The sequence below is a fragment of the Salvelinus namaycush genome, chromosome 2 (genome assembly GCF_016432855.1).
Source record: "Salvelinus namaycush isolate Seneca chromosome 2, SaNama_1.0, whole genome shotgun sequence".
Lineage (NCBI taxonomy): Eukaryota > Metazoa > Chordata > Actinopteri > Salmoniformes > Salmonidae > Salvelinus > Salvelinus namaycush.
In genome coordinates this window covers 61,482,425-61,744,335 of record NC_052308.1, presented here as the reverse complement: position 1 = coordinate 61,744,335, position 261,911 = coordinate 61,482,425, and the positions used below count along the sequence as shown (strand labels likewise).

General features: G+C 43.2%; 11 protein-coding genes across 19 annotated transcripts in view; 6 read left to right on the top strand and 5 right to left on the bottom strand.

The window, feature by feature from the left end:
• Positions 1-18,347: 18,347 nt before the first annotated feature.
• On the top strand, positions 18,348-28,572 carry LOC120065478 (malate dehydrogenase, cytoplasmic-like). Of its 3 annotated transcripts, none has more exons than XM_039016526.1 (9): positions 18,348-18,401; positions 22,477-22,575; positions 22,814-22,910; positions 23,823-23,998; positions 25,745-25,867; positions 26,188-26,364; positions 27,063-27,176; positions 27,563-27,652; positions 28,115-28,572. In XM_039016526.1, the coding sequence occupies exons 1-9, from the start codon at positions 18,348-18,350 to the stop codon at positions 28,235-28,237; spliced, it is 1,053 nt and encodes a 350-aa protein (XP_038872454.1). In that variant the 3' UTR covers positions 28,238-28,572. The 3 variants fall into 3 exon arrangements, with proteins under 3 accessions (XP_038872454.1, XP_038872467.1, XP_038872461.1); XM_039016539.1 differs by lacking the exon at positions 18,348-18,401 and adding an exon at positions 21,335-21,469 and having other exon boundaries at positions 28,115-28,300; XM_039016533.1 differs by lacking the exon at positions 18,348-18,401 and adding an exon at positions 22,157-22,189 and having other exon boundaries at positions 28,115-28,300.
• Positions 28,573-30,608: 2,036 nt separating this feature from the next.
• LOC120065467 (UTP--glucose-1-phosphate uridylyltransferase-like) lies at positions 30,609-44,598 on the top strand. Of its 2 annotated transcripts, none has more exons than XM_039016516.1 (10): positions 30,609-30,696; positions 32,815-32,930; positions 37,621-37,728; positions 41,536-41,721; positions 41,916-42,049; positions 42,378-42,675; positions 42,979-43,176; positions 43,432-43,674; positions 43,816-43,920; positions 44,084-44,598. In XM_039016516.1, the coding sequence occupies exons 2-10, from the start codon at positions 32,832-32,834 to the stop codon at positions 44,189-44,191; spliced, it is 1,479 nt and encodes a 492-aa protein (XP_038872444.1). In that variant the 5' UTR covers positions 30,609-30,696; positions 32,815-32,831; the 3' UTR covers positions 44,192-44,598. The 2 variants fall into 2 exon arrangements, with proteins under 2 accessions (XP_038872444.1, XP_038872437.1); XM_039016509.1 differs by lacking the exon at positions 30,609-30,696 and adding an exon at positions 31,485-31,879.
• Positions 44,599-44,888: 290 nt separating this feature from the next.
• Positions 44,889-62,518, bottom strand: LOC120065455 (vacuolar protein sorting-associated protein 54-like). Of its 2 annotated transcripts, XM_039016484.1 has the most exons (24): positions 62,386-62,518; positions 60,614-60,788; positions 59,942-60,186; positions 59,477-59,561; positions 59,279-59,313; positions 58,909-59,040; positions 58,437-58,822; positions 57,919-58,045; positions 57,641-57,679; positions 57,130-57,237; positions 56,839-56,894; positions 53,947-54,043; positions 53,077-53,429; positions 51,772-51,901; positions 51,404-51,585; positions 51,167-51,279; positions 50,210-50,273; positions 49,998-50,103; positions 49,743-49,830; positions 47,324-47,445; positions 47,103-47,183; positions 46,864-46,971; positions 46,552-46,646; positions 44,889-46,218 (listed from the first exon to the last, which is right to left on the bottom strand). In XM_039016484.1, the coding sequence occupies exons 2-24, from the start codon at positions 60,756-60,758 to the stop codon at positions 46,113-46,115; spliced, it is 3,003 nt and encodes a 1,000-aa protein (XP_038872412.1). In that variant the 5' UTR covers positions 60,759-60,788; positions 62,386-62,518; the 3' UTR covers positions 44,889-46,112. The 2 variants fall into 2 exon arrangements, with proteins under 2 accessions (XP_038872412.1, XP_038872422.1); XM_039016494.1 differs by lacking the exon at positions 57,641-57,679.
• A 1,001-nt stretch (positions 62,519-63,519) lies between these two features.
• On the bottom strand, positions 63,520-111,024 carry LOC120065447 (E3 ubiquitin-protein ligase pellino homolog 1-like). Its single transcript, XM_039016472.1, has 7 exons — positions 110,732-111,024; positions 92,627-92,851; positions 69,827-69,956; positions 69,460-69,561; positions 67,070-67,285; positions 66,649-66,837; positions 63,520-65,407 (listed from the first exon to the last, which is right to left on the bottom strand). Exons 2-7 carry the CDS (start codon positions 92,710-92,712, stop codon positions 64,820-64,822), a joined length of 1,311 nt encoding a protein of 436 aa, XP_038872400.1. The 5' UTR covers positions 92,713-92,851; positions 110,732-111,024; the 3' UTR covers positions 63,520-64,819.
• Positions 111,025-122,211: 11,187 nt separating this feature from the next.
• Positions 122,212-124,807, top strand: lgalsla (lectin, galactoside-binding-like a). Of its 2 annotated transcripts, XM_038972080.1 has the most exons (5): positions 122,212-122,343; positions 122,738-122,827; positions 122,958-123,046; positions 123,491-123,677; positions 123,990-124,807. In XM_038972080.1, exons 3-5 carry the CDS (start codon positions 122,991-122,993, stop codon positions 124,131-124,133), a joined length of 387 nt encoding a protein of 128 aa, XP_038828008.1. In that variant the 5' UTR covers positions 122,212-122,343; positions 122,738-122,827; positions 122,958-122,990; the 3' UTR covers positions 124,134-124,807. The 2 variants fall into 2 exon arrangements, with proteins under 2 accessions (XP_038828008.1, XP_038828018.1); XM_038972090.1 differs by lacking the exons at positions 122,212-122,343; positions 122,738-122,827 and adding an exon at positions 123,267-123,388.
• Positions 124,808-125,266: 459 nt separating this feature from the next.
• On the top strand, positions 125,267-138,288 carry LOC120065437 (aftiphilin-like). 2 transcript variants are annotated; one of them, XM_039016450.1, is made up of 10 exons: positions 125,267-125,426; positions 127,376-129,221; positions 129,978-130,141; positions 130,635-130,755; positions 131,073-131,129; positions 131,440-131,571; positions 132,496-132,556; positions 133,384-133,467; positions 134,217-134,340; positions 137,628-138,288. In XM_039016450.1, the coding sequence occupies exons 2-10, from the start codon at positions 127,413-127,415 to the stop codon at positions 137,773-137,775; spliced, it is 2,700 nt and encodes an 899-aa protein (XP_038872378.1). In that variant the 5' UTR covers positions 125,267-125,426; positions 127,376-127,412; the 3' UTR covers positions 137,776-138,288. The 2 variants fall into 2 exon arrangements, with proteins under 2 accessions (XP_038872378.1, XP_038872388.1); XM_039016460.1 differs by lacking the exon at positions 133,384-133,467.
• A 2,465-nt stretch (positions 138,289-140,753) lies between these two features.
• Positions 140,754-149,992, bottom strand: LOC120065429 (SERTA domain-containing protein 2-like). The gene is made up of 2 exons (XM_039016437.1): positions 149,524-149,992; positions 140,754-143,215 (listed from the first exon to the last, which is right to left on the bottom strand). Exon 2 carries the CDS (start codon positions 143,209-143,211, stop codon positions 142,141-142,143), a length of 1,071 nt encoding a protein of 356 aa, XP_038872365.1. The 5' UTR covers positions 143,212-143,215; positions 149,524-149,992; the 3' UTR covers positions 140,754-142,140.
• A 7,096-nt stretch (positions 149,993-157,088) lies between these two features.
• LOC120065422 (ras-related protein ORAB-1) lies at positions 157,089-160,299 on the bottom strand. Its single transcript, XM_039016428.1, has 6 exons — positions 160,134-160,299; positions 159,375-159,447; positions 159,145-159,240; positions 158,954-159,049; positions 158,651-158,782; positions 157,089-158,438 (listed from the first exon to the last, which is right to left on the bottom strand). The coding sequence occupies exons 1-6, from the start codon at positions 160,145-160,147 to the stop codon at positions 158,241-158,243; spliced, it is 609 nt and encodes a 202-aa protein (XP_038872356.1). The 5' UTR covers positions 160,148-160,299; the 3' UTR covers positions 157,089-158,240.
• Positions 160,300-170,816: 10,517 nt separating this feature from the next.
• On the top strand, positions 170,817-191,407 carry LOC120065416 (actin-related protein 2-A). Its single transcript, XM_039016416.1, has 9 exons — positions 170,817-170,952; positions 173,097-173,207; positions 178,724-178,939; positions 179,763-179,835; positions 180,684-180,820; positions 181,243-181,392; positions 183,111-183,256; positions 188,861-188,993; positions 189,602-191,407. Exons 1-9 carry the CDS (start codon positions 170,905-170,907, stop codon positions 189,770-189,772), a joined length of 1,185 nt encoding a protein of 394 aa, XP_038872344.1. The 5' UTR covers positions 170,817-170,904; the 3' UTR covers positions 189,773-191,407.
• Positions 191,408-203,514: 12,107 nt separating this feature from the next.
• On the bottom strand, positions 203,515-235,133 carry LOC120065405 (sprouty-related, EVH1 domain-containing protein 2-like). Of its 2 annotated transcripts, none has more exons than XM_039016394.1 (6): positions 234,759-235,133; positions 218,014-218,191; positions 217,505-217,673; positions 217,172-217,236; positions 207,295-207,483; positions 203,515-207,038 (listed from the first exon to the last, which is right to left on the bottom strand). In XM_039016394.1, the coding sequence occupies exons 1-6, from the start codon at positions 234,782-234,784 to the stop codon at positions 206,319-206,321; spliced, it is 1,347 nt and encodes a 448-aa protein (XP_038872322.1). In that variant the 5' UTR covers positions 234,785-235,133; the 3' UTR covers positions 203,515-206,318. The 2 variants fall into 2 exon arrangements, with proteins under 2 accessions (XP_038872322.1, XP_038872330.1); XM_039016402.1 differs by having other exon boundaries at positions 207,325-207,483.
• A 14,553-nt stretch (positions 235,134-249,686) lies between these two features.
• LOC120027182 (homeobox protein Meis1-like) overlaps positions 249,687-261,911 on the top strand; it is a 34,271-nt gene continuing 22,046 nt past the window's right edge. Inside the window, exons 1-8 of one of the 2 annotated variants that reach the window (XM_038972068.1) lie at positions 249,687-250,153; positions 251,517-251,737; positions 252,632-252,773; positions 252,988-253,038; positions 253,523-253,573; positions 254,152-254,298; positions 256,656-256,767; positions 261,096-261,247. In XM_038972068.1, coding sequence (XP_038827996.1) covers positions 250,142-250,153; positions 251,517-251,737; positions 252,632-252,773; positions 252,988-253,038; positions 253,523-253,573; positions 254,152-254,298; positions 256,656-256,767; positions 261,096-261,247 — 888 coding nt within the window. In that variant the 5' untranslated portion in view covers positions 249,687-250,141. Of the gene's footprint in view, positions 250,154-251,516; positions 251,738-252,158; positions 252,774-252,987; positions 253,039-253,522; positions 253,574-254,151; positions 254,299-256,655; positions 256,768-261,095; positions 261,248-261,911 lie in introns of those variants that run through there. The other variant, XM_038972058.1, reaches the window with a different exon arrangement.

Sequence of the window (261,911 nt, the reverse complement as noted above, 5' to 3'; positions counted from 1 at the left end):
TAAAAACCACATGTAATTACATTGCACATCCCACCGTTGGCTCTTCTATGACCAAGCTACTAATTGAACCCACTATCTGCCAGTCATCCTCAAAGAGCCATTAGGACAATGGAATCATCAAATCAAATCAAAATCAAATGTATTTATATAGCCCTTCTTTCATCAGCTGATATCTCAAAGTGCTGTACAGAAACCCATCCTAAAACCCCAAACAGCAAGCAATGCAGGTGTAGAAGCACGGTGGCTAGGAAAAACTCCCTAGAAAGGCCAGAACCTAGGAAGAAACCTAGAGAGGAACCAGGCTATGAGGGGTGGCCAGTCCTCTGGAATGTATAGCTTCGAGGTTACAGACATAACTTGCAACTTGTACAGCTTCGAGGACTTTCAGGCACGGTTTGGGGCCCTCATGACTATCCACATTTCCGATCACAATGTGTGCTACCCCTTCATTCCCCTCTGGAATGTCATCATCGTTATTCAAAACATCTCAAATGAACAAGCAACCCTTCCTCCTTCCCACACATACCCCTCTCTCCTACCCCCCCTACCTCTCTCACCCTAAAAACACAGTTTCTCTTGACTTGAACAAAAAGAAACACTTCTTTGGATTGGTCCCATTGTTTCTGGGAAAACAATGGAATTGCATGGGGGCCAACTCTTTGGGTTTACCTACCCGACCCTGCACGATATTGGATGGGTGGTGGTGGGGGGCTAGATCTGACTGAACAAGAATGGGGTCACCCCCTGTACCTCTCCCTCTGTCCCCCTCCGGGTCGGTTAATTTACCCTCAGTGGCTAATTAAACGAGGGGGGCGGTCCTCTGGGTGAAACGTCAATGCCCCCCTCCCCCTCCCCAACCCCCTCGTCCCCTCCTTGCCCCTATCGCCGCCCCCCTTTGTTGTCTTAAAAGTGGCCGCGGGAGTGTTAATAATTTGTCACTCTCTGTTCTTTTTTACCCCTCTCTCTCGGTCACTCTCCCTCTCCTCTCATGTCTCTTAAGTGATCGGGATGGGGTCCTTTTAAGGCCTCCCTCCTCCCTGTCCTCTGTCTTTCCATTCTATTCTCTTTTTCTCTTCTCTCCTATTCTATCCTCTTTCATGGTCCAGGGCCCCTAGCCCCACCTTTTCAATTTGGCCTGCTCTGCAGTGGCCCTTGGAGGGGGAGTGGACTAGAACTGTTGCTATCTCTGTGATGTTCTGTGATTTGGTGGTTGGTGGTGGGATGGGGGGTTAGGTGGGTTTTGAAGGGGTAGCACACATTGTGAAATGTGGATAGTCATGAGGGCCCCAAAAGGTGCCTTAAAGTCCTCGAAGCTGTACAAGTTGCAAGTTATGTCTGTAGCCTCGAAGCTATACAAATTGTAAGTAAGTTTTAACTAGAACTTTGCAGAATATTTCTAAATGGGGATTCCATTCTCTCCTAAATGAGCCTGTTTCTCCCGAAACCAGGCATTTCTCGGCTGCTTCAGGCAATGTAGGCTAGGCAAAGCAGCCAGCCAGTCGCAGGGCTGCCAAAAATGGAATTAAGTCAGTTGCCAGACTGGATAAGGAATTGGATTCTCTTTCTCCTCTCTGTTCTGTTATCCCCCTGGACCAGATCCTGTTGCCCCTGGGAGGGGGGGAGGGGTTGAGGGGGGGGGGGGGGGGGGGTATGGGGCCAGGTGGCAGGGTGCTGACAGAGAGCCACAGAGAGCCAGACCTCTGCCAGGTCTCCTACCCTTTGAACCCTGACACCGACTGGAGGCCCAGGGCCCACGTCGAGACACACCTGCCCCAGAAACGCTGCTCCGTCTCGGGGTTGCCAGCTGCAGCTGGCCTGGGCCCTCCGTCTGGATGCCTGGGTCTTGCACTTTGGTGGTGGTGACTATTCATCTTCACAGGATGCGCCAACTGGCTATCATACACTCAGGATGTTGATATCAGTACTTAGTGATATCAATAGCCTATATTAACCCAAATAGAATCTATTTTGCTGGTAGCAACTTACGTGTGCCTGCCTGGTTGTTTCATGCAGGCACAATAGTATTAAAGGGATTCCATGAATATGTATGATGACCAAACGGTCCTGAATTTATCAAAAATCCCCACATTTAATCAGGACTAAATTGATGAATTCCATTTTTTCTCATTTTTCATTTTCTTTGTCTCCTAGTTCTTGAGTTTGAGTATTAAACCCATCACTGTGCTGGTCCCGTGGGAGTGGGTTTGGGCCTTGGCGTTAAGGACCATCGGACCCCAAAATACACTTCCCCCCCGTTCTTTTTTATTAACATTATTATGTATTCCACCCAAGAATGATTTGGAATTTAAATTCCTCTATAATTGGGCCTATATTTTCACTGTCTGCCATGGTTCTGCTGCTTATCAGTGAGGGGTAAGAATTAAGACCACATAGGGAAACTAAATAAAAAAAATTAAAAGCCGGGAGACTTAAGTAGAAAATTGGCTTAGCATGCAGATAGCAAACTCAACAATAGGAACATATATATGGAGCTCAGGAGTGATTGAAGTCCCTGTCTTTCTGATGAACAAAGTGTTTGATATTTCGCCACGGCTCTTTACATAAACTGCTAACTTGATTTCACACCGTCGGATCCGAGTGTGACAACAAACACTTTAATTAGGAGCGAGATGCGGGGACGGGGACTTTAATGTTCCTGAAGTGAACGAAGAAGGTGATAGACTGTAGTAAATCCACAGCGCACTCCAGACAGGCTAAATATACAGCCAGAATGCTGCCAAAATATATACATTTTTCTTCTTTTGCTCGACCCCACTTTTCACATCTTATTTTTCCTCTTTCTCCGTCCTCGGCTTGGGCTGTGCATATTTTTGCATAGATTTAAAGACACAGTGATATCTCGCCCGAACCTATGTGGTAATTTGCATTGTGTGTGTTTTTTTTTGGTGCCCCGTAATTAGTGGGTATGAGATTTGGGGAAAGGGGTATGTATGGCCTCTATCAGTTTGTGTGTGTACCTGTCGGGTTTGTGTAGTGCCGCCACTAGAACCCGAGTGACATTTTCAGCACCTTTAGAACCTCACCCCTCCGCAATCAAAGATTAGCCCCTTTCAAAGTGGTTCCATTCCGAAGTAATTGTTTTACGCCGATAAAAAGGAAATAAAGAAAGCGAGACTGAGTCGAGAGGAAATAATGGAAACAAAGAATGAAAAGCACAATGGACGGACACCTCAAACCCAGATTCCACTCACATTAGCCGCCACTCGGACCTGATCGCAAAACCCGATAAACTTCCCAATAAACGAGCCAATCAAGACTCCCTTTCTTATTCTGACTGCCGAATCGCCCAACTCCCAACACCTCTAACCCAGTTTGGATTTATTGGTCAGCAAATAATCAAAGCACTTTTTCTTTAGGGGATTAGAGAAGGGGCTGAGCTTAGCCCGCTGGACCAAACACTAGTGGGAGGCCAGGGGGTCCCCTTATCAGGGCCTGGCTTCTGGAGCCAGCTTCGCTACAGGACAGATTGCTTTCATATTCCCTCCGTCTGGTGGAACAACAAAGGCCTGACAGCACCCAGCAATAGCGCCCAAACGTCTGATGGGACGTTAAGGATCCGCTCGCTCCTATGCCGCCTTTATGCCTTTATGTATTCATCAGTAGGATGAGTCGATGAGTCTATGAGATCTCCCCTCACCACCCCTTCTATTAAACAGGGTTCATTTCTTCATCTTGCCTCGTTTGCTTCTTCTGTTCAACGGGAAAGGCCCAGGTCAGTGCCTTGCAAAAGTATTCAGACCGCTTGGATTTCTTCACGTTTTATGACGTGGGATTAAGATGTATTTAATTGTAATCTTTTTTTGTCAACAATCTACACAAAATATTCTAATGTCAAAGTGGAAGAAAAATGCTAACATTTTTTAAAGATGAATAAAAACTAAGCAATTCAGCTCCCTGAATCCATACATGTTAGAAACACATTTGACAGCAATTACAGCTGTGAGTCTTCTTGGGTAAGTCTCTAAGAGCTTTGCACAACTGGATTGTGCAATATTTGCCTATTATTCTTTTCAAAATTCTTCAAGCTCTGTCAAGATGTTGGGAATTATGGTTAGATAGCAATTTTCAAGTCTTGCCATAGTTTTTAAGTCAAAATTGTATCTTGGCCACTTCGAGACATTCACCGTCTTCTTGGTAAGTGACTCCAGTGTAGATTTGGCTTTGCGTTTTAGGTTATTGTCCTACTCAAAGGTGAATTCCTCTCCAAGTGTGGTGTAAAGCAGACTGAACCAGGTTTTCCTGTAGGATCTAGCCTGTGCGTAGCCCTATCCCGTTTTTCCCCCCTGAAAAGCTCCCCAGTATTTTCCGATGTCAAGCGTACTCATACCATGATGCAGCCACCACCATGCTGGAAAATAAGGAGCCAGTTACTGGATTTTCCCCGAACACAGGGCTTTGCATTTGGCCAAAAAAGTGTATTTATTTGCCATGTTTTTTTGCAGTATTACTTGAGTGGCGTGTTGCATACAAGATGCATGTTTTGCAATATTTTGATTTTGTATATTTGTATTCATCTTTTCACTCTGTCATTTAGGTCATTATTGTGTAGTCACTACAATGTTGTTGATCCATCCTCAGTTCTCTCCCATCACAGCTGTTGAACTCTGTAACTGTTTTAAAATCATCCGTGGCCTCATGGTAACATCTCTGAGCAGTTTCATCCCTGTCCTGCAGCTCAGTTGAGTAGAATGACTGTATCTTTGAGGGTGTCTGGTTGGTTTAATACATAATCAACAGCATAATTGTTACCTTGACCACGCTTAAATAGATATTCAATGTCTGATTTGTTGTTGTTATCCATCTACCAATCACTGCCGTTTTTTTATGATGCTTTTGAAAAGCACCCTGATCTTTGTCGTTGAATCTGTGAAATTCAATACTTGACTGAGGGACCTTAGTGTATGTATGGGGAACTGATGAAGGGTTAGTCATTTAAAAATGCTGTAACTTTTTATGTGATTTGTTAAGCCAAATTATACTCCTGGACTAATTTAGGCTTGTCTAAACAAAGGGGCTGAATACTCATGCAATGACAATATTTTAGTTATTAAAAGTTGTATCAATCTTTAAAAAAAAATATGTTTATTTTTATTGTGTGTACATTGTTGACAATTAAATCCATTTTAATCCCACTTTGTAACACAATACAATGTGAAGAAATCCAAGGGGTCTGAATTATTTTGCAAGGCACTGCATATGAATATATGTGGACTGATTGCAAGGTGTTAATTTCTTCACATCTCTCTCTCTTAAATGGGGACAGTCCAGGTCAAGCCTGAGTATATAGATATCTATCGGTTTGCCAATTAAACAGGGTTAATTTAGTCATCTTCACTCATTTTCTCTTGAATGACAATGGCCCAAGTCGAGCCTATGTATATGGATGTAAATGATCCGTATATGTGATGTGATGTATATACCACAGTCTGATGAAGGAGAGTGTCCTTCACCTCTATAAGCTTCATGAGACAGGCTTGACCCCGCCCTTCACCTGCGCTCCATCTCTCCGTCTGTCATCGTAACACTGCTGAGTGGATGTATAGAGAGAGGAGAGAGGCGAGGCCCTGCCTATTTGGCTCCCCATAACCCTGGATGTGTGGAATAGGAGAGATTGTCACTGCTTCCCATATAGAGAAACATATAATATAGTGTTGTATGTACTTAAGTACGGCTTCCTCTGTGAATGAGGTGGGATGGTTGGAGCCTGGAGTCTTTAAGCAACTAAGTCTACGTCCAATATCGTCATTGTTCGGCTGCAGAACAGAGTTTCCTCCAGTAGCTATGGTCGACAGCCCCCCCCCCCCCCCTCCCCGCACCTCCCTGATTCAGAGGGGTTGGGTTAAATGGGGAAGACACATTTCAGTTGAATGCATTTAGTTGTACAACTGACCAGGTATCCCCCTTTTCCCTTTCCCTTTCACTCACTGGCGAGGTTTGACATTTGACGTGGTTGATGTGCTTGAAGCCATTCAAGTCAGTGAATGGAAGTACACGCAAGCCTCGTTCCAATGTCCATACTAGCATACCAGTTAGTACACGTGCCCAATACATTGCCTCATTTCTAAGTCGTATGCTAGTAAGGATATTATCAGAGCCACTGAACAAGGCAGAATGGCAGACTGGTTGTCTGGCACAGCCAAGTTGAGAAATGGTGTTGGACCGTGGGGCAGGAAGTATGACTGAGATTACCCTGAGACTGGAGGACAACAAGGACAATAGAGAACTCTGTGCTGTAAACGAGGGCAAGCGGATGAGGTGTGGTGTGTATGTGTGTGAGTGTGTGTGCCATCGCCATTGCCCAATCTCCTCACTTACGTGACAGTGTGTGTCTGTGTGTAATGTTGTGTGTGCGTGTTCTTGCTGACATAATATAGCATTGTCTAAGCTACGTATAGCGTAGCATAGTTCACACATACTATTCATGTAGCCTATTCATGTACTATAAGCATGTGATGCTAGGCTTGGCTAGGCTATGCTAAACTGGTGTGGTATTGTTAGGGATAGGTGCGGAATAGCGGGTCATTGTGACTGATGGGGCACCTGTTCTGGGCTGTGGGACCCGTTGGTGTTGAGAGCCGTTGTGAGTGCCAGGAAATCCCTCTAGTGGTAGCTATGAATCACCACACTTCTGGCTGCTTTATTTGGTCTTATTTTACTTCTTTGACCTGTCCGGCTTTTCTTCTAGTCACTACTCCTCCACGTAATGAATCAATGGCCGTACATCATGGGACAATTACCCGGACCCAAATGATATTGGAACCCTGGCTCCAATGTTGTCTCTCGTCATTCAGCTCCTCTTCGGCGAAGATTTTTTTAAGGGGGTATACAAATGATTGGATAACATATTGCCTTAATGAGGGTTACAGTAGTATTCATATTCAGCCTGTATCAAGCATGTATTCAACATGATGTCATTTCTGCTGTTGCTGTGTAATAATAGCTCAGTACTGCGTATGTCACTTGCCAGGATAAATGACGTCAAAATGAAAGTGTCATGAGATCTTTTGGTGAAATGACTGCTGTACTGGGTTAGGAACCAACTGCGTGCCTCCCCATTTACACAGACAAGCCTCCTGAGAGGACAGTAAGGTGGAGCCCACTGGGTCATAGACTGGTGAATAGGGGAATGGGGAAGACGAAGCAGGTGTGCTATGCTGTTTCTATTATGACACTGCATCATCTGTCAGAAGAAGGGAACACTTAGCCTGGTCCCAGATCTGTTTGTGATGTCTTGCCAACTCCTCTTGTCATTGTCACACCAATGGCACAAACAGATCTGGGACCAGGCTAGCCGGCAAGGGCACATTCAACCATAAAATGTTCAATATGCCACTGAAAAGATCGAAAGCTGCAATTCATTTTATGGTACCTGAAAATACTGGAGAGTAATTCAAAGCCAAGTTGAATGCAAAAACAACTTCTAACCTCTTTGTCCATCTGAGGGTTATTGTTTCAAACACACACCATACCATCTTTAAAGGTATAGTTTACCCAGAATACAAAACTAACATGATTCTCCATCTACCTTGGCTGTAGTTTATTCAAGAAGGAAGTTTTGGGATATTTAGTTTCCTTTCAACACTTAATAGCCATATTTTGTAACTGTTAGCATTCTCAGTAAGACTTAACATTAAATTGTTCTTATGCCTGTGTAATAAAACTGTAATTACTTTTGAAACGACATTTTGTTAGCATGTTGTTACATGATACGTAGGTAATTACATTTGAATTGCATAGCAATGAGCTGAGAGTTTCTGTAACTACTGTACACAAGAGGAATAGTGACTGCATAGTAACTCCATTATTAAGCAATTATAAAACCATTTCCAAAGTCCTATGTAAAAACAATGTTGCTATTGTAATAATCACAAAGTTACTACACATGTAAGAACTTGATGTCAAGTGTTACTGTATTACATTATGTCTCACTCATTATGAAAATATATTTGTTAGTCATTTTCAAGCTTCAAAAGTGGTCTACTCTAATGTTGAAGTGATTCCATGTCCATCATATACAGTATTTAATTCAAGGCTATAGGCTATATTAAGATTCATATCTAAGAGCCATCCAAACCATGTGCTTATGATCATATATTTAGACTAATTCAACTAGCTGTTGTAGTTTTTGGTTCTTCATCAAATAGTTGGCAGCCATCAAATACAATGTTCGGGGGTTTCAAATAACTTGCATACATTGAAATACGTTTAAAAATGATTTGGTTTTCTGAGAGGTATTCAAAATACTAATAATTAAAAAAAAATTTTTTTGCTAAGTCCTGTATTTCAATATCAAAGAAAATACACTATATGACCAAAAGTATATGGACACCTGCTCGTCGAACATCTAATTTCAAAATTATGGGTTTTAATATGGACTCTTCTGGGAAGATGTTGGAACATTGTTGCAGGGACTTGCTTCCATTCAGCACGGGGGCATTGTCATGCTAAAACAGGAAAGGGCCTTCTCCAAACTGTTGCCACAAAGTTGGAAGCATGAAAAACAGCCCCAGACCATTATTTATCCTCCACCAAACTTTACAGTTGGCACTATGCATTCTGGCTGGTAGCATTCTCCTGGCACAAACTTACAGAACGCCAAACCCAGATTTGTCCGTCAGACTGAGTGATGAAGCGTGATGAAGTGATGAAGCGTGATGAAGCGTGATTCATCACTCCAGAGAACGCTTTTCCACTGCTCCAGAGTCCAATGGCAGTGAGCTTTACACCACCCCAGCCAATGCTTGGCATTGCGCATGGGGATCTTAGGCTTGTGTGCGGCTGCTTGGCCATGGAAACCCATTTCATGAAGCTACCGAGGAATAGTTCTTGTGCTAACGTTGCTTCCAGAGGCAGTTTGGAACTTGGTTGTGAGTGTTGCAACCGAGGACAGACAATTTTTATGCGCTACGCCCTTCAGCACTCGACGGTCCCGTTCTGTAAGTTTGTGTGGCCTAACACTTCGGGACTGAGCCGTTGTAGCTCCTAGACATTTCGACTTCACAATAACATCACTTACAGTTGACCGGGGCAGCTCTATCAGGGCAGAAATTTGACAAACTGACTTGTTGGAAAGGTGGCATCCTATGACGGTGCCACGTTGAAAGTCACTGATTTCTTCAGTAAGGCCATTCTACTGCCAATGTTTGATTATACACCTGTCAGCAACGGGTGCGGCTGAAATAGTGAAATCCACTCATTTGAAGGGGTGTCCACATACTATAGCATATATAGTGTAGTTGCCTTTTAGTTGAGACTATATATAAATTATATTCGACTACCTTCAGTATTTGAAAAGTTATTATTTTCAAATAAACTACAAAATACAACTATTTTCTGCCCAGGTCTTCAAGAGACACAGAGTACCAAACTGCCACTCTCTTCACAACACCATTTTAATTACTGTCTCCATACAGCCCCAAGCAGAGAGTTCTCTCCAAGATCACAGCAAACAAATATGTCGTGCAGAGCAGTCGACAGGTGACAAAACTCATTCAATTCAAAACGTTGACGTGCACGAGTGTCTGTGAATGTGCCCTTTGGTCTAGTTGGCCTTCACACCTAGCCCAGGTGGATAGGTAGATCGCTGTATCACTGTGTTCCTTAGAGTCTAATGGGTGCCTGTAGTTTCATCAACATAGGTGTTGATTGACTTGAAATCCTTTATATGATCATTTAAATTGACACTGCCAGAGACAAATGTGCTGTGCTCTGCAAAGCCATGTGATATACTTTTGGTCTATGGCAAACTCTTCGAAAAAAGGGTTATTCAGCTGTCCCCATAGGAGAACCCTTTTTGGTTCCATGTAGAACCCTCTGTGGAAACGGTTCTACATTGAACCCAAAAGCGTTCTGCCTGGAGCCAAAATGGTTTTTACCTGGAACCAAAAAAGGATCTTCTATGGGGACAGCCGAAGAACCCTTTTAGGTTCTAGATAACACTTTTTTTTCTAAGAGTGCAGAGAAAAAAGCTGGCATCTAACCCCAATTTGCATCACACTAATTCTAATTCCAAGTTATCATACTTTCTTGCATTCTCTCTGTTGTATTTTTTTGTCCTCTCTCTCTCTCTCTCTCTCTCTCTCTCTCTCTCTCTCTCTCTCTCTCTCTCTCTCTCTCCCTCTCTCCTTCTCTCCCTCTCTCTCTCTCTACCTTCTCTTCCCCCACTTTTTGTATGAGCCCTCAGGGTAGCCGCTCATTGAGAGAAGAGAAGAAAGGCGACATAAAGGAGAGAAAGTAAAAGCTGAGGAGGTGCGGAGGGGACACAATGCTCTCCAGAGGAGACAGTCACGCGCTCCCATTGAGGAGGGGACAGGGACAGAGTGGCGCCAGGACTCAGGGCGGACACGTTCATAATCACACATGGCAAGGGAGAGAGACAAAGAGAGATAGAAAGTGTGTGTTTGTGTGTGTGTGTGTGTGTGTTAGATTAAAGATCACAAACTAAGGTGAGCTGAAAGTAATACATTACTGTGCACATGCATGCCTGCATACCTGCACATGTCTGTGATATGTCCTCAGATTCATCACATTGAATACAACAGAAACTAACATAAACCACAGGTCAAGGAGGTGAGTGAGGTTGATTGGTGTTGGTGCGTGAGAGTGCGTGCACGTGTGTCAGTCTGTCCGTCACTCACACGGTCGGACCCCAGTCTACTTCCAACATGGCCGCAGGGCTCTTCAACAGATAGGCATGAGGTGACATGACGGCATAGGCATGAGAGACCGCCAGCCGTCTTAAAAGGTCACTGAGGACAAATCCTCCACCCCATCTGACTGCTGTTGTCCCTTAGGACAGGTCAAAAGTTGAAAAGTTCACCCACGGAGAAAGGTGAGGAAGCCAGTCATGCAAATATGAGAAGGTGACACGGGAGAGGATTAGTGAGACTAGGTGAATGAGAAAAAACCAAGACGAGCACAAAACCCTGTCCTGGGATAAGTGGCTACAGAGTAAACTGAGATGTTTTATGTTTTTTTTTGTGTGATTATTCTAATTTGTGAACCAAAGTAATCAGAATTGGAGTGTGGGTTGAGGGTCTCAGAGGCCAAATGCAGCCGTTTTATCTCAATTCAATCTCAATCGAGTCATTTCTTGGTAACATTTAAGTACTTTACTGTGATTGTTTTAAATTAAAATGCTCAAAAATAAACTAAAATAGCTTCTTAGCAAAGAGCAATTTCTCTAGGACTGCTAGGGGAGTGTTCTGAGTTGGAAGGGTAAAACGAAAAACTAGCTGTTATTGGCAGAGAGGTTTGGAACGCTCTTTCTTATTGGTCTATTAACTAATTTACCCCCTGGTGATGTCACCAAGCAGGCCAAAACTCCATTCCACCAAAACAGACAGAAATTTCAGGCGATCTTTTCAAATAAGGGCATCACTATAATTTTCGCAATTTAACAGTATTATTCCAATGTTATAGTGTGGGAATATATGCAAAATATAGGAAAATCACGTATTTTATTGCCCTGGGTCTTTAATTATGTTTCTAGTTATTATATTATAAGTCTAGTTATTATTAGAGACTGTTAATAATGCCTAAGGCCAAATCTAATAGTTATGTATTGGCTAAGTAATGCTTTATTAATGCTGAATTACAAACTTAGTAATGGTTTAAACATGTGTTATTATAGACCGTTGACTAAATAATGGTTTAATCATCCTTAATTACTGTGCCTTCACAAAGTATTCACACCCCTTTACGTTTTCCACATTTTGTTGTGTTACAGCCTGAATTTAACATGGATTCAACTGAGATGGTGTGTCACTGGCCTACACACAATGCCCCGTAATGTCAAAGGGGAATTATGTTTTTAGAAATGCTTACAAATTAATTTAAAAAATGAAAAGCTGAAATGTCTTGAGTCATACAATTATCTGTAAGGTCCCTCAGTCGAGTAGTGAATTTCAAAAACAGATTCAACCACAAAGACCAGGGAGGTTTTCCAATGCCTCGCAGAGAAGGGCACCTATTGGTAGATGGTTAAAAATAAAAATAAACAGATATTGAATATCCTTTTGAGCATGGTGAAGTTATTAATTACAATTTGGATGGTGTATCAATACATCCAGTCACTAAAAAGATTCAGGCGTCCTTCCTAACTCAGTTGCCGGAGATGAAGGAAACCGCTCAGGGATTTCGCAATTAGGTCAATGGTGACTTTAAAACAGTTCCATATTTGAATGGCTGTAATAGGAGAAAACTGAGGATGGATCAACAACATTGTAGTTACTCCATAGTACTAACATAAATGACAGAGTAAAAAGAAGGAAGCCTGTACAGAATAAAACTATCCCAAAACATGCATCCTGTTTGCAATAAGGCACTAAAGTAAAACTGCAAAAAATGGGGCAAAGAAACTAACTTTATTTCCTGAATACAAAGCGTTATGTTTAGGGCAAATCCAACTCAATACATTACTGAGAACCACTCGTATGGGTATGTTATGGGTATGCTTGGCGCTGTGTGGGCGAGCAGTTCGCTGATGTCGACTTTGTGAACAGAGTGCCCCATGGTAGCAGTGGGGCTATGGTATAGGCAGGCATAAACTACAGACAACGAACACAATTGCATTTTATCGATGGCAATTTTAATGCACAGCGATACCGTGACGAGATCCTGAGGCCCGTTGTCGTGCCATTCATCCGCCGCCATCACCTCATTTTTCAATAGACAATTCCTGGAAGCTGAAAATGGCCCAGTTCTTCCAAGGCCTACATACTTACCAGACATGTCACCTATTGAGCATGTTTGGGATGCTCTGGATCGATGTGTACGACAACGTGTTCCAGTTCTCGCCAATATCCAGCAACTTCGCACAGCCATTGAAGAAGAGTGGGACAACATTCCACAGGCCACAATCAACAGCCTGATCAACTCTATGCAAGGGAGATGAGTCGCGCTGCATGAGGCAAATGGTGCTCACACCAGATACTGACTGGTTCTCTGATCCACACCCGTACTTTTTTTTTGAATGTATCTGTATTCCCAGTCATGTTAGTTAATGTATTTCAATTGACTGATTTCCTTATATGAACTGTAACTCAGTAAAATCTTGTTGCATGTCGCATTTATATTTTTGTTCAGTGTACAATCCAAGTGCGCAAAGCTCTTAGAAATGTACCCAGAAAGACTCACAGCTATAATCACTGTCAAATGGTGATTCTAACATGTATTGACTCAGGGGTGTGAATTCTTATGTAAACGAGGTATTTATGTCTTTCATTTTCAATAAATGTGCAAACATTTCTAAACACACGTTTTCACTTTGTCATTATGGGGTATTTTGTGTAGATGGGTGAGAGAAAAAATGCTATTTAATCCATTTTGAATTCAGGCTGTAACAACAAAATGTGGAATAAGTCAAAGGGTATGAATACTTTCTGAAGGCACTGTGTGTACATGCATAGCAATGCTTCACTACAATGAATCGATAGGACTCATTTGTTGTTCCAGTTTCTGATTGGTTGACTATTTCCAAGGTGAGAGAAACTAAAAAGTACTTTTCCATTGATGATTATGTGTTCCATCATGAGGCCATTGAATCCATTCTCAAGGGTTAAGCAGTGGCCTTAACTGACTCACAGATTTATCCAACGATCCTCACGCCCCAGCTAACACGGCGAACTGATCAGGGCCGACGGAGCCCAAATTCTCCACATTGTTCCATTCATCTCAGAGAACATGGCTTGTCTGTCAAAGATGCTCTCTGGAGAGAAAAGCCTTGGTCTAGAAGATAGAATCGGCCTTGCTCCAATCCCTTACTCAAATCCAAACCTTATAGCCATCATACGCTATAGACAACAACCACCTTGGCTGGGAACCAGCACTTCAGGGCACTGTCTATCAGCAGCGTTCCAGGCAGATGGGGAAATGAGTGTGATTGGCAGAGAGGGGAAGAGGAAGACGAGGCGACTGACTGAGAGGATACTGTTGCCAAGGAGGCGAGGGTTGGGATGGGGGGGTTGTGGGGCGTGACCACTCTTAATTATCCGATATGGTTGCCAAGCGTTGGCACGGGGACATGTTCAGAAATCGAGTGACAGGTTGCCAGCTCGGTGGGAGAAGAGCCAATAGGTGCGTTCTCTGGGTTTCGAATGACAAACGCCAAGTGACTAATGCTTTTGGAGCATTGGGTGGGGGCCTACGCGCCATCAAACACGCACCAATGGATCTCCCCACAGTCGTCAGTCATCATCCCATGCAATACAGAACAGCAGTTGAGCAACAACACCAGTCAAAAAGACGCGACCGATGCCGACCGTATCTGTTTGGTTGTGAGGCTTCCATATCAGTCCGATCTGAATGGCCCCACACTTTTAATCCTTGGTTTAGATTAGTTTCTCGCTCCAATCCCTTAAATCCCTCTCGGAATGTTTCTGTGCTGCATGCTACTCTCACCGAGATATGGATCGACTGTTAGAGCGATCAGCGATTGGTCATTGACTGCAGTCACCTCATGGAATCAGTCTCAGAACAAAACAAAGCCGGCCTCCATGTTGCATGAGAGATACTGAAGGCGTGGTGCGACTATCAGGGGAGGCACCGAAATAGCGGATCAGTGTTGGGTTCGTAGGGGTCAAAGAAGAGGCGGCGGTAGACACTGGCTAACCTGTCCTTGTTGCCGGCCTTCAGGAACTACTTTCTTTCAGTCACTCAGAGATGGGGGATGGGATGGAGATAACACGGCCATAGCAGGTGAGATCACCGTCTCTGGGTTCAACTGCATGTCAGGTGAAATTCCCACAATGCCCTCTGTTTTCACAGTCTACACAAACATGGAACTGAGATCCAATCGCTCCCACTCTTTTGTTGTCTTTCAAACCTTTTCTTGTATTGTTGTGGCGTTTTAAGGCCTGCAAATATTTATAATCCCCACATAGCAGACACAGAAGACATAACAAACAACCGTCGAAAGACTGCACTTGACGCCAGTAGTGCCCTAAAAACAGTCGCTGTTTGGATTGGGTTGAAAACGACAATGTTGAGTCCATATAAGTTCAAATGGCGAGCGATGAAGGTTAGGCTAATATCAAAGCTCACCGGTTGGTCAGAAAACGGCATTCCGTACATTCCTCTCCCAGTTCTGTCAGCTTAACCTCAGTGCTGAGAGACTTTTTCACTAGTGCCGTAATTACTGTGGATGGAAGGCAACAGGAAATTGTTATTCGCAAACTACTTTGTCTCTCTCTCTGTCAAAGTGTGCGAAGACGCAGCTGTGGTGGGTCAGTCATCCCCCTCCTCAGGCTTGTCTCTGTGACTGACAAGGGAAGCCAGGTTTGGGATGGTAGACATTGTGTGGTCATGAGAGATGTGGTAAACAAGCTAGGCCATGCCTCTATCGCCGCTACACAGCCAGGCATTAGATGTCAGTCATCGGGAATGGTGCTTTGTTAGCACGTCAACACTTGAGAAGGGGGCCAGAGAGGAAAGAACGTCTTATTAAAAACTATTTGTGATTAATATTTCCATGTCACTGCTGAGTGAATAGAGAAGTGTGTGTGCCCCAGTGTGTGTGCCAGTGCATAATGTGTTTGTGCATGTGTGTATGCACACGTGTGTGTCTGTGCGTGACTGTGTGTGTGTGTCTGCGTACATCTGTGTTTGTGCATGTGTGTATGCACACGTGTGCCTGCGCGTGATTGTGTGTTTACGTGTATGTTTGTGTGCCTGTTTCAATTCGGAATGTGTAACGTATCATACACACACACACACACACACACACACACACACACACACACACACACACACACACACACACACACACACACACACACACACACACACACACACACACACACACACACACACACACACACACACACACACACACACGGTGACTGACTGAAGCATGGCAGGTTGAAACCTGCCGAGCAAACTACTCAAGGCTGCCTAGTCATGCATTGTCTGTGGTAGATGATGACTCTAGAGAGGAATGAAAAAACTCACCTCCCTGTCGAAAGAGTCACAGTCAGTGAGGCCTAGTGGATTCAGTCAGACCCTACATGTAAAGACAAGCTGACGAGGTCACGACGACTACAGCTCCTCTTCTCTATATGACCATCAATGTCGTGCCTAGTTTGCCGTAAACACAAGTAGAGGTATCTCAATTTTACCTTATCCCTTTTGATCTACTGTCCAAGTGTCAAGGAATCTATGTGTTATGTAGGATCTGTCACATATGGATGAAAAATGTAAATGTGAATTTTACACATCCCACTTCTGACTCCAATGCGCTTCTGCCCAGTGTCAAGGCATTTACGCTTATGTATGTAGGATAGGACTTAAACTGTTCTATATTTACCAATGATAAAGTTATTGTGGATGAAGAAGTAGTGGCAATAGCAGCACTTCCCATACTGGCCCTCATTTCTGAGCACAGCCTATCGCTTTTCTCATGCAAGTGGCGACCTCTGCTGGTACAGTATAAGAACCGAAACATCAACTTGTTTAGCTTTCTTGAAACTAACACTATCTCAACATTTTGTCACATTGCACCTTCCTGAATAGACCACTGGCGTCATGACACCTTCTTTCATCTGTAACCACAGGAGTCTGGTTGCACCTTAATTGGGGAGGAATTGCTCATGGTAATGGCTGGAGCGGAATCAGTGGAATGGTATCAAATACATCAAACACAGGACGGCTTGTAGTAATGGCTGGAATTGAGCAAATGGAATGGGATCAAACACATGGAAACTATGTGTTTGATGTATTTGATACCATTCCACTGATTCCGCTCCACCCACCTTATTGTGGGAAGCTTGTGGAAGGCTACCTGAAATGTTTGACCCAAGTTAAACTATTTAAAGGCACTGCTACCAAATACTAATTGAGTGTATGTACACTTATGACCCACTGGGAATGTGATGAAAGAAATAAAAGCTGAAATAAATAATTATCTCTACTATTATTCATAATAATGCAGAGTAAAGTATGTGGTTAGGTGACATCATAAAGATGTCTGTTTATTTTGTCATTAACTACCTGCACAACATTAAAATACAGGCTGGGGCCCAGATAACAGCACATGAAGAGGAAAACAGTAGTCTGGTATAGTCATTACAAGCCGTCCTCCCCTCAGCATCCTCCACTGTGTAACCATCAAAACAATAGATATAGATACTTTTGTACCTGTTTCCTCCAGCATCTTCACAAGGTCCTTTGCTGTTGTTCTGGGATTGATTTGCACTTTTCTCACCAAAGTACGTTCATCTCTAGGAGACAGAACGCATCTCCTTCCTGAGAGGTATGACGGCTGCGTGGTCCCATGGTGTTTTTACGTACTATTGTTTGTACAGATGAACGTGGTACCTTCAGGCGTTTGGAATTGTATGAACCAGACTTGTGGAGGTCTACAATTTTTTTCTGAGGTATTTGGCTGATTTCTTTAGATTTTCCCATGATGTCAAGCAAAGAGGCACTGAGTTTGAAGGTAGGCCTTGAAATACATCCACAGGTACACCTCCAATTGACTCAAATTATGTCAATTAGCCTATCAGAAGCTTCTAAAGCCATGACATAATTTTCTGGAATTTTACAAGCTGTTTAAATGCAGTCAACTTAGTGTATGTAAACTTCTGACCCACTGGAATTGTGATACAGTGAAATAAGTGAAATAATCTGTCTGTAAACAATTGTTGGAAAAATGACTTGTGTCATGCACAAAGTAGATGTCGTAACCGACTTGCCAAAACTATAGTTTGTTAACAAGAAATATGTGGAGAGGTTGAACAACGAGTGTTAATGACTCCAACATAAGTGTATGTAAACTTCCGACTTCAAATGTACATGCAATATAGCCTACAGGCCAGCAGAGGCATAGGCTAGCATATTGGGCACAGCAGCAGAAAAAAATGCATACTCCTGCTGCATATGTACATTATGGTGTCCTTATGTGACCCCCAAAACACACCACACCTATGCGGTTCTCAATTGTAGGCTAGTGATGTCATCAACCAAACCCCCCTCGCACCCCAGACTTGATCATTAGGATAGGCTACACTTTATGCAACAGTGATCATTAATGGGCAAAGATTACGGCGCAGTCAATCTATTTTAGTCCACTAAAGCTTATTAGCGAACTAGACTGTAGTGCGAGAGAGAGTGGGGGGTGACTCCCGGGTGAGACTGATAGATAGCGGATCCAAGTATAACTGTATAGCGGAGCGCGTTTCTCGTCCTCTGGGCTCGCGTTTCCCTGAGGTTGTTGCAACGCTCTCTATGTCCTTATCTCCCCGAAAATCTCGCCCTGAACTATTTTCAGCTGGACTCGCAAAGACAGACGGGCGGACATACTGTAGCGAGGGGACGGACCCGGGTTCACCATGTTGACATTGTTGTCAGCGATGTACATAGTGGTGCGGGCGGCATCGTCGGAGGTAAGAGGCTTCTCCTTGACCGCAACAGCATACCAAGGGGGCTCTCAAACTAAATATTAAGGCTACCTTTGAATAAACTACAGTTGCAAATTTGACATTGACTCTCCTCCCTATAGCACATGTCTTGTTGAATTACCGCGATAAACTCTTACCAACCTAATCATATTGGGTAGCCTAGTGAAACATTGGTTTATTCGAATCCCTATTAGTTTTTGCCGAAGCTTCAGCTATTCTTTCTGGGTAGTGGACACTATCGACTAGAAAATTATAGTCTCATAGGCTACTATTTTGTGGTATCTATCCGTAGGCTATCCCTCAGTCAACAAGACATTCGAATTGAGTAGTCTACTCTGAGGCCTACTCATTCATAATGTAGCCTACAGATTGTCTGTGGCTGGACAGTCCTGTCTGTGTGACCCCATCATCATTCATGCATTCATTGACTGCTTCCCCTACGCAGCTTTGGTAAAGGGTGGCAGGTAGCCTAGTGGTTAGAGTAACCGAAAGGTTGCAAGATCGAATCCCCGACCTGACAAGGTAAAGAAGAAAAAAAGAACGCGAGCGGGTGTTCATTGCAGATTACAACATGGATAGCTCCTTGCCACCCAGTACATCAGACAGGCGCTGCCTCCATAGGGAAGTCAACTATTTTCACCGGGCGATTATGTAACATTAATGGCCCACTTCCCACAATCATAATGAAACGGATCTAATTAAGCTATAAAGCACGAGGGGCTGTTCTAAATGGCTATATACCACGGCAAAGGGCTGCTCCTTTGTATGACGCAACACGGAGTGCCTGCATGCATCCCTTAGCCGTGGTATTTTGGCCATATACCACAACCCCCTAGGTGTCTTATTGCTATTATAAACTGGTTATCAGCGTAATTAGAGCAAGCAGTAAAACATTTTTTTTCTCATATGGGTGGTATATGGTCTGATATACCACGGTTGCCAGCCAATCAGCATTCAGAGCTCGAACCATCCAGTTTATAATTCGTTTTTTATATCTGTTTGCATAACAGTAATCACATTTTTAGCCATGTAGTGTTTTGTTGGGTGTGTATCCTGTATTTAGACTAATAAAACTTAAATAAAGGTAAATAATATTAGGTAACTACGTGACATGTTATATCTGCTGTGGAAAATACTAGGCTGCATGTCAGTGTTAGGTCCTGGTTGCTTGATGTAATAGAGTGGACATGAATTATAGTTAGAAGTCAACAGGCTTAGTTCTTGAAACGGGTTCTTTTGAAACCTCCGAATGTATCTCCAGAGGGACATGTCAGAAAGGATGGAATTATGGCGCTTCCCAACGAAATTGTATTCACTAAACCTAACCTTGTTCTTACCCCACTCTAGAAAAAAAAGCTAATATGCCTGCTCATCAGTTGTGAAGATAGTGCCACTTTAGTCTGTTCTATTGCCAAGCAGCTTGTGACTAGTCTACCAGAGCCACATCACTGCACCTGACTTCAAATGACCCCACTCTTGACCCCAGTGGAGGCTACAGACAGACGTCTTGTTCCAATAGTCTTCTATTAGAAAAAGTTAGGTGAACGTTATACTTACTACTTGAGGATGAATCGTATTTTCTGTTTGAATTAGGCTACCATTTGGCTTATGACCGATTTGATTTTATACACCTACTAAATAAAGATGCAGGTAGTAAGGCTGGGAGAGGACGTGGTTTTCAAGTTAAAACAATATGGACAAATATTCTCCAGCACTTTCACTTATCAGTGGTCATGAAGCAATGAGGCAATGAAAGAGAAGTGTCTCCATCTTACAGACAATGGCCTTTAATAGTTGCTTAGTAGTAAGCAACCAACCTTTAACTCAGTCTAATCAGGCTTTTGTTGGGTGTTTGAATGAATCGTTGCTTGAAATATTGTTCATCATGTAATAGCCGCTCTTATTAACTTTAATTATAAGCCATTAATAGATCATTTATAAACCATGTTTTGGATTTGCTGAACATTAATCCTGTCGGTATGCTCAATCTTTATAGAAAAATGCTGTGTGCTGTAATGTAGGTGTGATGCATTTGTAAAACAAACATAGATTGATATCAGGGTATAGGCCTACTTTGGGACAATTCATTGGCTGAATTCAACTTGGGATAGGCTACCAAAAATCCACTAAAAACATCCCAACACAACTCTAATGTATATATCTGATTAATGAAGTGTATAGATTAAAATGTGTGTTTTCTTAAAAATAAATTTAAAAAAAGCTTGGCCCAGTGCAAATACTATGCCATCCTCCTTCATTCATTGATTAGACTACAGTGAGAACTGCAAATAACTGTGTACAGAAACTACTTTTTACTCCATACATTTTCCCTGACACCCAAAAGTACTCGTAACATTTTAAATGCTTAACGGGACAGGAAAATGGTCCAATTCACTCACTTATCAAGATAACATCCCTGGTCACCCGTACTGCCTCTGATCTGGCGGATTTACTAAACAAAAAGTTTCATTTGTAAATTATGTCTGAGTATTGAAATGTGCCCCTGACTATCCGTAAAATAAATTTTAAAAAACAAGAAAATCGTGCCGTCTAGTTTGCCTAATATAAGGAATTTTAAATTATTTCACTTTTACTTTTGATACATAAGTATATTTTTGAAATTACATTTACTTTCGATACTTAAGTATATTTCAAATCAAATACTTATAGACGTTTACTCAAGTAGTATTTTACTGGGTGACTTTCACCTTTACTTGAGTCATCTTTACTTTTACTCAAGTATGGCAGTTGGGTAAAACATTTTTTTTAAACATTTTTAGATGTATGGTCCATATAAGGTTATATGGGCGTGGCCTAAGCGAACAACGAGCTCGGGCTGCAGCAGTTCTTCATGGGGAATGTGTTCCTTTTCGTGACTTGGGCGGGTAAAAAGACCAGCATCAGTGAATATTCAACTACAGATCCCAGGACAGGAATCCAGTGCGCCACCGTGTAACATTTAAATACAAGCGCAGAGGTGACCCTTCTGTCTAGTCCTAGCGGGAGAACAGTGTTTGCAGGCTTAACTAGATCATCTATCTCAAGTGAATATGGTAAGATGTATGTTTATTTTGTTGCAGTCAGTTAATGCTAAATGTGATATTAATGATGCATCGAAAGTGTTAGCTAGAAATATGAGGATGTTGGATTTTTAAAAATAATCTCTAGACTACAATTGCGAAATGAAGAAGATAAAGTGCCTGATTAGGAAATTGTTTCCGCTTTTTCACACTAGTAACAATGTAGCCGCGGTGCCTTCTCTTCTCAGTCGTTATGGCTACGTTGTTGCAGTAACAGACTTTCGCGCCTGGCATTATTATAAATTGCATCATCATCGTATTTCTTTAATTCATTCATTTCTTGATGACAATGGATATCAAGAACAGCTTGAGTCGCCCATTTTGAAGATATTGGACGCGTTCCTCTGCCCAGGCGTTGCTGACTGACGCATGCCAGGTCTTACAACGCCTGGATAGGTTTTTTATATATCAGCTAACTACGTCTGTTATAGCAATCTGTCAGTCAATGACAGTCGATGATGTGGCACGCAACCATTGGTTGATGCATGCAACTTCTGAGCAGGGGAACCTGCCCAACATATGGGCATTGCGTGCATCAACCAATGGTTGCATGCACGTCATCCATTGCGTCATCCACTTACCGATTTGCTATAACATATGATGTGGTTAGCTGAAACAACGCCTGGATAGGTATTTTACGTAAGATTTGGCATGCGTTAGCAGGAACGCGCCCGTATGTGGAATATAACTTGGGTAAAATGTAATTATGTAAAAATACATAATAGCCTACATATGGTTCTTAATCTTTGCTCTTTCAAACAACAGTTAGCGTTATATCACGGAAAACATCACTAAATGCACTTTATGGGCTAATGCAAAGTGCGTTTCCACCTGCCAACACTGAGTTTTGTCATTTTAATCAACATAGCAGTCAGATGCGATTACTGCCACTTCATTTGCTTATCCCTGCTATGTAGGTCATTACTGCTGTGTTGGAAGATTGCACAGAACGAGTATGGGGCTTGTGTGTTGTTTTGCAGGCCGACCCAATCCGTGTGCTGGTGACTGGCGCTGCTGGACAGATCGCCTACTCTCTGCTGTACAGCATCGCCAAGGGAGATGTCTTCGGCAAGGACCAGGTAACACGGCCTAGGCCTACTTCTATCTGCTCTCTCTCTCTCTTTCAAATCACCTTTGGCCTCGAGAGAGCACAGGAGGCAGATGGATGTTGTAACATGTAGGCTATAACGACGCCGTTACATAAGCGTGTGTGAATTATACATGGGATGTGAATTTTTGACGAGGTTGGGAGGGGCAGATCTCTTATTTTTGGCAGTGGTGAATGCAGATCCCTCTTTGCATTCGTTTCTGTTCTAGCCCATCATCTTGGTCCTGCTGGACATCCCTCCCATGTTGCCAGTTCTGGATGGGGTTGTGATGGAGCTGCAGGACTGTGCTCTCCCACTCCTCAGGGGTGAGTTATGCTTTTCTATTCTGCCTGGGCTGGCTCTGAGAACATATGCACCCATTATACATAGACATGATTTACATTCTGTGTCCTCCCCCATCTGAAACATATTTAAAATGCATTGTGTGTGTATGGACTCTATATCTGTTTGTACCTCCCTGCTGCTGCGGTACTTTTCCAATAGCCTTAACTTCACAGCAGCAGGAATGGTCCACAACAGACTGCTGTGGGAAGGAGTATCAGAAAGGAGGCCTCCTATTAGTCGGTTCCCAAGGCCCTATAGGAAATTCCAGCCAATCCTGGGAGTGGTGGGGCAACAATAGGGGAGGCGGGGGTACAAGACGTTTCTTGCACCAGTGAGCCCTGACTGAAGTTCATCCTGATTAAACAGGGAATTAGTTTTTCACTAGTGGCCAGAGACCAAACATTATCTATGAAATCAGACCATTTGGCAGTGTTTCAAGAAAAGAGAAAAAAAAATTCAGCCAGGTGGAGCCACTGTTTGTGTGTGTGTGTGTACGGAAATTACCTAAGGTCATTTTCCACACAGAGACTTTGTCCTTATCTTGCATTCATGTACACCCAGATGGTCCTGAAATGGCAGCATAATTACTGTAAATAAAATATTTAGCTATCACCACAAACAGAAACTGCCACCACACCTACTATTTTACTAACTTTGGCAGACATTCTATGCTCATAGATTATTTTTTTTTAACGCATCATCATAATTAAAGTCATAATTGTATTGCTTTTATGTAAAATCTGAATTTTATGTTCATTGCTAAATCCAATACAAACATGCATCTCTCTACAAATGTGTCTGTAACACCAAATGTTAACTACATCCACTCTATCCAACACAATATCCATGGTAACTAACAGCCCCCCCCCCCCCCCCCCCCCCCCCAACCACAGAGGTCATCCCCACCGATAAGGTGGAAGTGGGCTTCAAGGATCTGGATGCCGCCATCTTGGTGGGCTCTATGCCCAGGAAGGAGGGCATGGAGAGGAAGGACCTCCTGAAGGCCAACGTGGCCATCTTTAAGACCCAGGGTGCCGCACTGGAGAAGTACGCCAAGAAGACCGTTAGGGTAACTGTCCCTCTGTGTGTCTATGACTCGGCATGTTTCGGGCCACTGCCGCAGAGCAGCAGTAGCCTGGCTAGAGAGAGAGAGAGAGAGAGGGGGAGGGACACACCCCGCGCCAATAAGATAGCTCTCATTGCTAATGATAATCAAGGGTCATGAAGGCACAACAGTACGGCAAAGGCCAGGTTGTGGGGTGTTGAATGATGTTAAAGGGTGTTTTGGGGAAAGGTTCATCATTTGCTTGTACTGATGTAACATTTTAGTGAGATACATTTTTGATTCATGTTAAAGACTTTATGTAATACCTCCAGTTCTAGGACATTTTGAAATGAACCACCACTACAGATTTGACAACTTTCCTTCCTTTAAATTCATACTTTTTGAAAAAAAATCAAATCAGACTATAATTTGACCTTTTCGCATTTCAAACGGGCCAGTTTTATTGGACAGCCTTATACTTCTATGGTATAGGCGCAAGTTCACATCTTAATGGGCTGGGTTCCAAAGCCAGGGATGAAAACTACTCCATGCTGGTGTCACGAGGGGGCCTTTGGCCACTGCGGGTTTGCAGCAATAACTAGACGTAAGTGTGACGAACAAAGCCTCACCTCTTCTATGGTCAACTACTTGAATGTGTGTGAATTTGAATGGGCAGGTTTCTATATAGCTACATAAGAACTGGATGCCCAACCTCTAAAGTAAGTGTGTTTTCAGAAGAAGAGTACTTTATTAATCCATACCAGATGGAAATGTGGATTCTACTTTACCCAATCCCTCCTATATATGCACACACAAGTACCCACATTAGGCAGAAACAGTGCAACGGTGAGCAGTTTAGGGGTTGAGTGCCTTGCTCAGGGCCACAATGGCGGGAGATGTTATCTTTCTAGGATTGGCACTGGCAGCCATAACACTCACGTACACACAGAAATCCCTTTAAATCGAGCTAATCCTTGACCTTCATTTAAAGGGGATGTATTCTGTGTGTGACATCTATATTCATGTTGATTTATAGGCCATTTAGAAAGTGTCAGTATTTCCCTTAGTCATGACTCATGTTTCTCAGTTGCGCTGCTACTCTTAATTAAAAAAAAATATATATATATATTTAAAAAAAACAAAAACAAAAAAAACTTTGTACCCCTTTTCCTCTCCAATTTCGTGATATCCAATTGGTAGTTAGTCTTGTCCCATCACTGCAACTCCCGTATGGACTCGGGAGAGGCAAAGGTCAAGAGCCACACGTCCTCCGAAACAAAACCCTGTCAAGCCGCACTGCTTCTTGACACACTGTTCGCTTAACCCGGAAGCCAGCCACACCCAACGTGTCGGAGGAAACGCCGTACAACTGGCGAACGTGTCAGCGTGCATGCGCCAGGAGTCGCTAGAGCGCGATGGGACAAGGACATGCCGGCCAAACCCTCCCCTAACCCGGACGACGCTGGGCCAATTATGCGTCGCCTCAGGTCTCCCGGTCGCGGATCGAACCCGGTGCTGTAGTGACGCCTCAAGCACTGCAGTGCCTTAGATCGCTGCACCACTCGGGAGGCCTCTGCTACTCTTTCTGCTTCCATAAACCAAGTGTATGCTTTTAGATGTATAAATAGTCACGTACAATGGCACAAATGAAGATGAGGACTTAAAATAGGACTTATCCTATTCTTGTTTCCTACTCTGAAATGGAGCTGTTCCTGAATCTGTAGTTTGAGTGAGTGATGACTCTTTGATGTTTCTCTCTCTCTCTCTCAGGTCTTAGTGGTGGGAAACCCTGCTAACACCAACTGTCTGATTGCCTCCAAGTCCGCCCCCTCCATCCCCAAGGAGAACTTCTCCTGCCTGACCCGTCTAGACCACAACAGGGCCCGTTCCCAGGTAGGCCAAAGCCAAGAGGCTCCATCTGGATAAAGCCACTAGTTCCTAGCCTCTAGGCACTTGATGTAATGTCCAATCCCAAATGGATCCCTAAACCCTATGTACTTCTGGATATCTGAGAGGATTAAGTGTGAGCAATATGATTGGCTAGTTTGAATTTTTACCATATTGCTTAAACCTAGTCAATCATCTTATCTCTAGAAGTGCATAATGTGTAGCGAGCTATAAGTCAATTTGGAATTTAGATCTGAAACAATTGAATGGGTATACCAATATGGTCAAAAATCCCATGAATTGCATCACAGCCTGTCGGCCTCTAGGTGGCGATGCGTTGCGGCGTGCCCGCCGATGCAGTCAAGAACGTCATCATCTGGGGAAACCACTCATCCACCCAGTACCCTGACGTGCACCACGCCATGGTCAACGTGCATGGCAAGGAGGTGGAGGCGTACGACGCCGTGAAGGACGACAGCTGGCTCAAGGGAGACTTCATCTCTGTAAGTGAACTCAAGTTTTGGCTCTTCTGAGCTAACCCATTTTGACACAATTTCCCATAAGAAATGTACTATAAGGTATTCTAACAATTTTCTTCAAAGGGCATTATTCTGCTATTTTAAATAAATGTATGGCATTGTTTATGAAAATGTTCAGTGCCTCAAACTGTACAAATGTACCAATTTTCATGCTTTTATGAAAAAGTAAACAATTCCACCGCAAATCTGCACACATCGCTTGGACTACTGCTCATAATCAAATTGTATTTGTCACATGCACCGAATGCAACAGGCGTAGGTAGACCGTACAGTGAAATACTTACTTACAAGCCCTTAACCAACAATGCAGTTTTAAGAAAAATAAGGGTGATCCTTAATATACAAATAATGCTTTATGAATGTAGTTATACATATTTATGAGCAGCAATTTGCATCTATGTTGTGTATGCGTAGCTCATAGGTATTATAAATGTGTGATCCTTACCTGAATGAATCCCTTCACATGGAAAAGCGAGCGTAGGTTGTGGGTGTCATTTTGGACCCCATATCTCATCTTTTAATAATCTCTTATCTGAATACAATAATTTTCACTGAATCTATTAGTCTCTTTAGTCCCGTATTGTTCCTTTAGTTGTAATGAAGCAATCCTAAATCCCCCTCTGTCCCTTTCCCTCTCTTCCTCTCCTCTCTGTCTCCTGCAGACGGTGCAGCTGCGTGGTGCCGCCGTCATCAAGGCCAGGAAGCTCTCCAGTGCCATGTCTGCCGCCAAGGCCATCTGTGACCACATGAGGGACTGGTGGTTCGGCACTCTCGATGTAAGTCGTGTGTTTGGGAGGTGGGGTGGAATGGCGTCAAGGATCTGCAGCAAACCCTCCTTTTTTTCCTCCAAACTCCACAAAACATTTAACGCTAAACAACTAACATTGCTCAAATGTTTATATTTTGAAAAGCGGTATCTCGGAACAGAGCACCACGACCGCTCATTCTTTTCTGGAAGAATCCACGAACATGCAAAGCGTTTTGTTTGGTTGTCTCAGACAAATTAGTTTGAATTGGCTGTACTCTTAAGTGGAAAAATAATATCATGCATGATTCTGCAAACGTTCCCTGGATTTCTGGCAAACCTGGGAATTTGTGGGATTTTTTGAAGTTTTTTGTGAAGCTGTGTCCCTGGCCTGACTGTTTGTCCTGTTATTTTCAGGGTGAGTTCATGTCTATGGGTGTGTACGCTGGTGGAAACTCTTACGGAATCCCCGAAGACCTCATTTACTCATTCCCTGTTCATATCAAGGTAAGGCATAACCATAGAGATGGATAGAGGGCTCTTGTGCCACAGTTTGTTTACGAATTGCCAAAATGTGTCACTCATAGCCCTCAATGGCTCTGCTCGTTCTGTCACAGAAGAGGCCATTGTATACATAGATGTGCTGTCTAGCATCTCTATGGGCATAACTAATCAACCCTGGCAAGGTGTATTAATAGAACATATTATTTACTGATGGGTGGTTATTAAAAGTCATTGTTACCCAACATCAGCTTTTCAGAGTTTAGGTTATACCAACATAGGCCTACTATTGCAAGCCAGCAGTGTACACAGACCTGTCACATTCATTTGCTATTGGAAAATTGTGACAAAACTGTGTTACGCAGAGCATTGTGGGTACTGTAGTCGTGTACTGTAGTTGTGATCCTGGACTAGATGAGATGTGCTAAAGAGCCCCCTGTTTGATCCTCATCCATATTCTCTCCACAGAACAAGTCGTGGAATATCCATGACGGTCTGCCCGTCAACGACTTCTCCCGCGCCAAGATGGACGCCACAGCTGCCGAGCTGGTGGAGGAGCGAGACACGGCCCTGTCCTTCCTGAGCCAGTGACTCGCGGTGCCACCTACTGGCACACCGCCACAACAACAGCACTTAGAAGACCCCCAGAACCCTCCTGACTCACGTCTGTGACCAATACCCTCACTCGAGTCCCGCTGCGCATTTGGCGAGTGTGTGTACCTCTCTGTATGTGTGTGTGTTTCACTTTGTTCATTTCTTTAAGGTAACGGTTATTAATAATAAACCTGTAATAAAAAAAACTATCTAAACGTTGGCCTTTGTCGGAAGACACTGGAGGATTGTCTTTTGGGTAGATGATAACGCACAATAGCTCTACTGTACTCACACGTTATCCAACAATAAAAACAGGTACAACTGATAACTCATTCTGTGGATTGTGGGTGGTTATTTGACTAAATATCTATAAATCTGGGCCTCCCGAGTGGCGCAGTGGTCTTTTATTGCTGTGCCACTAGAGATTCTGGGTTCGAGTCCAGGCTCTGTCGCAGCCGGAGGACGCGTGGCTCTCGACCTTTGCCTCTCCCGAGTCCATACGAGAGTTGCAGCGATGAGACAAGACTAACTACTACCAATTGGATACCACGAAATTGGGGAGAAAGAAAGGGGGTAAAATATATTTAAAAATATATATCTCTAAATCTAGGGTTTTATGTTATTTTTCGGTTACGTTAATATTAACGTTTACTTGGAAATATGGTAGTTATATATATCATGGTATGTGAAATGTTGAGTAACTATTTTTCTACCCCCTTTTTCCGTTGAGGCCCATTGAGCCTTCAAACATGTATTGTGATCAAAGAGGGTATTTCTGAAGTTAATTATTATCTTGTCAGTCAGACAAAATACAATCAGTACATGTTGGCTGTTGGTAAGGTCAAAGATGGTGAGGTTCATTGCCCTTTGCAATGAAACGCTTGACCACATGGTGGCAATGTTGACAAGGTTATACTACCTGGGGACCCCTTTCAAATTGATCAAATGGTAGTTTAACCATATTAACAAGATCCTAATGGTGAAAAGCCTAAGATTTGTAGGATATTGTAATTTCCCTGTTACCCAATTATTTCTTACCATGAGTTATCAATGTTTCAAAAATAGCAGTTGCATGAATGAAAAGTTGTTTTTACAACCATCTGAGAACCTATCAGGAAACAGGAATCAGTAATTTAATCAACCATCCCGGACCGCCCGGTGGAAGGCACTGTTTGCCCATTTTGCAGTGCCTAACAAACTACACAGCGGCCAGGGTCTGAACTGTTTGGTGAGCTGTGCTATGCAGGCAGAGGGGGGTCCGGAAGACTCATACACTCCAAGGAAAAGGAGAAGATGGACACAGTCTCTCACATAGAGATCCTATTAAATTACAATTACATATGAATTGTTTTAAACATTTGATCATATTTAGTGTTCCTTTAACAACACAGTGCATACGGCTGTCACTGGTGTCTGGTCTCAAGTCATTGAATGTCCAATATTTGCTAGCAAATTACAGAAGGCAATCAAAGACTAAATAGGCTAGGCTGTTGGGAACTATTTGAAGAGATCATATAAAAATTACAAAAATACATTATTGTATGGTATTTTCATTTTATTTAACCTTAATTTAACTAGGCAAGTTAGTTAAGAACAAATCATTTTTTACAATGACAGGCAACACCGGCCAAACCCGGACGACGCTGGGCCAATTGTGTGCCGACCTGTTGTGATACAGCCTGGATTCAAACCAGTGTCTCTGTAGTGACGCCTCCAGCACTGAGATGCAGTTCCTTAGACCATTGCGCCACTCGGGAGCCCAATGAATTTCTGGAATGAAAGTTTTCCTACCAAGATGGATGTATTTTTAGGCTTTTGGTCTCTCATCCCTCATCAGCTGACCACCAGAACCAGGGTGACTGGTGGGCTAAAAAGGCATGGTATCGGGCCCAAAAGCAGAAGGCCTCCACTGAGGTTTGGGGTGTGTTTGGGGACTCTTTGGAGGGGTGGATTAAGGCTCAAAGATGTTTGGGAAAAAAGGCTATTAAAAGGAAAAATACTATGGGAGAATAAGGTGATTTAGGCTATCTACTGAACAAAGTCATTATTGATTAATACTCAGATTGTAATTTGTAAATAATTACATTTAAATGTAATGCTTTTTATTTTGATGGAGAGCCTTTGTTAGAAAAATAAGAGTTGGAAGAGCTCAGGTCCACCCTCGTGAACAAGATTCTGATTGGGTAAGCGGATTTTCGCATGTTTTGATTGGCCACTGACTCACCAATCGTTTGCCCTCATTAACTGGCCTGGCAAGAAGTCAACTTCGACATTCCCGGCTTTACTTTGGTGTTGCAAGAAGCCTGTCAAAAATAAATATACTCCTCAGGACAGTGAAAATGTACATTTTAAAGTGTTAATTTGTCACTTGTTTCACAGGCCGAAACCCAGCTCGCTAAAGTAGCCAAGCACCTTGGAGTTCTTTGGTGGATTGATATCAACATAATTATCGTCAGGTGGGTAGCCAATGCAATGAATTACGTTTGAAACATGTTGCGTGTGATGTAAATGCACTACTAGAAAGAGCCTTATAAACTAAACAATTGGCTGCTGGCATGGATATCTTAGTTGCTACCGCTGCTGCAGAATGGCTAACTTGCCCCTGACAATTCGTCTCCAAATTTACAGTGGCATGTAGCCAAGATAGCGCATCGTGTGGCTAAAGTCAACCCAGGGTCAAATGAATCAATACAAATAATGTATGAACCGTACGCCAGAGTGCTAAACAGCCGCTTATCAACGGCGGGGTAGGACCAACCATGCTATAGAAGGGCTATGATGCTATTCAAGGAACCGCGTTATGGGGAAATGTGGGCAAATCTAACGTCACATATTTTGCTCACGAATATGTGACGTATGGATCTGACCAGAGATGCGTGTTCCATAATACATTAACTCCATATTAATTCCTAACTCTCGGCTGCCTGCTGTGCTAAAGATTTACATGTAGGCACTGTAGCCTACATATAAATTCATCGGACATATCAGCTGGCAAGCACTTATCAAATAACGTTATGCGTGTAATATATCAGCTGGCAAGCACTTATCAAATAACGTTATGCGTGTAACTTAGTTCCGTTAGTGAGATATGTAGCGATTGTTCCCTGCTAAGAGGGTTCGTCACTAACTACCACATCCACGAAGTCCAAAACCCCGCCTATTTAAAAAAAAAAAAAAAAAAAAAAAATCTTATTAAAATATGATTTTAAATCTAACCTTAACCACACTGCTAACCCTATGCTTATCCTTAAATTAGCACCAAAAAGCACCAAGAAAAAAATCAAGAATTTTGACGACGTAGCCTATTTAGACTTTTGTGGCTGTGCTATCTAGGGGAAACCCTAGAGAGGTGGGAGAACTGAGAACAGTGCATCTGCACTGATGAGTGGTGTCTGGTTTACTGATGGATTGATACGTTGTTTCTTGGGACTGCAGTTCATATTTTCTCAAGCGTGAGCGACTGTCACTGGTATCTGGTGTCAAGTCATTGACGTTTATCTTTTATTGAATGAAGTCTAATATTTTCTGGCAAATTACTGAAGACTATCGAAGACTATAGGCTAGACTTTTGGGATCTCATTTGGATAAACTTTCTTGGCACATATTTTGTCATACGTCCAAAGATGTCTGTTTTTGAAGGTACGTTTTCTGTACCTGTCTGCTATTGATTGCTCTTAACCGTTATCTTTTCCATGACTCTGTAAGTCACTTTTTGATTTCTCTTAGTTTAGAATGATTTCCAATTTTTGAAAGGCAGTGCATTCTTTGAATCTATTTTTTCTGATGCTGTCTTGAATTTAGGCTACTGATATACTGAGGATATAGATTTCACCACATCAGTATTATGCAATACTGGGAATTGCCAAATTAGGCTACCAATCTCTTAGTGGGGGATATTTTCATATTGAGTGATTTGCATGTCAATTGTAACCAGAGCTGGGTTGCTGGTATTTTTTTATTATTTTCTTAACATAATACATCCTGTGTTGAACAGAGGGTGAACAAACCACAGTTGACTGGTTCAATAATGGAGGGGCAGGTAGGCTAGCAGCGGTTAGAAACGTAACCAAAAGGTTGCTGGTTCGAATCCCCGAGCCGACTTGGTGAAAAATCTGTTTGTGCCCTTGAGCAACCCTAATTGCTTCTTTAAGTCGCTCTGGACAAGCACGTTTGCTAAATGACTTACATTTTGATAATATTGACCCACTAGGGTTGACTTGTTCATGGTATAATGGATATAGGAAGAAAATGCTAGATGTCCATTAAAATAGATCCAATAAGCCAACATGTGGGTAGACATTTACATGGCATCATATGTAACCATGTTCCATTTCACTTATTGTAAAATAATGTGCTTGCTTGCTTATGAATGACTACAAGCTGCCTCGCTCATTAGAACACAGGCATGCAGTTGTTTCTAGAAGGCTTTGACTGAACATCTTTAAACTGACCAACTCCTTTTTTTCCCTCTCTCTGGCCTCATACTATTTTATTGTTTTGAATGGTTCGAGCAGACTGAATGATGAAATACCTCCTCTGTTGCTTTTTTTTCTCTCTCTCCTTTCTCCCGGCAGATCTCAGCAAAGCCGGGATGGCAGAGTTTCAGGAGAAGCTGCGGCTGCAGCATGAGACCTCCATGCACAAAGAGCTGGAGAAGCTGCTGACCACAGCCAAGGGGGCTGAGCAGGAGGTGGGCCTGGGGCTTAGGAGTTTGGAGCGAGAGTACCTGGTGCATGTTTGTGTATCTAGGGTGGTTGTTTTGGAGGAGTGAGGAAATGTCTTACCCTCCCAGAACTCAGTCCAGCAGGGCAACAGGATGGTGAATGACCTGTGTCTCTCTCAATGGGTCAAACACAGATGCACACACTTCACGATTTCACAACATGGACTCGATCTTTCTACCTCTTTCTGCTCCTCTCCCCATCTTTTCACCTCCCCACTCTTTGCCCCCTTGTTTACTTTAAGCCCCAGCAGGCTTGCTCTTAAACCCCTTCTCTATATGATGTAGGCCATACATTCCCACAGAAATCATTGTCACTTGTCATCACCACTGAGCCCTCACCTTACAAAGCATCAGCTATTACCATGCCATCCAACAAGCACAGTGCACAACCCATCAAAACAACCCATTTGACCAGAAACTGGAAAGACAATTCTCCCTGCGTAGCAAACAGTTTGTATGCAGTTAGCATTGCTACTGCTAACTAAAGCATTGGCATGATGGCAAAAGCTTACAAGATAAGCATTCTCGCTCTGTAGAGTAAGTGGTTCATTTTTTACGCTGCTCCTCGTTTCACTTCAAACACAACACTAAAGTTAGACTGCGGAGGGGGGAGAAAACACAATTAAAACCCACTGAGGAGACCGGAGGGTTTAGGAACAACCAGTGAGATGGGCTAGGTGGGAGTTCTAATGATTATACCAATGGGGGCATTTAGAACAGACTGAACCGTAACGTACATGAAAGCCATTAAGCAAAGGTCAGAAAGGAGGGTTGCGGGCAGAATGCTTTGATTATAGGGAGTGGGCCGGAGAGGATGAAAGTCTACGCTTCACCAAACAGACTGCATCAACAGACTAGAGAAATAATGATGCACATCATTTGTAATAGAAATATTGAGTTCAGATGTAGCCTATATGACACATCAAAAAGTATTTAACTGTGTATGCTATTATAGGATTGATGAGGCGGGGGGGTCAATGTAAATAGTCCGGTGGCCATTTTATTAATTGTTCAGCAGTCTTATGGCTTGGGGGTAGATGCTGTGAACTTATACAGGATCGGTGGGTCTCCCGCGGGATGGTTGAGCTAACGTAGGCTAATGCGATTAGCATGAGGTTGTAAGTAACAAGGAAATTTCCCAGGACAGACATATCTGATATTGGCAGAAAACTTAAATTCTTGTTAATCTAACTGGACTGTCCAATTTACAGTAGATATTACAGTGAAATAATGCCATGCTATTGTTTGAGGAGAGTGCACAGTTATGAACTGAAAGTTATTAATAAACCAATTAGGCACATTTGGGCAGTTTTGATTTTAAAAAATGAACAGAAATGCAATGGTTCATTGGATCAGTCTAAACCTCTAAAACTTTGCACATACACTGCTGCCATCTAGTGGCCAAAATCTAAATTGTGCCTAGATTCATATATTGGCCTTTCTTTTGCATTTCAAAGATGATGGTAAAAAAAAAATTTTTTTTTTCTTTGTATTATCTTTTACCAGATCTAATGTGTTATATTTTCCTACATTCCTTTCACATTTCTACAAACTTCAAAGTGTTTCCTTTCAAAGGGTATCAAAAATATGCATATCCTTGCTTCAGGTCCAGAGCTACAGGCAGTTAGATTTGGGTATGTATTTTTAGGCGAAAATTGAAAAAAGGGTCCGCTTGCCGTGCGGTAGCAGAGAAAACAGTGTATGACTTGGGTGACTGGAGTCTCTGACAATTTTTTGGGGCTTTCCTCTGACACCGCCTATTACATAGGTACTGGATGGCAGGAAGCTTGGCCCCAGTGATGTACTGGGCTGTATGCACTACCCTCTGTAGCGCCTTACGGTCAGATGCCAAGCAGTTGCCATACTAGGCAGTGATGCAACCGGTCAGGATGCTCTCGACGGTGCAGCTGTAAAACTTTGGGGACCCATGACAAATCTTTTCAGTCTCCTGAGTGGAGATGATAGTTCATTGGTGATGTGGACACCAAGGAACCTGAAACTCTCGGCCTGCTCCATTACAGCCCCGTCGATGTTAATGGGGGGCCTATTCGCCGCCTTTTCCTGTCGTCCATGATCAGCTCCTTTGTCTTGCTCACTTTGAGGGAGAGGTTGTTGTCCTGGCACCACACTGCCAGGTCTCTGACCTCCTCCCTATAGGCTGTCTCATCGTTGTCGGTGATCAGGCCTACCTACCACTGTTGTGTCGTCAGCAAACTTAATGATGGTGTTGGAGCCGTGTTTGGCCACGCAGTCGTGGGTGAACAGGGAGTACAGTAGGGGACTAAGTACAGACCTCTCAGGGGCCCCAGTGTTGAGGATTAGCGTGGCAGACGTGTTGTTGCCTACCCTTTCCACCTGGGGGGCGGCCCGTCAGGAAGTCCAGGATCCAGTTGCAAAGGGAGGTGTTTAGTCCCAGGGTCCTTAGCTTAGTGATGAGCTTCATGGGCACTATGGTGTGGAACGCTGAGCTGTAGTCAATGAATAGCATTCTCACATAGGTGTTCCTTTTGTCCAGGTGGGAAAGGGCAGTGTGGCGTGTGATTTGAGATTGCGTTATCTGTGGATCTGTTGGGGCAGTATGAGAATTGGAGTGGGTCTAGTGTATCCGGGCAGGATGTTGTTGATATGAGCCATGACCAGCCTTTCAAAGCACTTCATGGCTACCGATGTGAGTGCTACGGGGCGGTAATCATTTAGGCAGGTTACCTTTGCTTCCTTGGGCACAGAGACTATGGTGGTCTGCTTGAAACATGTAGGTAGGTATTACAGACTCGGTCAGGGAGAGGTTGAAAATGTCAGTGAAGACATTTACCAGTTGGTCCGTGCATGCTTTGAGTACACGTCCTGGTAATCCGTCTGGCCCAGCGGCGTTGTGAATGTTGACCTGTTTAAAGGTCTTGCTCACATCGGCTACCGAGAGCGTTATCACACAGTCGTCCGGAACAGCTGGTGCTCTCGTGCATGCTTCTGTGTTGCTTGCCTCGAAGCAAGCATTAAAGGCATTTTGCTCGTCTGGTAGGGTTGCTTCACTGGGCAGCTCGCGTCTGGGTTTCCCTTTGTAGTCCGTAATAGTTTTCAAGCCCTGCCACATCCGACGAGCGTCAGAACCGGTGTAGTAGGATTTACCCCCCCAAAATCGAAAATGATAATTTGCACCAAAGTAGACATCATGCAAAACTACAAATCCTTTGCAAGCTCCTGCACGTCATCTCTAGCTGACACCTTTGCTAACAGTTATTGTATCAATTTAAAACTTGCACAAGACATTTCAGAGAATTGTCCATTTTTAAAGAAATGTAGCCAATTTATTCATTGCTAACATTAGATAATTCATCCAGAGATTCTTACTGTTGCCTCGATTTGGCAGTCTCGTCCAGATCATGTCATTGGTAGTTCTTTATGATAGCCAAATTGGCAGCTAATTAGCGTTTCATTTCTTGGGGGTAAATACAGGCAAACATATTGATAAAGTCACCTTGTCCTAGAGATTTACACAGGTTAATAACACCATGTCCCTGTTTGACCATTAGGTTTTATTACTGATATTGTGGTACTCTATTCCAGTGCAAGCACACCTGATTCAAATGTTTTACTAATCATCAGGCTGACAGGAGATGTGGCTCAAGGAACTCTTCTGGGTCCTCTCATCTTCCTTTCAGTCATTGACAGCGCAGCCCGGGATGTCGAAAGTAGGTGGAAATATGTTGACGATCTAAATCTGGTCCCATGCCTTTTCTGGATCGAGGGCCAGGAGCTCAAAGTGTGTGATAGTGTGATCATTTTTAGAGCTAATGGTACAGAAAGACTTACAATGGGGCAAGCAGTTTGCTACTATGATAACCAAGAGCAACAGAAAACGTTTTGTCCTTCGCCGCCTTAAAAGGTTCCATGTGCCACAGGAAGACCTGGTTTGCATTTACACCGACTACAGACGCCCCACCCTGGAATATTGCGCTCTGGCTTGACACAGCTCACTGAACCAGGGCCAGTCTGGTGACCTGGAGCGTATTCAGAAGAGGGTATGCCGCACCATCCTAGGAGGATAATCCAGTTATACTGAGGCACTTCAGACCCTGTCCCTAACCCGGCTTCATGAAAGACGGACACAACTCTACACTGACTTCGCTGTCAGCCTCCTAAAATCTCAATTCCGAGACTGGCTAACCCCTGACTGAATCACAGTGACGGGCAGGAACACCTGCAGCCAAAACAAACTGACTATACCAAAGTCTAGTTTACCAATCCCACATTTCTGCTCGTTGATTAATTATTTTCTTTAAGACCACAGGACATTATTGATTTAGATTTTTGTAAATTAAAAATGTTGCTCATATCCATTCATATTTGGTATGCTCATGGATTTGTGTTGACTGCTATATGAGTGTAAAAAAAATAATTACACCCCAAAAAATCAAGCCCTTTATTAGTTGAATCAGGTGTGCTGGTTCTGGAATACATCAAATAAGTGGAGATGGCTGAAGTTACTAGAGGTTTGGGAGACACCGATTTAGGCTTTAGTAATGTTATGATTTCAATCGTGTCGGTATTTTATCAAGCTATGTTTTGCGTGTGAATTGGATACTATAATGTATTAATAATGTGGATCTTGATCATTTGCGTCCGTGCAGAGTCTGATCCTTGGCACTTTCTGTTTCAGATTTCCAAAAAGGACTTTGAGGGTTTTAAGAACCTCTTCCACAGATTCCTCCAGGTGAAAGGACCCTCTGTGAAATGGGACAAGATCCACAAGCCCCCAGAGGATCTGGTGAGTAGTTAGGTTTTAACCCTGGTTAAAAGCTCAGGCATTCATTATTTGCATAAGAAATTACAAGACATTGTCATACAGATCAGCCTGTGTCTAAAAATGGTTCCCTTCCTTACCATTGGAAATCCATTGTTTCTGCAGGTGTAGACCCTCTTGTACAAGGGATTATCTGACCTGTAGTTTCTTTCATTTTTTAATAAAGTATTTGTTGCGTATTTAGTCCTAGTCCACAAACTAGGGTCTCAGAAACACTGTTTTGAGTGTAGCATCTCTATGTGTATGTTGCGTGAGATTAGATCTGTAGGCCAAAGCCCTCTTCTACAATGAACATCTGAGCAGATAGATGCCAACGCGGCCCCTTTGAACTGAACATGAGAGCTGTAGAGTTACAGTGGCTGTCATGTGACACTGGCTCTATGGGGGCAGAATGTTGTGGTCCTGTCGTCCTGCAGCATACCAGGGGAGAGTCTGGGACAGAAAGCCCAGTGTTGGGTTTCCTCCACTGGGACGGCAGCCAGGCGCCAGTACACCAACCCCTCCACATGGTCTACATCCCCATCCTCTCCCAGCTGACTGGAACATGTGAGGCTCCAGTCAGAGAGGGAGTGTTACAGCTGAAGGGTCACTGGGGCGTGGGCTTTTCCCCGGGTCTAAATGTCTAAGAACTTAGCGTTTTGAGTAGTGTGCCTATGGTGACAGGAGGTAGACTCCGTTAAAGGAAGGAGGAGGGCGTTTCAGGGAGACCTGGGCTGGAACCACTGACCCATGGAACACTTAGGCTACATCCAGTTGGTATATAGATGCACACACTTGTTTGTGAGTCTGTACATTCCCAAGCTCGTGAAGCCCACAGATTATAATGAGTACGTAGTAAGGTATGGAAACAAGCACCCCACACCAACAGAACTGAAACGAGGTAACCAGATCCAAGAACAGAGTGTGTAGCTATGGGCCAAAGCCAGCCAGCTATTTATCACCTGGGTGACATTTCAGTATCTCAGAGCCTGACCCCCCCCCCCCTCTTCCTGAAATAACCCCCGGCTCATAGGTTACCTTATAAATAGCCTGACCTCTCCAGCATTCGAAAGCACAGCCTTGAGGGAGCAGGATTCTGGCCTGGGGTGATATTTGGCTTACCCTGCCCCGAACCCACCTTGTGGGTGTGCAGGCCTATCTGCCCTAGCAACCTCACTCTAGGACCGTCTTGTTTTGGGACGTGGTTCATGGTCACGACCGTAAGGCTAGGAGTAAGGAACTTGAAACCGTATCTGGACTCGTTCCCCACTTGTGACACACACAGGTCACCTTGGAGCCCTTGAGTTTGAAGTTGTGTTAAGTTCAAACAACTGTTTTAAGTTCTTATGAGTTCAATCTCATCATGTTGTAGTTCTCCTTGTTATCGACTGAAGCTGTACATCTGCACAATATTGACTTGTGAGTTCATGTACCTAAATTGAGTGAATATCCCCAAAAACAAGTCCATGTAAAGTGTTTTTTCTATTATCCGATAGATACTGTCTGCTTCTCTACCAGATTCTCCATTCCCTCCCAGTTATGTAATCGCTTCATCGCCAAGGACACACAGTATATGCAAAACGCAAAGCTTTTGCTCTTAGGTCAATATTGCTTGTTTTGCAGAGATTGACTGTTTGAAGTCCATGGCTGCTAGGAAGCCTGAAAATGCACCTCGAGTTTGCATGCTCAATATTTAGTTGTTCTAATGCTTTGTCGGCTAGCTAAGTGCATGGAATGAACCCTACATTTTGAGTAGCCTAGTGAATAATAACGTCCCAAGAATGGAACCTTGTGGCACTACAGTATTTATAGGAAGCATTTCAGACATTGTACCATCAACCTGTACACTTTGATTTGATAGTTTTTCAATCTGATGAATCTCCATTGATTTTTTTTTTTTTTTTGTACAGGACTAGGCTTTCTTCTGATCTGTCTGGTCCTGGTAAACACTGCCCATAACATTGGGATATTAAATTATAGGCTAGCTTTGAAATGGCCTATTGTGGGTGTATCTGTGGGAAGACGTTGTCAAGATACTGTGAGGATTCCTTCATGGTTTGAATTCCTTCATGGTCGCACTCTCGTCTCAATGGTTCGTCTCGTGAAGGTGTGAGCAGTAAGGAAGAGGATGAGGCCTGGCTGCCTGTTACCATGCCAACTCTGAAACGGTAGCCTCCCTCCGTCGGTGCAGGAAGTGTGTGGAAACGTAGAGCAGGTGTCCTCGCACTCTCCTGCGTCTATGCATGTGAGGAGGATGGTGATGAAAGGGAGGTAAAGTAAGGTCTGTGTGTTGAAGGCAGTGTAACGGATTGTGTAAAAGTTAAGGTCTTGAGTGTGACACACACACACACACTATATTTACTCCTTGTACAACACAAGAGGACAAAAAGGACATCTTTCCATTTGCCAACAGCAGGGCCAGTAAAGGCCAGAGGGCCAGGGAATTATTATAAATGACGAAGTACAGGAAAGGAAATTCAAATGTCTGACTATACCCCATCTAGCTTACTGTATTCGGCTCACAGTAAAACATACCATATTAACGGTTTGCCTTTTTCAATTATGTAGGCTACCGCTGTACCTTGATGTGGGCCTACAATAATTAAATATAGTTGGCCTATTTTTCCTATTGGACAAATGTATAAAGTTACTCCAGGCTTTCAGTTACTGCATGTTAAAAAGCTCACCCAGTGTGGTAACACATTAAATGCATTTTCTCTGCTTTTCTCCCACAAGTCATTGCTTTATTTCACCCCGATGTGGTGTTAATCAAGCTCAGCTAGCCAATTTTACCCTTTAAAAACGTATTTTAAAATGTGTTTTTCTGTATCAATCCCACGATATGTTGGTTGTAGGCCTGAATGTTTTGTGGGTTTGTTGCATTTTCTAGGACAAGTGGGAGCATGGACACAGGCAACACATTGCGATGCCAACGAACACTTGAATAAATAAGCTCTCTACCTTGACATAATGCCTACTGATAGGTCAATGGCTATTTCTGGACCTTCAAGAGGATCCTCTGTTGATCAATGTTTTTCATTTGGCATGAAGACACAGTATGTAATATTAATACACAAAAAAAACAGACCAGATACATAGTTATCAGTGGTAAAGGATGGACGCTGGTGTTAAACACTCTTTGCTACAGCCTTTGTGGCCGTCCTTCCTTCGTTCGGGGCATTGTCTGTAGGGGTGTTTTCTTCTCCCCTCAGTCTCTCTGTGAGGATGTACTTTAGCTCCACCGCTCTGGGTTTTGACAGCTGTTGCCATGGCTTCACTGAGTAGCAGTTACGTAATAAGGGTTTGGAGTGATGCCAGCTCCCCCCTCCTACGCTCAAACAGAGCACTCCACCCCCCTCACCCTACCTTGAGCAACCTCAATACTGCCCCCCAGCTGTCAACTACTGAACTGAAGATCCAACAATATAAAAGGTTGCCCTGTTGCCCGGGGAAAGTGAACTGAGCAGTCGGCAAGTTGAGTCTTCTCTGTGGTTACACCATTGGACAGGTTAATTATTTTATTGAAAACGACCAAACCGCAACGAATTCCTGTAGCTTAAACTGATATTTCTGGACCCTCCCCATTGTTTAATAGAAAATCCATCAATTTGTCATTTCTGTGTAACCTACTTACTACTTTGTTAATGGAAGAACGTGTGGCCTGCACTGAAGCGTTCTAACATTGCCAGTCTGTGTGTAAACAGCTATACATTTCTGGGCAAGTGATAATAATCTTCAGGCTACTCATAGTATCTGACCTCTGATCTGTACCTCTTTCCCTCCCTGTTGCAGATCCACCCCTATGACAAGATCAAGGCCCAGGTGCTGCCGGACAGCGTGGCGGCCAGCCTCAACAAGCTGGTGGTGGTCAAGCTCAACGGAGGCCTGGGCACCAGCATGGGCTGCAAGGGCCCCAAGAGTGTCATCAGTGTCCGCAATGAGAACACCTTCCTGGACCTCACTGTCCATCAGATAGAGGTAGATGATACTGTACCATTTTTGGTCCGAGTGAACATAACACTTAAAAGATATCAGAATATTCAGTATGAGCCAGAATGTTAACTAGAGCTAGTTATTGTAGTACTAGATATTTCTATTTCTACATCATTTATGACGAAATGACAACTATTTGGGAGCCAAACTCTAGTCGTAAAAATGCCTCCCCCTCACAGCACTTAAACAAGACATTCAACGTGGACGTGCCTCTGGTTCTCATGAACTCCTTCAACACAGACGAGGACACCAAGAAGATCCTGCAGAAGTACACACACCACCGGGTGCACATCCACACTTTCAACCAGAGCAGGTAACACACGCCTACAGAAATATACACATGGGTTGTGTTCAGCAGGGCACACTGTTTTAAAGCGTTTTTGCAATGTAAAATCCTAATGAGCGTTGCTCTTGGACAAGTTCAGGTACATTCCATTTTCTCTGTACTGGACATGATCCTGTTCTATTACGATCCTCCTTAACTCTTTCCTGAACATCCTCTCCTTTTTACACCCATCCATCTCTTCTCACCTCTACCTCACTTGACAGGTTGTCATTGTAAATAAGAATCAGTTCTCATTGACTTACCTGTGTAGATAAAGGTAAATAACATGATTAAAACTCTCCCCCTGCCCCTCTAGATACCCGAGGATCAACAAGGAGTCCCTGCTGCCCGTGGCTAAGGACCTGGGGGTGCACGGCGACCATGGCGACGCCTGGTACCCGCCCGGCCACGGAGACATCTACGCCAGCTTTTACAACTCCGGCCTGCTGGACCAGCTGATCGCCGCGGGCAAGGAATACATCTTTGTGTCCAACATAGACAACCTGGGCGCCACCGTGGACCTGTTCATCCTCAACCACCTGATGACGCAGCCCAAAGACAAGCGCTGCGAGTTCATCATGGAGGTCACGGACAAGACCCGCGCAGACGTCAAGGTGAGCAGAGGTGTGTGTGCTAGCTAGAAGCAGGCAAGGGGTACTGCTGGTTCTCTTTTCTCCCTGGTGGTTCATTAAATGTCAGAGTCCTCACCTCGGCAGTATTTGGGGACCTTGGGGCTAAAGATTTAAGACCGTTTAAAAAGAGTGATAAAGCGACAATGGTAGAGGATGAAAAGCTCATGATGAAAGTGACTTGGTGACAATTGTATGATCTGTATTGTACCTCAATGTAAAATGGCATACAGCCTTCCATTTCCTGACTGCTCATGGTTCTGCCACGCCTCTCAATCTCCTCCGCAGGGTGGCACGCTGATCCAGTACGACGACAAGCTGCGTCTGCTGGAGATAGCCCAGGTGCCCAAAGCCCACGTGGACGAGTTCAAGTCGGTCACCAAGTTCAAGATCTTCAACACCAACAACCTGTGGATCTCCCTGGCCGCCATTAAGAGGCTGCACGAGCAGAACGCCATGGACATGGAGATCATCGTCAACCCTAAGGTGAGAGGACGGATGAAAGGAGAGCCTTAAAATAAACTGTCTGGTATCTGTATATACAGTGGGTTTAGTTCGTAGCCATGTGTTTTAGGGTTTTCTTTGAAATGTACTCTTTTTATATGAATTAATATTTTTCAGACGGCAGTCAACCATGGCCTGGAGTGACTCAACTACGATTAGATTTGCATCACTTTGTAATAGCCGCCACAAGCTCACTGAACGTTAGCACCAATTACCCTTCAACTACCTCCTCCCCAGACGCTGGACGGTGGTCTGAACGTGATCCAGCTGGAAACAGCAGTGGGCGCCGCGATTAAGGCCTTTGACAACGCCCTGGGCGTCAACGTGCCCCGTAGCCGCTTCCTTCCCGTCAAGACCTCGTCGGACCTGCTGCTGGTCATGTCCAACCTCTACAGCCTGGACGCCGGCTCGCTCACCATGAGCAAGAAGAGGGAATTCCCCTCCACGCCACACGTCAAGCTGGGCAGCTCTTTCACCAAGGTAATGGAACCAAAATGTAGATGAATGCATTTTGATTTTATATATATATTTGTGTGGGTCTTTTTTGAAGGAGGTAGTCATTCATATTTCATGGTTTGAATAGGTTCTTGACAGTACATAAGTGACCTGTTCTGGTTGCAGGTCCATGACTTCCTGATGAGGTTTGAGAGCATCCCAGACATGCTAGAACTGGATCACCTGACAGTGTCAGGAGACGTCACCTTCGGAAAGAACGTCTCTCTCAAGGTAAAGGCTTCATACCCAAAATGGTACCTCATTCCTATTGCATAGTATTTACTTGGAATACAGAAAATTGATACTGGGGCTAGTTTCGCTTGACATCTCTCTAACTGTTGATGTTTAGTGTGTTACATTTGTCTACGTCCCCTCCTCACTATCCATTCCACAGGGAACCGTCATCATTATTGCCAATCACGGAGATAGGATTGATATTCCTGCCGGAGCGGTGCTGGAAAACAAGATCGTATCTGGCAACCTGCGCATCCTCGACCACTAAGGCCTTCAGGATACAGACGAGACTCAAGGCCAAGAACAAACTATACCTAGGACTGTTGCAGAGCAAGAAAGACACAGGGTGAAGTTCCACAGTTCAAGGTTATCTGTGATCCACCATTTCAGATGAATTATCTGCAGCTTAAGAAAGACTACCGCAATCAGGGTAATTTTAAATCAGCTTCAAATGGATGGGATGGTCCTCCTAATGAGCGTTGTGGTTCAGCACACCATGCAAACACACACGGCTTCTGTTGGAAGCGAAAGCTTTTAGAGGGTTCTGGGCTGCGTTTACACAAGCAGCCCAATTCTGAAATTCTTCCCAATTATTGGCAAAAGAGATCAGAATTGGGCTGCCTGTGTAGCAAATTCTGAGCCAACTAACCTGAATAAAGTGCAGTATGGATTCAATGTGTCAGTCTTGATTTTAAAACTAGAAAAATCTAATCAAAAGGTGCGGCCTCAAGTGCAAATCAATACACCCAAGGTAGGTCAATAGTCTATTGCAGTGTGCTACAACCCTACACTAGCGCACCTGTTTCTAATAATTATCTAGTTGATAAACAAATCGGGTTAATTACAACTGGGGTTGGAGCAAAAACCTACAGGTGGGTAGCTCTCCAGCAACAGGGTTGGAGAGCCCTGGTCTAATGGATGCGTGAAGTCTAGCGGCTTCCACAGACAAATAAGGCCAAAGTGGAAATGCTTCCATATTGTCCCATGTTTTATTCAGTTTCCTGGGGTTCAAGACAAAACGCTCAGGCATGCGGTCAGATTCTCAGTTTGCCACACTTCCTTACCCAGAGCAGCAATGAGGGTCCAACAGGCACTCAAACAGTTTACTATTGTCTGTCAGTTATCAAAAGTAGGCACTTTTGAAGTAGACCGCTTTTTATATACCATTGGATGAGGTGTAACGTTCACACAGTGCAGACAGGCAGTTAATAGAACTGGGTAATAAGACTATTTTGGTTAGAGCTCGACTACAGACAAACCAATCAGAGGCTAATGTTGGTTCATGCAATACAACAGGTGAGAGCGCTGGATAGAACTGATGCAGTGGAGTTTACTGCCCATTTGATGTAGCCTGGTTGGAAGATAATGCTTTCTATAGAATGACTTAGCTTGGTCATTACAGAGAGGGGAACAATTGTGCATAATGTCTGACAAGCAATTTAACTAACCAGATTGACTAGCAATGCTCAGTGGCATTATTATTGGAGAGAAATTGCACAGTAAAAGGTTAAATATAGGACCGCGGAATTCAGTGCAAATTGTTAGACGTCAATGAAAGACCAGTGGTCAACTTACAAGACCATTTAGCTTAAACACGGGTCTGAATCCGTCAGAGTGGCCTTGTTATTCGTTGACGGACGTGAGAAAAACAATGTTTTCAACCTGAAAAAAAAAAAATCACTTCTCCAGTAAGTGACATGTTCTGAACCATGTCGACATTTCAGGCCAATCATCAAAGTCTATAATTGAATTAAACACAGTGTGATGTGACAGGCAGCAGTTAGTTGTGTCCTAAAAGTCTCTCGTATCTCAGCGGAGCTGCTCTTTACAAGAAAGCCCATGTCGGTGTCCAAAATGGCACCCTATATAATGCGGTGGTATAGTGAATAGGGTGCCATGTTACGTTAGCCTGTCCTGCTTCAGGGTTTTGTCCAACAGCGTTGCTTCCTGGGGCAGTTTCTCCCTTGAAGCACCACCACTACCAGACTTCAGCTCTCTTTCTGTACCCAGACAGTGCCCTCAGGTGGCTTCAGTGAAATCCATGGTCCCCTGGGCAGGCTGACTGCTGGAAGGTGAAGCAGGTACAGTCTCTTTACAACAAGTACCTGATTAGAGTTAGTTTCTCCCTTCCCTCCAGGGTGAGTTAACATGGCGTCACACTGTAGGTAGGATGACTACTCCCCCCATCATCACCTCTTCTGCTCCCAGATCTCAGCCATGTTCAAGTCCAGCTTTTCAAGTGCCCTCAGTGATTGAATGTTCTCAGTGTAAAATGCCACATCCACCGTCACCAGCCTGAAGTGGGGTGAGAGAGTCAGAAGTGCTTTCAAGTCATCATTCAACAAGTCCATTGCAATTGTAAGGTACATTGTCCTTTAGTGACAAGAAGCTGTTTTATCAGACACATTAAGCTTAGTTCTGGACCAAAATCACTTTCATTAGAGATTCTCCATTGAGCATTATTTTTAGTCCAGGAGTAGGGTTTCATCTGTCATGTTTATTACTATGTTTGGTATGGTCAATCAAAATCACCAAGCAGAGATAATATAACTGTAGGACACATTTTTTGGCAATATTACAGGAATGTTGCTCTCAGCCACCACATAATCAGACTTGAGAAACACCCACCCATGTTGAGGTCCACCGTCGTGGTGCACCCCGAGACGGGCCAGCTGCCTTTTAAGGTGCATTTTAAAGCTTGCATTGATCCTCAGGAACAACACCTAAGGCCCGGGGAGAAGAAAAAAAAATATTCAGACAGTGTTACCCTCAACATGTCTAGTCAGTTGCGACTGCAATGAAGACAACCTGGAACGTGCCCAGTATGTTATAAAAGCACATGAGAATAGCGGTAGAAGGTACCGTAGTTACGTAGTACATTGTATTATTCAGAATGACAAATTTGAATAAGTTCTCTGTGGTATTATTGCCATATGTTACCTGTGCCTGTTCCTCAGGTAGGAGCTCGTAAAGGGCTTCGTGCATTTTGCCCATTTGTTTACACACGTTGCGAAAGCAGGCCGAAGGCATGGGGGCCTTAACTTCATACTGGCAGGAGACGAAGTAGATATTCACATATGTTGATACACTGATTGACACTGGCTCCAGCGATCTTTATAAAGTGGTATTGCAGGTTAGACGGGGAGAGTTTGAGAGCGGTTTGGACCTGTAGAACTCACCTTAGACAGCACCTTCTCAAACAAGCTGTCCATGATCGTCATCAGTTTAGCGGAGATCTCCGCTATGTGATCGTTGTAGTCCTGGCCAAAAACAGGAGGGGGGAAAAAAATGGTGTCTTAAAACTCAAGGCTTGCACATCGCGTCGCTCACGGCTTACAAGTGAATCTCCGAACTAGAATACGGTCCTCGTGCGTGGAGGTCTGTGGATGTCTGTGCTCACCTTAGTGATGTGGTCAAAGTGCCTGAGGACACTGTACTGCTTGGGTGTCAGCGTGGTCTCAAAGTGGGCCCTGATGATGGGAATGTAGTGAACCACCAGCTGAAGACAGCGAGAGGCCAGGGCTGGGGAAAGAGACACACTAAATGTGGAGGTAACCCTGTAGTGAGGCAAAGCCTACGGTTCATAGCAAAGCACTGGGTTGTGTTCAGTAGGGCAAACACCATAGACAATTTAAAATGTTTTGAAATGGAATTGCGCTTGTCTTATTGGACACGCCCAAGTAGTACATAGAGTATGTGAGCGGAGTTGAGCAGTTGGAAATCCCAGAGCTTGCTCCCTGCTCCGGCGCGCTAAGTCCTTTCCAACCGCTCTGCGCCCACAGGTTAAACTGCCGTTCCTAATTCACTCCATTCATTAAAATCACTATTTAACCAACACCCATCTATTTTTGTGACTACCTGGACCTACCATTTGGATTGAAGTATTGAAACTAAGCCATATGATTTCATTGAAAAGTATTTGAAAACTTTAAAAGGTGAATATAAGAAGCGCATATCATTTCAAATAGGCTACATGTCATCTTAAACAGTATATTAACACTAAATAGCCCAGGAGCCAGACAGGGTGTGAAAATTATTTATATTATTTCAAGGCTATAGCCTACAAAGAAATACTTTGAAGCATTTGCGAGTGCGACACAATTGGCTGGTAGGGACATAAAGCACTCAGCATCTAAACATTTTGTTGTATTAAATTATAGTCTATAAGTTGCGCATATAGGCGGTGACTTTTTATTTAATTCGAAGTAAATGAAAAATGACAGTGCCTTTGAATTAATTTTTAGAAACAGGAGTTTGGCCAATCTGTGGCTTCAGGCTCATGTGAAGAAGACTGTCAGCCAGTAGCAGACATTCTCTTGCAGAGCCACTGGGGATGCTAAACACCCTTTTGGCCACTATTACTAGGCTGGGCAGAGATGCAGTTTATTTTCTTCTATAAGCAGGCCTCAAGGTTAATAGGCAAAATAACCCTATCCGAACAGAAAGCTTCTTGAACATGGGAATATGACAGGCCTATTGGGCCAAAATCAATTACGGCCTATTGTATAGATAACAGAACAAAAATGAATTCAACTTTTAAGAGACCTGATTTTTAGTTTAGAAACACTTTGCTACAATGGACACACTTGCAGTGCATTCGGGGAAAGCATTCAGAACCCCTTGACTTTTTCCACATTTTGGTACTTTACAGCCTTTTTCTAAAATTGATTGAATAGTTTTTTTCCCCCTCCCTCAATCTACACACAATACCCCATAATGGCAAAGCAAAAACAGGTTTAGATATTTTAGCAAATTTATTAAAAATAAGAAAACGTATCACATTTACAGTATTCAGACCCTTTACTCAGTACTCTGTTGAAGCACCTTTGGCAGCAATTAGAGCCTGGAGTCTTCTTGGGTATGACGCTACAAGCTTGGGACACCTGTATTTGGGAGTTTCTCCCATTCTTCTCTGCAGATCCTCTCATGCTCTGTCAGGTTGGATGGGGAGCGTCGCTGCACAGGTATTTTCAGGTCTCCAGAGATGTTCGATCAGGTTCAAGTCCGGGCTCTGGCTGGGCCACTCAAGGACATTAAGACTTGGTACCTTTCCACAGATCTGTGCCTCGACACAATCCTGTCTCAGCGCTCTACGGACAATTCCTTCGACCTCAGAGCTTGGTTTTTGCTCTGAAATGCACTGTGGGACCTTGTATAGACAGGTGTGTGCCTTCCCAAATCATGTCCAATCAAGTTGTAGAAACATCTCAAGGATGATAATTGGAAACAGGATGCACCTGAGCTCAATTTTTAGTCTCAAAGCTAAGGGTCTGAATACTTATGTAAATAACGTATGTTTTAAATTTGTAATACATTTGCAAAAATGTCAAAAAATCTGTCTTGTGAGGAAAACAAATAATTGAATCCATTTTAGTTGAAGGCTGTAACGTAAGAAAATTTGGAAAAAGTCAAGGGGTCCGAATACACTGTAGTCATCTACCCACCTCGTCCCTTTCTTTTAGCATGTGCATGTAGTAAGTACACCATCATGCTTTCGGGATGTGTGTCTCTTCAGATTCCACAATGATTCTTCAGGTTGTGAACACTACACTCCCCCTCTTGCTCTTGGTCGTCATCTTTGTCACCTTGATTTAGCAGCTGTGTGTTTTATCAGTTTCTTTATGAAAATATTTAGCGAACTCCATGACAGTAGCTAAAGCAAGGGGCTGTAGATGGCAGCACACAAGTAGACTACAGATGCATGCTGGGCCGGGCATGCCCTGAGATTGTGAACGGAGCGCTACTGGAGTGGCGGGAATCGCACTCCGCTCTCTAGTCAAATTGGGCAAGACGCTCCTCTCACATGCCCTGGTACATACCCAGGTTTTTAGTGGTGATGGTCTTGAGTCCCACCACTTGAAGTGCTCCTGCCCCCAGGACCAGCTGGCAGCTCCGCGAGTTGAAGTGCTGTCAAAGGGGGGGAGGGGGGGTCAGGGACCAGTCAATACAACACAATGGCAGTTTGTTAGTGGGATGCTTGCCAGGTAAATGTAGCCAACACTCAGCCCACCATTTAGACTGTAGCCAACACTCAGCCAACACTCTGCCACACGGGGGGGGTGGCGTGTCGTTACCTTGAGTAGGTCTGAGAGGCGGGTGAGCATGTCCGTGGAGATGGACGGGATGTCGTTGACACACTGACAGTACTCCAGGAAGACACGGATCAGTAGTAACGCCGTGCTGAGGAGGACACAGGTCACCAGTCAATAAGGGTCTCATCATTTGTCCTACAAGCCTTACGTTTTGAATGTGGGAGTGGAAATGAGCATTTATTGTAGTTTCCTACCCAACAACAGCATATTTCTGGCCATCAATGTGCAAATAATCACTTGGTTTCCTTTCTTCTGTGCCTGGTATTGAGAAGACAGGAAATAAACTCAGTCAGTCTGGGGACAGACAAATATTTTTGGGGGGACTGACCATCGGGAACCTGGACTGACAGTCGTGCAGAGCTTCACTTTAGTCCACCAGCCACTGTGGCAGGTAGATTAAAATATCTACCAGCCACTCAGGTCTTTTACCAGCCAAAATATTTTTGTCATAATTACATAAACACCAAAAAACAGATGACCATGCTTTGTAATGTTTCTAAAAAAGACAAAATTAGTAAGAAGTAATGTGGTATAATGCTGAATTTCATTTCATTTTTGTGACCTGAGTCTTAACCAAAATACCAGACAAAATGTTCAGCTGCCCCTTTAAGGGTGGGAGGTTACCGTGGTAACTGAGCCACTCGATAGGTCTCAGGTGTCTCTGAGATTTGGGATCTGTCTCTTTGCTATCAGTTGAAGCAACAGACTCAAACTAACATTGAAAAACAACCTCGCAATGTAAATAACCAAAAAACATGACAAAGTTTTACATTGCAGACTTTCGAGTAAATTGGACCAACTTTTAAGCCTGTGCGCAACGCATCCAAAATGAATCTATCAGCACTTCACTCAGTGTGCATAGCTCCCCTGGCCAGGCTGTGTTGCTGTGAGGTGGGATTCCTATTTCTTTGAGCGATTAGCAGCTAGGAAACAGAACAGCAGAAACACTTTGAAAACAACTACTGCAGCATTTTTCTAACCCTAACTGTGCTCATATTTGACTTTTGACTTTTTATTCGCGAATGTAATACTCGCACTGTAGAGTCCTGCAAATTGACCACCTGCCTGGTGAAATAGACATTCCAACCTGCCAATATCTAAATCTACCCGCAGGGGGCGGGTGTTCATTTTGTGCTCAAATGGTATGTTACCTTGGGGTTTGCGTTCGGGTAGTGTGATCCTGCCATCTGCTATGGAGTTAACCAGGTCCTGGAATTCTGCAGGAACCTCTGCCTGCTTCCACCGCTCATTGTCCAGCAGCAGACTGGAGAAAACCCACACGCACAGTTAGGATAGACGGTTTAAGTTCCTGAAGTATTGCACCTCTATTCCCTATTTAGAAGTGTGTGTGTCTTGTCTGTGTGTGTCTGTACTCTCCAGTCTAATACCTGAGCTTGGTCTTACGCTCCTCGTGGAAGCGGTGGACAAAGCGGTTGGCCTGGCTCTGTAGCGCCCCCCTTAGGGACACACTGCGCCTGCAGCACAGCTTCTCTGTGTCCCTCACAAAGCCTTCCACCGCCTGGGACAGAAACACAAACTCTGCCGAGCTCAGCCGCTCCAGGGAGCCATCCTGACGGAGAGAGAAAGGGATTTTTTCAAGGTTACAAACATGAAATACTACTAGCAGGGACAGAGTTATTCCCATTTTACTTTGTCACTTCAGAACATCAACAGAAAGTCACACATAAGCCAGCTGAGAGTGCATTGGTCATGCTGCGCGTTGTTTATCCTGTCATGCGTTAAACGAGCTAGCTACCTTGGCTCTGGCCATGAGGACTTTGACACAGCGGTCGTGGCTGACGTCTGAGGCGGTGTAGAGCAGCTCCTGGATGTTATTGGCCACGCGGCCCAGCTCCAGGTCACTGGGCATCATGTCCTCACTGGACCTGCAGCCGGACAGACAGCATAGAAATACAATTACTAGAATTACACTTTTTTTTAGTAATTCTATTGTACAGAATACAGATGGCACTTAGGAAGGGACACTCGGTAGTAGACGATACGAAATAAAGTATAAAAAAGTAATTTGCTTAATATAGCAAGCAACGGCCACGTGACTCACTGTCTGTAGGAGCGATCCATTTTTGTGAACAGGGTGCTGTACCTAATATACATAATTTGTTTGAACTGGTACTGGGCTACCTTTCAGGCGTCCTAGAGAGACCCACCTTTCCACAGAGGGGTTATATTAATGTTGTTGCCCAAACTGTTCGGATGCTACAGACGGAAGGTGGCAGATCGGCAGTACTGACTTCAGACCAGTCCCGGGACGCTTGTGGGGGTCATAGAGCAAAGCGGAGTTTGTGAGTCTCTATATAGAGGGGTCATAATAGTCGTTTCTGTGAGAACACTGTTAGACCAGGAGACATCCCGAAAATCAAACACTGCTGTAGCTCGGCCACCTTCCACCGCAGATGGCCGACAGAGGATGCGGTGGATATATCTAGCTTAAAACAGAGATTTTTTTTTTTGCCAACTTGATTTCCAAAGGGGAGCGGACATCGACTCTAGGGTTAACCACAGAAAAATGTATAGAATTGCAGGAAATTAACTTTAAAACGGCAAAAATATTCTCCCATGGAGCTTAGAGAACATGTAGAATTGCAGGTAATTGGCTTAACTTCAAAAATATGTTTCTACACCACCAAAATGGGGGCCTCTAAAATGTTCTCGCTAACGGACCGACTGCGCCCCCCTGCCTCGCCCACCACCTAAGCCCCTTTTTTGATCCAGAATAACCCTGTATTCTTTTGTTGGGGTACGCTCACACCACTCAAACACAGAAAAGCTGCATTTTAGCATAAAACATTTTGGAAGGAAAACTATTTCACGTATATTGTAATTAATTATAGATCATATTTGATAGAAATCTGGAAACACTGGACAGTTACTTTGATTTCCTGAGTGTATACAGATGTGCAGCTTGTATTGAATCTTTTTCACACTACCTTGCCAACCCAAACTTTACTTTGGTGGAATAATAACCAGGCCAGCACAGCATATCCTGACTCAGTAGTGTTAACCGTGTGTTTGTGGTTGGTGAAGGTGGTGAGTGACTCACGAGATGGCGGCCCCTCCTGGCTGGAAAGCGTGTTCCCTGCTGGAGGACGACTCGGTGGTCCCTGAGGCGGAGTCACTACCACAACCATCCATACGTGACAGGGCCTGCCTGGGCCCCACGGTGGAGCTCTGCTCCTGGCCTGTGCTTGCCCCCAGGTGCAGCCGGGCATCATTGAGAGCGTCGCTGATGAACAGGCCCTCGTGGGTGAGGTAGGCCAGTTCTGCTTCCTCCTGGTTGAGAGGGGTTCCTGGGGCCTCAGTCAGGCCCCCCGCTGCAGCCCGCTCCAGCAGACGGCTCTTCTGGTTGCTGTCCAGCGCCTCCAGCACGACATTCCTCACCACACTCAGCGTCGCCTGTAGGGCACAGCATAAGGACAAACTTATAGGGCGGAGGAACTAACTACCAGGGTTGTGGTCACTTCCATTTAAATTCCAGTCAATTCAGAAAGTAAACAAATTTCAATTAGACATTTTCCTTACTGAAAAGCTTCTTGAATTGAAATGGAATTGACACCAACCCCGCTAACTACACAAGATAAATGAAAGGCACAGATCAGAGTCCTACACAAAAGGAATTAATCATGTACTACAATGGGCCAGTAAAATAATGTACTTTAAAACAGCTGGTTTGTACACCAATGAAAAATGCCAAAGATAGATGTGTAGACACTGCCAAAATAACCCATGCTGAAGTGTTATTCTATTCTTCGATGCCAATTTACATAGCAAGGCATCTAACTACCTTTCTTTTATTTTTTTACCTCTTAAACTTTCTTCAAGTCTTCTATTCAGCAAGAAGACAATTCCATAAATACCATTTTGATTAAATCTCTCTGACCGGGATTGTGTTTTAATAAAGTATGATCCTCACCTTGATCCTCTTCAGGAAGAGAACGAAGTTCTCAAAGACGGACTTCAGCAGCTCAAACCACTGGGGGAAGGTCATCAGACGCATCTGGTCTGCCAGCCTGACCAACCAGAAAGCAGGGTTGTATTCATTAGTGCAAACCGTATCAAAATGTTTTGCAACAGAAAGAACCCTTTAACTCTGTTTTTTAAATAATGTCACCTTCAATTCCTATTACTAACAACTCAAATAAGAAATTGCAATAATTTTTTGCTTTTCTTTGACAGCTTAATGTTTATTTTGGAAATAACAGAGCTCTACCAGGAGGGTCACACCAGCAATGCATAGCATTTTTACTCATGTGAACAATATATATATTTTTTTACTTTAGGTCTGATTCAATGGCTTTCATAGGTAGGTAAGCATTGTTAAATAAGGACTGATGTCAAATTATGGTAATTTTGTATGTCCAAACATAAATACTCAATTACATTCAAATGAATGTGTTCAGGTGGTATATAGTGCCATGTCCCTCAAAATGGTTCTTACATTTCTAAATGAGCCAGGTTTTTTCACCATGTTCAGACTATATTGAGATAAGACAGTGCAGTTTTTTGTATTATTATAGGCATTATTTTATACACAACTTTGTCTGAATATTGATGAATTGACCACATGGGTCATGAAATGTGATTTAACCAATTTGTTGCCTAATAGTGTTGTCAACAATTCAAATATTTTTCACCAAAAAAAAATATATATAATAAAGAATATTTTTATTTAAGTACCCCATTCTTAGTCCAACAAAGCGCCTATGCAAAGCCCTCACTGTCAATAAGAAACGTATTCCAGGGTCAGCCTGCCAGCTGAAAATATTTGCCAGTGTGTGTGTGTAGGCTACATACCCCTCCCACCTCTGAAGCACATGTTACTGTAGCCTACTGACGTTCGAAGCGTGATTAAGAAATTAGGGACATATTTCCAATTACAGAAGAATTAGGCCCACAGAATTATACCTATGGAGCAGCGGCTTCTATGGAGGAACTTTAAATGTCTGAACTTCCGACAGTTGGCTTAACTTTGGACTAGAGCTAGCTAGCAAGCTTGTGTGTGCAGAGCAGCAACAGAATTAAAAGCACGTCTTACCTTTCTGTTGTTTTTCCTCATCAATCTCCACACAATACCCCATAATGACAAAGCAAAAACTAGTTTAGACATTTTTGCAAATGTATTAAAAATAAACTTAAATCACATTTACATAATTATTCAGACCCTTTACTAAGTACTTTGTTGAAGCACCTTTGGCACCGCTTGGCACACCTGTATTTGGGGAGTTTCTCCCATTCTTCTCTGCAGATCCTCTCAAGCTCTGTCAGGTTGGACAGGGAGCGTTGCTGCACAGCTATTTTCAGGTCTCTCCAGAGATGTTTGATCGGTTACTGGCTCAGGCTCGGCCACTCAAGGACATTGAGACTCACGAAGCCGGTTTTCCATCAAGGATCTCTGTACTTTGATCCTTTCATCTTTCCCTTGGTCCTGACTAGTCTCCTATTCTCCCACAGCATGATGCTACCACCACCATGCTTCACCGTAGGGATGGTGGCAGGTTTCCTCCAGACGTGATGCTTGGCATTCAGGTCACAAGGTTGAATCTTGGTTTCATCAGACCAGACAATCTTGTTTCTCATGGTCTGAGAGTCTTTAGGTGCCCTTTGGCAAACTCCAAGCAGGCTGTGATGTGCCTTTTACTGAGGAGTGGCTTCTGTCTGGCCACTCTACCATAAAGGCCTGATTGGTGGAGTGCTGCAAGATGGTTGTCCTTCTGGAAGGTCCTCCCATCGCCACAGAGGAACTCTGGAGCTCTGTCAGAGTGACCATCGGTTTCTTGGTCACCTCCTTGACCGTGACCCGTCTCCCCCGATTGCTCAGTTCGGCCAGGCGGCCAGCTCTAGGAAGAGTCTTGGTGGTTCCGAACTTCTTCCATTTAAGAATGATGGAGGTCACTGTGTTCTTGGAAACCTTCAATGCTGCAGAATCTTTTTGGTACTCTTCCCCAGATCTGTGTCTCAACACAATCCTGTCTCGGAGCTCTACAGACAATTCCTTCGACCTCATGGCTTGGTTTGTGCTCTGACATGCACTGTCAAATATGGAACCTTTATATAGACAGGTGTCTACCTTTCCAAATCATGTCCATTGAATTTACCACAGGTGGACTCCAATCAAGTTGTAGAAACATCTCAAGGATGATCAATGGAAACAAGAACACCTGAGCACAATTGAGTCTCATAACAAAGTGTCTGATAACTTATGTAAATAAGTTAAAAAAAGTTAAATAAAAATTTCTAAACCTGTTTTTGCTTTGTCATTATAGGGTATTGTGTGTAGATTGCGGAGGATTTGTATTTATTTAATCAATTTTAGAATAAGGCTGTAACGTAACAAAATGTGGAATAAGTCAAGGGTTCTGAATACTTTCCAAAGGCACTGTATGTCTCTATTTATGTAACAAAAAATAAAACTTGGGGGGCCAAATCAAAATGATCTGAAGGCAGAATTTGGTCAGCGGGCCGCCCGTTGAAGAGCCCGGTCCTAAACAATACGTTTCTATCTGACAATCTAACGTTACGCCCTCAATTAGATTTCCACACACACATTGTTTTCACAGCCCTCGTGTCATACTCCAAGCACCGCTTTCAATAGCAGGATGTCAGATTAACGCAGTTTAACTCATTGTTGTTGTTAAGACAACCAAACAACTGGGTTAGCTTCCTTTCCTTTGTTGAGGAAGGATTCTCAGAACACCAGGCCATATTTTGACCACACCTCCAGTGCATTCGGGAGATATTACCTTTAGCTCAATGTACTCAAGCATATACAAAACGCATGCAATGTATAGCTAGCTGTACTACTCACTTCGTGACGATGTCAGTGTCAATTTCTTCAACCTGCGACACCGAGTCGACAACAGACTGCGGGATAAGAGTGTTACTTTCCATATCGGTTTTACTCATTCAAAATGCATTTCTCGTTTGATACAGGTGTGCTAGCTCAGGAATAGACCAACAAAGTGGAACTGGGAGGGGGTGCTGGAGGAGAGGTTTTGGGAAATACTCTTAATATGGCAAAGCCCTTTTCCTAATTTCACCATAAATCTTTATGATCATGAATATAGTCTGCTCTGATACTTTTTGTCTGGTCTTTTACCTGTGTGACGATGCTTTTGGCTGCTAGGATCATCTCGTCACTGTAGATGTCCAGAAAATCCAGCTTCCGCTGCCTCAGCAAGCCAAACACCAGAGACTCCAGCCTGTCCTGTCTCCCCCCCCACACACACACACACACACAGAGAGTGAGCAATACTATAAAACCCAATAACGCCAATCAGAGTAATTCTTCACTTCAAGAGATCAATTATGATAAGACACCAATTCATCAATTAAATTACAATAAACAAAGAGATTCATATTTCAAACCAATTAACACAATGATTTCCACGTAATGCAGATAATTAAAGTCTCCTTCAGAGTCATTCAAAGTTCCCATACACATAACAAAAGGCAATTGGCAATTGAGCTACTGAAATGTAAATTAGGGTTGATGATTGTTCAGATCAGAGGAAACATCAGTGTGTTGATATCTTCAATCTCGAGATTGCCCCAAACGTGCCATTTGCATTCACTTGATTCCAAGTAGCAAACGGAAGAGTCAGACCCACCTTTATTGAGACTGAACGTTTGTATTGCATCTGTGACCACTGTGACAAAAAACAACCTCAGTATGGCGCTCCAACTACACCGTCACATTCTCAACATTTACGGTTGAACTCAGCCTCAACCTTCAAACCAGAACTTATTTTTGTCTTCTGACAGCGGATTTAGTGCATTTAAACCTTTATGTAGCCAGGTAAGTCATTTGAGAACGAATGAGTTAAATATAAAACGACCACAGAATTAAATATAAACATTGTTCATATTTTATCTCAACGGTACAGACCTTCTCCATGACCTGTCCGTCTTCCTCCAGACTCCTGCTGAGGTCACTCCTGGAGTACATGCTAAAGTCCTCCACCATCATCTTGTCTATCAGCTTCTCCATCTCACACAGCTGCGAGCCCAGGTGTCTGCAGGGGGGGGAGAGACAGGAGACGTCAGACACATCACAAGGCCACACTCTTAAAATACACAGAGTATTTCACTATGTTTAACTATGGGCTGGGACTCGTGTTTAAAATGACTTATATTGATGCGAAACTCTGAAAAGCATTCTGACGAGAAGTGGTGTGTAGTTTAAACTTTCAGCGTGATACAGTTCTGCCACCACGCTGTATTTGTGCTTCAAGCTTATTCACAATAAATAGTACGCAGCAGTCCACGCTAACTATCATTTGATGTACGATTGTCTCATGAGTGTCAGCGCATTTAAATCAGACGAGTGTCACCCCCGTGTGCATAGATAGATCTGAGTACGTAACACAAACATCCCCCACTCGTCTCCCCCCCCCCCCCCCCCACCTGAAGCTGTGTATCCCCTGCAGCTCCAGCTGCAGCACCTCCTTGGTGGTGGCGATGAGCTCCAGGGCCCCAACGAACTCCGAGGTGGAGAGCAGCAGCTGCACAGTGGGCTGGCTCTGATGCACCGCCGCCATCAGCTTCAGCTTGTTGTGCAGCCGCGCGCAGTTGGAGCGCGTCAGCGCCTGCCGCAGTGCCCGCAGCGGGCCTTCGCACATGATGCGTTCGATGGCGGCCGTGCGGCCACGGAGGACTGCCACGGCGCGGGCGGTTTCGGTGAGGCGGTCCTGGAGCTCGTGCTGGGAGGACATGGCGTGGAAGAAAGCCTCGGAGCGCAGGGAGATCTGGCGCGCGATGCTCACCTCCACCACGTCGAGGTAGTGGCTCAGCTGAAAAAGAGAGGGAGAAGCCAACAGGAAACATGACGGTGAAGCAATGAAACAATGCAGGACACGACAATTTTCCGTCGGCTCACCTTTTCCTGTAGTAACCGTGACGATGCCATGTCCCTGCTGCTCTTCCCGCCAGCGCTGTTGAAGTGGGACCATGGTAGGACCGCGTTAAAGGTCGTTGGGTCGTCTAGCGCAAAGTCAGGCTTCATGAAGATCTGTTTAAGCCAGATGTTAATTTTGGAATCCATAACCAAATAGTATGTGTGCTGCTCTAGCTGGTCTAGGGAGATATTAATACAATTAAACAACATATTATAAAAGAAAGTTAATGGTATGACCGTTTGAGGATCATGAGAGCATACAGTCAAATCAAGGGGACAAAACGGTTCAATAGGGCTCTAGAAATCCCCTCAACTCACACGGTTACAACACAAAACAAGAGGAAGTAATTACCTTGGGCACCTGCTCCAACTCTGTTCTTGATTTGTCTACGAAGAACAGAAAGTGAAAAAGCACATTAGTTGAATCAACTCACTTAAACACAAAGGAAATGTGATATTTGACAAAACTAATAACAAGATGGATTTGTCCGTTAAAGGCCCAGAATAGATACTGTAGGCGCCAGGTGCAGAGCTGTTTAATATTGCATACCGTGGTTGTTTGTGATGCTGGAGACAGCATCCAGCTCATCCTTGTTGGAACAGATACTCTTGCATCGCTCATGGATTTTCTCCCTCTACAGAGAGACACAGAAATGATTTAGTTTAGGCCTAATAGACCATGAGTAAAGGGAAGAGGACAAAGTCTTAGAAATAGCTTAAAATGCAATGTTCATTACATTGCACAGGGCAGTTCCAAGGTAATAACCAAACAATAGAAAGAGGATTTGACAACTGGACTGTGTTCATTAGGCACCAAACAGACAAACTGGAAGGGACTATTTGGACTTGCCCAATAAGAAATGCACATTTTTCTTTTCCATTGCAACATGTTTTTAAATGTTCTCTGTTGCATGCCCTAATGAGCGCAACCCAGGCCAGACAGTGGCCTCTACTTCAGTCCAATCTACTGAATAATTCACACTAAATGACAGGGGCAGCGGGGTGTATTCGTTACCTGAGCCGTTTCCTGCAGGTAGGGGCCAAAGTGTTCCTTTGTGATGTTGGGGAGGTAGAAGGAGGGCATGACTTCTGTCTCGGCAAAGTCCAGGCCCCAGGTTTTGGTGAAGAAGTCAGACTCCCTCTTGGCCAGTCGTGGGTCGTTCAGCGCGGCCGGGAGGTTCACCTTGGAGTTGTACACCGTCCACCTGTGCTGGTCGGCCACCACCGACGGGCCCTCGCACAGCCCCCGGGCTACCTCGGCTGCAAGGGCACGTGGGAAATGTAGTCAGTAGAAACCTTCAGCAGTAATAAATCGTTCAATGCATCTTGAGATGCATTCCATGGTTGCGCTCCAATTCTATACCCTGACCCACCATCCTCAGCGCTGCGCTCTCATTTGAGGCTACCAATTTTTCCACCCTTCACCAAGAAGTGTGCACTCGTTCACTTCCGCTCATGCATTTAAAAGCTTTGGATTGGTGCAAGAACGGCTGGAGGGAGATTCTTACGCCAATCCATTCATTTTAAATCCATGAGGGAGAGTGTACAAGTGCACACTTTGGGAGAGGGGTAGACAAATAGGACTGCAGTCAGCATATGGCTGATCAACAGTGACACAAGATGAACCTTTATAGATATTCATCTTGTAAGACTGCTGGCCAACCATAAATGTAGGCTAGTTCTTTACCCGTGGGCTCCTTGGGGCAGACGTCAGGCAGGGAGTGGACGGGCCTGTAGTGTCGTGAGGAAGGGTCCCTGTCCTTCCGGAAGATCCCCTCGCTGCCACCACTGCTGGGATGAGGCACTGGGGAAGAGCTGTGGCTGGAGGCCATGGCATCGGTGCACCTCTCCACAGAGGCTAGCTGAGTTAGCAAACATAGCACTGAGTCAGAGAGTATCAATACAAAACAAAGACATAGCCTAAGCATTCATGTTTGCGGTAACAAAATATAAACCCTAAACCGGACCATCTTCAGAGCTCTTAGTCCAAGGGCATTGAAAATAGGGCCATAGAAAACTAAATGTTGAGAGAGGAAGGATACAGTGGAACACTTGTGTCAATAGTCAATCAATTCAAATGTCAGCCCATTTGTCTGTGCACAGCAATGACATTCGGTTATTGTCACAAGTCACTAGTGTGAAACAGAAGTGAAAGTGCAGATGCTGCAGATGTATTGTCGCTCAGACAATTGTGGCTCCGAGGTGCAGTTGAGCAGGTGTTAGGCTATAATCCGAACAGTGAGAAAAGCGATGCCTTTTGACTCACTTCCTCTGTGTATTGATTCAGTTATTGCTTTGTCTGCAAAACTAGCCCTGTCTACCTAAACTGAATTATTAAATTCAAAGTAATTCACCATTGGTGATTAAAGTGGAGGGTGCCTAGAACAGGGCCTATAGGTTAACCAATATAATCAGACTAGAAAACAGTGTTGTGTAAGCAACTGAGACCATGATAAACTGCTTACAGGAGCCAAGATCCTCTGTTGTCTAATCAGTCTGTTGAAAAGATTAGGGTGAAAGGTGGGCGGGTACCTATAGGCTACAATCAGCTCCTGTCAATATGGATATGTATTGTTGTCAGTTTCAGTAACATACAATATCGAATGCATGGTGAAATAAGCAAATAAATGATTTATAGCAGACATATTAACTCTTCATATGACTGATTTACACCAACGTCACGTGCATCACCACACACTGAACACGTCATTGGGCAATGACATCGTAGCTGCCTATATCAACAACGTCAAATGTTAATGCATGTAGCTTGCTAACTAACGGTTACATTGACAGCTACAATCAAAAATAAATCCGCTAGCTGAGGGCTATATGGATCAACACTTTACAATGCAAAATGTCAAGAAAATATAGTCAGCTATCTCTGCGATTCAGATAATGTTCCAACACCACCAGGGATGATGATTATGTGGTCATTTTTTTAACTAGCTGGGTATCTGATCAGATGACAGTTTTAACTGACAATCTAGTTAGCGTTATTTGTTTCACTTTTTAAATAGCTAGATAGTAGAGAGGTGTTTGCCTCACCACACTGCTAGACAACTGTAGCTTCTTAACGTTAACTATCTCAGGTGGGGAACAAGATAGAACTATAACTCTAGTTAGTTAAGTAACCTAGCTACTGTAGCTAACTATGAAACACCGCCGTCCTCATTCGCATTTCCCCGTCATCCGGCAACATTAACTGTCATTGACCATTTTTCTAATTACTCTTTACAGACGATATACAATTTACTCTTCGAGCATTGATATTCGAGTAGCTACCCACGACTGCAGCAGCCTGAAGAGACCAGCTGGTTACACGTAGACTGATAATCGAAGCTAGCAAAACGTTAGCCATTTGACAGCCAAACAGAGACGGAAGCAGTCCACACAAATACATGATCGCTGAGCTTTTCTGAAGAGTAGACAAACCAAAAGAAGGTGCGTCATGTCTGGTACCTGTTGTTAGAAACACATTAGTTCTTGATTCTTCTTTCCACCATCACGCTAACATTAGACGAACCAGGCGAAAACATCAAGCAAACCGCCGGTACAGACACCATAATGCACTGCGCGAACAATCTTCTTCGAGTTCTTTCGAGCATAACCATGCAGTCACTTTCATCACAGCACACCACCTACTTCACTGCAGGATGGGCAACTTTGATTGGCGTGGGGGGCCACAAAAAAACGGAACTCCTCATGAGGGGCTGCAGTGGGTCTGCGTACCCATATCCATACACCCCCCCACCTTCTGAGCAAAACATTTCAGTGCACCCCCCTCATGGGAGTGAAGAGATAACAAAAATGTTTTAAATAAATTTCCTGCAATTTTACACATTTTGCCATGGGGTGGAGAGAACATTTAGCAATTTTATAACTCATTTCATGCAATTTTACTCGTTTTTCCATGGGATGGAGAGAAAAATGTGCAGTTTTACATCTTATTTCTTTCAATTTTACTCATTTTACCATGTGGTGGAGAGAAGAATGTTTTGCCATGTGGTGGAGAGAAAAATGTGCAGTTTTACATCTTATTTCTTGCAATTCTACACATTTTGCCATAGGATGAACGCAAATGTTTTCAGTTTTTAATATGATAACTGATGATCAATGGGCCCCACCCCGGTCGGTAATTCGCCCATGCTTACTACAAGTTTAGATAGCTGGCCGCTAGACTAACTTACCAATCGAAAACCTTTTAGCTGACATGGGCTAATTGAGTGACTGCTGATGCACAAACACATTTCTAAATAGCACCTTGTGTATTCTATTATTCCAACTCTCAACAGTTAGTTGAGAACCCAAATTAATTCCTAAAAAAAATACAAATATAGTTGCCCATCCCCTACCTACTGCTTACAACTGACAATTTTCACATTCTCATACGTGGAAAAGGTCATTTTTATGTGAACTAGCTAGTACTGTCAATCCAAATGAATACTGTGTATAATAGGGTGAATGTTATTGCATATCTTATTTATTTTAGCTAAATACACCAAATATCTAGTATACATGAGTTCTGTCCAGTGTCTATTGATGATCTTGGATTCCAACAGTGGATTGGGAAAAAAGAGAGCACTCACAAATGTGAACAATTTCAAAGCTTTTAACTTTTATTGTTTCAAGTTGGTAAAAAATTCTGTTGTCTGCCACAGCAACCCTCTTTGCAGAAATAATACTCAACATCCTGTATGAAGGCATCAGGCGATCAAGAGGATATAAAGCAGAATAAATTGGTAAAACTTGAATATAAGTTGGTTGAACGGTAAAGAAAATAAGCTCTCAGACATTACTCAAATTGGAGTACAAATCACTGTGTAAATTAAGATCAGAAGACGAAACACGGGTACATTAACATACACACAAACATAAATATTATATACACACTGAATGCAGGTACACATGGAAGATGAGAGGGTAAAATTTTCATACCATATGAAAAGTCAATGTGTTTAGGGCCACACTTCAATTGAACAAAAACGGATCACTTGCTTGCTTGAACACATTCTGGACACAGTGTCAATGTCGACAAGTTTCCACCAGTCAATTTATAGATCTGTTTCTCCAGTCCTTGTACAGAAGGGTACACAGAGAGAAAAGTGATATTGTTTTTTATTATGTACTTCTTCCACTTCTTATACCACCTTATACCTGTTGATGTGGTGATTGATAACATTAAGATAGGGTACATGTTGGGATTCATGGTAAAAAAGGTATAAGGTCATAAGCACTTTTTTTACGCAATCGCCAAATATTAATTTTACTAGGCCTAGTTTAACAACATGGGTCTTCATGTCTAAGAAAAAGGAGGTCACTTCCAAAACAGTAGCTAGCATTACAAAGTATGCTTGTTTCTGCTACAATTGCCTCATACGTTTCAGATAGAAAAAGAAACGGCTATATACATCAAGCCACACCACACATCCTCACAATGGATTTTGCATCAGAACATTACAAATCTGCACCTGTGGAAGAGTTTGCTGTGCTGGCATATACTGTAGCACTTTTTCATTGTTAACATGAAAATAGAATTATAGTATCGAAAACAGCACTGCTAGAAAAAAGGGCACTTGAAATGAGAGAAGCAAAAAAAGTATTCCGTAGCTCTCCAAAATATTTAAGTTAAGAAATGTTTAACAGTCCTTTAGCGGTTTTTCCACCATTCACTTGGTTATCGAATGGCCATGGGTCATGTTCATTAGAGCGCCAAACAGAAAAAAAACTGTCTGAAACAGTGAGGGACTACCTGGATTTGTTCAATAAGAAACTCAAATGTTCATTTTCTGTTGCAAAATGTTTTAAGATGTTTTCGGTTGTGTGCCCTAATGATCACAACCCTGGTAGTTGTGAAGCATCAGTTGGGGTTTGGGAGGAGACCACTGTCCATTATCTAGTCCAGGGGCCCTTGGAAGATGAGTCTGAGGTAGCCGCTCTCGCCGGCCAGTTGCTGCACGCAGAACGGACAAGCGGCGTGGAAGGTGTGTGTGCCGTGTGGCAGCGGGATCTGACTCCAGAACGCTGCCGTCTTCTCCGAGCACACATGACCGCACGGACTAAAGGCGTGTGTGGGCGGTGCTGCATCCAGGTAAAACCCCGCCTCACATCCCAGCCATAACGGTACATACGGCCCCCTGGTTCGGCACATGGGGCACTCCCTCTCCCGGCCCACCTCCACCACCTCATCCTCAGGCTCCCGTCCTTGGCCTCCCCAGCCATGGTAGCCGTGCACATGGCCGCATCGGAGGTAGGCCCAGGGCTGCTTCTCATCCAGGATCTCCTTGCGGCGGAGGCTGGGGAAGGCCAGGGTGTTGAAACCCACGGGGCACTGGGGCCGCCCGGCATTCAGCTCCTGCCGCAGGGCCTCCAGGTGCTTCACGGTGGGGGTGCGCGAGAGGCCCTCGGCCGTGCGCCACAGGAGGGTGGCGCCGCACAGGTCGATCAGTGAGCCGTCCACCAGTTCCTGGCTCTCGCTCTCCACCTGCAAGAGACACAGAGATATTAGCAAACAGATGGCAAGATATTAACAAACACAATACAAACACATGCTCCACATGGTGTTGCTCTGCAGCCTGCCTTGATTAAATGTGTCAATGGTCCTGTAGACGGCAACCTGCGATGCCACATTTTATAGCTGTGGGGTGAAGGGGGGATCCTGGGTTCTCCATTAAGGACTTAATGTAGTGCTTTTCTTTTTTTTTTTAAGTGAGGAGAGATACTGTAAGTATATTTCAGTATTATATTGAGCATTGTCCTGTATTATTGGCCTTCGGTATGTACCTCAATAATAGATCAAAGAGGTCTTGCTTTTGTTTCAGACAAGGTGCAGACCTGCTGTGACTAAACCCATTGAACCAGCATCCCTTCCTCTCTTTCTCCCTTATCAGCTCTCGGCATTTCCTCCCCCCTTCCCTGGCCGTTCTCATGCCTCAGTTTTAAAGTCTAAAGGCCAAACCACATCATAATCATAATAACAGCATGTCTCAGACTCTCAGTCATTCCTCCCAAAATGAAGGTGAGGTTAGGAGTGTGGGGGGGGGGGGGGGGGGGGATTCCTATGAGAATTCCTCTGACTTACTGAAATCTTCCAAACTGACTGTGTGGTCTCTGGGAGAAGGGGATGGAACTTAAAAGTCTAGAGTCAGGGTTTTCCAGGGGAGGTCATTATCGGTGACATAACAGACCTATCACACTATAAATCAGATGCTGATTTCTGTGTATGAGAAACAGAGACCTCAAACAACTAAAGCCCATCCAACCAGACTATTCTGTACAACTGAGATAACTCGTGAATTTGTTAAGATGTCCCATCTGCTCATATCACAGAGCAGTTGTTTAATGGCTTAATGAAGTTACCCAACAATAACATTTTGGAGGACGGTAGAGTCTATGTTCTGAAAAATTGTTCCAGTGTCAATTGTTCCAAGTTAGAGTGAGAACTGGGGATATTAGCTGGCGGCTTCCATTCAATTAGTCCAGTATGAATGCTTCAGAAACATCTACTTAAAACAATGTCCATGCAAAACAATGGCAAGGCATGGCTTACAGGGAGGAGACTCACTCAACGAGACTGCATAGGAGTGTGTGTATGTTATGTTTCTAAAAGTGCTCACATCTACACATGTTAGGGCTTGTTATTTCATGTGTGCGCACACATCTGTGTGTGTACATGTGTGCCTGTGTGCATGCTTGTGTCTACGTATGTATCTACTAGCTACCCACCATCTTGCCCCGTTGCTGGGCGGAGCGGGTCTCTCTGAGGGTGAAGACTTTGCCACAGACAGAGATCTCTCTCCACACGCCCGGCTTGGAGTCCTGCGTGAAGCCGTGGCGAGGGTGCATCACCAGCACGCCATTAGTGGTCAGCCCGTCCATCTGTCCGTCCTGTGTCCTCCACTTGGCTGCCTTCTCCTGGGGGAAAGAAGGGATAGAAAGTAGAAAGGGAGAGTTTCAGAAAAATGTGTGCAATACTTTTAGTTCTAATAGTTCATAGTTATTTCAAGGTTATATTATGGCTTATAAAAGTCATTGCATCATGAATGCTAATTGCAAATGCTTACAGAGGTACAGTATATCATATTAGTAGTATTTCTATCCTAATTATATGGCAGCTATTTTGTTGTCATCACAATCACCAACTCACCCCCAGGAAGATGTTCTTGGAGGAGTCGAAGCCGGCGGCGTAGATGCGAGCGGTGTACGGCGGGATCCGCTGGCAGATGATGCGGCAGGCGAAGCGCGAGATGGTGCTCTGGATAGACTGGGTCTGGGTCTGGCCCTCCCCCCCTTGGCTCTGCTGGCTGCCAGGCACCGTGTCCGTCACCACAAAGTCTATGGGGCTCTCTGTGGAACGCCCAATCTGGGATGGAAGGGAAAAGAGGTATATGAGTAATCAGAGTGTATACTCCATTTAGCTTTAGTAATGTTTATGCAAAAAAATAGCTTTTAGAGAGGCATATATAGTAACTAAACTGATTCAGTTCTATATTTAGATTAGCTTAAGGAATCCCAGATATGTGTCTCAGTACTCAAATAGCTTCCTTTCCTTGTCTCCTTTTAATGTGGTCTCTCAACCATTAGTGCTTTTACTAAGATTGTTGCCCGTTAGCCAAGCCTTCTATCGTTTTCATGCCATTCATTAGTTAGAGTTGGCTAAAGCACATGCAGATCAGGACTTGGACTATGAGATTGAGAGAAAAGACAGGTGGAAAATTAATGTAGGAAAGAAAGGGAAACATTTTCAGATTTATGTTAGCTGAGGCTGTCATCGATGTCATGCAGACGTAATGGAGTAACAGCACCGCTGGCCACCGTCAGACTGTTCACGCCTGTAAATCACTATGAGTGGAGACAGTCGAGACAAGGGTCTCTGTGTGTGTGTGTTTAGACTTTCTATGAATGTGAAGAAAGACATTGCTCCTTATTGTCATCACTATGATATTTGCTGCTGCTCCAGTTTCAACTGTTCTGCCTGCGGCTATGGAACCCTGACCTGTTCACCGGACGTGCTACCTGTCCCAGACCTGCTGTTTTCAACTCTCTAGAGACAGCAGGAGCGGTAGAGATACTCTTAATGATCGGCTATGAAAAGCCAACTGACATTTACTCCTGAGGTGCTGACTTGTTGCACCCTCGACAACTACTGTGATTATTATTATTTGACCATGCTGGTCATTTATGAACATTTGAACATCTTGGCCATGTTCTGTTATAATCTCCACCCGGCACAGCCAGAAGAGGACTGGCCACCCCTCATAGCCTGGTTCCTCTCTAGGTTTCTTCCTAGGTTTTGGCCTTTCTAGGGAGTTTTTCCTAGCCACCGTGCTTCTACACCTGCATTGCTTGCTGTTTGGGGTTTTAGGCTGGGTTTCTGTACAGCACTTTGAGATATCAGCTGATGTAAGAAGGGCTATATAAATACATTTGATTTGATTTGATATTTGTTCCTTGGGTGTGTGAACGGAACAATTATTCTCTACTTAGGGAAACTCATTCAGGAGACAACAGGGATGTAAAAGAGAGAGAGTTATAGAGAGAGATGTAAAAGAGAGAGAGAAAGAGAGTGTGTGTGTGTGTGTGTGTGTGTGTGTGTGTGTGTGTGTGTGTGTGTGTGTGTGTGTGTGTGTGTGTGTGTGTGTGTGTGTGTGTGTGTGTGTGTGTGTGTGTGTGTGTGTGTGTGAGAGAGAGAGAGAGAGAGAGAGAGAGAGAGAGAGAGAGAGAGCGAGAGAGAGAGAGAGAGAGTGTGTGATAGATAGAGAAGGAGAGAGAGGGGGGAGAAAGAAAGAGAGAGAGAGAGAGAGAGAGAGAGAGAGAGAGAGAGAAGAGAGGGTGATGTGGGCTTATCAGAAAGAAATGGCAGGGTGCACCTGAGCCCCATACGGTCTCACTGCTTAACTGCCTGCTGAATCAGCTTCGAAAAGCCACAATGTAATTCGTCAAATCTGTACAATCTATACAGGATGTACAGCAGTGGCACTCGGTGAATTTCAAGATGAGGGAGGATGATACTTTTTTTATGAGCATGGCCTTATTTCTATTACAGCATATTGGATGACTGTCATTCATATTACATTCACCCAGTTCAATGTAACAACAATAGGTTTAGGCTACTACATGATACTCAAATTTTCCCTATTCAACCTAGCCTATGAACGCTAGCCTTTTAGAGCATTTCATGTCTACAGATGTGACTGTTACGGGGCGATAGTCATTTAGACAGGTTACCTTGGCGTTCTTGGGCACAGGGACTATGGTGGTCTGCTTGAAACATGTAGGTGCTACAAACAGGGTCAGGGAGAGGTTGAAAATGTCAGTGAAGACACTTGCCAGCTGGTCAGCGCATGCTCTGTGTATGCTTCCTGGTAATCCGTCTGGCTCTGCGGCCTTGTGAATGTTAACCTGTTCAAAGGTCTTACTCACATCGGCTACGGCGAGCGTGATCACACAGTCGACCATGTGAGTTGGCAAGACAGCACAACAGATCTGGGACCAGGCTTGACTTGAGCAGTGAGGACACACTGGGGACACACTCACCTGGAACATGTCTGTATTGCTGTCATGAGTGTACTCCACCACCACCGTCTGGGCCCGGGACAGAGTGTAGGAGATACTGTGCTGGTCCTTGTTGCTGATGGCCTGCAGGTGGTGAGGGAAAAGTTTGATGTTAGGAGTAGCAGGATGATGTCATTACCAATTACATTTACTTCAGGCGCCCCTGTTCTGAGTGGAGATATAATGCCTATTATAGAGAGAAGATTGTGTATTAGTGCAACAAGAGACAATGCCGTCACTATCGTCTTGTTTTTATCAAGCATACATTACATTATATGAGAGATTTTCTACGATTACAGAAATAAGTCTTAAATTCAAGCATACAGTATGACTGTTTCCTAGCTCCTACCTTGGCTGCCTGAGGTGTGCACGCCACGTGTACTGTGCTGGGTTTCACCCCGCTGGCCTTGGGTCTCCGGCACAGTGCAAAGCGGCTTTTCCGCCTCCCCCTGTCTCCGTTGGGTAGGGAGCCATTGTACCTGTGTAGACAAGAACACACCCCATATAAATTTACCATTTTAATCAAAACATCCTGGCAGACTTTAATCTTTGGCATACTCTAGGAATCAGGACCCTTTCAGACCTATTTCATCAGAAGACCACTACACTGAAATCCTTTCAAGAGCTCTGCAGTGAATTCAATGTGCCAAGATCCCATTTTTTTTTTAAATATCTTCAAATTAGACATGTCATCTCCTCATTTACTTCCAAGAGGAGGTTTAGAACTCAGTTGAATGAAGTTGAAACCCTTCTTGTCACAGCACAATCCATTAAAGGCAAAATATCCTATATCTATAGACTCCTTTCTGAGAAAGGAGGCTCCTCCTTTACTCCTTTGAAAATAATCTGGGAAAAGGACCTTGGTCTGACTATCAGTGATGAGTTATGGGCGGAGGTTTGCGACAGGGTATACTGCTCCTCTACTAATGTAAAAATGAAAGAATCTAATTACAAATTGTTGTACAAATTTTATTACACTCCCTTGAGACTCCATAAAATGAAAACAGACATTTCTCCTAACTGTAAAAGATGTACCTCTGAAAGTGGAACCTATATGCATGTATTTTGGAGCTGTAGAGAGATTGCCAGATTTTGGCAATCTATACATACTGCTGCACAGAAAATACTAGATGTACAGTTTGATATGACCCCGTGTCTCTATCTTCTTAATGCCCAGCAGGACTTTGTTCTTGATCCTGACAGAGAAAATTTGCTCATGACCATTACATACTTTGCTAAGAAATGTATTCTTCTATTGTGGGCCTCTAGTACCTCTCCTACATTTAAAATGTGGATTGACCAGATTGTTGACTTTCTCCCTCTTGAAAAGCTCACTTATGACCTCCACAAGAGACAGCCCAAGTTTGATAGACTCTGGTCTCCACTACTCAACTATATTTCAAATTGGACAGAGTGAATGGGGGGATCAGGGAGATGAGCAAATGCGTGTTGTGTAAGGTGCTGTAAAATCTAAAAACTAATTATTGGCTCGTCATCTCAGCTAAGGCTGGAAATAGCTAATAAGAACCTTGATAGTGCTGCTGCAAGTTCTATATTTTAAATGTTGTTATAATTATTATTTGTGTGTGTGTGTGTGTGTGTGTGTGTGTGTGTGTGTGTGTGTGTATGTGTGTGTGTGTGTGTGTGTGTGTGTGTGTGTGTGTGTGTGTGTGTGTATATATATGTATGTATGTATGTATATGTATATATATATATATATAAAACTTTTTATTATTATTTTTATTTTTTTTCAAGTCTGTCACATCTGTGAATGTGGAATGTGTTTGGTTGGTTGATTGAAAACTTAATAAAACTTTAAATTGAAAAAAAACATCCTGGCAGTGGTATCCTAGCCTGGTGTTCCAGTCTGTTTCGTGCTTTAGCAAACTCCTCTCTGTATTAATATGGTGTCATACCATAGGATATAGAAGAGCAGTTGGCTATGGCACTTACAGTATGAGACCAGGCTAGGGGAAACCATTAAATGTGGGAAAAGGCCATCTTGAAAAGGTACAGTACAAAAGAAGCTGTTGATTGTTTGTTTCATCATATAGGATATATACAGTGCATTCGGAAATTATTCAGACCCCTTGACGTTTTCCACATTTTGTTACATTATAGCCTTGTTCTAAAAAAACAGGTTTTCAGAAATGTTTGCAAATGTATTCAAAAAAAACAACCGAAATACCTAATTTACATAAGTATTCAGACCCTTTACAATGAGACTCGAAATTGAGCTCAGGTGCATCGTGTTTTCAATGATCATCCTTGAGATGTTTCTACAACTTGATTGGAGTCCACCTGTGGTAAATTCACTTGATTGGACATGATTTGGAAAGGCACACACCTGTCTATATAAGGTCCCACAGTTGACAGTGCATGTCAAAGCAAAAACTAAGCCATGAGGTCAAAGGAATTCAAGACAGGATTGTGTCGAGGCACATATCTAGGGAAGGGTAACAAAACATGTCTGCAATATTGAAGGTCCCCAAGAACACAGTGGCCTCCATCATTCTTAAATGAAAGAAGTTTGGAACCACCAAGACTCTTCCTAGAGCTGGCCGCCCGGCCAAACTGAGCAATTAAGGGAGAAGGTCCTTGGTCAGGGAGGTGACCAAGAACCCAATGGTCACTCTGACATGGCTCCAGAGTTTCTGTGTGGAGATGGGAGAATCTTCCAGAAGGACAACGATCTCTGCAGCACTCCACCAATACGGATTTTATGGTAGAGTGGCCAGACAGAAAAAAAATGCACATGACAGCCCGCTTGGAGTTTGCCAAAAGGCACCTAAAGACTTTCATACAAACAAGATTCTCAGGTCTGATGAAACCAAGATTGAACTCTTTGGCCTGAAAGCCAAGCATCACGTCAGGAGGAAACCTGGCACAATCCCTAAGGTGAAGCATGATGGTGGCAGCATCATGCTGTAGGGATGCTTTTCAGTGGCAGGGACTGGGAGACTAGTCAGGATGGATGGATAGATGGAGTAAAGTACTGAGAGATCCTTCAAGAAAACCTGCTCCAGAGCGCTCAGGATCTCAGACTGGGGCGAAGGTTCACCTTCCAACAGGACAACGACCCTAGTCTCTGAATGTTCTTGAGTGGCCCAGCCAGACCCCGGACTTGAACCCGATCAAACATCTCTGGAGAGACCTGAAAATAGCTGTTCAGTGACGCACCCCACCCAACTTGACAGAGCTTGAGTGGGAGAAAAGAATGGGAGAAACTCCCCAAATACAGATGTGCCAAGCTTGTAGCGTCATAGCCAAGAAGACTTAAGGCTGTAATCGCTGCCAAAGGTGCTTCAACAAATTACTGAGTAAAAAGTCTGAATACGTATGTAATATTTAATGATTTTTTTTATACATTTGCAAAAATTTCTAAAACTGTGTTTTTGCTTTGTCATTATGGGGTACTGTGTGTAGATTGATGAGGAAAATTAGCGGATTCGGCTATTTCAGCCACACCCGTTGCTGACAGATGTATAAATTCGAGCACACAGCTATGAAATCTCCATAGACAAACATTGGCAGTAGAATGGCCCTTACTGAAGAGCTCAGTGACTTTCAACGTGGCACCGTCATAGGATGCCCCCTTTCCAACAAGTCAGTTCATAAAATTTCTGTCCCACTAGAGAAGCGCCGGTCAATTGTAAGTGCTGTTATTGGGAAATATAAACGTCTAGGAGTAATGGCTCAACCGCAAAGTGGTAGGCCACACAAGCTCACAGAACGGGGCCGCCAAATGCTGAAGCATGCAGCGTGTAAAAAACGTCTGTCCTCGGTTGCAACACTCACTACAGAGTTCCAAACTACCTCTGGAAGCAACATCAGCACAATAACTGTTCGTTGGGAGCTTCATGAAATGACATGGGCTTGCTCCTACCTATCTCTCCGATCTGGTCCTGCCGTACATATCTACACGTACGCTACGGTCACAAGATGCAGGCCTCCTTATTGTCCCTAGAATTTCTAAGCAAACAGCTGGAGGCAGGACTTTCTCCTATAGTGCTCCATTTTTATGGAATGGTCTGCCTATCGATGTGAGAGACGCAGACTCGGTCTCGACCTTTAAGTCTTTATTGAAGACTCATCTCTTCAGTAGGTCCTATGATGAGTGTAGTCTGGCCTAGGGGTGTGAAGGTGAAAGGAAAGGCACTGGAGAGACGAACCGCCCTTGCTGTCTCTGCCTGGCCGGTTCCCCTCTCTCCACTGCGATTTTCTGCCTCTAACCCTATTACGGGGGCTGAGTCACTGGCTTACTGGTGCTCTTCCGTGCCGTCCCTAGGAGGGGTGCGTCAATTGAGTGGGTTGAGTCACTGACGTGATCTTCCTGTCCGGGTTGGCGCCCCCCTCGGGTTCGTGCCGTGGGGGAGATCTTCGTGGGCTATACTCGGCCTTGTCTCAGGGTAGTAAGTTGGTGGATGAGGATATCCCTCTAGTGGTGTGGGGGCTGTGCTTTGGCAAAGTGGGTGGGGTTATATCCTGCCTGGTTGGCCCTGTTCGGGGGTATTGTCGGACGGGGCCACAGTGTCTCCCGACCCCTCCTCTCTCAGCCTCCAGTATTTATGCTGCAATAGTTTGTGTCGGGGGGCTAGGATCAGTCTGTTATATCTGGAGTATTTCTCCTGTCTTATCTGGTGTCCTGTGTTAATTTAAGTATGCTCCCTCTATCTCTTTCTCTCTTTCTCTCAGAGGATCTGAGCCCTAGGGCCATGCCTCAGGACTACCTGGCCTGATGACTCCTTGCTATCCCCAGTCCACCTGGCCGTGCTGCTGCTCCAGTTTCAACTGTTCTGCCTGCGGGACCCTGACCTGTTCACCGGACGTGCTACCTTGTCCCGGACCGGTGTTTTCAACTCTCTCTCTCTACCGCACCTGCTGTCTCTAACTCTGAATGATCGGCTATGAAAAGCCAACTGACATTTACTCCTGAGGTGCTGACCTACAACCCCTGTAAATTATTATTATTTGACCCTGTTGGTCATCTATGAATGTTTGAACATCTTGGCCATGTCCTGTAGTAACTGGCCACCCCTCAGAGCCTGGTTCCTCTCTAGATTTCTTCCTAGGTTCCTGCCTTTCTAGGGAGTTTTTCCTAGCCACCATGCTTCTACATCTGCATTGCTTGCTGTTTGGGGTATTAGGCTGGGTTTCTGTATAGCACTTTGTGACATCGGCTGATGTAAAAAGGGCTTTACAAATACATTTGATTGATTGATTCGTTTCCATGGCCGAGCAGACGCACACAAGCCTAAGATCACCATACGCAACGCCAAGCGTCGACTAGAGTGGTGTAAATCTCTCCGCCATTGGACTCTGGAGCAGTGGAAACGCGTTCTCTGGAGTGTCTGGCAGTCCGATGGATAAATCTGGGTTTGGCGGATGCCATGATAACGCTACCTGCCCAAATGCATATGCCAACTGTAAAGTTTGGTGGAGGAGGAATAATGGTCTGTGGCTGATTTTCATGGTTCGGTCTAGGCCCCTTAGTTCCAGTGAAGGGAAATCTTAACACTACAGCATACAATGACATTCTAGACGATTCTGTGCTTCCAACTTTGTGGCAATAGTTTGGGGAAGGCCCTTTCCTGTTTCACCATGACAATGCCCCCGTGCACAAATTGAGGTCCATACAGAAATGGTTTGACCAGATCGGTGTGGAGGAACTTGACTGACCTCCACAGAGCCCTGACCTCAACCCCATCAAATACCTTTGGGATGAATTGGAATGTCGACTGCGAGCCAGGCCTAATCGCCCAACATCAGTGCCCAACCTCATTAATGCTCTTGTGGCTGAATGGAAGCATATCCCCGCAGCAATGTTCCAACATCTAGTGGAAAGCCTTCCCAGAAGAGTGGATGTTGTTATTGCAGCAAAGGGGGAACCAACTCCATATTAATGACCATGATTTAGGATTGAGTTGTTCGACGAACAGGTGTCCACATATGTTTGGCCACGTAGTGTACATTTTTATTTTTATATGTGAAAATAAGACTATGCAAAATAAGACTATGCTAACTAAGAGTCTGAACACAACTAAAACAAATAGTTTAACCACTGTAAACCCATTTAAAAGGGAAATTAATGAAAACTATAGATGTGCCCTTGAGCAAGGCACCTAACCCTAATTGCTCCTGTAAGTCGCTCTGGATAAAAGTGTCTGCTAAATGACTCAAATGTAAATGTAATGAAGTCATTCGATCCACTTCTAAAATAAAGTGACCACAGAGGGGCCGACTGTCTACTTTACTGTTATTCCTTGGTGGAATAGGGTCACACTCCAGCGTTGGGTTTGTTGCAGTCAGATCACCATTAAAACAAGGCCCAATCAGAGGAGCTCAGCTACGAGGTTATCTTTTGGTCGCTTACCCCTGCCAGCATCTGCCGTGTAAACATTCAACTTTCGGGGAGTACGGTTGTGCGAGTGCAACGATTTCATTGGGAAATGAGGGCTTTCCTGTTGCTTCATCGAAAGGAGGCAGCTACCTACTTTTCCTGGACAAGCTGAAGTATTACAACTGTATTATCTAATTTCACGTCTTAATTGGTAGCATTAAATCCAGTGCTAACTGACACAACCAATGCTTTTGTTAACTACTTGGAACTGCAAAAAGAAAGTAGTCTATGACCACCTAATTGTCAGTTGAACGTTGTTTTCTTTTCAGACCGTTCTACTGCTAAATACAACGTGAACGTGACAGAATACTTTCGAAGTCACAACAACCACCAACAACTCAGCTCACATCCTCCCTCTCTCCGCGCCACATAGGCTACATTCTCCTTTGTCCGAAAAAACTGCTTACACTCAGGAAGCCAGCAGCTCTTTGTTTACCCTCACTGTGGCTGAGTTGCCGTGTACATTTAACTGGATTTAGATAGAACCACCCTGCTCCCCCTTTCAAAAAGAAACAAAACTGCCCAGTTCAAATATTGTAAATTAACATGTACCATTGTGTCTGTTGGAAGTTGGAACAATGTGGTTCACATTTAGAGCATTATTGCTGACTTGCATTTATTTCAAAGAACCTCCACGTAGCACAGTTGTAGCATACCACAGTTGCCAATACGTAACTTAACATGTACAGTGCCTTCAGAAAGTATTCACATCCCTTGACTTTTTCCACATTTTGTTGTGTTATTTGTATTACTGGACTACACACAATGCACCATAATGTCAAAGTTGAATTATGTTATAAAATTTTTACAAATTAATAAAAAATGAAAAGCTGAAATGTCTTGTGTCAATAACTACTCAACCCTTTTTTTATGGCAAACCTAAATACATTCCGAAGTAAAAAATTGGTTAACAAGTCACATAATAAGTTGCATGGACTCACTCTGTGTGCAATTATAGTGTTTATTATAGGGGGGGGGGGGGTCGAAGCAGACATTGAATATCCCTTTGAGCATGATGAAGTTATAAATTACACTTTGGATGGTGTATCAATACACCCAGTCACTACAAAGATAAAGGCGTCCTTCCTAACTCAATTGCCAGAGAGGAAGGAAACCATTCTGGGATTTCACCATGAGGCCAATGCTGACTTTAAAATAGTAACAGAGTTTAATTGCTGTGATAGGAGAAAACTGAGGATGGATCAACAACATTGCAGTTACTCCACATACTAAGCTAATTTACAGAGTGAAAAGAAGGAAGCCTGTACAGAATAAAAATACTCCAAAACATGCATCCTGTTTGCAACAAGGTACTAAGTAACTAACAACTATCAAGGCACTGTAAAAAATGTGGCAATGCAATTAACTTCTTGTCCTGAATACTGAGTGTTCTGTTTGGGGAAAATCCAATACAACACATTACTGAGTACCACTCTCCATATATTCAAGCATAGTGGTGACTGCATCATGTTATAGGTATGCTTGTAATCGTTAAGGACTGAGGAGTTTTTCAGGATAAAAAAGAAGCGGAATTGAGCTAAGCACAGGCAAAATCTTAGAGGATAGCCTGGTTCAGTCTGCTTTCCACCAGACACTGGGAGATGAATTCACCTTTCAGCAGGACAATAACCTAAAACAAAAGGCCAAATCTACACTGGAGTTGCTTACCAAGAAGACAGTGAATGTTCTTGAGTGGCCGAGTTACAGTTTTGACTTATATCTGCTTGAAAATCTATGGAAAGACCTGAAAATGGTTGTCGAGCAATGATCAACAACCAATTTGACAGAGCTTGAAGAATTTTGAAAAGAATAATGGGCAAATGTTGCACAATCCAGGTGTGGAAAGCTCTTAGAGACTTACCCAGAAATACTCACTGCTGTAATCGCTGCCAAAGGTGATTGTAACATGTATTGGCTCAGGGGGTTGAATACTTATCTAATCAAGATATATACATTTTTCTTCCACTTTGACATTACACATTATTTTGTGTAGATCGTTGACAAAAAAATGCATATTAAATCAATTTTAATCCCACTTTGTAACACAAAAAAATGTGGAACAAGGGGTGTGAATACTTTTGGAAGGCACTGCATGTTGCTATGCATTGAACAGGACTGTTTCAAACCACAAAAAAACTATTGCACCACATGACCATTGCTGTTCCATCCAGGTAACGGTCCTGGAGATTTACATGGGTGTTCAGGCTTTCATTCCAGCCCTGCAGTAACACACCCAATTTCTTTAATCGTGTCCAGACTGCTTCAAGATGTCCACCATTGTTCCTGTACCCAAGAAAGGGAATGTAACTGAACTAAATGACTATCGCCCCGTAGCACTCACTTCTTTCATCATGAAGTGCTTTGAAAGGCTAGTTATGGGTCATATCACCTCCACCTTGCCCGACAACCTAGACCCCATACAATTTGCATACCACCTCAACAGATCCACGGACGAAGCAATGGCCATTTCCCTGCACACTGCCCTATCCCACCTGTACAAGAGAAATACTTATGTGAGACAACAGCTCAGTCTTCAACACCCTAGTGCCCTCCAAGTTCATCACTAAGCTGAGGGCCCTGGGTCTGTACCCCTCCCTGTGCAACTCTTAACTGGCCGACCCCAAGTGGTGAAGGTAAGCAACAACACCTCTGACACACTGATCCTCAACACTGGGGCCCCACAGGGGTGTGTGCTCAGCCCTTTCCTGTACTCCCTGTTCATCCATGACTGCGTGGCTACGCAAGTCTCCAACTCAATCCTCAAGTTTGCTGACAAGACAACAGTGGTAGGCCTGATTACCAACAATGACGAGACAGCCTACAGGAAGGAGGTGAGAGCCCTGGCGGAGTGGTGCCAGGAGAATAATCTTTCCCTCAACGTCAACAAAACAAAGGAGCTGATCGTGGTCTACAGGAGACAGCAGAGAGATCACCCCCCATCCACATCGACGGGGCCGCAGCCGAGAAGGTCAAAGGCTTCAATTTCCTTGGCGTGCACATCACTGACGACCTGAAATGGTCCCTTCACACAGAAAGTGTGGTGAAAAAGGCGCTACAGCACTGAAGAGATTTGGCTATGCCCATAGGAACCTCACAAAGTTCTACATATGCACCATTGAGAGCATTCTGTCGGGCTGTATCACCACCTGGTACGGCAATTGCACTGTCCACAACCGCAGAGCTCTCCAGAGGATGGTGCGGTCGGCCAAACGCATCATCGGGGGCACACTGCCAGCCCTCCAGGATGTCTACAGCACCCGGTGTCACAGGAAGGCCAAGACGATCATCAAGGATCTCAGCCACCCAAGCCATGGCCCGTTCACCCCGCTACCATCTAGAAGGTGGAAACAGTACAGGTGCATCAAAGCTGGGACCGAGACACTGTTAATTAAACAGCTTCTATCCATCAAAAGGCCATCAAAATGTTAATCTAGCCGGCCTCCACCCAGTACCCTAACCTGAACCTTAGTCACTGTTACTAGCTAGCTACCACCCGGTACTCTACCCTGCACCTTAGAGACTGCTTTGCCCTACGTACATAGAGTCATTGAACACTGGTTACTTTAATAATGTTTACATGGTCTGTCCGTGATAAAGAGATGCTCTGCTTTTTTTAAACCACACTCCTGCAGGGTCTAGTTTTATCTTATCTTGATTATTGCCCAGTCATATGGTCAGGTGCTGCAAAGAAGGACCTAGAAAATCACAGCTGGCCCATAGAGCAGCACGTCTTGCTCTTCACTATAATCAGCGGGCTAATATCAATAATATACATGCCAATTTCTCTTAGCTAAAAGTAGAGGAGAGACTGACTGCATCACTTCTTCTTTTCATAAGAAAATTCAAAATGGTTTGCATAGTCAACTTAAACACAGCTCTGACACACACTTACCCCACCAGACATGTCACCAGGGGTCTTTTCACAGTCCAGAACAAATTCAAGAAAAAGTACAGTATTATATAGAGCCATGATTGCATGGAACTCCCTTCCATCTCAGATTGCTCAAATGAACAAGAAACCTGGTTTAAAAAAACTGAAACGGCAACACATCACCGCACTATGCCTCTCCCCTATTTGACCTAGATATTTTGTGTGTATGTACTGAAATGTAGGCTACGCGTGATGTTTAAAATGTAAACTCAGCAAAAAAAGAAACGTCCCTTTTTCAGGACGCTGTCTTTCAAAGATCATTTGTAAAAATCCAAATAACTTCACAGATCTTCATTTGTAAAGGGTTTAAACAATGTTTCCCATGCTTGTTCAATGACCCATAAACAATTAATGAACATGCATCTGTGTAACGGTCGTTAAGACACTAACAGCATACAGATGGTAGGCAATTAAGGTCACAGTTATGGAAACTTAGGACACTAAAGAGGCCTTTCTACTGACTCTGAAAAACACTGAAAGAAAGATGCCCAGGGTCCCTGCTCATCTGTGTGAACGTGCCTTAGGCATGCTGCAAGGAGGCATGAGGACTGCAGATGTGGCCAGGGAAATAAATTGCAATGTCTGTACTGTAAGACAGCGCTACAGGGAGACAGGACGGAAAGCTGATCGTCCTCACAGTTGCAGACTACGTGTAAAAACACCTGCACAGGATCGGTACATCTGAACATCACACCTGCGGGACAAGTACAGGATGGCAACAACAACTGCCCGAGTTACACCAGGAACGCATAATCCCTCCATCAGTGCTCAGACTGTCCGCAATAGGCTGAGAGAGACTGGACTGAGGGATTGTTGTAAGGCAGGTCCTCACCAGACATCACCGGCAACAACGTCGCCTATGGGCACAAACCCACCGTCGCTGGACCAGACAGGACTGGCAAAAAGTGCTCTTCACTGATGTGTTGCGGTTTTGTCTCACCAGGGGTGATGGTCAGATTCACGTTTATCGTTGAAGGAAAGAGCGTTACACCGAGGCCTGTACTCTGGAGCGGGATCGATTTGGAGGTGGAGGGTCCATCATGGTCTGGGGCAGTGTGTCACAGCATCATCGGACTGAGCCTGTTGTCATTACAGGCAATCTCAACGCTGTGCGTTACAGGGAAGACATCCTCCTCCCTCATGTGGTACCCTTCCTGCATGCTCATCCTGACATGACCCTCCAGCATGAAAATGCCACCAGCCATACTGCTTGTTCTGTGTGTGATTTCCTGCAAGACAGGAATGTCAGTGTTCTACCATGGCCAGCGAAGAGCCCGGATCTCAATCCCATTGAGCACGTCTGGGACCTCTTGGATCGGAGGGTGAGGGCTAGGGCCATTGCCCCCAGAAATGTCTGGGAACTTGCAGGCACCTTGGTGGAAGAGTGGGGTAACATCTCACAGCAAGAACTGGCAAATCTGGTGCCGTCCATGAGGAGGAGATGCACTGCAGTACTTAATGCAACTGGTGGCCACACCAGATACTGACTGTTACCCCTTTGTTCAGGGACACGTTATTACATTTCTGTTAGTCACATGTCTGTGGAACTTGTTCAGTTTATGTCTCAGTTGTTGAATCTTGTTATGTTCATACAAATATTTACACATGTTAAGTTTGCTGAAAATAAACACAGTTGACAGTGAAAGGGTGTTTCTCTTTTTGCTGAGTTTATATAGTACCAGTCAAAAGTTTGGACACACCTACTCATTCAAGAGATTTTTGTAAAATGTTCTACATTGTAGAATAATAGTGAAAACACCAAAACTATGAAATAACACATTTGCAATCATGTGGTAACCAAAAAAGTGTTAAACAAATCAAAATATATTTTATATTTGAGATTCTTCAAAGTAGCCACCCTTTGCCTTGATGACAGCTTTGCACACTCTTGGTATTATCTCAACCAGTTCCATGAGGTAGTCACCTGGAATGCATTTAAAGTAAGAGGTGTGCCTTGTTAAATGTTCATTAGTGGAATTTCTTTCCTTCTTAATACGTTTGAGCCAATCAGTTGTGTTGTGACAAGGTATACAGAAGATAGCCCTATTTGGTAAAAAACCAAGTCCATATTATGGCAAGAACAGCTCAAATAAGCAAAGAGAAACGACAGTCCATCATTACTTTAAGACATGAAGGTCAGTCAATCCGGAAAATGTAAAGTTTCTTCAAGTGCAGTCGCAAAAACCATCAATGATGAAACTGGATCTTATGAAGACCGCCACAGAAAAGGAAGACCCAGAGTTCGCTCTGCTGCAGAGGATAAGTTCATTAGAGTTAACTGCATCTCAGATTGCAGCCCAAATAAATGCTTCACAGAGTTCAAGACACATCTCAACATCAACTGTTCAGAGGAGACTGCGTGAATCAGGCCTTCATGGTCAAATTGCTGCAAAGAAACCGCTGCCAAAGGACACCAATAATAAGAAGAGACTTGCTTAGGGCAAGAAACACGAGCAATGGACATTAGACCGGTGGAAATCTGTCCTTTGGTCTGATGAGTCCAACTTGAGATTTTTGGTTACAACCACTGTGTCTTTGTGAGACAAAGAGTAGGGGAACAGATGATCTCCGCATGTGTGGTTCCCACCGTGAAGCACGGAGGAGGAGGTGTGATGGTCTGGGGGTACTTTGCTGGTGACACTGTTTGTGATTTATTTAGAATTCAAGACACACTTAACCAGCATGGCTACCACAGCATTCTGCAGCGATACGCCATCCCATCTGGTTTGTGCTTAGTGGGACTATCACTTGTTTTTCAACAGGACAATGACCCAAAACATACCTCCAGGCTGTGTAAGGGCTATTTGACAAAGGAGAGTGATAGAGTGCTGCATCAGATTACCTGGCATCCACAATATCCTGACCTCAAACCAATTGAGATGGTTTGGGATGAGTTAGACCGCAGAGTGATAGAAAAGCAGCCAACAAGTGCTCAGCATATGATTCAGCCTTGATTCTATCTTATGTAGCAACATTTGAAATTGTGTATTTACATTGGATAAAAGTAGAGACTCAGAGCTACAAAATGGTATATCATACACTGCATTTGAGGAACAATGGGAAAGTAATTCTGATTTGAAAATTGATAAACTTGTAACTCCACTTTTTGAGAAAATGGCCGTAGAATGTTTTGGTTCACCTACTGGAGAGCTCTTTTGTCTACACCCATTCAGCATTGTTCACACCCTCTTAAGCCTTAGCCCCACCCATCTCTTTAAGGATTCACATGTGAGGCCATGTGCTAAAGGTCATGTAGTGTGGTGAAGATTAAGACTAAAAGTGGTAAAAGTAGTAGCCTACCATAAGGAAAAATTCCAGGTAAACAGAAAGTGTCCAGATAAATTAGATAATATTAGTTGATGCTTACCCAGACACACTTGTCTAAATTGATGGGTCATGTGAAAGAAATGCTCTAACCCCCAGCCACATCTTGCTAAGTGGATGGGTCTCTACAGAAAGTGTAAACAGTACAGCGAAATGGTTACTTGCATAGTAGCAATATCAAAAATAGATAGTGTCAATATAAAGAACAAAATAACAAGTGTCAATGCCAGTAGAGAAAGAACAAAATAATATACCGTATGTACAATAACAATATCAATAACAATATCAGTGATACTGGTGATAGATGAGGTAGTTATATGCATACAATCACAAGTGGCTGAGCAGCAGGATAAAAAAAGAAAAATTGTAGCAGCAACATATGTGTTAGGAGAGAGTCATGCGAATGTCCATAGAGGCACTGCAGATAGTGCTGATGACTGGGAACTCTCCCCCAGTGATGAACTGGTCCGTACGAACCACGCATGAACAAGGGACTCTATATTCGGATAGCCTGTTTCTGTCCTGCCCTTGACTTTGGTGCAGAGCATGTGATGTCAATAGCCTCTTCGTCACAACACTCCCTGATCTTCTCAAAAAGATGAGTTTGTCTAGCTGTGTCCAGTCCAGGTGGTGCTTGTACAGGCAGACCATCTACGGGAGGAAGAATGTCAGCGTTGCGCAGCAGCTGAAACCTGGTCCCGACTCAGTCCGAACGCTTCTTGGCGACAACAACACCAGGCTCCAGAGCAATGAAGCTGTAAAATAGGAAATAACCAACAAAAATTAGACGACATTACAACCTTGCATGACATCAATTCACCTCCCAAGTTTAGATAAGAAGAATAACCTCATACAATGCAAGGAAAATGATATTCACCTGAAGTGCTGGTACTGCTTGATCTGTGGCAGTGTCCTGAAGTACGGAGTCAGGTGTTGTTGCCAGCCATAGCTTTCCACCAGCACTGTAACATCCTCCAGTCCAACCAGCTGTGGGATGTTGACCACTGTCACAGTACTGTCCTTCACAACACCAGCAATCTCCGACAAAGTGTTCACTCTGGTCTTGAGATGGCAGCAGCTTTCCACCAAAATATTTGTGTCCTGGGTGGAGTCCTGGTAATACTATTGCATTATCCTCTGCATAGTTGTTAATGAAGTTTCACAACTCGCTGCAAGTCCTCATGCTTCAGGTGTAGCTCTCTTTTGACGGGAGGCATTAGACCAAGGCTCTCCAACCCTGTTCCTGGAGAGCTATCGTCCTGTAGGTTTTCGCTCCAACCCTAATATAGCACACCTGATTCTAATAATTAGTTAGTTGATAAGAAGAATCAGGTTAATTACAACTGGTGTTGGAGTGAAAAACCTACAGGAGGGTAGCTCTCCAGGAACAGGGTTGGAGAGCCCTGCATTAGACCATTCTCCTTGTATGACTGGTGGAGCCCTTAACCAACAATAAAGGGGGGAGGGCAATGCAAATAGTCTGGGTAGCCATTAGATTAGATGTTCAGTAGTCTCATAGCGTGAGGGTAGAAGCTGTTTAGAAGCCTCTTGGATCTAGACTTGGCGCTCCGGTACCGCTTACCGTGCAGGAGCAGAGAGAACAGTCTATGACTAGGGTGGCTGGAGTCTTTTGACAATTATTATGGCCTTTCTCTGACACAGCCTGGTATAGAGGTCCTGGATGGCAGGAAGCTTGGCCCCGGTGATGTACTGGGCCGTACGCACTACCCTCTGTAGCGTCTTGCGGTAGGAGGCCGAGCAGTTGCCATACCATGCAGTAATGCAACCAGTCAGGATGCTCTCGATGGTGCAGCTGTAGAACCTATTGACGATCTGAGGACCTATGCCAAATCTTTTCAGTCCCTGACGGGGAATAGGTTTTGTCATGCCCTCTTCACCACTGTCTTGGTGTGCTTGGACCATGTTAGTTTGTTGGTGATGTGGACACCAAGGAACTTGAAGCTCTCAACCTGCTCCACTACAGCCCGGTCGATGAGAATGGGGGCGTGATCGGTCCTCCTTTTCCTGTAGTCCACAATCATGTCTTTAGATCACGTTGAGGGAGAGGTTGTTGTCCTGGCACCACACAGCCAGGTATGACCTCCTCCCTATAGGCTGTCTCATTGTTGTCGGTGACCAAGCCTACCACTGTTGTGTCATCAGCAAAATTATTGATGGTGTTGGAGTCGTGCCTGGCCGTGCTGTCATGACTAAACAGGGAGTACAGGAGGGGACTGAGCACACACCCCTGAGGGGCCCCCGTGTTGAGGACCAGCGTGTGGATGTGTTGTTACCTACCCTTACCACCTGGGGGCGGCCTGTCAGGAAGTCCAGGATCCAGTTGCAGATGGAGGTGTTTAGTCCCAGGGTCCTTAGCTTAGTGGTGTGCTTTGAGGGCACTATGGTGTTGAACGCTGAGCTGTAGTCAATGAATAGCATTCTCACATAGGTGTTCCTTATGTCCAGGTGGGAAAGGGCAGTGTGGAGTGCAATAGAGATTGCATCATATGTGGATCTGTTGGGGCGGTATGCAAATTGGAGTGGATCTAGGGTTTCTGGGATAATGGTGTTGATGTGTGCCATGACCAGCCTTTCAAAGCACTTCATGGCTACCGACGTGAGTGCCCTGGTCGGTAGTCATTTAGGCAGGTTACCTTAGTGTTCTTGGGCACAGGGACTATGCTGGTCTGCTTGAAAGATGTTGGTATTACAGACTCAGACAGGGAGAGGTTGAAAATACCAGTGAAGACACTTGCCAGTTGGTCAGCGCATGCATGGAGTACACGTCCTGGTAATCCGTCTGTGAATGTTGACCTATTTAAAGGTCTTACTCACGTCGGCTGAGGAGAGCGTGATCGAACAGTCATCCGGAACAGCTGATGCTCTCATGCATGTTTCAGTGTTACTTGCCTCGAAGCGAGCATAGAATTAATTTAGCTTGTCTGGTAGGCTCGTGTCACTGGGCAGCTCTTGGCTGTGCTTCCCTTTGTAGTCTGTAATAGTTTGCAAGCCCTGCCACATCCGACAAGCATCGGAGCCGGAGTAGTACGATTTGATCTTAGTCCTGTATTGACACTTTGCCTGTTTGATCGTCGGAGTGCACAGCAGGATTTCTTATAAGCTTCTGGGTTAGAGACCCGCTCCTTGAAAGCGGCAGCTCTACCCTTTAGCTCAGTGCAGATGTTGTCTGTAATCCATGGTTTCTGGTTGGGGTATGTACGCACAGTCACTGTGGGGACGACGTCATCGATGCACTTATTGATGAAGCCAGTGACTGATGTGGTGTACTCCTCAATGGGATCGGAAGAATCCCGGAACATATTCCAGTCTGTGCTAGCATAACCGTCCTGTAGCTTAGCATCTGCTTCATCTGACCATTTTTTTATTGACCGAGTCACTGGTGCTTCCTGCTTTAATTTTTGCTTATAAGTAGGAATCAGGAAGATAGAATTATGGTCAGATTTGCCAAATGGAGGGCGAGGGAGAGCTTTATACGCATCTCTGTGTGTGGAGTAAAGGTGGTCTAGAGTTTCTTTCCCTCTGGTTGCAAATTTAACATGCTGGTAGAAATTAGGAAAAACGCATTTAAGTTTCCCTGCATTAAAGTCCCTGGCCACTAGGAGGGGCATCTCTGGATGCGCGTTGTCCTGTTTGCTTATGGTGGTATACAGCTCATTGAGTGCGGTCTTAGTACCACCATAGTTCTGTGGTGGTATGAAAAATACAGATGAAAACTCTCTTGGTACAGTTGAAGTCGGAAGTTTACATACACCTTAGCCAAACACCTTTAAACTCAGTTTCACAATTCCTGACATTTAATCCTAGTAAAAATGCCCTGTCTTAGGTCAGTTAGGATCACCACTTTATTTTAAGAATGTGAAATGTCAGAATAATAGTAGAGAGAATTATTTATTTCAGCTTTAATTTCTTTCATCACATTCCCAGTGGGTCAGAAGTTTACATACACTCAATTAGTATTTGGTAGCATTGCCTTTAAATTGTATATCTTGGGTCAAATGTTTCAGGTAGCCTTCCACAAGCTTCCCACAATAAGTTGGGTGAAATTTGGCCCATTCCTCCTGACAGAGCTGGTGTAACTGAGTCAGGTTTGTAGGCCTCCTTGCTCGCACACACGCTTTTTCAGTTCTGCCCACAAATTTTCTATAGGATTGAAGTCAGGGCTTTGTGATGGCCACTCTAATACCTTGACTTTGTTGTCCTTAAGCCATTTTGCCACAACTTTGGAAGTATGCTTGGGGTCATTGTCTATTTGCAAGACCCATTTGCGACCAAGCTTTAACTTCCTGACTTATGTCTTGAGATGTTGCTTCAATATATTCACATAATTGTCCTGCCTCATGATGCCATCTATTTTGTGAAGTGCACCAGTCCCTCCTGCAGCAAAGCACCCCCACAACATGATGCTGCCACCCCGTGCTTCACGGTTGGGATGGTGTTCTTCAGCTTGCAAGCCTTCCCCTTTTTCCTCCAAACATAACGAAGGTCATTATGCCAAACAGTTATTTTTCAGACCGGAGGACATTTCTCCACAAAGTACGATCTTTGTCCCCATGTGCAGTTGCAAATCGTAGTCTGGCTTTTTTATGGCGGTTTTGGAGCAGTGGCTTCTTCCTTGCTGAGCGGCCTTTCAGGTTATGTCGACATAGGACTCGTTTTACTGTGGATGTAGATACTTTTGTACCTGTTTCCTGCAGCATCTTCACAAGGCTGTTGTTCTGGGATTGATTTGTATTTTTCACACCAAAGTACGTTCATCTCTAGGAGACAGAACACATCTCCTTCCTGAGTGGTATGACGGCTGCATGGTCCCATGGTGTTTACACTTGCGTACTTTGTTTGTACAGATAAACTTGGTACCTTCAGGCATTTGGAAATTGCTCCCAAAGATGAAATAGACTTGTGGAGGTCTACATTTTTTTCTTCTGAGGTCATGGCTGATTTCTTTTGATTTTCCCATGATGTCAAGCAAAGAGGCACTGGGTTTGAAGGTAGGCCTTGAAATACATCCACAGGTACACCTCCAATTGACTCAAATTATGTCAATTAGCCTATCAGAAGCTTCTAAAGCCATGACATAATTTTCTGGGATTTTTCAAGCTGTTTAAAGGCACAGTCAACTTAGTGTATGTAAACTTCTGACCCACTGAAAATGTGATACAATGAATTATAAGTGAAATAATCTGTCTGTAAACAATTGTTGGAAAAATTACTTGTGTCATGCACAAAGTAGATGTCCTAACCGACTTGCCAAAACTATAGTTTGTTAACAAGAAATTTCTGGAGTGGTTGAAAAACAAGTTTTAATGACTCCAACCTAAGTGTATATAAACTTCCGACTTCAATTGTAGATAGTGTGGTCTACAGCTTATCATGAGATACTCTACCTCAGGCGAGCAAAACCTTGAGACTTCCTTAGATATCGTGCACCAGCTGTTGTTTACAGATATACATAGACCACCACCCCTTGTCTTACCATAGGCTGGTGCGTGTTCTACTGATGCTGAAAGACAAATTCCAGACACAAATATGTTAGCATTATTATGCAGTAGATAGCCGTAATCACCATCAGACACACCTGGCTAACTTGATGGGTCATCTAATCATCTGGCAAAGTGGATACTTTTCTTTAGACATGTATCTAGCTAGCTAGCTAAACAATGAACCATAATCCCAATCCATAGAGTACTAGCAATACAAACCGATTGTCATAGCTAGCTAACATTAGGCTATAACTAGCAATGCAAATGGCTTGCTGAGAGAATATCACTACAAAGATCATACACATAATGTTAGCTAGCGAGCCAGCCATCTAACGTCAGCTAGCTAGCTAACAGTACGCTTTAACTTGGTGTCTTTTGTTTAGACATGTAGCTAGCTAAACAATTAACCATAATCCCAATCCATAGAATACTAGCAATTCCAGCTGAATGTCATAGCAAGCACAAATTAACCAAATAGGTTCAATCTTAGCTAGTTAGCTAGCTAAAATTAGGCTATAACTAGCAATGCAAATTGCTTTCCGAGATAATATTACTACACAGATCTAACAGTAAGATTACTACACTAGCTAACAGTAAGCTTTAACTTGCAATGAAAACAACTTTCTGACAAAATGAGAAATGTATAATATCTGAAACTGTAGCTAGACTCTTACCGATATACATGGATGAACGCTTCCCGGCAGACTGCAATCCCTTTCATTAAATAAGACGTCCTGTGTCGTTTCCATTTTGTTTGTACAGCTTGCTTGGCTCGTTGTGTCAAGTCACTCTGATTCACACTGACCGTGTGTAATGCCATAAGAATCATCAGATCTGTCTCCCTCTCTGTCACGGATGCCATGGTTGCACTTAGTTTGAAGATGTAATCCGGAGGCAGGTGTTTTATCTTCTTGAGGGCCGGTGGCAGTATTTGGTATTTCGGATGACTGACGTGCCCAAAGTAAACTGCCTGTTACTCAGGCCCAGAAGCTAGAATATGCATATAATTGGTAGCGAAAACCCGAGGAGAATCCATCCGGATTTTTTTTGTTGTTGAGCTCACCACTCATTGAAATGGCTGTCTATGGGACAGATTGCAGTTCCTAGGGCTTCCAGTAGATGTCAACAGTCTTTAGAAAGAGTTTCAGGCTTGTTTTTGAAAAATTTGCTAGAATTTGTAGTTTTTCTAAGTGGCTCCCATTTTAGCTGTAGTATTGTGGCATGCGTCGGTGAGGGCGCGCACTTCGTTATTTATCTCCGGTAATAAACATACTATTCTTCGTCTTAAATTGTATCATTTATTTACATATTAGGGTACCTGAGGATTGATTAGAAACGTTGTTTGACTTGTTTGGACGAAGTTTATTGGTAACCTTTGGGATTAATTTGTATTTACAGATGGCATACATGTTTGTTATTAAGGCACATGTAAGTTCAAATTTTCCAGAAGGCATTTCTGCCAAAAAATGCATTATGATAAAAAATATAAATAAACGTTCAAATGTCTCTCCTGTGAAGACTTGCGACATACACTTAGTTTCCTGAAACGTGTCACATATGTGGGAACTCCTTCAAGACTGTTGGAAAAGCATTCCTCATGAAGCTGGTTGAGAGAATGCCAAGAGTGTGCAAAGCTGTCATCAAGGCAAAGGGTGGCTACTTTGAAGAATCGCAAATATAAAATATATGATTCCACATGTGTTATTTCATAGTTTTGATGTCATCACTATTATTCTACAATGTAGAAAATAGTAAAAAATAAAAAACCCTGGTACTGTATATATATATATATATATATATATATATATATATATATATATATATATATATACACAGTGCATTCGGAAAGTATTCTGACCCCTTGTGTGCTTAGGGTCGTTGTCCTGCTGGAAGTTATCATCAAGGATTTCTCTGTACTTTTCTCCGTTCATCTTTCCCTCAATCCTGACTAGTCTCCCAGTCCCTGCCTATGAAAAACATCCCCACAGCATGATGCTGCCACCACCATGCTTCACCGTAGGGATGGTGCCAGGTTTGCTCCAGACCTGACGCTTGGCATTTGTCACGTATACTCCCTCACTGGCCTTTAAGTCACCAGATTGCTGATTATTACGCACACCTGTCACCATCGTCACGCGCACCAGCGCTTATGGACATTCACCTGGACTCCATCACCTCCTTGATTACCTGCCCTATTTATGTCAATCCCTTTGGTTCCTTCCCCAGGCGTTATTGTTTTTGTATCATGTCGGTGAGCTGTTTGTGTTTCTTGTTTTGTTCATGGTTGTTTATTCATTAAATGTATTCATTCCCTGAACTTGCTTCCCGACTCTCAGCGTACATCGTTACAGCATTCAGGCCAAAGAGTTCAATCGTTGTTTCATCAGACCAGAGAATCTTGTTTCTCATTGTCTAAGTCTTTAGGTGCTTTTTGGCAAACTCCAAGAGGGCTGTCATGTGCCTTTTTCTTCTGTCTGGCCACTCTACCACTCTACCATTGTCCTTCTGGAAGGTTCTCCCATCTCCACAGAGAAACTCTGGAGCTCTGTCAGAGTGACCATCGGTTTCTTGGTCACCTCCCTGACAAAGGCCCTTCTCCCCCGATTGCTCAGTTTGGCCGGGCGGCCAGCTCTAGGAAGAGTCTTGGTTGTTATAAACTTCTTCAATTTAAGAATGATGGCCACTGTGTTCTTGGGGACCGTCGATACTGCTGACATTTTTTGGTACCATTCCCCAGATCTGTGCCTCGACACAATCCTGTCTCGGAGCTCGACGGACAATTCCTTCGACCTCATGGTTTTGTTTTTGCTCTGGCATGCACTGTCAACTGTGGGACCTGATATAGACAGCCTTTCCGAATCATGTCCAATCAATTGAATTTACTACAATCAAGTTTTAGAAACATCTCAAGGATGATCAATGGAAACAGGATGGAACTGAGCTCAATTTCGAGTCTAATAGCAAAGGGTCTGAATGCGATTGATGAGAAAATATATATTTAATCTATTTTAGAATAAGGCTGTAACGTAACAAAATGTGGAAAAGGGAAGGGGTCTGAATTCTTTCCGAATGCACTGTATATATACAGTATACAGTGGGGAGAACAAGTATTTGATACACTGTCAATTTTGCAGGTTTTCCTACTTACAAAGCATGTAGAGGTCTGTAATTTTTATCATAGGTACACTTCAACTGTGAGAGACGGAATCTAAAACAAAACCCAGAAAATCACATTGTATGATTTTTAAGTAATTAATTAGCATTTTATTGCATGACATAAGTATTTGATCACCTACCAACCAGTAAGAATTCCGGCTCTCACAGACCTGTTAGTTTTTCTTTAAGAAGCCCTACTGTTCTCCACTCATTACCTGTATTAACTGCACCTGTTTGAACTCGTTACCTGTATAAAAGACACCTGTCCACACACTCAATCAAACAGACTCCAACCTCTCCACAATGGTCATTTTTTACTTTTGGAATGTGCAGATTGTTTTGCATTGTTTTTTAGGTATTAGTACTTCACTGTTGGAGATAGAAACACAAGCATTACGCTGCGCCTGTGATAACAAGGCCATGACCATGGTACTTGCGATACAAGACCATGGTACTTGCCTATGGAGCAGTAAGAGGAACTGCCCCTCCCTACCTTCAGGCTATGCTCATACCCTACACCCCAATCGAGCACTCAGTTCTGCCTCCTTTGGTCTCTTGGCCCTCCCACCCCTGTCCTGGCACCCCAATGGTGGAACCAGCTTCACCGTGAAGCTAGGACAGCAGAGTCCCTGCACATCTTCCCGAAAGCACCTGAAATCCTACCTCTTCAAAGAGTATCTTAAATAATCCCCCCCCACCTCAACCCCCACCCCCAAAAAATGTATAAATACATTCCTGAACCAACACTTGCACTTGCCTGCCCACCCCCTCAATAATATCAGATTAGGATAACCCTACTGTACATAAGCAACCAAATGCAATTAAACCTCCTCTTACCCCAGAACAATGAGCTCTCCGTATTTGACTGGCACTTTGGTGGAGGCTGGGGTGGTGGAGATGTTTTCCTGGTCGGGAGAGAACATTGGTGCAGCTGTCAGGGGGGGAGAGTGATGAGGACCTCTCCCACGGTGAACACTCAATCCTCTGTCTCCTTTTTCCTCAGAGTCTGCTCCTTTTTCCTCAGTGTCTGGTCATCCCGCCTCTCACTACGCCACACTCAACCTGCAGACAAATAAAAAAAACAGCAGACGAGACATTTAGTCAGGATCAAACAGTGACTCAGAGCAGACACAACAGACATCCCAGGTGCGTCTAGAACAGCAGACGTATATTAGTCAATATAAGACTGTGAGCGAGACTAAACAAACAACAGACGCAACAACCGAGATTGCTGTGTCTCCAAAGCATATGATACACCACAACACATCGATTACTCACACTCATGTTGAGATTATCGAAGAGCGTGCTACAGGTACCACAGGCAGATAATAGTCAGTAAGAGAGAGAGAGATAGACTAAACAAACAAACAGAGGCAACAACCAAGATTGATGAGTCTCCAATGATAAACCACATTGATTACTCAATCTGTGACCTGTGGCGCGTATCATAAACAGGTAAGCTGCTATCCTGGGTTTGGTTGCTAGTAACTTTCTTAAGACTTGCAGCTGAAGAAACAGACTAATGCAATAATAGTAATACTTCAGAAAGCATGTTAGCTTCAGTTACATAGTGCAGCAGGACGCTAAAGTGACCGGTCACACAAATCCATCAGGCGGCGAGTAAAAAGCTCAACTCCCCACAGCTAGACAGGCTCGGCACTAATCTACAGCTTTGCTGCTACTGCAGGGAGGGTTCAGAGAGCAGGCTCTTAGCATCGCAACGACAGGGGACTTAGTGGGGTGCAAACAAAGCTAATGAGACCAGACATATGTCACACCCTTCAATTTTCAGCCGACTACCGCGGGCCATAGTTATCAATGTTGACCTTGGCTGGCTCTCTTTATGCTGTCTGCATGGCATAGCATGAGCTTATCTTATAAGCATCTTATAAGCAAGAATGGAGTCACACAATTTGTTTATATGTCTGACATCCAACAACTTTAGCTGAAAATGAACTCACAAATTCGAAATGGAAAATTCAATGGTGTCATCCCGCACTACCGTCAACTCCTGATAAGTGCACATTAGATACATTGTTTAAAAAGTGCAATATAGCTCCTAGTCCCAATTCAATTGCATAATTTTTAATTGCCTTTGTTAACTAACTGCGTGTTCCGATTTAGTGCAAACTGTCACAACTGTCCCAAGCCATTGCATTTATCAGTTATCAGAGTTGACTGTCGTCCCTTATGTTAGTTGATGCTCTCAACCTTTGGTAACCTTTTGTACATGAGGCGTACGAATAGAGAGTAGGTCAGTGTCAGCTCCAGGAACTGATCTGAGCTTGACGGCTCCCCCCGACAGTGTTGATAGTCATTTACAACATTAACAATGTCTACACTGTATTTCTGATCAATTTTATGTTATTTTAATGGACAAAAAATTTGCTTTTCTTTAAAAAACAAGGACATTTCTAGGTGACCCCTTTTTAACGGTAGTGTATGTGTGTTTGGGTTGTGTCGGTCTGCGTGTGTGTGTTATGTGTGTATGTGTGCGTATGTAGTGTACAGTATATGAATGTGTGTTGGTTTTGTGTGGGAGTGTCAATGTAGTGTGTGTGAGTGCATGCGTGTGTATATGGTTTGCATATATAGTCTAGTGAGTGTGCATAGGGTCAGTGCAAGATAGAGTCAGTGCAGGTAGTTTGGGTACCCTTAATTTATTATTTAGTAGTCTGGCTATGTAACAGTCTTATGGCTTCCGTGTAGAAGCTGTCTCGTAGCCTGTTGGTCTGAGAGCCGGTGCTTCGGTGCAGCTGTAGAACTTTTTGAGGATCCAAGGGCCCATGACAAATCTTTTCAGCCTGCTGTGGGGGAAGAGGCACTGCCATGCCCTCTTCACAACTGTGCGGGCGTGTGTGGACCATGTTAGGTCCTTAGTGATGTGGACACCAAGGAACTTGAAAGTCAAGGAACTTGACTCATCGACATCGGTGATCATGTCTACCAGCTTCGTGTCGTCAGCAAACTTGATGATGGTGTTGGAGTCATCCATGGCCATGCAGTTGTGGGTGAACAGGGAATACAGGAGGGGACTAAGCACACAGCCCAGCGGGACCCCCGTATTAAGGGTCAGCGTTGCGGAGGTGTTGTTGCATACACTCACCATCTGGGGCCGACCCATCAGGAAGTCCAGGATCCAGTTGCAGAGGGAGGGGTTTAGTCCCAGGGTCCCTAGCTTGTTGATGAGCTTGGAGGGGACTATGGTGTTGAATGCTGAGCTGTAGTCTATAAACAGCATTCTCACATAGTTATTTCCCCTCTTGTCCAGGTGGCAGAGGGCAGTGTGGATCTGTTGGGGTGGTATGCAAATTGGAGCATAAAAGGCATTTAACTCATTTGGGAGTTCTGCATCACTGGGCAATTCATGGCTAGGTTTCCCTTTGCAATCCATTATCGTCTGCAACCCCTGCCACATACAATGAACATTGATGCCGATGTAATAGGATTCCAACTTCTTCCTATATTTTCCTTTTGCATGTTTGATGTCTCGTCGGAGGTCGTAGTGGGCTTTCTTGTATGCGTCCATGTCCGTGTCCCGTTCCTTGTAAGCAGAAGCTCTAGCCTTTAGCCCAGCGAGGATATTGCCTGTAATCCATGGTTTTTGGTTTGGATACGTGCTTATAGTCACTGTGGAGACAACATCGTCTATGCACTTATTGATGAAGCCCGTGACTGTTGTGGTAAACTCCTCAATGCTATCGGATGAATCCCAGAACATATCCCAGTCTGTACTAGCAAAACAGTCTTGTAGCCTCTCGTCTGCTTCATCCTACCACTTCCGTATTGAGCACATCACTGGTACTTCCTCTTTTAGCTTTTGTTAGTAAACAGGAAGCAGGAGAATTGAGTCATGGTCAGATTTGCCAAAGGGAGGACGAGGGAGGGCCTTGTATGCATTTCTGTGGGTAGAACAAAAGTGGTCTAGAGTTTTTGAGCCTAGTGGCGCAGGAGACTTGTTGGTAGAAGTGAAGTAGGACGGTTTTAAGTCTCCCCAAGTTAAAGTCTCCGCCCACCAGAAACGTTGCCTCTGGGTGAGCAGTTTCTTGTTTGTCAGGGAGAATTGAAAATTCCCAAACAATTAATTTAGCAGATTTTGTTGTAAAATGCAGCCTCGCTGACTGGCCAATCGTACCCACTGCCACTCCCTCAGCCACGCCCACCACCTAAACCCCTTTAGATCCAGAAAAAACCCTGTAAAGTATTAAGTGTTTGAAGACCCAACACCCGGGGCAAACACAGAGTATGTTCTTTGAACAGCAGTGAAATCTGCTGAATGATTTAAGCATCCATGGGGAAACAACAAGAACAGAGAAAAAGATGAGCACAAGATTCAAAAAACCTAACCCGTCCCAATTATAAGTCATAAACCGCCAATCCTGTGCCCACGATTAGCTATCTCTCAATTTCATCAAAAAAGCAGGCAGGCATTTTTTTCATCATTCCGTTCTCACAAATCACTCTTTAAAGGTCTGTTTATTAGATTTAATCAGTAACTACAATCTAGTGGCTACAGAAGCACTCAGATCTCACCCAAGGAAAGGTAACCACTTTTTTGAGAACGGAAAGACGTACTTTCACAGTGCTTTCTTACATACTTCATAACAGTAATAGCGCTTGATTTATAAATCAGTCTGGGACCACAATTAAATAGCTGTCCCTGGATGGCAGTGATGTTGGGTAAGGTCTGAGGCTGACTATTGAGCCCCACATTGGACGTGTCATAACACCCATAAAACCTAGCAAGTCAAACACGGAAATGGTTCCAATCTTTTTTCTCATAGGAGATTTTTGAAACATTTCAAATGAATAATGTTAATTAACATAGCATAGCATCTCCAGGCCTCCACATATACAAGCCGCTGATGCGGGCCTTTGGAACATCTACATAAAAAAAGAATAATAAATAATTTTTATATATACCATCACAATAAATCCACAATTTATTTTAGTCAGGTCTAAAAAAACATTATTATATGAAGAAAATGTATTTCAGAAGAACAGAATATGAGTTGGCCTACTGTATGTTATCTGGCTATATGCCATGCCATAGGCTGTAGCCTTGTTCATTTAGCAGACAAGCGATGCGTTCCATGCCATTATTTTATATTATATGATTTTATAGTAAGAAGAATATAATTGAACATAGCTGAATAAAATAGAAAGGATATTTTTCCCATTACAGAGTGAGCGTCCGTGCATGTGAAGTGGCTATGTTGAGCATAAAAGTGATCATTTGAAAAAGGTCCTATATGCTAGATTTAGAGTTATTTGGAAACTTTAGTTGTGAATGATACAAACCTTAGAATGTCTTCGAAATCAAGATATGGGCTGCATGATGCAACTAACTATAGGCTACTGATGATTTGAGAAAGTTGCAAAGTTGCAAATAAAAGTTTGCAAAATGTTCCTTGCCTCAGGCTGCAAATGCTGTTCTCTCATGAAGAGATCATATTTTCACCCTCTTCTCAACTGAATCTTGTCTTTACTAACATGTAAAATTAGTTTCGATTTTGAATGTCCCAATATCAATTGGGCAGGAACAGGGGCAGGGGAAAAAATAAATGTAATCTCTATGCACTTGAATAGTGAATGGAAGCCGGGTAGACTACTCTGGTTATTTCACTCCACACAACAACCACTGGTTGAGGAGCATGCTGGGCGACAGTTGATATTCCGCCCAAACTCTGTATGCCATGGGCTCTCCAACCCTGTTCCTGCAGCTACCCAGTGCTTCATTTTGGAAACCAAGTGAAATCTGTTCAGGAACATCGATAGTAACATATTTTCACAATGAAACATATTTCATTAAACTGTTAACAAACCATCTCTCTGAAGGAAAAAGGGGAAGAGATGGAAACGCACAGTTGTGAGATATTCTGTAGCTAAAGGTAATGTGTCAAGCTATTAATTCTGAAAATATAATGCCCTATTACTAGGCTATTCAAAATCAAATACAAACTCACTATAATTGTAGGCTAACTGTGTAAGCCGCCCTGCACAACCAACAGCATCACCTAGGCCTATACGTTCACTCCCAGACTCATGGATAGAACGTTTGGAGTGTAGAATAAGATAACCAGTCCACCCAGTATGCATACTAATACAGTCAAAGGCGATTACTACAATTTGTTTAATTTTGTATTGGCTAGACCAATTATGTACCAAAGACATCTTAAATGAGTTTTTTTGTATGTTTTTCTGCCCTGTGTAATATGCCTATGTATTGTATAATGGCACAATCATTATTTTAATTCTGTTTTTTGGGGGGGCTTGTGCTCATATAAAGGCCTATGCGTATGCATACGCTCCAATATTAGATATGCTCTAATATGCATATGGATATTTTGAATGAATCATTACCTTAGAAAGCGCTGTCCATTTCGTTGTATTAGACTTTGAAACAACATCCACAACGACCATGTTTTCCACTCACTTTCAACCTGTTGAACTTCTTTCTTCAAATTGATCAATCACAGTGAGGTGAGTTTTAAAAGCACATACTGTTTTGATGATACTTATTTGATGTGATTTTCTATTGCATTGGCATTGATGTCAGAGTGGTTAGAGGGACAACAGAGCCCTGAGAACCAGCCCATCAGTGACCTGATGATCATTAGCAAGTTGGGTACTACCTACACATGTCCAGAGTGCATAAGAGGAGATTACCGTGATTCAACGGTCATGTGGAATTTTACTGCGATCAGGACTCATGATGAATGCCAGTGTGGCGGTAATACAGTCAGCGCAACAGCCCTATTCACAGGTAATTTGGATTAGTCATATACAACAGATGCACTGCGTATTCGCGAAAAAGGACTGTCGTTGCTCCAACGTGTACCTAACCATAAACATCAATGCCTTTCTTAAAATCAATACACAGAAGTATATATTTTTAAACATGCATATTTAGCTAAAAGAAATCCAGGTTAGCAGGCAATATTAACCAGGTGAAATTGTGTTACTTCTCTTGCGTTCATTGCACGCAGAGTCAGGGTATATGCAACAGTTTGGGCCGCCTGGCTCATTGCGAACTAATTTGCCAGAATTTTACGCAATTATGACATAACATTGAAGGTTGTGCAATGTAACAGGAATATTTAGACTTATGGATGCCACCCGTTAGATATAATACGGAACGGTTCCGTATTTCACTGAAAGAATAAACGTTTTGTATTTGAGATGATAGTTTCCGGATTCGACCATATTAATGACCTAAGGCTCGTATTTCTGTTTGTTATTATGTTATAATTAAGTCAATGATTTGATAGAGCAGTCTGACTAAGCGATGGTAGGCACCAGCAGGCTCGTAAGCATTCATCCAAACAGCACTTTCGTGCGTCTTGAAAGCTCAAGCATTGCGCTGTTTATGACTTCAAGCCTATCAACTCCCGAGATTAGGCTGGTGTAACCGATGTGAAATGGCTAGCTAGTTAGCGGGGTGCGCGCTAATAGCGTTTCAAACGTCACTCGCTCTGAGACTTGGAGTAGTTGTTCCCCTTGCACTGCATGGGTAACGCTGCTTCGAGGGTGGCTGTTGTCGATGTGTTCCTCGTTCGAGCCCAGGGAGGAGCGAGGAGAGGGACGGAAGCTATAGTGTTACACTGGCAATACTAAAGTGCCTATAAGAACATCCAATAGTCAAAGGTATATGAAATACAAATGGTATAGAGAGAAATAGTCCTATAATTCCTATAATAACTACAACCTAAAACTTCTTACCTGGGAATATTGAAGACTCATGTTAAAAGGAACCACCAGCTTTCATATGTTCTTATGTTCTGAGCAAGGAACTTAAACGTTAGCTTTTTTACATGGCACATATTGCACTTTTACTTTCTTCTCCAACACTTTGTTTTTGCATTATTTAAACCAAATTGAACATGTTTCATTATTTATTTGAGGCTAAATTGATTTTATTGATGTATTATATTAAGTTAAAATAGGGGTTCATTCAGTATTGTTGTAATTGACATTATTACAAATTAAAAATTAAAAAAATCGGCCGATTGATCGGTATCGGCTTTTTTGGACCCCCCTTTGCCTTCAGAACAGCCTGAATACTTTGGGGCATTCTACAAGGTGTGAGAAACGTTCCACAGGGATGTTGGTCCATGCTGACGTGGTACAGTCATGCTACAAACAGCCCGTTCCATCTCATGCTGTATTGGGTTGAGGTCTGGGGACTGTGCAGGCCACTCAAGTAAACTGAACTCACTGTCATGTTCCAAGCATTGTTTTTTCACTCCTCATTTGTCCAGTGTTGGTGATCGCGTGCCCACTTGTATTTAGCTGATAGGAGTGGAACCCGGTGTGGGGTCGTCTGCTGCAATAGCCCATCCGTGACAAGGATCAACAAGTTGTGCGTTCCGAGATGCCATTCTACACACCACTGTTGTACTGTGCCGTTATTTGTCTGTTTGTGGCCTGCCTGTTAGCTTGCACGATTCTTGCCATTCTTTTTCGACATCTCTCATCAACGAGCTGTTTTCGCCGACAAGACTGCCGCTGACTGGATGTTTTTTGTTTGTCGCACCATTCTCAGTAAACCCTAGACAATGTCATGCTTGAAAAGTCCTGGAGGGCGCCCGTTTCTGAGATACTGGATCTGGCACACCTGGCACCGACGATCATACCACGCTCAAAGTCATTTAGATCACTCGTTTTGCTCATTCTAACGTTCAATCGAACTGTAACTGAATGCCTCGATGCCTGTCTGCCTGCTTTATATAGCAAGCCAAGGCCAAGTGACTCGTGTACCAAATAAACTGTCCGGTGAGTGTACAGTATACTTACACAATAAACATGTAATGTAATAATAGTAGACGGCACTACTGTAAATAAACACTTACATTTACTGTACTTTTACTTGTAAACGAAGTCCATGTGTCTATCCTTCTGGGCGAATGAACTGTAAAACTCCTCCCTGTTGGCCCTCAGTTTTAAAAGTATCTCTGTCTCGATGCAATGGAGATGATGCCAAGGGATGAGAGTCGTCCTTGATCGGTCCGGTTTCTACTGTTTCAGTACAGAAAATGACCTCTCAACAGATGCTGATGTGTCTGGTATAGTGAGGACTAGCTGCAGTAACTTTGTCGCCTTGGGGACAGTCTGTGTCAGGTCATGCTGGAACAAAAAGCTGAGGAGCTTTCCAGGTGATTTGTCTCATACCATTTGTGAACTGTACAATCCGACCATTAATGAGCAGTGCCACAATTGATCTTCTGATTCCACGGACTGGATCTTAATTTGATCACTCTTTTGTTGCCGAGTGTATTTGTAGTGTATTTGAGTTTTAAAGAGGCTTCTAAAGTTTGTAATTTCCACTTAGACATTTCAGACTTGATTTGCCCTAACAAAAATGTTATCAACCCGTACAAAAATGTCCATTAATTATCATCCACATAATAATTCACATTTCCTGTTGCTGCAGGATTATTTTCCTGCTGTAGCAAACTGGCTCAAATTAAGATCCTACATCTGTACCCGTACTCCACTGTGTGCAGAAAGGAACAAAATAAACCAAACATACCTAGCTAGACATGTCCCAGGTCACAACAATTCATTCAGTTTCACTTCTATTTATTTCATGCCCAAAACAAGTGACCCGCCCAGGCATCATTGACAAAGGAAACACAGGTCTTTAAACATGGGCCACTAACTTCTCATTGTGAAGTTATACCTAGACTAAATATAAGCCTTCCACAACCATAAGACCCACTAAAAATGTAATTATTTTATCAAAATAGTTTAAACTGTTTTTTTTGTTGTTGCAATAATCACTGATCTGGCTTTCAGATCTCATCAACAATCTCTCAAGCCCAAGTGCTAACGATTAGCCAGCTAATCTTTATATTTCATGTTTAGCCAACTTGGATCTATTTGCTAGCTAACAAGGTTGAACGGTTGAATTATTATGAACACACCCCTCTGTCTGTCTCCAACTGTTTGAAAAGCATGTTAGCCTGTCCACTTTGTTCAGATGTTGAAATCAAGTGGCCTATCTTATCTTTCAGAAGGAGATCGAGTTCCCAATTCCTTATATAATTGTGATTTATGCTTATTGCACATTTATAAAACACAGACTAGACAGCTAGTATAACAGTCTTTGGCTAAAATGCTGCTAGCGGTACGTGGTACCCCAATGCCACGTGTGACAAACTGAGCATTCATTTTCCAGAATCAATGCTCATTGATACTCTCGTTTTAGTAGTGTCTGCTCTGAGTACAAATTGAGTAGTTGAGACATAAAATGCGTATCGTTACTTCTCCTCTATTACATTAAAATGATGTCTCAGTGTGTTTTGGTGTCCATATGACCGATTCTGTCGGCCAAACGTCAAATGCAAATAGCGAGTTGATACCGCTGGTCAGAGAGGAAGATATGATCTCTCAACTTTGTTGGCATGAGAGGCAGGGGGAGGGGTTTGGTGTGTGTGTAAACCATAGAGGAAGAGGCAAAGCAAGAGGTTTTACTCTCGCTAAAATATGTCCAAAATAAGGCCAATGCGTTTCTATGGTCTTATTTTGGACCTAAGCTTGTCGCCCGCCTTCCCGACTTTGGAACAACAACTCCCATTTTAAGGGCGGAGACGTGCACCTCCTCATTATATACAAATCTCTGGTTTAAATGGGAAGGTACACACAGCACAGAGGAGCGAAGGAGACCAAAAATACATGAGAACAAGCGGACATAAACACTTATAAAAAAGATATATATAACAAAACCATGATTCTTGCGATATAGGCATTTTGAATATCCCGCAAAAACATACATTTGAATTCATTCTATAGAATGTATCTACCACCAAGGCAATGAGGCATAGCTCAGCTGGCTCTGTAAGTAGATCACATCAGCCTACAAACTGTGTGTTGCAGCGACTATACTACTCTTGGTCAGCCGGAACTGGGAACAATCACACACCTTTGCACCCTACAAAGACTCCCTTAGAGTAGGTTTTCAATATCATTTCGAGAGACAGACAGCACACACATCTCTGACAAGATGTATTCTTAAGGTCCCAACAGGTTAGCAGATAAATGAGAGCTGATGCCAAGTCTTCTTGAGAAGAAACACCCTGCAATTCAGTCACATTTCTATATTCCCTGTCCATGAATAAAGCCAGTTAACTGCAGAGGACAGAGGCCCATTCACTGGCCTGTAACTGGATAATGGAGGAGCTTTGCAGCTATAGCACAAAGACCCACCCTCTCCCAAGACAAGGAGGACGACTTTTAAAGTGATTTCACTCCTCTGCAGTAACAAGGACACTGTTGTTGCACCCTTTTCATTCCTCTGGTGACAGACGTAACAGCCTCCGGTCTGACTGGGCGGTGAATCGTTTTTAACCACACGACAGGGAGTCGGGGGGGCGCGATTTGGTGTCAGACTGGCTTCACACAGAGAAAACACGAAACGGATTCTGTGCTTGGTGGTAGTACAGAGAGAGAGGCATTATATGTGGTCCGGGTAGGACATGTCATGACAATAAAGAATACTAACTGCACATCAACAAGTACTGTAGCTAATTCTGCGAAGCCTTGATTAGCTTTGAGAAACCTAATTATGTAATCAGTACTGTATTGTGCTTTTCACCCAGGAGAAGCTGGGAGGTTAAAGGAGGAAAGACAGGAGTTCAAAACCAGCTAACGTTAGATCTGGCACAATTATTGTGTAATCGTGCAACCAACAATTAGGGGCAATAACAGTGAACTAACAAAAATAATTGTCATAATTGTCCTAATACATTCATTTTAGGAGATTCAACTTTATATTCAAGTAGATATAGTTTACCCAATAGCATTTTTTTTACGTGACTTAGGCGAAGTTGGTAATCATTTTACGAGCAGAACAGCACGGTCAGGAGAAGAAGCTTCACTTCCACTTCCAAGTGGTGAAAACCATTCGTTTTTGAGACAGGGGTGTCACCAAAGCTGTGTTGTATTTATTAGGTATGTCGTAGCTCATTTCCAATGATGCATTACAAGCTCAATTTTGTTCATGCAAAAATCACAATTATGAAATAACCGTGGCCATTTGCATGAGAATTCATCCTTACTCAAAATACCATAAGCATCACAGCCCTAGCTAACGTGAGTATTTGTAGATTTTAGGTGTGTTGTTAAAACAATGCAAAAATGTTCAATAATTTTGATGTTAAATAGATGACTAATTCCACACTAAATAAAATATGGTCTGTTAAGAATAAACTTTGGAAATTCTTAATGATTTCCTTATTGTAGCAAATGTAATACGGTACAGTGGGGCAAAAAAGTATTTAGTCAGCCACCAATTGTGCAAGTTCTCTCACTTAAAAAGATGAGAGAGGCCTGTAATTTTCATCATAGGTACACTTCAACTATGACAGACAAAATGAGAAGAAAAAAATCCAGAAAATCACATTGTAGGATTTTTTATGAATTTATTTGCAAATTATGGTGGAAAATAAGTATTTGGTCACCTACAAACAAGCAAGATTTCTGGCTCTCACAGACCTGTAACTTCTTCTTTAAGAGGCTCCTCTGTCCTCCACTCGTTACCTGTATTAATGGCACCTGTTTGAACTTGTTATCAGTATAAAAGACACCTGTCCACAACCTCAAACAGTCACACTCCAAACTCCACTATGGCCAAGACCAAAGAGCTGTCAAAGGACACCAGAAACAAAATTGTAGACCTGCACCAGGCTGGGAAGACTGAATCTGCAATAGGTAAGCAGCTTGGTTTGAAGAAATCAACTGTGGGAGCAATTATTAGGAAATAGAAGACATACAAGACCACTGATAATCTCCCTCGATCTGGGGCTCCTCGCAAGATCTCACCCCGTGGGGTCAAAATGATCACAAGAACGGTGAGCAAAAATCCCAGAACCACAAGGGGGGACCTAGTGAATGACCTGCAGAGAGCTGGGACCAAAGTAACAAAGCCTACCATCAGTAACACACTACGCCGCCAGGGACTCAAATCCTGCAGTGCCAGACGTGTCCCCCTGCTTAAGCCAGTACATGTCCAGGCCCGTCTGAAGTTTGCTAGAGAGCATTTGGATGATCCAGAAGAAGATTGGGAGAATGTCATATGGTCAGATGAAACCAAAATATAACTTTTTGGTAAAAACTCAACTCGTCGTGTTTGGAGGACAAAGAATGCTGAGTTGCATCCAAAGAACACCATACCTACTGTGAAGCATGGGGGTGGAAACATCATGCTTTGGGGATGTTTTTCTGCAAAGGGACCAGGACGACTGATCCGTGTAAAGGACAGAATGAATGGGGCCATGTATCGTGAGATTTTGAGTGAAAACCTCCTTCCATCAGCAAGGGCATTGAAGATGAAACGTGGCTGGGTCTTTCAGCATGACAATGATCCCAAACACACCGCCCGGGCAACAAAGGAGTGGCTTCATAAGAAGCATTTCAAGGTCCTGGAGTGGCCTAGCCAGTCTCCAGATCTCAACCCCATAGAAAATCTTTGGAGGGAGTTGAAAGTCCGTGTTGCCCAGCAACAGCCCCAAAACATCACTGCTCTAGAGGAGATCTGCATGGAGGAATGGGCCAAAATACCAGCAACAGTGTGTGAAAACCTTGTGAAGACTTACAGAAAACGTTTGACCTCTGTCATTGCCAACAAAGGGTATATAACAAAGTATTGAGATAAACTTTTGTTATTGACCAAATACTTATTTTCCACCATAATTTGCAAATAAATTCATAAAAAATCCTACAATGTAATTTTCTGGATTTTTTTTTTCTCGTTTTGTCTGTCATAGTTGAAGTGTACCTATGATGAAAATTACAGGCCTCTCTCATCTTTTTAAGTGGGAGAACTTGCACAATTGGTGGCTGACTAAATACTTTTTTGCCCCACTGTATATGTATTCAATGTTTATGTATTCCTATTGCTTGGTTTAATTTACATAACAATAAGATGTTATGCAATTGGTCATGCTTGCAGATAGCGGGAGATCGTGAATGAAATTCTACTATATTCTATTTTCATATTTACAATGTGTATATATTAGAGGTCGACCGATTAATTTGGGCCGATTTCAAGTTTTCATAACAATCAGTAATCTGCATTTTTGGACACCGATCATGGCCGATTACATTGCACTCCACGAGGAGACTGCGTGGCAGGCTGACTACCTGTTATGCGAGTGCAGCAAGGAGCCAAGGTAAGGTGCTAGCTAGCATTAAACGTATCTTATAGAAAACAATCAATCTTAACATAATCACTAGTTAACTACACATGGTTGATGATATTACTAGTTTATCTAGCTTGTCCTGCGTTGCATATAATTGATGCGGTGCCTGCTAATTTATCATAGAATCACAGCCTACTTCGCCAATCGGGTGATTTAACAAGTGCATTTGCGAAAAAAGCACTGTCGTTGCACCAATGTGTACCTAACCATAAACATCAACGCCGTTCTTAAAATCAATACACAAGTATAGATTTTAAACCTGCATATTTAGTGTCACGCAAGAGAAGTGACACAATTTCCCTAGTTTAATATTGCCTGCGAACATGAATTTCTTTTAACTAGGGAAATTGTGTCACTTCTCTTGCTTTCTGTGCAACAGAGTCAGGGTATATGCAGCAGTTTGGGCCGCCTGGCTCGTTGCGAACTGTCTGAAGACCATTTCTTCCTAACAAAGACAGACAACTTCGCCAAACGGGGGATGATTTAACAAAAGCGCATTTGCGAAAAAAGCACAATCGTTGTACGAATGTACCTAACCATAAACATCAATGCCTTTCTTAAAATCAATACACAGAAGTATATATTTTTAAACCTGCATATTTAGTTAAAATAAATGAATGTTAGCAGGCAATATTAAACTAGGGAAATTGTGTCACTTCTCTTGCGTTCATTGCACGCAGCGTCAGGGTATATGCAACAGCCTGGCTCGTTGCGAACTAATTTGCCATAATTTTATGTAATTATGACATAACATTGAAGGTTGTGCAATGTAACAGCAATATTTAGACTTGGATGCCACCCGTTAGATAAAATACGGAACGGTTCCGTATTTCACTGAAAGAATAAAGGTTTTGTTTTCTAAATTATAGTTTCCGGATTTGACCATATTAATGACCCAAGGCTCGTATTTCTGTGTGTTATTATATTATAATTAAGTCTATGATTTGATAGAGCAGTCTGACTGAGTGGTGGTAGGCAGCAGCAGGCTCGTAAGCTTTCATTAAAACAGCACTATACTGTGTTTGCCAGCAGCTCTTCGCAATGCTTCAAGCATTGCGCTGTTTATGGCTTCAAGCCTATCAACTCCCGAGATTAGGCTGGCAATACTAAAGTACCTATTAGAACATCCAATAGTCAAAGGTATATGAAATACAAATGGTATAGAGAGAAATAGTCCTATAATAACTACAACCTAAAACTTCCTACCTGGGAATATTGAAGACTCATGTTAAAAGGAACCACCAGCTTTCATATGTTCTCATGTTCTGAGCAAGAAACTTAAACGTTAGCTTTTTTACATGGCACATATTGCACTTTTACTTTCTTCTTCAACACTTTGTTTTTGCATTATTTAAACCAAATTGAACCTGTTTCATTATTTACTTGAGACTAAATAGATTTTATTGATGTATTATATTAAGTTAAAATAAAAGTGTTCCTTGTTCATTCACTATTGTTGTAATTGTCATTATTACAAATATATAAAAATTGGCCGATTAATCGGTATCGGCTTTTTTTGGTCCTCCAATAATCGGTATCGGCGTTGAAAAATCATAATCGGTCGACCTCTAGTATATACTGTATATATAAAAGTTTTCTAGCAAGCCCCCTGCTAATTCACAGTTATTTCCATGCTAACAAACGAATAGCGAAACTACAGCCATCAACATACTGTTGTTCTGCACATGTTGTCCTGTGCTTCCTTGTGTCTATCGTCAGGTACTTACATTTAATGTATTTTGTACTATTTTTGTCATTGTTATGATGTTTGATTAAAAAATACCCAGTACATACTGTGTAAGCCTAACAAGACTTTTAGGACTTTTACCGTAACCCTGTTCACAGAGGCCATTTTCCACAATCCAATAAAGAGGGTTGATTTTGGCTGTAGGTGGCCATTTCATAGGCACCCATCTCTATAAAGAGATTATCAAGGGAAGGACAAAGTCTGATCCAAACATGGCACCTCATAAAAAGGGTTAGACTGCAGGCTAATAAGCTTATGGCTGGCTTAGAGAGAGAGAGAGAGAGAGAGAGAGAGGGAGACTTTCCAGATCATTTAATATAGTCAAAGTTTATTCTTCTTTATTAACGTCATTAACAATGGGGGGTAAGGGAGATGTCATCATGTCAGTTTAAAATGGAGTCCAACGGTGACATAACCTCAGGAGTCTGACTTTTGAGGTAGCAGATGTAGGGTGGCAGTTTACATTTCAAACACTTTGAATTATTCATTGAGGTCAAACACAGACTACCCTGAAAGGCAAATAAATAATTGTTTAAAAAAAATAAGTATACCGTGTTGTGCCTAGAATGCATCTTCCTCAGAGAGTGAAGATGGTCTTCTGAAATTCAAACTAAAAAAGCTAGGCTACATCTGTCAACTACTGGTGACATCCTCATACAAGGCACCGATTTAGCTATAGGTAAGGATAACATCCATTTGCTTATGAGCAGCAATGTCACAGAGAACACATGTCATTATACTAGCATACAAATTCGGGACAGAAAGTTACCACTTTTATTTGTTTTCCCCCATTCTCCAACCATCAGTCAGAAGAACGGTGAAAACTAGGGAGGTAATCATGGGCAAAACAAAAGTTCCCAAGCAAATGTGTTTCCCCTATAACGTTGAAGCAAAATCGGCCAGGTAGGCAACCTTTCCATTTTCCAAGTTCATGGAGAACAAGAAAATTAGGATGCATCCCAAATGGCACCCTATTCGCTATATAGTGTACTACTTTTGACCTGAACCCTATGGACCCCGGGTCAAAAGTAGTGAACTACATAGTGAATAGGGTGCCATTTTGGACGCATCCTGAGAGAGATAAGAGGCGGTGGCTTGTAGGTGCCCATGATTGGACCTTTCAAACACATCAAGTCAACCTTGATAACAGGAGAGGAATGAAGGAGGGGCGTAAGCAGAAAAAGGAATGTGGAGAGGAGAGGACTGGATAGGACCAATTAAAATAGCCTTTATGTCTTTCTGTCCAGTCAGGAAAAAGGGAAGAAAGGGATCTTTCCAGGAATGACTTTCATTAATTGACTTTACCACAGAGGCAGATCTCCAAGTTAGAAAGATTTACAGGCTAGGTGGCGAGTTGTTTAATGTTTTGTCTACTCATTCACTCTCTGTTCAAAATAGATCAGTCACACAAGTTATAACCTAAACATGAACCAACGTCATGAGAATGGTGAGCATGTAAGGGCCCTTGATAGGGAATGTAGGCTAAAATACAGTTATAAGCCATGCTTGCACAACACTACACAAGCATAGGCCTAAATGTTGGACATGGCACACCCAATGTTGCTGTTGTTATTAACATGATATAGCCTATGAATTACTTAGTAACTTGTAGTAGGCTATGTGTAATACACCATAAGTTACATGTTTTCAGTATGTGCCCCAGGGTTGATGTTAACTAATTGTGTTTCTCTACCCTTTAGCGACTGCCGAGCCACAGAACCCTAACGTGATCCTCACAAACGGAAGGCTCTGAAAGCTCCATCCATGTCCTGACCCCACGTTTGTTTTTCTTCCCGAATCAAGGCATGAAACACACACCCATCCTTAGGGCTTTTCGCCCCAAACAAATGGACTTGTATAACTGATCCCAGCACAACCTGTTGACATACCAGGGGTGAGTCGGAAAAGCATCTTATCTGGGAGGTTGGAGCCGAGTAGGGAGACGGGCCTGATTAAATAAAGGAAACAGATCCAGCCCATTTCAGGAATGGAAACTCTGGTGAGAGTGATATGATGATGTTATTTTTAAACTCTCCCAAGCATCCACAGATGATGTAGTCCACTACTGAGGAATATAGTCAGATGACAGTATGATGATGCAAAGCCAGTTTTCTAAGACAGCACAATCATGAATCAACAGTGCTTATAATAGACTAGAGGGGCAAAGGGAATTTCAAAGTATAGACAGTAGGCTACTAACAGCCCTACCATACTCAGATGACAGCCAGTTGATATGAAGCCAGATTCTCTTCAAATAGGCCTAACCTTATATAGAGAAGGGTCAAAGGGAATTTCAAAGTAAAGACAGTATATGCTACACACAAACACAGCTCTATTATGATAGGGACAGCAATGAATATGACTGGACAGTTGAGCAAATGAGCCGAATTTGGGGGAACAAAAGAGGGAATCACGAGGCCAGATGCTCGAGCAAGATGATGCATGCAAATCAGTTTATGTTGTGGGAACAATAGCCCCCAGCTGGGCTTTCTCCGTGCGGGCCAAACCAGCTTGTCAACCACACAAGGGAAAGAGATACCCTTCATTGTGCACAACCAGTAACGTAATATGCATACTTCAAAAGTGCCATAGACATTTCAAGTACACATACCTACCTTTCTCTTATTAATAGTTAAATGGGTAGGTAGGCTACTTGGTTTTCAATGTGTGAATGATGACAATGGGCTAATAACCAACCTCATTTGAGGTATTTCTTACTGCTGGAAAATGTTGTCATTGTTTGGTTTCTGTGCCATGAATAGACTAACTTGAAAGTAAAAAGTGATACGTTGTAGGCTAGGCCTACTATGGGTAACGTTAATAGTCGACAAAAAAAACGTGTAAAAGGTGTGCAACAATTAACGTTAGGCTACAATTTTATATTGTACTGATGATGACAATAACTTTCCCCTGGGTAGCCAAGCAAATTGCAGTAAAATAACACGTCAGCTACATAAGATAAAGCACATTTTATGTGTTTCAAACTCGCCTTACCTAATGATAATCCGACAGCATCATCTGGACTTTCCCGATATTCGCTCGAAATCCAATTTGAATGCTCCAGTTGAAAAAAACGCACACCGAAGGATGAAAGGAAAGCGATTCTGTCCGTGCTGACCTAAACACCGAATTGTCGAGTTATTTTTACATTCACCTGATAATATATTAATGTTTATAACGTTGTTATATGCTGTCCAACTATTTTCGCTCTAATGTACTGGTAAACGGACTCAGTGTAGGACAATACTAGAGTGAGTAATCTTTACAATCGCGTCTTTGCTCCAGTCTGCTCGTGCTCACATGAAGTTACGTCATGAGACGCGTCGAAACGTACCATGGGCCTTGTAGTTGTAGCCTAGTCTACTGGAAATACCACACGCACGCACACGCACACGCACACACACACACACACACACACACAGTCTTGTACAACTAACCTTGTGAGGACACACAATTCAGTCCCTTTCAAAATCCAATTTTCCCTAACCCCTAACGCTAACGCTAATCCTTACCCTAACCTTAACCCTAAACCTAACCTTAACCCGAAAATCTAACCCTAACCCTGAACTAACCCTAGCTCCTAAACCTAATTCTAACCCTGACACAAATTCTAACCTTAACCCTTGGTGTGAAGAGCTCTTTGAAAGTGTGGGACAAATTCCAGATATTGAAGCAGGAATACATCTGTGCAAAGACAAGCAAGCAAGAGTGAAGAAGACCTACCATTTTCCCCCCAATCAAATGCAGAGGCAAACCAAGAAATGTTGAACTAAGAGGTTATTCAAAAGTCACTGTATGGAGGAGTCCTGTCTTGCAGAAGAGGGATTATTTAAGTATTTTTCTCTCTCTCTCTCTCTCGCACACACACACACACACACACACACACACACACACACACACACACACACACACACACACACACACACACACACACACACACACACACACACACACACACACACATACACACACACACACACACACACACACATTGACAGACAAACATTTGACTTGGTCCCCATTTTGTTGGTCCCCACAAGGTTAAATGCTATCTCTAGGGGGTTTAGGGTTAAGGTTAGAATTTGTGTCAGGGTTAGAATTAGGTTTAGGAGCTAGGGTTAGTTCTGCATTTGATTGGGGGGAAAATGGTAGGTCTTCTTCACTCTTGCTTGCTTGTCTTTGCACAGATGTATTCCTGCTTCAATATCTGGAATTTGTCCCACACTTTCAAAGAGCTCTTCACACCATACTGCCGAAACCTGAGGGCCATTTTTTTCCTCCAGCAATGAAACACACATCAACATAGCAACAGCGCTGCATTTGGTTCTTACGAGTTCAGTAGGAGCATAGGGTGCAGCGAATGTTGTGCTAATACTAGCAAATATTACGTTTCCAAACCACTAAATGATTGTATGCCTGACCTGTAAGCTGTTGTTATGCAGTCATGGAGACTGTAACCATGAACACTGTATATGTTTACATAATGTTTTAAATACCACAAACTTGGAAGACGCAGAAGTTTTCTTCTCTGGATTCTTATGTGTGTGTATGGGGGGGGGTGCATTTGGGAAGTGAGGACATTTGGCTCACTCACAAGGAAAAATGTTATTTTAGGCTTAGGGGTTAAGTTTCGGGTTAGGGTTAGAATTGGGGTAAAAATTTGGTTTAGTGTTAGGGGTTATGTTTAGGGTAAGGAGTTAGGGTTAGGGTAAAGGTTTAGGGTTAGGGGTAAGGAAAGTATAATTTGGAATGGAACTCAATTGTTGGTTGGTCCCCAAAAAGTCTTGACAATTATAGTAATACTCTGCTGTGTGTGTGTGTGTGTGTGTGTGTGTGTGTGTGTGTGTGTGTGTGTGTGTGTGTGTGTGTGTGTGTGTGTGTGTGTGTGTGTGTGTGTGTGTGTATGTGTGTGTGTGTGTGAATGTGTGTGTGTGTGTGTGTGTGTGTGTGTGTGTGTGTGTGTGTGTGTGTGTGTGTGTGTGTGAATGTGTGTGTGTGTGTGTGTGTGTGTGTGTGTGTGTGTGTGTGTGTGTGTGTGTGTGTGTGTGTGTGTGTGTGTGTGTGTGTGTGTGTGTGTGTGTGTGCATTTGAGAGAGAGAGAGAAAGGAAGAGAGAGAAACCAGGATAAATACGTTATCCTTGTGCTTGAGGTGAAATAAGTGAATTCACCACTGCAGTACACTCTAAAATGAAACAGTTGAGTGAATAGGGGTGGGAGATGACAAGCTGAGACAATACATAAGCTCAAGCGTCGGTTTCTGCATTGTCATTGCCAATGAATCAATGCCTGCCCTCTCAATAACCTTTTCATAAGTGTGTGTGGGTTGGAGCTTTAATATGTAGTTGATGATAGCTGAGTCATGGTTGGCTGTGGTGTGTGAATAAGTCTCTGTATCGTACTTGAACTGAATAACACTTAGGTTTGATTATCTGTTCCGGATTTCCAATACCTTTTGTTCTGTAGGCATTTGCCTTAAGAAATGTGTCAAACAGTGCAGTAAGTGGAATACACTGTATTCCTATTGCCTAGCAATAACAGTAAAAGCATCACAACCTATGACAGCAATATCATCACTACATGTACAATGATATTGTTTACAGAATTCTCAGAAAATGTATTACATTTTATTTGACAAAGAACCAAAGGGCTATATAGGCCATATAAGGTAAAATGTTGGGAATATCTCACTAATATCTCTTTTCATCCAGATGTTTTCTCACGGCTCTCTTATTCTTTTTTTCTTTCTTTTCTTTTCTCTTCTACATCCCTCCTCTTTCTCCTTATCTTTCCATCTCTCTCTCTACCAGCCAGGCGCTAGTGTAATGGATACGTTCTCTGAGCGTGGCAACGATGACACGGCTGGTTTCCAGGTCACTGTGGGACCAGAGGCCATAGACAATGTGATGTGAGGAGAAAAAAGGTGGGCGTGGGTAGCAGTTATAGTGGTAGTGTATCAAATAAGATCATTACAAGAGTGAATAGTGGAGAGGGCAAGTAAGATTAAAGATTTGTCTGTTTGTCTATCTGTCCTGTGTCCATATATCTGTGCAATGCCTGATTGGTGTGCTTTTCCAATAGAAACCAAACCCAAAAGTTTTGCCACATGGCGTGGTCACATTTCTTGGACTGAACAGGATCTGTTGAGGTGCAATGAAATACACATACAGTAAGTACATGGTTCATGGGCTCCATGTGTGAACCCAGACGGCAGACCCACACTGAGTAAGTTGTGCCATCTAGTGATAATTTTGTAAATACATGGACATACATTGGGTATATACATGGAGTGTACAAAATATTAGGAACACCTGCTCTTTCCATGACAGACAGACTAGGGGAATTCAGGTGAAAGATATGATCACTTTTTAAATCCACTTCAGTCAGTGTAGATGAAGGTGAGGAGGCAGGTTAAATAAGGGTCTTGAGACAATTGAGACATGGATTGCGTATGTGTGCCATTCAAAGGGTGAACAGGCAAGACAAAATATTTAAGCGCCTTTGAACAGGGTATGGTAGTAGGTGCCAAGTACACCGGTTTTGGTATTTTAATATTTTATTAGGATCCACATTAGCTGTTGCAAAAGCAGCAGCAACTCTTACTGGGGTCCACACAAAACATGAAACATAATACAGAATGATATAATACAGAAAATCATTAGACAAGAACAGCTCAAGGACAGAACTACATACATTTTTAAGAAGGCACATGTAGCCTACATATCAATGCATACACACAAACTATCTAGGTCAAATAGGGGAGAGGCTTGTGTGCCGTGATGTGTTGCTTTATCTGTTTTTTGAAACCAGGTTTGCTGTTTATTTTAGCAATATGAGATGGAAGGAAGTTCCATGCAATAAGGGCTCTATATAATAATGTACATTTTCTTGAATTTGTTCTGGATTGGGGGACTATAAAAAGACCCCTGGTGGCATGTCTGGTGGGATAAGTGTGTGTGTCAGCCGCCCTATGGGACTCCCAATCATGGCCGGTTGTGATACAGCCTGGAATCGAACCAGAGTGTCTGTAGTGACGCCTCAAGCACTGAGATGCAGTGCCTTAGACCGCTGCGCCACTCGGGAGCTGAAATAAAAGATCCCAGAAATGTCCATACGCACAAAAGCTTATTTCTCTCAAATTCTGTGCACAACTTGGTTTACATCCCTGTTAGTGAGCATTTCTCCTTTGCCAAGATAATCCATACACCTGACAGGTGTGGCATATCAAGAAGCTGATTAAACAGCATGATCATTATACATGTGCACCTTGTGCTGGGAACGATAAAAGGCCACTCTAAAATGTGCAGTTCGATCACACAATACAATGCCACAGATGTTTCAAGTTTTGAGGGAGTGTGCAATTGGCATGCTGACTGCAGGAATGTCCACTAGAGCTGTTGCCAGGGAATGTAATGTTAATTTCTCTACCATAAGCCGCCTCCAACGTCGTTTTAGAGAATTTGGCAATACGTCTAACCGGCCTCACGATTGCAACCATGCGTAACCACGCAAGCCCAGAACCTCCACATCTGGCTTCTTCACCTGCGGGATTGTCTGAGGGGGGAACGGGTGCTAAGGAGTATTTCTGTCTGTAATAAAGCCCTTTTGTGGGGAAAACTCATTCTGATTGGCTGGGCCTGACTCCCCAGTGGGTGGGCCTGGCTGTCAAGTGGGTGGGTCTATGCCCTATCAAGCCCACCCATGGCTGCGCCCCTGCCCAGTCATGTGAAATCCATAGATTAAGGCCTAATTTATTTATTTAAATTGACTGATTTCCTTATATGAACTGTAACTCAGTAAAATCGTTGAAATTGTTACATGTTGGGTTTATATTTTTGTTCAGTATACTTAAGTATCAAAAGTAAATGTAATTTCAAAAATATACTTAAGTATCAAAAGTAAAAGTATAAATAATTTCAAATTCCTTATATTAAGCAAACCAACTGGCCCCATTCTTGTTATTTTTATGGATAGCCAGGGGCACACTCCAACACTCAGACATTATTTACAAACAAAGCATGTGTGTTTAGTGAGTCTGCCAGATCAGAGGCAGTAGGGATGACCAGGGATGTTGTCTTGATAAATGTGTGAATTGGATACTTTTCCTGTCCTGCTAAGCATTCAGAATGTAACAAGTACTTTTGGGTGTCAGGGAAAATGTATGGAGTAAAAAGTATATTATTTTCTTTAGGAATGTATCACGACTCAGGATATGACCCAGATGCAAACACGGGAGGCGGATAGTACAGTTCTCAGATTATTTATTAGAAACACAGGGCAGGCAAAGGGCAGGTCGAGAGCAGGCAGAGGTTTGTGATCAGGTCAGAGTCAGGCAGGTACAGGACAGCAGGCAGGCTCGGGGTCAGAGCAGGCAGAATGGTCAAAACCGGGAAAAAATAGGAAACAAAACTAGAGAAACAGGAAGGCGTGAATGAACGCTGGTAAGACCTGACTAGACAAGAACTGGCAACAGACAAACAGAGAACACAGGTATAAATACACAGGGGATAATGGGAAGATAGGCGAAACCTAGAGGGGGGTGGAACCAAGCACAGAGAGGTGAAACAGATCAGCGTGTGACAGAATGTAATGATGTAAAAGTAAAAGTAGTCAAAAATATCACTAGTTAAGTAAAGTACAGACACCCACAAAAATGACTTAAGTAGTACTTTAAAGTATTTTTACTTAAGTACTTTACACCAATGAATTTAGGACAGTATAATTTTACTTTATCTCAAAAACATATGACATCGCTGGAGTTCCGAAGATGACATAAAACAGTGTTTCCCAGGAAACATAATTCAAATTTTCTGAATTCAAGAAACTCATATCAAAATTTGATCATGAAGCGGAAAGGTACGAGCACAGGTTGGTGGTTTTTATTTTTAAAATATATTTAGTATCTCCATAGACATTTTGGATTCTACACACACCAAAGGAAAGCCTGACCATGTCAAAGATTTTGAGAATTTCAGCTATTTCTGTCAGACTAAAGAAGCCAAATCAGACTACAGGTCTTTTGGCGATGGACCAACACACAACCTCCTAAGACTGGCCAACCTGAGGGTGTGAATGTATACAGATAGTTTCAGAGATGACCTGACCATTGATCCTGTTGACTCTTGGAAGTCTCAACCCTACTACCCCCAGAAAGTATGGATGTCCTTCGATGAGATACAGGTATGATGCTGACCACGTGTCTCCAAATAACCATGTACAATAGATAACCTGGATTCTACATTTTGGTGAAACTCACAATAAACCAAAGGATGCATGTCTAACTATGTCACACAGGCAAACTTCCCATGGCAGATCATGCCTCCTTCACCCCCTGAGCAGAGGAGAGCCTCCAGCATTTGAAGCGACATGGAGAAGGCCCATTCACCCAGCCCTGTGCTGCAGAGTTCCACCCCAGAGGAGAGGTGCTTCGTCCAAGAGAGCCGGTTATGGAAATATGTTTTTGTCCCCCACCTCGTCCATGAGCCAGAACACTGTCTCTCCCCGTGGGGGACTATGAGATGGAAGAAGAGTAGATCAGCTGCCAGAAGAGCCAGGATAGGGACCAGGATGTGGCTTACCTTCCAGTTGCCATCCAGGGACAGCTGGTACAGAAGCCTCTCTCAGTTTTATCGACTGTTAGAAAATACATATTTTTTTCTTTATTATATTTAATTGTGGTCCTAGACTGATTTCTAAGTCAATTTTTACAATATGTTGTTTTTTATCCATTTGTTTCCACTGCATAAAAAGTGTTATTCATACTTTTGTTTAAAAAATGTATATATTAATAGGCCCTTATAATAAGGCATAATAAATGTAAAGTAGCTATAACTGAACGCATTTTGAAATAAATATTTTGTAGCCTACATAATAAATTGATTGTTGATGTTTACTTTGTAACTTTAAAAGGGCACTGCCCCATTCTATCCCACTATAATTGAAAGAGAGCTGGAGGATAGAAAAGAGAAAACAAAGCTATCTGATTATAGTAAACAAGGATTAGACGGATTAGGTTTTGATTTCGTCAGCAGCTTTCAGGTCAGAAACTAAGCAAGACGCAAGATAGGAGGTCGCCGTTCGCAATAACCGCATGCATACATTTTTGAGCAAATCCCAACATCACCGTCGCTGCTGTAGTCTACCTGTCAGGTCACTTCTGCTGTGCGTATTACGTTGGTGCGACAGACAGAGCACCTTTCAGCTCAGCTGATCATTTTTGCCCTCCATTTGGTCAAGATGGCTGAACTGGTAAGTGAATATGAGAAATATGTTTTAATTTATTCACAAGATTGTGTAGCATAGCCCAGGCCTAATAGATACAGACCTTTGGGAAAATTGAATAGATTAATTTAAATATAATAGAATTGTCACGAATCCCGCTTCCTGAGTCTGTTTTTGCCTGTGTTCTGTCTGGTCACATAGGCGGAAATCCCAGGGGGGACGGGGGGGACACGACCCCCCCATCCTGGGAAAAATATGATTTGTCCCCCCCAATATATCACTGTAAACATAACTATGTAATTTCAATAATATTAATAATACGCAATGAAAGCACTTGTGCTGATTATAGACACTTAATAGCGCGTTTTTAAGTTTCACAAGATTGCGACCCCCCCGCCCTTTGCCTCACAATGATTTGATCCACTGCCAGTTCTTTAGCTTGCAAGGTAATAGAGGGTTCGTATCTACTGTCCGAAAGGCACTCAATGTACGTAACTGACGTGAGGTAATCCAGTCAATCGCGCCATAGCAATGTATATATTTTTTTAATGTTGCAGGGTTCACACACTAGCTGAATTTGCAGAGCTAGCGCGCAAACTAAAGCAAACATTAACTATCAAGCTAGCTAGTACCTATTCCATTTATGTGGCGTCGTCAAAGATGGAATATTTGCTGTCGTCAGTTTATTCCAAGATTAGCATGCAGCTGTAGTGCTTCAAAGTCCCTGTGATAAGGTTAGCGATAAACTGAAGTCCAAATTGAACAGAACTACACTCTCTTATACCATTGTCTTAAATATATTTAATGGTCTCGTTGCAAAAGCTAAATTGTCGCTAGTGATTCTTTTTTTTTTTGCACCTTTATTTAACCAGGTAGCAAAGATTATAGCAAACACCACAAACGGAATTGGTGCTCGCTAGCTTTGCAAATTCAGCTATTGTTGGAAGCCTGCCAATATGAAACAAACTATGTTAAAATTTCAAAACGTTGCAGCATGTGTTGTGTAAATGTGTGTGTGTGCAGCCAGCCAGCCAGGTAGAAACATGTCAGAAAAAAGTAAAAAGACGGACATCAGAGTATTTTTCAGTACACCAAAACGCATAGTAAGAACTAGTAGCCTAATATCTCAAAGACGAGTTGATAAAATGTTCATAAGAAAGAAGTGAAATGCTAATGGAAATGTTTCACAATGATGTCATTAGGCAGAGCAGGCAACAGATGGCACACAGACAGCAGAGCTGGGGACAGATATGCAGGGACAGATTGGCAGAGACAGGGAGTCTCAGGTAAGTTTGTTGAGTCTTTGTTTGGCAACATTATGAAAGGTTCTCAATTTTTTTGATTTGTAAAATAGGGACATAATTGGAAAATGCCATGGATACCCTCACTCTCAACTTAAACTGGTGACTAAACTAAGATTTGTTTAAGGCAATGGTATTGCTGTTGTGATTAATTGTGTCGTTTTGGGTACCGGTAGTTAGGAGTACAGCAAACACCTTATTTCTTTTCTAGGAGACAGACTGTGAGTCAGTGAGGGTGGTGAAAGGGAAAGAGCCAAGGAGAGAGACTTCAGAGGACAGTGTCACAGCCACGGCAGGACCAGGTGTCACCCTTGTTGCCAGCAGCACCAGTATAGGGGACAGTGGCACAGCCACAGCAGGACCAGGTGTCACCCTTGTTGCCAGCAGCACCAGTATAGGGGACAGTGGCACAGCCACAGCAGGACCAGTTGTCACCCTTGTTGCCAGCAGCACCAGTATAGGGGACAGTGGCACAGCATCGTCCAGCTACCTCAGTGATGGCACAAAACCATATCAGTCACACCCACAATTTATAGAACCGCAAACTCTTGCCAACAGAGTGTTGACGTTTCAAGAGAGATGGTTTCGCGATTTCCCCTGGCTACATTATAATCCATCAATAAAAGGAGTGTTGTGTTTTCACTGTAGCCAAGGGTTTTCAAGCCAGCCATCTTTTGGCCAAAGAGCAGATGCTGCCTTCATTAGTGCAGGATTTAGGAACTGGAGAAAAGCCATTGAAAAATTCACAGCACATCAAAACTGCCAAACCCACGGCCACTTTGTAACTGTAACAGCACACCAGCTAAATCCAATCAGTGTCCAGTTATCCAGCGCGTGGGGTAAACAGCAGGAGGACGCAAGGCATTGCTTGATGAAAATTGTTAGTTCGGTGCGGCATGTAGCAAGACAGGGACAAGCCTTTAGAGGCCACACGGATGACAGTGGGAATTTATACCAGCTTTTGAAACTCAGGGCAGAGGAGGATGATCCCATTTTACTGAAGTGGTTAACAGAGCGTACCACAATGTACACAGGCCCCAAAGCACAGAATGAAATTCTGAACATCATGGCCAATACAGTCATTCGAGGCATTGCAGCTGAGATTAGGTCTCTTCCGATTGTACAATTTTCATTAATTGTTGATGGTACTCAAGATGTCTCTGGTGCTGAACAGGAGAGTGTCTGCGTTATGTTGACCATGACCTTGTCCCTCACGAGGAGTTTATTGGGCTATACAGGGTGTCGGAGACAACAGGCGAGGGCATTGCGAAAGTGGCAACTGAAGTGTTGTTGAGGCTCAATTTGCCCATGTCTGGCTTACGTGGGCAGAGTTACGATGGTGCCTCAAACATGGCAGGAAAATACACTGGTGCACAGGCAATTGTGAGGAGGCAGCAGCCATTAGCCCTCTATGTCCATTGTGGAGCACACTGTAAATCTGATTACACAGGCTGGCTGCTCAGCCTCCCCACTGATCCGGGATTCCCTTTCTTGGGTCCATCAGTTAGGTGTCCTCTATGGCCAGTCAGGAAAGTTTAAGAGCATGTTTGAATCAATTGCCACGTCCAAAGATACACATCTGAACACCCTGAAACCCCTATGTCCAACAAGGTGGACTGTGCGGAATACTGCTATTAGAGCTGTGCTAGGGCAGTATGAGCGGGTACTCAGCAGCCTAGAGGAGATGGCAAAAACTGCATCCAAGACAGCTTCAACTGCCAGTGGCTTATTCGAGCACTTCAGCAAAGGCAAGACTGTGTTGGGCCTCACACTTGCCTCTGCTGTTCTTGGAGAGCTTGAATGTCTAAACATTTCACTGCAGAAGAAAACTCAGACTGTCTCTGGTATGCAGGCTGCAGTCGAGTGTGTGCGGTCATCTCTTAGGGGCAAGAGAAATGACGAAAGCTACCTTGCACTGTATGAGAAAGCTTGAAGAGTTGAGACACTGACTGAAGGATATTTTGTTTGATTATTTGGGTTTTTCATTGAAGTAGTTATTTTGCTTTTAGAACTGTACTTATTTTAAGCTTTTTGTTCTTGTAAAGATATTGTAGTAGACTCAAGCCAGGTGCACATATTTAATGACTATATAAATGTATCACAAAGTCAAATTAAAAGGTCAATTCAATACGGAGACCAACTTTGTGATGGTTCTCAATGGAGATTCTTTACGATGAGATCACACCATGTTCATTGTATTTATGAAAACTGCTCCCATACAGTGTACAGTACCATTGCTGCCTACTGGCCTTTCTTGATATTGCTGGTTGTAAGTACGAATACCTGCATACATACTGGACTGATAAGGAACACTGCTATAACTATTATTAGTAGTAGTATTATAATGATTTAAACAAGTTGGGACAACCCTTCAGTTAACTACTGTACCTAACAATTATCCAGTAGTAGTGATTATGGTCCCTCAATATACATTTAACATATTACAACGTAGGCTGTGTTACAGCACTACTTTTGGTGTCCCCCTCAGGAATTGCTCCTGAGAAAATTTCATGTAATTGTCCCCTCCAAGGTTGATATCAGATTTTCGCCCCTGGTCCTGGAGTGTTTTCTCCGGTGTCCTGGAACGCACCCTGTCTGGTTGCCGGGCGACGTAGCTAGTTGGAAGATCTCTGAGTACCCGCACCTGTATCCCATCAGCTATCTGCACACCTGGTCCTGATCATCACCCCTCCACTTCATAAGCGCTGACCTGACATCCATTCCCTGCCGGATCGTTAGCCATGAACAGTATGTTGTGCCAGCGTATCAGCCTCCAGTTTGATAGAGTTTGTTTTGTACGTCTTGCTTGCCTTGAACTTACCTCCGTTTGTTCTGTCTACAGTCATTCACCCGGAACACTCACCCCATCCCTGCCTGGTCGTCGGTGGCTTCAGTTACTCCCTTGGATCTCCCTATTCACTCCCATCAACTCACCTCCACTGTCCGCTCCGCCACCTGGATCTTTCTACCTCTACATTTAAACTTGTAAATAAATACTCACCTTCGTCCTACTCTCCTTGTCCTGGTCTGCTTCTGGGTTCTACTTTAGAAAAAGCGTGACAAGAATATCTAAATTCCTCAACAAGGTAGGCTACGTTGACTGGACTAAAAGTCGCTCAAGTGCTACTAATAGGCTACTTTATCACTAATTCCCAATGGAATGTAGACTCGAGTTTAACACCATCTGCTGTAATTTTTCAGCACGTGCTGATCATAGGAGGCACGCACACACGGATGTCGGTCTTGTCGACATCATGCAGCAGCATCAATTTATTATGTCGCCTTCAATGTGCTCCGTGTTAATTATTTATTTCAACAAGGCAATCGGTGTTTTCATACCAATCTAGTCTATGATCTATCATTTTAATGTAAAATGCAATTTTCTTAAAGTGAGCAGTGTGTTCTCTGTTTGCTTGAAGCATACAGACTACTGTTGAAAAACATGTAAACCATGTATTATATGTGCTTCCCTTTCTAAAGAGAACTGTGGCTACTGGTGACCATCTTAACAAATCTGATAGAAATAAATGCAGTCCAATCTCCCTTGACCAAGAGGTTGTGCAAAGACTGGTAAGCGTTATGTTATTTTGATGAACATACCAATATGAACCTATTCTGAAGAAAGTTTTTTGAGTACCTGAGGGTATGTTCAACATGACATCTGGATGTGTGAAGAAAATGTATGGTACTTTGTTCTCAGTCAGTTCCATTCAGTGGTCGTATCAGAGGTGGCATGAGGCCTGGAAAGAAGATCATTGTGATGGGGATAGTGAATCCTGAGCCTGACAGGTACATTGGACACACCCACATCATACCTGCATACCAAATGGAAACTTTTTCCCTATAAAGTGCACTACTTTTGACCAGAGCCCTGGTCAAAAGTTGTGCGCTATAAAGGGGAAAGGTTTCCATTTGGGACGTCGAGCATGACTATCCTTTATCAAATACCAGTTAGCTCAGCTACAAATAATATGTAGTGTGAGAGTATCTTGATGTGGCTTCCATACAGTACCTTAGAAAAAACCTGCTCTAAGTTGTATTGGAATTCTATTGCCATGTGGAGTGGGAAAATGCCACCGATGTTGGGAGGATGAAGTGTAAATGTCAGGATTGTAATCCACTTTGTACAAGGTCAGTAAGTATTATATATGTAAACAATGAAACACAAAATACATAACAGACTTAGACTACCTTTTCTAACACTTACCTTTTTTGGTCTTTGTGGCTACCCAGCTTTGACATCAGTTTGGCCTGTGGGTATGGCACAGTAGATGAGGCTCCTCCCACTGACGTGGCATTGGAGCTCTGTGCCATGTTCGAGGACCTCCAGTTCCTACGCAAGGCCTGTGTTTCGGGAACCTGGGGCGACGCTGAGAAGCTCATCCCCTACTTCCCCTTCATCGAGGACCAACCTTTCCTGGTATGTGGAAGATCTTAATTTCTTCTCAGTGGCTCATCTTTGTATTCCACCCTTTGATAGTGTCACTGAATCCTGCAATTTATAGCGTAGGGTTATGATTATAATATAGGTTATAATGTGGTTATAGCATAGGGTTAGGTTTACATTGGAATAAACAGAAACATTTAATATTGTTTCATACGATTAAGCACATTTTGAGAACACTGAAATAAAGTGTCAGGTGTCATTCAGGTTCAAGAAGGTAACACATGATTTAAGACTCACAATACAACAATATGGCTGAACTTCCTCCCCTCGTTGTTTCTTCCCTAGATCGAGGTCCATTGTGAACTACTGCGTTTCCGTGTATTTGTGGATGGACACCAGCTCTTTGATTTTTACCACCGGGTGCAATCCTTACTGGACATTGACACATTAAGGATTAATGGTAGTCTGACCATTACCAAACTCGGATAGAGGGAAGAAGGACTGTGTAGGATGCACCTTACAGAAGTGGTGATGGAACCTTGCCTGCCACAATCCTCACACTTAGCAACAATGTGGACATCGGCTTGAAAGCAATGTCTTAGCCTCTTTGAGCCTTAGCTGACAAAATCGATTGCAATGCGATGTAGCCTACCTATTTCTGTTGTGATTTATTTTTTGTTTCATGGTATTGAGTGCTGTTGGTTTGAGATGGTCATGAAATAAAAAAGCTTCCAGGGTAAAAAGAAAACTTTAAAAGATCAGAGATCTTGAGCAATACATTTTTGGTGTTAATGAAAGCTCTCAGGAGGAATTACATACTGCTCTGAACATGAGGATGAAAATGACATTTAAATAAAGGACATAGTGTGTCCTTTATTTTATAACATTTTGATTATATTGATTAACTAATATTGATTAACTTATAATTACAATATACTACATATTTCAGTATAATATAATATTTAAGTGTAATTGGAAATTAATAATTGAGTGGTTATGAAGTAATTAATAATTCTGGAGTATTGTGCTTACACGGTGACTTTTCAGTTCTGCAATAATTAAATTACGTTTCTTTTGAATCATGGCATATTACAATAATTTCATGAACTATGCCAGTAGATTATATTGCAGGGGCACAGGTTATTATTAAAGAGTAGAATGGTGATTTTCTATTCCCTCGCCTTGATGCTTGACAATGTCTGTATCTTGAGAAGCTCTTTCAGTGGCCTATTCATTTTCAATTAAAATATTTGAATCAAGAGCCATGTGTCATAAATTAATCTGTTAATTTTGGAAATGTAAATTGTGGATTGTTTCAAATTGAAATGATTGAGGATTATTATAGGCCTAAAGAAAGGAATGCAGTACAGTATCTTTTTGTTGCTCAGTTGACCAGCTGCTTGAATGGGAGACCTAAAAGAAGCCCCCAATTTAGTTGAGTCATTTTCTATTAAGGTATCTTTACCTTTACTCAAGTATGACAATTGGGTACTACTCAGTATTACTACTGCCAGTGCAGATAGATTTTGGACGCAGATTATTCTCCACTCGTCCATGCGCTCCAGTATGCTCTGTTTCCCAAGTAGAGGAAAAACCAAAAGCTCTTGTTGCATGCTGGGTAATATTCGGAGAGCGAAGGGGCCAAAGTAGGATCATCATAACCGGCTGACTCAACCGTAGCTAGTTGTCTCAGTCAGAACGAAACCACCTTGCTGTCTTGTTTTAAGTCTGAAAAGTGTCCACTTCATCTGAACCATGGGAATGAATGGTCAAGATATTAAGGTATGACGAAATGTTTATTGGTACACTGCCAACCAACCCGGATACGATGAGACTAGCTTAAAGGCAAGCAAGCTAGCGAGAGACGGGAGGACAACTTGATAGCTAGCTAACAGTTAGCTACAAATGCCAGTGTATTAGCAAGCATCAAAACGACCTACCTAGCTACTTTGTCACTTCTGCCCTCGATCTCGAATCAATGTAGAAAAATATTTTCATAATATTTTAGCCTACTGCTAGTTTGCTATCCATTCGCATAGACTGCCAAGTTGTTGTTATTAGCTTGCTAGCTACGACATTTGTGCTGGCTAGTGGTAGCTAGCTACACTGGCTACGTATCTAGCCAGCCAGTTAGCTAGCTATCCCCCCTGCCCTCCCCATCTGATGGAGAGTAAGGTGTATGCCAGCCATGGCCTGTTTTCCATTCTAAGACTGGCTGGCACTTAACGTTATGGTAATGTAACTGTTAGTTAGCATAATCAAAGTTACTTATTCAGCTAGTTGGTTAACTATCTGGTTAACGTTAGCTATTTGGCTAGCAACTAACTTGCTTCCAGTTGTTACCTAACCAATCTTTGCTCGGCTAAAATTGAGCTAAATAGCTAGGTTGTGGGTTAAGTATATAGTAGGCAACAAATTATCATAGGGAGGGTTGCGTGTTCTCTTTGTTTTGTTTACCCGGAGGTTTCTAGGTAGTGGTCTGTCATCACCTGTAGGTTTTAGGCTTGTTGACAGACAGTCTAATTTGGTGAACGAATAGCTAACTAGCTGGACAGGACAGGGTGTTGGAGGACACCTGTTTCTGATGTGTTAATTAGTTAACAATGTTGTATTATAAACAGATTCATGTTGCATTATAATATGTTGTATTGTAAACATTCATGACACATACCATATCATGCAATCATAGAGCCCATAATAAAGCAATAGGCAGTGCTATTTGTTGTGAATAGCAATACAATAGCTATGTATCAGATCATTTGCCTTTAATGCCATCTTGCTTTCTTACACAGTATCAGAAGCCACTTTGAGTAGCCTAGAGTTTTAACAATGTTTCAAATGCCTTCCAAGGTTCCATGTCAAGGCTTACTAGGCCTAAGATCTCTAGTCAAGGCTTCACGGGCATGAATTCTCTGTTCTAAAACATTTGTGTCCAGTTTTGACTCAGAACTGTACTTTCAGCGCTCTAGTCTGGATGCGAGTAAAGCACAATTTAGGCTTAAGAGTGCATTGTGCAAGTTTAGCCTTGAGCATCCAAAAAGAACATCAATAGTTATTATTTTTCTATGCCCTATGTCTGGTTTAGTGATGAATTCAAAATTGTCAAGGAAATGGATCACACCTGGAGGCACAAAACGCCTAGGCCTATGCTCTAAGTCTAATATTTCAAAAGGAAGCGTTCAACATATCTTGACAGGCCTATGTCAATATACAAATACTACATGCACACAACCCTTAGGTCAATGCAAACACAAATTGGGTACAAAGTTCATTGGTTGAAGTAATTAGGCCAGTAAGATAAACACAAAAAATATTTCTACTGATAAAAGAAATTGTAGCTCATTTTCAGTTCTCATTTGCTACTATTTAGGTAGGTCATAAGAAATGAGCGCTCAACATTGCCTTTCGGGCCTTTTCTACATGACAACACCACTTCGCTATTATCACTTAATTACTGTCAATTTGAAAACAATCTGTCCACTTAGCCTGGAGAGCTTTTGGTAATTTAATTTGGGTTAAGGCTGAAGCAACACACTGGGCAAAGAAAGCAGCCTAGATCCTAGACTCCACCAGAGACCACTTCTAGGTCTGTTGGCTAACACGTTGTCGTTTTGTAAATTCAGACTTTTTAGCCTTCAGAAATCAGTTTTAAGAGAGAAATAATGACATTTCTTCCATTTATGTGCCCTTCATTGTTTCGGTCACACTGACTAGTGTCTTTCCCCTCCTAGGTGTAACCTCAAGGCGTAGTGTGACTGCTTTAGGACCATGGAGCCGGACGTGATCCGCATGTACTCCTCTTCCCCACCCCCAATGGAGGACGGAGCTGAGGAAGAGGACGACGAGTTTGGGGACTTTGGGGGCTTCTCTGGAGTTCCGACCAGCGCCAGCTTCACTGAGTTTGACACCCTAGCGACCTTCAACCAGACCGCAGCCTTGGCCGCCACCTCACCACCGGAACTCCTCAACAATGGAGGGGTGGTTGGGTTGTCAAAACTCAGCTCAGGTCCCGTGGGAAGGGGTCCTGTGGTCAAGCGCTCCAACTCCAAGTCAAATGGTGTCGTGCCGGGAGGCTGCCAGTACGACAGTCCTTCAGAGAGAACTGTGAATGTGGAGGAGTTAAAAAAGCTTGCTGACCACACTCGAGCCAGTAATCATTGTACCTCCCTGGACATATCTGTGAGGAGTCAGACTGACAACATAGACAAGCCTGTCGATTGCAATGGTAGGGTCCCGGAAGTTCTGACCAACGGCTTTGCTACTTTTGAAATAGAGGGAAGCACATCTTTGCAGAATTCGATCCACTCTAATAAGAAAGGAACCACCACAGAGTGTGCAGACGAGGACGACTTTGCGGATTTCTCTGCTTTTTCTAACGCAGACGTTCAAGGACACTCCAGCAAGGTGACAAACCGCACCAGCGAGAACTTGGACAATCCCAACCGGGACGAACGGCTGGCAGAGGACGCCTGCCAGCAACGGAGCCAGCAGGTGCACTCTAATGTAGAACAGGGAATCAGCTCAGGGGACATTGTCAGGGACACTCACATTATAACTGGATCCAACGACATCGCTGGCTCTGATTCTCTATCGCACCCTGCTGAGGCTCGAGACACTGACGAAGGCTTGAGCAACGGGGACGGGGGCTTTCAAAGAGACACTGCTAACTCTGAACAAAGGAACGTAGAGCCGGACTTTGCACACAAGCACTCTGCTACTGAGGTGGTTATTAGTGAGGATTCTGCTCCAGAGGAGGTTTGTGGCGAGGACTCTGCCTCTAAGGCACTTTATGTTGACAAACCGGTCGCCCAGAATGGTGTGGTTTTTGAGCAGTTGGAAGAGGAGGCGGAAGAAGAGAAGGCAGGTGTCAGTGAAAACAGGGTTTTGCCCAATATAAACGATGATGGGAATGGCGAGCTAGCAGATGAGAAGCCGGGGTCCGGAAACGAAACAGAAACAGAAACTGAAACGTCTTTCGGCCGACCTCTGTCCACGGATGCCCTTGAGGAGTACGGCGACATCAGCACGACGGGCTCGGTGCCCTCGCCGCCGCTCCAAGAGGGAACGGCCACGCCTGCTGACCACAGCCAACTGCTGGAGAACGACGACGGTGAAGACTTTGGTGACTTTGGGGATGTGGGCTCTTTTAGCGGACAGGGCTTTGCTGACTTTGACCGGCCAGAGTTGCAACTAGAGGAACAACCTGCACCTCTCACACAGGAACTAGTGGACGACGACAAAGACTTTGGCGATTTTGACGCCCCCAACAGCCACATTGGTGGTGGGAAGGCAATTGAGAACGAAGATGGGGGGAAGTTTGCAGATTTTCCCGTCAGCGACAGTTTTGCCGACTTTAGCTCGGCTCCTGTTGGTGCGGACCCTGATGCAGATGCTGGTTGGAATGCCTTTGATGAGCCTGAACAGGGTCAAGAGGAGGGCGATTCCTGGGCTGCATTTGGAGAGAAGCCGACCACCACTGCTCCTTTGGAAACGGGTGAAGACGAGTGGCAGGAGAGTGAGCCTGTAGCAGCTCGTCCATCCAGCAGCCATCAGATCAGTAGAAGAGACAGTCAATCGGTAAGTTTTTCTGTGCAAGTTTGACCACTCAGGGTTTGAACTCGGTTCTCCTGCGCACCACAATAACATATTACGCCTCTTAGCTAGACGCTCAGGGAACCAATACAAGTTGTCAAGTCTCAGGCAAGATAACTCATCACGCAAGTGTCTTTCTGAACCACCTCTGTAGCATTCAGAAATGTAGCATACTTGACAGGAAGGTAGTGGTGTTTAAAAACCCATCTTACTGTAATCGAAGGTGCCCTATTGAATGTTGTTGTATTGCACTATCCAGGAAAAGTATGCTCAGTGACACTTTTAGGGGAATTCTGACGCTCTCGTGACGTTTATCACTGGAGTGGTAGAGAGCCGTACACCTGCCCTCCCTTAGGAATGTGACCAGGCAGGGAGTTCCACCTTTTGAAGTACATACCATTTAACAATGCCCCTCCTTGTCCTTGCTAGTGGAGTCAAGCACGACAACAAGATTTGAAATGTGTTGATTGAGTCACGTCAGTGTTAGTCATTGCTGAACATAATAGAATGCAGCTTTATTGTCCATCGAAACATAAATTCATATTTGAGCTGTCTGTCTATTGTATTGTGCATCCCCTGTCCAGCAACGAGGCTAACTGCCAGCTGCCAAACGTGGTAACAGAAGACTTATTCAACCCGTATCTTATTCAGCAATATTGATTGTTATTACGTGTTTGTTATGTCACTGAGCCAGTGTCTTATTCAACAACGTTGGTTGTTATCATGTGTTTGTTATACCAGGCGGCGCTGTGCAGTCGGCTGGAGAAGCTTTTTCAGGAAATGTTCCCCGACGCACCTGCCCCGCAGGTGGGGGTGGAGGTGGTCCCTCTCAAAACCCTGCTGGAGCCTCCTGCGAGGTTACAGCAGGAAGAGCATGAAATGAAGAGCGGTGTGCCAGACAATGGGTGAGAGAAATACCCCCCTTTATAATGAGGGCTGGGACGATACCACTATTGCAATATTTTTTCCATGGCGAGAATTAAAACACGAAGCAGGCCAAACTCTTTGATCCATAAAAGCCTGCTGTATGTAAAATATTGTGTGCTATAACTAGGAAAATAAACAAATGTGACTCTGGATGACAACGTAATTACGTTTGTTTCCAACATTAGGGCTGTTTTCCTAAAGAAATTAAACCGCTTCGTGTTTTGTTTCCTTGCCACGATACTAACGGGTATCAGGATACTAGTGTCGTCCCGACCCTAATATCCCATAACTACACACAATCTCATCAATACACAGAAAGACTCACCAGGTCTGTTCTATCTTTTTTTATACAACACAAATATACTCTTACTGTGTCTGTATACTATGCGGTCAAGAATTTTTGCATATTACTATGACGTATTAAAAAATAAAAATACATTCCTGCTTTGTCATCGTCGTCTGTTGCTGCAGGGACGTGTTGTGGAGGCAACTGCTGGACATCCACGAGGCGTTTGGCCTGCGGCACCAGTGGGGAGGCTCGCACAGCAACAAGACATTACTCTGCTCCCTGGGCATCGACATTAGAAACATTGTGAGTTCTGCAGCCAGTCAGAAGTCATCACATATTCTGTATCCCAAATGGCACCCTATTCCCTATATAGTGCACTACTTTTGACAAGAGCACATAGGGAATAGGGTGTCATTTGGGACATGCCACTCTCCCCCTTTCTGTGACCTTTGTCCTTTTTTTATTAATGGCTCTGTGGAAGAAAAAAACACTAACCATGATTGTATTGCGAGAATGTTTTGACTTCTCGTCTGTCAAATGAAAAAAAAGGCTGTTTGTAAGACTATTTGCAGCAGAGAGAGGACGAATGATCGTGAAACGTGTTCTGTGTTTCCCCACAGCTGTTCACAGGTCAGAAGAAGCAGCCAGTAATAGTTCCCATGTATGCTGCCAGCCTGGTGAGTTAACTATGTGCTGCAAGGATGTATTCATCTCCCCTTTCAAACCACCTACTCGCTCCCTCAATTGTTTTTGCCCCTCTTGTAGAAACGGACCAAGAGACAAATTAACCCAAGGATTATAACATTTAAAAAAATTCTGGTGACATTTCTGTCAACTGGTTGCAAAAAGTTTTTCCCTGACTATCCTACAAATATATGGTTGCAACATTCCGGGAACCTTCCCAGGTTTAAAACAGAATTGCTCAACCCAATACACATACCAGTATTTAGTACGTTTAGGATGTAACCCTGCCTCTCTGTTACCTAGGGCATGCTGGAACCCACCAAAGAGCCAGTAAAACCCATATCAGCGGCAGAGATGATCACGTCCATAGCACAACAAGCACCTCCAGTGGCCCCAGCAGAGATCATAAGCACTAGTCTACCAGACACAGCCCAGGTTGGACTCCTACATTGAATCACTATGGTCCTTTTGGGGTACAATGTTTGGAATTTTGATCTTTTGTGATTTTTCAGGCCTTTTTTAGATGCATTTCTTCTCATCAGTAGTATATGAGTATATACCAGGGATCTCCAACCCTGATCCTGGAGAGCTACCATCCTGTAGGTTTTCAATCCAACCCTAATGTAGCACATCCGATTCTAATAATTAGCTGGTTGATCAGCAGAACCAGGTTAGTTACAAACTGGGGTTGGAGCGAAAACCTAGAGGAGAGTTGCTCTCCACCAACAGGGTTAGAGAACCCTGGTGGTATATACTGTATTGCAGAGGAGGCTGGTGGGAGGAGCTATAGGAGGACGGGCTCAATGGATTAACTGGAATGGCATAAATGGAACCGTGTCGAACATATGGATCCACATGTTTGACTCTGTTCCCTTTATTCCATTCCAGCCTTTACAATGAGCCCATCCTCCTATAGCTCCTCCCACCAGCCTCCACTGCTGTTTTGGCTGTAAGGCCAATTGTCACAACTGTATACAATGAATAGAGAGAGTGTGTTTATATATATATGTGTTCTACGGTAGGTCTAATGTAGAACCTGAGGTGCTTTTCAAACAAGTTATACAAGGGTTGAGTTCCTGTCCCACAAGATGCGCAGTTGTTGTTAAAGGGTAGAAGCTAGGGGAGGACGGCTCATATTAATGACTGGAACGGCATCAAACCAAGTGTTTTGATTCCATTCCACTGATTCCGCGAGCCCGTCCTCCCCAATTAAGGTGCCACCAACCTCCTTTGGTAGAAGCAGTCCGTTAGCAGGCTTCCTGAACATCTGCATAGGCGAATCACCTGTTGACAAAGCTGTTCGCGTTTACTGAGTGTCTCCACCCTCTTCTGAGCTTGTTTGTTCCCTCTCCTCACCAGGAAGTGCTCCCGCCCGTCCAGTTTGACTGGAGCAGCAGTGGCCTTACTAACCCCCTGGACGGTAGGTCCCTCCCCCAAACCACCAGCTGAGTTAATGAACCATTGTCCCCATTGGCTCTTTCCAGAGCTAACCTATTTCTTTTTTCCACCACTCAAACTGTTTTGTCCAAACACACAAGCCGCCTAGACCTGCTTTTGCCTGTTGTCTTCCATTAACTTCCATGGAGCAACATCATCTGATGTTTACTTCATCAACCATTGGTCATTACATGTTACAGTTTTACAGAGTTACATGGATTTTGTTGTGAGCACTATAGTATAAGATTACAGAAAATCCTTATCTACATGCTCTGATATTTTGTGTATTTCATTGCCATATTGGACCATTTCTGATTTCACTTATCATATACAGATGCATAAAACATATTTATCTCATCAAATCTTCTCCTTATGCCTTTTGTTGTTAGCAACAAATCAAATTATTTTGCAATTTAGCTAAATGATCTGCACAGTTCATGCTACAAAGCCATGATGGCTGTTCATGCTTCAAAATGTCAACACAGATTTTTCATTAACCGGTAGATAGAAGCTCACAATATTTTCTCATTAACACGGCTATGTCAGTTAGCTTGCCCTGGGTCATGATCATTTGGCATCAAACGGAATAAAATGGAGGGAGTACCTGGATTTAAGCATTATTTTCAGTTGCAAAATGTTTTCAAACGTTTCTTGCCCACTGAACACGACCCATGTGCTCTTTCTTTGTAACTAATAATAATGACCAGCTCAGCTGCATGTCTTTTTAAGTGTGTCTCTTTCCTGACTTCTTCTTCTGTGTTATAACCCACTGCCGCCTCGGTCTGCCTGTTTGCTATGTTGAATGTCAAGCGAGCGGAGGCTCGTCTCTGCTCAACCTCGATTTCTTTGGGCCTGTGGAGGACTCTGGCCCAAGCAGCTCCACCTCCATCCCAGGTCAGCACAGGAAACTCCAACCCCCTGACTGCCAGACTCTTTCATACATTTGTCTGAATCCCAAATTGACCGTACACCCTATTCAGAGACCCGAGAGGATTGGATCGGGGTAAACAATACAGTGATAATTCCAGCTATCTAATCATAAGGCAAGGTGGACCTACTATCATTATATGGCTTACACCCATTGAATCCTCTGAGGTCTTCACAGGTACACAAGGTATAGAGGTCTAGGAGTCCATTTGGGATAAGTCCTTATTCTTTCCCGATTCCTCGTGTCCTCTTACCTCTCTGTCAAAATGCACCGGGGGAGTTAAGAGAGGAGGAAGCTTGGATCTTCTCCAATGAGTTTTGGGAAAGAGGAGAGGACTGAGGGACGATGCGAGGAATCGAGGAAGGATGCTTGTGAAAGAGCCTCTGCCGTACTCACAGATTTCTCTTCTACTACTATTTGTTTTAGATTTATTTGCTTAGATACTGACCTCACTAAATCAAGCTCTTCTTTTTTATATGTGTTAATATTACCAACTGAATCAAACCCTGAATCAAAATATTTGGGAATTGGCTACTCTGAAGTTTAATAAAGTGCACCCCCCTCCCTTGTTTTGAGTGGAATATTAGACTGTGTATATGTCTCAACTAGCTCCCTATTCCATATATAGTGCACTACTTTTGACCAAAGTAGTGCACTATATAGGGGATAGGCTGCCATTTGGGATCCAACCGTTATAATGTGTTTGTGTGGTTAGGTGTGGACCCAGAGCTGTACGAGCTAACAACCGCTAAACTGGAACCCAGTGGCTCTGGGAGCCGTGTGGCTGACGCCTTCGCCCGCCTTATGTCTACTATGGAGAAGACCAGCACCTCTACCAGGTTGGTCTATTACTGCACCTCAGACCAGCACCTCTACCAACCAGGTTGGTCTATTACTGCACCTCAGACCAGCACCTCTACCAACCAGGTTGGTCTATTACTGCACCTCAAAAAGGTATGCATGCAGGGCCGTGCAAAGACCTTTCCAGGGGAAGGTGCTCAAAATGACCCCCCCCCCCCTTAAACAAAATAATCTACATTCATAACAGACTGCCTCTGTAGCGCACTTTTGTAACATATTTTAGCATATGCCTATTTATTTCTGCAACACGCTCACTCTTCACAAATTGTAAGCAAGCTACATCACAGTGCCTCCTAAAGACATGATTGACATCGGGAAAAGAGGGTGGGCCATCAGCTGATCGTTGATGATTGGTGTAAATCTGCTAGTTAGCTAGCTCGATTATTTTACTCATTGTGAAGCGCACAAATTATTGAAATGACAGGCTACTTTGACACTGAGCATCAAAGATCAATAAAAATGACCTTGTCATTAATCCATCAATAGCTTAGGCCTAGGTGTGTGGAGACACATTTGTACGATATGAGGAAATTATAGTCCTAAAACGGGGTGGCAAACTTGACGACGTCACGACGACTTGGTGCAGTGGGTTCAGAACAACAATGACAAAAACAATACAAAATAAATTAAAGGGCACTTGGCGAGTGGGAGGGCAAAGGGGGGCAGGTGCTCAGACACCGGTAGACCGCTATTTGTGCACATGCCTGTATGCATGCATGACTAAGTCACTGTGGATTAAAACGTCTGCTAAATGGCATATATTACAAATGGCACCCTATTCCCTTAATAGTGCGCTACCTTTGACCAAAAGTTGTGCACTATAAAGGGAATAAGGTGCCATTTGGGATGTGGCCAGAGTCTATTGCACCCCTTGGAGATGGAGAGTAGCAAAACAATACAAATCCAGAGTTCTAACTTAACCAACATCTCACTCTCAAACATGAAATCAAGTTTTATTTGTCACATGCGCCGAATACAACTGGTGTAGACTCGACAGTGAAATGCTTGCTTACGAGCCTTCCCAGCAATGCAGAGTTTTAAAAAATTAAATAGTTACACGAGGAATAAAATGCACAATAAAATACACACGAATGGAGCTATATACAGGGAGTACCAGTACCAGATCAATGTGGAGCTATATACAGGGAGTACCAGTACCAGATCAATGTGGAGCTATATACAGGGAGTACCAGTACCAGATCAATGTGGAGCTATATACAGGGAGTACCAGTACCAGATCAATGTGCAGTAATTGGGTAAGTAATGATGCTATAAAGAGGATAACGATAATATATTTGCCATTAGTTAGAGCTAATACTTTTAAGTCAAAAGTTACTTAGTTAAATGGCAAACAGATATAAACAACCCTGGTATTTATAGACATGCAGGGCTGGAATGACTAACCACATTCTTGTGGTGACCCTTTGAAACAGTTGGTCCACTAGATGGAGACAGATTTTCTAAATGCCACTGTCGGAGCCCCTTACATCAGCATGTAGACTCAGCAAAAAAAGAAACGTCCTCTCACTGTCAACTGTGTTTATTTTCAGCAAACTTAACATGTGTAAATATTTGTATGAACATAAGATTCAACAAACTGAGACAAACTGAACAAGTTCCAGTAACAGTAAGTATCTGGTGTGGCCACCAGTTGCATTAAGTACTGCAGTGCATCTCCTCCTCATGGACTGCACCAGATTTGCCAGTTCTTACTGTGAGATGTTACCCCACTCTTCCACCAAGGCACCTGCAAGTTCCCGGACATTTCTGGGGGGAATGGCCCTAACCCTCACCCTCTGATCCAAGAGGTCCCAGACGTGCTCAATGGGATTGAGATCCGGGCTCTTCGCTGGCCATGGCAGAACACTGACATTCCTGTCTTGCAGGAAATCACGCACAGAACAAGCAGTATGGCTGGTGGCATTGTCATGCTGGAGGGTCATGTCAGGATGAGCCTGCAGGAAGGGTACCACATAAGGAGGTTGTCTTCCCTGTAAAGCACAGCGTTGAGATTGCCTGCAATGACAACAAGCTCAGTCCGATGATGCTGTGACACACCGCCTCAGACAATGACGGACCCTCCACCACCAATCGATCCCGCTCCAGAGTACAGGCCTCGGTGTAACGCTCATTCCTTTGACGATAAACGCGAATCCGACCATCACTCCTGGTGAGACAAAACCGTGACTCGTCAGTGAAGAGCACTTTTTCCAGTCCTGTCTGGTCCAGCAACGGTGGGATTGTGCTCATAGGTTGTTGCCGGTGAGGACCTGCCTTACAACAGGCCTACAAGCCCTCAGTCCAGCCTCTCTCAGCCTATTGCGGACAGTCTGAGCACTGATGGAGGGATTGTGTTTTCCTGGTGTAACTCAGGCAGTTGTTGCCATCCTGTACCTGTCCCGCAGGTGTGATGTTTGGATGTACCGATCCTGTGCAGGTGTTGTTACACGTGGTCTGCCACTGCGAGGACGATCAGCTGTCCGTCCTGTCTCCCTGTATCGCTGTCTTAGGCGTCTCACAGTACGGACATTGCAATTTATTGCCCTGACGACATCTGCAGCCCTCATGCCCCCTTGCAGCATGCCTAATGCACATTCACGCAGATGAGCAGGGACCCTGGGCATCTTTCTTTTGATGTTTTTCAGAGTCAGTAGAAAGGCCTCTTTAGTGTCCTAGGTTTTCATAACTGTAACCTTAATTGCCTACCGTCTGTAAGCTGTTAGTGTCTTAACGACCGTTCCACAGGTGCATGTTCATTGTTTATGGTTCATTGAACAAGCATGGGAAACAGTGTTTAAACCCTTTACAATGAAGATCTGTTTAGTTAGTTCGATTTTTACGAATTATCTTTGAAAGACAGGGTCCTGAAAAAGGGACGTTTCTTTTTTTGCTCAGTTTATATGGGAGCGAGACAGACACATCTGTAGTAGCAACCAGAGAGAGCTTGCTACATCTTGGCTCTTTCCTTTGATTCCTCGTGTCCCCTTTTTCTCCCCTCTGACCTTCTCCAATGCGTATTGAGAAGGTGGGCACAAGGAATTGAGGAAAGAATTGAGAAAGAGGCGAAGCCCATTGGAATCTGACTGTGGCACATTCATTTAGTGAAGGATGAATGTATGTGTCCCAAATGGCACCCTATTCCCTATGCACCTCGGTCAAAAGTAGCGCACCACAAAGGGAATATGGTGCTATTTTGGATGCATCCTGTGTTTGTGTGTGTTTTCCAATAAAAATGTTGTCCCTCTCCTTCTCTCGGATTCTGCAGAAAGCCCCGGAAAGAAGAGAACCTAAGTGAGGAGGCATTGAAGGTGATTGCAGGGCTACCAGACCTGTCCTTCATGCAGGCCAAGGTGCTGATGTTCCCCACCACGTTGACCCCCCTGGGCTGCTCCTCTGACCCTACACCTGACTGATCCCCCTTCTCCTTATCACTGTCTGTCATTCTATCGCTATATCATGAAGTTACCATTTTTGCTTCCATGCCATCATCGTTTTGTTATTTTCAGTTTTAATCAAGTGAAGCATTTACCGATTGTCCTTGTGAATGGAGAATGGTTAGTCAGACCTAGACTAGGCTTGTAAAGCGAAGCTTCGTCAATAGCAGAACATATTAAAACAGTTTAACTTCTAGATCAAGGTCCTAGAGAGAGGCCGTTAGTTAATAATAGGAGAATCAATGTGTACATAATCAGGGACGAATTGCGTTGTTTTTCGAAGGTGGCTTTTTTTCGAAGGTGGCTCGAAGGTGTGTCAATGTTTGTCTTTGTGAGGAAATGAAACACTGGTTGAACCTCTTCAAAGGGAGGCTTGAATAAAGTGAAGTGGGATATACACTGAGTGTACAAACCATTAGGAACACCTTCCTAATATTGAGTTGCACTTCCTTTTGCCCTCAGAACAGCCTCAATTCGTTGGGGTATGGACTCTACAAGGTGTCAAGCGTTCCACAGGGATGCTGGCCCATGTTGACTCCAATGCATCCCACAGTTGTCAAGTTGGCTGGCACACATATACACAATCCGTGTCTCAATTGTCTCCAGGCTTAAAAATCCTTCTTTAACATGTCTCCTCCCCTTCATCTACACTGATTTGAAGTGGATTTAACAAGTGACATCAATAAGGGATCATAGACCGACCAGGTGAATCCAGATGAAAGCTGTCATGGAAAGAGCAGGTAGTCCTGTTTTGTTCACTCAATGTATGACTATATACTTAAACAAATATATATGACTTGAAACCACACTGCCTGCAAAATCCAGCTGAATGTTTTTTTCCCCCTGTTGTGTTAATGGCCTTAGTTTTATTTTATTTTACATAGGGCCTAGATTTGATCCTTAACTTGATTTCTTAACCCATGGCTAAAAATGCGCTGTTAATGTATGCTCATTCTTTAAGTCCGCGATTTAACTGTAGCCCGTTTTTTTTCTTATGCCTCCCATTGGCGCAGTCCATGGAAATGGCGGTATGTCACAGACAACTGTTTTGTGTTGAATTCAATTCTTTGAACTTTTTTTCCTGATTTGGGGGCGGGTGGTAAAGGGTCATGTTTTATTGGTTTAAACCACTGACAGATTGAAATGATGACTATCAGTATCATAGCTGGTCTGAGTGAAGGTCGGCCTACATTACAAGGGAATAAGGGACCAATTTCTGCTTCCATGTGTCTGGTTTTACACTTTTATGAAGTGCTTTTTGAAATTTTGCTGTCATTCTCTACCATTTTTTTTTTTGCGATTTATTTTACCACTGTCAACCTGTTCCCAGGAGGATTTTGCACATTGTAAAGATGAAATGGATGTAATCATAGTTCACTGTGGCTTTAGACTGTGTACTATGGACTGTAAAATGTATGGGGAAAATTCCTATGGAAAAAATGATTAACTTGAAGAGCCTGTAAAAAGGTTAACATGCATGCCCGGGTTCTTTTCAGACTTAAGTGTGTAAATTTACTTTTACTGTACACAAATTAAAATAATTTAAGAGAAAGTGCTCAATGTTCCATTACTCCTCCCAACAGGGAATGAATTCATACAGGTTGTGCATTTTGTATTTATTAACTCTTCTTGAGTGGGCCTCATTTAAAACCAGGCCTAGAGAAACAATGTTCATATATGGTTTTAATTCCTAGCCATTGGGCTTGGTCACAGTAGTGCTGAAAGGGGAAGTCTGGGTAACAGTGTGGTCTTACGAAGAGGACACGACACTGGACTTGGGGCCAGGACTCGAGCCAGCTAGACCAGCAAACAACCATCCAACTTGTTTTAGACAGGTAGTTAGCCAGACTACCAAAAAGCCAATGCTTGGTATGTCTAGGGGTCCAAGGACTGTCCATAACCTGTGTACAGAAGAGCAAGCATGTATATAGGTATGAACCTTGAGGCAGGCAGCTTAGCTTCTAAATGCCGACCACCTGGGTCAGTCAGCTGAGGAGATGGCAAGTATATTAAAGAAATCAAAAAGGTCCATCAAAAGGGACTTGGATCCCAAATCAGTCCAATCCGGTTTAATGTGCAGGAGCAGACCAAACGACCAGGTCTCACCTCTTCCAAAGGGTTTTGAAAAGGACAGGAGTTGTCAAGGGCTTTTTCTCAATTCCTGTGTTCTTTCTCGCCTCATTTTGAAAAAGGTAAAAGGTGGGGAGGAGAGGGAACGTCGACGGAAATGTGCTTGTTTGAAATGAGATGTTCCTTCACTCGTCATCAGGCAAATGACATTTACAGGGGTGGATCACAAAAGGTGTAAAGTGAAAGTTAGTCGTGCAATACATTTTATAGATAAAATAGCATATTGTTTTTAAACGTGCGTGATTTTCTAACTCCGACAATCCAACAGCTGATTCAAAGGGGGTGTAGCAGATAACACTTCCATGGTGGGATACACTGGTGCTTCCACGTCAAAAGGAAGCTATCGAGGTGAGGAATGTATTCCGTTTGCCTACTAACGAAATCACACTCGAACCACATCGGTTTCCAGGTCACAGAGGACAGACTTTTGCCCAAACGAGAAAACCCCAAGGAAATGCAATTGAGATTCACCCATGGCACCCAGAAGTCCTGAACCATAGAGTGCAGACTAGCCCTGCCCTTTATCAACTCCAAACAGGAAATTACCTTTGATAGTATAGCCTGACATTGGAGCGCAACATACTAGCACAGGCCACTAGTAATCATGAGCAATAGTATTCAACTCTTACCTTACGAGGTCTGGAGCCTGCTAGTTCTGTTCTTCCTGAATTAATTGCACACACCTGGTGTTCCAGATATAAGTCTGTCCCTAATTAGAGGGGAACAATGAAAAAAAATAAAAAATTGTGGAACTGGATATGAGGTCTAGAGTTGAGTTTGAGGGTATTAGTTCAAATGTGACATGCACAGGCTGACAACTGTTGACATTTCATTTCAATTTATTGTATAAAATTTATCTGTAAAACTGCATTAAAGTCATATGCACATTTATACATAAAAATAGTCAGATATTTCCAACCAATTAATACATATTGCATAGAACAAGGCACAGATTCAAGGTCAGTGATAAAATACAGCCGTTCTTGAAAACAGGTCAACTTTTTTTTTTTAATTGAAAAAATTGGCGAAATGACCACATTTGCTTCAATTTCTTTATAATAATAATGCAAAGAATAGAAGAGGTAAGCAGCAGAAATTGCTTTTTGCCACTGACTGACAAGAGAAATGCTTTGTTTTAAAAGGCTTTGGATTACTAAAGTCACCACTGACAAAGTAGTTGGCCAACTGTTTCCCGACTGATCGATTGCCACAAATACCGGAGACATAGCCCAATACACAAACACACACACTGACTTACAGCATTCACTTCCCTGAAAAACAAAAACGGGTAAAATATATTACACAGCATTTCTTCACACATTACTAGCAGAATTTCACTGCATGTTCTGTACAACCCAAAAGTTAGTGTCATGTTTGAATAAATATATGTACACCAGAAATGGATGATAATAAATAACTTCATAATGATTTTGTCTGCAATTGTGTTTGAACTGTGAACTAAAAGACCATACAAGGTTACCCTTGTATTTCACTTGATATCCTTTTGAGTCAGATCAGTTGAGAGTAAATTCAAAACATGCCATACAGGAAAAGGAAACGTAGTCCATCTACGAATAGAGAGTTGAAAGCTCACACACAACAGTATGATAAATTCAACTAACAAATTATGAATAATACATTAAAATATAGAAGGGAAAAAAAACTTGAATGAGGCCTATGAAAAATTCTAACATTGATAAGTTGTCCATATACAAAATATTGTTAAGTACCCTCAATTTGGACGCATCAGTGTATACCTATGATGCTGTATGCAAAAGCTGTACATAAATTCACTCTTTGCATTTGGAGAAGAGAGAAAATGAATGGCTGTGTTGATAAACAAAAAAAGCTATATAAAATCAAGGAACAGAGTAGTACAGACAAAGGCACTCAAATAAATGCATTCCATACAGTATATTCAACATTGTTTCCATTTTGGAAAGGCGAGCACAACGCATGCACAGTGTAGTTAAAACGTCTCTGGTGAAGTCTGTTACATTTCTTACAATTTCCGGACAACAAAACAATTAAAAAGGGTTAACATTTCGCCTCCTACGGCACTTTTTATCCGGTTTGTCGTGTTCATTAGGGCACACCGTAACAAAACGCTTCGCAAAAGAAAATGTAAATGAGCATTTCTTATTGGACAAGCAACTTGCCGTTTCACTCAGTTTTCCTCCGCTTTGTGCCTATTGAACACTACCCCGATGTCAGTCAAGACCCCACCAGGACTTCCATAATGTGGTCGAGCTCAGCCAGGTCCATTTTGAAGGGCTGGTTTTGAGCCAGAGGGGGAGAGCCCACCCCTCCCCCGCTGTAACTGGACAGAGTCTTGACCAGGTCGTCTGCAGTGACCATGGGGGTCGTTTTGGACACCCCCAAGTTCTGCGGTATTGAAGAGGCGCCGCAGGGGGGGTTAAAGTCATACATGGAGGTGTCGATGTCCGTGAATAGAATGTCGTCCAGGGCAAAGTCAGTGAGGAAGCCACCGGAGGAGGGCGACAAGTCTGCTGGGGCGCTGGGCGGGTCTGCCAACACGGTTTTTGCAGCCTGACTTTCATCCAGCAAGAGCGACTCCTTGTCCTTCGGGCTGTATGTCCTCCCTTCCTCTTTCATGTCCATCCCTGCTGGTAGAGAGGGTGGGGGCTGGGGTGAAGGTGGAGGAGACAAAGGTAGGGAGGAGGTAGTAGAGGTTGTCACTGCGATGGGGCACAGCTCCTCGATCTCCTCCAAAGCTGAGGAGAAGCTGTCCTTGGCGGGTGTTGGGGGAGGCGCTGACAGTCTCGGCGAGAGAGGGTGGTGACCCAGGGGGTGGGGTGAGGACGGCGGCAAGGCGAAGAACAGTGGCGGGTCGTCCTCCAGGAGCGAGGCCGGGGTCAAACCAGAATCCAGCGACGACAGCGGCGAGAGGGGCGGGGAGAGGACGCCGCTGAACGTGGATGACGGAGCTTCGTGGTAGCCCTCGTCCTCTGTGACGTTCGGCGCCGGCGGCGGGACAGCGAAGAAGAGTGCGCGCAGCCCCGCGCCGCCTTCCTCTTTAAACTCGTGGTGGATGCGGCGGATGACGTTGTTGATGAGCACGCGGCGCTGCAGGGCTGGCTCGGTGGCGGGCGTCCGCGCCGGCCCATACAGCTTCATCAGGGAGATGTTTAGCACCGTCTGGCGCTGCAGCGTGTAGTTAACCCTGGAGTGGCTGCCCGCGGCCCCGGCCGCTGACGTGAGGAGCGCCTTGCCCTCCTCCAGGCCGTCCTCATCCAGTTTGCGCTTCACACCGTTACCCAACATATATCTGTGGGAGAGACCAGAAACAAGGTGTCAGGAGCAAAAAATGTCATATGGTTGCTTTTTCTTCATATGTGAACGAGTGAGTAGTAGTCAGTGAGGCACGGCTATGTGAAAGAATGACTGCTAGAGACGTACCACATCAAAACAAAGTGATGTGTCAGTTACACTTGTACATGTTATGAGTGTTTAAAATTAACCAACATCTGTGAGAGGAAAAACCCCCAGTTCATAGTTCTTTCAGCAATACAACATGCGGGAAAACATCCACTTCTCACTCACACTACAAGACGAGTTTCTTGGAAGCAGAGGGGCTTCCTCGCAAACAGTGACAAGAAATGAGACGAGCAAGCAGTGAACACAACACACACGCTTAGCGTCAGTGTATGGGGGGGGTGTGCCAGGAGGGGGTTTTGGTGTCAGCTGACCATCTCGCATGTGAGGCGGCATCAGCTGACTAGGTGGGTGGCAGCAAGCTCCGACAAAAGTGTCTGCGTCCCAAATGGTACCCCGTGCCCTACATAGTGCACAACTTTTTACCAAAGCTCTATGGGCCCGTGTCAATAGTACTACACTAAATAGGGAATAGGGTGCCATTTGGGATGCAAACAAGCTCCCAACTGAACCACCTGACTCAATCAGAACACGGCGCTAACAGACGTGCCAGCACAGGAAACTACTGACTTCCTGCCCGGACACAGCACAGAAAACAGGCAGAAATGGACCTGCTGTTTTGTCGATTTACGCTCAAAAATGGTCACATTGGGCTTAGATTGAGAGATATATCTATATCTCACACACATACAGAACTAAAATATAAACGCAACATGTAAAGTCTTGGTCCCATGTTCCATGAGCTGAAATAAAAAGGCAGTTAGATTTGAGTATGTCATTTTAGGCGAAAATTGGGGGATTTTTTTTTTCTTTTTTTTTTTTTTCGATCTTTGCCAATGTTAACTTTTTTATTTGGGGCTTTGGCAGTAAATTGAAAAATATTTTCACAGTATTTCTGATTGTCTTCTCAACTCACCATCACAAACTTTTAATGTAGGACTATGACAGTTAATTGATAATTTGTCTGACATAATGAATCTTCTCACCACCACTAATGAGATGGGTGTGCTTAAGGCATGTCGCGTCGGAGCTTCTCAAAGTCAGGGGGCGTGGTCGCACCTCATCTCCGCGGTCACATCCAACCTGGACCGACATTTGGTTTTAATGCAGACGAGAGCACTGATGGTGCATTCACGACAACTGGGAACTCAGAAATATGGAGGAAAAATCATGACGTCAGTGATATTTAGGTCGGACAGCCGGAGCTCTAGAAAGAAGCCCGAGTTCCTGAGTTGGAATTCCGAGATGGATGACTGTTCAAATACATTTCCCCCCCATTTTTTTGTTTGTTCTCCCCCGTCCCACACTTTTGAAAGAGTCGCTCTCTAATAATAATAGTTCTCTGAATCCACTGCTCACTCGTCTGTAGAATGTTTTTGTATATCCCCTGCATGCTTGCGTTCAGTTCCCCAAATGTGTCTGTTACATAGGCAAGGAGACACTATATTCATTACACAGAAAGTCAACCAAGTCGGTTTTCTTTTACATCCATTGTGAATGATGACAGTTCCTCTCTCAATGCAGAAAATCTTTCCAACTCTCCCCCCTCAATAACCACCAAGCCTCAATGTGAAATAGAACATTGTCATGCTCTGATCCCATATCTCCACATAGTTTTGCCAACAGGCCGCGTAGTGGATGTGTAGTGGATGTGGTTTGACATACTTTACAATCAATGTTACCTGCTGCAGTATATCCGAGTTCTGTGCTCAGCTCTTTTGTCGCCAGTTGCTCTCGGCGTATCATACAATGTGTCCACATCGCAGAGGGAGACTCATTCATAACTAGAGTGCAGAGGCCTGCCCGCCATAGGTGGAAGCCCCATCTGTGCAAAAGCCCACCATTCGATCCCGTGAGACCTTTTTTTGTCAATATAGCCACGCAGCACACTGAACATCCCCTGTGACGTTTCATGCCCGGGAATCATGAGACAGACCAATATGTCCTGGTGAATAGCATCCCTCGACATGTATAGCGAACAAAAGTCAATGCATGGGCATCTCAGCCCTCACACACTGTTTTCACCACATCAATTGCGCCTGGTAATATCAAAGTCTGCAGTAGTGTGTGGTTTCAGTGTAGCCGCCCGAGCCATTCATCGTGGAAATGATTCAAATGCAACGACTAAGTGCGGCGCTCTCTGGTTGAATTTCATCTTTTAGACTAAATCATTTATATTTAGATTTTAAGGTAAACTACATTACAATGGTTGGGAAAAAAAATGTAATGATTTTTTTCAGGATTTGGGAAATTCTCCCACGGCCCCATTTTCATATCAGGGACCCCTAGCTTGGGGACCGCCGCACTAGAATGCCTCCCAAACGGTCACCTAAGATGGAGCACAGAGCACACCTCTCCTGCAGTGTATTGTCTCACTGGCACGTGTAACTCTACCCCGCTACATAAACTACTGCACACAGCCTGCGAGAGACTCGCCCCTTTCAGTCCGTTGTGTAACGTGTGCTACCATGATAAAAGCCAGAGGAAAAGAGATTCACTATCACATTTCCAAACCGTGTTCTTGTAGAGAACATTGCTGTGTGAGTGAGAGTTTGTGTGTGAGAAAGAGAGAGGGTGTGCGTGTCAGCTTTGCTTAGAGCCACACACGCCAACTTGAACTCTGAACACCCCCCCCCCCCCCCCCCAGGGCCTACACAGTGCATGCGGGCGTGGCTGGGGATAGCTCCACACTCGCCTGTTACCATGACGAATACAGTCAGCTGGGAATCCAGAGAGAGAGGGAGGGACAAGCGAGGGAGGAAAGAAAGAAAGAACCAAAATGTTTCTCCACTCAGGCTGCCATCCCTATCACAGCTGATGATGCTGCTTGGATATGGAAGTGGAGGTGAGAGAGCAACTTGTGTGTGTGTGGAGCACATGGAGTGCACTACTCGGATGTAGGTAGGCTACATTTTGTAGTAGTTCCCTCGGTGCAAATACTATGCCTCCACATACCTCCCCCACTCAGTAAAATTATTCATCAGACCCCTATTCCACCCCTGCTCTGTTCACTTATTCTTTTCACACGTGGGGCCCTTCGACGCTGCCATCTGCTGACACTGTCTGAAGACGGGTGAGAGAGAGAGACAGAGAATGGAGAAGACTGACAGGGGATTTTGGCAGACGGGGAAAAACAGGGTGACAAAGAGACAGTGGAAAGGAAGGTGAAAGGGAGAGTTGAAAGAAGAAAAAAAAAGAGCAGAAATATAGAAATAGGAACACACCTTCCGTTGACAAAAACAACTGAAAAGTGTCCAATTACAACAGCATTCCGGCCACACAGAATGCTTTCTTTCACTCCATACTCGCAGCAGGCTTACAGCGATGGCACTCAGATTACACTCAGATTGGTAGGAGGCAATGTCCACCCCTTGAGCACATGACCACTTCAAAACTCAAGTCCCGACATGAACTTCTTGGTTCTCCAAGAGCTTTGTGTTCTGATACACCAGGGTCGTATTCATTAATGCACACCGTAGCACAACGTGTTTCAACTGTAAGGTTCAGGCAGTCCCTCCCCGTTTGCTTCCTAGTGAATACAACCCAGAATCCCTCCACATGTTATTGATAATTATTCAGTAATGTTATTTCAGTGTGTACTTCCATGAAGTGCTAGGGATATGTAGAGCCCTGGATGGGACAAGGTCAAAATGTCATTGGATTGCTTCTTTTTTTTTTTAGGGTGGTAGCAGGCAGCTGCATGCCTCACATACTCAGCAGGCATCGTCATCCCGAGGAGGGTCTCGGTGGTACACCGATTTCTAATACAAACTCTGCAGTGCACACTTAGGCTGGAAGAGCAAATCCAGGTCCTGCACCTTTCTCAATGGCACAGAGTGCAGCCTGCACCTGAGATTTCAACCCTCATTCATCAACAAGCCTAATCACTCTATTTTCCACACTATTTCTCTCAAGTTCTGTCGGACTTCCAAGTCCTTCAAGATTGCAGTAAAAGTTAAACACATTCATATTCGGCATGCAAGCATTTTCGGCCTCGATTTTGCCCAAAAGGTTCCTGGAAGAGAATAATTTTATGTTAGGTTGAAAGACAAGGTTCACTGTTGGGCTCTGGTCATGCGAGAAACCACACCCAGAAGCCGGGCTGGCCTGGCATTAGGGTTGTTTGCCCAGGTTTCTCCAGCAGGCAAGTGGATGCTTGTAGCACTGATTTACTGGGCTTGTTTGGAAGAGACTCCAACTGCGTCTGAAACGGCACCCTATTTAGTGCACTACTTTAGACTAGGGCCTTGGTCAAAATAATCAGACTATATAGGGGATAGGGTGCCATTTGGACGGACCTAGGCTTGTTTGGAAGAGACGCAGAGTTACGGAGTGTTATTTTGATTGATCACCAAGAGAGGGGGATTTCAGAGCCAATTTGCCAAAATATTTAGGTGAACTTCAGCCCTCCTGCTCGCATAGTAGAAGAAAAAGAGGAACAAATGGTGTTCACTGGAAACCAGAGAAGACAGAGTCAAGGAAGCAAAGGTGGACTTTAGTCACGGAGATGGAATGCTTCGAGTCTGGTAGGAGTGTGGACTGTGTGCCTACTGCAAATCTGTGCAGATTCCTTGTGGTTGATCGTTGCATGTTAGTAGCCCTTTGGTGGATTTCTTACTATTCTTTTTCCTATTTTATTAATAATGCCTCACTCCAATTCGTTTGGTGTTTTGATGGGCAATTCATGAACATGCTTTTAAAATCTTTAACATCATTATAAAAACAAATGAAGGAAATGTTGCATTCGGCCTCTAAGTTGAACTGCGACACAATCATTTCCAATGCATGCAACGGAACTCTACACAAAAGAGAAAACATCCATATTTCCCTGTGCAAATATGAATGTCACTCAGCCCTGCAGTTGAAATGCAAATAACACTTTGCACTGTTAGGTTCCTACAAGGCAGCAGTCAGAACTAGCCCTTTTTGCCACCCACATCCTTGAACCAGTATTAAACTATTTGGAAATCTGAACAGCAGTAGTTAAAAGCTTTACAAAACAGTAAAACAAAGCCACAGGGCTGTATCAGATTAATTCAGAGGCCCCGTTCTCCCAGTCAAGTCTATATAAATATGGCATACTCATGAACTTTTAGCCTAAAAACAGTTTGAAAAGGCATGTAGGGCTTCTATTTTCTAAACTACCAGTTTAGCTTCCAGAAACTATGGCTCATCATATTCCTGTAAAAGGTGACAATGAGTCACTCAAAAAACTATAGAATGTGATGACCAAGTCAATATCTGATGAGTTACAACAAAGCGAAGGGCAAGTCTCAAATGTAAAAATATGCAACATTACATAATTATCCTGTACTTACAAAGTAGCAATTGTACTGGGACCCACATGAACGGCAACGTTTTCAGTGAACATTGGTGTCAAGTTCCTCCTCCCACTCCCTCAACGTCTTACATGCCACCAAAAAGTTGTTTTGTAGCCAAGGCCCTATTATGATCACTGTTGGTATGTCATGGCTCTAGTATTTGAAACGAAACTAAGTCACGCGTGGGTGTCACTTGCTTTTTCAAATGTCAGAAAAACATTATTCAATAGGCAGACCGTCTACAGCAAAAAAGAAGCAGACATTCCTACTACTGGGGCACTAAGACTGCGAAACATTTTATGGATGCCTATAAAATTGCCTATAAACAACTATTTTATTTATTGATACATCTTATAAATTGAATGGTTTGTGTTTTCTGTAATGTCAAAACGCATGTTTGATCAATTGACTGTATGAACTGTCACTGACGTATCACTGTAGCTGTCACAACAGCTGCCCTTGACCTCCAAAGGCAAACGCCACAGATAGCCTATGGCTGTGATGGGGGCGCCATAGCCTACTCACCGCCACCTGCCACATAGTACTCAGTCGGCTCTTCACTGAACTGGAGACTTAATAACAATATTACGTTTTCGTTTCGAACATTGGGGTCTCCTTCCACATGCGACAATGTAACAGTTGCAACATTATAACAGACAAGTAGCAAAATGTAACAACAAAAAAAACACAGACGGCGGTGCTTTCTATCTCGACTCAAGACACAGCAACAATAAAATGCGACAAAATGTTTTTTTGAATGGCAAACAGGTAAATAACGGCTAATAATTCATGTATACGTAAACGAACGCATAATTATTCCATGTTGAAGCGTGTTTACATAATCCTAACATTGGTGAAAGCAGCGCAATCGTAAACTTACCACATGTAGTTCCAGCAAGGGTTTCAAATCCTGCATCGGGGTCAAATTGACGCCAAGAACAGAGGATCTACAACGAGGAACACCAGACATCGAACTCTTCGCCGTCTATACTTTCATTTCCCCGCCGCGGTTCTCCAAAATAGCCGTGGAGCTCTACACAATGGCGAGCTGTCGAGGAGACCGATGAGTCTAGTCACAGACAACTACCGTTCACTGAACAGCAGGACAGGCACTGCCTGAGCTCTTTTTTTTCTGCCGATTGACCTACAACTACACTGGCTAGGAATGACGTAAATGAAGTTACGCTCTGAACTGACTATGTTGACTGGTACGGTGGCACACGCCTCGCCCCCATGTAACTTGGGGAGCCACTAGTGGGCGCTATAGATCTCCACTGTCGTCTGGGCTTAATGTGCCCAGTCGGTAATACACTAGTGTCACCCTGCGAATGGTTTGTATTTCTCCATTCAGGCTGCAAAAGCTTCGATTTCCTCCTTAACTCGGTTTCATGTCGAGGCTACAAAAAACGGGGAAAGTATGCGTACTTTCTTTATGAAACACCATTTCCCACCACCATGCTGAATGGTAGTCTCAGATGTAAGCGTATCACGTTCAGCCAATCAGGTTGAAGCAGTCTGTTTTTTCCACCCCTGACCTAACATAGCAGCGTAAAGGAAACAGTGTTAGTTTCAAAATAAAAGTTGTGCTTACTGAACATAGTTTTAAATGACGTATTGGATTTGTTGGCATGAACTCGTTTACAGAACATTATTCAGCTTTAATAAGATTAAACATTTATGAAGTGAAATTCTAAAGTTACAATTTGAGTAGATTGTATTTTTTTAAACCCAGATGCAATTAACGTAATTATATTTTTGTTAACAGGTATTAAATTATATGTTCATAAATGTGTGCAATCTGACAAGTGTAATTAATAGTCAAATAATAATACAAATTGGATCCGATTGCTCTTACTAATCACCCTATTTCTCTCTCTCTCTCTATTCCTGAGGACACCCTGGCCGGATGATTCAGGCTTTGCCTGTCTCAAATCCACCGGGTGGTGCTGTCTATCTCGTGCTGCTGACTACCGGGCGTGCCCTGGACTGATCCCTGACTACTATGCCACTTACCACCACACCCACATACCTAACTAGCAAGTTTAATTGCATATTGCATCTCAGGTGAAAAATACATGTATACTACTCTAAATGTCGTTTTAACTTTATAATTACAATTCAGAAACTTTTAATCTTTTGTACTAAAACTGTGAACAATGTTCTGTAAACGAGTTCATGCCAAGAAATCCAATATATGTCATTTAAAACTGTATGTTCAGTGGGCACAACTTTTATTTCGAAACTATCAGACCAGGGCTGCAGTCCAAACACATATTTTTACCACCTCAGCCCTCGCGCTAGCCACTTTCCCTTGGGGGAATCCACGTCGAAACCGGATGCAGGTCCAATTCACTAACGACGTTTCTCACTCCGCCATCTATTTAGCTCGAGGGAGCAAGTGAAGAACTTTGATCACTTGTGGGGTTGATATGAACCACAATTCCACGCAAACTGTAGTCACGTGTCATACTCCTGTGGCCGCAAAGTGTCAAACTTAATCAACACGACTGCATTTTCGACATGTCAGACAAAATGATCAAGTTAGCATGCTAAAAATATATATAGATAACACTGATTTTAGCGTTGGCAAATTGGCGTATTCTTATAGTGAGTACCCAATAAAACGTAGCTAGCTTCATAAATACATTTTTGGGAATTCTGAAATGTATTGGATTAAATGACCAAACTAGCTAGCTATGGGTAACTGTAGCTAGTTAGCTAGGTACATTATTAGATTTAGGTTGGTCGTTTTTAAACTCATTTTCAAGATTTCCACCAAGGACGTTGCCTCTGATCATCACTCTCCCTCACTTGGGCAAGGTACACTCGGATGTGACGATAAAAACGTCATTCAAGGCCTGAGGGTTTAGAGCCAAGGGCTGTCGACTTTGAATTTAGACTGCAGCCTGGGGGTTCTGTTTCTTTTAATGCTACTACGTTAGGTGTGAGAAAACAGACTGCTGCAACCTGATTAGCTGAATGCGATACGCAACATCCGGTACTAGCATTTAGCCACTTTTGCATGATTGTAGAAAATTCTGTTTCATAAAGAAAGTACGCATATTTTCTATTTTTTAACGCCTTCTAGCCATGAAATCGAGTTACGGAGGAAATCAAATCCTTTGCAGCCAGAATGTAAAACGTTTTTAGTACGAATCGGTCGCCGGGGGACACGAGTGTATGACCGGTTTGGCACATTAAACCCAGACGATAGTGGAGATCCATAGCACCAACTAGCGTCTGCCCAGGCTACCCCCCATGCACAGACCAGACATACATAATAGCCTGAAATAAAACAAAAATCTATAACATTGGATTTTGTTGCGCTAGTGTAAATATCCTAGGCTAGCCTATAGATCAAAACCCATTGTGTGGGTAGGCAGCTTTCAGGCAGAATAATAATGATAACATGTAATTCAGAGAAAAAGTCATAGCCTATTCTTGGGAGCATTCTCGTGTCAACTAGTCTTGCTGTGAGTGAGCAACCACAACTATGTAAGGCATCCAAGCTATTCAACATTAGACATCTTGGTATTAGCCAGTGCAATATTGTAATGCATTCTTTGTATGTTAGCTAAGGAAATTAAATGTATTGTCAATGATCACTCCTACAAATGCTCATATGCCCAAAATGGACGTGGGTCGTTATGTGGCTATGCGCACACCTGTGTATGTGTGTGTGTGCAGATGCTCATTTAGGAAAGAATGATGTGAGCCCCATACTACTCCATTCTCTGGCATCTGTTCAATAATGTGGTGGTTATCCCCGAGTTAGGCAGAGCATAACATAATTGCAACCAGATGGCAAGAATAAAAACCGGAGGACTCTCCAACACAAGCAGCTGATTCCCTTCAAATTAATGCAGGAGCTGAAGATATGGCATTCCCATCTGTGACCAGTGGAACCCGTTCTGAACTTTGGACTGGTTCAAAGTTAAGTTTAACACCTCAGCGTAAATCAGAACAAAAGCCAAGGTAAAAAATTAAGGCCAGAAACACAGTATATGAGTACTAAATAAGGGAAGTCAAGTGAATGTAGTAACATTTAAATAATGAAAATGACAATGGTCCTTAGGGCTCTGAAAGCAATGGCAGTGCCACAGCTGGTAAACAGTCGTGACAGAAGGGCAGCAGTAGTCCGGGCTAGGGGTATTGCTGCCCCTCATTGGGGCAAGAGAGGGGGGCCTGGGTTGCCAGTTGTGAGTGGAATGAGCGCTGCTCTCCTATTTTGGGCCTGGCACCAGTTGAGACAGGGCTCCTGCGGTCATCATGGTCTCTCTCACGTTTCACCTGACCGTCCGTCCGTCCACCCACAGACAGACGGACCTGAGACTGTACAGAGAACTGCCTTATGACTTCAACTCCAACCCCAATCAGAGCCCATGCAGGAAATGGACATCTCGTTACACATCACTCGTAATTACACGTGGAAACAAAATTAAGCTGAATGAAAGACGCAGCCCTGAGGGATGCCTACCTTTTGACACGCCAATAGAGTAGCAGTGATCTAATCACAACAACCATGATGGTACGGGAGCAGAGTGGAGAGGCATGGCGAGAGACCGAGACCTCTACTCTGAGAATGATGTTTCTTGTAAGCAACTGGAAGCAATTTTAGAACAGGTTAGAGAATGGAAGAGGTTGAGGAGAAGCTAAAAGATAGTGGTTGAAGTTGCGGTCTCTTGCATACAAGACGGCCATATTAAAATGAAACTGTCAAGAGTATGACATAAGATATAAATGTCAATAAAGAAAACGTAAGATAGTGGGAGAAGTTGTTACATCTGACAAACAAGACACCCATTATGTCATGGAACTGCCAAAGAAATTAGGTGTCATTTAAGACTCCCATTTTCTGCATACATCCTCCAGATTTAGTTTTGCGTCAACGTCAGGCAGATCCTGGGTCAGTTCTTTTGGGCCTCTTACTTACAACATAGACTCTCTGGAGCCGGTTCCGCCACATAGAAAAGTGTACAACTGGCACCAGGGCACTATTTGAGTTTATCCCGTTGCCAGGGATATTGAAACAGACCCCCTCCATAACAAACCGCCAAGGTTGCCATTTAGCTCCCAAAACCCCATCCCACCCATCTCTTCCTCCTCCTGCTCTGAGAGAGAACACTGAGGGAGGGCCGCCAGGCTGGGATCAGGAAATGAACGGCTGCAGTTTTTTTAAGGTTGGCTCCTCCGCCGCGGGCGTCCATCCATCACTGTGTTTTTCTTTCTGGTTTTTGTCTTGCCTGGCAAGGAACTACTAGGAGCTACTTCAGAATGATACAGTATCGCCATTGGCTTTATTGAGAGTAGCTAAAAGAGAGGGAGGGGGTAGGTCTCGCATGAAAGGATTAAAAGCCAAAGAAAGTCTAGCCAAAGAAAAACATGCGTAACGGAGGCCTTCAATTTAAAGTGGGGCCTGGCTGGAATGAGTGTGTAGATGCTGGCTGGAATGAGTGTGTAGATGCTGAGGGGGAAAAGGGAGATTTGTCTTTGATTATTTAGCATTCACTGTGAGGTGAATGAAATGGTGAGATATCTAGTGTACATATTTGATGAATCACACCCCCAAATGCTTTCACTGGAGCTCACTGTACATGCATGCATGAACAAGAGGTTCGGGGACTGACATACTGTAACTAAAGCTAATAGGGAGCTCAAGTCAAGTCAAGATGCCCTTGTGTCAACTCGCTTGCTGGAGATATGCTTCCGACCAAAGCAGCTTTAAACTCCAAGAAAAGATACATGTAAGGTGAAGTCTGATAGTGTCGCTTGGATAGTCAGGAATGAGTAATCATCGTTTATGGGCTGTGTAAATACTCAAGGGGAGTGTATACATATGTAGGTCATGTAAGGTTATGTAAGAATTCTGTTCATCCTATAGCCGGTGACTAGAAACCAGGTATCTTTTGTTTGCTCATCTTGCCCTACATAGCCTGGCTACCAAAAAAAATAGGTGTCAATGAAGTTTAAAATAGGCTGCCTTGTAAAATAAACAGGCACCACTTACGTTTAGTCTAACAGTGAATACAAGGAGGCTGAGTAGCAATACAATAATGAGTGTTACAGGCAAAATCTTTCAAAGGCAAGTAGTTGTATTGTTTACTCACAGTACTATAGCAAAGACCAAAAGACAACCGCTTGAGAACAGACGCAAAACACCTTTCTCAGTTCCAATTCTAACAGATAGAAAGAGTCACTACCGGTAGTCTAATTCACTGAGCTGTCCATGCAGACTTGTATTATGTCAGTCGTTTCAGGCTGCTGCTGATTCTGATTCATCCGAAGAGAATCAACTCTGTGCTCTGCTGCACACTTGACCATTATTCAGAAGGGCGTCAGGCATACAAATGGGACCCGTCTGGCCAGTAGGGCAGCATGCTGTTCAGTGCTCACGTGCTAGCTGACACACAGTCCCCAACACCTCTCACTCCATTTGATGACGTCACACTACAAAGCCCGTGGCCAAAGCCCGTCTCAAGTGCACAACTGCCGTCTAGGCATGAGCGAAAGAACCAAGATTGACATAACGGAGGCTTGATTCTCCATCTCTTCTCCACAAATCCAGCTCCAGTTCCCACCTTCTTGCTGTATTGTCTGAGTGAACTTCACACATGGGTTAACTAGCTCCCTCCTTATCCTCCCCCACCACTCTCTCTCTTTCTGTATTTTACCTACAGGGGTTCTTCAGTATATCCGGGGAAAGGCTGCAGCCCCTCTACAGCTGTCACAGATGCTTTCCCCCTTCCATTGCCCGGCAACCAAGAACAAATAAAGCCGGCAAACAACCCCCCCCCCCCCCCCTTGCGCCATCAACTCTAACCCCCTCCTCAGCGCCGTTGTTGCTGCTCTCCATCCCAACTCCCACTCACTCCCTCTGAACCTCACACCAAAACATCTAGCCCTTTGTCCACGCTGACCGGCTGAATGTAGGTTTTGTTTTCACTTAAAAGCAAATTGGGGTTATGCCTAGGAAAAAGAGAAGACTCCAGTTCAACAGCTAAACAAGAGGCTGGCTTCACACTGCCTTTTACTATACTCCGTTGACATAATTACAGGGGTCTGAAAGAGGGGAGGAGGGGGGAAGGGAGCATGCCAAGCGGTTAAGAGTGTGCCCTTTCTTCTGCCTGGGGCCTATGTGTGAGAGGCCGGTCGGGGCACATTTACAGCGGCGGGCACCATGCCACCACGACTGCAGCGCTGATGAGAGGGCCAGATGTTAATCAAGCAGGCACACAATGGGTACCAATCACGGGATGATCTGGTGGGTGCTCTACGTTGGGTATGATACTAATTCTTTGACAAGGTTGGTGTGAAAGAATAGATGAACGGTATCGATCCCAGCCACAAAACAATGTCTTTGTCATGGTCACGGACGTCAACGTCACATGAACTCAGATAACCGTTGAACATAATAGAGCGCCATGGAAAAGCCAATGTAATTCACGACAGCTGTTGGGGATGTGTAATCTAATTACTATTCGAATGAGGGCCAATTCAAAATGATTGATTTGAAATTGTCCTTAAATCAGATTTCAAGAAGCCCAAACTACTGGGAGACAGACAGTACGGCTGCAGACATGAACTAGGCCACTTAATGCTGCCCTCCACTGGTACAGACCTGTACCAGATTCAATGTTGCAGTTTTGTCTTACTGGGTCCCTTTGCATTACATAATGTTAAAGACATGCTCCGGAACTTCGGCGACTAAGTATTTTTTTAACCTCCTACTTTGGGCTGGATGTGTCAATGTGCAGTTCATACATGCATAATCCACGAGCAGAATTACTGTCTTAACTCAATTAGCCGTGACATTCCGAGTTTGTTTTTCTGGAAGCTGTGCTGCGCTATTTTGCATACGTGGGCCAGCCCCCTTGCATTCAAGTTCAACCATATGAGTGACAGCTAGCAAGAGGCACATCATGCACACAGCAGAGCGAGAGTAACGACATGGTGCACAGATCTGCACATATGTTACACCATTTTAAGGGACCACTTTTGGGCCGTGAGCGCTACTTTCAGAACTACTGGCTAAAAAGTATATAAAAGTACCAGAGAATCCCATTAACTGTAATGTACACTTGTTGCTGGACAGACTCAAAAGTAAGATATTGTGTTTTGGCCCCGGTGGGCACAAAAAGGTAGTTGAGCTGGGTAAAAGAGAGGAAAAGTCTAAACGTGATCCTTGGGACGTCCAACTGACGTCACCCCATTGAAGTTGAATTTTAGGTTAAGGTCAGGTAAGGGTTAGGGTATGGAAGTCTCAAGTTCAGCACAACTGCACCCTTTACTGGAGACAATGAAATCTGGGCCAAAGATCATACCGTTCAGCTTATGAGACAGGAGCACATAAAGTCTACCACATTTCAGAGACTAGGCCTATTTCAGTGTGAAATGTCCATGCAGAACATGTGTAACTATCAGGAAAGAATTCCAATAAGACAAAGGTTTATTAAAGATCTCCTTCATTGTTTAATAGACATTGTGCCACAAAAATGTCAAGTCCTCAGCCACAAATCACATGCCGAAATGAAAATGTTCAGCTACTTTTCATGATGTCATATATATTTAACTTGCTTCTCTACAGGCTTAGCTAATCAGTTCTTACATATATGTATAAATATATACAGTTGGTAGAATTCATTAATCGTTTGGTGAAACTTTGTTGTGCTGTTGGTTGAGACACTGGCGGAGGAAAAATGTCATTGACACTTTCAATGTAGCACGTCTCCATGCGCTATTATGTATGTCAGCAGAACAATTACTGTCTGTACAGGAATGTTAACTAATGTTAGTATCATACAAAATGCATTAGAATAAACCCAAATAAGAGATAAGAGCTTGGGCATACAAAAGGTCTTTAGGGCTGGAAGGACATGCCAACAACGCAGTGTGCCAAGGGCATATCATATATATATATATATGTATACACACACATCCTGCCATAAAGGCACTGGCACATTATTTGGGGCAACATTATGAAGTTGGACCACGTGACATTGAATGATATTTCCTCTAAATAATTTGGGTTGATTACAGTGAGCAGATGTGCTAAGTCATGATGACTGCATTAGAGATGCATTGTGGGTAAAGTAATCAGTTCTGCCGACATGTATAATGCGCTTTATTGGGAGTGCTTCCTAATTCAGCTTCTGAGGAGATCAGGCCAAAGTCATGCTGAGATCCACAGTGAAATAAGGAGAACACAACCATCGTAGAAAAATGTATTATTAACTACCAGACCTGGAGTAAAGAGTTGGGCAAGGTTTATTCATATTCATCACCTTGCTTAAAAATGTCTGGATAAGTTGCCACATCTTATTCTGGATAGGTATATGTTTTGGTAATATGTAAAAATATCCCACATTATGTTAGTGTGTTTCTGTGGGTGTGGATGGGCTTACCATCCTATTGCTGACCTTGTTAGGGGTGGGGGGACATATTTCAGGTATTGCAACTGCACACACAATCCAGGCCACTCAGTCTTCCCTCTCTGTCACTCTCGCCATATTTCTCTCTCCCTATCCCTGTGGAGCAAGGTAACTTTTGAGATTGGTAGATAGGGGTCTGAGTGGATGGCGTTTGGGGGGCTGAGGGTCCTCAGCAGCAGCCTCCAGAGGATGTCTTGACTGGCGTGCTCTGGATCTTGACGTTGGACTTCTCCGAGCCTCCGGCTGTGGCCCCAGGGCCCATTCTCTTCTTGATCTCAGCTGCCATGGTCATGAAGGCCTGCTCCACGTTGGTGGCGCTCTTGGCGCTAGCTTCCAAGAAGGGGATCCCTAAATTGTCAGCAAATTCCTGAGGGAGGAAGAAGAAAAAAAAGACAGGGGGAGTAAGAGAGAGAGGCAACAGTAAGGTGTGAGTAGGGGAGAGGCATATACACACCAGGAAAGAGGCAAAGAGACGAGAAAAGAGTGGGGGACAGAACAGGAGAGAGAAAAGATTCAACTGAAAAATGCAACAACAAAAAAGATAGTTATTTTTCATTCCGTAACCAGGTAGAGCGTTACCTTGGCCGTCGTGTAGTCCACCACTTTCTTTGTCGTCAGGTCACATTTGTTGCCTACTAACAGCTTGTTCACGTTTTCACTGGCGTAACGGTCAATCTCCTGTAGCCACTGTTTCACGTTATTGAAGGATTCCTGGGGTGTGACAGGAGAGGAGACAACTGTTGATAACTCAACAATCGATGCAATAGGCAGCGTAACCAGATACACTGAAACACTGTTAACTTACACAGGCTTGAGAACAAGGTTATCTGCTATGTAAACTTGTTATGGAGAAAATGTAAAGCGAACAAGGGATGGACTGACCTGGTCTGTGACATCGTACACTACAATAATGCCATGCGCTCCTCTGTAGTAACTGGATGTAATTGTCCGGAACCGTTCCTGTCCAGCTGTGTCCCACTGTGGGCCAATGAGAGCAAAGTCAGACCCAACACCATGTTCCACTTCTGCCGTTCTTGTGACTCAATCAAGTCATGTCAGCCACAGGTACTCACAATCTGAAGTTTGATGGTCTTCCCATCTAACTCTATGGTCCTAATTTTGAAGTCCACTCCAATAGTGCTAATATAGCTCTCTGTGTATGTGTCATCCTGAAGAGAAAATAAGAAAAACTGAAAATTCCTATGGGTGCTCAGTGTACAGTAAAGTTCCTGGGATGTCAAACTATTATTCTTCAAAATATCAACATGGCAAAAATCCACCTAGACAGAGGAAAGTTACTTACTGCAAATCGGAGGAGGAGGCAAGACTTTCCAACACCAGAGTCGCCAATCAGAAGCAGCTTGAATAAATAATCACTGAAAGGAGAGTAGATATTTCACAGGTTAAATAAATGTCAATTCCACTGTCATGGAGATATTACTATATATTATTCGTTATTTGTTGAAAGTCAAAAACCACAAGGCAACAAATTGTCACAGTAGTTAGTTCTGTCTACTATAGTGACAAAGGTCAGTCAATAAATGTACTGTATTTGTTTCACACAACAATCAAAGTAGCCTTGGATTTCAACTGACATAGTTAACGAGATTTAGCTATATTATTGGGCAATTAAAGTTAAATTGGTCAGCTGACTTTTTACACATGTTCATATTTGAAAAAGTCAACGAAGCAGTTGACGTTTTAACTAGCTAATTTAGCTAACGTTACTTAGCTAGCCAGCTGATACTAGCTAGCTAAATTGGCTTCCAGCTGATAATAGCTAGTTAGTTAGCCTATGGGTAGCTAGCTAGCATTCATGCTAGCTGGCGTTTGAACGTAGCTAAGAACATAAAAACAAGCCCTAACACGCCTACTAACATTCAATATAAAACATGTCTAGAGCGGAGTTGATACAGAACATACCTTATGTCATCGATCTCATATTTGCATAGAAGACAAAACAAGTATCTTATTTGATGTAAACCATCCAGGTAAGTTAACGGACTAACGTTATCTAGCATAAAAAAACAGGCTGTCATCATTAACCAACAGTGTTACTTACTATTCGGGATTCATCGTTGACTAAGCACGGTTGGGTTAAGCAGTTATTCTTTAAAATATTGCTATCCTTTGTCGTGGAAAATCTGTGTAATATATCTTTTTTTCAGAACAACTGCAACTGGCTAGCTAACTACTCCGAGCCAAGATAATCGAATCAAATATGGCTGCCCTCCTGACCAGGAAATGCCAACCAAACCTATGGGGCTAGTGGAAGTTGTAGTCAAATCGTATTAGGCATACATTATTTATCATTCATTCATTCATTATTTCCACTCCATGCATTATCATGGGATAAAGAGAGGTCCACACACCTGTCCGATTGTTTGGGATGCAGAAGAGCGGTAGCCCAACACAGACATCTGTCAGTGATCTCATGATCCCTACTGGATCATGAGATCACTGACAGATGTCTGTATTGCACTGGAGGTTGGTGGCACCTTAATTGGGGAGGACAGGCTTGTGGTAATGGCTGGAGCGGAATTGGTGGAATTTTATCAAATACATGGTTTGCTGCCATTCCATTCGCTCCATTCCAGACATTATTATGAGCTGTCCTCCCCTCAGCAGCCTCCCCTGGTGTACAGTACTGTGTGTTTTGCTCTTCATGCTGGTGGTACCTTATTGGCTCAGCCAGTTTCTTCTTGATTGCTGTAAGGTCTAAGGTCAAGGATAAAGAGCATCTGTGCAGTGCATCAGTGATGGTTTAATTCCCATGCTTCAAAGCACAGCCAGTGGTGCTAGAAAAAGTAAACACAGGGATAGCTTCAGATTACCACCCAGGTAGAACTATAACTTCTATTTAGCCTATTGTGTGGCTGAGTGCAGTCTGTAAAGGAATTGTCTGACATGCATTTTCTATGTGGTTGCTACATCAGTTTAACTTCCTCTTATGTGTGCTACGGATGGATCTGAGGAATTGATGAGCCATTAGTCAAGGAAATCCTAGACCTAGGGCAGCAACAGCACTAGGTCTGGGATTAATGACGGATTCTTTTGGTAATTTTGAAAATGAAAAAAAAAAATCCTCTACAGACAGACACCTCTCCCAACAAATCATGAGATAGACAGAATGTTTGCAGGCAAAACTTTTGCAGTGGTTTTAGTGAAGGTAATTGATGTAAACTAGCCACTTGCGAAATGCAATCATTAAAAATGACCTCTTGCTAGCTACTATTTTGTGTCCGGGAGATGTTTATGCTAAGGCAATAAGCGGATAAGGCAGCTACGTAAGAAAGCCGGATGTCCCAACTCAGCCCTTTCCTCTATGCCAAACTGACGCTGAAAACTGGAACATTGGTACAATGTGAGAGGCAACCCGTCTGTCTACTCTAGAGACTAATGAGCCATTCTAGGCACAATGTATAAGCACAGATCAAGACCATGCAGCTCGCCTGGCTGTGACAGTGTGACTTGTGTTTGCCAGCTTCTTTCGCTTTCGTCTGAAGACCTCTAACATCTTGCCACCATTTTCTTGTCACGGCGAAGCTCTATAGTTAAGCAATAAGGCCCAAGGAGGTGTAGTACATGGCCAATATACCACGGCTATTCTTATGTACGACGCAATGCGGAGTGCCTGGACACAGCCCTTAGCCGTGGTATATTGGTCATATCACAAACCCCCGAGGTACCTTATTGCTATTATAAACTGGTTACCAATGTAATTAGAGCAGTAAAACTAAACATTTTGTCATACCTGTGGTATATGGTCTGATATACCATGGCTTTCAGCCAATCAGAATTCAGGGCTCAAACCACCCAATTTATAACAGTAATTATATCATCAGTCTATGTATTTATGACATTGTAGTATGCAGCTCAGAAAGAACTAGAAAGCTGAGTTGTTTCAGTTTTTACAAACAGTTGGTTAGGATGTTGTTTGAGTTATTTCAATACAATGTAACTAAACTAATGCACAAAGTTCTCCCCTTTTTACAGTATAATCAATCTAATTTATGTTCATTTTATACACAAAAGTTTAAAAAAATCATTTGACCACAGACAGTATGATGCATATTAGGTGGTGGGCCGTAGCATGCTATCTGCTTTAGTTTCTGAGAAGATCGATCTATGTCGAGGGAGGAGCTGTTTTTTATATATTGTGTAAATGTATTTCTTCTGAGTATATTTCCGTTTGTTGGCAATGTCAATTCTTGCAAAACAATTCTAAATACTTACTTTTATGTTGGTCCGTGCTCTCCGGGATCCTTGGGACGTCACAACCCCATTAGTTGAAATTTTAAAATGGTTAAGGTAAGTGTTATGGTTAGGTTGTATGGTAGGGACGTCCCAAGGATACCGGATAGCGCTGACCCTTTTATGTTCGCTAGCTGGACGCCGTCGAGTACTAAACTGTAAACGAATCAAAACGTGCATAATATCTATATTGTACTGTAACGACCCTGGGTTTATAAGCGCGGAAATCGACTCTGCCACACGAGCATGCTTTTACGCCACAGTCGATAGCGCACCGGACCTCGGGCTAGAAGGTCGAGGGTTCGAGACCTGCTCCCTGCCTGTGTCATTACATTGGTGTCAGAAGTGGGATCGGACCTTGCATCCACAACAGTGCGTGTGCTTGGCCGGTGAGCGTGTAGAGTCGTAAGACGTAGAGTTGCAAGCTAGCGCGAGGACGCGCTCTTTGAAAGGAGGGAGTAGTGTAATGACCCTGGGTTTATAAGCACGGAAATCGACTCTGCCGCACGAGCATGCTTTTGCGGCACAGTCGATAGCGCACCGGACCTCAGGCTAGGGGTCGAGGGTTCGAGACCTGCTCCCTGCTGTTTCATAAATATACTCACATTCACTGAATATGTAGTATTTGAAAATCAAACATTAATTTCCCTAATTATTTTTCTATAATCCTACAGACTATCATTCTCCATACCTTTTAGTTCCAATGCATTCAACATTTTGCATGCCCACCATGGCATTGGGCAGCTGCTATTTGAGAAATAATCTGAATTAGAAATCAAACTCTTGTTATATTATTTGTCACGATCTTCTTTGGGAGAAAGAGAGGAGGACCAAAACGCAGCGTGATGTGAATCCATTCTTCTAATTTATTAAACGAAGAACACTTAAACAAACTATACAAACTAAACAAAATAACAAACGACCGTGACACTAATGAAACCGAGTGCAGACATGCAACATCAACTAACATAGACAATAACCCACAACCCACAATACAAAACAGACTACCTAAATATGGTTCCCAATCAGAGACAACGCAAAACACCTGTCTCTGATTGAGAACCATATCAGGCCAAACACATAGAAATATACAAACCAGACATACAACATAGAATGCCCACACAGATCACACCCTGACCAACCAAAACATAAAACATACAAAGCAAACTATGGTCAGGGCGTGACATTATTGCAGAGCACATTGTACAACTGTTTTTAGAGAAGATTGTATTGCAAGGTATTCTATATGTGTAGGCTATGCCATATGTATTGACTAATATGCATATATGCAGCTGTCATTTCTAAACCTCCATTCTAGCATACATGACACAGCTTTCTATCTACATGTTTTATTTGAGTTTATGCAATTTATATGATTGAATGTTTCCTTTACCCTGCAGCTAGTTACTTGAAATGAGAATCATGCTAAAATTTTATTAAAAATGTAATTCACTGACAGAGATAGCTAATGAAACATTAGCTTCCTGAGCGAGCACATGGACGTTTACAGTATTTAGCTGGCTAGGCTAGTCAACTGTAACATTGGCTAGCTTTCAATAGTGGCTAAATGGTCAACGGAGTTACCTCTTCATATGATCAGGACCGTTCGTATTGCATCCTGCATATTTCAAGTTAACTCAAACTGATATTTATCTTAAATGTCTATATTATTTGATGAAACATTGAATTTGTCCTTACTGCTCATACATGTTAAAAAAAATGTTTTTTTTTTAAATGATATAAAGGAAGTTTGACTGTTGGTGTGTGGACCATGATAGATCCTTAGTGATGGAATGTAAAGCTCTCGACCCGCTCCAGTACAGCCCGTCTGTGAATGAGGGCGTGCTTGGCCCTCCGTTTCCTGTAGTCCACAATCAGCTCCTTTGTCTTGCTGACGTTGAGGGAGAGGTTGTTGTCCTGGTAACCACACAGCCAGGTCTCTGACCTCCTCCCTATAGACTGTATCATCGTCATTCAGGCCCACCAGCATTGTGTAGTCAGCAAACTTAATGTTGGTGTTGGGGTCGTGCGCGTCCACGCAGTCATGGGTGAATGTGGAGTACAGGATGGGACTAAGCACCAACCTCTGAGGGGTCCTCGCATTGAGGGTCAGCATGGCAGATGTGTTGTTGACTACCCTCGCCACCTGGGGCCAGCCCGTCAGGAAGTCCAGCATCTAGTTGCAGAGGGAGGTGTTCAGTCTCAGGGTCCTTAGCTTAGTGATGACCTTGGAGGGCATTCTCACATAGGTGTTCCACTTGTCCAGGTCGGAGAGGGTAGTGTGGAGTGCAATAGCGATTGCGTCATCTGTGGATCTGTTGGGGCGGTATGCGAATTGGATTTTATTACATTTTTATTTAACCTTTATTTAACTAGGCAAGTCAGTTAAGAACAAAATCTTATTTACAATGACGGCCTACCAAAAGGCCTCCTGTGGGGACGGGTGCTGGGATTAAAAATACAATTAAAATATAGGACAAAACACACATCACGACAAGAGAGACACAACAACACTACATAAAGAGAGACATAAGACAACATAGCATGGCAGCAACACATGAAAACACAACATCGTAGCAGCACAACATGGTAGCAGCACAAAACATGGTACAAACATTATTGGGCACAGACAACAGCACAAAGGGCAAGAAGGTAGAGGAAACAATACATCATGTGAAGCAGCAAGAACTGTCAGTAAGAGTGTCCATGTTTGAGTCTGGCTGAAGAGATTAGTGTTTTTGGCAGCTCATTCCAGTCGCTAGCTGCAGCGAACTGAAAAGAGGAGTGACCCAGGAATGTGTGTGCTTTGGGGACCTTTAACAGAAAGATCCAGGGAGGATGTTATTGATGTGAGCCATGACCAGCCTTTCAAACCATTTCATGGCTACAGATGTGAGTGCTACGGGGCAATAGTCATTTAGACAGTTTACCTTGGCGTTCTTGGGCACAGGAACTATGGTGGTCTGCTAGAAACATGTAGATATTACAGACTAGATCAGGAAGAGGTTGAAAATGTCAGCGAAGACGCTGGTCAGCGCGTGGTCAGAGTACGCGTCCTGGTAATCCATCTGGCCCTGCAGCCTTGTGAATGTTGACCTGTTTAAAGGTCTTGCTCACATCGGCTATGGAGAGCGTGATCACACAGTCGTCCGGAACAGCTGGTGCTCTCATGCATGGTTTAGTATTGCTTGTCTCGCAGCGAGCATAGAAGACATTTACCTCGTCTGGTAGGCTCGCATCACTGGGCAGCTTGCGGCTGGGTTCCCTTTGTAATCCGTGATAGTTTGCAAGCCCTGCCACATCCGACAAGCATCAGATCCGGCGTAGTAGGATTAGATCGTTGTCCTGTATTAACGCTTTGCGTGTTTCATGGTTCGTCGGAGGGTAGCTCTAGCCTTTAGCGGTAGCTCTAGCCTTTAGCTCAGTGCAAATGTTGCCTGTAATCCATGGCTTCTGGTCGGGATATGTAAGTACTGTCACATTTTTTCGCCTCTAGTTGCACAGGTGACATGGTGAAATTAGGTAAAAACGGATTTCAGTTTTCCTGCATTCAAATCACCTGCCACTAGGGGGTGCGCCTCTGGATGAGCATTATCTTGTTTGCTTATGGCCCTATACAGCTCGTTCAGTGCGGTCTTAGTTTGTGGTGGTAAACAGACAGCTACGAAAAATATAGAGAAACTTTCTTGGTAAATAGTATGGTCTACAGCTTATCATGAGGTATTCTAACGCCTTAATATTCAACATCGTGCACCAGCTGTTAACAAAGAGACACACACCCTCCCGTTGAGCTTACCAGACACTTCCGTTCAGTCCTGCTGATGCATAGAACAACCAGTCAGATGTATATTATCCATGTCCTGGTTTTGCCACGACTCTGAGAAACATAAGATCTTACAGTTCTTCAGGTCCCGGTGATAGGTTAGTCTCGAAGGGAGCTCGCCCAGTTTGTTCTCCAGTGATTGTACGTTCGCCAACAGGAAGGAGGGTAGAGGCAGTTTATGTACACGCAGACGTAGTTTTGTCAGGGTGCCTGCACGTCGGCCTCTCTTGCTCCGTTTTTTTTATTTTACAAGGGCCTGGTCCAGTTGAGCAGTATGTCCTGTCTGACTCGTTGAAATAGTAGAATAGAAATCTTCATCCAAATCAAGGTTAGTGATTGCTGTTCTGATGTCCAGAAGCTATTTTCGGTCATTGGAAACGATGGTGGAAACATTATGATCAGTGCAACAAAAATAAATAAATTGCAGAATTGGTCAGGAGCCCATAAAACAGTAGCTATCCATTGCAGCCCCATTCTCGAATCCCTCATGACCTGGTTGGATATGACTCCAACAGTGTCACCAGCGGTGGTGATTTTAGCATGTAAATCCTGGTGGGGGAAAAAAAGATATGTATGCATGCCATCAAAGCCACTAAACAATACATTAATTGCACTATAACGGTGACAAACGGTGCCCACAAACTGTTAGGGCCTACATAAAGCTGCCCCAACAGCAGTCCCAACAATTTACCACTGCTACACCTAGCTATCAGCAGAGCCTTGTCTGGCAGCGAAACAGTTAATTTAGCCTCATTTACTGCCTTTTTAAAAAACATAGCTGATATGGCTGACTTGTTTAAACAAATGTGGTATCTACTGACAATTGCGATGTACAAACTATGGCATAAGGGAACGACAAGCAGATAAGAGGCAATCCGTCATTTCGATTAAGACCTTAATGAGAGAGCTAGTACGGACGCTGTCAATATAACTATTTGTTAAGCACTTTTGAAATGTACAGCGACAGATTTCAGAACATGGGCCATTCTTACAGTATTCTCCCAGTACACCAAGTCAGAACCGAAGAATAAATAATGGGGCCATATAAGCAGACAATGAAAGCTCTTACAATATTTGATGATTACATTTCTCTAAAACAGGCTATAGGCTACATGTGCACATGCACCACCAAGTCAGAACAGTAGGCGAAAGAAGGGAAAAGGGACCAAATGATTAGTGTGAGGCACATGGGCTACTAACAGTTTACTACACAACATACACTTTCTTAGCTACAATATACATATCTCCTTGGCATATCATTTATGCAGCAGCATACAATACATTTTTGGACTCACGTTGTTGTGCTGTGCTCAATTCCTTCCAAACCACTCATTGTTGAATTTGCGATTTCCAACTTGTTGTGTAATGTTTATGGCCGATGAGCACCGATAAGTTTTATTTATCAATTCTCTTCATTATTTATCTTCATATGACAAGGATTGAAAAGGATTTGCCAGTAGATTGTCGACATGATTCATGATGATGACTGCTGTCAAACCCTGATCTGGTTCACCTGTCCTTGTGATTGTCTCTACCCCCTCCAGGTGTCACTTATTATCTCCGGTGCATATATCCCTGTGTTTCCAGTCTCTCTGTACCAGTTCATCTTGTTTTCCAAGTCAACCAGTGGTTTTCCTTGCTCCTATTTTTTACCCAGTCTCTGTTTCTAGTCCGCCTGGTTTCGACCCTTGCCTGTCCTGACTCCAAACCCGCATGCCTGACCACCAGCCTGGCTATTCCGTACTGTTTTTGGACTCGGATCTGGTTTCTGACTACTGCCTGGCCTGACCTTGAGACTGCCTATCGTCTGGTACTGTTTGGACTCTGACCTGGTTTATGAACTCTCGCCTGTCCCTGACCTGCCTTTGCCTACTCCCTTTGTTATAATAAATATCGGAGCTCTGCCTCCTGTGTCTGCATTTGGGTCTCGCCTTGTGCACTTATAGACTGCTAGCAAAGATTTTGAAAGTATGATGTTGACAAGATCAGTCCAATCAAAGCTACTATACATATACTGTGATTTTACATAATTTTATCTGTGGCCAATGACCTTGAGCCTTCTTGAATGGACACTTCTAATGTATCTCTATATCAGCACCCAAAGAGCTAGAATTTTCTTTTTCTCCCCTTAGACTTTGCGGTGACGTAGTTTCCCCATGAGTGACAGAACACTGAGCCAATCACGGCGCAACGCTCTATTTTCTGCTGGCTTGTTCCACCACCACCGAAAGCGCTGGGCTGAAACACCTGCATTTTGGAGCTGTCTTACTTAAGAAAACAAAAAAGAGACCATGTTTGTATGCGGCTTTATTAACTCAATGATATACACTACCATTCAGAAGTTTGGGGTCACTTAGATGTTCTTGTTTTTGAAAGAAAAGCAACAAAAAAATTGGTCCATTAAAGTAAAATAAAATTGATCAGAAATACAGTGTAGGCATTGTTAATGTTGTAAATGACTATTGTAGCTGGAAACGGCTGATTTAAAAAAAAATATATATATCTACATATGAGCAAGAGGACAAGTACATCAGTGTCTAGTTTGAGAAACAGCCGCCTCACAAGTCCTCAACTGGCAGCTTCATTAAATAGTACCCGCAAAACACCAGTCTCAACGTCAACAGTGAAGAGGTGACTCCGGGATGCTGGCCTTCTAGGCAGAGTTGTAAAGAAAAAGCCATATCTCAGACTGGCTAATAAAAAGTAAAGATTAAGATGGGTAAAAGAACACAGACACTGGACAGAGGAACTTGTGAGGCATCTGTTTCTCAAACTAGCCACTAATGTACTTGTCCTCTTGCTCAGTTGTGCACCGGGGTCTCCCACTCTTTCTATTCTGGTTAGAGCCAGTTTGCGCTGTTCTGTGAAGGGAGTAGTACACAGTGTTGTACGAGATCTTCAGTTTCTTGGCAATTTCTTGCATGGAATAGCCTTAATTTCTCAGAACAAGAATAGACTGATGAGTTTCAGAAGAAAATGCTTTGTTTCTGGCCATTTTGAGCCTGTAATCGAACTCACAAATGCTGATTCTCCAAATACTCAACTAGTCTAAAGAAGGACAGTGTTATTCCTGCTTTAATCAGAACAACAGTTTTCAGCTGTGCTAACATAATTGCAAATGGTTTTCTAATGATTAATTAGCCTTTTAAAATTATAAACTTGGATTAGCTAACACAACGTGCCATTGGAACACAGGAGTGATTGTTGCTGATAATGGGCCTCTGTACGCCTATGTGGATATTCCATTTAAAAATCAGCCGTTTCCAGCTACAATAGTGATTTACAACATTAACAATGTCTACACTGTATTTCTGATCAATTTTATGTTATTTTAATGGACAAAAAATTTGCTTTTCTTTAAAAAACAAGGACATTTCTAAGTGACCCCAAACTTTTGAATGGTAGTGTATTTATTTAATTTAATTTTTGTACATTGTTTGCAAACTGTATGTAACAAGTATTAATGCCAAAATAGCATGCAAAATAGCCAAGCCTGTTATTTCTTTTTAAATGTCGGGCTCAAAACAGGTCACCTGCCCTAAATGACGGGTTGCCACTGGTCACCAGGAGGGATCAAATCAAATTGTATTTATCACATGCGCCGAATACAACAGTGAAATGCTTACTTACAAGCCCTTAACCAACAATGCTTTAGGAAGTTAAGAAAAAAATAACAAGCGAGGCTATATGCAGGGGGTACCGGTACAGAGTCAATGTGCGGGGACACCGGTTAGTTGAGGTAATATGTTTATGTAGGTAGAGTTAAAGTAACTATGCGTAGATTACAAACCGAGAGTAGCAGCAGTGTAAAAGAGGGGTCTGGTTAGCCCTTTGATTAGCTGTTCAGGAGTCTTAGGGCTTGGGGGCAGAAGCTGTTAAGAAGCCTTTTGGACATCGACTTGGCGCTCTGGTAACCGACTGCCGTGTGGTAGTAGAGAGAACAGTCTATGAATAGGGTGTCTGGAGTCTATAAGAATTTTTAGGGCCTTCCTCTGACACCGCCTGATATAGAGGTCCTGGGTGCCAGGAAGCTGTCGGAGGCTGAGCAGTTGCCATACCAGGCAGTGATGCAACCAGTCAGGATGCTCTTGATGGTGTAGCTGTAGAACCTTTTGAGGATCTGAGGACCCATGCCAAATCTTTTCAGTCTCCTGAGGGGGAATAGGCTTTGTTGTGCCCTCTTCACAACTGTCTTAGTGTGTTTGGACCATGATAGTTTGTTGGTGATGTGGATCAGCTAATGAAGTTGGCCACTAGAGGCCTCTTTCACCCCGGCTCTACCACTAGAGGCCTCTTTCATACTTTATGGTTGAAATATACTTTTTCTGAGAAAATATGCAAGAATTGAAGGTGCCAACAAATTTTACAGTAATCATAAGAATATTTAATTGTCATATAAAAACAAATCTGCTCTCCTCCCTCGACATAGATCGATCAACTTAACTGTTTTCGGCGTAGGCCCACCAGGCCACCACCTAAATGTATTGATAAAGCTTGCATTACGGATATTTCAACATTCTGATTGACACGACGCTGTCAATCATTGTGATTGTCGAATAGAAACGTGTATGGAAAGGCGTTGCCATATGTTATTGGCGGAATTTCTTTACTATCTCTACCCTGATAGGTGTGTGAGTAATATGGGCATGTGTCATACATTCCGGAAGAAGCCCTTTGCTAGAGCCGGGGTGGTGTTTTCCGCCTTGCCGAAGAAAGTTGTGCAAAGGAGGGCTGCTGGTTTCTGTATTCCAAGAAAATGGACAGCCAGGGAAGGAAAGTGGTGGTTTGTGACAATGGGACCGGGGTAAGTTTACAAACAGACCGTGTTCTATCGTCAAATTATGAGCGTTCCGGCTTTTGTGCTGTGCATTTTGGCAGAGGAGACGAGATGGGGAGGAACAGGAAGTAGCTCGTTTCATTGCTAGCTTGTTGTGTAGCCACGGTCTGGGTGAATTTATCTGTCAGCTTGTCAATTAGTTATGCATTCATTGAGGTTGGTGCATCTGTCAATTAGAGGTGGCAAGGTTAACACCGGTCGGTGGAATGTTTAGAGTACCGATTGTTTCCTCGAATTCGTGAATCAGTGGGAGTAGCCTTAAGTATTGTTATCGCAGCTGTCGGCTGCTCGTGCTGACATTGCGAACTCGAATCGTCTCGAGCTAGTTAGGTAGCTGGCCAGCAAGCTCAATAGCTAGCATTCAACCTTACAAATCGCAGTCTTATTGTTTCATAGCATGCTCCAGAGAACACTTAAATATCGTGTTCTGCCACATGTAGTTATATATTTTATTTCTTCGTCAGACATCATTACCCTACATTTCCATCCCTTGCTTCAATTTGATTGTTAGCTCAAACTAACAAGATGAGGGCTCACTGTAAGAAGTTGCCAGCGTCATTGTTAATTGCAAGGAAATGACGTGATCTATTGTTTTATTCAGTAACTCCACATTTTTAGATACTATTTGGTGTTGTTCACAAAGAATGATGATCCAGCATCTGTAGCCCCGCCCTCACCGAAACTTCTTTGAACTTGTAACAAGTATTTTACACTGCTACATTGTTGCATTGTCTGTTGCGTAAATGGATGAGGATTTGAACATATAGTTTTACTAAACCAGGCAGCAACAAACAAGTATCAAAATTACAGTATTGCTACCAACTGAGCAAGGCGAGTTAACCAACTAAACTTGTCTCGAGCAGTAGATAATGCGCATGCATCATTCTTGTACAGTGAGGAAGTCAGAAACCATTCTTCCATGTAAGGAGTTATCAGATCTATTGCAACTCTCTTGTAAAATATGTTTGTAAACATGAGTCATCCGGTTAAAATGGACAATAAATTACAATTTAATTTAAGCAGTTTTCACCTCCAACATTTTACCTTAGTATTTAGCCAGACTATTCATTCATCTATCTATTTATGCTGTTTACTTTATAAAAAAAAAATCGGTTCCATTCAGTGGTTAGCTGACTCTCTCCAGCTACCTACCGCAAAGAAACTATGCTGCTTACAGCCTTTGTTTTCACACTGTAAATAAAACAGCCTGATAGCTATTCATAGCTTGGAGAGTGTAAATGGGACATGCTGTACACTGTAGCCTACCTTCTGTCTTTATTCTTGTCTTTGAGTAACCCCTTCCTCTCTGAGCTGATGATGTCATGTCTACTTGATGATGCATGTCATAGACTTATTTTATTCTTCTTACCGGAAGGTTGAGAATGAGATGAGGTTGTTTATGTAACGTATGTGAAAGAAGGACGATTGTCATGAATCATTATGTAGGCCCAAAGAAAGCCCAAATGGATTTTAAACATGCATGGGAAAAGCGCTCGTATCGATTCAAGCGCTAGGCTATTCCTTGAAGCGAACGTCTAGTACAACCTAACAGGTTTGAATGAAATTCCCTGCATAGGTTCTCTATGTAACTTCCTAAGCATGCTGCACGTCAGGTAGTGATTGTGGGATGAAAACACTACAAATGCTGTAACTTTCTCTGTAACCCCTCAGAGTGTTCACAAACACAGTAGGGTGAAGTTGCTGTGGCTGGTCTTTGGTCAGTTGTGCAATTCCCCCACTAATGGTTAGGATTTGGGGAGGGCAAAGCTGATCCTAAATCTGTACCTAGTGGCAACTCAAACAGCACCATGTGACTCAGAGAAAGTAGAGAAGGCTCTAACTTCTGCCTAATAAACAAGACAAGGGAAGTGCGTTACTGCATTATTGATCAGGCTAGGTTGTATCAGAGTTAATGGACTAAAAGGTTTTCTTTTAAAGGAGTCTGGGCTAAATGCTTTGATCCAATTTCTAGTATTTGGCTATAGGGCTATTATTAATCTCTATTAATTTTGTAATTCTGTGTGCTATGAAAATGTATTTATGTCCTATGTTATTTACCAAAAATAATGTTTGTCACTGACCGTGCCTTTTGTCTCTCCCTTTAATCCTAGTTTGTGAAGTGTGGCTATGCAGGCTCCAACTTCCCAGAGCACATTTTCCCTGCATTGGTTGGCAGGCCAATCATTCGCTCCACAGCTAAAGTGGGAAACATTGAGATCAAGGTAACCTCACTTGTTTACTTCACAGGAATGTTAAATCCCTTTGATATCTAGACAAAAATATGTCTTTATTATTTACTCAAGAAAGTGTTAATAACCTGTTTCGAAGGGGGTCATATAAACATTGCATAATTTTTTAAAACAGGTAACATACTGTGAATTCTGTCTGAAATAGGTATTAGTATGTGTGTTCAGTGTAATACAGAATACTTTGTAAAATGGGTCCTGTTTTGTCATTTGTACCTATCATCTGGGGAAATGTAGTCAGTTGCACAATTGAATGCGTTCAGCTGAAATTTGTTTTCCGCTTTTAACCCAACCCCCTCTGAATCAGAGAGGTGCGGGGGGGCTGGCTTAATCGACGTCATCGAGGGGGTTAACTGCCTTGCCCAAGGGCCAAACTGCAGTTTTTTTCTACCTTGCCGGCTCGGATTCAAACCAGCAACCTTTTTGGTTATTTTATTTTTTATTATTTTACCTTTTTATTTAACTAGGCAAGTCAGTTAAGAACAAATTCTTATTTTCAATGACGGCCTAGGAACAGTGGGTTAACTGCCTTGTTCAGGGGCAGAATGACAGATTTTTTTACCTTGTCAGCTCGGGGATTCGATCTTGCAACCTTTCGGTTACTAGTCATACGCTCTAACCGCTAGGCTACCTGCCGCCCCACTAGGCTACTAGGCTACCTGCCGCCCCACTAGGCTACTAGGCTACCTGCCGCCCCACTAGGCTACTAGGCTACCTGCCGCCCCACTAGGCTACCTGCCGCCCCACTAGGCTACCTGCCGCCCCACTAGGCTACCTGCCGCCCCACTAGGCTACCTGCCGCCCCACTAGGCTACCTGCCGCCCCACTAGGCTACCTGCCGCCCCACTAGGCTACCTGCCGTTACTGGCCCAACACTTTTAACCGCTAGGCTAACTTCTTCATAGCCCTCATGAATATGACGTTTTCTTATTTGTGGAGATTTAGGGAAGTTCTGAAATGGCTGCAATGATTTGTGGAGCAGACCATGGTTCTAAGTTTTTCTTTTTCAGAACATGTAGACCTAGCGGGAGAATGGTGCACATCTCTTGATTTACAGTACTTTATGTTAGATTAAATGTTGCTTAGTCCCTCCACTGTGAAGTTGTTGGAGCAATTTTCCTGACACTTATCCTGGACAAAGAAGCTATTTCAATGGAGATTCTTAATTGACCATGCTTTAGTCCAGGACTAGCCTTAATCTGCGTTTGGGAAACCGGCACTTTGAGTTGAGTTTTTCACAGTATTGGAGAGTTTAAAAAGTATTTCCTCCATTGAGTGTCCTCTGGAAATCCAACACACTAGTCCCTATGGGAAACAAGAGGCTAATATTTACCATTGCTGGCTGAGTCCCAAATGGCACCCTATACCCTACATAGTTACTTTTAACCCTATGGGCCCTGATCAAAAGTAGTGCACTGCATAGGGAATAGGATGCCATTTGGGACGTAGCGCATGATTTGTTGATTTAGCCTGATGTCGCACCTAGTCTTGCTATCAGGTCGTTACACATTAACAATCACCTTTTGATAACATTGCAGCATTATATGAGAGGATAGGTGGTTTTTGTAGGACACGCACTGATTCACCTCTGTCCTTGGCTCCTCTGTCCTCCTCTCTCTCTCTGTTCTATCTTCTGACCCTCTGCTTCATCCCTCTCTTCCTCCCACCTCTCCTCCTTTTTTCCTGTTGAGGTAGAATAACAGAAAGATGGTAAGTGTGTATGTTTGCAGTGTCATGGGCCTGTCTCTGCTCAGACAATGAAATGGCTGCACTCGTCATCTCTCTGACAAGAATGGTCCTTTTCTTTTTATCTGTCAATTGTTTGGCATTGCTTCCTCATTCCCCCTCTACTACTCTTTCCCCAGTTTTCTGTGATGAAATGGTGTTCTGACTAACCTTACAAACTGTTTTACCCCTTTCTTGTTTTTGTTTTTTTACAAATCAACATGTTAAATACAGTGGTCTGAACACTGACAGACATTCATGGTCTTGTGATTTAAAAAAAAATATATATATTTTTGTTTCACCTTTATTTAACCAGGTAGGCCAGTTGTGAACAAGTTCTCATTTACAACTGCGACCTGGCCAAGATAAAGCAAAGCAGTGCGACAAAAACAAGTTATTTTTTTATTTTATTTAACTAGGCAAGTCAGTTAAGAACAAATTCTTATTTTCAATGGCGGCCTAGGAACAGTGGGTTAATTGCCTTGTTCAGGGGCATAACAACACATTTTTAGCTTGTCAGCTCGAGGATTCGATCTAGCAACCTTCCGGTTACTAGTCCAACGCTCTAACCACTAGGCTACCTGCCGCTGTTACACATGGGATAAACAAATGTACAGTCATTAACACAATAGAAGATCTGTATACAGTGTGTGCGACTGAAGTAAGGCAATAAATAGGTCATAGTGGCGAAGTAATTACAATTTAGAAATTAACACTGGAGTGATAGATGTGCAGATGAGGATGTGCAAGTAGAAATACTGGTGTGCAAAAGAGCAGAAAAAAAACTAATATTGGATGAGGTAGATAGTTGGTTGGATGGGCTATTTACAGAGGCTGTGTACAGCTGCAGCGATCGGTAAGCTGCTCTGACAGCCGATGCTTGAAGTTAGTGAGGGAAATATAAGTCTCCAACTTCAGTGATTTTTGCAATTTGTTCCAGTCATTGGCAGCAGAGTACTGGAAGGAAAGGCGGCCAAAATAAGGTGTTGGCTTTGGGGATGACCAGTGAAATATACCTGCTAGAGCGCGTGCTACGGGTGGGTGTTGCTATGGTGACCAGTGAGCTGAGATAAGGCGGAGCTTTACCTAGCAAAGACTTATAGATGACCTGGAGCCAGTGGGTTTGGCGATGAATATGTAGCGAGGACCAGCCAACGAGAGCATACAGGTCGCAATGGTGGGTAGTACAGTTGAAGTCGGAAGTTTACATACACTTAGGTTGGAGTCATTAAAACTCGTTTTTCAACCACTCCACATATTTCTTGTTAACAAACTATAGTTTTGGCAAGTTGGTTAGGACATCTACTTTGTGCACGACACAAGTAATTTTCCCAACAATTGTTTACAGACAGATTATTTCACTGTATCACAATTCCAGTGGGTCAGAAGTTTACATACACTAAGCAGACTGTGCCTTTAAACAGCTTGGACAATTCCAGAAAATGATGTAATGGCTTTAGAAGCTTCTGATAGGCTAATTGACATAATTTGAGTCAATTGGAGGTGTACCTCTGGATGTATTTCAAGGCCTACCTTCAAACTCAGTGCCTCTTTGTTTGACATCATGGGAAAATCAAAAGAAATCAGCCAAGACCTCAGAAAAAAAATTGTAGACCTCCAAGTCTGGTTCATCCTTGGGAGCAATTTCCAAACGCCTGAAGGTACCACGTTCATCTGTACAAACAATAGTACGCAAGTATTAACACAATGTGACCACACAGCCATCATACCGCTCAGGAAGGAGACGTGTTCTGTCTCCTAGAGATGAACATACTTTGCGAAAAGTGCAAATCAATCCCAGAACAACAGCAAAGGACCTTGTGAAGATGCTGGAGGAAACGGGTACAAAAGTATCTACATCCACAGTAAAACAAGTTCTATATCGACATAACCTGAAAGGCTGCTCAGCAAGGAAGAAGCCACTGCTCCAAAACCGCCATAAAAAAGCCAGACTACGGTTTGCAACTGCACATGGGGACAAAGATCGTACTTTCTGGAGAAATGTCCTCTGGTCTGATGAAACAAAAATAGAACTGTTGGGCCATAATGACCATCGTTATGTTTGGAGGAAAAAGGGGGAGGCTTGCAAGCCGAAGAACACCATCCCAACCGTGAAGCACGGGGTTGGCAGCATCATGTTGTTGGGGGTGCTTTGCTGCAGGAGGGACTGATGCACTTCACAAAATAGATAGCATCATGAAGGAGGAAAGTTATGTGGATATATTGAAGCAACGTCTCAAGACATCAGTCAGGAAGTTAAAGCTTGGTCGCAAATGGGTCGTCCAAATGACAATGACAATGACAGCAAGCATACTTCCAAAGTTGTGGCAAAATGGCTTAAGGACAACAAAGTCAAGGTATTGGAGTGGCCAGCACAAAGCCCTGACCTCAATCCCATAGAAAATTTGTGGGCAGAACTGAAAAAGCGTGTGTGAGCAAGGAGGCCTACAAACCTGACTCAGTTACAGCCGCTCTGTAGGGAGGAATGGGCCAAAATTCACCCTACTTATTGTGGGAAGCTTGTGGAAGGCTACCTGAAACGTTTGACCCAAGTTAAACAATTTAAAGGCAATGCTACCAAATACTAATTGAGTGTATGTAAACTTCTGACCCACTGGGAATGTGATGAAAGAAAAATAATTCTCTCTGCTATTATTCTGACATTTCACATTCTTAAAATAAAGTGGTGATCCTAACTGACCTAAAACAGGGAATTTTTACTAGGATTAAACGTCAGGAATTGTGAAACTGAGTTTAAATGTATTTGGCTAAGGTGTATGTAAACTTCCGACTTCAACTGTATATGGGGCTTTGGTGACAAAACAGATGGCACTGTGATAGACTGCATCCAATTTGCTGAGTAGTGTTGAAGGCTATTTTGTAAATGACATTGCCGAAGTCAAGCATCGGCAGGAAAGTCAGTTTTACGAGGGTATGTTTGGCAGCATGAGTGAAAATAGGAAGCCGATTCTTCTAGATTTAATTTTGGATTGATATCAATAGTAGCGAGATCATCATGAGAAGGGGAACATGTTGTCTGCTGTAGCTTCTCATGTTAAAAGAAACTTCCAAGCCTCCTCATAGCATAAAAAAACTACCACATTGAGCATGAGTTTGACAATGCAGTTCTCTGCCAATATGAGTGACCTGTTTGTTGGGCGGTAGAGCCAGGCCTATTCTGAGTTTGCCTATACTATAGGTTCTAGACATTTTCAATAGGATCTGCATCCCAATTAAACAAATGGATTCCGTTCTACTAAGTGTGCTCTGACTGTATGGCTGGAATCTCTATCTAATGTTGCCTTCTCTACCGCCTGCTCTCTGGAACAGGGCTGAAAGTATCGTCAGATCACTAAAAGCAACATGCCCGCAGAATGACTAGATGTTGACTGCAACTATAATAAGTGATGTTTGACTTTTTTATTGTGGCATGCAAATGTCCTTTTAGGGAAGTTCTTTAAGTTTGTTCTGTAGAGCATTTTAAGATGGTGGATGTCCTTTTGTGACGTTGTTACCTTCTTACCCAGAGCTTTCCATCCTCCTTTTTTTGTTGTATAGCTGTGGTCAGTTGCCATTGACACTGTGACAGTCGGTTTGTTGCTGTGGTACGTCAATGACTTGGGTGGTGGACACTGCAACTTTTCTATTCAGTGGCTACTGCACTATTGGGGTCCCTCCTAAATGGTGGTTTCATTTTTTTTTAAATGTCACGCCCTGGTTTTGACCCTAGTCTGATAAACTCGGATCTTTATCCCCTCCCTCCCCAGGACCTGATGGTGGGGGATGAGGCGAGCGAGCTGCGCTCCATGCTGGAGGTGAACTACCCCATGGAGAACGGCATCGTGAGGAACTGGGATGACATGAAGCACCTGTGGGACTACACCTTTGGTCCCGAGAAGCTCAACATCGACTCGCGCAACTGCAAGATCCTGCTCACCGAGCCGCCCATGAACCCAACCAAGAACCGTGAGAAGATCATTGAGGTGCGTATACATTTTTAAAAAGTGTTTCTTTTTGTTAACCCACGACTACTAAATATGTTGTCTGAGGACAGTTTCATTAACATGCTTTAGTTTTGAAAGTGTGTATTCTGGCGTGTACCCGGAACGGCTGGAGGAGATCTCTTGTAAGGCCTTTTATACGGTTCCATTGTGGATCTTAAATGATTCATCAGTCATAACAGTGATGCTCTGTGCTGAGGAGGCAGTAGCACTCCCGATAAGGAGGTTTATCTTGGAGTTGCAACTTGCCAGTCATTGTGACTAAGGCAGCAACGCTGCCTGGCAGACCTGGGTTCAACAAGTATTTGAACTCTTTCAAACACTTAGAGTTTGATTGAGCCTGTCTGGAGTTTCACATGGGTGGACATTGCACTTTTGGGACTACTCCATTGCTTCCATTGTGCAAGGCCAGGTCAATCAACCACAGCTAAAGTATTTGAAAGACTTGAACTGCTATTTGAACCCAGGTCTGCTGCCTGGCAACAGCTCCTCGGTGGGAGTCAGTCAGAGCCACTGTTATTAATGATTCAGGCTGTCCTCTGTGGGGTGGCCAGCCATGGCTAAGTTCTTTGAGAATAAGTCCTTTTCACCCATTTAAACTTCAGGTTTATGAACATGGAGGTCTATTCCTTTGAGTGGAAGTTGAGGTTAGATTTGTTGCGGTTTTCCTAGTGTTGCAAAATGCAAAAACAAAGCTAATTTGCTAAGTTACTGTTTAACTATAAATGCACAGATTTTTTTTTTTCTTGTTGCAGTAACTACACATTCCAGTGACATACTCTCGCACTCCCTACCTCTTTCCTAGGTGATGTTTGAGACGTACCAGTTCTCTGGGGTTTACATAGCCATCCAAGCTGTGCTCACACTCTATGCTCAAGGTAGGTTCTTTAAAACAAAACAAGGCCACTAGAAGGAAGGTAGGACACCCAAAACCAGTGAAGAGCACTGGGTACCTGAGATTTCACTCCAACGAATTGCAATTTAAAGTACCTTTCAGAACACATGGAGGAATGTAGGAGATTATACCCGGTAATTTGCTTTTGCTACGTTTCTACCATGGCAGCAACAATTATTTTGGGCTTATACTTTATTTTCCGGTACAGAAAGTACCAGATATTTACTTTACATTTTAAAATGGTTATTAGTTAGTAGTTACACAATAATAAGCTATGAGTTACTTGTTTGTTTCTTTGAGAAACAAATTAAACCAATTGATTTGGTACCAGATAGTTAACAATTATTTTAAGTAAGTACCAGAAAGTACCCATTGATACCACATCCTTTCCTACAGTAGTAAATACCTAGTATCATAAAATAAAGTACTTCCATTTGTACTGTACTGCTTGTATTTGTAACATCGAGGTCTTTCTCTGGGGGAAAAAATAAGCACAGCTGTGGAATGAGGGATGAAACAGGCTGTGCTAATGTGTGACCCTTTCAGTGGCAGGACGAGAGCTGAATATGCAGCATCACGTAGTTGAATACGTAGCTGTATACTTCTTGTTGTTCTATACTTTCATTGGCCCATGCATTTGTTTGATATTGAACCAATATATTATGATGGAAAACTCTTGACACCAACAAATTGGTAATAACAATTAATAAAAAGCTTTCCGTTTCAATCGAGTAATGACAGAAATGGTCTAATGTTGATATGGGCTTTGGAAATGGGGAATGTGTTTTCTCACTGGCCCTATTCTGTTGGCACTGCTGTGGTATTTTTTAGGTCTCCTGACGGGTGTGGTGGTGGACTCTGGTGATGGCGTCACCCACATCTGCCCCGTGTACGAAGGCTTCTCCCTGCCCCACCTGACCAGACGCCTGGACATTGCAGGACGGGACATCACACGCTACCTCATCAAGGTACACCCTCGTTCCCTACACGTGACTGTCTTAGAATGTCCTGTCCAGAAACCACTCCTAGCCCCTAGGCATGTGTAGATATGAGAAGACTGAATAACGCACTATGATGGATATTACACCTTGCCCATTGGAGCTACTACCATATATATTTATAACTATCTAGCCTAATTCTTTCAAATCTACGTAAGAGCCTAGGGGGAACTAACTAGGGTTTGATTCCCTCATGAGTATGTCTGATGACTTGCTAGTGGAAAGCAGTCGACTGTAAACCACACCTGTTCATTATTTCATGTTAAGATTTGTGATTAAGAAAGGTGACGATGTAAAGAGTATTGGAGTCTTTAAATTAGTTTTGCAGTCCTTTACAACTGAGATATCTGCAAACCAACCAAACACATCCCTTACCTCTGACCTTTATCCAGCTGCTGTTGCTGAGGGGCTACGCCTTCAACCACTCGGCGGACTTTGAGACGGTGCGCATGATGAAGGAGAAGCTGTGCTATGTGGGCTACAACATCGAGCAGGAGCAGAAGCTGGCGCTGGAGACCACCGTGCTGGTTGAGTCCTACACGGTCAGTAACACATTCCTACATGGTCGAGTCCTACACTTTCAGTTCTTATTGTACAAGTTTAGGTAGTACAACCTTGTTTCAGTGAAAGTATTTTCTCTTGTTGTTTTGTGCATTCTGAGGCCGACCCTGCTTTGTCATCTAAACAGCACACCAGATCAGCGTTGGGACTAGTTACTTGAAAAAGTAATATTACTAGTTACATTTAACAAAAGTAACGCGTTATGATATTACTTTGTGTGTAAAGTAACATGTTATATTTGTTACTTTCATGAATTTTTAAAAAAAAAATCTAATTGTTTGCTTGACTGTCGGATGGCGCAAGGTGAGCCTTGTGCGCTCTACCAAAGATGGGATACTTACTAACTCAGGTTTGATCACTAGTTACTCCTTTCATCTGTGGCGCTGCTTTCCTGTACTAGTCGACAAGTGCTGAGTTATATATGGGCTGCTTAATTAGCCGTATATACTGTAAGCCAAACATCTGTACAGATTTCCTATCTTTTCATTCAAAATCTTTCTCTTGAGCCGCTAGTACATAGAGATGTATAGAAGGCACGTTTGTCACTAGACGGGAAAACCTATAGGCTTTCTATCACAGAAGTGATCAAAGGCAAATATCAGAGGTGCACCCTCTATATATTTCTATGGACAGCAGCTGCATGACATTTCTCCAAACAGCCTTTCTCTGCTTGCTCGAGAATTACATTTGAGGAAACAATTTGAGATTGGATCATGGGAAACACGCGCCCGGTAGAGAGATGATTCTGGAAGTAACGCACACGTTGTTTGACAGTGTAACTGTAATAATATTACCCAATTTTAAAAAGCTACGAGTTACTTACATTACATAATCAGATTACTTTTGTATTACTTTTTTAAATAACTCATTACCCCAAACACTGCATCATATTCTACTTAGTCTTGCCTGGTAAGTGTGACAGCATCTTACACTGAGAATAATTAGAATTCATCTGTATTTGAGGCCTGGCTACATGGTAACACTGCCTCCTTGTGGACATAATGTATCATGCAGATCGGGTTATAATTTTAGAACAGTAGGAGCCATATTTAGTGTGGGAGGAGCTCTTGAACCAAGCTCTGGATGCCCCCAGGTTACTTTGCACAAATCCCTGCGCAACCCGGGTTCGATGGCCGGTAGGGGTTGGAGGTGAACCACGAAGGAACCGCTAGTCCCTGTGATGTAGAGGGAGTGGACGGAATTTTCCATGTGTGGCGGGCGGCGGCGCACCTCCCTGTTTCCTTGCCCAAATCCTGGAGAGAGAGGGAGAAGGAGAGGCGGAGGATGGAACAAGAGCACTACTGTAGCGTTGAAGAAACGACTCCCCCTCCCCATCCATGGGCGTGACATCATTTCCTGTACGACCCAGACTCCCACGCCACGTGCTGACCTGGTGTCTGTTTCCTCCTCTGGACTCCAGACTGGAGCCGTCAATGGGCCCTTTATGCTCCCTCCCACATAGTGTTCCGCCACGCTCTGTAAAAGGCCTACTGTCTGTCAGCCGGCTCCATCTGACCAGAGGGAGAAAGACTCTTACTTAACGTTGCCAGTTCCAAACATTGTCTATTGTCCATCTCTAGCCTAGCATTGCCTTCATATTTCCCTAGCAGTGTTCTAGCAGAAGAAAGCCATCAGTCCTGTCTTGATGTCAACTAAATGCTTTCCGATGTGTGAATGTTGTTCCCCTTTGTGTCCCCAGCTCCCCGACGGCAGGATGATCAAGGTGGGAGGGGAGCGGTTCGAGGCCCCTGAGGCTCTGTTCCAGCCCCACCTCATCAACGTGGAGGGAGTCGGGGTGGCAGAGCTCCTCTTCAACACCATCAATGCAGCAGATATCGACACCAGGTAACTCCATGGCAGACTCCCCCTATTTACTAGTGACCTAATCATTTCCAAACCTCTTTCCTTCCCTTTCACATTTTGCCATTTTCATTAGTTTACGTTCTAGACTTTGAGTGGATGCTCTTGAGCAGAGTGATGGTGTAGAACTGCATAGGCAAAACCCTTCAAAGGTCAGTCACTGTGCAGTGCTATGATGGAATCTGGGCTGTCCCCGGAAAACAAAATATCTTTGTCGACCAAGAGTCGTCTGTTCAAGCCACCCTTTGCCTTGATGACAGCTTTGCACACTCTTAGCATTCTCTCAACCAGCTTCATGAGCTAGTCACCTGGAATGCATTTAAATTAACAGGTGTTCCTTGTTCATTTGTGGAATTTCTTTCCTTGTTTAAAAACCTCTTAAGGATCGGCCCCTTTTTTTTACATTTTCGCCTAAAATGACATACCCAAATCTAACTGCTGGAAGCAAGGATATGCATATTATTGATACCATTTGAAAGGAAACACTTTGAAGTTTGTGGAAATGTGAAAGGAATGTAGGAGAATAACACAAGAGATCTGGTAAAAGAAAAAGAAAAAATGTTTTAAACCTTTTTTTGTACCATCTTTGAAATGCAAGAGAAAATCCATAATGTATTATTCCAGCCCAGGCACAATTTAGATTTAGTCCACTAGGTGGCAGCAATGTATGTGCAAAGTTTCAGACTGATCCAATGAACCATTGCATTTGTTCAAAGTTTTGTCAAGACTGCCCAAATGTGCCTAATTTATTTATTAATAACTTTTCATGTTCAAAACTGTGCACTCTCCTCAAACAATAGCATGGTATTCTTTCACTGTAATAGCTACTGTAAAGTGGACAGTGCAGATAGATTAACAAGAATTTAAGCTTTCTGCCAATATCAGATATGTCTATGTTCTGGGAACTTTTCTTGTTACTTACAACCTCATGCTAATAGCATTAGCCTACGTTAGCTCAACTGTCCTGCAGGGGACCCACCAATCCTGAAGAAGTTGCGTTTGAGCCAATCAGTTGTGTTGTGACAAGGTAGGGGTGGTATACAGAAGATAGCCCTATTTGGTAAAAGACCAAGTCCAGATTATGGCAAGAACAGCTCAAATAAGCAAATAGAAACGACAGTCCATTACTTTAAGACATGAAGCTCAGTCAATCTGTAACATTTTAAAGAACTTTGAACGTTTCTTCAAGTGCAGTTGCAAAAATCATCAAGCGCTATGATGAAACTGGCTCTCATGAGAACCGCCACAGGAAAGGAAGACCCAGAGTTACCTCTGCTGCAGAGGCGAAGTTCATTAGTTACCAGCCTCAGAAATTGGCAATTAACTGCACCTCAGATTGCAGCCCAAAAAATGATTCACAGAGTTCAAGTAACAGACACATCTCAACATCAACTGTTCAGAGGAAACTGCGTGAATCAGGCCTTCATCGTCGGCTTGCTGCAAAGAAACCACTGAAGGACACCAATAATAAGAAGAGACTTGCTTGGGCCAAGAAACATGAGCAATGGACATTAGAGCGGTGGAAATCTGTCCTTTGGTCTGAGTCCAAATTTGAGATTTTTGGTTCCAACCGCCATGTCTTTGTGAGATGCAGAGTAGGGGAACAAATTATCTCCGCATGTGTGGTTCCCACCGTGAAGCATGGAGGAGGAGGTGTGGGGGTGCGTTGCTGGTGACAGTCTGATTTCTATTTAGAATTCAAGGCACACTTAACTATTTGACTAAGGAGTGATGGAGTGCGGCATCAGATGAAATGGCCTCCACAATCACCCGACCTCAACCCAATTGAGATGGTTTGGGATGAGTTGGACTGCAGAGTGAAGGAAAAGCAGCCAACAAGTGCTCAGCATATGTGGTAACTGTTGGAAAAGCATTCCATGTTACCTCATGAAGCTGGTTTGAGATAATACCAAGAGTGTGCAAAGCTGTCATCAGGGCAAAGGGTGGCTATTTGAAGAATCTCAAATTATATAAAATAGATTTTGATTTGTTTAACACCTTTTTTGGTTACTACATGATTCCATGTGTCATTTCATAGTTTTGATGTCTTAACATTTTTTTTTTCACCTTTTATTTAACCAGGTAGTCTAGTTGAGAACAGGTTCTCATTTGCAACTGCGACCTGGCCAAGATAAAGCAAAGCAGTTCGACACATACAACAACAGAGTTACACATGGAATAAACAAACATACAATCAATAATACAGTAGAAAAGTCTATATACAGCATGTGCAAATGAGGTAGGATAAGGGAGGTAAGGCAATAAATAGGCCATGGTGGCGAAGTAATTACAATATAGCAATTAAACACTGGAATGGTAGAATGTGCACAAGATGATTGTGCAAGTAGAGATACTGGGGTGCAAAGGAGCAAAATAAATAAATACAGTATGGGGATGTGGTAGATCGGATGGGCTATTTACAGATGGGCTATGTACAGGTGCAGTGATCTGTGAGCTGCTCTGACAGCTGGTGCTTAAAGCTAGTGAGGGAGTATGAGTCTCCAGCTTTAGTGATTTTTGCAGTTTGTTCCAGTCATTGGCAGCAGAGAACCAGAAGGAGAGGCGGCCAAAGGAAGAATTGGCTTTGGGGTTGACCAGTGAGATATACCTGCTGGAGCGCGTGCTACGGGTGGGTGCTGCTATGGTGACCAGTGAGCTGAGATAAGGCGAGGCTTTACCTAGCAGAGACTTGTAGATGACCTGGAGCCAGTGGGTTTGGCGACGAGTATGAAGCGAGGGCCAGCCAAGGAGGGCGTACAGGTCGCAGTGGTGGGTAGTATATGGGGCTTTGGTGACAAAACGGATGGCACTGTGATAGACTGCATCCAATTTGTTGAGTAGAGTGTTGGAGGCTATTTTGAAAATGACATCGCCGAAGTCAAGGATCGGTAGGATGGTCAGTTTTACGAGGGTATGTTTGGCAGCGTGAAGGATGCTTTGTTGCGAAATTGGAAGCTGATTCTAGATTTAATTTTAGATTGGAGATGTTTAATGTGAGGCTGGAAGGAGAGTTTACAGTCTAACCAGACTGGTTTAACCAGGTATTTGGTTTAACCAGGTCTAACCAGGTATTTGTAGTTGTTCACATATTCTAAGTCAGAACGGTCCAGAGTAGTGATGCTGGACGGGCGGGCAGGTGCGAGCAGTGATCGGTTGAAGAGCATGCATTTAGTTTTACTTGCATTTAAGAGCAGTTGGAGGCCACGGAAGGAGAGTTGTAGGGCATTGAAGCTCGTCTGGAGGTTAGTTAACACAGTGTCCAAAGAAGGGCCAGAGGTATACAGAATGGTGTCGTCTGCATAGAGCTGGATCAGAGAATCACCAGCAGCAAGAGCGACATCATTGATGTATACAGAAAAAAGAGTCGGCCTGAGAATTGAACCCTGTGGCACCCCCATAGAGACTGCCAGAGGTCCGGACAACAGGCCCTCCGATTTGACACACTGAACTCTATCAGAGAAGTAGTTGGTGAACCAGGCGAGGCAATCATTTGAGAAACCAAGGCTGTTGAGTCTGCCAATAAGAATGTTGTGATTGACAGAGTCGAAAGCCTTAGCCAGGTTGATGAATACGGCTGCACAGTAATGTCTCTTAACGATGGCGGTTATGATATCGTTTAGGACCTTGAGCGTGGCTGAGGTGCACCCATGACCAGCTCTGAAACCAGATTGCATAGCGGAGAATGGGTGGGATTTGAAATGGTCGGTAATCTGTTTGTTAACTTGGCTTTCGAAGACCTTAGAAAGGCAGGGTAGAATAGATATAGGTCTGTAGCAGTTTGGGTCTAGTGTCTCCGCCTTTGAAGAGGTGGATGACTGCGGCAGCCTTCCAATCTATGGGAATCTCAGAAAATATGAGGGAGAGGTTGAGCAGGCTAGTAATAGGGGATGCAACAATTTTGGCAGATCATTTTAGAAAGAGATGGTCCAGATTGTCTACCCCGGCTGATTTGTAGGGGTCCAGATTTTGAAGCTCTTTCAGAACATCAGCTATCTGGATTTGGGTGAAGGAGAAATGGGGGAGGCTTGGGTGAGTTGCTGTGGGGGGTGGAGGGCTGTTGATCGGGTTAGAGGTAGCCAAGTGGAAAGCATGGCCAGCTGTAGAAAAATGCTTAATTATAGTGGATTTATCGGTGGTGAGTGTTTCCTAGCCTCAGTGCAGTGGGCAGCTGGGAGGAGGTGCTCTTATTCTCCATGGACTTTAGTGTCCCAGAACTTTTTTGGAGTTTGTGCTACAGGATGCAAATTTCTGCTTGAAAAAGCTAGCCTTAGCTTTCCTAACTGCCTGTGTATATTTGTTCCTAACTTCCCTGAAAAGTTGCATATCGCGGGGGCTGTTCGATGCTAATGCAGAACGCAACAGGATGTTTTTGTGTTGGTCAAGGGCAGTCAGGTCTGGAGAGAACCAAGAGCTATATCTGTTCCTTGTTCTACATTTTTTTTGAATGGGGCATGCTTATTTACGATGGTGAGGGAGGCACTTTTAAAGAATAACCAGGCATCCTCTACTGACGGGATGAGGTCAATATCCTTCCAGGATACCCGGGCCAGGTCGATTAGAAAGGCCTGCTCGCTGAAGTATTTTAGGGAGCGTTTGACAGTGATGAGGGGTGGTCGTTTGACCGCAGACCCATTACGGATGCAGACAATGAGTGCAGGCAACTATTCTACAATGTAGAAATAATGAAAAACCCTTGATGGAGTAGGTGTTCTAACTTTTGACTGGTAGTGTATATGGATGATTTATAAAGCCAGGCACATTTTAACAGTTAGGCGATTGATTATAGACCTAATTAAGTTTTTCCTCTCTCCTCACTTTTCTTAGACAATTAAGGTAAGGGCTGTTTTCTCGTCTGCTGCCTCCGCCCCATTGTTCTCAACACCAATATGCTGGTTAACTTTGCAAAGGTTTTTATTTATTTAACCTTTATTTAACTAGGCAAGTCAGTTAAGAACAAATTCTTATTTACAATGACGGCCTACCACGGCCAAACCCTAACCCAGACGACACTGGGCCAATTGTGCGCCGCCCTATGGGACTCACAATCACGGCCGGTTGGGATACAGCCTGGAATCGAACCAGGGTCTGTAGTGAAGCCTCTAGCACTGAGATGCAGTGCCTTAGACCGCTGCGCCATAGAAACATGGTCTAGGCAAAGGTGCCAATTCAGCAGCGCACTAATGTATACAATTTCAGCCTCCACAATGGATCATTCCACTCAGACAGGCACGAATCAGACGGGGGTCTTATACACCATGATTTTTATTTCTAACACTTTTTTTTGCTCGACTAAAGAAATCTTGGTTGACCAGCAGCCTATCGACCGACCAGTCGACTAAATGGGGTCAGTCCTAGATGAATTCAGATTTTTTTCTTTCTCTGTATTGTATTTTTTCTTCTATTCTCTACATCCCCTTTTCTCTCCCCTAAACATTCTTACCTTCTCTCCTCCGGGCTGAATTCTACAAACACATTGTGGCAGAATGTTCGCTTTTCCTCTCTCCATGTCACCTTTGTTATTAATCTCCATTCCTCATCCTTCCTCCAGGTCTTCTCTCCTCCCTAAACGTCTCTTCCTTCTCTCCACAGGTCTGAGTTCTACAAACACATAGTGCTGTCGGGGGGCTCCACCATGTACCCCGGCCTTCCCTCTCGACTGGAGCGTGAGCTCAAGCAGCTCTACCTGGAGCGCGTGCTGAAGGGAGACGTGGATAAGCTCTCGGTGAGGACAGACACAGAACGCTATTTATATCTTTACTTTGAAGTAGCTTGCTTTAAGTACATGTCATATTTAATTGTTGCTGTTTTTAGTGCAGGTTTCACTGTCCAATATTTGACTTTTAACAGATGGATCAACTACTTACAGATATTTAACAATCCATTTTCTCGCTGCCTTAATTTCATCAGCCACCAGGTGGCGGTGTTGCCCTAAATTGAAATAGTGTACACAACACAAGTAATGTGCTTCTTCAGACACTGAGAGTGAACTATCTTCGTCATGGGACCATGTTTAAATCATGCGCTCGACAAGAAAATTAAAATATGTCTCATTGTTCCTCATTCATTCCTTTACATGATTGCTCAATTTGGCAACAATATCCATTTCAGCATTTTCAATGACAGGCCTGCTGGTTCAGTTCATGTAATTATTAGATGATTTCACACCTATTTTTAGTTAAGGTTGTTAAGACACCAACATACATTTTTCCTTCTCTTCTTCTGTCTCTGCCCCTTTCCTTATTTCTCCTCTTCCCCCTCTTATGCTCTTGCTTTCCCTTCTTCTCACACTCTTCCCTTCCATTCTGTCTCTCCTTTCCTGCTCGTGTGCAGAAATTCAAGATCCGCATCGAGGACCCCCCTCGGCGCAAGCACATGGTGTTCCTGGGCGGGGCCGTGCTGGCCGACATCATGAAGGACAAGGACAACTTCTGGCTGACGAGGGAGGAGTACCAGGAGAAGGGGATACGTGTCCTGGAGAAGCTAGGGGTCACCGTCAGATAAACCCCCTCCAAGATGCACATGTCTGGGCTAAGTCTGAAAGGGCACCCTATTCCCTTAGTGCACTACCCTATGGGGTCTGGTTAAAAGTAGTGCACTATCTAGGGAATAGGGTGCAATTTGGGATGCGGCCTTGGTCTTCTCTCCCGCCCTCCTCCTCCACTTGATATCCATCTATCGCTCACCTCATCTTCTCGACGCGGTCATCTTTTTTTACCACCTGTCCCAGATTCGCTCACTCACTCTCTCCAAGGGCATGTTGGGACAGACTGGTGGGGTTAGGTGGGGTTGGGGAGGTGGGAGGAGATGGATGAGATGCTAACAACGCGTCTCCTGGGAATAGTTTAAATCATGTTGCCCAACTTATTCGGTCAAAACACGATCCCAATGGTGAAGTCAATTATTATTAGGGATTCATTTATAGAGGGGGTGTTGGATTCCCCTGTGTTGTGGGCACGGGGTACACAAGGGGCCCCCATCAAAGGCAAGCTGCCCTTCTTAAATCCACCCTTCTGCTTATCTTCGTCTTTTGTCCAGTCTTAATCAGCAGGGGGATTGCTTGCTCCTCTTGAGACCCTCGTAACGAATGGGTACACACTCTGTTTATCCCCGAGGTTAATTTAAGGTTGTTTTAACATTGGGAGGTCAGGGGATGATGGTGGGTTAGAGGGCAGGTGGTTTTTGGGGCATGTTTCTCCTTCTCACAGGGTCCACCTGCCCACTTGTCCGACTCCCATATCCAAACAGTCTGTTGTCATCATGTGTTGTAAGGGGGATGTGATGATGACAAAAAGAAACGGTTGGCCTTCCCTCACGATAAAAAAAAAAGGCATTTCATTCCACTGATGGCAAAATATTTGCCATGCATTCAATTCCAATGAGGACTGCTCAGCCTTTTCTTTGAAGTCACGTTTTGTGTTCACATTCATTTTGCTGATGCGTTTTCCTTTTGGGGGAGAAGAGGTTTTGCCTTTCGTTTTGTCAGACATGTTATTTGTATGGTTTTGTGTATTTTTTTTGCAGTGCATTACTCACGTGTTTTCTCGTAAAGAGTGAGGACGTGTCGTCCTCATCATGGCTGTTGGACACACGAGTCCATCGGTTTTTAAGGTCTGGGTTAGAGTTTTCCCTCCAACAACAGGTCTAGGATCTCTATCCCAGGCCTATCCTTAACCATTGTGAGCTCAACAATATATCAGACCTAGGACCAGTTGTTAAGGGCGTACTGAACCGTAACCTGTTTAGAGAGGAAGTCATTCTGAGACCAGTAGGAACTCTCCATAGTCTCAGCTCCAGTGAAGATACATTTTTTGAGATCAGGTGTTATTAGGGGTGGGGATTTGTTGGGGGTGTTGAACATTTTTGTAATATTAATAACAATTTGGGTGTCGGTAGACATGGAGACCACATAAAAGCTGGTATTTAAGGTTTTCCTTTTTTGTTTTTCATATGTATATTGGAGGCACTTACACAATTGTGTATGTATAATTTTCTTTTTTGACAAAACGGTCATCCAGTGCCAAGTGCAGTTATTGTAGCTGGATCTTATTTTTTGGTAGCTTTTTTTCTTCTCTTTGTTTTTGTTCATAGCATAACTGCCTACCGCTGATTTAAATAAAGCAACGTGATTTATAAATACCTGGTGGTGCTCTGTCTTTGAGATGTAGCATGTGGTTGCCATAAATACTTGTGACATTTTCGTCGTTGTCGGCAGTGATCCTAAATAAGACCGAATTAGAAGGCAGATGAATTGCCTCAAAAGAATGAGTTGGTACATTCGTGTACGGATGCATGGGCATGCTGTGTAACTATGTGGTCATATTTAGAATGAAGGCTGCAGAGAACAAGAATGTGAGTGGCTTCTTCTTGAGTGTGTCAAATTTTAATCGTCACATGTTCGTGAACAACCGGTGTAGACTAACAGTGAAATAATAATAAATACACATGAGTAACAATAACTTGGTTATACACACAGGGTACCAGCACTGGGTCCATGTGCAGGGGCACAAGGTAATGCAGGTAGATTTGTACATATAACTAGGAATAAAGTGACAGATGATGATAAACAGTAGCAGCAGTGTATGTGATGAGACAAGGTTAGTGCAAAAAGGGGCAATGCAGAGAGTTAAGTAGTTAACCAAATAATTATCCGGACTCAATATTTAGCAGTCTTATGGCTTGGGGGTAGAAGCTGTACAGGGTCCTGTTGGTTCCAGACTTGCCTTGCGGTAGCAGAGAACAGTCTTTGGGTGGCTGGAGTCTGACAGTTTTTGGGGCCTTCTGACACTGCCTGGTATAGATGTCCTGGATGGCAGGGAGCTCTGCCCCAGTTATGTACTGGGCTGTACGCACTACCCTCTGTAGCACCTAGCGGTCAGATGCCAAGCAGTTGCCATACCAAGCGGTGATGCAGCCAGTCAAGATGCTCTCAATGGTGCAGCTGTAGAACCTTTTGAGGATCTGAAGGCTCATGCCAAATCTTTTCAGCCTCCTGATGGGGAAGAGGCATTGTCGTGCCCTCTTCACGACTGTTGGTGTGTGTGGATTTCATGGCTACATTTGTGACTGCTACGGGGCGATAATCATTTACACAGGTTACCTTGGTATTCTTGGGCTCGGGGACTATGGTGGTCTGCTTGAAACATGCAGGTATTACAGTCAGGGAGAGGTTGAAAATATGCAATGCAGTCACTTGTGAGCTGGTCAGCGCATGCTCTGAGTACGTGTCATGGCAATCCGTCTGGCCTTGTGAATCTTAACCTGTTTTAAAGGTCTTACTCACATCCACTACGGAGAGCGTGATCACAGTCGTCCAGGAAAGCTGGTGCTCTCATGCATGGTTCAGTGTTGCTTGCCTCAAAGTGAGCATAGAAGGCATTTAGCTCATCTGGTAGGCTCGCGTCACTGGTCAATTTCCCTTTGTCATCCGTGATAGTTTGCAAGCCCTGCCACACCCGACCAGCGTCAGAGGCGGTGTAGTAGGATTCGATCTTAATCCTGTATTGACGCTTTGCCTGTTTAATGGTTCGTCGGAAGGCGTAGCGGGATTTCTAATAAGCGTGCGGATTAGTTCCAGCTCTAGCCTTTACCTCAGTGCGAATGTTGCCCATAATACATGGCTTTTGGTTGGGATATGTGCATACGGTCACCGTGGGTACGACGTCGTCGATGCACTTATTAATGAAGCTGGTGACTGATGTGGTAAACTCCTCAATGCCATCTAATGAATCCCTGAACATATTCCAATCTGCGCTAGCGAACCCGTCCTGTAGCTTAACATCCGCTTCATCGGACCACTTCCGTTTTGAGCACGTCACTGGTACTTCCTGTTTGAGTTTTTGCTTGTAAGCAGGAATCAGGAGGATAGAGTTATGGTCAGATTTGCCAAATCAAGGGCAAGGGAGAGCTTTGTATGTGTTTCTATGTGTGGAGTGAAGGTGATCTAGAGTTTTTTTTGCCTCGTTGCACATGACATGCTGGTAGAAATGAGTGCCTTCAGAAAGTATTCATACCCCTTGACTTATTCCACATTTTCTTGTTACAGCCTGAATTCAAAATGGATTAAACATATTTTATGAAATACATACATATTAATTTACATAAGTATTTACACTCCTGAGTAAATACATGTTAGAATCACCTTTGGCAGTGTTTACAGCTGTGAGTCTTTCTGGGTAAGTATCTAAGAGCTTTGCACACCTGGATTGTACAAAATGTAAGCATTAGTCTTTTTAAAATTCTTCAAGTATTGTCAAGTTTGTTGATCATTGCTAGACAGCCATTTTCAAGTCTTGACATAGATTTTCAAGCCGATTTAAGTCAAAGCTGTAACTAGGCCACTCAAGAACATTCAATATTGTTTTGGTAAGCAACCAGTGTATACACAGTGTACAAAACATTAGGAACACATGCTCTTTCCATGACAGACTGACCAGGTGAAAGCTATGATCCCTTATTGATGTTACCTGTTAAATCCACTACAGTCAATGTAGATGAATGGGAGGAGACCGGTTAAAGGAGGATTTTTAAGTCTTGAGATAATTGAAACATGGATTGTGTATGTGTGCCATTCAGAGGGTAAATGGGCAAGACAAAAGATTTAAGTGCCTTTGAACGGGGTATGGTAGTAGATGCCAGGCGCACTGGTTTGAGTGTCAGGAACTGCAACGTTGCTGGGTTTTTCACGCTTAACAGTTTCCCGTGTGTATCAAGAATGGTGCATCACCCAAAGGACATCCAGCCAACTTGACGCAACTGTGGGAAGCTTTGGAGTCAACATGGGCCAGCATCCCTGTGGAATGCTTTCAACTTCTTGTAGTCCATGCCCTGATGAATTGAGGCTGTTCCGAGGGCAAAAGGGGGTGCAACACAATATTATGAAGGTGTTCCTAATGTTTTGTCCACTCGTTGTATTTGGCCTTGTGTTTTAGGTTATTATCCTTCTGAAAGGTGAGGTTGAGTGAACCAGGTTATACTCTACGATTTTGCCTGTGCTTAGCCGTATTCCATTTATTTTTTATCCTTAGTCCTTGCTGATGACAAGCATACCGATAACATGTAGCCACCCCATGCTTGAAAATATGAAGAGTGGTACTCAATGTGTTGTGTTGGATTTGCCCCAAACATAACGCTTTGTATTCAGGAAATAAAGTTAATTTCTTTGCCACATTTTTTGCAGTTTTACTTTAGTGCCTTATTGCAAACAGGGTGGATGTTTAGGAATATTTTTTTATTCTGTTCTTTTAACTGTCATTTAGGTTAATATTGAGGAGTAACTACAATGTTGTTGATCCATCCTCAGTTTTCTACTATCACAGCCATTCAACTCTGGAACTGTTTTAGTCACCATTGGCCTCATGGTGAAATCCCTGAGTGGTTTCCTTCACCTGTGGCAACTGAGTTAGGAAGGATACCTGTGTCTTAGTACACCATCCAAGGTGTAATTAATAACTTCATCATGCTCAAAGGGATATTCAATGTCTACCCCCCCCCCAATATGTGCTCTTTGCGAGGCATTGGAAAACCTCCCTGGTCTTTGTGGTTGAATCTGTATTTGAAATTCACTGCTCGACTGAGGGACCTTACAAATAATTGCATGTGTGGGGTACAGAGATGAGGTAGTCATTCAAAAATCATGTTAAACACTATTATTGCACACAGTGAGTCCATGCAACTTATGTGACTTTATAAGCACATTTTTACTGCTGAACTCATTTAGGCTTGCCATAACAAAGGGGTTGAATACTTATTGACTCAGCTTTTTATTTGTAATTCATTTCTAAATATTTCTAAAAACATAATTCCACTTTAACATTATGGGGTATTGTGTGTAGGCCAGTGACACAAAATCTAAATTTAGTCATGGGGTGTAAATACTTTCTTAAGGCAATCAAGGTAATACAGATGTGTATGTAAGTATATAGGAGAGGGAGATTATGCTAAGGTATTTGGGGGAGTGTCAGGGTCTGTAGGTTGAGGAAACCAGTCCCTTTGGAGGGGCACTGTTGCAGAACCAAACCGTTCTGCCGATCCCTTTGATGTTGCACCGTTGCCGTGGCGCTACACAAGGAATTCCCACCCAAGGTCTCCAAGGCGATGGCCTTCGCAAACAAGATAGACTCCACTGGCAGTTCGGCATGGAACCGTCCCACTTCACCTCAGTTCCTTTCACATGGTTGGTGGCGTTAGCGTTATGATAAATAGCAACACGCTAAAACCCACAGGACGTTTACCTGTCGGTTTGGACAAGAGAGTGGTTCTTATCTTCAGATCAGAGATGTGATAAGACCACCAAAGAGAAAAGACAGCCAGGACAAGTTGAAGCCAAGGGGTGTGTCACAGGGTTAGCAGAGGACCCTTTGAACTCTGTGAGGGTCTCTGGAAACTGCAGGGAGGTTAGAAGGGGGAGGCTGGGGGGGGGCTAACTGTTCTCAGAAGCTGTATGGAAGGACATGCATGGCATCCCTCTTTATCTACCAGACACTTTTTTCTTTTGCATGGCATCACGTTTGAAAGGGCAGTGAGGCTCGTTTAAATACTTTAAGGAGGGAGAATTTGCTAATTTGCTCTGGAGGGGGTAATCATGCCCCCCGCACCCCTAACACCTTTCCCACCATGCTCCACTACTTCAACTCCACTTAGGGTACACTTTGTCAGGGATTAACAAAGGCCCAAAAATCCCCTCTGAACCCAAAATGATTATTTAATTGTTTAGAGCATTTGCTTCATGGGCTCAAGCCAACCAACCAGGCTTGAAAATGGCACTTACTAAGAAAACTGCACACTACATCCCACAACAAAGATTATTTGGATAATTGTAATTCTGAGAAAAGCCAGATTGCCTGACGTCTCATATACAGTTGAAGTCGGAAGTTTACATACACTTAGGTTGGAGTCATTAAAACTTGTTTTTTAACCAGTCCACACATTTCTTGTGAACAAACTATAGTTTTGGCATGTCGGTTAGGACATCTACTTTGTGCATGACACAAGTAATTTTTCCAACAATTGTTTACAGATTATTTCACTTATAATTCACTGTATCACAATTCCAGTGGGTCAGAAGTTTACATACACTAAGTTGACTGTGCCTTTAAACAGCTTGGAAAATTCCAGAAAATGATGTCATGGCTTTAGAAGCTTCTGATAGGCTAATTGACATAATTTGAGTCAATTGGAGGTGTACCTGTGGATGTATTTCAAGGCCTACCTTCAAACTCAGTGCCTCTTTGCTTGACTTCATGGGAAAATCAAAAGAAATCAGCCAAGACCTCAGAAAATAAATTGTAGACCTCCACAAGTCTGGTTCATCCTTGGGAGCAATTTCCAAACGCCTGAAGGTACCACGTTCATCTGTACAAAGAATAGTATGCAGCCATCATACCGCCCAGGAATGAGACGCATTCTGTCTACTAGAGATGAACGTATTTTGGTGAAAAAGTGCAAATCAATCCCAGAACAACAGCAAAGGACCTTGTGAAGATGCTGGAGGAAACCGGTACAAAAGTATCTATATCCACAGTTAATAGAGTCCTATATTGACATAACCTGAAAGGCTGCTCAGCAAGGAAGAAGCCACTGCTCCAAAACCGCCATAAAAAAGCCAGACTACGGTTTGCAACTGCACATGGGGACAAAGATCGTACTTTTTGGAGAAATGTCCTCTTGTCTGATGAAACAAAAATAGAACTGGTTGGCCATAATGACCATCATTATGTTTGGAGGATAAAGGGGGATGCTTGCAAGCCGAAGAACACCATCCCAACCGTGAAGGACGGGGGTGGCAGCATCATGTTGTGGGGGTGCTTTGTTGCAGGAGGGACTGGTGCACTTCACAAAATAGATGGCATCACGAGGCAGGAAAATTATGTGGATATATTGAAGCAACATCTCAAGACATCATTCATGAAGGTAAAGCTTGGTCGCAAATGGGTCTTCCAAATGGACAATGACCCCAAGCATACTTCCAAAGTTGTGGCAAAATGGCTTAAGGACAACAAAGTCAAGGTATTGGAGAGCCATCACAAAGCCCTGACCTCAATCCCATAGAAAATTTGTGGGCAGAACTGAAAAAGCGTGTGCGAGCAAGGAGGCCTACAAACCTGACTCAGTTACATCAGCTCTGTCAGGAGGAATGGGCCAAAATTCACCCAACTTATTGAGGAAGCTTGAGGAAGGCTACCCGGAACGTTTGACCCAAGTTAAGCAATTTAAAGGCAATACTACCAAATACTAATTGAGTGTATGTAAACTTCTGACCCACTGGGAATGTGATGAAAGAAATAAAAGCTGAAATAAATAATTCTCTCAACTATTATTCTGACTTTTCACATTTTTTAAATAAAGTGGTGATCCTAACTGACCTAAGACAGGGACATTTTTACTAGGATAAAATGTCAAGAATTGTGAAAAACTGAGTTTACATGTATTTGGCTAAGGTGTATGTAAACTTCCGACTTCAACTGTATGCCTCTTGGTACCGATGGTTGTTTTCTAACACAAAGAGGGAAACTAAAAAAGGGTTTGCATGCATTTTCAACAATGTGGCAATTAAGCAACAAGTTCACTGAGTAAAAGGGGGTTTGGACCAAGATGTAGCATGTTTGAAAGCAGGAGGAGCAGTTAAGAGTTACAGTCCATATAAGGAAATCAGTCAATTTAAATAAATTCATTAGGCCCTAATCTATGTATTTCACATGACTGGCAATACAGATATGCATCTGTTGGTCACAGATACCTTTGGGGAAAAAAGTAGGGGTGTGGATCAGAACCTAGTCAGTATCTGGTATGACCACCATTTGCCTCATGCAGCACAACAAATCTTATTCACATTGAGTTGGTCAGGCTGTTTATTGTGGCATGTGGAATGTAGTTCCACTCCTCTTCAATGGCTGAAACAAGCTGCAGTACATGTCGATCCAGAGCATCCCAAACTTGCTCAATTGGTGACATGTCTGTTGAGCATGCAGGCCATGGAAGAATTGGGACATTTTCAGCTTCCAGGAGTTGTGTACAGATCCTTGCGACATGGTGCGGTGCATTATCATGCTGAAACATGAGGGGATGGCGGATGATGAATGACATGACAATGGGCCTCAGGATCTCGTCACAGCGTCCCTGTGCATTCAAATTGCCATCGATAAAATTCAATTGTATTCCTTGTTTGTAGTTTATGCTTTCCCATACTATAATCCCACCGCTACCATGTTCACAATGTTGACATCAGCAAACCGCTCGCCCACACGATGCCATACACGCAGTCTGCAATCTACCCTGTACAGTTGAAACTGGGATTCATCAGTGAAGAGCACATTTCTCCAGTGTGCCATTAGCCATCGAACGTGAGCATTTGCCCACAAGTCGAAGCCGTATGAGGACCTACTGCCAAGTTCTTTAAAATGAAGCTGGAGGTGGCTTATGGTAGAAAAATGTACATAGCATTCTCTGGCAAACAGCTCTGGTGGACATTCCTGCAGTCAGCATACCAATTGCACGCTCCCTCAAAACTTGAGACATCTGTGGTTCACCTGTGTAACGAGTTCACCGGTGTAATGATCATGCTGTTTAATCAGCTTCTTGATATGCCACACCTGTCAGGCGGATGGATTGTCTCGGCAAAGGAGAATTCTCACTAACCGGGATGTAAACAAATTTGTGCCAAAAAATGTGAGTGAACTAAGCTTTTTGTGCCTATGGCAAATTTCTGGGATATTTTATTTCTGCTCATGCAACATGGGACCAACACTTTGTTTATACTTTTGTTCAGTGTAGTTACAGTAGCTCCCTTCCAGGAGAGGAGAGAGTGGAGAGTCATCTTCCTCCCCTGGCTTTCCTGAGCAACAACTGATGGCCACTAACACCAGAAGCCATAGAGGGGAGAATAGGCAATTAGCAAAAAAGGGAAGCTATAAAAAGTCAATGCTGTAAGGAGCCCGGTGGGGAGTTAACCCCGAACCCACTGTGCGTTCATTTCGGTCCAAGAAAATAGCACACATGGCTCCGTTTGAGATACCCAGGGAGGGAGGCAGCTCGCTCGAGGGGAGGGTTGGGGGACAAGAGGGGTATCGTGTTCACATTTGTTTCAGATTTCATCCATGTAAACAAAGGGAGGCAGGCAGACACGCTGGGGCCTATTTAAATTAGGCCCAGACTAACATCCCGTCAGAAGCTGCTGCCTCACTCCCCGCGCATGCTAGGCAATCAGCACATTCTGACTCGCTAGGGCTTTGATGGGATCACTCAGTGCTCTTGTGGCAGGAGTAAAACTAGTTCTTTAGTTGGTTGAAATGACTTTTTTGTTGTCATTTCCCCCGTTTATTACAGTGGATGAGAGGCTTCTTGGTGTGTGTGTGTATAATGCTCTCTCTTTTGCGTTTGTTTCAGCCCTGTTGGAATCTACACAGTTCCTGTACAGCACTAACGGAGAATAAGTAGACCAGCACAATCTCTCAAAAAGACCTGGGGGGCTTGTTGGCAGATCTGACGACAATTTGGTAAACATTTGGGTTTATCTAGATCTAGACTACAGCTCCCCCATTACACAGCCTGTACAACTCAACTAGCTCCAGCTATCTGCAAAATGACCACCAAGGCCATTCTGGCAGTGGAACATTGTTTTGTAACTGGGGTGGAACATTCAAGTAACTGAGGTGAGTGGGGGCAGGGTTCAGATGGAATAAAGTTAACAGTTAAAGTCCACTTCCTTCCTCCTACCGGCCCAAAGCGAAGCATTGGGAACTGAAGCCTTTCTGTGCCTCCGAGTAACCCCAAATGTGGCCGGAACGGCACACAAACTCTCGATACAAGCGTCCGCAAAAATAAACACTGGTCATATTATTTTCACTGCACTTTTCCTGTTGGTTTGATTCAACACTAGCTACACCCAGTCGTGCCAACAGACACACACCAGGGTTGGGTCTTTTTGGAAATAACGCCGTGTCCATGTTGACCACATAAGTTAAACTGGCATGGGGCACGTATATAAACCCAGGTTTAGACTGGGAGATTGGCAACCAATTCCGCCTGATTTGTGTGTATTGGCCTTGCTTGGACTGGCCAATGCAAACAGCCTCCATCCTATATTTTGTGTTCACTGCACACATGTTTTTGCTTGGTTCGTGGAGCATGCATGGTCATTGTTGAACAGATCGGGGCACGACTACTATGTGTAAAAGTGACTACATTTTCTGAATACTACTAGGCTTACCTGAGAATCATTTTCATTGAATCCTTTCAGATCCTAATCAAGCACTTTGAAACCTCCTGCTTGCGCAAAATGATGGAATTAACTGATCATTGAACAGTCTTCATAACTGGGAGGAGCCATTTATACAGGTATAGCGATATGCACCATATAGGCTTTATTGTTCAGAGAAGCCAAATATCAACTACAAGCTGTCCTGAAAGGACTAAATAGAGAACCACTTATTTTGGAGTTCACTCACACTGGCTGTCAATGACTTTTGCTGCCAGATAGCTGGAGATAACCAAAAAAGGCGCTTTTGGAGACAATGCCATCGCGCCCGTCTCTTCCCTCCCACTTTACCCCTCCCCCCACCACCCCATGGCCCCTGAGCAGTGTGGGAAAGCACCTCCCTCTCCTCTGTCCATAGGAGGATGGAGAGGCTCCCTCTCTCTCTCTGTTGTGATATGTGCACAATAACATCCTGATGAGTGTCCTGCAATGTTCCCACCGGTGAGGAAACGGTACACAAATAAAGCCCTGAAGTTCTCTGGCTAAGCACGGGATGGGACTGGAGCCAGGGGTGTGTCCACCATTTGGGCTGCGGCGACGAGCACACTACTGGTGGGAGGATGGGTCAGTGGGAAATGGACAGCAAGTTTTTATTCCTAATCCTGCAGCAGTAGGTAGTCCTGTATAGATGTTCTAGAACATTGCTACGAGGGGGTGCACGGCTAAAGCATGCATCGTCCATGTAAAAGCAGGCCAACTGGACAGATAAGGCCTGCCAAGAGGGTGTCCAACTGTGTCGTGGTGGGAAACAGGAGCGCCACTTTAACGACGGATGCCACGGTTTAACCATGTTTTATAAAGGTTGTGGCGGGGGTTATCATGGAGGGAGCTGGTGGTGGATGCTGTTCGCAGCGCCTAGTGTTGACCTAAGACCCCATGGAACCTTGGCCATCGGTCGCAGGCTGTGGCCTAACACACATTCACACAGAACAGGTTCAATGGTGATTGGAGAGACACACTATATGGCATACCGTGCCGAGTTTGAGGTCTTGTGTCCAGTTTCACATGGCGAGCGCTGGTCAACATGCAGGTCTGTTTACAAAAGCCTAGCAGGTCAGAATTAGTGCCTGACACCAGTTGTCTGGGGTCACACATGATGGACGGTATCCTTGCATCTCAACCGTCTCTGTTGTCAACTCCTAGGCTCAGGTCAGGGTGGCAAAAATTTGTATGGTGTATTGTATGGTGACGCCCATCTTGGACTAGGTTATTTAGAAATGTTTGAGTGACGTGACGGCATTTTCAATAGCACTGGATATGCCGAATAACTATGATACTGAGAGCTACAACCAGGTAGTGGACTACAATAAGTTCCATGATATGTCTCACTCTCAACCCTATGAAATAGGCTAGCTTTCGCTGAGAAATAGTTAATTTTTTTATTTAACTTTTTTTTATCTAGGCAAGTCAGTTAAGAACAAATTCTTATTTTCAATGACGGCCTAGGAACAGTGGGTTAACTGCCTTGTTCAGGGGCAGAATGATATATTTTTACCTTGTCAGCTCGGAGATTCGATCTAGCAACCTTTCGGTTACTGGCCCAACGCTCTAACCACTAGGCTACCTTCTCAAAATGTCTCCTGTTTTTCCCCTCTCTAAAATAAGAAACTTTTAAGAAGTTTTTGACTGAACAGCTATAGCTACTGATTGGGGAGCTAGCTAGCAATTCACAGCAGACATTGACAAACCTGGGAAGGACAGGCTTACTGCTAAATATAAGTTATTCTTGACATCCACTCAAAGCTAGCTTGCTAGTAAACTTGTTAGCAGTCACACTGACCAACCTTGCTAGCACTCACCTCAAAAAATAATGGTGGTGTTGTCCAGTTGAGTCAGAGAACACTTACACAGTTATAAATTGGCAAACATTTTCATGTTTGTGTTATAAACTTATTTTAACCTATATTCATTGCTAGCCATCTAAGCTTACCGGTATACTTGCTTGCATGGGAATGCGCACACCTTGACAACAAAAGTGCCATTTCGACTCACGGAAACAACCACGTGCTCAACAGTGCTGAAAACCTCTCTGCGGGGAACCAAGTTACAGGCCTACTCCTTCCCATCATCATACTGTAACATGTATTTCAAAACATGTTAAACAGTGTTTATGGATGTCGGTTAATATAAATCTATAAAACTATTTTAAGGGGGCAGGCTATGACATCGCAGTACACAAGCCTTAAATAAGAACGGCGAAGATGGCCACAGCGTTTTAAGTGCTGGTTCTTTCTTTCAAACCCCGATTCAAAAGGGGAAGAAAAAAAGTGACCTCATTAGAATAAAGTACGCCTTAAATGTTTGCACATGTTGAAGTTTGATACTATTTGCAGTCGCCGAGTTCCGTAGCCGGCCAGGGCCTTCAGGGACCTCGCTCTCTGACTTTCATATGCATTTCCAGAGACCCACAGAGCAAAACAATATTGTGCCCTCTATAGATTTTAGAGACTTGCGGAAAACGGTACAGCTCTGCGAACCTGTCTAGCGCCTAACGGAAAAATTTCAGTCTTGACAGATAAGGGGGGGGGGAGAATACTCTGGAGCAAAGACAGGATCTGACTGCTGCAGTCTTTCCCTCTATGATACACACATACGATGGAGATGTGTTTTAATCAAGAACATGCGTATACTCAAACTGAAACACTCTCTCCCCACATGCCCTGGCCCACGTATGTATTTACCGTGTTGCAGCAGGATGGTACTGGGCAGAGTAGCATGAGGTCGATCAGCTGCCCCCTCCGCACCAATGCTCCTAAAGAACGGACGCAACACAGGGAAGTGCTGGGCTACAACACCGAACTACTGTTGAAAGGTTCTATAGGAATACTATATGGATGCTATGTATACGGGATAAATGTTCAGGCTGTGTGAGATGCCACTGTGTGAGATGCCACTGTAACATGGTTTAATCTCTCAAAAACCATGTCTCTGTAAAACACAGTGGAAATGAACACACGCACACACGGAAAAATACTTACTATCCAGGCCATGCTTCTGTTAGTTTCCATATGATGTATTGGCATTTATACAGATGTTAATTTCTCTTTTCTCATTTTAAAAGCAAAGAGTCGTGACGATCATATTAGAAACAATACAAAAATATAACTTAAAATGTACATCATACACTTGATATATATATTTGAGCTTTTTTTTTTTACAGAGGTAAAAATGCAGATTGTAAAAAAAGAAAAAAGACAATCGATTTAACTTTTTTTTTTTTTTTTAACATTAAAATAAAAAAAGACTAAGTATATATATATATATATATATATGAGATAGATGAAGAGGATGCTTCAGGCACTTTCCTTTAATAGTTAAATGTGTGCAGGAATTAGACACCGCACCAAAACAGACAAACTGCTTTTGGTTAACTTTTCTTTTACCACAGATAGAAAAATAAAACTAGGATCTTCTCTACAATGAATGGCAACAGTATTGCAAAGCTGACAAACAGGAACACACAGCAGAAAAAAAAGGAAGGAAGAAAGGCAGAGAGAGAGAGTACAGAGAAAGACATGGACACAACGACAGCTTTTGTACAGAATCCGCAATGCCATGGTACCTTCACCCATTTAACCCCAGACATTGCTTGGTACTTGAATGGTTATGACGATTAGTTAATGTATGACTGGGATAGATAGCATAAGATGTCTTTTCTACCACATTGTTGCGACTCGAGATCGGGTACTTCACAGCAATTTGCGCATTTTGTTCATAAGGTTTTTCTGATTAGTGTTGTGCTTCATACAGAGAAGGATCAAACAATGTTCCTCCCACGAGGTGAGGTTACAGGGTGGTTTAAATTTGAGGCTAGTTTTTGTTTCAATACATACATACATACTGTAGCGTCCATTTTATTTTTGTATACATTTTGACACCACCTGACCGATGTGATTGGCTGACAGACAGCCTCCTCCCTTGCCATTGGCTGTAACGTAATACTGAGTAAAAGATGGGATTTATTGGACTACAGAACAATAGATAAAAACCCTTCTCCACAACTCTGGTCTTGGAGAGCTCCTGGGTGTGCAGCCTTTCGTTCCAGCCCTGCAGTAACGCACCCGTATCAGCTAATCGTGGTATAGACTGAGGAACACGATTAGGTGAATCAGGTGTGCTAGCAGGTCCCTTCGTTGGAGAACCCACAATCTTATACCCTTGAAGGGGGTATGAGCAACCAGATCAAAACAGTACTTTCTCTCGAGCTAAAGTTGAGGGAAACTCTAAAGACAGAGTTTCCCTGACAGTTAGCCTCGTTGAGTGTCCTTTTGAAAGACAAAAGAAAAGACACACTAAAGAAAGCACCATTGACATTGTAGTGGACAACGACATTATCCATCTCAAAAGGTGGCAAAAAAAACCTCCTCTTCCCCTCTTGGCTGTGTTCAGTTTACAATAGGACCGTTCCCTTCCTCTTAACCCCCCAGTCCCCTAGGCTGGTGTCTAAATTTAGCAAGGCAAATAAATAAAAACTATATCAAAAGATCAACATCAAGCATCAACTGAATAAAAAGTCACCTAAGGCTCGAGTTCTCCTCCTCCACTGTAATAAAACGGTTGATTGAGGATTATTATCTTCAAAAAATGACTAATTTAGATACTCTATATAAATGCTGCAGCTTATTTTGTCATTTTGGCTTTCAGTTGAAGTCACAACAATAGCAATCAGGGATACATTGCTGCCCATTCCATTTTCCAGACCTTTGCACAAAGGAAGACACACACACACAGATTAAGTGTCTAAAGCCGAGTTTCCCCATCCAATACTCAAGTACCCCTGACCCATTTTATCTTTTGTTCTGGGCCGAATCCACAATACATTCAGTCTAACTTGACCGAGCAGTAGAATGGTACTTTCATGTTTTTTCCAGGTGTGTCTCCACTGACATGAATTGATATTGGGTTGAATTTGGTTATAAAATGTGTATAGTCAGGTACCTTCCTGGCCACAGGTCTAATTGTGCTGTATAGTCAACTCCTATAGCCATGGACAACCATAGGAGTTGACAAAACAGCACAGCTCTGGGACCAGGCTAGGTCAGGAGTAGTCAAGGAGCAGAACGAGGAAACACCGGTTAAACGTTTGCCTTTTCTTGAATTTCATTGGCTGGGGAGGGGCAGACGTGATCACAGTTGGGCTGCATCCCACATGGCACTCTATTACCTATATATTGCACTACATTAGAATAGGGCCCATTGGGCTATGATCAAAAGTAGTGCACTTTATAAGGAATAAGGTACCATTTAGGACACACCTTTGATTTAAGTGCCTCTGCCTTACAGGCGGGAACCAGCTTGATCTGTGATTGATGGTGAGCCATGGCGAGGGGAACACAGTGAGAGCCCCCCTCAGAAAACAACGCTCACACTGACCTCACACAAAACACTGAGAAAAAGAAAAATATTCAAGTCTTTAAAACACATGAGTGTAAAAATATAAAGTACCTGTTTATATATATTTATATATAAATGAATATTCATTATTTTAGTCTTTGTAATGCAAGGACGTGGAAGCCGTAGGCAGGGTACCCCTATAAAAATAAAAAAACGAACAAAAATAAAAACAATTGGAAACGTATTTTTTCTCTTTCTTTCCACCGAGAGAAACTTCCATTTCCAAAATAAATCGGGACAAGCCAATTGTTTTCCCATCTGGAATTTGGCCGAGAGAAGCAACAGCGAAAACAAAAACACAAAACAAAAGAATAGCGAGGCCACCCACTTCTGGTCCAGTCCCTTCCATGTGTCTCTGTTCTACTCTCCACTCTCTCTCTCTCCGTTGGCACCTCCCGGCCCTCAGCCCACGGCTTTGTGCTTGCCCCCGCAGCAGTGGCAAGCCACCCCGCAGCGGTAGCAGGTGCGCAGGGGGGCGTAGCAGCACATGCAGGGGGCCAGCAGCGACAGCCCAACCAGGGCCAGCCAGCGCAGGCAGAAGCGCTCGTCGCTGGTGTCGCACGAGCACGGGTCCGAATAGTCGCCCTCTGGGTCCGACATGCAGTGGTAGAGCAGGCTGTCCGCGCACCACATGAAGCTGACCCGGTGGATGCACGTCTGGATGGGGTCCGGCGCCTCCTGGCACCGCCCGCGCCTGTTCTCCTCGTGGTTGAACATGTCCCGGCAGTAGACGCAGCGCGAGCGCTCGCCGTCTTCCTTCCGCCGCTTGCCCTTGAGCTGGAGAGTGCGGGGCTGGGCTGTGACCACTGCCCTGTGTCCCCCGATAAGGCCACCCCCACCTAGTCGGTCCACGCAGCCTATCTTGGGGTCCCTTGTGTGCTGGTATGGATCAAGGCCCAGGGGGTAAGGGTAGGTGTAGTCGTGCTTGGGCGGCTCGCTCTTGGCGAAATGCACGTAGGCGTCGGCGTCCTCTGGGTGCTGGATGAGCTTGTCGCGCGCGGCGGTGGCGTGCCGGTAGTCCTCGTACCCGGTCAGCCAGGTCCGCTCGCGAGGGTTGATGCGCACAATCTCCTCCTCTTCCTCCACCTGGAAGCTGACGTGGCGTGGGAACACGGGAACCGACTGCAGAGATAAAGGAGAGCAAAAAAAATGAGAACTACACAGACAAGTCTACAAACTACAAAACATGTCTTCCAACAAGCAGTCAACTTCCAGGCCTAACTTGAAATACATTCACATTACCGCCATAGTTTATGCTTCAAGAATAATCATTCCCTCTGTCCCTCCCACCTACCCATTGTAGTAAAGAATATAGCCGCAACCATCTAGCTCCAATGCATATGATATTTTTTTCAAGATCAAAATTTTGGTGACCCACCTTCGCCACCGTCGTCCCCCAGCCACCCACCTGATCCAGGAAGTAGTGGTCCGAGTGTCGGTGCTGGTCGTAGAAGTGACCCAGGATGCAGTGGTGCCGACGCGGCTCGCAGAAGCTGGGCGGGGCCAGGGTCTGCAGGGGCTCCTTCTTCTGGGAGTGGGAGGAGTTGGATGAGCTGTCGGTGGCATTCTGAGACAAGACCAAACCAAACACGAGTCAGGACTGGGTCATATTCATTAGGGCACACAACAGACAACGTTTTGCAACTGAAAATTAGCATTTCTTATTGGACAGTTTCAGATAGCCCCTCCTGTTTTGGTCAGTTTTCTTCTGCTTGGTGTCTAATGAACATGACCCATGACTACATGGGAGTAATATCAGACCAAGCTTACCATTAGAAAACATCACTGCTTTCTGGAAGATTGTGTTTGGCTACGCTAACTCAACACGCAGTATTTAGGACAACGTTAACGGACACTTTTCTCCACACCGAAAAAATAAAATCTGATGTGTTATTTTTTTGGGCAATATATGCGGCTCTTCATTTATAAATGCTCTGTCCGCTGAGGCTTTCCCAAGTTGATGCCCAAGAGACCAAACAGCCTCAGATCACGCGCTCAGATCATGTTCGAGCCTCGGATAGGACAGTGAAACACACGCGCTCGCAACTGCAGGCGACGTGCAGATGTTTCATTTCTCTGTCATGCTGTCATGACTGAAGCCAGCGCAATTTCCTACTATTTGTGTCCAGGTTAAACGTGGGACGTCCCTCATTATAATCAGTCGGTTAAATTCATGGTTATTGCATCATTTTCAGATCTATTAGAAGCGATTCATAGACGAAACAACAATGTAATTTAACCAATTGACTGGCCAGAGATCAGGGCATTCATCAGCAAAGACGCAGTGCAAGCTGATAGTATTTTGGACAACCAAATTGAACTCAAAATTATTGATGAAATCGAAGTGTGGCAGCTGTATGGTGGTTTGCGATTCATAACTTACATTTTGCCGGTACTACATGTAGTAGTAGGCCAACCGATAACACAACGACGGAATGCGTTTGAAGTGATGATGCGCCGCGGAGAACAGCTTGCACGTCCAGCAAAGTACATCGCCATTGGCAAGCACACAGTTCGTGCAGATCAGGGATTTTCGTGGCAGCCAGACGAGACAATCGAAGGAGGATGCGGTGAGCAAAGTTACTGTGCTCGAATTTAGTCACGCTTGCTCTAAATGGATTGATGCTTCCAATTGTACATGTTGTAAACAACATTTTGGGGGGATGATTAAAGCTTATACACTATGGCTGGATTTATGTATTTTGGGGATGTATGTATTTTTTTCAATGCTACATTCATTTGGCAGACCTAACTTGATTGACCCTCTTTCTACAAGGCCTAGTCTATGAGAGGCCTAATCCTAGTTGTATGAATATTTTGTTAATGCCTAGGCTATAAAGGTGCATTCAGGTAATTAACTCATTATTATGCATCAACATTTTAATTTGATTAATTATTTGTCAGTCATTCTTTAATTTGTTAGGCTATACAATTAAGTAGATTAATGAACTGATAACATTCATATATTACTTTTTTAGAATTTTTTTTTTGAATATGATAGCATGTATAACAGAATGCAATATTCTATGTGAATGTTCATTAATGTTAATTTGTGTATTAATAATCTGAAAATCAGTCTGAAATTGAATATTTCTCCTATTGTCCATATCCATATAGCAGAGGACAATGTGGTAAAGTACTGTTATTCCTTATCCACCTAATGATAATGATTATTTTTTTGAGATATATATATATACACATACAAACACACGTCAGAAGTTTACATACACCTTAGCCAAATACATTTAAACTCAGTTTTTCACAATTCCTGACAATTAATCCTAGTAGAAATCCCTGTTTTAGGTCAGTTGAGATAACCACTTTATTTTAAGAATGTGAAATGTCAAAATAATAGTACAGAGAATTATTTATTTCAGCTTTTATTTCTTACATCACATTCCCAGTGGGTCAGAAGTTTAGATACACTCAATTAGTATTTGCTAGCATTGCCTTGAAATTGTTTAACTTGGTTCAAACATTTCGGGTAGCCTTCCACAAGCTTCCCACAATAAGTTGGGTGAATTTTGGCCCATTCCTCCTGACAGAGCTGGTGTAACTGAGTCAGGTTTGTAGGCCTCCTTGCTCGCACATGCTTTTTCAGTTCTGCCCACAAACTTTCTATAGGATTGAGGTCAGGGCTTTGTGATGGCCACTCCAATACCTTGACTTTGTTGTCCTTAAGCCATTTTGCCACAACTTTGGAAGTATGCTTGGGGTCATTGTCCATTTGGAAGACCCATTTGTGACCAAACTTTAACTTCCTGACTGATGCCTTGAAACGTTGCTTCAATATATCCACATAATCTTCCTGCCTCATGATGTCATCTATTTTGTGAAGTGCACCAGTCCCACCTGCAGCAAAGCACCCCCACAACATGATGCTGCCACCCCCGTGCTTCACGGTTGGGGTGGTGTTCTTCGGCTTGCAAGCCTCCCCCTTTTTCCTCCAAACATAACGATGGTCTTTATGGCCAAACAGTTCTATTTTTGTTTCATCAGACCAGAGGATATTTCTCCAAAAAGTATGATCTTTATCCCCATGTGCAGTTGCAAACCGTAGTCAGGCTTTTTTATGGCTGTTTTATAGCAGTGGCTACTTCCTTGCTGAGAGACCTTTCAGGTTATGTCGATACAGGACTCGTTTTACTGTGGACAGATACTTTTGTACCCGTTTCTTCCAGCATCTTCACAAAGTCCTTTGCTGTTGTTCTGGGATTGATTTGCACTTTTTGCACCAAAGTACGTTCATCTCTAGGAGACAGAACGCGTCTCCTTCCTGAGCAGTATGACGGCTGCGTGGTCCCATGGTGTTTATACTTGTGTACAGATGAACGTGGTACCTTCAGGCGTTTGGAAATTGCTCCCAGGGATGAACCAGACTTGTGGAGGTCTACACATTTTTTTCTGAGGTCTTGGCTGATTTCTTTTGATTTTCCCATGATGTCAAGCAATGAGGCACTGAGTTTGAAGGTAGGCCTTGAAATACATCCACAGGTACACCTCCAATTGACTCAAATTATGTCAATTAGCCTATCAGAAGCTTCTAAAGCTATGACAATTTTCTGGAATTTTCTAAGCTATTTAAAGGCACAGTCAACTTAGTGTATGTAAACTTCTGACCCACTGGAATTGTGATACAGTGAATTATAAAATAATCTGTAAACAATTGTTGGAAAAATTACTTGTGTCATGCACAAAGTAGATGTCCAAAACGACTTGGCAAAACTATAGTTTGTTAACAAAAAATTTGTGGAGTGGTTGAAAAACGAGTTTTAATGACTCCAACCTAAGTGTATTTAAACTTCCGACTTCAACTGTGTGTGTGTGTGTATATATATATATATATATATATATATATATATATAATTCCCCCCCCCTCCTTTTTTTCGCTCACCGTTAAACAGTGAATCAATTTTGCCTGGCCTTAGTGGACCAAAGATGTTCCACAAAACATTGAGCCGTTTTGGCTTAGCAATGTAATGAACGATACCACAAATTTTGGAGCCAAAGAAATGCAAAAAAAAAATCTTACAGCCAGTCTGAAGCGATTACAATGGTTCAAACGGCCCAGGAAATGCAGGAGGGGAGTTTTCCCCCAGTGGGTGGGAGATAACGACACCCTTGATTGGGCACGAGAACCCGTGCGGGAAGCAGACTCCCATCGGCCCTTTACACAGAGACCAACAAACCGACCTGCACATGGCATGCGCTCAATGGGCCATTGCTGAGGTAAAAGCGTGTCATGGCTCAGAGTCAAAATCTCCCTACTTCTGTATGTAATTAACCAACAACCCCCCACGCCCCCCAAAAAATAATTCCTTCAAGAACAAAAGAGTGGGGAAAACTGTTCTGAAGTCCCCCTTTTATATTGAGGGTAGGTTAAATTAATTCCAGCTAGGAGACTTACAGCCCCTTTAGCGTCGAGCAAGACCAGAAGTGTGGTCGATTGCGTCACTAGCTGAGGCCGGCGCGGGGCACCTCTTTCATGTGGCGGTGTGCTTTTGAGCTAACTCGGTTCCCCAGTTCTCCTTACCGCTGCCAAGGCGCATGCCAGAGGACCGCTAGACTGCGGTAATCAGACGAGGGGGAATCCGGCCACGGCATATGATATCAAAATGAGAGCACCACCTCTAGTCCACTCCCATTCACTTTGGACGGTTTCTGGTTTCTTAGTCCTAAGTTTATTGGACCCCAAGCCACTTGCTATAGAGGGCTTCAGTGAGCCCGACCAAAGCTAAAAGTGGCATCCCTTCCTTGGGCGATGCCAAGAGCTTGGTTAGGGTTGAGCAATGTTCTTTAGGAGGCGAACCGGGGCCCCTGTCTGATGGAGATGATTACAAACACAGACCCTGTTCAGATATTTACTCCCAACAGCAGGGCTTGAGGGGAAAAAATAAAAATAGGGAGAAAGAAATGCTCCTGAGCACTAATAGCGCAAGACCTATGGAATGTAAAAGCGCTAAATTGCCCATGTTCATCACAAAAGCCACGGAAGTCCACCAGGCGTGTTGATTGGGGGGAGATGTGAGATGTGTGTGGCGCAGCGTCTGATTTCAAAGGCATACCTCTGCCTTGTTTGGAGATTTTCATCATCTCTTGGTTTGGGGGTGAATGGAGGTGAATAAAGACTGGAGATTAAGGCAAGGGGCTGCATCTGGTGGGGGGCACGAGCTCTTTGAGGTAATTACAGAGTAACACACACAAACGCACAAGCACACACACAAGCCAGCTACTAGCCACTGTGCCCTAGAGCACAGGAAAAGCCAAATAGTAGGAGCTGTGTGTGTGTTGTGTGCTAAGTGTGATTACTGTGGGGCCGGTTGGGGGATGTGTGCGCCAGGCTCTAATTGGAAGTGTGTTTGTGTGTGTGCGCATATGTAAGGGATATATTTGTAAGTGTGTGTGCATGTGTGTTCTTGTGCTCGGAATGATTTCTGTGGTTGGGGAGGGGGGAGGGGTGTATTTGTGGCTGAGCTAATTATCAATTTAGCCTCCAGACCAGACACAGGAATGGAACTCGCGGCAGCTGGTGATTCTAAAACTACCCTCGGCCTCATCGACACTACAGAGTGGACAGTCTGGTCACCAGCAGCCCATTCAAAAAGACCCTGATGTCCAAAAGGGTGAGACAACACACACGCAGTGTGAGGCGTTTGAGCCTCCTGCACCCTTGTTAAACACCCCCCCCCCCACACAAGCACCAAAGGGAGACATTCCAACAGTCTTTCCAAATCTCACCAGTCACACCGGACCTTCCGAAAAGAGGAGGAAGTATTGCATCATCCAAGGGAGTGTGTTGTTTACTCTTGACTAATATTGTTCTAGTGCCGGGGGGGGGGGGGGGATAAAGGTCATTCGTCATTGTCCTCTCTCCTCCATCTGTGCCGGGACTTCAGTTCCCTCAGGCTTTTCGAAAAAGACAGATCCTATCTAATACAATGTGACCTTCCCCCTCTTCAGGCTAGCTCTCTGGGCCACTGGGGAATGGGGCTAGATTCCAAAAGAATACAACAAAAAAACGGGGGGGGGGGGGTGTCTGCAACCGAGGCGAATTGGAGTGTTCCCTTGAGCGGACCTGCTTTTTCTAAGAAGGGCCAGCTATGTAAACAGGGAGGCAGTGACGGATTACTGACGGACCCTCTTCCCTCTGACTGGACATCCTGTGGAAACGACACGCTAGGCCCTTTTCCTCTTTGATGCCATCGGAAGGGAGAATGAGTAAAAAAAAGAAGAGAAAGAGGGGAAGCGAGAGCAAGGACCTGGACTTCCCATTACTATCAGATTTAGGATAAAGGCTAGGTACGCCAGACAAGAGGAAAGCAAATTAGTTACAATGGACGGATTCACTAGCTTAGTATCATCAGGTTGCTATTATTAATGTTGAGAGTGGATAAAGTTGTGTAGCAGTGAAGGCCCATCTCAGTTTCTTTTAGTTGTAGTGTAGTACTTTACCATTTCCTAGTCATGTTCTTTAGTTGCGTCTTTTCTCTTGGCTTGGTAATCTTGTCAGCATCACGTTTTAGCGTGTCTAGTTATGTGTTAGCATGTTTGCTAACTTAAAGGGACACGGCGAGATTTCAAAATGTAGGTCATTTTTCTACTTACCCAGAGTCAGACGAGCTCATTGAAAACCATTATGTCTCTGCGTGCAGTTTGGAAATGATTGAAGTTAGCATATCGTTAGCTTAGAGCAATTTCTGGAAGTTTCCCAGTACAGTAGCCAACACCTCTCAAAAGCAGGGAAATAGACCTTCCAACTACTCCAAAGCTTAACGTCTTACAAAGCTATTCATAGTAAATTTGTTCATTTGACTGATCTTCTATCCGCGTCATTCTCGTTCCCGTTGTCACCAAGATCTACAGAGATCGCAACGTTTTATCTGTCTCAATGGCGCTCACAGATACCATAATGGTAAAGATACAAATGTTCTGCTCTCTATACATCTCTATGCGACAACGGGACAGAGAATGAGGAAGTGGATAAAATCTCGTTTCTTATGATTATCATTCAAATTTACGAATGTATAAAATATTATTGTAGAGGTTTTTGTAAGACTAAAATGACCAACCATCCAGCTTTGGTTTAGTTATAAAAAGTCTATTTCCATGCTTTTGAGAGGAGCTGCCTACTGTACTGGGAGACTTCCAGGAATGGCGAAGGTGTATTAAGATCCATGCTCTTACCACAAATGTCTTGTTTACCAAGTTTGCGCTTTGTTATGCGGGCCTACTCTTTCTTTGTATCGTCATAAAGCACAGTATACATGATCCCAATTTAAGCTCCAAGACACTGGCAATATGAAAAACTGAAAAAGTTCACAAGTGCTGATTTATTGGCACATTGAACCATGTTTGCGCACCGTAGTTTAAAAGCTCTGTGGATAGTGTTGAAACCATGACGTCATATCTGAATTCCGACATCGTTATGCACCTTCGGCCATTGCCAAGCTAACGATATGCTTACATCAATAATCGCCGAACTGCACGCAGAGACTTTGGGTAAGTAGAAAAACAACCGACATCTCAAAATCTTGCAGTGTCCCTTTAAGTGTTAGCTAGATAAATAAGTAACATATTAGCATGTCCGCTAGGCTAGCTAACTGTGTGTAGGCTGGGTACAGTACAGTGGGTCAGGCAGCAGCAGCAGTTGGGATGGAAGCTGCCAGGCAGAGGCCTCCACTGCAGATGCACCACTATGACTCATGTACATCTCCCTCGCTCTCTCCTCCCTGGAAATTAGGCCTATTCAAAACCCTGTGATATAACAGCAACTCACACTGCAGTTATAGCTGTGCAGGAATGTATGTATGTATGTATGTATGTATGTATGTATGTATGTATGTATGTATACCTTACTGGAATGATGCTTTTGATGCCTTGTTGTGTGAGGTTTTCATGTTATCCATGCCAGGAACTGAACTGGCATTCAGGGCAGTGTTCTGATGAACTGCCGGAGGTGGCCACATTCTAGCTAGCTCTGGGTATTTTAAATGTTTTGACTGTACTCGCATGATTTCTTTGGGTACTCGTATGGAAAGTACTCGTATATTTTTAGAACACAAGGCACTTGGGGGGAAAAAATTGCACATTTATCTACAGTGCATTTGGAAAGTATTCAGACCCCTTCACTTTTCCCACATTGTTACATTACAGCCTTATTCTAAAATGTATTAAATTACTTTCCCCCCCTCATCAATCTACACATAATACCCCATAATGACAAAGCAAAAACAGGTTTTTAGAAACCTTCCAACAGGACAATGACCCTAAGCACAGCCAAGACAACGCAGGACTAGCTTCGGGACAAGTCTCTGAATGTCCTTGAGTGGCCCAGCCAGAGCCCGGACTTGAACCCGATCGAACATCTCTGGAGAGACCTGAAAATAGCTGTGCAGAGAGGCTTTCCATCCAACCTGACAGAGCTTGAGAGGATCTGCAGAGAATGGGAGAAACTCCCCAAATACAGGTGTGTCAAGCTTGTAGCGTCATACCCAAGAAGACTCCAGGCTGTAATTGCTGCCAAAGGTGCTTCAAGAAAGTACTGAGTAACGGGGTCTGAATACTAATGTAAATGTGATAGTTTTTTATAACAAATTAGCAAAAATAAATAAAAACCTGTTTTGGTTTTGTCATTATGGGGTAGTGTGTGTAGATTGATGAGGGGGAAAAAACAATTAGAATAAGGTTGTAACGTAACAAAATATGGAAAAACTCAAGGGGTCTGAATACTTTCTGAATACACAGTATATATTAGATTCTGTAAGTACTTAATGTGCCCATCTCATTGATATCAAATTATTAGCGATACACAAGTTGAAATAGGTCACTGGAATTATATCTACGACCAGCGTGGCTCTTGCGCATAATGGTCATATTGGCCGGTATTCCAACAATCTTTTTTTACTGTTTCCTTGGTTAACTTGAACCCATATGTAGATAATCCTTTATGACCATATGTACCTCTGTGATTAATTATGATTGATTGTGCACAAAAGTGAATTGAATTGTTTCCACACCCACCATGCGTCACGTGCATAATGGTCATGTGACGTGAAACGTGTATATTTTGGGAAGTGAGCACTCAGATTGTTAGTTTGACCTGACGAAGATCCGTTTCGGATCGAAACATTGTCAGTAATGCGGAGAATTGGGAGTTTGAAGAGTGTGCGGCCATTGGCCTTGTTCTTAAAGAGATGGAAGTGACCCATCTTGTCTAATGTGTCGAAGCTGGTAGCTTGGGGAAACTGAACTATGCTAGCAACATGCCCTTTCACAGCTTCTGCACTCAAGTAAATAAGCATGTTTAATCACCTCAAGCATGTTTAATCACCTCAAGCATTTTAATCACCTCAAGCATTTTAAATTAAGTTATTTATTTTGCTTCAGAAACGTGCTCTTTGAACATCCACAATTGCTAACAAAAACATCCATCTTCAGAAATCCACAACGGAGGAAAGTCAAAACACAGCTGAAGGAAGCATCAGTGCATACACACACACACACACACACACACACACACACACACACACACAAACTCCCTCTTCCAAGAGGACCGGCCAAAACCCCCAAGCTCTCTCCAGACATGAGGGAAGAGAGAGAGACAACACAAGGCGTTCCCTTCTCTCAGTCTCCCCCCCCCCCCCCTCCCATGGTGTTAAATCACAGAGGCAGTTTGCTAGGAAGCAGCTGCTAATGATAGTTTTAGAGGTGGAGTGGGAGGAGGAAAGGGGGGTGGGTAGGAAGAGACCTCGCGACCCCTGCCTGCTGCTCCTCATCTCCTGTGACGGCGACAAACCAAATGCCAAGCGGCGGCGGAGTCTGGTCAAAACACTACAGGATACCTACCCCTCACCCCTCCTCTCTCTTCCTCCTCCTACTCTCCCTCCACCCGCCTGTTACTATCACACCAGCCATCTCCTGCTCAAAAACAAAGGGCCATCTCTTCCCGAAATGGGCCAAACTAAAATAACTGAAATCTTCACACGCACTTCAAAAAATAAAAAAAGGGACTATAAGTGAAGACTAGAGGTGATCTTGCAGACGGGTACAATATGGAGTCCAACATGCAAGTGGACAGCCATGACCATAGATGGGAAACATACCATCTCTATTGATATGAAGCCCAGAGTTTTGGGTGGGACTAAAAATCTGACCCTAACCAAAACAGAGAAACTTGGATTCTCTCAAGTGTTACTATGTCCCTGAACATTGCTGGTGTTTGAAACTACAATAGAGGAACAAGGGGAGGGACTCACGGTGAAAACATCGTCGTCACCCAACTCGGCCTCGTTCTGGATGGTCAAAGAAGAGGTGGTAGATCCTGGAAAACAAAGATGGCAGAACAAGCCGATAGTGAGTAACCTGAAGCGCAGGAGGCTGAACCACTTTAGTTGGACTTCCACATTCCCATAGCATCAAACATCTTCCTTTTCTTGCTACGAGAATCTAAACGCATTTGATAAGTTAAACCAACATGGTGGTTGCCTATCCAACTCTTTCAGCAATCAGTGGCTATAAAGGAAAGGGACGTATACCATTCAAGAGCATTGAGATACAGCCCTCATAGTCTTCGCCTTCCCCTCCCGTACCTTCCGTCAGGTCCTCCATGGCTTTCCTGACCCCACGGTCGAAGGCGCGTGCATCGGCCGGGCTCTGGAACGTCAGGCCACACTTCTTGTTGTCCACTTTCCAGTGGTGAAATGTGGGTGTGGCCTTGGTGTACACCAGATCCTTCTTCAGGAAGCATTCCAAAATCACCTGGGAGGCGGCACACGTTTGAATGGACTATAAACAATGCTCCTAACAAAGTATGCTGAAAGTGCAAGCCTCTTTACAAGCCCACACTGATTCTACTACCTGAATTATCTATAAAGGAACAGAAAGAGAAACAGAGGGGGAAAAGCTGAGGATCGATATCTGACAAACACATTTGGGTAACATGAAAAACGTTAATTGGTGACAATTAAGGATTTGTGAATACATTCTAAATGCGTGTGACAGAATCAACCCTTATCTGCCCTGGACGGGATTCGATCCCAAGCTAATTGTTACTGTAACGATTCAGGATTTGGGTCTGAGTGCTAGCAGGGGGCTTTACCTGTTTGTCTTTGAGGCGCTCGCCGTGGATGAGGAAGCTGCTTCGGCCCAGCAGCTCGGCCGACAGCACCTTGCACACGCCCACACGGCTGAGGCATCCTCCGTCCTGGGCCAGCCAGCCGCCACTCGAGTCGTCCCGGGTCATGACCACCGCTTTGACGCGGACAATGTAGCTGTCACTGTATGGTTGAGAGAGGGGGAAAGTTGGGGTCAGTCAGTTAGCAATGAGGTTGTAGAGCAGATGAATGCATGCGTGTGTATATACACAAAAAATATATATATACACACGTGCCAGTCAAAAGTTGACACACCTACTCATTCAAGGGTTTTTATTTTTACTTTATTCTACATTGTAGAATAATAGTGAAGACATCAAAGCTATGAAATTACACATATGGAATCATGCAGTAACCAAAAAAATGTGTTAAACAAATCCAAATATATTTTAGATTAGCCACCCCTTGCCTTGGCATTCTTGACACTCTTGGCATTCTCTCAACCAGCTTCATGAGGAATGCTTTTCCAACAGTCTTAAAGGAATTCTCATATATGCTGAGCACTTGTTGACTGCTTTTCCTTCACTCTGCGGTCCAATTCATCCCAAACCATCTCAATTGGGTTGAGGTCAGGTGATTGTGGAGGCCAGGTCATCTGATGCAGCACTCAATCACTCTCCTTCTTGGCCAAATAGCCCTTACACAGCCTGGAGGTGTGTTGGATAATTGTCTTGTTGAAAAACAAATGATAGTCCCACTAAGCACAAACCAGATGGGATGGCATATGGCTGCCAAATATTGTGGTAGCCATGCTGGTTAAGTGTGCCTTGAATTCTAAATAAATCACTGACAGTGTCACCAGCAAAGCACCACCACACCACCACCTCCATGCTCCACGGTGGGAACCACACATGCGGAGATCATCAGTTCACCTACTCTGCGTCTCACAAAGACACGGCGGTTGGAATCAAAAATCTTACATTTGGACTCATCATCACCAAAGGACAGATTTCCACTGGTCTTATGTCCATTGCACGTGTTTTGGCCCAAGCAAGTCTCTTCTTCTTATTGGTGTCCTTTTAGTGGTTTCTTTGCAGCAATTCAACCATGAAGGCCTGATTCACGCAGTCTCCTCTGAACAGTTGATGTTGAGATGTCTGTTACTTGAACTCTGAAGCATTTCTTTGGGCTGCAATTTCTGAGGCGCGTAACTAATGAACTTATCCTCTGCAGCAGAGGTAACTCTGGGTCTTCCTTTCCTGTGGTGGTACTCATGAGAGCCAGTTTCATCATAGCGCTTGATGGTTTCTGCGACTGCACTTGAAGAAACTTCCGGATTGACTGACCTTCATGTCTTAAAGTGACGATGGACTGTCGTGTTTCTCTTTGCTTATTTGAGCTGTTCTTGCAATAATATGGACTTGGTCATTTACCAAACAGGGCTGTCTTTTGTATACCACTCCTATCTTGTCACAACTAATTGTCTCAAACGCATTAAGGAAATTAACAAGAAATACCCCAAATGAACTTTTAACAAGGCACACTTGTTAATTGAAATGCATTCCAGGTGACTACCTCATGAAGCTGGTTGAGAGAATGCCAAGAGTGTGCAAAGCTGTCATCAAGGCAAAGGGTGGCTACTTTGAAGAATCTCAAATATATTTTGATTTGTTTAACACTTTTTTGCTTACTACATGACTTCATATGTGTCATTTCATAGTTTTGATGTCTTCACTATTATTCTACAATGTAGAAAAAAGTCAAAATAAAGAAAAACCCTGGAATGAGTAGGTGTCCAAACTTTTGCCTGATATATATGCACAACACAAAGTGTTGGCCACAGGTTTCATGAGCTGAAACAAAAGATCCCAGAAATGTTCCTTACGCACAAAAAGCTTATTTCTCTCAAATTCTGTGCACAAATTTGTTTACGTTGCTGTTACGTGAGAATTTCTCCTTTGCTAAGATAATCCATCCACCTGGAAACTGTGGCATATCAAGAAGCAGATTAAACAGCATGATCATTACACAGGTGCCCCTTGCGCTGGGGACAATAAAAAGGCCACTAAAATGTGCAGTTTTGTCACACAACACCAAAGATGTCTCAAGTTGAGAGAATGTGCAATTGGCATGCTGACTGCAGGAATGTCCACCAGAACTGGTAGAGAATTGAATATTAATTTCTCTACCATAAGCCGCCTCCAACGTTGTTTTAGAGAATTTGGCAGTACGTCCAACCGGCTTCACAACCACAGACCACGTGTAACCATGCTTTCACAGGACCTCCACATCTGGCTTCTTCACCTGCGGGATCATCTGTGTCCAGCCACCCAGACAGCTGATGAAACTGATAAGTTGTTCTGTCTGTAATAAAGCCCTTTTCTGGGGAAAACTAATTCTGACAGGCTTGGCACAAAAGTGGGGGGGGGTCCTATGCCCTCCCAGGCCCACCCATGGCTGCACCCCTGCCGATTAATGTGAAATCCATAGATTAGGGCCTAATACATTTATTTAAATTGACTGATTTCCTTATATGAACTGTAACTCAAATTGTTGCATGTCGCATTTATATTTTAACAAAAATATTTATGCAACAATTTCAAAGATTTTACTGAGTTATAGTTCATATAAGGAAATCAGTCAACTGAAATAAATAAATGAGGCCCTAATCTATGGATTTCACATGACTGGGAATACAGATATGCATCTGTTAGTAACAGATACTGTATTCTTAAAAAAAAAAAAAGTAGGGGCGTGGATCAGAAAACCAGTGAGTATCTGGTGTGACCACTATTTGCCTCATGCAGCGCGACACATCTCCTTCGCATAGAGTTGATCTGGCTGTTGTGGAATGCTGTCCCACTCCTCTTCAATGGCTGTGCGAAGTTGCTGGATATTTGCGGGAACTGTAACACGCTGTTGTACACGTCAATCCAGAGCATCCCAAACATGCTCAATGGGTGACATGTCTGGTGACTATGCAGGACATGGAATAGCTGGGACATTTTCAGCTTCCCGGAATTGTGTACAGATCCTTGCAACATGGGGCTGTGGATTATCATGCTAAAACATGAGGTGACATGAGGTCACAATCGTGAATCTGCTTTGCAGTGCGCACACAACAAAACAAAATGGTTGATATAAATTAAACCTACATATTTGCCTTCAGCCACAGGACGAAACCCCTTTTTTGTGAACAAAAACCCCCCCTGAAAATGATGAGTCATACCTACATCTGCGCTGTGAAATTGGTCCGCGAACGCACTCTGCATCACCCCCTCACCTTCTGCCATATTTGAACGGACACAAACTAGCACCAATTAACACAGCTTTTAAGAAGAACGCCCATTAGCAGCGGTATGGCTTTGCATGACATAGTATTTAAAATGATATTGTCAAGCTGCTGAAAAAAGGTACCAAATATCAGTTATTCAAGCGGCTGCTCGACACCAGATATGAAGAACACAGAAAGACGCAGCTTTACAAAAAGTCATGGCCGTCTAAATCGCCATTGTTTTTTCAAAGTGTCACTTCCCTAATCTCACCCTTACACTACTCGTCATGCACATCCAGGACACCTGTAAATAAACAAGTCCAATTCATTACATTTGTCTTTCTAGTCATCAGGGACTTTCAAAGGGATACTGAGGCAAGTCTAGTCATGTAAGAATCAGCGTTGCTATACCATGGGTACAGCACAATTATATGCATGACACTACCTCAGATTGAACTATTTGACGATATATTAGGCAGGAATCTTCCATCCATCGCAGTTGAAAGATGTCTATGTGCCCATGGCTTTTAATATGGTAAACTAACTGTCCATCTGGCATTTGAAGAGAGCATGAGTGATGGTACACCTCCACTAACACTCCCACACATACACCCTCAGACAAGCTAGGCCCAACTCAGAGACATGTACAAACCATGCCAAGAAGCATGAGAAATGCACACCAGAGAAATAAGGACACCTGGCTAAAAGCGTAAATGCAAAAGGGCTACACATGAATTAATCAGCAGCAATCCTTTATATATAAAATCCCAGACAAATACACAGGTGCATATAAATTGGGTGTGAGTCACTAGACATGGAAACGGTTTTGTCAAATCCTGACGGACAGGCAGTATTTGATATCATATGAGGGATGATGACTCCACAGCCCACCCACCCCCAGAGCGCGATAAGCTCGGGTTTTGTTGACACCCCTGGAATGTAGCGGCCATGATAGTACATACTAAAGAGGGGGAGTAATTCTTCTCCCACTGCAGAGGTCACCCCTCTCTCCCTCCCACATCTTCTCTCTGTCACACACACACGATATGATTATCCCAGATACCCTGGCTGCACTTCCAAACACAATGAATATTCATTTAGAGTTTTGACAAATAAACCGGGTGAAGGAAGAAATGTCTGAATAAAGCCAGTCTTTGCAAACAAGGCTGACGATCCGTCTCCCTGAGATCCATGAACATGGAGCCCACATGGATGATTCAGAACAATCTCGCAGAGTGCCAGCGAATGTACTCTATGATTACACATCTAAAGACCTGAGAGCACAAGCCAGAGAGAGCCCCCGGCGTTACAGAAACACCAAATCTCCTCTGTAAAAGGTGGCAGCATTGCTTCGCTCATCTAACCTTTTCCGCCACAGCCAAAACAAAACCTTATCCCAACCACGCAGTAGTCACGAGCAGCAGCCCCTCCAGCAACAGCCACACAGAATATGAGCGAGGAGGAGGACATTGCAGAGTAGACACAGAAAGACATGGCTAACAGAAACCAGGGAAGCAGCAGAAATACAAAACCGGACGGCTTGCCTTTTATAATCGGACATCTCTCCTACATCCCGTGGCCACGGTCACAAATTCCTCATGGTCTCCCTCGGCAGACGGTCGCGGTGTGCGAGATGACACAACATCCCATCCCAATCACCAGCCTGACCATGGTGGAAGCAGCAGCGGCCGTGCCTGACTTCCAGGCTGTTGGCTCAAAAGTGCTTCCCCACGTACAGTATGATTCAGTCTCCTTGACAAGCAGATGGCGCGTGTGTGTGTGTGTGTGCGAGTGAGAGACGGAGCGAGAGAGTGTAGTGTGTGAGTTGAGCATGAGTCATCTCCCGGCAGCCATTCCGCATTCGCCGGCAGTGGCACACAGCACACTCCATCCTCATCCGTCAAGGAGGGGTGAGGGGAGAAACATGGCCTAAGAAGCCCACCACTACCCAAACACAACGGGAGGGTCCATCCATTCCAAACCAGCTTATTCTCGCACACAGGAGCCCAAAATGAATTTGGAGCAACTGGAACAACTTGCCTATCAGCAAAAGGTTGGTGCACATTGTGTACAGCAGTGAGCAAAGAACATGTACATTCATGGCTCTCGCTAGCATGCAGGTCAGAAGAATATGTGGGTTGAATATTACTCAGCTCTGACTGGTCTCCTTATCAGGAGTGTGTGCCCGGTGTCCTTACTTTGTCAGGCTCATAAAAAGAGGTCAAAGGTTTACAATGTACAAACCCAACCCACAGGTAGGTGTGAAAGACCTGGGGTGATGTCATCCACGGCTCAGAATGTAGGAGCATAGGTGATCGATAGTCCTTTTTTTCTCCTCTCCCTCTCCTTTTTCCCTCTCTGACAGCTCCCATTCAGGACAGCTCATCAGTTCCCCTCCAAGCTCTTATTTCTCTATCACAGGCCATCAGATGAGGATTTTGTACAAGGAGCTGGCCACTAACAAAGTTAAAGTCATGGGATACTTTCCTTGCGTTTGAGGTGTAGAGAAGAGGCTGTTCTGTTACTTGATGAACCAGACAAAGCAAAGCAGCAATGGGTCCATCAAGGCTCAGAAGTTCATAGACAACTGTACATGAAATAGGTCGATTTTTGATAGGGACAAATGATTCTATCAAACAAGTAGGGTTAAGGCCTACATATTCATATTCTAACCCAAAATAGGCCAGTCGCACTGAAATAAACAGAGTTATTGTATGTTAAATGGTGGCATCTTCTCTTTACTCTCCATGCCATAGGCGATATTGCCACATGGGGTTGGGGGGACATGTTCCCCCCAATATTCAACAGGTCGATTCCCTTGGAGGTCGGAGGCCCCCCAGATAGCGTATGAACACGGCAAAATGTGTAGAGTTACAGAAAATCTGCTTCAAAAATTTACATTTTCCTCTCTGCCCAATGACAAAATGTGTTGAAATTAGAGGTCGACCGATTAATCGGAATGGACGATTTCAAGTTTTCATAACAATCGGAAATCGGTATTTTTGGACACCGATTTGGCCAATTTTTATTTATTTTATTTTATACACCTTTATTTAATCTTTATTTAACTAGGCAAGTCAGTTAAGAACACATTCTTATTTTCAATGACGGCCTAGGAACGGTGGGTTAACTGCCGTGTTCAGGGGCAGAACGATATATTTTTACCTTGTCAGCTCGGGGATTCCATCTTGCAACCTTACGGTTAACTAGTCCAACGCTCTAACCACCTGTCTTACATTGCACTCCACGAGGAGCCTACCTGTTACACGAATGCAGTAAGAAGCCAAGGTAAGTTGCTAGCTAGCATTAAACTTAACTTATAAAAAACAATCAATCAATCATAATCACTAGTTAACTACACATGGTTGATGATATTACTAGTTTATCTAGCGTGTCCTGCGTTGCATATAATCGATGCGGTGCGCATTCGCGAAAAAGGACTGTCGTTGCTCCAACGTGTACCTAACCATAAACATCAATGCCTTTCTTAAAATCAATACACAAGTATATATTTTTAAACCTGCATATTTAGTTAATATTGCCTGCTAACATGAATTTCTTTTAACTAGGGAAATTGTGTCACTTCTCTTGCAACAGAGTCAGGGTATATGTAGCAGTTTGGGCCATTGCGAACTGTGTTAAGACTATTTCTTCCTAACAAAGACAGCCAACTTCGCCAAACGGGGGATGATTTAACAAAAGCGCATTTGCGAAAAAAGCACAATCGTTGCACGACTGTACCTAACCATAAACATCAATGCCTTTCTTAAAATCAATACACAGACGTATATATTTTTAAACCTGCATATTTAGCTAAAAGAAATCCAGGTTAGCAGGCAATATTAACCAGGTGAAATTGTGTCACTTCTCTTGCGTTCATTGCACGCAGAGTCAGGGTATATGCAACAGTTTGGGCTGCCTGGCTCGTTGCGAACTAATTTGCCTGAATTTTACGTAATTATGACATAACATTGAAGGTTGTGCAGTGTGACAGGAATATTTAGACTTATGGATGCCACCCGTTAGATAAAATATGGAACGGTTCCGTATTTCACTGAAAGAATAAACGTTTTGTTTTCGAGATGATAGTTTCCGGATTCGACCATATTAATGACCTACGGCTCGTATTTCTGTGTGTTATTATGTTATAATTAAGTCTATGATTTGATAGAGCAGTCTGACTGAGCGATGGTAGGCACCAGCAGGCTCGTAAGCATTCATCCAAACAGCAGTTTCGTGCGTCTTGCCAGCAGCTCTTCGCAATGCTTCAAGCATTGCGCTGTTTATGACTTCAAGCATATCAACTCCCGAGATTAGGCTGGTGTAACCGATGTGAAATGGCTAGCTAGTCAGCGGACTGCGAGCTAATAGCGTTTCAAACGTCACTCGCTCTGAGACTTGGAGTAGTTGTTCCCCTTGCTCTGCATGGGTAACGCTGCTTCGAGGGTGGCTGTTGTCGATGTGTTCCTGGTTCGAGCCCAGGTAGGAGCGAGGAGAGGGACGGAAGCTATACTGTTACACTGGCAATACTAAAGTGTCTATAAGAACATCCAATAGTCAAAGGTATATGAAATACAAATGGTAGAGAGAGAAATAGTCCTATAATAACTACAACCTAAAACTTCTTACCTGGGAATATTGAAGACTCATGTTAAAAGGAACCACCAGCTTTCATATGTTCTCATGTTCTAAGCAAGGAACTTAAACGTTAGCTTTCTTACATGGCACATATTGCACTTTTACTTTCTTCTCCAACACTTTGTTTTTGCATTATTTAAACCAAATTGAACATGTTTCATTATTTATTTGAGGCTAAATTGATTTTATTGATGTATTATATTAAGTTATAATAAGTGTTCATTCAGTATTGTTGTAATTGTCATTATTACAAATATATATATTTTTTAATCAGCCGATTAATCGGTATCGACTTTTTTTGGTTCTCCAATAATCGGTATTGAAAAATCATAATCGGTCGACCTCTAGTCCAAACTTTTAACTGGTACTGTATACACACACACAATTCCCCCCCCTGTTCAAAAGTACCCGCAAAACACCAGTCTCAACGTCAACAGTGAAGAGGCGACTCTGGGATGCTGGCCTTCTAGGCAGAGTTCCTCTGTCCAGATCTGAGTCTGAGATATGGCTTTTTCTTTGCAACTCTGCCTAGAAGGCCAGCATCCCGGAGCGCCTCTTCACGGTTGACGTTGAGACTGGTGTTTTGCGGGTACTATTTTATGAAGCTGCCAGTTGAGGACTTGTGAGGCGTCTGTTTCTCAAACTAGACACTCTAATGTACTTGTCCTCTTGCTCGGTTGTGCACCGGGGCCTCCCACTCCTCTTTCTATTCTGGTTAGACCAGTTTGCGCTGTTCTGTGAAGAGAGTAGTACACAGCGTTGTACGAGATTTTCAGTTTCTTGGCAACTTCTCACATGGAATAGCCTTCATTTCTCAGAACAAGAATAGACTGACGAGTTTTTGAAGAAAGTGCTTTGTTTCTGGCCATTTTGAGGCTGTAATCGAACCCAGAAATGCTGATGCTCCAGATACTCTAGTCTAAAGAAGGCCAGTTTTATTGCTTCATTAATCAGAACAACAGTTGTCAGCTGTGCTAACATAATTGCAAAATGGTTTTCTAATGATCAATAAGCCTTTTAAAATCATAAACATGGATAAGCTAACAACGTGCCATTGGAACACAGGAGTGATGGTTGCTGATAAATGGGCCTCTGTACGCCTATGTAGATATTCCATTAAAAATCTGCCGTTTCTAGCTACAATAGTCATTTACAACATTAACAATGTCTACACTGTAGTTCTGATCAATTTGATGTTATTTTAAAATGGACAAAAAAAATTGCTTTTCTTTCAAAAACAAGGAATATATATATACACTGCTCAAAAAAATAAAGGGAACACTAAAATAACACATCCTAGATCTGAATGAATGAAATATTATTATTAAATACTTTTTTCTTTACATAGTTGAATGTGCTGACAACAAAATCACACAAACATTATCAGTGGAATTCAAATTTATCAACCCATGGAGGTCTGGATTTGGAGTCACACAAAAATAAAGTGGAAAACCACACTACAGGCTGATCCAACTTTGATGTAATGTCCTTAAAACAAGTCAAAATGAGGCTCAGTAGTGTGTGTGGGCTCCACGTGCCTGTATGACCTCCCTACAACGCCTGGGCATGCTCCTGATGAGGTGGCGGATGGTCTCCTGAGGGATCTCCTCCCAGACCTGGACTAAAGCATCCGCCAACTCCTGGACAGTCTGTGGTGCACCGTGGCGCTGGTGGATGGATCGAGACATGATGTCCCAGATGTGCTCAATTGGATTCAGGTCTGGGGAACGGGCGGGCCAGTCCATAGCATTAATGCCTTCCTCTTGCAGGAACTGCTGACACACTCCAGCCACATGAGGTCTAGCATGGTCTTGCATTAGGAGGAACCCAGGGCCAACCGCACCAGCATATGGTCTCACAAGGGGTCTGAGGATCTCATCTCGGTACCTAATGGCAGTCAGGCTACCTCTGGCGAGCACATGGGGGGCTGTGCGGCCCCCTAAAGAAATGCCACCCCACACCATGACTGACTCATCGCCAAACCGGTAATGCTGGAGGATGTTGCAGGCAGCAGAACGTTCTCCACGGCGTCTCCAGACTCTGTCACGTCTGTCACGTGCTCAGTGTGAACCTGTTTTCATCTGCGACGAGCACAGGGCGCCAGTGGCGAATTTGCCAATCTTGGTGTTCTCTGGCAAATGCCAAACGTCCTGCACGGTGTTGGGCTGTAAGCACAGCCCCCACCTGTGGACGTCGGGCCCTCATACCACCCTCATGGAGTCTGTTTCTGACCGTTTGAGCAGACACATGCACATTTGTGGCCTGCTGGAGGTCATTTTGCAAGGCTCTGGCAGTGCTCCTCCTGCTCCTCCTTGCACAAAGGCGGAGGTAGCGGTCCTGCTGCTGGGTTGTTGCCCTCCTACGGCCTCCTCCACGTCTCCTGATGTACTGGCCTGTCTCCTGGTAGCGCATCCATGCTCTGGACACTACGCTGACAGACACAGCAAACCTTCTTGCCACAGCTCGCATTGATGTGCCATCCTGGATGAGCTGCACTACCTGAGCCACTTGTGTGGGTTGTAGACTCCGTCTCATGCTACCACTAGAGTGAAAGCACCGCCAGCAATCAAAAGTGACCAAAACATCAGCCAGGAAGCATAGGAACTGAGAAGTGGTCTGTGGTCACCACCTGCAGAACCACTCCTTTATTGGGGGTGTCTTGCTAATTGCCTATAATTTCCACCTGTTGTCTATTCCATTTGCACAACAGCATGTGAAATGTATTGTCAATCAGTGTTGCTTCCTAAGTGGACAGTTTGATTTCACAGAAGTGTGATTGACTTGGAGTTACATTGTGTTGTTTACGTGTTCCCTTTATTTTTTTGAGCAGTGTATGTGTGTGTGAGTGTACACACAAACACTACTGTTCAAAAGTTTGGGGTAACTTAAAAATGTCCTTGTTTTTGAAAGAAAAGCAATTTTGTTGTCCATTTTAAAATAACATCAAACCATCAACCATCACTCATATATATATATATATATTAGTGGACTGGGCATAGGGTTGGCGAACTACAACTATAATAAAACTCAGTGTTCATCTTTTTATTCTTAACATAAATACATATGCATGTGTGACCCCACGTCAACTGTTCGCCCCCTCCAATATCTACACCGCAATTTCTCCCCTTTACTATCCAACAATCCTCTCCCTACACATCTCCGATTAGTATAGTACGCTCTAGTTTTTACAGGGACCTTTATATGGAAGGTATACTAAATTCAGAATGAAGATGTCACAGTATGGCTGGCAGCTGAAATTGGATAGAAAATGATAGGCATGTAATCTGTGGCTACAGACCACATGCCTAGTGGTGGCACTACAGACTGAGTGTAGCAACACACTTTATTAATATACTCCAGACACACACCACCACCACTACGGAACAGGAGATACTTCTTTACCACATGATTCCATACATGTTACTTCATAGTTTTGACGTCTTCCCTATTATTCTATAATGTAGAAAATAGTAAAAATAAAAATAAAGAAAAACCCTTGAATAAGTAGGTGTCCAAGCTTGACTGGTACTGTAGTTCAACAGCACTTTTAAATGTTGCATACCGAAAGATAGTTACATTTCTGTACGTAAATGTTACTTAAGCAGCTGTTCCATAACCACATTGCCAAACCTACTGCCAAAATAAATAAAATAAAACAAACTGCCACACAGGGGTAAAAAATAAAACAATAATCTGCTCAAATTGTTCCAACCTCTGCACCCTTTCGCTGATAAGAAAAGGATGTGATAAGGCTTGGCTAATCTTACCTCGCCTGCTTTTAAACCCCCAAAACACACAACATGCACACAATCACATCAAATCCAAGAACCTATTAGCTAAGAAACCTGTTGGTAGTTTTGATTGGTCCTCAGTGGGGCATCAAGACTTAGTATGTTAGTGACCATTTTCTACAGCATAAGTTTGTGTCTTGAGAGTTTTTTTAAACCTCCATTGGGGCAAATGTACTGTACATTGGGATGGGAATAACTAGGATAATAACTAGTTTTTTGCGACAGTAAACTGAACTTCCTTTTTACATGCCCAAATCTAATATCTGCAAAACTAGTCATGATGTCAAACCGTTCACCAGCAATGGGTGACTCTGCTAACTTTACGCCAAAGGCCCATCGGCTGGACGTTACAGGTTCAGCCGTTCGAGCACACTGTTGCCTCAGGTGGTCCACTGACACCGGAGAAAACGAATGAAAACTCCACACATGCTTATGACATCATCCCCATACAAAATGGTCAGATCTCAGTTCCCCTATCAGCAGAGAGATGGAGCAGATGGTGTTTCACTTGGTCACTGCCAAACATTGAGAATGAGTTCCCTCGCCGTCACAAAGAGAGGGGCTATGCTCTTTAACCAAGTCAACCAAACCGGGGGGAAAAGGAAAAGGACACTGTGACCTTGTGCGGTGCTTTCACATGCGCTCCCCTGTCGACAGATATCCGAAACGTGAGCAGGTCTGTGTGGCGAAGTCGATAGAGGCAGAATGTGGACCCGTGCGATGCCACTATTGAACTGAAGTAAAGGAAATCCATCTTCCATTAGACATGTCACATTGCCATTTGGGCTACAGGCCAACACCATCTCTGCCCCGTGACTTCCCAATCACTAGGCAAAAAGCCCCAATGGTTTTTGTAGTGTACAGGTTGACCACGTTTGAGTCCCTCAAAGTTTGGAGCAGTTTAAGTCGGGATCGAGACCTTAGAATGAAAGAGACTGTCTAGTGCAGTATTATTCATGTAATGACAAGCTTCATGTCGTTGGTGATAGACAATAAGCCTGTGGCAATGAGGTATATCTTTGTTGACGTTCAAACAATGTTTCGGTAGAGGGAAAAATGACATCACTAACAGCAACTATTTGGCTCCAATAGTTTTATCTCGTCTCTGCTTAATTTCGCCGTTGTTGAGCTGAACCCTGCCGGCCCAGCTCATGGAAGGGGAGGGTTGATATGAAATCGATCCAGGGCAGTAATGGGGCTGGGAAGCTGGGGAGAGTTGTGGTGACCTTTCCTCAATGTCATTTTCTCCCCTCAGTGGCATTATTGACAGCTCAGAGTTTGCCGGTGCTGGGGCGTCATTACTCTGATCAATACAACTAGCCAACCCAACCTCCGGAAACGGGGAGGGGGGACGTGCACATGGATTGGGGGAATGCAAGGCAAGACAACACCTCACAAACTTGCTGTCTAGCATAGTACAGCAGAGTTTTATTGCACTTAGACCAATAAAACTGGACCACTATTAGCCATTTGGATACATATAATAAAACAGTCTTTAACAGTTGTGTACTGTAGGTAGCTGGAATTTGCAGGAACACTGTTGTGTAACTACTCTGGCCTGTTGCTCGAGGGTACTAAAACTTGTGATATCATTCGAGAACCTGAGCATCCCACGTATCCTTTTGTGCACACATAAAAAGTTGCCAAGACGACCTTGTTCCAACATTCCCACCTTTCAATCATGTTCAATTGCTTAAGAAATGTCAACGCCAACGGTTATGGATTGAAGTAACCTGCTTCTTTTAGTACTTTCAGTTTGGATAAACATTTCACAAGCTGAAACTATTAGATTTCCCTTTACATTACCATCTGAGTCATGTGTTTACCTATAGGGGTGTGAGTGTACCATAAATCATTATAAGAAAAGATAACCCATGACCTGAAGGAGTAGGCTATTGCCAAATCTCTCCACGCAGGATAAAGGACATGAAGCTATGAGCAACAGAACCTTTATTGCCAAACATCCAAGGTGTACTCTACACCCCAAAACATACGCCTTATAGAACGTGTAGGCCAGTGGTGGTCAGTGCCGTGTAATATTAGGGATGACTATTGTATCATTGGTTGTATCATTAGTTGGGCTAATATGTTGGATAGACATCGAAAGAGGTTACAGAAGACAGAAATGCAAAAAGCGTCCCACTTTTTTTCTGAATTCAACCTAGAGCACGGGTGACTGTCATTCATATTCCATTCACCCAGCTCAGTGTAACATCAATAGGTTTTGGCTACTACATGATAATGGAATTTATACCCATCATGAGGTTGCTACAACCTTGCCTACAAATTAAAGTTTATACCGTGGGTGCACAGGTTGAGAGACAAAATGGAGTAATCAAAAGTGACACATTCAATACTGCCTAAATTTGCTACATTAGCTAAGTGAAAGGTAAACTAAGAAGAAAAATTACAACAAAATATAGCTATGGTTAGGGTTACTGTATAAGTCTATGTAAGTGTGTGAGAGCCATGAGCCTCCTAGGTTTTGTATTGAAGTCAATGTACCCAGAGGAGGACGGAAGCTAGCTGTTCTCCGGCTACACCATGGTGCTACCCTAGAGGGTGCTGTTGAGGCTACTGCAGACCATTGCAAACAGTGTGTTTTAATCAGTTATTTGGTAGGAATGGGTATGAGTAATCGAGTACTTGAACTTACATCAAACCTATCTTTAACCAGAGATCACGTTTTTCAAATACTGTAAAAATATTTGGTCGAAACTCGGCCGTCTTTGAAGACAACGTTAATTTGCTTTGACTCGTGTTCCATTTGTACATATGTATTTGCAGGGGCACAACAAAAACTAAACAAAGCGGTCCCGTGTGGCTCAGTTGGTAGAGCATGGTACTTGCAATGCTAGGGTTATCGGTTTGATTCACACAGGGGACCAGTATAAAAAATGATGTAGGCCTACTAACTACTATAAGTCGCTCTGGATAAGAATGTCTGCTAAATGACAAAAAATGTAAATGTACCAAACAGTTCTCCCTAAATTCCCTTTCCCACTGTGTCTCACTCAATTGCGTTTCTGATTGCTCCCTCTACACATGCATGCTGAGTGCCACACACAATCTCGCGCTAGACCTTTAGAAATAAAAAAACATATCTAACTGATGGGATACACAAGCTACATTCCATGCCAAATGACGATAGTTTTATCACAAATTCTAAATGGACTGGTTGACTGAAGGAAATACGTGTTCCAACAACAAGCTGCTGTTTTGGAATAATTGTGTCCAGTCTAATTTCCACTCAGGCTACTTTGCAGTTGTCAATAGTTACCACAGCCACAAAGTCAAAATTGTCTATACTGTAAAACTGTATTAAAACAAAAACTTGATTTTCGGTCTTAATTTAAGGTTAGGCATAAGGTTAGCAGTGTGGTTAACGTTAGGGTTAAGGGTTAGGTTTAAATAAGATATTAAGAAATAGGCGGTGGCAACACTACTTTGCGAACTGCTAGTGCCGTTTAGAATTGGTTAGCCTATGCTATAACCCCCCTAAACAGCGACAGGTTCCACACTGAAAATATGAAAAACAGATTGATAAATAGAAATTGCATATTTTCATCACAATCATTAAGCCTAGGCCAACTAAACCGAATGCATGTATATTGAAAAAAGACAGATTTGGGTATGTAACCCTAAAAAAATGGTCTTTCAACTCACAAAATTGAGCCTGGTAAAAAAAAATAAAAAAAAATAAGGCTATGCCATTGCACAGCCATAGGATTCTACAAGTAAACACCACTGCTGAGGCTACTAACTTTTTAAAGATTGTGTTCCACAATAAAATATAACCAGGTTAAATTACTGTTTCAATTAATTACTTTTAAAATTGCACTTTTTTTTATTGACTGGGGTATTTTAGCAATTAGGATGTGTTATTTGTAATGGTTATGATAAATTATACGTTGGTGGCATATAGATAAATGTTCTAAAATATATATCTTTTTTTCTTCATTTGAGTACTGGAAAAACAATCATGCAAGTACTCAAAGTTTTAAAAAAATGGCAGATGTCCATCCCTATTATTTGGGGAAATGTGAAAATATTTAGTACCTATAGTTTTATCTAAAAATGATAACTTTTTAAATGTTTCACTATTTTTATGAAATTCAATGAATAGGATGGTCCTCCTCCTTCCTTCACTGAGGAAGCTATATGTAGGCTACAATAGGATATCTATTTTGAAAAGCAAAAGTGTGTATGCCTATAAGTAAGACGGAATGAACTTTTACATGAGAAAATGGCATGTGTGAAAATGGGTTGACCCCTAGAAATAGAGGGATCATTTTTTTTAACAACCAACCTAATAGCCTAACGTAACGTACTTATAATAAAATAAAACACTTTAGGGCGGAAATGTTGACTATCATTCGGTACTGGACTGAATCAACTGGATTATCTGTCAAACTAGACATTCATATTTGATCGTACTTGATGATTAAATGATTAAATATTCGCGTAAACTCTATCAACGCTGCGCGCACCCTCTCGGCCTTTGCCGTTGGTATTTTTATGAATGAAGGACAGTATGCAAATTAGAGCGATTCACGAAAAGAAATGGCGGATATGGCATATCAGTCCCCCACAAAGAAAGACTTTCTAGCCAACATCGTCACAATGCAAACGAAAGCTACTTTTTCCGTGACCGTGCACCCACATAATTTACATTGTGGTCAACATACAATGTTGTTACAAAGTCTACCGTGTTATTTGCATGGCAAATGGTGATATGAAGTGCAGTTGAAACTATTCACTGTAAACCCTTTACAAAATGTTTCCGATCCAATCCCTCCCCTCTTCCCCCCTCTTTCAAGACTGAAGTCGTTCAGGAGGGCGAGGGGGCCTAACCATCCCGCTCCTCTGTCCACTAACGTTACATTGTAACAAAGCATTTTCAACTTGGGGGAAAAACTTTAGGTCCACTCTCCTCATCCGTCTCAGTATCCCATCAACAGACATGGGTATAATTAGAGCATTTATAACATGCAAAATAACAATTAAGACTACTTTTGCGAAGTAGCTAACGTTATAGGCTACTCACTCGTCTGGGTGTGTTTCCTCTGTCATTTTTTCGTTTCACCTACAATAATATTCCACCGAGGGTACGTAATGTGGTGTCTTCATTTTATCTTTCCCTTCTCGTCCAACCCCTCGATCACACACTAACAGTAGTAGCTTAGTTTTCCGAGTGTTTTTTCCGTTTGTTTGCGTTATTTCTCGCTTCTCTTCTTCGTCTCTCAGCGCTTTACTACAATTATTCGAGCGCATCCACGAGAGAGTAAATCCCTTTGGAATACCTCCACCGATTTAATCCCGTCGCGCCCCATGCTGAAATGCCCATGCTGAAATGCGGTAATTAAAATCGTGCGTTGATGTCGGTGAGGATGGCCCCGTACGAGCCCCATCTCTGGTTACTCCATGTTGGATTCTGTAGGTAGAAGCCAACGCCGCCGACACTGGAAGTAGGGGGGGGGGGGGGGAGGGGGGGGGGGGGGGGGGGGGCTTGCGGAAACGATGACGTCAGACCCGAAGGACTGCAGATCTTATAGAATTTTTAGGGATGTCCAACGCTAGCAGTGGACTATTTGGCTATACGAAATTATGATGTATGTGTTTCCCTATTTCTACTGTTTCACCCAATAAGGTCACTTTCAGTACTTTACATTTACATCACAGTTTGGCCTGTACTTTATCATAGGTGCCTCCTAGTTACATTTTCAAGTAGTGCTAGTATATTATGAAGATGCGGATACAGGGTTAATGATACCTAATGTAGCCTATTTATGAACTAGTGAGTAACCTGAATACCTCAATCATGCATTATCATGCATTCATAACAGCTGAAGTTACTGGAATACAACATATTTTTCATCGCACCATCATCAATTATTTGCCAAACACATCTGTCATTCATTGACACAATACGTGATGAGAAAAAATATATATATCAAATCAAATTTTATTGGTCACATACACATGGTTAGCAGATGTTATTGTGAGTGTAGCGAAATGCTTGTGCTTTTAGTTCCGACAGTGCAGCAATATCTAACAAGTAATCTAACAATTCCACAAAAACTACCTAATACACACAAATCTGAGTAAAGGAATGGAATAAGAATATATACTGTACATATAAATATATGGATGAGCAATGACAGAGCGGCATAGGCAAGATGCAATAGATGGTATAACATACAGTATATACATATGAGATGAGTAATGCAAGATATGTAAACATTATTCAAGTGGCATTATTAAAGTGACTACTGATCCATTTATTAAAGTGGCAAATGATTTCAAGTCTGTATGTAGGCAGCAGCCTCACTGTGTTAGTGATGGCTGTTTAATCTGATGGCCTTGAGATAGAAGCTATTTTCAGTCTCTCAGTCCCAACTTTGATGCACCTGTACTGACCTCACCTTCTGGATGGTAGCTGGGTGAACAGGCAGTGGCTCGGGTGGTTGTTGTCCTTGAGGATCTTTTTGGCCTTCCTGTGACATCGGGTGCTGTAGGTGTCCTGGAGGGCAGGTAGTTTGCCCCCGGTGATGCGTTGTGCAGACTGCACCACCCTCTGGAGAGCCCTGCTGTTATGGGCGGTGCAGTTGCCGTACCAGGCGGTGTAGAGCAGCTGTAGATAGTTTTCAATTAAGGTCATTGTATCACATTACCGCTGTTTCAGCCTTAGTGACAATGAAAATATATTTTTTCTTTCTATTGTCAATAAACTGAAGTTCAAATCTTACACATAGAAGGCACAACGAACCATGGTCCAAACTACAATAGTTGTCTTCTACCACCACCTAGTGGTCAACATATGTGTTACATTCATTTGCCGTTCACAATTGTCCAGATTACATTTTAGCAGCGGTGGAAAAAGTACAAATATTGTCAAACTGAATAAAAGTAAAGATATCTTAATAGAAAATGAATTCTGTAGGAATATATTGGAGTAAAAGTAAAATTTGTCAAAAAATATGAATAGTAAAGTACAGATACCCCCCAAAAACTACTTAAGTAGTACTTTAAAGTATTTTTTACTTAAGTACTTCACACCACTGCACTTTATATGATCTGATATATTACATTTTGGTGTAAAATGACCTAGCACGTACTGACATGACATTGCATGGTAGCCTACTCTTGCATTGTACTGTAATATTATTGCATTGTGTCACCATGTTATAGTAATACTTTTAGTTTGACATCAACGTAGCTAGAAAATATGTTTTACACTTTGCTTTATATATCTGTGAATTATATTATTCGTTTTTTAAACAGTTAACAAAAACAAAGTGAGGGTTCTACAAATGATTACAATACCACAGCAATCGGCTCCTGAGTGACGCAGTGGTCTAAGGCGTCACTACAGACTCTGGTTCGATCCTGGGCTGTGTAACAACCGGCCGTGATTGGGAGTCCCATAGGGCGGCGCACAATTGGCCCAGCGTTGTTAGGTGAGGGTTTGGCCGGGGTAAGCCGTCATTGTAAATAACAATTTATTCTGACTTGCCAAGTTGAATAAAATAAAATAAAAAATAAATAGCATGTTATGGCCAAATTCAGTAGAGGGAGCCAAAGTCTGTTGGATGCTTCAATCAATGGTTAGTACTGGCTACATTCAGATTCTCTACCCTTCTCCTGAAGTGTAACATACTACAGTGTAGTATAGAATACTACGGTACTTACTTTAGAATTCTGTAGTAAACTGTAGTATACTGTAGAATACTATACTACACACTGTAGTATCCCTCGAACATGTGTAGTACTTACTATAGAATTTTACAGTATAGTGTAGAATACTATAGTAAATACTACAGTATACTACAGACTGCAAAAACACTACAGTAAATGCTACAGTAATGTCTGCAAAAACACTACAGTCCGTAAAAAACACTACAGTAATTACTAAAGTATATACTACAGTATTTAATGTGCATATACCAGTGGAGGCTGGTGAGAGGAGCTATAGGAGGACGGATTCATTGTAATGGCTGGAATGGTATAAATGTATAGACCATATGTATAGACCATATATTGTGTTACCTACAGGTTATAGAAAAGAGCAGAAGCTCTGAACTACCTCAAACACTATAGTAAATACTACAGTAATGTCTGCAAAAACACTACAGTAATTACTACAGTCTGCCAAAATACTACAGTTATTACTATATAAATATACACTACAGTTTTTTTTACTACATTATTTATTTTATATTATAAACCAGGTGGTTTGAGCCCTGAATGCTGATTGGCTGAAAGCTGTGGAATACCAGACTATATACCATGGGTATACAATTTTTTGTACTTTTTACTGGTTTAATTACGTTGGTAACCAGTTTATAATAGCAATAAGGCTCCTCGGGGGTTTGGGGTATATGGCAAATATACCACGGCTAAGGGCTGTATCCAGGCACTCCGCGTTGCGTCATGCTTAAGAACAGCCCTTAGCCATGGTATATTGGCCATATACCACACCTCCTCGGGCCTTATTGTATAAGTAAACTGTAAATACTACAGTGTACTACAATCATGTCCGCAACACTACATTCAATACTACAGTAAAGTCAGCAAAAACACTACAGTGAAAACTATAGTATTTATACCATGTGGGCGGGCACTCTTATAGATTAAAAAAAATAATGGACTGATGTGAGGAATATGTTGGAAACACTCTCCAGTCATGCTTGCACCAATCCAATGCTTTTAAATGTATCAGGGGGAGTGAACGAGTGCACGGGTAGAGGTTCAGAATGTAGCCATACTCTTCTGAATCCCAAAACAACCCCTAGCCCCTACACCCTAGGCACTCAAGGAAGTAAATCTGAGATGATGGGATAGACTTTTGCATTATGGTAATACATTTTGCCTTCTGATTGGCTGGTGAAATGTTGTCGTATTGCTTCCATTTATCTAGTCCTCTGAGATCGACAACAGTGACAAGGGAGTAGGGCACTGGGGTCAATTATTCAGATGGTTTGATTTGGTTTAACATACCTCGGGAAATGAAATGTGTGTGTGTGTGCATGTGTCACATCTGTGTGTCTGTCTGTCTGTCTCTGTGTGTGTGTGTGTGTGTGTGTATGTACAGTGCCTTCAGAAAGTATTCACACCCCTTGACCCAGCTCTATGTATTTTACTGGAATGTGACTCACTGACGCCGCCCCCGGTTAGAGGGGAATAAAGCAGCCCAAGAGTTAACACATACAGGAACTTTATTTAAACACACTGAGGAAGATGAACATGGGGATGAAAAGTGGGAGAGGTAGTGGAATACTTGTGGTTCTGTAGAAGCTCGGGATCTGGTCTTCTGTGGCATAATGTGAAAAATACTGTATATTCTGCTCAATACGGGCTAAACAAGCTTCCTGTACTCATGACATATGCAGTGATGTCCACAACGCTGCAACTCCCTGGTACTCCAACGTAGAAGAACAATCCACGCGCTGGGTTGCTGGGGATTTGGCCCCACCTGGTGCTGAGTATCATCTCATAGGTGGAGGAGAGGCCATAGGGTCCATAATGCATCGTCAGCAGGCGTGGGGATCCCAAGAGGGGGTATAATCCACATTGTTATCAGGTTTCAGGTAAGAGCCAAGTGCAAACTGTGTTGAAGTAACAATGTTTATTGCAACAACAGGGGCAGGCAAATGACAGGTCAAGGCAGGCAGGGGTCGATAATCCAGAGTAGAGGGGCCAAGGTACAGGATGGCAGAGAGGCCCAGGGTCAGGTCAGGCAGAGGTCAAGGCAGGCAGGGGTCGATAATCCAGAGTAGAAGGGCCAAGGTACAGGATGGCAGACAGGGTCAGGTCAGGCAGAGGTCAAGGCAGGCAGGGGTCGATAATCCAGAGTAGAAGGGCCAAGGTACAGGATGGCAGAGAGCCCCAGGGTCAGGTCAGGCAGAGGTCGGTAATCCAGAGTAGGGGCAAGGGCACCGGACAGAAGGCAGGCTCAAAGTCAGGACAGGCAAGGGTCAAAACCAGGAGGACGAGAAAAAGAGAGACTGAGTAAAAGCAGGAGCTGAGACAAAGAGCTGGTTGACTATAACAAACAAGACAAACTGGCACACACAGACAGAAAACACAGGTATAAATACCCAGGGGATAAGTGGGGAAGATGGGCGACACCTGGAGGGGGGTGGAGACAAACACAAGGACAGATGAAACAGATCAGGGCGTGACAATTGTAGTAGTTCACTGGAGACCCCGGGGCCATGCTCCACTGGACAGCAGGTGTACAGTGTAGAAAGTACCCTGTGTGGTCTCTGTGGGCTCTAGTGCTGTCAGCAAAGTCACAAATCCGGCGAGACAAAGGACCATGAAAGAGAGTGACCTGGGTCTATGTATTTAACTGGATTGTGACTGACGCCGCCCCCGGTTAGAGGAGAATAAAGCAGCCCAAGTGTTTATTTAGCTTTATTTAAACACACAGAGGAAGATGAACATGGGGATGTAACACTACCGGTCCAAAGTTTTAGAACACCTATTCATTCCAGGGTTTTTCTTTATTTGGACTATTTTCTACATTGTAGAATAATAGTGAAGACATCAAAACTATGAAACAACACATATGGAATCATGTAGTAACCAAAAAAGTGTTAAACAAATCAAAATATATTTTACATTTCAGATTCTTCAAATAGCCACCCTTTGCCTAGATGACTGCCAAGAGTGTGCAAAGCTTTCTCTCAACCAGCTTCACCTGGAATAATTTTCCAACAGTCTTGAAGGAGTTCCCACATATGCTGAGCAATTGTTGGCTGATTTTCTGTCACTCTGCGGTTCGACTCATCCTAAACCATCTCAATTTAGTTGAGGTCAGGGGATTCACTCCATCACTTTCCTTCTTGGCAAAATAGTCCTTACAGAGCCTGGAGGTGTGTTGGGTCATTGTCCTGTTGAAAAACAAATGATAGTTCCACTAAGACCAAACCAGATGGGATGGCGAATCACTGCAGAATGCTATGGTAGCCATGCTGGTTAAGTGTGCCTTGAATTCTAAATAAATCACAGACAGTGTCACCAGCAAAGCACCTCCATACCATAACACCTCCTCCTCCATGCTTTACGGTGGAAAATACACATGCGGAGATCATGCGTTCACCCACACCGCGTCTCACATTGACACGGCAGTTGGAACCATACATTTCCACCGGCCTAATGCCCATTGCTCGTGTTTCTTGGCCCAAGCAAGTCTCTTCTTCTTACTGGTGTCCTTTAGTAGTGGTTTATTTGCAGCAATTCGACCATGAAGGCCTGATTCACACAGTCTCCTCTGAACAGTTGATGTTGAGATGTGTCTCTTACTTGAACTCTGTGAAACATTTATTTGGGCTGCAATTTCTGAGGCTGGTAACTCTAATTAACTTATCCTCTGCAGCAGATGTAACTCTGGGTCTTCCTGTCATGTGGCGGTCCTCATGAGAGCCAGTTTCATCATAGCGCTTGACATTTTCTGTATTGACTGACCTTCATGTCTTAAAGTAATGATGGACTGTCATTTCTCTTTGCTTATTTGAGCTGTTCTTGCCATAATATGGACTTGGTCTTTTACCAAATAAGGCTATCTTCTGTATACCCCCCTACCTTGTCACAACACAACTGATTGGCTCAAACGCATTAAGAAGGAATGAAAGTCCACAAATTAACTTTAAAGAAGGCACACCTGTTAATCATTCTTAAATGGAAGAAATTTGGAACCACCAAGACTCTTCCTAGAGCTGACTGCCCGGCCTTACTGAGCAATCGGGGGAGAAGGGCCTTGGTTTAGGGAGGTGACCAAGAACCCATTGGTCACTCTAACAAAGCTCCAGAGTTTCTCTGTGGATATGGGAGAACCTTCCAGAAGGACAACCATCTCTGCAGCACTCCACCAATCAGGTATTTATGGTAGAGTGGCCTGACGGAAGCCATTCCTCAGTAAAAGGTATATGACAGCACGCTTGGAGTTTGCCAAAAGGTACCTAAAGGAATCTCAAACCATGAGAAACAAGATTCTCTGGTCTGATGAAAACAAGATTGAACTCTTTGGCCTAAATGCCAAGCATCGCATCTGGAGGAAACCTGGCGCCATGTCTATGGTGAAGCATGGTGGTGGCAGCATCATGCTGTGGGAATATTTTTCAGCGGCAGGGACTGGGAGACTAGTCAGGATCGAGGGAAAGATGAACGGAGCAATGTATAGAGAGATCCTTGATGAAAACCTGCTCCAGGGAGCTCAGGACCTAAGACTGGGGCGAAGGTTCACCTTCCAACAGGACAACGAGCCTAAGCACACAGCCAAGACAATGTAGGAGTGGCTTTGGGCCAAGTCTCTGAATGTCCTTGAGTGGCCCAGACAGAGCCCGCACTTGAATCAGATTGAACATCTCTGGAGAGACCTGAAAATAGCTGTGCAGCGACGCTGTCCATCCAACCTGGCAGAGCTTGAGAGGATGTGCAGAGAAGAATGGGAGAAACTCCCCAAATAAAGGTGTGCCAAGCTTGTAGCGTCATACCCAAGAAGACTCAAGGCTGTAAGCGGTGCCAAAGGTGCTTCAACAAAGTATTGAGTGAAGGGTCTGAATACTTATGTAAATATAATATTTTCATTTTTGATTTGTCATTTGTCATTATGGGGTATTTTGTGTAGATTAATGAGGGGAAAAAAATATTTAATCAATTTTAGAATAAGGCTGTAACGTAACTAAATGTGGAAAAAGTCAATACTTTCCGATTGCACTGTAAATCTGACAAGACCTGAAAATTGTTGTCTAGCAATGATCAACAAACAATTTGACAGAGCTTGAAGAATTTTGAAAACAATAATAGGCAAATGTTGCACAATCCAGGTGTGAAAAGCTCTTAGAGACTTACCCAGAAAGACTCACAGCTTTAATCGCTGCCAAAGGTGATTCTAACCTGTATTGACTCAGGAGGTTTAATATTTATCTAATCAAGATATAAACTGTGTACAAAACATTAGGAACACCTTCCTAATATTTAGTTGCACCACCTTCTGCCCGAAGAACAGCCTCAATTCGTCGGGGCATGGACGACAAGGACTTGAAGGCATTCCACAGGGATGCTGGCCCATGCTGACTCCAATGCTTCCCACAGTTGTGCCAAGTTGGCTGGATGTCCTTTGGGTGGTGGACCATTCCTGATACACACGGGAAACTGTTAATAAGCGTGAAAAACCCAGCCGCGTTGCAGTTCTTGATACACTCAAACCGGTGCACCTGACACCTACTACTTACCATACCCTGTTCAAAGGCACTTAAATAATTTGTCTTGCCCATTCACCTTCCGAATGGCACACATACATAATCCGTGTCTCAATTGTCTCACTGCTTAAAATCCTTCTTTAACACGTCTCCTCCCCTTCATCTACACTGATTGAAGTGGATTTAACAGGTGACATCATTAAGGGATCATAACTTTCACCTGGATTCACCTGGTCAGTCTATGTCATGGAATTTTTTGTACACTCAGTGTATTAGTGTTTTATTTTTAATTATTTCTTTTTTTTTAATTCAAAATTTCTTCCACTTTGACATTACAGAGTATTTTGTGTAGATCGTTAAGATTTTTAAAAATAATTCAATCCATTTGAATCCCACTTTGCAAAACAACAAAATGTGGAAAAAGTAATGGGGTGTGAATACTTTCTGAAGGCGCTGTATGTATGTATATTCCTAATAACTTATGCACATACTGGCCCCATTCAGGTTCATCCTCAGCAGAAGCCTTTTCCGGGTAGCCTATTCATATCTTTCCAAATTGTACAATTCTTTAAAAGTACGAGAATAGCTACCAAGTGGGCCCATGGGGATTAAGAAACATCGTCCATTCGGCCCCCAAAACAGCAACAGCAAGAGGCAACAGGAAGAATACCAGGCCTGCTCAGCTGTCTCAGTCAGGCAGAGGCCAGAGATAATTGCGGCCGTGACCTTTTTCTGTGGCCCTTAACTCGCTCTTTTCACATTCCAGGGCAATCTGAATTGTGCAATCTGAATTGTCCCACGGATTGCGTCCAAAATGCCACACTATTCCCTATGTAGTGCACTACTTTTGACCATAGGGATCTGGTAAAAGGTAGTGCACTACATAGAGAATAGGGTGCCATTTGGGACGCATCCTCATGTTGTAATAATAATAACAACAGGAAACACTGCAAACTTCCCCCCTTGTCCCCAGAATATCCCAACCGTCATTATCTACCCGCTGGGGCTCGTTTCTGTGTGGTGGTGGGGGGTGGAGGATGTACAGTCAAGTACATAAATAATATTGTGTGAGTACAAGGCAAATTGTATCTGTCTGTGGATTGTGACTGATGTACATTTGAGTATTGTGTATTCTGATTATTTACATAATATTGACACTTATCTGTCTCCATAAATGAATAATAGTGTGACATATTGCAGAATGAGATATATATGCTGTGTTGTTGCTTGAGGTCACCTGTATTTAGCTCTGATGATGCAGTTTTGGTCACCATATTGTAACAACCTTAATCAGAGAACAGTCAATGTGAAAATGATTCAGTTTAGGTCTTGACTATGTATGATGACTATGAATCTATTTTAAATAATATTTTTCTTTCAAATGTTCAGAGACAAGAAAATTCCTACCATTAGTTGAAATTGTTATTTTGGACCAGAGATAGGAAATGATGCATGTACAAAATGCATAGCTCATAAAACATGGACAGAGAAATGTCTACTTTAGTATGCTTAAAGTTGAACAGTTTTGATGGGTCCTCAGAAACACTTTACAAGTTGCTCTTATGCCAAACAAAAGCTTCTGTAGTTGTACAGCAGCTGTACATGGTGAAAGCAGATCAATAAAAAATGATGTAATTGTTTTGAAAGGGAACTTGCCAAATTCTGTTTCAAATTAGTTTAGTTACTGTGTAGTTCCATACCATCACACCAGGATATTACAATTCCCCAGTGGTGTAAAGTACTGAAGTAAAAATACTTTAAAATACTACTTAAGAAATGTTTTGGGGTATCTGTACTTCACTTTTCTACATATATTTTTGACAACTTTTACTTTTATTTAACTACATTCCTAAAGAAAATTATGTACTTTTTACTTAAATAAAATAAAATTGTATTGGTCACATACACATGGTTAGCAGATGTTATTGCGAGTGTAGCGAAATGCTTGTGCTTCTTGTTCCGACAGTGCAGTGATATCTAACAAGTAATCAAACAATTCCACAACAACTACCTAATACACATAAATCTGAATAAAGGATTGGAATAAGAATATATTCATATAAATATATGGATGAGCAATGACAGAGCGGCATAAGCAAGATGCAACAGACGGTATAACATACAGTGTATACAAATGAGATGAGTGATGCAAGATATGTAAACATTATGAAAGTGCATTATTAAAGGGACTAGTGATCCATTTATTAAAGTGGCAAATGATTTCAAGTCTGTATGTAGGCAGCAGCCTCACTGTGTTAGTGATGGCTGTTTAATCTGATGGCCTTGAGATAGAAGCTGTTTTTCAGTCTCTCGGTCCCAGCACCTGTACTGACCTCACCTTCTGGATGGTAGCGGGATGAACAGGCAGTGGCTCGGGTGGTTGTTATCCTTGGGGATCTTTTTGGCCTTCCTGTGACATCGGGTGCTGTAGGTGACCTGGAGGTTAGGTCGTTTGCCCACGGTGATGCATTGTGCAGACCGCACCACCCTCTGGAGAGCCTTGTGGTTGTGGGCGGTACAGTTGCCATACCAGGCGGTGAAACAACCCGACAGGATGCTATCAATTGTGCATCTGTAAAAGTTTGTGAGGGTTTTAGGTGACAAGCCACATTTCTTCAGCCTTCTGAGGTTGAAGAGGCAATGTTGCGCCTTCTTCACCATAATGTCTGTGTGGGTGGACCATTTCAGTTTGTCTGTGATATGTACGCCGAGGAACTTAAAACTCTCCCCCTTCTCCACTGCTGTCCTATCAATGTGGATAGGGGGGTGCTCCCTCTACGGTTTCCTGATGTCCACAATCATCTCCTTTGATTTGTTGACGTTGAGTGAGAGGTTGTTTTCCTGACATCACACTCCGAGTGCCCTCACCTCCTCCCTGTAGGCTGTCTTGTTGTTGTTGGTAATCAAGCCCACTATTGTCATGGGTGAACAGGGAGTACAGGAGAGGGCTGAGCACGCACCCTTGTGGGGCCCCAGTGTTGAGGATCAGCGAAGTGGGGGTGTTGTTTCCTACCTTCACCACCAGGGGGGCGGCCCGTCAGGAAGTCCAGGACCCAATTACACAGGGCGGGGTTGAGACCCAGGACTTCAATCTTAAAGATGAGCTTGGAGGGTACTATGGTGTTGAATGCTGAGCTTTAGTCAATGAATAGCATTCTTACATAGGTATTCCTCTTGTCCAGATGGAATAGGGCAGTGTGCAGTGTGATGGCAATTGCATTGTCTGTGGACCTATTGGGGCGGTAAGCAAATTGAAGTGGGCCTAGGGTGACAGGTAAGGTGGAGGTGACATGATCCTTGAATAGTCTCTCAAAGCACTTCATGATGACAGAAGTGAGTGCTACGAGGCGATAGTCATTTAGTTCAGTTACCTTTGCCTTCTTGGGTACAGGAACAATGGTGGCCATCTTGAAGCATGTGGGGACAGCAGACTGAGATAGGGAGAGATTGAATACGTCCGTAAAAACACCAGCCAGCTGGTCTGCGCATGCTCTGAGGACACAGCTAGGGATGCTGTCTGGGCCGGCAGCCTTGCGAGGGTTAACACGTTTAAATGTCTTACTCACGTCGTCCACGGAGAAGGAGATCCCACAGTCCTTGGTAGCGGGCCGCGTAGGTGGCACTGTATTATTCTCAAAGCGGGCAAAGAAGCTGCTTAGTTTGTCTGGAAGCAAGACGTCAGTGTCCGTGACGTGTCCGTGACGTGGCTGGTTTTCCTTTTGTAGTCTGTGATTGTCTGTAGAGCCTGCCACATACGTCTCGTGTCTGAGCCGTTGAATTACATACATTTTCCCTGACACCCAAAAGTACTTGTTACATTTTGAATGCTTAGCAGGACAGAAATTGACCAATTCATGCACTTGTCAAGAGAACATCCCTGGTCATCTCTACTGCCTCTTATATTATGCTTTGTTTCTGAATGATGTCTGAGTGTTGGAGTGTGCCCCTGGCTATCCATAAATTTAAAAAAAAACACGAACAATTGTGCAATCTGATTAGCTTAATGTAAGGAATTTGAAATTATTTATACTTTTACTTTTGATACTTAAGTATATTTAAAACCAAATACTGTTAGACTTTTACTCAAGTAGTATGTTATTGGGTGTCTTTCACTTTTACTTGAGTTATTTCCTATTAAAGGTATCTTTACTTTTACTCAAGTATGACATTAGGGTACTTTTTCCACCACTGCAATTCCATGTAGTCGTAACTATCTGTGGAACTCAGGTGTAACGGGTGTCTTTTGCTATACGTTTTCTCTGCATAAAATCCGTTTATATAAAGTGAAATGTTTATTTTCAGTCGTAGTGGCTACAACAACTCTATAACACACCTATTACAATAAATACCACAACTCTAACACATTTTAATTGAACTTGCGCTTGCCTACAACTAGATGGCGCAAATGGTCCAGTAAATTACCAAACAAACTGCCCAAACAGCATCAGTGAAAACAGTGAGAACTTGTTTACCCATCTCTTGGTTTCAGAATATATTTCATTGTAGGGTATGCATGCCTAAATCAGCTAGACCTGTGATGTAACAGATTGCTTCATTTGATTACAGTAATGTTGAAAACAGATTGTTATCAGTGTCATGAGATACACAAATTACACATTTTGTATAACATTATTAAGAATGGACTAATGTAAAAGGGAAGATACCAGTTCCTTTACAATATTTCTTCCCGCAGTTACTTTCAGCTGTGAAAGGCTATTCCATAAATTACGTTTGAGTTTTCTGTGAAATGTAAGATCATTTTGGCCTATGTGTAAAAACATTTGAATGGTTTTCAAAAGAAAATATGTTCACTCAACAGAAAATTTGAGTTTGTTCAGCAAACATTTGATGAGCTATTCAGAGATAAGAGATTCTTAAACAAACGGTCAAATGTGGCCTACTGTAAATGATGTTAACTTACACTGTATCTACGGCTATATTATTTTCTTGACCACAATACAAATGTGGGTCTTCCAAATGAGCCAATTCACGTTTTGGTTAGCCTAGACATGAATAACCCTGCGGATTGTGGTAAAGCTTATATTAAAACATGTTAGGAGTGGTAATAAAGGCTGTAAAAGTAGCCTATAGACACAGATATTCGTTAATTCACGTTACAAATGGAATCATTTATTTCATACCGAATAATAATTATTATTGATTGACGATTTCAAAACTACAATAAACGTTCATTACCTTTCTTACACTTTCGGTTTAGGCTCCTTCAAGTCCTTCCATAGAGTTTATCCTAAGATTGACAGAAAAATACATGAATAGTACCTTTAATAAACATATGTAATTATAAGGACATCATTGGATAGCTTCTTCATAAAACAAAAGTTCATACTTCATACTCGTACTCAAAAGTTTGGTTTCAAAGCGGTTTTGCCTGCCTGCACGTCCTGCAGCCATGCTTCATTTCATCAAATGTATGTTCTGATCTGAAAGCAGCTGTAATAGTCTACCACAGAGGTTATAGACTATTTGAAATTATTTAGATATGTTCTTAACCTCACATATTCCAAGTATTTAAAAGGTTGGTACGATTCCATCTACTCATAGGTATATCCTCGAGGGAAATAAGTCCAAATTAATTGCTATGGACAAGGTAGCCACTCTCTCTGGGTAAAGCTACCGTGTTTTGAAGACAACCACCAGCCTCTCAGTTTGAAGCTTGGCAAGGCTATGCGTCTTTGGATAACACTTTGGACAAACTCTATACGACTTTCATGCTATATTTAAATCCCTTCTCCTCCAATCTTCATTTAAAGTTGACCTGATAACATTAATACTCTGTTGGATACGGACTCAAAAGTTAAATTGTTTACAGACTAAACTGTAGACTAACTACAACATAATTAAAGAAATTCGTAATGTTATGCACGGTCGGCGAAGGGAGCTTTAATCCCCAATAGCTAGTAAACTGAACTTGATAGGCTATAGTTCAGTGACTGTCTTTTGACACATACAAGTACAGTTAGTCATTTATTTGCAAGCTCTCATTACACAATGCTGCCCATGTCCCCAATGCACCAAACCATCCATGTTTATATTAGAGAACTGAGGCCTGTGGTTTGATGTGCGCTTAATTGCGCCGATTCTCTTCCCACTTCTACTGTCATATTGGACAAAAGGTCTGTCAATCAATTCTGCAAAGGAGTGTCATATTCTGACACACAACCTCCAAGAAAATAAATGTTTTAGAGTGCTATTATGAACCTAAAAAAAAGTGAATAGCTTAATTGTTAGACTACTTTTATTTGGGTGGAAAATGGACAGCTGTTTCTATTCATGGTCAGTTATTTGCTTATTTATAGCCTATCTTTTGTTAATATTTATATGTATTCTTTAAATAAACCTAAGGCATGCTAGTCATTTCCACAACAAAACTTCCAGCTGAGCACCAGATAATGCAACCTCTATATGCGATTGAATATCTGCTATTTTTACAGTTCTCAAACGCCCCCACCGGGTTCTCCACTTGATGTGGCCCATTCCAATACGTGACCAGTTATGGCCACCACTACTTCCGGGTTTGCACAAATTGATCAAAGCTACCCTCTCTGCGTTATGCGACCTACAACAGCACACACACACGCGCGCATTTGGAGAACCAAGCACGGCATTCACATTGCACATCGGGATCCACCAACATACGGACGGACAGGGGGCGGCTCCTTTAAGAAAAACTAAGTCAGAAAATATCACCCCTCCTCCTTCAGATCTCCACTTGGATGGTATTGCATCAAAGAAAACCTTCACTGGAGTTGCAAGTGATCGAGGAGACGATGGGGACTGTTTTTGAACATCTCTACATGAATATCTGAAGCATTCAAAGTGAGGGAAGAGCGCGACGAGTCATCATTAATTAAGCAACTTGACAACCTCGATATTGATTGACAGCTTGCTTGTTGAGCGAGACTAGAGTCTCAATGTTTTTTTCCCCGTAAGGGGCATTTTACACCAGTCTCAAGCGTGAAGTCGTAGCCAGTGTTGCTTGTTTATGAACGGTCTCCAGGAGAAAGCGAAGGAGCGCTATACTGGATTGTGGTGTTTTTGTCTTCAGCTGGATTTATGCTGACGGTCTGGCAACCATCCTCTCTGGAGAGACGACCACAGTATTCCTAATCTTGCATTTGGAGTTAGGTCTTTGTTTTTCCTCAGCCCTGGCCTCATAGAAGACGTTTAGAGTCCGATTGGAATCGGCTAGAGTGACAGGCCGATGGCGCAACGGGTGCGTATTGACAGAACTTTTAGCAATGGCAATAAAGCTACAATTGAGACGTGGTTGATTACTGTGCGCAATTTTTCATTTGTATGGCACAACAAGCAGACAGCTATGCAATAAGAGGGTGTTTGGTGGAGCTATAAGTTGTCAAATATACTTATGCTACATGCTAGCCTACTATTCAGCATTTGAGCGTGTGTGAGTAGAATAAACAATTGCATTTTCATATTGTCTAAAGAACTACAGACTGCAGACTGCAAACTTCATCACATAATTAATTTTACCCCACTATATGACATGTGTTTTGATATTCTGCGTTTCATAAACGCCGCATCAGTCTTTGGGGGTCCAGTGTTTAATGTAGGCTATAACCAAGTTGTTACACATCAACTTAAACGATTTACAAAAAACATGATGTGAGTTTGGTAATAAGAAAATGGACGACATTTCACAAATATTTTGTGTGTATTCAATTTCCGTCTGTACAGATATGAGAAGTATGTAGTATGTACGCTTTGGGTTTAGTTTGTTGATATCTGTCCTTTTCAACATTTCATAATATGTATACATTCTTATCTGATATATGACATACAAATAAATCAATTCAACATTTAGAATAAAAAAATATGTGATTACGTTCTCAAAATATACTCGAAATAGTTTAGATAGGCCACGTAGCCATGCATGAACAATTAGCCTATCTAAAATGCGTCTGTTATTTTTTGTTGTTTCTTTAAGCTATTAGTTTTGTCAAGATAAACAAAACAATATTTGATTTCTTTGAAATATCAGCAAGAATACAGACAGAAAATTGTAGACATTTGTGATATTGTTTTGTCTAAGCAAGACCCTGTAGTTCTAATCGCCTGAAAGAATTAAGCATACCCAAAACGTTTGAAAGTTTTAGACACATAAAAGTGAACTGCTTTTTCACAACGTTTTAAAATGTTAATGATTCAACGTAATCCACAAACAATGAACATTTTCCATTGATTTTCAATTAGGTGATCAACATAGGCTTTTATTGACACTAATATACTTCGTACCACTAAACATACGATAGGCTACTATTAGCACCATATACCTAACACATTAGCACTTATTTTCTATACTAATTTAGTAGGCCTAGCCTTATTTGCTATTATTAATATAGACTGCCAACAACATAATTTAAGCTATTTTACTATTGTTGTTAATATACTTTTCTTGTTATTAGTCTTTATATTCCGTTTTTATTGTCACTAATATTACATTATTGTATTTAGTATAGTTATTATCAACACAGGCCTTCATTCAACAGCAGGAGAGGTAGCACAACGGTGTCAATGGTTATTCTTTTAGAATATTCTCTATCTTTCACTTTTGACAGTATGAAGACCTTCCCCACTATGGAATGGACGGAGTAGGGCTGCCCTCGGCTATGTACGGGGACCCTCATGCAGCGCGCTCCATGCAGGCGGTTCACCTGAACCACGGGCCCCAGTTCCACTCGCACCAGTACCCGCACTCAACACACGCCAGTGCCATACCGCCCAGTATGGGCTCCTCTGTCAACGACGCTATAAAAAGAGACAAAGATGCCATTTACGGGTACGTTTATTTTACTGCCAACGTAAAGTGTATAGCCATTGGGGATATCAAGCACCACAAATGTGAGCGATGAAAGTTTAAGAGAGAGGGAGGCTTTGGGAAATTCTCGCGAATTATAACCTCTTCTGTGTTCGGGTCATTATACACGGTGCTATATAGGCTTATATAAACGTTGTATATCTGTTTTGAAATGTTACATTGTGACATTGTCCCCTGAGTTTTCGAAAAAGATCCATAGGCTTCGTTTGCATTTGGCTTTCAGTCCAAATATAATGTTATTTTGCATTCACAAAACTCATGACATGGATGTATTCTATTGTTTACAAGGAGCCAGTGGTTGAGTTAGATAACCTAACTCCCAAAATGTTTGTAAATCCAACTCTCAGAATTAAACAATTGTACATCAGACACATTCTCAAACTACCCTGCCTACTTCAACAAATGTGTAGGCAGTGTTGTTTATATTTGTGTGCCATAATATAAGCATATTTTCAGGCCAAGTTTAATAGTCTTAAACTCTATTGAAAACTTCATCGTGTATTTTTTTTGCCTGAGTTAATAATCTCACTGAAGAATATGGTGTTATTTCGTTGTTCTAAAATGTTGAATCGAGTTCTAAATAAGCCACTCGAGGGCTGAGGTTGCCATACGACCAGTTATGCCTGTATGACCAACTCATTTCATGCAGTAAGACTAGGCCTACTTTTATGTCATTATTGTGCTGTTACATTTCTGAATGTTTTATTAGTGCAATATCTATTCAGTTTGCAACTGAAAACAGTAGGCAATGTGATTGAAAGTCGATGTAACCTACTTTCTTAGTTTGGGCCTGTACCGACACGCACACTTTCCAAGGCGGCGTACAGCGTTAATGTCCCCTCTCTTCAATTTTAGGCATCCCCTTTTCCCACTTCTAGCACTGATTTTTGAAAAATGTGAATTAGCAACTTGCACGCCGAGAGAAACTGGGGTCGCTGGAGGCGACGTGTGTTCCTCGGAGTCTTTCAATGAGGATATAGCAGTATTTTCAAAACAGGTTTGACATATCTATTTACTTGTTTTGTTGAAGTTCAAATTCGTTCAAATTCGTATATTTTAGGGTAAATAACCGTTGTGCATTGGTACATGTTTTGTAATTCTGCATTGTGAAAACTTTGTAAGCAGCAAGCTGTCCCATGCACGTGAACACCATGGTTATGAATTATGTATGACGCTCAGTGAACAGTGAACTTGTAACACTTTTGTTTCAGATTCGATCAGAGAAGCCTATATTTTCATCAAATCCAGAAATTGATAATTTGGTAAGAACTCACTTGCCTTAGGCCATTCACAAGAACAGTATCGGCCTATGAATACAGTTGTGATAAAGTCAAATTCACACTTAAGTGTCGGCTATTGTAGACAATGAATGAATATGAATATTCATTGTCTACAATAGCCCAATGAATGAATATGAATATTCATTGTCTACAATAGCCTACACTTAAGTGTGAATTTGACTTTATCACAGTCCTTGTTATTAATGGTGTCCTAACAGATACACGTTTGTGTAATCGTAATCTGTCAAAAGGTTTTCTTGTCATAAAGTTGGTTTGCTTTAATGCTAATTATTTTAATCCTGTTGTTCCTGATCCATTGCCTACACGTTTTTAATGGCCGTACGCGTGCAAACACACACCCACGCATGCACGCACACATGCACGCACACGCACCCATAATTATAATAATAATGTAATGATCCAAAATGTGAATAAAAATGTTTTAATGCCAACTTTTTCCTCCTAGATGATACAAGCAATTCAAGTATTACGGTTTCATCTGCTCGAGCTGGAGAAGGTATATTTACTCATAACCATCTCATGTGACTGATAGGCCTGCTGCTGTAAAGATCGGATATTTTATCACCGTCGATTGCGATGATGCATAGCATTTGGCTATAACTCCGTAGTAGAGGTGTAATAGTGGTGGTAGTATATTTGGTTGCCCAAATAACATTTTTATGTTATGGAGTTGATAATGTTGTCATTGATGGATGCGCTTGCAGAATATTAGTCGAGGGCTTTTATAAAGTAATTGCCATATTGCTCATGTTGAGCCTATATTAGGGAGGAGATAAAGTTGCTAAAGTAGCCTACAGTTCTCGCTCAATTATATAAAAAATGTAAGAAAAATAAAGTAATCATTCGTTTTTCTACAAGTAATGTAAAATGTCTGTAATGTAATATAGTTCTGCTATTTTTGAAGCCAATTTGCTTGAATAGTAATTTAGGCCTGTCACAAGGCGAGGGATAGGCTGGCTATTCCTTATAATACCACTGATTACCACCATCTACATAATTTTTTTTAGGGCTTTCCCGTAGGGTATAGTGTTCACTCAGTTTTGATACATGTTTGGTTGTCCTCTGTGTTTGCAGGTACACGAGCTATGCGATAATTTCTGTCATCGATACATCAGCTGCTTGAAAGGAAAAATGCCCATTGATTTGGTCATAGACGACAGGGACGTTGGAAATAAATCTGACAGTGAAGATTTTACAAGATCGTCTGGGCCTCTTGATCAGGTAAGCTCTTGCCTATTACGTGCGTATTAATACAATTGTCGTCTATTAAGTGCATTTGAATTGTAGGCCTATACCGAGAACACTTCGCACGCATTTTATGCTGTCTAGATCGTTTTATCAAAATAGAGGCCTATGGAAAAAATATAATTTAGGAAATTGTTGGCCTCCTCTTGGTGATATAGATTGATAAATGACTTTAAAATAAATCAAATATTAAATGTAGGCCTAACATTTGACAAAATGACAATGAGAACAAAGTTTCTGTTCCATTTCATTTCAAAGCATAATAAATCGTTTTTTTTCGGACATTTGGAAAAAACTTGTTTGAAGTAAGGATCCCGGTAAACAATTGCTTGGCTTTTATTATATTACTTCTTGAATAAATGCTTTGAGGGACTATGGTAAACATAGTAATTGTTATTATGCTATTTTATGGTGTTTTTGTGTGTTAATTATGTTCATTGTGCTGCATGTGCTCGAAAAAGATATCATTGATCAAAAATGGGACGAGAGGTGTGGAGTCAAATCTGCTCTTTTCTTCGTGTGAATGCAACCAAGCAAGTTTTGAAGTCACGTCGCACCCACCCCTTGAGCAAGGTTTTAGGAATATGGAATCCATTCCTCCGAGTGCCATGTCAGCCACACAGCGACTTGTTAACCATTTAACCCTTTATTTACCAAAGCAACGAGCACAAATCCAGGCAGTTTAGTGGAGTGTCAAATGCGCACAACTCAAATGTCTCAGTGTTTAGTTTCAAACACCCTCCCAAGCCTATATTAGTCTGTTGTTAAGATGTTCTGAGTGTCCCATTCACTTTACTACAGGGTTCCAAGCTCTGTATTATAAAATAACCCTCTATCCAAGTCTATGCTGTATTCTAGTATGAATCACACTACTATATATCCACAAATTAATATGTATCCCCTTCAGTCCTCTCACCTCCATCAGGTAGTGAGACTTCCCTCCAGTAGTACTTCGATCACATCTGCTGATTTGCACTTTGATGGTCATCTTTGATTGCGCTGTCACCTGCCAGAGTGTTTTTTATTATTATTATCGATCAATCAACATGATCAATGATGAGCGCAGGTCCCCTGAGTCTTATAAGCGCTCGTCATTTATGCTTTTGATTGAACAAATTGTGTGGCTCAGTTGGTAAGAGCGTGGCGCTAGCAACGCCTGTCGTAGGCTCGATTCCCGCTGGGGTTACATATACTAAAATGTAAGTCGCTATGGATTGAAGCGTCTGCTAAATGGAATATATTATGAAGCAGCACACTAAAGTGTGGCCCCTGGATGTGGTCGACCCAATAACCTGTCCCACCAGCCTTCACTCTCCCACCCATAAGTCCATGAATGGTACAGCACCCGCACGCCCGACACCCACCCGACCTTGCAGGCACTTTGTCCCCACACCTCTAGCCCAATAGTGTACCATTTTCACACTTAATTCCACACTTAATTTCTCTTCTCAAGTGGGGCTGCTTAGGGAGTACCTACTGGTTATGGGTGGATATTGGGAGGTGGTGGTGGTGTGTGAGTGTATATGCATGTGTGTGTGTGTTTGTGTACATGTTCAAGTGCATGTGTGTGTGTGTGTGTGTGTGTGTGTGTGTGTGTGTGTGTGTGTGTGTGTGTGTGTGTGTGTGTGTGTGTGTGTGTGTGTGTGTCTCGGTACTTGCCACCCTTGGTCTCTCGGGAGCGGTTCCATTCTGATTGAACAAATCTCTTCAGCCCTATACTCACTCCCCCTCTTCCATCCCTCTTGCTCGTTTCGATCAGAACTCCTCTTGTTGGAGTTGGCCATTGCTGCTTTAACCATTTGTGTTCTGAGCATATGTTCCAGATTACCACAGCCTGACAGCATTCTCCTGGTATGCAGCGTAATACATGATATATATTTTTCATTTTTTTCCTTCCCAAAGAGGACTTATTATTATTCATTTGCTGGTCAAAAACAATTATGAATTATAGGTTTTGCATTCTGACCTGGAGTTAGCAATGAGTTAGCCACGATGCACCGCCAACTGAGGGGAGTAGCTAGCCAGTGTGTACAGGGCTGTGTGTTTGAAATGTCTACAGGCTATTTCTCCTTTTCCCCCCACATGATATGTACTGCGTATGATATGGATATGATATTTTAAGGAAACTAAGAATGCGGCTTTCGTGCCGACATACCTTGGGTCTCCATCCACATCTCTTTTAATCAGTCGCCTGTGGATTATTCTCTATGGATAACTTCACTTAAAGCCCTTGGTTTCTATATGACGAATAGACCGTTGACACGTTCTCTGTGGTAAATCGTATTCATACTGTAGTTTCTTGGCTGATTGTCAGTGTCATGTCATCCAATCAGATCTCGTGGAGCAGAGACCACGATGACACGGCGTCAGTTCGCTCGGCGGGGACACCCGGGCCCTCCAGTGGGGGACACACGTCACACAGTGGGGACAACAACAGTGAAGAAGGTAAGGACTCACTGATAGGTAAGATAACTGGATAGGTGTCCATCATTATTGCTTTTGTCTTTAAAGTATACTTTCATATCAGTGGGAGGAACGAGGAAGCTATTTTAGAGTTTTGGGACAGATCAGATTCACTTACAGGTGGAAATACTAGAAAGGTGTCCACCATTATCGCTTTCGCCTATCAAGTACTTTCAGATTAGTGAGACAGTGTTGGGACTGATCCCATGTCAAGCCAATGAGTGAGTGTCACGTGTTGTCGAGTGTGGATTGGATGTGACGTGGAATAGAAAGACAGACAGCAGAGAGAAAGAACGAGTGAATGATGAGGGTTGACAGAAAAATGTGAATGCGGAGCTCAGCCTGCGACTGGATCTGGAAGAAAGGGCGCATTATGTTCTAGTCGACCGAGCGACGATTTATATACCAGCCTCTGCGCCTCTTTTATTTGGACATGGGGAAAGAGTAATAACAGAGAGCAACACACACACACACACACACACACACACACACACACACACACACACACACACACACACACACACACACACACACACACACACACACACACACACACACACACACACACACACACATACACACACACACATTAAATGCTAGGATAGCTCCTAATGGTTGAGGCAGAGAAGAAGACTAAAAGGGATGCTCTCTCCTCTGTTATTGGCCGTCTTTATAAGCAGGGCTCTGGGTTTGTGGACTTCCGCCACACTCTCCAAATAGTTTCAGTCAGATGTGTATCAGCTATTACCAGGGCCATTTGCAAAGTGCTGTTTGTGTGCCAAGTGCAACAAGCGTTCAGGGGTTTTGTTATCTCCAGAATACATTTTCAGTTTAGCACCGCCACGGGTGGACTGCTTCGGGAATATCTGTGTGTTTTAACTCCCAAACACAAATACAGTCACACAGCCAGAACACAAGGCCCAGAACACAAACACTCCTAATGCCCTTTTTATTCCCCATTTGGATGGTTGGGGAATTGTGGCTCCTTCAATGGAAGTATTTCACAGAAATGTATTGGTTGAGCTTCTGTTGGAAAGTGGATTCTTGGTTGATCCATATTGGGGTATGTAGTCCAGTGATACCTTAACACTGGTTCCTTGCATCACGTCGATAGGCCTAGAGGACCAGAGAAGCTACCATTGGATAGTCATGGTTTTCCGACTTTTCAGGAAAAACCTGATACATACCTGAGGAGAGATTTGTTAGCTCCCACTTTAACTGAAAGAAAAACTATCTCTCACCTGTAGGGAGGGGAGGTGTCAGTGCCCGGAAAAAGAGGAGGAAGAAAGAAAACAAAGGGAAATCGGGTAAATAATGTCCCAAAGAAGGCAAACAGTTTCAACGACTTAGTTCATCGCTATGGTGATGTCTACAGTTTGGAAAAACATTTAGCTTCTGTTCATTTGAACTTGCTGGTAGCCGATAGAGAAAGTCCATCCAAGACAAGTAGTCAATTCATCTAAATCTTTTCTTTGTGCATTGTCCGTGTTTTGTTGTCCATGGTTGCTTGAACTTATCACAAGCCTGACCTCAGCGTCGAGGCCATTCTTCACAGACCCTTGGATTGGCCGACAATGGTCACATGGCTGCCTTGTTCCTATAGGGAAGTGCGTCTTGTAAGAAAGGACCAATGGTGGAAGCCTGGTGCAAAATAAAAGGTCCTCTCTCCTCCCAGGCCCCTTGCACCAGACCATGGCCAATAACATTTTGTGCAAACACTTCTGAAAAGCTCAGCAATTGAGCAGGCCAGCAGCTGCTGCGAGCGCCGAGCTTTGACAGCTTGACTTATAATGTTTGCGTAAAAAGTGCAAGTGGATTTTTGTGCCTCTGAATCTTGATGCTGGAAGAAAAAGGAGCAAGCAGCGATATTGAACGTTAGTAGAAGAAAAAAAGGGTGAGAATGGAATGAGGGCAAAGGAAATAAAAGAAAGAAGAGGGAGAGAGAGTGAAAGAGAGTGAGGATGAGCAATGAATCCTTTGGTTTGGCGTGGGCATGGTCAATGCTGCATAACCACAGCTGAGCTAACTTCATGTTCAGAGTTTTTTTTCGGGGAAACAAATTCCTTTGTATGGCCTCACTCTTTCACTGGAAGCCAGACAGGAAAGCCGAGAGTAGCAGCGACTTCCCGTGCAACCACCACTTTCTCCGGACCTCCCAGAGTCACTGCATCGCTTTACTCCTTCCTTCGTCTTTTAACACAACCCCCCTTCACAGTCGTGCATAGCTGGATGTAGAGGAGGATTTGACATGTGCAGCTCTAGTCGCTGAAGAGCATGTCCCCCTGTCCCTGTCCCCGTCTCCACCCGGTACACAGGTTGTCGCTGTGAAACTTGGAGCTGTCACAAACCATTAGCAGGTTGGGTCCAAAGTCACCACGGCGGCGACGTATCTCTCCTCGTAGTGTTGGGCTAGAGAATGCTGCCGTGACACGGCGCATTGCGGAGTGTAAATCAGCCTGAGGGAGCCCGCCGTCGTCCCCCTAATGAGGCCGAGAACTTGTTTATGGACTTCAGCATCATTTTTATGATTATTTCCACCTTCTCAGACTCTTGTCGTTCCCAGTAGAATCTCACCTCTGTTTTGGCGGCAGAGGTAATGGCAGGAGAAGCCTAAGCGAAGTCAACCTCCCAGCTAGTGAAGTCACTGCTGGTATTATACTAATGTGGTCGGTAGTTGCTGCCATATGCCTGCTCTGCTTTAACTGACTGTCTCTAACCTTGCCTGTTGTTGTTAAAAGGGGGGAAATTAAATAAAATGAACCTCATTACATGGCACTTGACGAAAACACTGCGTACGGCATGATTTGTAATTGTATTTGGTGGAGGAGAGGTTAGAAGTTAGTGGGGGCTTTGGTAAAGATGAAATGGACTTAATGTTGGATCAAAGGAAGCCTGGTCCTAGATATGTTGTGCTGTCTTGCCAACTCCTATGATAGAGTTGTCAAGACAGTACAGAGAGATCTATGGTCAGGCTACCTTCAATCCAGCATTTCATCCAGTTCCTCTTTAGCAAAGCCCCCGCTGTGCCCCAGACAATGACCATATGAGTTGGCAAGGCAGCAGAGACCGATCTGAGACCAGGCTAGATCGAAGGAGCATTCACTTCCAATGAGACATCTTGGATTACGAACCCATGGCCAGCAGTGTAGCTCTCTCAGGCCAGATGGGAGCTAAGTAAACATAAGAGACGAACTTTAGCGGAAAAAACAGTGAGAGGAATAAACTGGGTATTAAATCATTGGCTGGTTTTGGACTACGTCTGCGTCCCAAATGGCATCCTCTTCCTTACATAGTGCAGTACCCTGGTCAAAAGTAGTGCACCATGTAGGGAATAGGGTGCCATTTGGGACGCACACTAGTTCTGTGATATCTTGGAGATGTACTGTATGGATTTTGGGGGAGGGCAGATGGTGCTCTGGGTGGGTCATATCAAATCCACAGTACAGTCAGAGAGTTCAACCCCTGGCTTAAAAGCTTTCTGAGATGTATGTATATTCATAAATCTTTTCAAAAATATATATACAGTATACATATATGTTCTGGGGAGGTTTGGTGCATCACGTGTACGGTACATGGAGTGTTTTGTATGGAACATTGAACACTCAACCTATTCGTTCAGATGCTCTCTTCTGATGAATATGTGAAGGTTTCTTGGATGAAGATGTTGATGAGTCAATCGTTTGAAATGTAGAGAGAAATTGATTTTTCACCAGATCCATCTGTATTTCAGCTTTAGAGCTATCTCCTCGCATTCTGAAAGACTGTGTAGCAGTAACTCTATTACAGCATCCTGCAGTTTGATAAATATAATCAGAGCAGTGATAAAACTGTGTAAAAGAGAAAAAATGATCAGTTGCTGTCTTTTGGCCAAGATGCTGTAGCAGAATTCTCTCCTTTTGGTTGAAAACGTTTCTGTTTTAATTCACCAACTAAACACATTCAGCTAAACAAGGCCAGGAAAGCACGATCGCTGGCTAATCATGTAAAATGTCAAATGATTACTTCAACAACCCAGAGAAGCTATGTTCAAAGGTTAGAATTCCTGAAGCAAAATGTGCAGTTGTTGACTGTTGTCCAAGAGAAGATAGTCGGTTGCCAGGTTGTAGCAGAATGGTCTGTCCTTATTCCCCCCACAACCCGGGGAAATAGAGTAAAAAAAAAAAAATTCTGAAGTTAAACGAGCAGCTATTGTCTGTTTGTCCAAGAGGAGATAATCGGTTGCCAGGTTGGAGCCGAAATGTCCTAAACCCCACTCATTAGTTCCCCGTGGAACCACCCACCCACACTAACTGTTGCCTTTGTTTGGACAGGTGACTGCATGGACAACGGGGTGGCCTCTCCCAGCACTGGGGACGATGATGACCCTGACAAGGAAAAGAGGGATCGTCACAACAAGAAGCGAGGAATCTTCCCTAAAGTGGCCACCAACATCATGAGGGCGTGGCTCTTCCAGCACTTGACAGTGAGTAGAGTGGTGGATCACCATTACACTTCTTAGAAGCCAAGCAGTGATACCTCAATACCGGCGGCCATTTTGAGCTCCATGTCATGCCCTTTAGCCTCAGTTACACTTTATGGGTGTTTAGGGTTGTTGTGACAAGTCTGAAATGTAGCGATGAGGGAGGGGACTTTCCCCCTGCTGCCTAGCAGATTTAGGAGGATTTGGCTGTTGAAATGACTTTTGAAATGACTCCACCGAAGTTGTCAAACTGAACCATGCATGCGGGTGTGTATACGCGTGTGTTTTTTTTTGACTAGTCATGTCAAAGCTATATGGATAATTATTTTGTAGATAACTTCACCCTAACTCTCCTGTCAGTCGCTCCGAGTGCAGTGAGTTGTGAGAAAAGACTTTGGTTAACATTCACACCATCCAATAGAGCTGGAAGGAAGTAGCAGTAAAAAGAGAGGCCATATTTTCTGTGTCCATAGTCTCACGGATACAGACTGTTAAAGGGAGACATATCTGACAGACACAGACATATCTTATTTACAGCTTTGGCCAAAGCTAGCAAGCTAGTCAATTGGCCAGCAGGCACTGAGAGAGAAACACTGAGAGGACTTTGCTATGCAGGCATTTCCCCCCCTTTTTCTGTCTGGGCTCCATACAAGGAGAGGCTAAATCG

What these genes read in the sequence shown, in the direction of transcription:
- LOC120065422 (XM_039016428.1), bottom strand. An exon ending in GCCTCCTCCTCCGATTTGCA is followed by an intron (nt 159,241 to 159,374) that starts GTAAGTAACTTT and finishes TTTTCTCTTCAG; the next exon opens with GATGACACATACACAGAGAG. An exon ending in AGACCATCAAACTTCAGATT is followed by an intron (nt 159,050 to 159,144) that starts GTGAGTACCTGT and finishes ATTGGCCCACAG; the next exon opens with TGGGACACAGCTGGACAGGA.
- LOC120065405 (XM_039016394.1), bottom strand. Translation starts at nt 234,784, where the DNA reads ATGACAGAGGAAACACACCCAGACGA. An exon ending in AGCGCCTCAAAGACAAACAG is followed by an intron (nt 217,674 to 218,013) that starts GTAAAGCCCCCT and finishes GCCGCCTCCCAG; the next exon opens with GTGATTTTGGAATGCTTCCT. An exon ending in GGGGGACGACGGTGGCGAAG is followed by an intron (nt 207,039 to 207,294) that starts GTGGGTCACCAA and finishes TTATCTCTGCAG; the next exon opens with TCGGTTCCCGTGTTCCCACG.
- LOC120065437 (XM_039016450.1), top strand. Translation starts at nt 127,413, where the DNA reads ATGGAGCCGGACGTGATCCGCATGTACTCCTCTTCCCCACCCCCAATG. An exon ending in GTAGAAGAGACAGTCAATCG is followed by an intron (nt 129,222 to 129,977) that starts GTAAGTTTTTCT and finishes TTGTTATACCAG; the next exon opens with GCGGCGCTGTGCAGTCGGCT. An exon ending in CCTTACTAACCCCCTGGACG is followed by an intron (nt 132,557 to 133,383) that starts GTAGGTCCCTCC and finishes TTGAATGTCAAG; the next exon opens with CGAGCGGAGGCTCGTCTCTG.
- LOC120065429 (XM_039016437.1), bottom strand. Translation starts at nt 143,211, where the DNA reads ATGTTGGGTAACGGTGTGAAGCGCAAACTGGATGAGGACGGCCTGGAG.
- LOC120065455 (XM_039016484.1), bottom strand. Translation starts at nt 60,758, where the DNA reads ATGGCCTCCAGCCACAGCTCTTCCCCAGTGCCTCATCCCAGCAGTGGT. An exon ending in ACCCGAACGCAAACCCCAAG is followed by an intron (nt 50,274 to 51,166) that starts GTAACATACCAT and finishes TCTCAATACCAG; the next exon opens with GCACAGAAGAAAGGAAACCA. An exon ending in CATCACCACTAAAAACCTGG is followed by an intron (nt 47,446 to 49,742) that starts GTATGTACCAGG and finishes CTCTTTCCCCAG; the next exon opens with CCCTGGCCTCTCGCTGTCTT.
- LOC120065478 (XM_039016526.1), top strand. Translation starts at nt 18,348, where the DNA reads ATGTTGACATTGTTGTCAGCGATGTACATAGTGGTGCGGGCGGCATCG. An exon ending in TCAAGGGAGACTTCATCTCT is followed by an intron (nt 26,365 to 27,062) that starts GTAAGTGAACTC and finishes TGTCTCCTGCAG; the next exon opens with ACGGTGCAGCTGCGTGGTGC. An exon ending in GGTGGTTCGGCACTCTCGAT is followed by an intron (nt 27,177 to 27,562) that starts GTAAGTCGTGTG and finishes TGTTATTTTCAG; the next exon opens with GGTGAGTTCATGTCTATGGG.
- LOC120065467 (XM_039016509.1), top strand. An exon ending in AGATCATCGTCAACCCTAAG is followed by an intron (nt 43,177 to 43,431) that starts GTGAGAGGACGG and finishes CCTCCTCCCCAG; the next exon opens with ACGCTGGACGGTGGTCTGAA. An exon ending in TGGGCAGCTCTTTCACCAAG is followed by an intron (nt 43,675 to 43,815) that starts GTAATGGAACCA and finishes TTCTGGTTGCAG; the next exon opens with GTCCATGACTTCCTGATGAG.
- LOC120065447 (XM_039016472.1), bottom strand. Translation starts at nt 92,712, where the DNA reads ATGTTCTCTCCCGACCAGGAAAACATCTCCACCACCCCAGCCTCCACC. An exon ending in GGAGAGCTCATTGTTCTGGG is followed by an intron (nt 69,957 to 92,626) that starts GTAAGAGGAGGT and finishes TTGTCTACACAG; the next exon opens with GTACAATGGCTCCCTACCCA. An exon ending in CCCAGCAACGGGGCAAGATG is followed by an intron (nt 65,408 to 66,648) that starts GTGGGTAGCTAG and finishes TGTCTCTTGCAG; the next exon opens with GTGGAGAGCGAGAGCCAGGA.
- lgalsla (XM_038972080.1), top strand. Translation starts at nt 122,991, where the DNA reads ATGAGGCCTGGAAAGAAGATCATTGTGATGGGGATAGTGAATCCTGAG. An exon ending in GTGAATCCTGAGCCTGACAG is followed by an intron (nt 123,047 to 123,490) that starts GTACATTGGACA and finishes GTGGCTACCCAG; the next exon opens with CTTTGACATCAGTTTGGCCT. An exon ending in TCGAGGACCAACCTTTCCTG is followed by an intron (nt 123,678 to 123,989) that starts GTATGTGGAAGA and finishes TTTCTTCCCTAG; the next exon opens with ATCGAGGTCCATTGTGAACT.
- LOC120065416 (XM_039016416.1), top strand. Translation starts at nt 170,905, where the DNA reads ATGGACAGCCAGGGAAGGAAAGTGGTGGTTTGTGACAATGGGACCGGG. An exon ending in GCTCACACTCTATGCTCAAG is followed by an intron (nt 179,836 to 180,683) that starts GTAGGTTCTTTA and finishes GGTATTTTTTAG; the next exon opens with GTCTCCTGACGGGTGTGGTG. An exon ending in GCAGCAGATATCGACACCAG is followed by an intron (nt 183,257 to 188,860) that starts GTAACTCCATGG and finishes TTCTCTCCACAG; the next exon opens with GTCTGAGTTCTACAAACACA.